Below are 273,900 nucleotides of genomic sequence, written 5' to 3' on the forward strand. Positions count from 1 at the left end.
ACATGCGAGACCTGGAGGAGGTTCCTGGTTCCTGGCCTGGGATTGGCAGCACTGGCTGTTGCGGCCACTTGGGGAGAGAATCAACGCATGAAAGATCTTGCTCTCTGACCTCCTCTCTGTATATCTGACTTTGCAATAAAAATAAAATAAATCTTAAAAAAAGGAAATGTTGTGGAACAAAATCAAAATTCACTTTTTAAATAATAAGGTTATATTTATCTCTACCCCTCTTCCCACCCCAACTCCCAGGCCCCATTGCTGGACTTTTTCTTTTTTTTAAAGATTTTCTCCCTACTTGGCTCAGTACAGGCTAGGAGACCAATCAGAGAACCTAGTTCCAAAGGAAAGTTAGCAGAACCTCTGTAATACCCCTCACTGTGGATCTGAGAAGCTTTGGACGTGTGACCCAATCCAGCACTGATGCTGGGTGGGCTGCAGGCCACACAGGACCCCCCCACATGGGATAGCACAGTGTCCCTACAGGGTCAGTTCAGGATAATGAGACAAGAAGGAGTTTTGCTGAGAGTGAGACTACCTCAATGCTGATCCCAGAGGCTTTTATTTATTGGGAAACCCATACATTATCTTGATGTGATACGCACGTGGGTTTTTGGTTTGCCGATTACCATCCCACCTAGAAGGAGCTCAGGTGCATCCTGGCATGGCCAGAGGGAGGAGGAGAACAACAATTTGGCCTCTTAATTCAAGAATGTGTGATGCCTGGGGCTCTGGAGGGACTTTGTATCAGCTTTTCATTACCAGACAGTCTCAACTCTGTCCTCTGGCTTGCTGTTGTCTCTACTTAATGATCTCCAGCATTTGAACCTACTATCTTAGGAACTGCCTAGCACACAAAACAGCCTCAAGGGACAGGTGCACAGTGGGTGCCTTGTGTTCAGAGGATAGCCTTAAAAGTGAATGAATGAATGAATGAGTGAATGAATGAATGCTTCTGGTTCTTGACTCTAGCCCCTCTTGTTTGAACTCTGCTCTCTCCTGCCCAGCAGAGGCAGGAACCTGTGCCCACCCGGCTACCACATCTCCATCCATTTCCTAACAGTTCCATGGCTGCTGGGCAGTGGGCCGAGGGCTGCAGGCTTCCTTGGATCACAGTTGTCCAAGTTCCCCCTCCCTTTCTGCCCCCTCCTCCCTCTAACCCCTCTGCCTGGGTTTGTGAACCAAAGAGCCACCGGGCTTGAGGGGGAGACTCTGTGGTTGCTCCTTATGGTGACTGCTGCCAGCCGCCACCCTGGGCTTTCTTCATCCATTGGTTCCCCAAATGCGGATAACCTGCACTGTGCCAAGTAAGGAGAAGACCCCGGGCAAGAAAGGAGGCATCAGGAGTGGAGGGTGGGTATTGCTGGGCAAGCCAGGGCCACCTTCCCAGGAGTGGAGGGTGGTGATGCCTTTGTTCTCCTCCAGCCATGAGAACCAGCAGGTGGGGCTCTCTGCCATAGGTCCCTGTGCACCTGCTGGGGACAGGGAGGAGGAGGTTGGGGCCAGCGTTCAGTAGTGTGACCTGAAGGAAGACCAGAAGGCTGAGTCAGGACTCAGGGGTGGGACAGTGGGGAGCCCTCAGCTGAACCTGCCCTTAATCATGACTCTTGTGATGCTTCCAGGCTGGCTTCTTGGGCCTAGAGTTCGGGGTTGGTGCCAGAGTAGAGCTTCCCCGGTCATTGCACTCAGGACCTCTTTTGGCAGCGCAGGGGATATATGTGGTGTATCTTGCCTCCAGGTGGGCTGTTAATTACCACCAGGAGCTGAGATCAGGAAAGGAATAGCCAGTTTGGGGAGGGGGTGGGGGTCATTCCTGCAAGCTCCCTTCAAGGCCCCCTCCCTGCTAGCATTGACATTGCCCCAGACCACTCCTGCGCTGTGAGGGTCAACAGGAGAATCCAAGGATGGCTGGCCTCCTGGCACACTTGAGTTCTTTTCTCCTTTGCCTGTCTCCCCCATGACAGCCTGAGGTGAGCTTTTCCCAGGGCTGTTCTGTCGGATTCCGTGCAGTTCCCGAGTAGGTGTGCACAGGGCCTGGTTTGGAACCGCTCCATCTTGGTGAGGTGAACATGTTGGTCTGAGCTGACCTCCTGTAGCCACAAAGATGATGATGCTGCTTGTTTGGGCCTGCTGGTGCTGGGGGCAAGGAGGTGGGGCTCTTGGGACCTCAGGAGCCCTCACTGCTCTGCAGTGTCTGTGGCCTTGCTGCTCACCCAGGAGCTTTGTCGGTGTGCTCAGCCAAACTGAGGGGACTTCAAGACCCAGTACATGTTGGTAGATGTTAGCTTAGGTCTTCCAGCATTTTACGGGAGAGCCTGGATTTGGTCTAGGTGCCTGCACTTGGCCCTCCAGAGCTACCCATACAGAGCCAGTAAACTCGGGCTTTCGACTACTAGTTGAGCAGTAATCAGAGCCGGTGTTTTCTATTTCTTCTCACTCCTGCTGTTCTACAAGTGTTGTCCATCACGTTGATGGATGGGAGATTATCAGAGCCTGGTCTGGTTCTAGGAGTTGCTTCATTTCTGAATCCTGTTTTGTTCTGTTCCTACCCCCTGGATAATTTTTACACAGCATGCTTTGCCTATATAATTTTCTAACAATATAAATTGCTGTTAAGCAGAATGAGCTCAGCCCATTGAATCAGTTTCCTGAAGCCTAGGCTCATTCTTCTGTGAAATGGAAGTGAAAATGTCTAGTCCCAGAGTGTGTTACCTCCCACCTGATCCCGGTGACCTTAGTAGGCCTCCACCCATCTAAACTCATTTGTGCCCCTTTACCCTTTGTCCTTGCTCTTCGGTTGGCCCAGAAGGTGCTGCAGATCCTCTCCTGTCAGCTCCGTTTCTGGTGTCATCATCTGAGGATGCCTACCCTGAGGTCCCCTTGTCACCCTCTGCACACAGGCCCATTGATTGTGTCCCACACTGTGTTCCAGTGTCAGGCCCCTGCATGGTGTGTGTCTGTGATCTCCTCATGTTTCCCTTGCCACTTCCAGGATGGGGAGCACGGCCTACAGGCCAGGACCAGCAGTGTTGAGCTCCTTATCCTGTCCCTGCCTGTTTTTGCTTGCCTAATGGCCCTGGTGAGAGTTTCCGAGGCTGTGACTCCCAGGCAAAATGGGGCGTCCCTGTGTTACTCCTTAGGACAACCCTTTGTTGTGCAGTGTGAGGTCCTCAATGAGTTGTTCATAGATATAACCCTCCTTAGGTTGACGTGGTTTCTCTCCATTTCTAGGCTGCAGAGTAGTTTTTGTCAGTTAGGAAAGGTGTTGAGTGTTGTGTGATGCATTTCCCGTGTCCATACACTTAATGCATTACATCAAATGTTTTTTAATGTTAAGGCATCCTTGAATCCAAGGAATAAGCCTTTATTGTCCCATATCATTACTTTAATATGCTGCTGTGTTTGATCTGTTGAGTATTTTGTGCAGAAGTTTTGCATCACTGTTCATTAGCAATACTGATCTGTCAGTTCTTACTTGCATTGTCTTTAGCCTTGGTAGCAGGGCAATGCTAGGTTCAGAGAAAAAGCTGAGAAGGACTCCCTCCTCTTTCTGATTCACTCCCCAAATGGCTACAACAATCTTGGCTGCAGTAGGAACCAGGACCTGGGCACCTATTAGCAGTTTTGCACTTGCCTGGCAGTGACCCAACCAGTTGAACCATCATCCCTGCTGTCTCCCAGGACCCATAATGATGAGAAGCTGCAATTTGGAACCAGAACTGGAACTCAAACCCAGGCCCTCTGATAGGAAACAAGGAGACCCCCACTTCATAGGCTAGTTGTGCACTCAATCTGTTTTCTTTTTAAAAAAATATTTGTTTTTATTGGAAAGCAAGATTTACAGAGAAAAGAAGAGACAGAAATATCTTCCATTGGCTGGTTCACTCCCTAAGTGGCTACAATTACCAGAGCTGAGCCCAACCAAAGCCAGGAGCCAAGAGCTTCTTCCAGGTCTCCCATGTGGAAGAAGGGTCTCAAGGACCTGAGCTATCCTCAGGTTGTAGGGTCCCAAGACTTTGGGCTGTCCTCGACTGCTTTCCCAGGCCACAAGCAGGGAACTTGATGGGAAGTGGAGCTGCTGGGATTAGAACTGGTGCCCATATGGGATCCCAGCACATTCAAGGTGAGGACTTTTAGCTGTTAGGCCACTGTACCGGATCCCCGGCCTCCACTTTCTTTAATGTTTATTTATTTATTTTTTAAAGTGTGTGTTTACAGAGATGCATTAGCAGGGAGCTGGACTGGAAGTGAAGCTGCTGGCATTCACTTTGATACTTTTGGGGATGCTGACATTGCAGGGGGCAGCCTAACACCCTGTACTGGCTCCTGGAGGGCTCATCAGATAGGTAGTTACCTGAAAAATGTAGACCTGTCCAGAAAAAGGCAAGAGACAACTCAGACTTGTGCAGTCATATGTAATATATACTTTATATTTTATCACATTCTACTAAGTAATGTGTATGTGTATAAATTCTTTATAAATTCTTTATTTTTTCTTCAAAAAATGGTGGTGAGGGCCCGGCGCGGTGGCGCAAGTGGTTAAAGGTCCTCACCTTGCACGCCCGGGATCCCATATGGGCGCCGGTTCTAATCCCGGCGGCCCTGCTTCCCTTCCAGCTCCCTGCCTGTGGCCCGGGAAAGCAGTCGAGGACGGCCCAAAGCTTTGGGAACCTGCACCCGCGTGGGAGACCCGGAAGAGGCTCCTGGCTTCGGATCGGCATAGTACCGGCCCGTTGCGCTCACTTGGGGAGTGAATCATCGGTCGGAAGATCTTCCTCTCTGTCTCTCCTCTCTGTATATCCGCCTTTCCAATACAAAAAATAATAAAAATAAATCTTTAAAAAAAAAATGGTGGTGAAAATATAAAACAAACTAAGCCTCTCCCACCTCATGGATCTGGGTGTCTGCCAGGGCTGGCTCATGTTTCTCCCATAGTTGGACTCCTGATATACCTGGTTCTGACACCCATGTCACCCCCAGGGAACACGCTGTTGCCTTCCCTTTTCAGTGTGGGGAACTATCTGTGAGAACAAAGCCTTCTCCACAAAGTCGTGAGAGAAGGAAAACAACTTTCCTGTGTTGTTCAACCAGGACATGCCACAAGTTACTGGCTGTCCACTCAGAGGCTGCACTGGCTGGCAGACCAGCAGAAGCCTTACCCTTTGGCAGGCCAGATTGTTCCAGATGATGGGGAACAATTAGTCCTTCATCAGGCCTCCAGCAGAGGACTTCACAGCCACATCTGCCCCATCTGTCACTCAAAAGTCATCTCACTTTTGCCTCCTTGGGGGTTATTCCTGCACAGGAATGGGGTTCTGCGTGGACACACACATACATACACACAGCAACACCTGCCTTTATTGCAAGGCATTGCTTTGCTACTGGTAACAAAGCCTGGCTAAGCCTAAGCCTGGCTCCTCCTCACCCTCAAATTCTGGGAGACTGGATATAGCTACACCTCACTGAAACACAAGCATCAGATGTATTAGTAGTGTCTGGAGAGAGACATGCAGGGGCACAGAACTGGTGCCAGGACATCCTGTGGATAGTAACTTCTGGCAACACCCAAGTGCTTCATCTCTAAGAGGCTCAAGTTTGCACAGAATCCATGCACGTCCTTCAAGTCATCTCATCATCCTCAACACCCCATGCAATGTATATGCTACGTAAATAGTTGCCATGTCGTGCGGGGACCACGACAGGAAACTAACCTATGCACAATCAGTACAGATCCGACTTTTTTCCCCCTCAACTATTTTCAGCTTGCTGTTAGTCAAAACCATGGTTGCCAAGCACAGAGAAACAGGGCCAACTGTGTATACCTTTGAGATCGAGAATGTGTCATTACACATTTTCTAAGATGAAGCCTGGTCTTTTATTTTGGGTTTGCCTTTCCTTCCAGCAGGGGTCAAGGTTCTGTGTTTGCCATGGTTAGTAACCAAGGCTGCTCCAGTACCTTGTAATTCCTGTCTGTCGGGAACATGGTTGCTCATCCCGTCATCCGTCAGGTTCTAATCAGATCCTCCTGTGCCAGAAGCAAGTCTGGGCAATGTGGATCCAGCAGCAAACCACAGAAGCAGATTCCTTCCATTAACGAAATTATGGGCCATAGAAGGGAAACAGACCATAAGCAGATGAATAAAGAAATTTAGCTAATAATTTATTTACAATCTGATTATAGGAGCTATTATGGAAAATGAGGACAAATAAAATAACATAAAAGCCAGAACTGGGTGGGGAGTGTTATTTTAGGGCAAATTGTACCTGGAGCTGGTGGTTGGGCCAAGACAGGAAGGAGATGAGGACTGCAGAGAAGTGGGGGCAGGGTTAGTGTCCCCAGAAGTGAGAAACAGAGATTTCAGGTGCTTAACCCCGAATAGGGGACAGAATCTGAGTGGCTAAGACTGGGGGAGGTCGAAGTTGAGCGCTGAGAACTCAAAATATAGATTTCTTTGGTTGGTGATTGGGAACCAAGTTACTTGAGCCAGCCCAGCTGCATTTAGAGGAAACTGGAGTCAGGAGACAGAACCAGGTGAGCATGTGTTCACCACCCTGAGTTGCCTTAAACATCAAAGTATGATGTTAAAGAGACTGCTGGTGGCATGTCTTCCATCTCCTGCTAGAGGGGAATCTTGAGCTTGCAGACATACCAGTTAAGGCAAGATTCCAGACTTCCCCCTCTGACCTTGATGGAATGATATGTGGAAGATTTCTGCCCCATGAAAAACAGATTAAAGAGGAAATCAAATTTTAATAAATGAATCTGTGTGACTATCTTCAGAAATCTGCCCAGGCCACTAGCATGTAAGTGAACAGAATGTCCAAAGGAGGTGAATGGGGGCAATGGTGGGCCATCATTCTCTTATTGCTGCCTCTGCCATTCTCCTGGAGGTCTCGGCACCATTGCTGCTGACAGAGAAGTAAGCAAAGTGGAGATCTGTGATGCTCTGCACATCCAGCTTCAGGTTTGAGTTCCAACTCCAGCTTCCTATCAGTGCATGCTCTGGGAGGCAGCAGTCCCAGGTAGCTGAGCAGTTCCAGGTTGAATCTCAGGCTCCGGGCCTCTGCCTGTCCCAGCAATGAACTAGCCGACTTTCTAACATACTGCATTTTGTACTTCCAGATATGTATTTGCATATCTACTTTGATATAGAAATTATGTATTGTTTTTGAGTTTTCCTTTTTGAATAGGTAAATCAGATGCATCTATGAATCTAAAACTTGATTTTTCTTACCCCCCTTCATTGTCTTGGAGGTTTTTTTTAAAAGATTTATTTTTATTTATTTATTTTTATTGGAAAGTCAGATATACAGAGAAGAGAAGAGACAGAGAGGAAGGGCCTCCATATGCTGATTCACTCTCTAAGCAACTACAATGGCTGGAGCTGAGCCGATCTGAAGCCAGGAGCCCAAAGCCTCTTCCAAGTCTCCCATGCGGGTGCAAAGTTGCAAGGCTTTGGGTTGTCCTTGACCGCTTTCCCAGGACAGAAGCAGGGAATTGGATGGGAAGCAGGGCGCTGGGATTAGAACTGGCACCCATATGGGATCCTGGCACATGCAAGGCAAGGATTTTGGCCGCTAGGCTACCGCTCCAGGCGTGTCTTGGAGATCTTAATGTGAGAATCCATTAAACTCTGCCTCCAACCTAAGTATTGTGATGTTGTCCTATCCTGCTCTGGACGTTGCCAAGTTACCCCTGGTGAATGGGCCGTTCTGAGCTTGAATCTCCTTGCTGTGATCTTCAGTTCTGTTAGCTGACGGCGGAAGTGTCTGTGTGCCTGCCAGACCCATGGCCTTTGCCCTCTTCCTGTTGCCAGAGCCCTTCTGCAGTGAGTTCTCAGAGTGACTTCATGGATGTTTAACATCTGCAGAGCTGTGAGTTCGTAAACACCTTCACTCTCGCCTGCTTTGAATTGTGATGACCATCTCTTAGTTGTATAAATAGATACTCAAGGGCCGGAAGAGGCAGGTCATGGGAACCTGAAGCCATTACAGGAAAGTGTAGGCAAAGTCAAAGTAGGGGCGGAGAGCAATCCCAAGACATAGCCAGTTTGGAATCACCTTTTCTAGCTTATAAAGGAGTAACAGTGGGAATCAGTGTTGTGGTACAGTTAGTTAAGCTGCTGCTTGCAATGTCATCATCCTATATCAGGTCCACTTCCAATCAACTCCTTGCTAATGCACCTGGGAAGGCAACATGATGATCCAAGGTCTCTGCTTACCATGTGAGAGACCCATATAGCGTTCTGAGCTCCTGGCTTCAGCCTGTCTCAGTCGTTGCTTTTGCCGCATTTAGGGAGTAAATCAATAGCAGGGACATCTGTGGCTCTCTGTCATTCTGCCTTTCAAATAAATAAATAAATAAATACCCCACCACTTTTTTTTTTTTAAGTGGGGAGAGTGGGGGCCAGTACTGTGGCTCAATAGGCAAATCCTCTACCTTCAAGTGTCAGCATCCCCTGTGAGCTCTGATTCGTGTCCTGGCTGCTCCACTTCCCATCCAGCTCTCTGTGGCCTGGAAAAGCAGTGGAGGATGGCCTTGGGAGCCTGCACAAGCTGAAAGAGGCTCTACCATTCTCCCCACTTAAAAAAAAGTGGTGGGGTATTTATTTATTTATTTGAAAAGCAGAATGACAGAGAGCCACAGATGTCCCTGCCATTGATTTACTCCCTAGATGCGGCAATCTGAAACCTGGCTTCAGATTGGCTCATTTCTGGTCATTGTGGCTATTTGGGGAGTGAATCAGCAGATAGATTTTTTTTTGAAGAATTTATTTATTTATTTTATTGGAAAGGCAGATACACAGATAGGAGGAGAGACTGAGAGAAAGATCTTCTGTTTGATGGTTCATTCCCCAAGTGACCGCAATGGCTGGTGCTATGCTGATCCGAAGCCGGGAGCCAGGAACTTCTTCTGGGCCTCCCATGTGGGTGCAGGGTCCCAAGGCTTAGAGCAGTCCTCAACTGCTGTCCCAGGCCATAAACAGGGAGCTGAATGGGAAGAAGGGCTGCTGGGATTAGAACTGGTGGCCCATATGGGATCCTGGTGCATTCAAGGCAAGGATGTTAGCTGCTAGGCTATCACGCTGGGCCCAGAAGATTTTTATCTCTGTCTTTTCTTCTCTCTGTAAATCTCTCTTCTAAATTAAATAAATACATTTTTTTTAAAAAAGGAAAAAAGTGAGGAGGAGTAAGTGTTCAGCAACCTGAAAATGAACCCTAATGTACAAGTCTGAGATCCTTGGATGGGGAAGGAAGCTAATCATCAATGGGTTAGAGACATGTGGGCCATTTATTATTAATTTGGAGACCAAGAGAGACAACTCCCATTTGCTGGCAAACCCTGCCAGATGTCCACAACACAGCAGAATACGAGCTGGGGACTCTGTGTATGTTTCCTGTGTGAGTGACAGAGACCCAGCTATTTTAGCCATCACTGCTGCCTCCCTTAGTTGCAAGAGCCAGAATCTGGAATGGAAAGCAAAGTGGGGATTCATACCCAGGGACTCTGATAGGAAATGGCAGTGCCCCAAGCATCTTAACTACTGCACCAAATGCCAGCTCCCTCACGTGTTACTTGTCCGCATGTGACTTTAGGTGATAGAAAATTCAGGATGCATGTCAAAGTATAATAAATCTGACATTGAAATTTTTGTTGGCATCACAGGCTGTAAAAAAGCCAATAGGGCCTTTATTCACCTGATTTGGATAAACCAAAGGAAGAAATTTTACTTCTCTAATTAGTGAAAGGCAACAATGCTAGGCAATGGAAAGATGTAGAAAAGACTGGAAATGACAGACCGGTCCAAATGCTAGCAAGACTCCTTCTATCCTTCCCTAAACGAGGATGATGTAACTTTAAGGCTTTAAAGCCACATTTTCATCACATTCATTTCCTATGACTCTAATCAAATGGAATATAAAAATAATGCACTCTCCTGTGATCGTCAATGTTGCAGTTCATAGCTCTGTCTCCACGTGCATTGTCTCCTACTAGGAAGTTAAAATGCATTAAGGCAGACACCCCGAGGTTGGGGGCGGGGCTGTAATGGCATCCAGAGATGGACCTGGCTGGCCAGATTGAGTATAATGAGGTGGATGCCCCGTCTAGTCTAGGTCCATCTGGTTTTAGTTAATGGTGCAAGTGACACTGCAGGAAAAATAGGAACTGCCCCTGGTGGTTGTGGACCACTCTGGAGGCCACTGCTGGGCCTCCCAGAGGGACTCCTACACCAGTTTGCTTGGTTGCTATAACAAAGTCACACACACACACACACACACACACACACACACACACACACACGGCACAGCTTTTAGACAGCAGAAATGTCTGGGAAGCCAGAGTCATGAGATCAGGTGCCAGAATGGGCACGCCCCAGGAGGGCTATGCTCTGGGCTGCAGCCTGCCAGCTTCTCAGATCCTCAAACGTACAAGGAATGCTAAGGGAGGTCATTCTGCCTTGAAAATTTGATTTGTTTATCTGAGGAACAGAGGGAGTCAAACACAAACAGAAACAGCTTCCACCCATTGGTTCCTTTCCTCAACGGCTGGAGTTAAGCCAGGCTGAGGTGTCTCCTGTGGTGCCTGTCACATCACTGCTGCCTCCTAGGGGCTGAATCTACAGGAAGCTGGACTCCAACACAGGAACTCTCTCATAGGGTTTTTTTTTTTTTCTAATATAATTTTATGACACAGTTTCATAGGCTCTGGGATTCCTCCAGCCCCTCCCCAAACTCTCCCCCTACATATTGAATTCCTCCATATTGTTATAGTAGTGCCGTTCATAACTAGTCATGATTCCTTCATTGTGGGCATGGACCATGTGGAGAGTCCAGCATCTTATTGTCAAGATAAATTCAATAGTTTCATTGGGAGACCATCCTTGGTCTGAAAGTTAAGCTGGCAGAATATCATCCTCTCCAGTGAGATGCCACTACAAAACTTCAACAACAGGAAGAAACATTGAAATTAACAACATCATAAAGTTAATTAGCATGGTATTGAGTGACCAATATGTTAGAAAATGCAAGATCTTTTTTTTTTTTTTAAATTGCTGTTAAAGATTAGGATTTTTTTTTTAAAGATTTATTTTATTTTTATTGGAAAGGCGGATATACAGAGAGGAGAGACAGAGAGGAAGATCTTCCGTCTGATGATTCACTCCCCAAGTGAGCACAACGGCCGATACTATGCCTATCCAAAGCCAGGAGACTTCCGGGTCTCCCACGCGGACGCAGGGTCCCAAAGCTTTGGGCCGTCCTCGACTGCCTTTCTGGGCCACAGGCAGTGAGCTGGATGGGAAGCGGGGCTGCCGGGATTAGAAACGGTGCCCAAATGTGATCCTGGGCGTGCAAGGTGAGGACCTTAACCACTGCACCATCGTGCCGGGCCCGAAAATGCAAGTTCTTAACCACATCCTGTAACTACTTCCTTGACAAGGTTTGTTTGTTTGTTTTAAAGATTTATTTTTGTTGGAAAGGCAGATTTAGAGAGAAGGAGAGACAGAGAAAGATCTTCCATCCACTGGTTCATTCCCCAAATGATCACAATGGCCAGGGCTGAACCAATCTGAAGTCAGGAGCTTCTTGTAAATGTCCCATGCAAGTGCAGGATCCCAAGGGTTTTGGCCGTGCTCCACTGCCTTTCCAAGCCACAAGCAGGGAGCTGGATGGGAAGTGGAGCAGGTGGAACATAAACCAGTGCCGATATAGGATCCTGGTGCTTGAAGAGGAGGATTAACCAATGGTGGTATTGTGCTGGGCAAGGGTACAGGTATTTTTTACTGCCATTGGCGTCCTTGGGCCTCTTCTTTATAAGGCAATGGAACTTGTGAATCTGTATTCAAGAGGGCTCCTATAACCCAAACACCTCCCAAAGCCAAACCTTCAGTCACACAGATAGGGCTTAAATTTGTATGTCTGCGTGTGTGTGTGTGTGTGTGTGTGTGTGTGTGTGTGTGTGTGTGTGTGTGTTGGCGGAGGCACAAACTGCCCAGAACACTCTTTAAGAAAGTACTGGGGTGGGTCATCAAGTTCTGGGGAAATTGGGAACTGTAGGAAAGTGGTGTGTCCCAGGAGAGGGGGTCCCACTTCTCCAGCACAGACCTCTGTGGAGAAGTCTGTGAGGGTCGTGTCTTCCTCTCCTACTAGGAAGTTAAAATGCATTAAGGCAGACACCCTGAGGTTGGGGGCGGGGCTGTAATGGCATCCAGAGATGGACCTGGCTGGCCAGATTGAGTATAATGAGGTGGATGCCCCGTCTAGGCAAGGTCAGCCTGAGTCTGGGATCAGATGCAGGTTGACGTCCTACTGATGTCCCTCCCCGCCAGGTATGTCAGCAACTGAGGCTGCCTTGGGTCCTGCAGTTATAGTTCCCAGTGTGAAGATGCTGTTGAGCTTCAGCATACCAACACCCTCACAACCAAGCAGGTATGTTAGATAGCAATCTCTTTGCTGGGGTTGTGGCCGCATATATAGCTCATTTCTATCAGAGGCAGGTGGAGGGAGAGAAGGAGCAAGTGGAAGTTCTGCCACCTGCTGCGAACTTTAGCCACGCCTTTAAAATCAGAGCAATCCTCCCAGGAGAAAGGAGATTGGATGCAGGCTCAGGTTGTGGGAGATGGAGTTCCAACTGCCCGAATTGCCATTGTCTCAGATCTTCTCTTTCCTGGATTCATTCAGCTTGCTCCAGGCTGCCCAAGTGAACAAGGTCAAGGCTCTTCAGCAGCCCTCCACCCATCCCACCACTCTCTGAGCTGGCTGGTTGGTTCCCTGTCCACACCCTACCACCTTGTCAGTTCTTCCCAGGGTTCCTTCCACCCCTCACCCTCGGCCACGGGGTCCAGGCGTCCCCATGCAGCCTTGCCTTCATTCCCACAGGTCCCCTGGCTCTCTGAGGGTTCAGGGGTCAGTGCTGCTTTCATCAGTTTGAACTCCAACTTTTTGCAGAAGTGCAGAGTGGGACACTGAAGATTGGGAGTCAGCATCATTTCCTCAGAGAGCCCCAAGTTCTGTTGATGAGACAGGAGGATGCAAAGAAGCTGTTGTGCTGTGGTGGTTCACAGCCCTAGGAAGGCAGCTCTAGGAAAGCAGCACTTGCTCCTCTGCCCCCTCCCAGGGGCGCCTGTGTCAGCAATCATGGCTCCTCACCGTTCCTCACCCCATGCCGGGAGGGCTTGGAGTGCTGCTGGGGTTGTTACCCATGAACCTGGGTAGGGCAAATCCCTGAACAGCCCATGGTAGAGGCAAGGCCAGCATCCCAGTCCTGATAGCCTTCTTGTCTCACTTTCTCTCCCACAGCAATGGCGAACAGTTGCAAACAGTAATCAGCTGTGGAAGTGAGTAAGGGAGGAGGGGGGAGGTGGGAAATCGGTACAGGAAACTTACTGACTCCTGTGCTGGGTTAGGGTGAGGCAGAACTTCCTGCAGAGTTGCAGCAGCAGCTGGGAGCAGAAGGGTTTTGGTTAGGGGCAAGTGTCGCAGCCTGACGGGATGACAACTGTTTGCAGAAGACTGTATGTGTGGAGGTGGCCCGATAGCAAGCTAAGTTGTGGGTGTGACGGCCTGGTGAAGGAATGGAAGAAGTCCTACCTGAGGATGACCAGGCATGAGCGACAGATGACATTGGCCAAGGCAGACGACTTCAGTTATAAAGAAGCATCTGAGGAAGAGGGTATGTGACTGGAGGCCTCGTGGGATGTGGTGAGCCTGTTTTCTGAAGTCTGTTAAGCTTCTGATCCCATATGCAGTTTTGGGCCCTCATTCCAGGAAGGAGAAAGGGAGTTGAAGTGGAATGGGACTGGGTGGCTGTGACGCTCTCCCTGCCACCTCTGTGCCCCCTACACTTGGTACTAAAGGGAGAGAAGCCAGAGTGGTCTTTCTTTATTGGCTTTTTTTTTTTTTTAAGATTTTTTTAAATTTGAAAGGCAGGGACAGAGCTTTCATCCACTGATTCATTCCCCAAATGGCAGCAATGTCCAGGACTGGGCCAGGAGCCTGGAATTCCAACCGAATCTTCCCTGTGGGTACAGTGACCAAGCATTCAGACTGTCCTCTGCGGCTTTGCCAGGTGAATCAATAGGGAGCTGGATTGGAAGTGAAGCAGCTGGAGCTAGAACTAATGCCATTATAAGCAGTGGCTTAACCTGCAGCTTTCCAACACTGATGCCTGAGGGCATTTAAAAAATATGTATTTCATATTATGGAACTGAAAGTAAAGAGGAAAGATGAGGCCAATTCCACCCTCCCCAAAACCCCCCCCCCCAAAAAACAAAAACAAAAAAAGCAAGCCCATCTGCAATGGGAACCATTTCCTGCTTCTGAAGTCTACCTTCCCCTCACTAGTTCCCCAGACCCTCTTTGGAGGGCATAGAAGACTTTAAAAAGCCTGTTTCTTTTGGATTTGTCAAATACTGCCAGCCTGACGTCCTCTGTGTATCCCTCCAGGGACGATGGGGCTTACAGCTTATGTGTGGAAGAACGACCCCGAAATCGTTGGTATGACTCCTGTCATCTGCTCCGTGTCTTCGATAAAGAGGCTGTATGCCTGGGACGTCCAAACTGTGAGTCTGGTCTGTGAGCAGTGAAAGCAGCACCAGCCAGCTTCCACCCTGTGGCTGAGCACAATGCTGCAGGATTGGAACTGGGTCAGAATGTTCCACATCTAACTCAGAATCTGTCTCTTAATCCATAGATGCTCACACTGTTCTTGTTTTAGTAGGATTCATTGTTTATATAAAAGTTGTATAAGAGGTTTTTTTTTTAATTTTTAAATTTTTTGTTGCAAAGTCAGATATACAGAGAGGAGGAGGAAGAGAGAGAGAAAGATCTTCTGTCCGATGATTCACTCCCCAGATGACTGCAATGTCCAGAGCTGAGCTGAGCTGAAGCCAGGAGCCAGGCGCTTCTTCCAGGTCTCCCATATGGGTGCAGGATTCCAAGGCTATGGGCCATCCTCAACTGCTTTCCCAGACCACAATTAGGAAGCTTGATGGGAGATGGGACCACCAGGATTAGAACCTGCACCCATGTGGGATCCCAGCATGTGCAAAGTGAGGGCTTTGGCTACTAGGCTACTGCGCCAGCCCTGAGTGTTTTTTTTTTTTTTCTATTCATAACATGAGGTATCTCTGGGACACAAATTATATTTTGGTAAGGCACACCTTCATTGTCCATCACTGCCTCTGGGTCAGTTGATGTCTGCCATCCCTCTGAGGGCCATAAGGAGCGGCTGAGGATAAGTATATACCATGCAAGGAGCACTGGCATGGTGTTGCAGGATCCCAATGTGCGTCCCAAACTATTGTTGCTGTCTTTTGAATTCTCTCCCTCCTGATACCATTGCATTCTGATTCTCATTCATTTCTATAAAATGAATTGTAATATAAGGGTTTCTCTTGGGTAACTTGCTCTAGGGGAAACGTGTTGCCCTGTCCATGAGGCCCCCTATGCAGCCTGATGGACAGGTGGCAGAGAATTCTGCCTTCCAGCAGGTGGCCAGCAGCCAGCCCCCACCTGGCGGTCATGAGATACTAAGTGTGTATTGCTTTAAGCCACCATTGGTTTGTCATGTAGTGAATGTAACTAATAGACTTTTTAGTACTGGCAAGTGTAGTGTTATTACCAAAACCTAACCTATAGAGGAAGCTTTGAAACTGGGTAATGGACAGGAGCTGGACTGATTCCAAGGACAGTGTTGAGCTTTAAAGCAGCTCGTGGTGAAATTCGAAAGGGCTGAATCATGAGGACTTCAAGGAAAGTATGGGGAATGTTATTGGACCTTGGATGAAAGCAGGATTGATGTTGAGTAACTCTGTGGCCCAGCTGAACATTATTGTGTGATCCTGTTAAGGAGGCGGAATGCTTACTGCCGGCTGCCTCTTGCTGCTCATTGGAAACAGAAAGCAGAGAAAAGACCCCTGAGCCAAATAGCCAGGATTTGCTGGCTATAAAAACCCCAGCCTCTCCAATAACAAAGGGTACTACAACTTATGAGTTCTAAGTGCCATTTTTTAAAATATTTATTTTATTTATTTTTTATTGCAAAATCAGATATACAGAGTGGAGGAGAGACAGAGAGAAAGAGCTTTCGTTTGATTATTCACTCCCCAAGTGACTGCAATGGCCGGAGCTATGCTGATCTAAAGCCAGGAGCCAGGAACTTCATCCAGGTCTCCCACGTGTGCAGGGTCCCAAGGCTTTGGGCTGTCTCAACTGCTTTCTCAGGCCACAAGCAGGGAGCTGGATGGGAAGTGAGGCTACTGGGATTAGTACTTGCATCCACATGGGATCCTGGCATGTTTAAGGCGAGGCCTATAGCTGCTAGGCCACCATACTGGGCCTTCTAAGTGCCATTTAAAAAAAAATTACTTTTATTGGAAAGTCAGATTTACAGAAAGGAGATGAGACAGAGAGGAAGATCTTCTATCTGCTGGTTTATTCTCTAAGTGGCTGCAATGACCAGAGCTGAGCTGATCTGAAGCCAGGAGCTTCTGGGTCTCCAACATGAATGCAGGGTCCCAAGTTTTTGGGTTGTCCTTGATTGCTTTGCCAGGCCACAAGTAGGCAGCTGGAAGGGAAGTAGAGCAGCTGGGATATGAACCAGTGCCCATATGGGCTCCCAGCACATGCAAAGTGAGGAAGTCTTTAGCCGCTAGGCTACTGCGTCAGGCCCATATTTAAGTTCTTGATATCAAAATGAAACCAAAGGGGCAGCTGTGAACTTCTCTGAACTGAAGGAAGCGCTCATGAGTGCCTCCTGGGCCTTGTGCAGCCAAGGAGGACGACCACTGAGAAGCGGCAGCCTTCATCCCAGTACTCATAGAAGTCCAGGACATAAAAGAAAGACGCTTGTGACCGTGTCACCTGTGCAGTAGCATGGACTCTAGTGACGTTCTTAGGAGACGAAAAAGGTTTTAAAAGAAAACGAGAAGGTAAGAACATGACCAGTTTGGATTTAAAGGGAATGAAGCCTTGTAAAAGAAACAGAAGCCTTTGGCGTGTATATTTATATATATATATTTATATTTTATTTATTTATATATTTATATTTATAAAATTATATATGTATATATTTTAATTTGAAAGATTTAGAGAGGAGGAGAGACCGAGATCTTCGATCTGCTGGTTGATTCCCAAATGTCTGTAAGTTAAAAAAAAAAAAAAATAATAATAAAAATAAATGGGCCCGGCGCGGTGGCGCAAGTGGATAGGGTCCTCGCCTTGCACGCCCGGGATCCCATATGGGTGCCGGTTCTAATCCCGGCAGCCCCGCTTCCCTTCCAGCTCCCTGCCTGTGGCCTGGGAAAGCAGTCGAGGACAGCCCAAAGCTTTGGGACCCTGCACCCACGTGGGAGACCCGGAAGAGGCTCCTGGCTTCGGATCGGCATAGTATCGGCCCGTTGCGCTCACTTGGGGAGTGAATCATCGGACGGAAGATCTTCCTCTCTCTCTCTCCTCTCTGTATATCCGCCTTTCCAATAAAAAAAAAATAATAATAAAAAAATGTCTGTAAGTGCCAAAGCTGTGCTGGTCCTAAGGCGAGAGTCAGGAGCTTCTTCCAGGTCCTCTATGTGGGTGCACTTGGACAGTCCTCCTTCACTTTTCTAGGCCATTAGCAGGGAGCTGGTTGGAAAGTGGAGCAACAGGACTTGAACCAATGCCCATATGGGATATTGGTGCCATAGGTGGAGGTTTAATCTAATAGGCCAGGGCCCTGGTCCGAGGTCTCAAAACTTTTGCATTCCGGGAGCAGAGGACAAAAACTACTCAGCTGCACAAATGGGCTTGCTATATGTGGGAAGTGAAGGAAGACCTGAGGCATAGGATCAAGAAACTGGAGAGTGGAGCTAGCAGCTTTCTTAGACCTTGAATCCTAATCACCAAGCCTCTAGGATTTTTCTGGATTTCAAAGTTTCAGTGTAGCAGTGATTTATGGGTTCTTCTTGCCTTCTCTTTTTGAGTGACAATGGTTATCCTACCTATGCCTTACCCTTGTATTCAAGGGACTTAGACGACAGATGACTTGTATTATTTCAAAGGTTTTGACATCAAGATGAATCTAAAGAGCCTCCTGAATATCTGAACCCCATTAAACAATGAGAGCGTGGATTTTTTGATGATGCTGAAATAGTAGGAGCCATTTGGGGATCCTGGGAGATGGACAGTGTATTTTCACATGAGGAGGAAGTGAGTCCTTAGGGGTGGCAGGGCAGTCTGGCAGCCAGTCTCTAAGATGATCTCAATATCCTTGTCCTATAACGTTTATGATCTTGTGTAGTTCACTACACAAGATAGGGCTGATCTATGTAACTGGTAGGATGCTGTAGAAATGAGTGTGCTAACTCCGAAGCTATGTAATAGAAGAGATTTCCATCTTGGGTCATTGGCTGTTAGAGAAGTCCAGCCACAATGTGAAGAGGACACTTCAAGACTTCCAGAGATCCCTGTGTAGTAAGGTACTAAGGACACCTGCTAAGTGCCAGCACTAACTTACCAACTCTATGGAAAGTGAGATTTCAGTTTCAGAACTTCCCAGGTACATTGTACCTGATAAAGATGGTAACTCTTTCTTTTAAGATTTATATATTGGGCCCGGTGCAATAGCCTAACAGCTCAAGTCCTCACCTTGAACACACCAGGATTCCATATAGGTGCCTGTTTTAATCCCCGCAGTCCCACTTCCCATCCAGCTCCCTGCTTGTGACCTGGGAAAGCAGTTGAAGGCAGCCCAAAGCCTTGGTACCCTGTACCTGCATGGGAGACCTGGAAGAGGTTCCTGGCTCCTGGCTTCAGATTGGCACAGCTCCAGCCTTGAGGGCACTTAGAGAGTGAATCATCGGATGGAAAATCTTCCTCTCTCTCTCTTCCTCTCTATTTATGACTTTGTAATAAAAATAAATGAATCTTTAAAATATGTTGTTTAAAAAATTTACTTTTACTGGCAAGTCATATACAGAGAGGAGAGATAGAAAGATCTTCCATCGACTTATTCACTCCCCAAGTGGCCAGAATGGCCAGAGCTGCGCCAGTCTGGAGCCAGGAACCTCTTCCAGGTCTCCCACGCGGGTGCCTGGTCCCAAGGGTTTGGGCCAACCTCCACTGCTTTCCCAGGCCACAAGCAGGGAGCTGGTTGGGAAATGGAGCCGCTGGCATTAGAACTGGCACCCATATGGGATCCTGGCACATGCAAGGCGAAGACTCCAGCCACTAGACTACCATGCTGGGCCCTGTGATCACTTTTTATGTCCATGATGTTAGGGGTTACTGGCTGTCAGTGTGATGCATTATTTTCTTGGTCATACCCTACAAACCATGGACATGTTTAAAATGTCCACATCCTTTTTTTCAGATGTGAGAATGGATCTGATTTGGAAGAGGCTTGCAGACAATGCTTGGGCAGATCAGAAGCACGACAGGGGTCCGGAGAGTTGCTTGATGAAACTCATGTCCGTCTTGTTTTCCAGGGCGACTTTAGGTGGCTTAGTCCAGCACTGTCGGGCCGTATTACACATCTCAAGACCATTCCTGTCATGCATATCGCAGTCACTATGGATACAAGCAGAGCTGTCAAAGTGTGGGATTGTGTATGTGATGATGCTGTGAGCACATTTGTCATGCCTTACAAGTGCTATTCCCTGGATGCCTTCATTTGCGTGGAAGGCGCAGTTGTGACAGTAAGTGAGACCATGCATCTAGAGGGGAATTTGTAACATACGTTTTGGTTGTTTCCAGAGGCATCAGGATCCAGTTACTGTCACCTTACAGTCGGCCTAGAGTCCGCTAGCCTCCACATTCCCTGAAAATCGGTCACAACATACTAATGACCATTGACCATAGACACCTCTACATTGTCTTGGCCTTCAGTCTACCTCATGCACATTATTCAGCCCTCTTTCTTAAAAAAGAAGGTTCCCAAAATATTTTATAGCTATGTCTTTTAAAATTTTTTTCCTGGAGATTTCTTTTAAGATTTATTTATTTTTATTACAAAGTCAGATATACAGAAAGGAGGAGAGACAGAGAGGCAGATCTGTCCAATGATTCACTCCCCAAGTAGCTGCAGTGACTAGAGCTGCTCTGATCAAAAGGCAGGAGCCTGGAGCTTCTTTGGTGCAGGATTCAAAGACTTTGGTTCATGCTCAACTGCTTTCCCAGGCCACAAGCAGGGAGATGCATGGGAAATGGGGCTGCCAGGATTAGAAAAGGGGCCATATGGGATCCTGGCACATTCAAGGACAGTACTTTAGCTGCTAGGCCACCATACCAGGCCCTAGAGATTTGTTTTTATTGGAAAGTGAAGTTAACAGAGGAGGGGAGACAGATCTTCCATGCACTGGTTCACTCCCCAAGTGACAGCAATGGCTGCTGTGAAGCAGATTTGAAGCCAGGAGTCCAGAGTTTCTTCTGGGTCTCCCTCTCAAGTACAGGGCCCTAAGGTTTGTTTGTTTGTTTGTTTTTAAGATTTATTTATTTTTATTGGAAAGGCAGATGTACAGAGAGGAGGAGAGACAGAGAGGAACATCTTCTGTCCTATGATTCACTTGCCAAGTGGCCTCAATGGCCCGTGCTGCTCCAATCCTAAGCCAAGAGCCAGGAACTTCTTTCTGGGTCTCCCACGCGGTTGCAGGGTCCCAAGATTTTGGACCGTCCTCTGCTGCTTTCCCAGTCCATAAGCAGGGAGCTGGATGGGAAATGGAGCTGCTGGGATTGGAACTGGTGTCCATATGGGATCCTGGTGCGTTCAAGGCGAGGACCTTAACTGCTATGCTATTGTGCTGGCCCAGGACCCTAAGGTTTTGGGTCATCCTCTACTGTTTTCCCAGGCCACAAGCGGGGAGCTGAATGGGAACTGGAGCAGCTGGAACACAAACCAGTGCCCATGTAGGATCCCACTGTTTGCAAGGCAAGGATTTAGTCACTAGGTCATAACTATATCTTTCATGTGTGTATTATTATACTCTCTAAAACAGGGACAAAGATTTGTTTTTGGAGAGAGATGGAAAGAGAAAAACAGGTTAGAGTTGATGATATGCTATGATGGTATACTAATGAGTCACTTTAAAATGTTTTTAGGGCCTGGTACGGTAGCCCAGTGGTTAATGTCCATGCCTTGAATACACCGGTATCTCTTATGGGCACCAGTTCTTTTTTTTTAATATATATATGTTTTTTAACTGCATTTCATAGGCTCTGATGTTCCCCCATCCAGTCTCAGTTCCCTCCCCCCATTAAGGTGGATTGTTCCACCTTATTACAGTTCAAATCCAGTCTTATTTCTTTCATTGCAAGCATATGCCATGCATGGAGTCCAGTATCTTATTGCCCAGCTGATAGCGGAATTCAGCAGTTTCTTGGGGAGACCAACTCTGGTCTGAAGACATAGCTGGCAGAATATCATTCTACCAGTTCTTTTTTTTTTTTAAGATTTATTTATTTTCATTACAAAGTTAAATATACAGAGAGAAGGAGAGACAGAGAGGAAGATATTCTGTCTGATGATTCACTCCCCAAGTGTGTGCAACGGCTGGTGCTGCACCAATCTGAAGCCAGGAACCAGGAACTTCCTCCAGGTCTCCCATTTGTGTGTAGGGTCCCAAGGCTTTGGACCTTCTTTGACGGCTTTCCCAGGCCACAAGCAGGGAGCTGGATGGCAAGTGGGGCTGTCAGGACTAGAACCAGCACCCATTATGGGATCCTCATGCATTCAAGGTGAGGACTTTAGCCACTAGGCTACCTTGCGGGCCCGGGTACCAGTTCTAAAAATTTTTTAAATATTTATTTACTTTTATTAGAAAGGCAGATTTATGGAGAGGCGAGACAACGATCTTTCATCTTCTGGTGCACTTCAAATGGCCACAGTGGCTGAAGCTGAGCCGATCTGAAGCCAAAAGCCAGGAGCTTCTTCTAGGTCTTCATGCAGGTGCAGAGTCCCACAGCTTTAGCCATCCTTTATTGTTTTCCCAGGCCGTAAGAAGGGAGCTGGATTGGAAGTAGAGCAGCTAGGACATGAACTGGTGTACATATGAGATCCCATTGCTTACAAGGGGAGGACTAACCAGTTGAGCCATCAAGCCAGGCCCTGAATCGCTACTCTTAAGAACTTCTGGGGGGCCTGGCATGGTGGCCTTTCGGCTAAATGCTTCACCTTGCACACACCGGGATCATATACAGGCGCCAGTTCTAATCCTGGCAGCTCGACTTTCCATCAAGCTCCCTGGTTGTGGCCAGGGAAAGCAGTTGAGGACAGCCCAAAGTCTTGGGACCCTGCTCCTGCTTGAGAGAACCATATGAAGCTCCTGGCTTCGGATTAGCTCAGTTGCATCTGTTGTGATCTCTTGGGGAGTGAATAATCGGATGGAAGATCTACCTCTCTGTATATTTGACTTTGTAATAAAAATAAATAAATCTTAAAAAAAAAAAAAAAACTCCTGGTCTCAGAAGGCCTCTTTCATGGGGTCACCCCAGCACTTGGAAAGGGTGATTGGAAGTGTTGTGGAATCTATCACATGACCAGAGCAGCTAGCCACATTGCCCTCTTTGTATCTTACAGTTCCATGCCTCTTTCTGGGGCTATTTGTATTGTTTCGATTCCAGGTGGGCGACATCACTGGGGATATCTACACATTTACGTTACCTGACTTAACCCAGATTTCTAAAGTTAAAGCATTTCAATTCAGAGTCGACGTTTTGCTCTGCTCTCCGCACAAGCAGTGGATGTTTGCGTGTGGGCTACAGCAACATACCTTCTCAAGGGTAGGTGGTGCTCTGTGACATCCAATTTAGGACAGGAGGGGAAGCCTTGTGGCAGGTCAAGGTAGGATACCTTGTAGAAAAGGCCACAATCCCAGTCCCTGCCCGCACCCTTCAACATGGTCGCAAGTTGAAACCATTTCCTGAAGTCAGGAATAGTGCAAGAAGTAATGCTGTCCAGTTTCAATGGCAGATGTTTATTAATAAAAATATGTTCATGAAGCTTGAATCAGAGACCAAAGGAAGATGAGATATGTTTTTTTTTTAAGAAGGTGAGAATATCTTTGTTTAATTTTATTTGATCCATTTTGGCTGGAAATTACAAGGGAACTTAAACTCACATCCTCCTGCCCAAAAAAAAGTGTATTAGGAAAGAGTTATGCATAGATTTCAAAAATCTCTTGCACCAAATTAAGCTGATGTTTGAATTCCATCTCCCATAAACTTTCTAAAGTTCTCTGTACCTTGGTACAAAAGAGACCAAAGGTGGCAGGCCCTGAGTGTCTCTCTGGGGAAGGCTCACTAGTGGCTTGGCATCAGCAGATACGGAGCTCTAGGATGGGGAATCTCTGAAGGCAGAACAGCCTTTGACCAAGCTCTACCTGCCCAGGGACCAGGAGGGTGAGATCATGCCTCAGGGACTCTGTTCTGTCTGAGACACAGCTGGAAGGAGAGAGAGACCCCAGAGTGCCAATCGGAGACCCCTCAGCCCTTCCTGAGAGGCCTAGGCTGCAAGGCAGGAGAGGGCTGGCCATGGCTGTTTGGAGTGGCTTAATGACTTGCACCATTCTTGGTCCTCAGGTCTTTCTTATGGAGAGCTTGCTGAACATATCACCAGACCTTTGTGCGTCTTTCTCTCTCCCATTTTTATCATGCATCCAGGCCAAATGGATCCCCAATAGAGATAGCAAGATAGTACTGATGTACCAACGTATCCCCAAGAAGATAGGGTTGATGACCCTGAGCCTCACAACCAAGAAGATTGGGAAAAAAACCAACGTAGAAGGTAGGTTCTGTCACAGGAGCACCTGCTGTTTTCCCTACACACGGGCATGTGGAGCTGTCTACCTATCTGAATCCAAGGAAGGGAGCAAATGTGAACATGGCTTCTGTGTTCTACCCTGCTCTCCTGGGCAGGTGTGTGTAGGTTTGCATTTTTGTCTTAGGGCCCAGGTCTCCATGCCCCTTCCTACTCAGGCCTCCTCTCAACATGCGAGCTGTTTTCCTTGGCTTCTGCCTTTGTGTTGTCCCACATGTTGCCACGGTCAGTGGCACTTATCTGTCCACCACTGGACTGAAATCCCATGGAAGTAGGGAGCATGTTTCTCAACTTATTGTCTGGAGATTATTCAGATGAAATGATTCAAATTATGCCTGCTAGTATGAGAGAACTTTAAACAGTTTAGTGATAACTTCTGCATGTTGAAGAATAATCACAATTGTGTGTTCTATGTGAAAACAGCACGTGAGGTCGGGAATTTCCTGCTGCCAGATCACATAGATAGTTCTAACTGGATGGGAGTCAGTGAAGAAGAATTGATCGTCTTGGGCAGTGGGCCATACCTTTTCATCTTTACCACTAATGGCTTCCTCCTGCGTCAAGTGGATGACCACCTGACAGGCATCATGCACCTGAGGGTGGTATGTACCATCTTCTCTTCCCATGATCTTTGAGGTTTATTGCTTTTTCTTTTAAAGGAAAGTAGCATTTTCTTTTAAAGATTTATTTATTTTTTGGAAAGTCAGATATACAGAGAGGAGGAGAGACAGAGAGGAAGATTTCCCATCCGATGATTCACTCCCCAAGTGAGCGCAACGGCCAGTGCTATTCTGATCTGAAGCCAGGATCTAGGAACTTCTTCCGGGTCTCCCATGCAGATGTAGGGTCCGAAGACTTTGGGCCGTCCATCCTCAACTGCTTTCCTAGGCCACCAGCAGGGAGCTGGATGGGAAGTGGAACTGCCAGGGATTAGAACTGGGGACCATATGTGATCCCGGCGCGTGCAAGACGAGCACTTTAACCACTGTGCTATCTTGTCAGGCCCTAAAAAATTTTTTTTAAAGTCAGAGTTGCGGGGCCGGTGTGATGGCTCAATTGGTTAATCTACCTTCAAGTGCCAGCATCTCATTTAGATGCTGGTTGCTCTGCTTTTGATCCAGCTCCCTCCCTGCTTGTGGCTTGGGAAAGCAGCGAAGGATAGCCCAATGCCCTGGGATTGTGCACCCACATGGTAGACCTAGAAGAAGCTCCAGCTTCGGATCAGCTTGGCTCAGCCTTTGTGGCCAATTGAATCAGTGAATGGAAGGTCATTTTTCTTTTTCCTTCTCTCTGTAATCTGCCTTTCCAATAAAAAATGAATACATCTAAAAAAAGAAAATCAGAGTTCCAGAAAGATCTTCCATCTGTTGATTCACTCCCCAAATGTCTATAGCAGTCAAAGCTGGTTCAGGCTGAAGCCAGGAGCTTCATCTGTGTCTCCCACATGGATGGCAGAAGCCCAAGAACAAGCGCCATCTTACTCTGCTTTTCCAGGCCACTAACAGGGAGCTGGATTGGAAGTAGAGCGATAAGGACACAAACCAGAGCCCATGAAAGATGTTGGCATCATAAGCAGTAGTTTTACTGACAAGCTGTGCCACAACAACAGTCCCTGTTGGTTTATTTGAAAGGGAAAGACAGAGAGCTCTTATCCTGGGGTTCATTCCTCAGAAACTCACAGAGCTGGGGCTGGGCCAGAGCACAAGTGAACTGGAAACTCAAGCCACATCTCCACATGGGTGATAGGTATCCAAGTATATGAATCATCACTGCTGCCTCCCACGATGCGTAACAGCAGGAAGCCAGAACTGCAAGTGGAGCTGGGACTTAAATGTAGCAACTCCATAATAGGTTGTGGGTGTCCCAGGTGGCATCTCCACTGCTAGAGCAATGCCCAGTCTTCACCCACACTTTCATCTGACTTTGATCCATTGCTCACTCACCCCTTGGTGTCCTTTGAAGGATCATATCCGTGTCCTTGCTACAACTATGGATGGTACTCTGCACCTGTATGTTTGGGAAGAGGGAGGCCGCTATCCGTATCTCAAGAAGTGCTGTGAACTGAAATTTGTGAGCTCCAACTTCACCTTGGACCGGTAAGCCTTATGTCATACTCAAAGAAGTCCCTAACATCAGTCATTTCTAACCACCACATCCCCACAAAAAGAAGATAAGAGGGGTGTCTTTGATGTTGAGGATGCATGGAAATATCCTCAGGCTGGAGTTCTTGGGGAGTACATGTCTTACAATAGATATCAAAGTACTTTCCCAAGTGGCTGTCTTTATATAGTGTCAGAGCAGGACTGGAAAGCCCCCCTCTTGCTGTGCTTTTGGTTGGTTTGTATGCCAGATGTTCTGTGTGGGAAGCTCGGTGTGCTCAGTGTGGCAGTGTGGACATGCTTAGGGGGCAGGACCTAGGGGAGGTGATTAGATCTCGGGTTTTCGCCCTCGTGAGTGGTTGAATCGTGGAATAAGTTTCTGTCACAGGGAGTTGTAAAAGATCCAGACCAACCCCTGTCCAGGATCGTGCTTTCTCACTTTCATGTGCTTGTGCTCTACCAATCGGACAGTTCCCACAATGCACTCCCAAAATGCCTTCTGGGGCTGGGCCAGACCAAAACAGGGGCATAGAACTCAATCCAGGCCTCCTACCTGGTGGCAAGGACACCTCATAGAAAGGAGATCTTGAGGTGTCTCTGTGTGCCTGGCTTATCGTCACTTCACACAGTATCCTCAGGTTTATCTGTGCTGCTGCAAATAACTAGATGCTCCCTCCCGCTTTTTAAAAATTTCCATTGTGTATATAGGCCATGTTTTCTTCACCCAATTTTTTTCTGTTGATGGATGCTTAAGGTTGCTTTATTCTCTATCTTGGATATTGGGCATAATGATGCAAGAATAGAAAAATACTGATATCTTTTTAACAAATGGATCTGAGATTTTTTTTTTTTAAGTCAGATATACAGAGAGGAGGAGAGACAGAGAGGAAGATGTTCCATCCAATGATTCACTCCCCAAGTGAGTGCAATGGCCGGTACTGTGCCGATTTGAAGCCGGGAACCAGGAACCTCTTCCAGGTCTCCCATGCAGGTGCAGGGTCCCAAAGCTTTGGGCCGTCCTCAACTGCTTTCCCAGGCCACAAGCAGGGAGCTGGATGGGAAGTGAGACCACCAGGATTAGAACTGGTGCCCATATATGATCCTGGCACATTCAAGGTGAGGACTTGAGCCACTAGGCCACGCCGCTGGGCCTGGATCTGAGATTTTATATCCAAAAAATTTGAGTAGTGAGATTGCTGAGGATACAGGGATTCTGTTTGCAGTTTCTTTCTTTCTTTCTTTCTTTCTTTCTTTCTTTCTTTCTTTCTTTCTTTCTTTCTTTCTTTCTTTCTTTCTTTCTTTCTTTCTTTTTTTCTTTTCTTTTTAAGGAACTTTCCTAATGGCTATATCATTTTCTTTTTTTTTTTTCCCCATGTGGATGCTTGGGCCCCTGCATCCACATGGGAGACTTGGTAGATGCTCCTGTCCCTGAACTTGGTCTATCCCAACCGTGGTTGTTGCAGACATTTGGGGAATGAACCAGCAGATGGAGGATCTCTTGTATCTGTCTTTTCTTTATTTTTATTGGAAAGTCAGATTTACAGAGAGAGGGAGACCCAAAGACCTTCCATCTGCTGGTTCAGTCCTCGGTTGGCCACAACAGCTGGTGCTGAGCCAATCTGAAGCCAGGAGTCAGGAGCTTCTTCTGGGTCTCTTTCATGGGAACAGGGTCCCAAAGCTTTTGGCGGTCCTCAAGTACTTTCCCAGGCCACAAGCAGAGAGCTTGATGGGAAGTGGGGATGCCGGGATTAGAACCAACACCCATGTGGGATCCTGGCATGTTCAAGGTGAGGACTTTGGCTGCTACACTATTGTGCCGGGCCCCTTATCTATTTTTGTTACCTGTGCTTTTGGGGTCAAGCCCCGCAAAAATCATTGCCCAGTTCAGTGTTGTGGAGGTTCTCTCTTTTGCCCTGGTAGCTCTGTAGCTTCAGGTTTTAACACACGTCTCTAACACATGTTTTTAACTCCTGGATATGGTGGAAGATAAGGGTTCAGTTTGTTCTTTCTCATGTCAATGCCCAATTTCCTCAACACTGCCAACCAAGAGACTATTCTTTCTCCATTGTCTATTCATGGTATTTTTTATGAAAAATCACTTGCCTATAAATGTGTGCATTTACTTCTAGGATATTCTAATTCATTGGTTGCTAGGTCTGGTTTTTATGCCAGTGCTATGCTATTTTAATAACCATAGCCTTGTAATAGTTACACAAGATAGGATTTCACGCTTTTCATAATACAGATAGAGAAGTGTAGGATTCCTCCCTCCGTTTCTCCTTCCCCATTTCCCTCCCTCACCACACATACCCTATTTTTTCCCCACATTATTACAATAGCTTATTCATTCACTTCCATTGTCACAAGCTTAACATTTGCAATATGTTTGGAAAATGGGTATTGTGATCTCTTCAACTTTATTCTTTTTCAAGACTGTCAGGACTATTGGGAATTTTTGCTTGTTGCATATTAGAGTATTTTCTATTTTTCTTACAAATGCCTTAAAATAGAATCTGTAGACTTCTTTTGATGGTTTGGATATGTTAACAATATTCACTCCAGGAGTATGGGTATTCTTCCATTTGTCTACTTTGATTTTATCAGTTTTATATTTCTCAATGTACATATCTTTCATCTCTTTGATTAAACTTATCCCTGACTATTCCTTGGGCTATTGTCAGTGAGATTTTTTAAAAAGACTTTTTAAAAGGTTTCAAATGCAAAGTTAGAAGTGACAGAGATAGGAAACCCCTGTCCGCTGGCTTACTCCCCAGTTGGCCGCAGTAGCCAGAGCTGGGCCAGTCCTGAGCCAGGAGCTTCTTCCAGATCTCTCATGTGGATGCAGGGGCTAAGAACACGGGACATCTTTCTGCTACATTCCCAGGCACATAGCCGAGAGCTGGATAGGAAATGGAGCATCTGGGACTCAAACCAGTGTCCATATGGGAATACTGGCTTTGCAGGCAGAGGCCTAACCTGATATACAACACCAGCCCTTCAATATTTTTTTTATCTTTTAAAGTCAATCAGTATACTAAAAGAAAGAGGGGCCAACATTGTGATATATCAGGTTAAACTTCTGCCTGCAATACTGACTTGGATCCTGGCAGGTTCACTTCCAATCCAGCTCCCGACTAGTGTGCCCAGCAAAGCAGCAGCAAATGGCCCAAGTGCCTGGGCCCCTGCATCCACATGGGAGACTTGGTAGATGCTCCTGTCCCTGAACTTGGTCTATCCCAACCGTGGTTGTTGCAGACATTTGGGGATGAACCAGCAGATGGAGGATCTCTTGTATCTGCCTTTCCTTCTCTTTAACTCAAACTTTTTTTTTTTTACTTTTTAAAAAAGATTGATTTATTTAACAGAGCTACAGAAAGAGTCAGACTTGAAGATCTTCCATACACTTCCTGGTATAGCTGGGACTATACCAGGCCAAAGCCAGGAGCTTCATCCAGGTTTCCCACATGGGAACCAAGAGCCCAGACACCTAGGCCATCCTCTGCTGCTTTTCTTAGGTGCATTATTGTAGAGCTGGATCAGAATGAACAGCAGTTAGGACATGAACAGCGTCCACATGGATTGTCAGCATTGCAGATGGCTGCTTAATACACAGTGCTGGCCTGTACTGGTTGACTTCTGAATATCAAGCCAGATTTGAATTCCTGTGATAAAGACACCATTGCCACTGTGCTGGGTCCTTGTTTTGTTTTTTTTTTTTTTAATGGTTAAAATGAATTTCGTGTACACCGCAAGTAGTTCATGATTTTTATCTACCATGACAATTTTTTTGGTTTTGTTTTCATCAACCAATAATTGCATATATTGTTCAGCATGATATGATGTCCGTTTTATGTATTCTGTGGAACAACCAGGTCAGGGCAATGTGTTCATTACCTCAAATATTCATCTCTTTCTTCATGGTGAGAATATTTTTTTTCGCTTTTTTTGAAATACACTATGTGCTGTTTTTTAAACGTAGCCACTATGCTGTGAAATAAGTCACTGAGATGCCTTCCCCCAAATGTCTCTTCCCTTTGACCAATCTTTCTGCTTTCCCCACCTTCCCCACTCCTCAGAGTCCAGCTTTTTGAAAACCTACATAAAGGTCAGGGTACATGGGCCCGGAGCGGTGGCGCAAGTGGTTGAGTCCTCGCCTTGCACGCCCGGGATCCCATATGGGCGCCGGTTCTAATCCCGGCAGCCCCGCTTCCCTTCCAGCTCCCTGCCTGTGGCCCGGGAAAGCAGTTGAGGACGGCCCAAAGCTTTGGGAACCTGCACCCGCGTGGGAGACCCGGAAGAGGCTCCTGGCTTCGGATCGGCATAGTATCGGCCCGTTGCGCTCACTTGGGGAGTGAATCATCGGATGGAAGATCTTCCTCTCTGTCTCTCCTCTCTGTATATCCGCCTTTCCAATGAAAAAAATAATAAAAATAAATCTTAAAAAAAAAAAAAAGGTCAGGGTACTGTCTGCCTCTACCTGGCTTATTACCTGGCTTGATGTCTTCTAGGACCATCCATGTCCTCACAAATGACAGAATGTCCTGCTTTTTAAGGATGCCTACTTTTGCACTGTGTCTTTAAAAAAAATGGTTCATTTTATTGGAAAGGAACATTGACAGAGAAGGAGCAACAGAAAGCTATTTTCCTCATGTGATTTATTCCGCTACTGGCCACAACAGCTCTAGCTGAGCTGATCCCATAAGGGATGCCTGGTGCTTCAAGACGAAAGATAAAATGAAGGCATCATTTGGCCCCTCCATTGTGTCTTTTTGCTAGATGTTAAAGATCCACCACTCAGCCACGTGGCACTTAAGGTTGGCTCCATGGCTTGGTGGCTGTGAATAACGCCAAGATGAACATAGTCCTGCAGATAGCTCAGGTCTGTTGGTTTACATAACCACAAGGGGATCGTTGGGTTACATTGCAAATCTGTTCAGCTTTTTAAGGCACTGCCATTATTACCTTGGAGTGGCTGAACTAATTTATAACACTATGAACTATGAACATGTTTTGCCTTTTGTTTTTCATTTCCTCACCAACCATTGTAATTGTTCATATTTAATTTTTTAAAAATGTATTTTTGAGACAGAGCTCTCATTTTCTGGCTGTTTCCCCATATGCCTACTGGGACTTAGCCAGGCCAAAGCAAGGAATTAGGGCCGGGCAGCATGGCCTAGCGGCTAAAGTCCTCACCTTGAAACCGCCAGGATCCCATATGGGTGCCGGTTCTAGTCCCAGCAGCTCCACTTCCCATCCAGCTCCCTGCTTGTGGACTGGGAAAGTAGTTGAGGACGGCCCAAAGCTTTGGGACCCTGCACCCGTGTGGGAAACCTGGAGGAGGTTCCTGGCTCCTGGCTCCAGATTGGCGCAGTACCGGCCATTGCGTTCACTTGGGGAGTGAATCATTGGATGAAAGATCTTCCTCTCTATTTCTATCTCTCCTCCTCTCTGTATATCTGACTTTGTAATAAAAATTAATAAATCTTAAAAAGAAAAAAAAAAAAGCAAGGAATTAGAAACTTCCTCTGCCACTGAGAAGGCTCAACCACTTGAGTCATCTCCTATAGCTCCTCAAGGGACACATTATCAGGAAGGTGGATTGGAAGCAGGAAGGCCGGGATTCAAATCAGGCACTTAAAAATGGGGTGCCTGTGTCCCACATGGAGTTGTAACCATTAGTCTGAATAGCTACTATTCTTTCATCTTTTGAGTGTGAGGTATTAATGTACCATAGAGTTTTTTTTTTTTTTATTTAAAAGAGTATAGGGCTAGGCACAGTAGCATAGTGTCTTGCATGCACCAGGATTCCATATGGGCACTGGTTCATATCCCAGCTGCTCCACTTCCTACCCAGCTCCCTGCTTGTGGCCTGGGAAAACACTGAAGGATGGTCTAAAGCCTTGGGACTCTGTAGTCACATGGGAGACCCAGAAGAAGCTCCTGGCTCCTGGGTTTGCATCAGCTCAGCTCTGGCCATTGCGGCCACTTGAGGAGTGACCCAGCAGATGGAAGATCCTTTTATGTGTCTTGCCTTCTCTCCGTAAATATGACTTTCCAGTAAAAATATTTTTTAAAATGAGAGAGCGTTAAGGGCTCTCATTTGCTAGTTCATCTCCCACTGCCTGTAATAGGAGTCCAAAGGTGGGATCAAGGAACTCAGTATAGGGTCTCCTTTGTTAGGCATCACAGCTAGGGATTGAGCCTAGGTACCTGGACATGGGTCGTGGGTGTCCTGACCAGCAGGCTGAATACCTGCTTCCCGCTATGGTTTTTTTTTTATATATATATATATAAAGATTTATTTATTTTTATTGTAAAGTCAAATAGAGAGGAGGAGAGACAGAGAGGAAGATCTTCCATCCAATGATTCACTCCCCAAAAGACCGCAATGGCCGGTGCTACACTGATCCAAAGCCAGGATCCAGAAACTTCCTCCAGGTCTCCCACACGGGTGCAGGGTCCCAAGGCTTTGGACTGTCCTTGACTGCTTTCCCAGTCCACAAGCAGGGAGCTGGATGGGAAGAGGAGCTGCCAGGATTAGAACCAGTGCCCATATGGGATCCTGGCACGTTCAAGGTGAGGACTTTAGCGCCAGGCCTCTGTTATGGTTTTAATACTCATTTTTCTGATGTGAAATGCTGAGCATTTTTTTATACATCTAGTAGTAATTTTTATTTCTCTTTTTTTAAAGATTTATTGTTATTACAAAGTCAGATACATAGAGAGGAGGAGAGATAGAGATGAAGTGGAGCTGCTGGGATTAGAACCAGCGACCATATGGGATCCTGGCGGTTTCAAGGCGAGGACTTTAGCCACTAGGCCACGCCACCAGGCCCAGTAATTTTTATTTCTTAGCAAATGCCCTAAGTAGAAGCCTCTATCTTTTTTTCATGGTAATTTGTTGGTTTTGAGTAACCAGATTTCCTTGCATATTTTGAATATTAGCCCCGTATCTGGCATATGAATTGTAAAATTTTCTACTAATCTGATGATGGTTTCTTTGTTTTATTTGCTGTGAAGAAACTTGTTTGTTTGATATAATCCTATTTATTTTTGCTTTTGTTTCTTGTGCTTTTGGAATCTGATCTTAAAAAACTACTGCCAAGTAGATGTCCTGGAGCTTTCTCCCTATATTTCATTCTGGTAGTTTTGCAGTTTCAGGTCTCATGTTTAAGTGTTTAATCCATTTTAAGTTGAGTCTTACATAAGGAGTAAGAAAAGGATCTTATTTTCATTCTTCTGCATGTGAATATCCAGTTTTCCCAAGACTGTTAAAGAGATTGTCTTTTCTCTGTCAAAATCATTGGACCATAAATCATTGGACCATTTTGATTTCTGTCAAAATCATTGGACCATAAACCTCTGGGCTTTCAATCCTATTCCAGTGGGCATTATGTCTTTCATGCCAGTAGAATGCTCTTCTGATTACTGTAGCTTTCTAATAGGCTTTTTTTTTTTTTTTTTTTTTTTACGATTTTTGTATTAGAAAGTCAAATATACATAGAGGAAGATCTTACATCTGATTGATTCCCCAAGTGGCCCCAACGGCCAGAGCTGAGCTGATCCAAAGCCAGGAGACTCTTCCGGGTCTCCCACTTGGGTGTAGGGTCCCAAGGCTTTGGGCCATCCTCAGCTGCTCCCAGGACACAAGCAGGGAGCTAGATGGGAAGTGGAACTGTTGGGTACACAAACCAGCACCCATATGGATCCCAGTGCATGCTGGGAGGACGCACTGGAGAGGACTGTAGCCACTAGGTTACCACACTGGGTCCTTCTAATAAGTTTTGAAATCTGAGATTGCGATGCTCCCAGCTTGGTTCTATTTGCCCAAGATGGCTTTGATTAGTTGCCATCCTTCTAATCACTTTCAGTATTTGAAAAGCATGCCACTTCCCTCTGGCTTCCATGATGTGGGATTAGAAATCCCTCATTATTCAGACCTGTTCTTTGTAGAGGATGTGCCGTTCTCTGTAGCCGATTTCTAGTTATTTTGCCATTAGTTTTTGGAAGTCTTATAATATGTCTGGTTTGAATACTAGTTTAACCTGTTCAAGTTTAGTCATCTTGAATCTGTAGATTTACCAATTTCAGGTCATTTTCTGCTGTTACTTGTCTGTGCATGGCTGATGGAGCAAGAGATCCCATGCCTATTTACCTTAGTGCAGGGGAAGACCTGACACATAGGGGGCTTTCTCTTGGCATTCACAGAGCAGGAGGGAAGTAGGTGCCACCTGTGCTCCAGGTGACACAAGGCAGGGATGGGCAACGGGGCTCTGTTCTTCCCTGTTTGAGTCCCTGGTGGAGAGGAAGTGGAGGTGCCACTTCATTAATGCAGAATTGGAAGGTTGCCAGGGCACTGTCCTGCCATCTCCACATTACTCAAAGGGGAGAAAATTTTGGTTTGTTTTATAATACTCACTTGGATAGACTGGATATTGTCAAAAAGCAGGATTTGATGCTAAAATAAAAATCCTCCCTCTCATCATTGTGGAACCAGATAATCTGCCAAATGTGATTTTTTGGGATTCTGGCAGAAAATTCATAGCAGTTAGGGGTGCTATTTCTGCAAGGTTTAGCCTCTAAAGTTTTCAGCAACAAAACAGGAAAATTGTTACAGGACCAATTCCAGAGTCGTAATTCTAAGATTGGTATATTTGAAAGACAGAATTACGGGTAGTAGGGGAAAACAGATGTTCCATTCATTCACTCGCTCCCACATGGCCACAACAGCCAGAGCTAGGCCTGTCCAGAGCCAAGAGCAGGAGCTTTTTCTGTGTCTCCCCCATGGACACAGGAGCCTAAGCACTTGGGCTACCCTCTGCTGCTTTCCCAGGCTTGTTACCCAGAGATGGTTTGGGAGTGCCTATGGGATGATGATGTTACAGGCAGTGGCCAAACTTGTTATGCTACAAATGGATCTATCAGTTTCCAATTTAATGACAATGGATATGCTAACTTCTCCTTTGTGCAATGACAATGTTTTTTTTCTGTTGGCAGCTATTTCTACGATGTAATATGTGATAATGACAGCATAGTACGTGTGGTGTCATCAGAAACTACTGGCTTCAGCATCCTGATGTTGTACACTTTGAAAACAAGTCTACAAAGCTAATGAGATTAACCTGTATTATCTCAATGTAGTAAAAAAAAGCCTAAATGCAAGCCAGAATGTTTTTTTTTTTAAAGATTTATTTATTTATTGGAAAGTCAGATATACAGAGAGGAGGAGAGATAGAGAGGAAGATCTTCCGCCCGATGATTCACTCCCCAAGTAAGCGCAACAGCCGATGCTATGCCGATCCGAAGCCAGGAGCCAGGAGCCTCCTCTGGGTATCCCACACGGGTGCAGGGTCCCAAAGCTTTGGGTCATCCTCGACTGCCTTTCCCAGACCACAAGCAGGGAGCTGGGTGGGAAGTGGAGCTGCAGAGATTAGAACCGGCACCTATATGGGATCCCGTCGCGTTCAAGGCGAGGACTTTAGCCACTAAGCCACACTGCCGGGCCCAGAATGTTTATTTTAGTGGCATTAAGTGGCGATTTAACTTTCTGATATGAATCAGGCACTGTGACAGATTCTGCGGACAGACACTGTACAGAATGTGGAGTTAACATAATTTTGTTATGACCATCCAGGTGAATACAGAACACCAAGACTAAACTAGGAATGGTCACGTGAATACATTTTACAAGGAGAATTTAGGTGTGGTTGGAGACTTTAGATTGGGAATGAATATTGAGCCTGGCTTAAAAGTGAAGGCATTTTTCTTTTTACAATTTGGCATTCTTGTCTATAAGCATCCAAATATAAATTCTATACAATTTAAGCAAAAGGGGATGTATTAGAAAGACACAAGGGCTAATAATTAAAGGGGGCTAGGAGAGACTCAGAATATAAATGGGAAATTCCAAATGCTCAACAGGAGTAAGAAGTGCAAAATCTATGACAAGTGAAATCATAATGGGAGCTGTGCAGTGGTGTACACCTGGGCACTTTTGCACTTTGTGGCAGGCTTACAGGGAGCCTGGGGATGACGCCAGTGTGGGAGTGTGGGGCCCTGGGGGCTCAAGCCCAGGCAGGCAAGCGTGGGAATTTCCTCATGTGTTTGGTCCTAGGCCTTGTTGAGGGAGGGGAGAGCCCAACGTTAGTGTGCTGGCCTGGTGTGCTGGTGGGTTAGGCTTGGGGAACTTTGAATAGGCCTGGATCTCGGGTGTGTGGAGGGGTAAGATCCCAGGTCAGCACATGTGCCTGGAGCTTAGGACCCAAGTGGGCGGGCAGAGCTCGAGGCCAGCACAGCACTCTACTAAAAGGCTGGGTTGGAGAACCCATGTGCTCCTGGGCGGAGGGAATGTGAATTGATCAAGGAAGAGGGTAAGGAGATGAGTGGGAGAGAGGACCAATGAGGGACTATTTTGCAAGTGAGGAATGACTTCTGAGGGACTTAAACCAACAAGATCACTATACTTACAGATAAGCAATGGGGCTGAGACTAAGTGGTTTGGAGGGGGAAACTAGAGGATTTTTAAGGGTCAGATCGATGCATCAGCCCATTTGGGAGACATGAGCCAGGCTAGTTAGCAATGACCACTCCTGACCACACTAGCACACACTAAAGCTAGGGCTGGGGGCCTACTTGACAGGGCTAGATCACAGTAACTGCCATTGAGAATCGGAACAAGGGATGGGTGATGTTAGGCTGGGCCATGATACTAACCAGCACGCAAGAGCGTCCGGTCTGGGGGCAGATTGTGTGGGTAATATTTGGGCTCACCCCTGGGAAACTGCAATTTCACTTAGTTTGCTTAAAATCTGAGGTGGTGCTGGGCTTAGCTAGGCATAACCATGGAACCCTCTAATACTCATGGGTACTGGGGTTGGATTAGGCCTGGCTGCAGCACTTACAGGTATACCCAAGAACAGTGTATGGGGTGGGCTGGGTCGCAACATCCACCAGCTCATAAAAGTTGAGTCAGAGGGGAACAGACTATGCCAGGTAAGGGCCTAGCACCCATTGGCACATGAGAACTGCATCTGGGAATAGGTGTGGAGTTGGGGGGAGCATGGAAAACTTCCCTAGTGGGACATGGCTTCCGCTGGTGAATATATGATTCAGGCCTGGATGTTGGTCAGACAGGGCCAAGTAGCTCTACCTGTCAGCTGTGAATTGGTTCTGGAGGTGGGTGGACCAGGCAGGGCAATGCCAAACCTCAGCCCACAAGCATGTGTAGGAGCCAGGAAGGAGTGTGGATCATACTGGGTTAGGTTATCACACCTGCAGGTTTGTGTGAACTAGGGATGGGAGTAGACTGGACAGGGCTGTAACACCTGCCAGCAAGAGTTGCAACTGGGGGCAGGCCAGGCCAGGCTAAAGCATCTGATAGCGAAGGCCAAGACAGGGGATGGGATATGCCAAGCTGGGTCAGAGCAGCTACTGGCATGCGCAAGATATATAGCTGGGAACAGGCCTGATTGGTGAGATCATTCTCTCTCAGGAGATAAGGAGATGCTCTGGCTGGGTTGTAGTTCCCACCAGTGAGCATAAGAGCCAGAGTAGAGACAGCAGTCTGGTGGAACATGGCTGCAATGTCCCTTGGCATGGGTGTGAACTGGGTCTGGGGTTTGCCAGATTGGGCTAGACTTAAGCACCCACTGGTGCTCGTGAAAGCTGGGGTGGGTGTAGGATGGGCTGTGTTAGGTCTTGGCACCCACTGAACCATGCGAGAGTTGTGGCTGAACTATAGCACCCAAGTAAGTACCAGAATGGATGCAGACCTGTTGGGCAAGGCCACTGTTCCTGCCAGAACAGTAGTTGGACTAGGTGAATCTGAGCCAAGGACCCACTGGTGTGTATGGGATCTGCCACTGGGAGGAAACCTGATAGAGGAGCTTGGGGAACTCCTCCACCAGTACATACTCCCTGCAGATGAGTCCAAGAACCAAGGCTGGGGGCCTGGTATGGTTGCGTAGTGGCCAAGGTCCTCACTTTGCATCTGCTGGGATTCTATATGGGTGCCAGTTCATGTTCTGGATGCTCCACTTCCCATCCAGCTCTCTGCTTGTGGCCTGGGAAAGCAGCAGAGAATGACCCAAAGCCTTGGGACCTTGAACTCACTTGGGAGACCAAGAAAACTCTGTAGGCTCCTGACTTTGGATCAACTCCACTCCTGCCATTGCAGCCACTTAGGGAGTGAGCGGCAGATGAAAGGTCTTTTTCTCTGTCTCTCATTCTCTCTGTAAATCTGGCTTTCTAAAAAAAATCCTTTAAGCAATATATTAGGAAAGAAAATCAAGGCTGGGAGCAACCCAGACCAGGCCAAGTTACAGTACCTGCCAGTGTATATGTGGGTTAGGTCTAGGGTTGGGCCAGACTGGGCCAATTCATAATTGGGTACACTGGCAAATCTGAGAACCAGGATGGGATACAGGACAGGCTGGGTCAGACAACACCACCAGCCAATTCACATTAGTTCTGGGACTGGGGGATGGCTGGGCTAGGCTAGGCTATAGCATATGCCAACATGAGCTGGAACTAAGGGCAGACTGGGATGGACAAGGCTACAGCAACCACCAACAAGTGCTAAGGTGAGGTGGGCCATGGCAGACTGGGCCACTGCACCTTCCAGCACATGTGAGACTCAGAAGGAGGGGTACAGCCTGGTAGGGGAGAAACACAAGCTCCCTGCTGGGCCACTGCTCCCCCTGGTGTGAACTGGGATCAGCAGCAGACCAGGCTGCGCAGAACTACCACACCTGTTGGCCTACATGTGAACTGGGTTAGGGGGAAAGCCAGGCTGGGCTAAACGTATCCACTGGTACATGTGTAAGTGTAGGGTGGCTGGGCTTTGCTGCAGCATCAGCTGGTAAGTGCTGAGACTGGGGGCAAATGCTGTCAAGCTAGACTGCAGAAACACCTGGAGAGTGTAAGATCCAAGACAGGGAGTGGGCCCAGTAGGGAAGTTATGGGCACCTCTCTAATGGGCTGCAACTCCCACTGGTGATCACAAGAAACAGGACTTATTGGAAAGGCGGATATACAGAGAGGAGAGACAGGAACCTGGAGCTTCTTCTAGTTCTTCCATATAGATACAGGGTCCCAAGGGTTTGGGCTGTCCTTAACTGCTTTTTCAGGCCACAAGTAGGGAGCTAGAAGGTTAATGGAGCAGCTGGGACACAAACGGGTACCTATACTGGTGGGGTTCGGGCTTGTGCAAGGCAAGGATTTAGCCACTAAGCCATTGTGCTGGGCTCAAAAAAAAAATAATCAATTGATACATACATATCAATACAGAAGTTGCTGAAAGTTCTTTGACTAGAGCGGACCACACCCCAGATTCTTTTAGGAGCCACTGGTGGTGATGAGAAACAAAAGGGGCTTCGTGTGCAGAGAACACAGCCAGGAGAGCACACCAACCAGGAACACACCAGCAAGACTGACCCAACTCAATGATTAGTGTTCTACTCAGGAATCATGGCCAAGACCCAATGGCTCAGCCATCTCGGGGATGGAACCTCCATTTTGGGCCATGGCAGTTACAATTCCCCATCTCATGTCAACAGGATTTTGTGATGGCAGTGCTCTGTGAGGGACTCAGACCTCGTTCAGTACACACCTGGTCCAGGAGCACATGCTCCCCCGGAGCCCTCATCTATGCCCTTTCAGGCCTGTCTTAAGGCCTGTTCTGGAACAGGTGGTGCTGACCAAGGCTGCATCCCTCTCTGCCCTGAGTCACTCCCACCAGCATTTATTCTCCACCTGCCACACACAGGAGGCATAACCATGCGAGGACTAGGTGACTATCCTAGTGGCTCAGACACCCCCCTCCACATCAGGCTCCCTGGGTGTGGTCCACTCTTGCCAATGAAAGATCAGATCCCAGCTCTGGCTCTTGGCTCTGAAGCTCCCTGGGAGGCAGCTGTGATATAATTGGGCCCTGTCACCCACATGGTAGATCACGTGGGGGTTCCCAGCCTCGGCTGAGAAACAATGAAAACCTGGAAGCACCAACTGCTGGTCACCCTGTCCCTGACCATGCTCCCCACCGTCAGCGGAAGCAGGGAAGAAGCAGACCTGAAAACCAGTGCAGAGCATGGCAGCTGACCAACAATGACAGTACCATTCCAGGGAGAGTGGATCTGGGAGAAGTAAGTGGGGCATGGATGGAGATGTAGGCTATCCAACCTGCCAACATGGCAGCTGTGGGAAGGAGACCAAGACCCCTCCCTGGCCCCTGCCCAGCAGTATCCTGCAGTTTGGAGCCCAGGAGGAACCACGAGATTCCCATCCCACCCCCGGCCAACCCCAGAGTCCACCTCCCTGGGGCCCTCACATCAGACCCCAAACAGTGTGTTATCCTTTAATGAAGAGCAGGGTTGCAGGGGCTGCCCCATCCCCATGGCGCCCTGTAGCAGGCAGGCACCCCACACACTGAGGCCAACTGAGAGTCACTCTGCAGTGGCCTCAGACAGACATTTGTCTCTTGGATCCTGGAAGTGGCAGCAGCAGCAACAAGGCCAGAGGCAGCTATGTGAGGTCGAGGATGACGGGGGTGGGAGAGGATGAGCTTCTTCTCTGACTCCAGGCAGGTTGGGGCCCAGTGCTCAGGAACAGTGCTGCCTCCCCAGGGGCCCATCCAGTCTTGCTCTAGACCCAGCTCCCTGCAGTCAGATTCACAAGAGGTGGTCCACAGGGTCCACTGGTCTCCATGAGCAGGCTGGACTGCAGTCCCTGAGCCTCCAGGTCTCCCAGGGAACTGCAAGGTGGGTTCAACAGGGCCGAGGTCAGAGCCCCAGGAGACTGGAAGCCACCGTCCACTAACTCTGTTGCTCCGTCGCTATAGGAATCTAAGAAGGGATCTGCCTCTCCTAAGTCTCCAGAGTGGCCTGGGTGGGCTCAAGCAGCCGTGGGCCACAGCTTCTGGAACTTCATAGGTCCGTGACCTTGTTCTCCACGGCAGCTGCAATCTGCTGGAGCCGGTAGCCCAGCTGCATCTTCTGGGCCGTGCCATCCTCCTCCAGGGCAGTGATGATCTGCAAGGCAGACACGGCACCAGTGGCTAAGGTGTGTGTCAAGGTGTGTAGACCCAAGTGACTCCAGCATAGTAGGGAGGTGGGGACCCGAGAAACCCAGGGACTTCCGGTGTGACCTCAGCTGCCTTGGCTGATGGAATGGCACAACAGCAGGTGATCATCATGAGCTTCAAGAGGTGTTCACAGGCAGGCTCCCCAAGACCCAAAAGGGGAGGCCAGCCCACCCTCAGGAGCCCTGGTGCCAGGCTAGAAGCAGGGACCTGACAGTGTTGAGTCAGACCAACAGCATGGGAACTGCCACTAAGTGGAGAACATATATGTGGGGGAAATGAGCCGTCACCCACCATGAAGGGGTGCAGGCTTGTCACACACCTGCCTCTTCCTCTTCACCATGGCCCACCCGCTCAGAACAAGGCCCAGAGCTGGATCCGGCACCAAGGGAGCCACTTGTTAGTAGGCCATGGAGCAGGTTCCTCCTCCATGAAAAGTGACAGCCACAAGATGGGTGCCATACAGACACCTGAGGAGAGGGTTTCCTGGGGACCTGAGAGGCTGACTGGTGGGGACTTGGATCTCTGGGCCCAGCAAAAGGCCCATACTGGCTTCTCTATACCCACACCTGTCCCTGGTCTGTTCCTGGCCCCTGCTCTCCCGGGGCTCATGCAGTCCATCCAGCTAAGCCTCTACCTGCCAGTCTAAGATTTTGATAGGGTCTGGGAGAAGGCAAGGTCAAGTTGAAGGGGAAATCTGTGTGTCCCCCTTGTGCCACCTCCATGGCATTTCTAGGCCCTGGCAGATTCCCTAACCCGTACCCAACAGCCATGCCTGGAACACTTGCTGGGATGTGGGAGGGAGAAGCCATGTGAGAGCCTAGCAGAGGCCAGGCCGAACGTTCACTTCCCAAACCACCAGGGAGCCAGCCCATCCCCAGCTCTGTGTCTAGGGCAGTGCTCAAGATCCCCCAACAACCTGAGGCAAGGGGACCAGCCCCACTCCCACCTATCCCCATATTTCCTCAGCTTCCCAAGAGGTCCCTCGTCCTACAGGCCCCAGACTGCCCACCTGGTCGTAGTACTTGTTGATATACTTGTAGAGTTCGTGCAGGGCCACTCGCGCCCCAAGGTCTCCAGAGTAGTTCTGGAAAGAAGGTCAGACGATACAGCAAGAGAGGTGAGTGTGCAACCAGCCACGGGAGGACCCCAAGGTGGGGGGAGGGAGAGGTAAATGAGCTTGAGAGGTGGTGGTAGGCAAAGGCAGCAGGGCCCACTGGGACAGACGCTGCACATGGGCTGTCAGTGTCATTCTGCCCCAGCGCCTCCTGGGGTGTCCCCACACAGGCCCTCCATAAGGGCAGCTCTGAGGCACAGCCACATGGACTTAACATCTCCTAACTTGCCAAGTACATGAGATCATGAAGGGCCTGACACACAGCAACACTTCAAAATCGTGACCGTGGCCCTTGGCAGCACTCTGGCTCCTGGCTGGCGGGGGCGGCGTTGGCTGGGGGCAGGCAGAGGGAGCAGACCCTGAGGGCCTGGACCCAGCCCTCAACCACCTGAACACCCTGAATCTCTCTTACCCAAGGACCCCAGCCAAGGCTGCAGCATCGGGAGGCTGGCTTAGCTGATTTAGACAGCAGCTGCCAGGACAAGCACTTTGCTTGCTCTGTGATGCTGATGTGTGCTGCCCCCAGCAGGTGCTGGCAACTTCCCCACCTGGGGACAGCATGAAGAGGGTGAAATGTGAGGGCCCCCCACCCAGGAACCAGAGGGAGCCTTACTCGGGACAGCTCAGCCAGGAGGGAGTTCATCTCTTGGTCACTGGCTGGGACAGCCTGTCTGATGTCTGCATAGTACCTGCCAGAGAGGCCAGAGGCAACAACTGAGTGAGCAAGGCCATGGCCTGCCCCATATGGCACCATGTGGGCACCAGTCTCTCCTCTCTACCCAACTCCCGGCCCTTCCCCATACCTCTCCACCATCCGTTTGTAGCGGGGAATATCCCGAGCATACAGCAGCTTGTTGATGGGGGAGTCCTGGGTGGACAGGGAATAGGTGGATGAGGCCTGATGCCCTTGTGTCAAAACGCCAAGTCCCGCCACCCAGGATGCTCCTCCATTCATGGATGGCTGGTCCCTCCCTGCAGCTACTCCACCAGGCGACATATACCTCCACTTCCCAGCAGGCTGCTGCCTGGAGCACCTGGAACCCACCTGGCAGCCCCACCAACGCCTCAGCTCCCCTCTTCCAAGTCTGAGCTCCCTGCAGCCAGGCCCAGGGAGTGCCGGATCCTTTGCTGACCCCTCCCACATGGCTCTGCCTGGTCCAACTTCCTGGCTGGGCTGAATCTGGCCCCTTCCTGACTGGGGGCTGCTGTTTCTAGGGACCCCCTGGCTTCAGGACGGGAGCAGTGCAGGTCCAGCCCCGGCCTGGCCCTCCTTACCCGGCCCAGCTTGTGGTCAGCCAGGGTACAGGCATCCATGAAGGTCTGCGCGATGACAAGCAGCACAGCGTCCATGTTGTCAGATGTCTGCACATCAAACACGAACTGTGGGTTTTTGATGATGTTGATCCAGAACCTGAGAGGCAAGCTGCAGGGGGAGGCAGGGGGTGGAGAGGCAGCCTGTGAGCAACCAACGTGGGGCTGGGTGGCGGGCGGCAGGTGGCAGGAAGGGAGCTGGCCGGAGCTTGCAGTCTGCCCAGCCCACCTGTTGGTCTTCCAGATGTGCACAGTGTCCTGGTCGGAGATGCCATGCTGCTGGGCCTGCTCGTCCAGTAGGTCGAAGAAGTATTTCACTGCCAGGGGCACAGGGCGGCTGGTGCTAAGGATCACCTGGAACAGGTCGTCCACAAACTTCTGCAGGGTGCCCTGTGCGACGGCAGTGGGGAGGCAGGGAGGGAGGTCTCAGTGGCGCCAGACACAGCTGCACACACTCTACTGTCCCAACACCCACGGCAGTCCTTGCCCACGGCCCCCCACCCCTGCCCTGCTGCACCTTCATGGACAGCAGGCGGGTCAGGTAGATCTCAGGGATGGCCTTGGCTCGCTCACGCTCCCCGCCCCGCAGGCTGCCTCTCCGGGGCCTGGGCGGCTCTGGCTCCTCACTCGGCTTCACCAGGTGCCAGGGCCGCACGCCCCCCTCGTCTACATCCTCCAACATTGGGGTCCCTGTGCCAAGATCCCACAGCTCAGCTCTCCCAGGTGTGGGGATACCTGGTGGAGGGCTTCTCAGGTAGAAGAGGAACATATGAGCAGAGGCACCGTCTCCCACTCCCCAGGGCAGAGGGTCGTCGGGGGGATGCTGGGTACAGGTGGTACTCACGCTCCCCTGGGACATAGTCTTGGTTTTCCCGGAGGATGTGCTTGGTCAGGCAGGGGACAAGGGCCACAGTCGCTCCATCTGGGACCTGATGACCAAAACCAATGAGCCCTCCTCCACCTCTCCTCTGCCATCCCCTTCCCTCCAACTTCTACCATTCCCACCTTGTAATGCTGCAAGGTGTTCAGGCGCCGCCACAGACCCTGGGCCTCAGAAGTGACATCCTCATCTGACAGAATGAGGTGCCCAGCTACCCCGGATCGCCACTCTGCAAGGGCACAATGAGACAGGTTCCAGCACTTCCAAGCCCCTGCCTGCAAGACAGCCCACCTGCCCCTCGCTGCCCCAAGAGCAGGCCCCCCCCCACCTCCCATGAGAGCCTGTCTAGTAAAAGTGGTCCAAGCTGGCCTCTGCTCCAGCTCCCAGTATCCCAGTGCCTGCCCTGGGAGCCACCATCCCTCCCTCTCCGTCCTTACCAACATCCAGGGTGCGAGGGTCTGGCCTCTGTGTGAGAGGTACCCCTTTGTACAGCTGGTCCAGTATCTTTTCCTTGGCCTGGGAGATGGTATCACAGTCCAAGACTTTCACAGGCACGCCCTGGGCCTCTCCTGCACCTGGCCCGACAGCCAACAGAGCGTTGAGGGTCTAGGGGGACATAAGGGAGCTGTCAGGATTCATGCCATGTCCAGGATGCCCAATGCATGAGGAAGCTTCCTCAAGCAGGCCCTAGGGCCTGTCTCCGCACCTGCCAGCCTGCCCTAGGGATGTGGCTTCCTGCCCCCTGTGGCCCCAGCTCCCAGCTGAGGCACTGATAAACGTCCACGTGGTGACTGGGACAAGGAAGTAAACATGGGCTCTCTTCCCTGGGATCCCTGGCACCAGGCTGTGCTGCTCAGGCTGGGGGTCCCAAGGGGGGTGGACAGAACCAAGGATCACCGACAGGGGAGCAGGTATAGCAGAGCTAGGATGGGATTTTCCCTCAGAGCCACCCGGCTCACCAGGGGACGGTACTCCACGTCCTCTCTGAGCAGGCGGTTGTCATTCAGGGTGTACTTGGCTTTGCCCGTCACGCTGTCCACTGGCCCCTTGTCTACTTGATGCTTAATCCCCCGGAAGAGCATGTACAGAGGTTCCCCCACTGCATCCTGGGGAGGGAGGAGCGCAGGCAGTAGGACATCCACATAGGTGGCACAGGTACAGAGGGGCAATGGGAAAGAGGGGCTTAAGGTGACCAAGGACTCGCAGGCCAGCTAGCTGCCTGGGGCACAGGACTTCCAAGGCCTGCCAGGGAGCCCTGTCCACCTGTGTCTCCCTCACCCTCACGAAGGTGTACAGACAGATGGACATCCAGTTGGTGAGCAGCTTCTCCACCACGGTCTCTGTTCTGGGGGGTGGAGAAGAAGGGAGGCCATGGTCAGTAGGCGGCTGCTGGAATACCCAAACCCAGAGCTCTCCCCCTTAGCCTGCTGGCTGCCCCCCTCCCCACTCAAATAGCCTCTGACCTGCGCAGCATCAGCTTTGGGTTCTTAGCCACGCACTGGGCCACAAGGTCACTGAGCAGTGTGCGGAGGATGTCAGTGAAGTACTCGAGCTTGCCATGCAGCGCCACCGTGAGCAGCGAGGCCACATAGGCACGGTCGCGGGCCGAGAAGGTGCGCTGGCTCTCCAGCGTATGGATGAACTGCAGCCCCAGAGAGGGGAGGGATGGGGCAGGGCAGAGGGGAAGAGCAGACTTCAGAAACAGGCACGACCAACCAGAGGGGTGGACCAGGGAGCAGGGGATGGCTGGGCACCTTGGTGAGGAAGAGCTTGCTGTTGAGCAGGTTGGAAAGCTGCCCCAGCCCTTGCTCCACTGTGGGCCGCCGGCTCTCAGGCACGCCCAGGTCCCGATGTAGGGGTGACTCGCGGTGTCCAGGGAAGAAGACCCTCTCAGCGTAAACCCTGTAGTCCAGGAAAGGGATGCCGCTGCCCAGAAGGTCACTGGTGAGGTCTGTCATCTCGGTCATGAGATCTGTTGAGCAGAAGGGGCCAGTTTTGGGGGTGGGGGCTGTGTGTGATGGGAGTAGGCGGAGGCAGGCTAGGCCAGGTAAGAAGTTCACACAGCCTCACCCGTGAACTCCTTCTTGCAGCGGTCACGCACGCTGCTCTCCAGGTTCTCCAGCTGGATCTGCACCTTCTTATAGTCCCTCAGGGCCTGCTTGCTCTTCCTCCTGTTCAGCACCAGGGTTGGCCAGGAGGGACAGGAGAGGGTTGGGTTCCAACTGGTTCCACTCAGCCCCAGTCCAAGCATACACCAACCTCCCTAACAGTATACCAGTACACTCCCAGCCCAGTCCAATCTTCCAGTCCTTTCCACAGAGTGCTGGCCCCTGGTTTGTCTTCCCCAGCTCAGCCACACCTGGCTGTACTCACCTGTACATGAGGACAATGATGATGACCCCCAGAGCCAGAAGTGAGGCGCCCACTCCTAGGCCCACCTGGGCTGCCACGGGAAAGGCCACGGGGCTCTCGCCATCGTATTGCACATGGCCCAGGGAGAAGCGCAAGTTCCCCATCTGTACCTAGGTGTGGAGCCATGGGGTGAGTAGGGATGAAGCAAGTGCCCAATGCCCAGCCCATCCCAGCCTGGGACATGCCCACTGACTGTGAACTCAGGCAAAGCATCGGGCGCCTCTCGGAGGGTGTGGTGCCGCGGCAAGGGCTGCTCCACAGGTGGCTCGCAGTACAGGTGATGCCGGGTCAGTGTCTTCACCACGCAGGGGCCATCCCCTATCATGGCCACGACCTCCTCTTTGGACATGGCCAGGTCCAGATTCTCTCCCTGGCATGCACATGAGGCCACAGATTGGTCATACTGAACCCACATCCCATTCCCTTCCTGTAAATGTGGGAAGGCCGTTCCTGAGGGCCCAGCCCCTCAGTACCACCTCCCCGGCACACACAGCCAGCAAGTTCCTGGGATGCCTGCCACGTTGCTGCCAGAGTCTACGTGTCTTCTCTAGAGCCTAACAAATCAGGGGTTTATAAATCTGTCTTCAATGCTGCTGCCCAGCAGGTACTGCCCTCTGGTTTCTCCCAGTGCCCACTTACTGCTGACCTTAGTGCATGATAGGTGCCCAGGGTGTCTGTGTGAGCCAGGTTGCCCAATGGGAACCAACCCAGCCACCAACCTTGCACCACACTATGCAGCCACCAGAGTTGGAGCCCTAAGGCACCAGGCAGGCCACTATCACTGCCAGCTCTACCACCCTGACCACAACAAGAGGGAGGAGCCCTGTCTGCCCAGGGCCTCTGCCCCTCTATCTCAGGAACTGCACTGCAGTACAGTAGAGCTATCCCACGCAAGGGAGGGTCTGGGGTCCTGGTACCTCCACGGAGAACACACTCCCAGGCTTGTGGCGGAAGGGTGTCGTGGGATCCTCAGGGTTCAGGGGCCTCAGGCTAGGGTCGGCCTCGTAGGAGAAAGGTGTAGGGCTCAGGGTGGCAAAGTTGAACACCAGGTTGTCAAGGATGAATTCCACCTGGACCAAAGGCACCTCGGACAAGCCCGGCAGGGCAGGAGAGCGGCAGGCGATGAGCCGGGAGGAGTTCACACTGCAAGGCTCCTCAAACTGGGGGGAGGGAGACAAGGTGGCCAGTGGGGGCGCTGCAAACATGTATAGCTGCACCTCCATTGGCTGTCCTGGGGTGTAGGGTGCAGACCCCAGCCCAGGAGTATCAAACCTGTTGGCTGCCACAGGAGGCTTCAGAAGCACACGGTGTTTCAGTGACCACATGTCTCCTCCGTCCCTGCCCCAGCACCCCAGGGGCCACGGTCACACGGATTCTTGGCATCTGCACCACATCCAGGTTCTGGCCACGGACCCATATCTTGCGTCCGCCACTGAAACACAGCATGGGAGTCCCTCGTGGCTCCCATGTCCCAGGCTCCAGGCCCTGCACTGCGAGCCCACCAACCTCCCAGTTGCAGTGTGGGATGCATAGTCCCACCCCACCCCCCGGCCTCCCGCCATGTGATCTATAGAACTCCCACAAGGCAGCAAGGCCATGCAGTCTTGCCCCTGTCCAGCACCTGAGGAAGCTCTTGGTAGGGTAAACCGAGGTGACGTTGGGGTCTGATGTGTACTTGAACTGGCCACGTTCAAGTTTCCGCTCAGCGGTCCCAAACCACACAGCCACGGAGAGTGTGGCAGGCACAGGGTGTGAGCTGGTCTCACACTGCAGCTGCTCTGACTGCTGCCCCGGCAGCCTGCAGAGAAGAGGAGGGTAAGGCAGGCCAGGCTCTCTCAATGAGTACACCCTCCAGCAAGCCCTACCCCCTACTCCCATCTCTTCCCTGAGGCACATAGATTCACACAAGATAAAGAAAGGGTCCTCACAGGTGACATGGCTGCTCTCCGACCACCACCTGGATGTCCTCCAGCCGTCCAGTCAGGAGCTTGGAGCCACGCAGGGTGAGGTGAGTGCCCCCGGCTCTGGGGCCATGGGTTGGAAAGATGGAATGCACCTGTGGGTCCTATGGGATGGAAGACAGCAAGTGTGCTAGGTCAGGTACAGGGAGGGAGGCCCTGAGACAGATGGGGCTCAGGGTGGAGGTCCTCCCCTATTCCTCCCTCCCCCAGGCAAAAGCATCAGGCTGAGGGGTAGGGCAGGGCTCAACAGCCAGCACCTGGTAAGCAAAAGTGAGGTCGGAGACACCGCGTCCTCTTCCCAGCACCTCCACCGTGGCTGTGCCTGTCACTTCCTGCCCACTGGCCCCAGTGATGCACACAAGGCTGTAGGCATAGGGCAGGCTGGGTACACTGTGCTGCACCAAGGGTGTCCCACACGGACCCAGCAGCCCTCCTGCCCCCATCCATGGGTGGATGCGGGATCCCCCTTGCCATTGTGGGTAGAGAGGAAGGGGTCTAGGAGGGATCCAGCAAGGAGAAACTGATCCTGGGCCACGGCATCTGTCCACAAAGGACCCCGGGAGGCTGCTCATGGGGATGCTGCTGAGCTGACCAGGAGCCTGGCCGGCTGCCCGTGCACAACACCCGCTCTCCAGATCATGGGAACTTGAGACCTTCATGGTTACAGAGGCCCCCTGGAAGCTTGCTGTCAGTCAGAAGTCAAGACACTGGCAGGCAAAGTCATTTCTAGAAGCTTAAGTCTGTAGTGGCCCAACTCCGTGACCTTGCCATGGTCACTGCTAACACTCAGGGAAAATGGAACAAATGATGTGTGAACTACTCTGGGGGAGGCCTGGCCAGAACATGCCTTAATTGCTTCTTCCATTGCTTTGCAAACTAGCAGACTGCCAGTGACCTTGAGTTCTCTGTCACATGTCCAGAAGTAACCCCTGGCCCTGGCAAATGCATACAGGGTGTGGGGCCGCGCCAGCCTCTGAGGACCCGCTGTCCTGTGTTTTAGGGCAGCCTCTCCAGGTTACCCTGATGTCCAGCCAGGTTTAGGCACTACTGCCATGGATCCCTTCATGCGAATATCTGGGGTATTTAGGTGTGGGGCCCTGCCATGGTCAGCCAGGTTCCCATGACCCGAGGCCTCTGTAAGCCATGAGTCCTGGAATGGCAGCTAGGGGACCTCCAACAGCAGACAGGATTCTGGTACTAGCGAATGTGCCACAAGTTCACCTCCTGAGGAGCCTGGCCCAGGGCAGCATTTAGGGTAGAACAATCAGCCACTTCCCAGGGAGGTGCTGGGAAGGAGGTTCCTGTTCCTACCACTGGATCCACAGTGACTGGGGAAACCAGGGGGCGGAGGAGGGTGGCCAGGGCATCAGTGTTCACTGAAGCCCTGAGGCTTCATGACCAAGTCAAGGCTAGGGGAAGTAGGAACAGAAGCTGAATGGTGGGTGGGAGGCCCTGAGCAGGAAGGCCCACCCACACTGGGTCCAAACAACTCACCTGCTGGAGACCTCGTACTCCTGCGCGTCCACAGCACAGGGCACCCCAGCCACCCAGACCGTGTGCAGAATGTCCTGCACCTGCTGGCCCAGGTTGGAGCCCCTGATGGTAACCCGTGTGCCCCCATCCACAGGTCCAGTGAGTGGCTCCACCTGGTCCAGGACAAGGATTGTTTACTTCCATCTGTCTGCCAAGGTAGGGCAGCCTCAGCCTCTTACCTGTGGGTCCCATGCACCCAGGGCACCTGCACCCTCCCTCCAAAGGCAGCAGCAGGGAAGGGCTGGGTTCCAACGCACCGAATGGATGAGAGGGGCAGGACACTGGGTGGCCACGGCCTCAGCCTCCCTGCAGGCCTCCCGGGCCACGCAGCGTGGACGCGCTCCCTCGCACCACACACAGCCATACTGGGGCAGGGCAGTCTGGCAACGGCTGCAGTCCCCGTGTCCCACAGAGCAGTTGTAGAGAACCACTGGAGGGGGCAGGGACACGAGTGAGGGCAGGCGGGAGGGGTCCCGCTCCCCCTCATGGTTCAGGTGGCTCCGTGATCCAGGTGGCTCACCATGCAGCCCATCAGCCCTGTCGACACGCAGGTGGCCTGCCCGGCGCAGGAACAGCCCCACGCGCAGCTCCGGCTGTGCAGCCTCATAGCTGAACTGAAGAAATGAAAGTGGGGCAACAAGAAGGTGGTCAGAGACCACAAGACTGGGACTCCCAAGAATCTCAAGTTAAAGGTCAAAGCTGGGTGCAGGGATCCCAGGAAGAACATATGTCAGGGGCCAGAGAATGTCCCTGAGAGGGACACAGGGTAGGGATCCAGGCTTGGCTGGGTAGTTAGGCCAAGCTGTTTAGCTTGCCTACCCAGGCCACTCAGTGTGTACCTGGTGTTGCTGGCATGTGACACGGCACCAGGTATCTGGAGGTGGCTCACACTCGACCCGGGCCTCCACTGCCACCTCGAAGCCCTCCAGCTCCATCACACACTCATTGTCTCCTGGACTGTCCTGGGGGGCAGGCAACACAACTGTTGGGGTAGTCTGTCCTGGCACAGCCTCTGGCTTGGGTTGAGCGTGTGCTCGCTGGGTGGGACTCCCATCTAGGGTCGTCATGAGGACCACAGGGGCAGTCCAGGCTCACCTGAAAGAGGCGCAGATTCCTGCCCAGCAGGTGGACTTCCCGTGCCACATGGACCGGCATCAGGGTGGAGCCCTGGACATTCTCCACACATGGGCAGGAGCTCGCACCCCAGCTCACCTCTTCCTGCAGGTACCAAGGGCATGGCAGTCTATGGAGCCCCTGCTGCCCCCATCAGTTTTGGGGGGCAGGCCCGGAATGGGGCTGCAGATCGGCCGTACCTGCCCTGGGTCTTTCCCATGGCCCCCTCCCACCTCCTCTCCCCAGAGGCCTCCTTCCTGGGCTGGGCCTCACCAGCTCCCAGAGCCCGGGGGTGTCGTACTGGTAGTCAAGGCTGGACAGGAGGATGAGGGGGGCGGGAGGGCCCTCGTGCTCTGCCGCGTCTCCATCACCTGAGAGGAGGGTGGAAGTGGAGAAGGCGGGCGCGTCACCCCCTGTCCACTCATCCGCTTCGGGCAGCTCGCCGCCTTCTCTCATGAGCCAGTCCGTGCTGGGTTTCGGGGAGCCAGTGGCCCCTGGGAAAGCGGTGGCAGGAGCAGTGCCAGGGGGCTGGTCCAGGGGCACCGGAGAAGGAAGGACCTTGGGGTTGGGGTCGACAGGGGGCACCGAGGCCACCTCTGAGAGGGTCGGGAGGGTGTCTGAAAGGTCCTCAGGCATGGCCTCAGGCCCCAAGTCAGCAGGGGTGGGGAGAGTGGATCCAGGCCTGGGGGTGGGGGTGAGAGTGGGAATGGGGGGCTTCTCATGGATAGGGGACTCGGTGAAGGCAGGGGAGGGAACAGGGCTGGGACTGGGCCCTGGCCCCCAGGGGCTGAGCAGAGATGGCCTGGCCCCAGGTGGGATGTCCCAGGCTGCGGCTGTGGAGGGGGCCCCCGGCTCCAGGGGGAGGGGGTTGGGAATGGGGGTAACAGAGGCTTTGGGGGTGGTGGGTGGGGAGGGGCTGGGCACGTCTCTTGCAGAAGAGGCTAGGGAGAGAAGCGGGCTCTGAAGGGAGGGGCAGAGGCAGACAGGAAGGGCCACTCAGCAGGCAGGCGCGGGAGCAGGAGGCAGGCAAAGGGGATGTTAAGAGGAGAGGAGACCAAGGGAAAGAGAAACAAAAACAGCCCGTTAATTCTCCATGGGAGAAGCAGGAGGGCAGGCTCCAGGGGCGTGTGGACTGGGGTGGGGCCAAGGGCCACAGGGCAGCGGTTTTCTGGAGGCTCAATCACACCCACACACAGGGAGCTCAGGCGGGGCGGGGCTGAGAGGGCCACACAGGTAGGGAGACATACTGGCCCTCCGGAAACCCTCACACAGGGGCACCAAACCCACCCAGCCTGGTGTGGTGCTCACCTGCTGGCTCACCACCATGGGCCCGGCATCACAGGAGGCCTTGTGTGTGCACAGGTGCTGCCACACGCACCAGTTACACCCCCAGCGGCTGCTCACACAAGCCTGACACCTGTACAGTGCACAGCCATGGAGCCAGGGTCAGGCTGGTGGGCAGGGCAGGGCCTGGGGCAAGGGTCAAGGTGGCAAGGCTCTGGGGGAGGAACATACTGTGCAGAAGGACGGAGCTCCGTGACGGCCACACAATCGTAGAAGGAGAGGGAAGTGGTGACGATGGTCACGATGCCAAACCTGAGCGCCACACTCACGGACACATGGTCTGTGACGGGAAGAAGAAGGGGGACTCAGATCCATCACAGGGTAGGATGAACCTTCCTGAAGGGGACAGGAAGCACCACCCCAGAGCACAGCATGGCGACTTCAGGGGGAATTGGGACCAGCAATGTGGCAATCTTTGCTTGACTCCACACCTCACCCAAACTCTCCCCTCCCTATCCCCCTGGGAACAGGTCGGGAACAGGCAGGAACTGAGGGGCTAGACTTCTCTCTCACCCACCGGCTCCTCTCTGCAGCACTGGTGCCTCGCTAGGGTCCGGGGAAGGGCACATGACACCAGAGCCGGTCAGCAGGGCGGGACTCTGATGTTCTCCAAAGTGGCACGTATACGATTCCCCAGGCCACAGGGCTGGCAGGTCTGGCACTGTCAGGAAGATCTGCCAGAGAGCATGGGACACACTGCTAGGGACTGCAAACTAGAGAGGCGGTGGTGCAGGGACTGCCAACCCCAGCCCCAGGCTTCCACCAACACCCACACAGGCCTGGGCCATCACAGAAGCATGCAAGGCTGTGGGTTGTCAGGTGTTCCCAATGCCACCATCCCAGGGTCTCTCCCCACCTCAGATGCAGGCAGCAGGGGGGGCCCTCACCTCCCTCCTTTCATCTCGGCTGATGTTGGCAGGACTCACGGCTGTCACTTGCAGACAACCTGGTTCAGGCTGGAAGCTCCAGAGCCACTGCTCTGGGCCCTGGCCCCTCGAGCACTCGGAGCGGCGACTGCACCTGAACAAGAACTGTACCTGAGCGAGAATGGCCCCTTGGGAGCTCCCAGGGCAGGGACACACCTCCACTCCCAAGGACCTGGGCAGGGTCCTCATGTGGAGCATGGTGCTTAGCCCCTGGGTCTGCGCAGCAAGGAAGGTGGAATTCAGAGCCAGGGGGGTGAGGGGCTGGCAGGAGCACTAACCTGCCAAGGAGCACACACCATCCACAGTACGGATCCCTATGTGCGAGGCAAGAGGCACAGTCCAGGTGCTGGGCACAGGAGGCCACGGGAACCTTCAGAAGCTGGGACAGCAGATAGCACCTGAGGCTGGCCACCCTGACAGCAGCAGCCAGCAGTGGCTCACCCGTGCCCGGGACCCTCCCAGAAGCCATGCCCCAGCTCGTGCCTGACACTCACTGTGCTCTGGGTCATGACGTACAGGTACTCAGAAGTCCCATCAAAGATGAGGTCTCTGCTCACAGCAGAGCCCTGCTGGATGCTCTGGGTAAGGTATGGGTGCCCATCGTTGCCAGGGCCCAGGTAGACCTGAGAACATGGATGGACAATGGCTCTAGGATCCAAGTGCATGGCTGTCCCCAACCCACAATGCATCCCTAGCCAATCACAGGTCCAACCAGCCCAGGGCAAAAGCATGAGGGGTGCACAGGTAACCACTCCTTCAGCTCTGGGAACAGGAACAAGGGCTGTTCTCCCAGCCCACGGCTGGGGGGCCACATCACAAATCACACATCCCAGTCCCAGGGGACACAGCCCCCTGCACTTGCACCTGTATCTTAAGACCCTGCCTAAGACCTAATACCTCCTGTGGACTCACCCGATGCAGCTGTCCTTGACTGTCACCCAGGAAGGCGATGGTGTGTCCATCCTCCATGGTGACGGCCACAGCTGTTAGCTGAACCCCTGGCCACTCCAGAACTGGCGTGGCTTCCAGCGGGACCCGGCTGGCCATGGGGCTAGGAGTGTGGTCGGAGCCACAAGGATAAGCATCCAGAGTGTCCTACACACAGGAAGAAGCATGGGGAGGACGCTCCCAGGAGCCCCCGCTCTCCGACCCAGGGCAGCTCTCCCTCAGCAATCCCGTCTTCTCCAAGGTCTTCCTCAGACAGTCCTCTCGAACGGCCCCTCTGGGGACAGCGTTCCCCACATCCGGCTGCCCAGGACAGCGTCCAACAGCTTGTCTGCTTTCCATTCCCACCCCCCCCCCATCCATGCTTCTTCCAGTCCCTGTGCTCAGCTGGCCTTCTCCGGGCCCCTTTCCCAAAATCTTTACCGGCCAGCTCATCACCGCTCTGCCCACCTCCACTACCCATGACTCTGCCCGCTGTGTGCACCTACAGCCTTCCTTGTTGGTCCAGAGGGTACAACCAAACCGCTCGCCCTCTCCTCTTTGGCCTCATCCCTCCCTAGAACCTACGAACACACTGCCTGACACTAGGGCGAAGTGCCTAATGTCCACAGGGCCGCAGCTCACCACTGGCAGCTGCGCACAGTCCGAGTTGACATCATACTCAATGTAGGCGACCTGGGTTCCATCCTCAGCGCGGCCCTCCCGGGTGTAGCATGCATCACGCGTGTGATTGGCAAGCCGGTCCACTTCGTCCAGTGAGAAGGCGCATAGGGCAGAGGCTCCAGCCGCCCCGGCTGCTGCCGACGGGGGCCGGCCCATTGCTGGGGGAGCGGCCGAGGAGAAGGCTGCGAAGAGTACCTCTCCGCGGGCCACGGCCGCAGCTTGGATCAGCCCGTAGCGGCTGCCCTGGCAGGCCAGAGGTAGCTCCACATAGGAATAGTAGTGCTGGTCGCGGAGGCACACACGAGATACGTAAGCACGAAAGGCTCTCGACTGAGCCTGTAGGTCCCTCCGCAGAAACAGGAAGTAGGCGCTGGTCCCGCGCGCAAAAGCACCCACGAAGTGGTGGCTGTATTCGGAGAGGCGGCCCACAGCCAGCTTGGCGGTCTCCTCGTAGGAAAAGGCAGCTTGGGGGTCGGGGGGTTGCAGAGTCCGGGTTGTGATGGGGGGGATGCCACCCCCAACACCTCGGCTGGTATAGCCCCGACCCACAAAGAGAAGGGGCTCCCCAGCCAGGCCCTGCGCCACAAGCCCCACGGTGCTGACTGCAGGGTCATTGGCGGCCACATACTGGGTGTCCCCGGGACGCTCGGGCCGCAGCAGCAGGTGCTCGAGCTGCCCTAAGCGCCGCTGCTCACACACTCCCTGGTGCACACTCCCGCACACCACCAGGGCCCCCGGGCTCACCAGGAGCAGCTGGTTGGGATTGTTGGTAGGCTGGGCCTGGGGACACTCATCAGGCAGTACAGGGGGCAGGCAGTCCCTGCTGTCCAGTACTGGGCCCGTAGACACTTGGGCCTCCAGCTGCAGCTCAGGGCTCAGCTGGAATAGGAAGTTGGTGGCTCCTAGGTACAGGGTGCCGGAGGTGGGGTCCCTTGCCAGGTGCTGCAGCTGTGTGCCATTGGGAGTGAAAGCAGCCGGTGGAGAGGGCTGAAGGGCGATCACCCACCCGGCCCAGAGTGCCTGCAGCAGAGCTGGGCCAAGGGCAGGCATGGTCACCTGGCAGGGAGAGAGGAGGAAGAGGGCTCATGTAGCCATTGAAGCACCCTGGCATCACTGGAGAGGGCCAGAGCTGGGGCACTGCCAAGAACCCCCTCCTAGCCCAAGGAGTGAACAGAGGAGGATCAGGTTTAATGGACACCATCAAGGGGTCAAGGATCAAAAACAGGAAACACTTCCATCAAACCCCACCCCTCTATGGACATCAGTTTCCGGAGCAGAAGGAGGCGGAAGGGTGAATGTCGTGGCTACCAGCAACTCAGCGACAGCTGGACAAGGATGGGCGAACTTTCAGGCCCAGACCCAGAAGATTGAAAACCACCAGACGAACAGGTGAAAGAGAAGAGGGTAGGCTCCAAGAGCTTGGGCCTCTCCCAGGAGGGCCCTTAGCACACAGGCCTAGCAGTACAGTCAGGCTCACCTGGCAGGGCCGGTCCGATCAGGATGCAACAGCATGACCAGAGCAGGAGTCACCTAGGCAGGGGAGGGAGGCAGGAGCGTGAGGCCAGGGACTGGGCTGCAGGCACGCAGAGCCCCGCCTCCCCCACTCCCCACTGCGTACCCCTCCCCACTGCCCAGCCGCCCAGCAGAGCAGGGCCCAGCCTGGCCCTGGGCCACCAAACACATTCCACAGAGGACGCCTCCTCAGAGCCCACACGGGGAGGGGAGGGGAGGGCGACAGAGCCAGGCACTTGAGGGGCCTGGGAAAGGTCAACTAGGAAGGAGACCCATGGCCAGCAGGGCCCAGCCAGACCCCCTGCATGGCCCTCTCCCCCTCTGAGGTCCCCTCCTCTCACTCCAGCGAGACACATCTTCCACACAGCCCCAGGGACTGGCTGCACCCAGATGGCCGCTGTCAGCACATTAGCAGACACACCTCACACACATGGGTGGGGATGTACGTAGATCTCCTCCCAACACATACACATGCAGGGACACAGACAGATAAGGTCCACCATGCACAGGATGGAGAAGGCACAACACAGCCATACAGACATAAGACACGCACACCTGCACAGGCAGAGGTTACCACCACTCATGCTGAAACATCAGCAGGCACAGGTGCTCATCCCCTTCCCTGGCACGGCCCTGAGTCCCAGGGAGCTGGCGAAGTTGGGTCAGCTCTTGCTATTTCCTTTCCTGCAGGTGATAGTGGAACCAGGGCCCAGAGGGAAGGACAGGAGGCAGGTGTTCTAAAGGATGTCACCATGCTCAGCCGCATCCCACCACAGGACTCTGGGGCTTGCCTTCCTCCCAGGCCCCTTTGCATTCCACGTCCCAGAATCAAGAAGTCACAGCGATGCCACCTGCCCCAGACCCTCGAGTGTCCTCGGCCAGCAGCACCAAGGTCGGCAAAGTGATGGGAAAAAAACCCTGCATCCCGGCCACACTTCCCCTCCTTGCTTGGGCCAAGGCCACGTGGCCCGGCCCCGCCCACCACCCAGCTGCCAGGCTGTCAGTGCAGAACGTCCCAAGCCCTGGCTTCCCTCCGCTGCCCAGATCACTTCACCCCAGCAGGAACCCTCGGCAGGGTGCTTTTGAGGCTGCATGGACACAGGCCTCAGAGGAGGGTCTCCCAGCCCGGTGGTGGCAGTGGCAGGAGCAGGGACGCTGTGGACCATAGCCCGGTGGGAGCAGGGGGAGAGTCATGGCCACAGTCAGGCTGGGCACTGCTCCCAAAATAGCTTGGGGGTTTCCATTTTTAGTGTGCAGAGAACAGGGCAGCTCTATGGGAGCGGGAACAAGGCTGCCTCTGTTTGCCATCCAAGGGGGTGGGGGAGAGGAGGCAGGCAAAGTCTCGAACCCCCGCCAGAATCCCAGGAACTGTGGCAGGGCCAGGCTGCCCAGGAGCCCCCCACCTTGTTTCCATGGGATGGAGAGAGCAAGCTTCTTCCTCCGAGACTGGCAGAGCCCCACCTGGGGATGGCCAGAGGCCACCGTCTGCACTCAGCGGCCATTCACCCCGCCTGCCACCCAGGCCAGGGATGTGCCCTGGGCATCGGGTCCTACAGATCAACATTCGCTCCTTCACTCGCTTACAAATATTTGCTCAGGCCCTAGTGGTGCCAAGCTTCTCCATCCCTCAAGGGGCAACAACAAAGCCACTCCCCAGCGGGAAAGCACAACTGGGTTGAAGGGGCCCACAGGAAGAAGAGGCGGAGCCAGATCAGCTCCAGCCAGGCCCCAGTAGGAGGCTGAGGCCAACCACTGCCTCTGGCTTCTAACCTGCCTCTTTGCCCAGGACCATGGGCTGCAGGGGGAAGAAAGAAAGAAAGCAGCGACATTTCCCCCAGTGTGGCATGACACAGAGCAGACCCTGTACCCTGATTCTCCAAGGGTCATCAAGGCTGGAGCATGTCCCATTCCACTCCCCTCCACCCCCAGGGCCAGAGGATAAAGGTCAAACCCCTCCAGGCCCCGCCCTCTCCCCCCCAACATGCTCTTCGTTCCTGCGGCCAGGGACAGTGGCAGTTCCAGTCTTTTCTGTTGTCCCATGTCACAAGGCCGTCCCCCAGCCTGGAATGCCCACTCCCTGTCCATCCCAGTTAACTCCTACGCCCAGCTAGCATCTCCCCAGAGAGCCTTCCTGACTTCTCAGGCTTCCAAGTGTCACGCCATGTGGCATCTGGATGAGCCCAGACCCCAGCGGTGTCCCTCACCCCACCCTCCCACTCTGCAGGGAAGCTCCTGGCAGGCAGGGAGTGGCAACTGTACCCATGTGTAGACGCTCCCTGCATAGTACACGAAACTTCCACTTCCAATCCAAGGAAACCCACCTGGTAGCGGAGACCCTGGGGCCCACGCTACTCTCCAAGCCACTCGGCCTCTCCCACAGGCCCCACTTATTGATGACCTGCTCGGGCACACTGCACAGGGCTGATGGGCCCGATCAGGAGCCACGCCTCCGTCCCCAGGTTTCAGGCTCTCCTCCCAAGTCCCACCTCCCACCTCCCCGGCTCTGTCCAGGCACACCGCCAAGGCCTAACTCTGCCTGTGCCCAGGCCTGCCCCTCTTCAGCAGGGACCGCGGCCACCTAACTTCTGTCTGCAGAAAGAAAGCAGCTCCTAGGATCTCCCGGAGTGTCCTCACCAACCAAAGGGGCTCCCGGCTTGGCCCTGACACATGTACTTGGTCCTGTAGTCCTGGGGACTGTGGCCTTCCCGTCCGCCCTCCCCTCTCCGCCCCCACCCCTGGCTGCACTCTCCAGGTCCTCCAAAGAGGCCAGTTACTCATTGACAGTGCAGTGGCGCTAACGGCCCACCTTGTGTGTGCTGCGTGTTGCTGAGGACGGGACAGGGAGCGAGGGGGGGAATGAGAGGCACCGGGCTCCGCCACGGGGCTCATCATCCTGCACCCAGTGACTGTATGGAGAGGCGTGTGGCCGCGCAGCTCGAGGTCCGCCTTCGACCCGCGCGAGCGCACCTGAAAGGGTGGCTGCTCCCGCAGAAACGATGCGACCCTCCTCCTCCCCCACCCTCCGCACCAGGGTTCGGATCGGAGACAGCACCAGGGGCGCTGGGAGGGCGGGGGAAGGGGCCGGTTGGTCCCCCCCGCGAGGCAGCGGCGGAGAGGAGGGGGCGCGGAGGAGCAGCTCCACCTCCTCCGTCTCCCAATCGCGTTTCAGGCGGCACCGCCGCCAGAGTTTCTCTCCGCGCGGAGAAGCGTGGTCCCAACTCTGGGCGCCGAAACCGCCCACCACTCCCGCAGGCCGCCCCTGCCTGGCGGGATCCAGGCCCCAGGCCGCTTTCTGCCTCCGCGCGCGCGGCCTCGCCGGGGGCCCCGCCGCCCCCCGGCCCCGCGCCCGGCACTCACCACCCGGCCGCGGCCCCGCGGGATGTGCGCGCGGGCCGCTCGGGGACACCGAGGTGCGTGCGGCGGCCTGCCCCGGAGGTGGGTCTGGCGGAGCCGCAGCTGTTACCCGGCGACCAAGGGGCGGAAAACTGCGCCCGCTGCCCGCCCCTCCCGCCGCGGCGCTGCCACCGCTGGGAACAAAGGAGACAAAGCCGCGTCGGCCGGGCCGGCTCCGCTCCTTTCCCCCCCCTCCTACTTCGCCCGCCGGGCCGCCCTCCCCCTGCACCCCGCCCGCCGCCCGAGCCAGGCCGGAAGCAGCCGGGAAAACGGGGCGCGCGGCTCCGAACTCCCCGGGACCCCGCATTCCCACCGCGCGGGCTCTGGGTTTGCCTAGGACGCGGGGCGCGTGGGGCGGGGGCAGGGTTCCACGCGCGTTTGGGAAAAGGTGGAACAGGGGCTGCACAGTGGCGGTAGCCATGGCAACGCGGGTCCCCCGTAGCGGGGGCTGCCCGGCCCCGCCCCGCGCCGGGCCTCACCTGCACCTCCACCAGCACCGGAACTGGGAGCGCTCCCGGCAAGGGAGCGGCCGCAGCGAGGGGCGCGGTGCCCCCGTGCCTCTCCCGTCACGCCGGAGCCCGGTCCCGCGCCTCTCACCTGGCGCGTCTGCTCCTTGGCCGTCTCCGCCGCCATCCCTCCCGCTCACCCTTCCAGCCCCAACGTTTATGGTGTTTTCTCCCTCAAACTTTCTTTACCTGAAGCGCGGCGCCTAGTTCTTCGCGCACCTGGCCCGTTTGCCGGGACTCTGCGCCAGCCAGCCCCTCCTTCTGCCCCCACCTCGAGCTGTTTGAGGAAAGCTCGGGCTTTGGACCCAGGTTTGCGCCATCGCAAAGTCTTGTAACCTGACACCCGCAGCCACCTCCTGCCCCCTCCCCTCTGCCGGTTCGCACACCAGCAGGTGGGGATGAGCCCCCTGGCCCGGGCGGGCCGCGCAAGCCAGAGCGCCTTTCCTCCCCAGGCAGAAGCCTTGGGCAAGTCTAGACTCCCTCACTGGCCGACTCCCGAGCCTTCGCAGGAAGAAATGCTGGGCATGTGAGGGTTCTCCTCTGTGCACGGCCCTCCCTTAATAACTACTGCAAACAGCCCTTGGAAGCCTCAACCAGAGGGTGCAGGTCACCCACACCTGCTACTGTCCTAAGAACCACGGCATCACCCTCTTCCCGCTTCCACCCCCAGCTCCAACTCCTTGGGGGGCGGGGGGGGGCGGGGACTCCTATCTTCCTCAGCTACCAGACTCTGTGCTTTCCAAATTCTCCCTCCCCACCTACCCACGGCACCCTTCCTCATCCACCTGAAGTCCAGTAGGTGAGTCCAGGGACCTGGTCCACCCTCAGTTGGCACAATCCCTGGGCTGGATTCCTCCCCACATCTGCTCACTCAAATGCCTACCTTTCAGGGCCTGCCTTTTCCCAGAACCTAGGACTTGGGAGCCCTGTTGTTCTCCACATCTGCACACAAACACAGCAACTCCTGGTGGGTCCCTGTCAGGATCCAACAAACCATTCTGGATGGAGGGACCAATGACAGAGAGACCTGGAGTTCAGTTCAGAGAAGTTGCAGGGCCACTTGGATACTCCCCCCATTCACGGCCCAGGCTGAGCAAAGCTTCAGAAGGGCGAGTCTAGCAGCACTCCTGACTCAGTCATCTGGACGGGGCACAGAGCAGGGAGGATGGGCTCTGGGCTGCCCACCTGCCCTCCAGCACTCCTGTTTACACAAGGCCAGACTCCACCATTTGTGCCTAGGCCATAGATTTCAGGGGCTCTCCACTGACCCTCCCACCTGTGGAAGGTCTCCTCCCCATCCCTGCCTGTGTGCTGCGGGCTGGTAGTCCACCTGTCAAGGTCATCCCGGGCCTCAGCATCCCCAGCTGTAGTGCCCAGTGGCACTATACAAAGCCCAGATGGGCCACCAATCATGAAATGCTGTCCCCAAGCTCTCTTCTGATCCCTACTCCAACGCTGGAGCCAAGATTTCTCCCCATCACGGCAGACAGAACATGCAGAAATAAGCTCACTGACTCACCAGAAGGAACCCCCCCCAGGCCACCAGATAGAGGCAGGTCAGGCAAGTCAAGGGAATGACCAGGAAATCCAGAGCAGAAACGGGGCCTCGGGAGTGAGCGTGTCCAAGGGGGCCCTGCTCTGACTGGCGACCAAGAGGAGAGGGGCCCGACCCTCAAATTCCAGATCTCAGTTCTCCATGCACTCAGTCAATAAATCAGAAATTCTAAGACATTTTAATTGGCTATTAGTACAGCATGTTTATAATCAGTGTAAAACAGCACAGTGTCTACAGAGTGGGGCATGCCTGGAGGTACACTGGCTAGGGGTGCATGCCCCCGACAGCTAACTACATTGCTGGAAGGGATGGAAAGGATTCGCCAACTCAGCTCACACCCCCTTCTGAGTTGCTCAGACTCCCAGGAGGCGGCGGGGAGAGGGAGAAGGGACGGGGCTAGCTGGCCCTGAATAGCATATACAACACAGGCAGGGTAGCCACAAATGTCACGCAGGTGACCAGTGTGCTGTAGATGGCGCTCCTGTTGACTTGGGCTTCTAGCCTTTGCTCTGCATCCGACAGGGCCAAGATCACGCCTCCCTGTCCCAACACGGAGCTGGGCAGAGCCCCGTCTGCTGGCTCCTCTGGGCACGGCTGTGCGGCTGCAGTTGCAAGCTGCAGCACCCCAGCCATGCGGCTGTAAGTCTTTTCCAGGCCATCAAGCTGCTCCCGTAAGCCCTCCAGACATGAATGGACCTGTCTGGAATGACGGAGCTGCTCTTTCAAAGCAGCTGAGAGGACCTCTGTGTCTCCGGCCGGGGTAGGGGAAGCTCCTGACAAGCCAGAGCCCTGCCCTTGGCTGGCATGCACCAGGCCCCGCAGGTCCACCATGAGGTCATGCAGGTCCCTCTGCTGGAGTGAGTAGGTGGATGCCTGCTCCCGTATGGCCTCTTGGAGACTCAAGGGTCCCTTTTGGGCCTCCAGCAGCAAGGCCTTCAGCTCTTGAAGCCGGACACGGTTCACATAGGTGGAGCCGGCCACACCGATGAGGGCGCCCAGGACCGATCCAATGAGGGACCAGTTCTTGGTCCTCTCGGCCCTCGTGCGTTCTTTCTCGTGACTTTCCCGCACAGCTGCAGAGAACAGGGAGAACTTCTCTCGCTCAGAGTCTTCGGCACGTTGATAGGCAGTGCGGAGCCTCTTCTCCTCCTGCAGAAGGGAAGCGGGGTTAGTGGTGAGGCAGCCCTGCAGCTGCAGCCACCAGCGCTGGCCCACCACCCTGTGCCAGGCTCTCAGTTCTGAACCTGCTAGACACATGGTACTGGGTAGGCAGACTGCATATACCCAATGGGGTGGGGTGGGGCCCAGGGAGCAGTGGAAGCAAGCTACATGGCTTCTCACTTGAGGGGTCCTGAAGCATTGGGCCAGCCGCTGTGAGGTGCTGGGTCCTTAGCCATCTGGGAGCCTGTGGCCCTGTCTTTTCGTAGCAGTCTCTGACCACCCGACCAGGCAGGGCTTGCATCCAAGGTGCTTACCTGCAGCATCCTGTGCTCCAGTGTAGCCAGCTCCAGGTATTGGCTGTCGTCCCTGGAGATGCGGTCTAAGCGGTCCCTCACCTCCTTCAGCTTGGCTTGCTGGCCCTCCAACTCATCGCGTGCTTCTCGGACGAGCCCACGAGCCACCATGAAAATCTTCTCTGCCTGCGGAGAGAAGGGTAGAACTTGGCTGCCCCCGCTTTGCCACACCCATATGGGCTCAGCTCCACTTTCAACAAGGTTTTGGCTAGGAAAAAGTCCCTGGGTACCAGCTGCCAAGGGTGGGTCCAGTCCCTTGGACACTAATCCTAGCCTACCCAGTGGCGCTCAAAGTGCAGCCCTGGGGCCACGCCTGTCAGAATCACCAGATTTATCCATTCAAGTAGAAGGGACACGCCCCTTGCGAAACTTGGAAGCAGCGAGTACATACAATCCATGTCCACAGAACCCAGCCACCTCTTGTGGCTTCCTGCCCATTATCTATTTACACCAACAACAATACCATGAGAGGCCTAGGGGCCCCAGCTCACCCAGGCTCACAATCTCCAATGAGAGGAATTAGCATGCCTCAACTCCCCAGCTGAACCCCAGTTCTCCCCACCTCTTTATGTGGCTCTGTGCTCATTTAGAATGGGAACAGAGAAGGCACAACACCTTCTTATTGCCACAAGCAGTACAGTCAGCTAAACCCCAAGGCCTCCTACCTGTGCAAGGGCTATGGTAGTAATCAATCATCGCTGGTTGGGTCTTGCTGTCACCCCTGCCCAATTAATACAGGAAGTGTTTCTTGGCCTAACAGAATGGATATTAGTGGCCAGAGACAGAGACAGCACAGCAGGTGAAGCTGCACTTCCAACACCAGCACTGCATACTCGAGTAGCAGTTTGAGTCCTGGCTGCTCCATTTCAGATCTAGCTTCCTGTTGATGTATCCAGGGAAGGAAGTGGAGGCTGGTCCAGCACTTGTGAAGTTCTGGGTTCCTGGCCTCAGTCTGGTCCAGCCCTGGTCATTGTGGCCATTTGGGGAGTGAAGCGGCAGAGGCCTTCACTGCTATAGTGTCAAATCCAGACTTGTATTGAGAAAGGAATCAGATGTCTCTACCAGCAATACCAGCTTAGGGAAAAACAAGGCCGCAGCTGGGTCCCAGCACCACGGCTGGCAATGCCAGTCTCCATGTTGTAAATCCCAGGCTACAGGGCAGGGCTGCCGCTGCCTCCACTCCCTTCCTCACCTCTGTTACGTTGCCCTGGGCCTCACGGACCTCATTGAGTCCCACAAAGTCTTCATACCGGTCCCACCATGTCTTGGCTGTGGAGGACACCCGCTGTCTAATGCTGTGGCCCAGGGCTCTCCCTAGCGCCGGGAGGCGTTGCTGCAGCCCAAGGGCCGCCGCTTCCTCTGGGCCTTTCTCCCTGGGCGTGCTGGGGCCTGGGCTGCAGAGGGTCCTGGTCATAAAAAGGTCCCTTCCAAGGAGGCCCGTCCGAGCTGGCACATGGGGCACACCCACAACAAGCTGTATGGCCCACACAGGGCCGCGCCCCATCATCTCATCCGGAGATCTGCAAGGGAGACACCACACATTAGCTCACTGCCCAGAGAGCCCGAGGGGCAGCTCAGACACATTTCCTCCCAGACCCCTGAAACTCAGCCCCCTCTACCACCCCGAGGCAGAATGATGCTGGAGGACTTAAAGAGAACCCTGCTCCCATTTGTGTTCACAGACCCCAGCCCCACAGGACTCCCCTCCCACCCCCACACCCTGCTGGGTCTGGTGCCCACATTACTAAAAATGTCCAAGTTTTCCACGTGAGCCACATCCATGTTGATAAAGCCCCGCCGAGATTCCCTGGGGAAGCTGTGGGGACATTTTAGTAGAAGAACCACAAAACCAGCCACCCACCACTGCAACCATGGAGTCGGGATTCCGGGTGAGGACAGGAAAGTGCTCTGTCCACAGAGGCCTGAGGTTCACAATCCCTTCTCCTTCCTCCCTCCTGGAGGGTTTCCAGGCAGCCACTCCCAGTCTCCCCTTCCTCCTCCCTCTGCGGTGGCCTCACTCACCACTCAACAGGTTAGGTTTCTTTAATCTTTCCCTGGCTCAGCCTGGCTTTGATGTCTGGGCCCTAATGACACCTGCTTCCTGCCACCTGAACAGCACAAGGAGTTTCCCACTATCCTTGTCAATGCCCAAAAAAGGACAGGGACAGTAAGGATCCCCAAGAGGAGACCAGGTGCCCGACATTTGTGGGGAAAACTTTGCCCCACATTGTAGGAAAAAGCCAGCAACATCTTTCTTTGGCCAAACTCCCCAGGGAAGAGTTTCTAAGATTCAGCCTTGCTATCAGAGCGACACCTGGTGGCCAATCGACCAGGCTGGAAAGGGAAAAGTAGAGGGAACTGGGCCTAGGGACAGACAAGGGGCCAGCTGAAGTCAGGGTGCCAGGAGAAGCCTGCCCACAGCCTCGCCTAGCCTCCACTTCCTCCAGTTGGAGGCCCTCTAGAAAACAAAGTGTTTGGATGGAATGTGCCTTCCAAAGTGAGCCCAAACTCAGAGCCATGGATGGGATGTTCCTGTGACAATTGTCCCAAGCTGGTGCCACACCCAAACCCCTGGGCCTCTGTCATCAAACTGGGGACCATGTGCCATCATTACAGGAACTCACCCAGGCCTCCCAGGCTTCAAGACCAGCATCCATGGCACAGGCTGTGACTCCCCATAACTTCCTGCAGGTGCTTGCTTCGTCAAAGCCAACAGCACATTGCCTGCAGTACCACCAGGCATAGTGCCTGCCCCCTTTCCTTTGCAGCAGTGTTCCAAAGTCAGATGTGTCACCTGGGTGTCTTGCAACCTCCTCACTTCCTTTCTCTCTGCATTCCAGTCCACAATCAAGGCAGCTCTCCTGAAGGCCCCTTAAAAAAACCTCCACTAAGGGGACAGCCATGTGGCACAATGCACTAAGCCTCTAAATGCAATTCCAGCATCCCATATGGAGTTCCTGGATGTGCCACGTCCCATCCAGCTCCTTGCTACTGTGCCTGACAAGGCAGGAGAAGATGGCCCCTGTCACCTATGTGGGAGACCTGGATAAAGCTCCTGGCTTCTGACTAGCCCAGACCCAGCCTCTGTGACCACTGGGGGAATAGATCTACAGGTGGAAGGTCTCTGTGTCTCTCCATCTCTCTGTAAATGCCTTCCAAGTAAACAGATCTTTGTAAAAACCCAAACTCTCCACCCTGCTGGGTCCAGCAGGAATCCTGGGGTTTCTTCTCCAGTCCCTTTCCACACCTTCTTTTCCTATGCATTCCCCTCCCCCTCCCCCCACCTCTCACCACCTGCTGTCCATAGCTGCCAGATTTATTCAGCCTTCCCCATATTCCTTCTCTCAATCACCAACACCGCCTGCAGTGCTTTGCTCCAGCCACCTGACTGGCGACACTCCAACAGACCGACTGACCGAGATACTGCCACTCCCCAGGCTGCCACTCTCTCCACAAGGCTGCCCAAATGTCATTCCCGCCCGGGACACCTACCCTGCTCTGTTGATCATGTATTTCCCAAAGAGGATGTATGTTTGATGACAGCAGCCATGGCCACAAGCCAAGGCCTCTGCAGGCATTTGGTTGGTGAGCCAGCAAATGGAAGACCTCTCTCTCAGCCTCGCTATAGCTCAAATCAGAGAAAAATGGTGGAAAGTACTTGAGACTGCCCCAATCTCCTTGTGATGGCCGGAGGGGGGAGAGGACTGGGAAGCAGACGCAGAGGAAGCTGGCTCTTGGGGAGCCCCAGAAGGGGGACAGACAAAAAGAAATAGGCCTGAGGGTCCCCAAATCCCACTCCATCTAAATGACTGTCTCCAACGGTCTTTTCCTCAAACATCTATCATTAGATTTCTGCTCACTTGCAACTGGTGGCTTGCTTCCTTTTTCACTTAAAAAGGGAGGCGGGGGCAGACTACATGTGAGACCCAGAAGAGGCTCTCCTGGCTCCATGGCAGCCATCTGGGGAGTGAACCAGCACATGGAAGATTCTGTTTCTTCCTCTCTCTTTCTGTAACTCTAACTTTTAAATACATAAACACTAGAGACAAATCAACCAGAGATAACATCTACAAACACTCATCAGACCTTCCAGAATGCCGGGGTCTGCCCCAGGCCCCACATCTTCATCCGGCCCCCCCACTTCTGCCTCCCCAGCAGATGCCCCATTCCTCAACTGCTCTTTGCTCTCACCTCCTGGACAGCTGGCTGGACTCTGTCTCCCTTGCTCTTCCCTCCGCCTTGAGCCCTCTCTGGTCTGGCCTTCACTCCCACTCACCATTAGAACCCTGTCCTGGTCATCTCCATGCTGCTACAGGCAGGAATCGGTGCCGGAGTCTTGACTCACCTGCAGTCTATACTCCATGAAAACTCCCACTGGCTTGCAACTCCCTTTCCACTCTGCTGCTGGGGTCCCCATCATCTTCCTAACCTCTGGACTCTGTCGTTTGCCAGGGCTCAAGGCTCCCTCCCTCCCTTCTCTTGGACTTCAAAAACTTTCTGTGAGGATGCTATAGAACCGCTGTAGACAGGGCTGCAGAACTCTGTGAGTAAAGTGAAACTCCTGTTACATGTTGTTGTATGTGAGTTGTATGTTACTTGTATATAAATCATGTATCCCTGAAGCTGTTACTAAAAAACAAAATCAAAACTAATGCAGCCCAACTCTTTCCTGACAATTCTAGACACATTTAGGGAACAGCCCAACCCACATCCCTGCCTGCAAATGTCACGAGGCTGGAGTGGGCGGTCAGTCAGCTTGAGATGCCTGCGCACCATGCACAGAGCCTGCTACAACATGACTTCTCCGCTTCTGATCCAGCCTCCTGCAAGGGCACACCAGGGAGGTAAAAGATAAATGGCTCAAGTGCTTGAGCTCCTGACACCCACAGAGGAGACCCCAACTCAATTCCAAGACCTTGGCCTCAGCTTGGCCCAGTCCTGACTCATGAGGGCACAGGGAGATGGGAACTGTGGTGCAGCAGGTAAAGCTGCTGCCAGTGACACATTCTACAGGGGCTCTGGTTCACGTCCCAGATGCTCCACTTCCATCCAGCTCCCTGCTTATGGCCTGGGAAAGCAACAGAGGGTGGCCCAAATCCTCAGGCACCTGCACTCATGTGAGACACCCAGAAGAAACTTGAAGCTCCTGGCTTCAGAGCTTCTTCCATTCCCTACACAGGTACACTTGGGCCATCTTCCACCGTTTTCCCAGATGCAGTACAAGGGAGCTGGATCAGAAACGAACAGCCAGGACTGGAATTGGCACTTTATCCAAACCACCAAAGCACTAGCTCTTCATGGCCTTTCAAGTCAAGTGCAAATATAGAAGCATCTTTTTTAAAAAGAAAATCTAGGGCCTGGCGCGGTGGCGCAAGTGGTTAAGTCCTCGCCTTGCACGCCCGGGATCCCATATGGGCGCCGGTTCTAATCCCAGCAGCCCCGCTTCCCTTCCAGCTCCCTGCCTGTGGCCCGGGAAAGCAGTCGAGGACAGCCCAAAGCTTTGGGAACCTGCACCCGCGTGGGAGACCCGGAAGAGGCTCCTGGCTTCGGATCGGCATAGTTTCGGCCCGTTGCGGCTCACTTGGGGAGTGAATTATCGGATGGAAGATCTTCCTCTCTGTCTCTCCTCTCTGTATATCTGCCTTTCCAATAAAAAATAATAAAAATAAATCTTTAAAAAAAAAAAGAAAATCTAACCTCACCTTCTCCTTCTCAACTTGTTTTTCTCATAGTTTTCACCATCTTGTTTGCAAGCCCAGATCTGGTGCTCAGCTGGAAAACCTCACATTGCCCCTGACCACTCACATTCTCTTTCGTCCTTAATCAACCTCAAACCAACCAATCAGCAATGTCACTGGCTTAACCCCACAGACATCCTCTCCATTTCTCCGCCATGCCATCAAGAGGCCCCAGAAACCAATTTCCAGCCTGTATTATCCTAAGAATCTTTGTGTTTTCTTTAAAAAAAAAAAAAATGGGGGGGGGGGCGTTCATTTATGTTTATAGTGCTCGACCGGCAGGTTCCCTCCCTTCTTCGGCTCCTGGAGTACCCTGCCCCACCCCACCCCAGCCCTCCGTTCTTTCTACACGATCTCCACTTGGCTTTACGAACATGCTACAATGTCAGCCCTGTCGCCTGCCCTCCCCGCCCCCCAGCACCCAGACCAACATCCACTCAACAAAACAAGGTGTTGAATAAATACACCGACTTCCAAAACCACGTCACCCCTAAAAACAGAGTGCAGGCCTAACTTCTTAAAACGGTGACTTCCAAAGTTTTAGGACCCAGCGATTCAGGTTCGGTCCACTTCTGTCACCTCTCGTCCTATCTCCTTCTTCGACCCCAGAACAGCGGCCGGCTCCAAGGCACTTGTCATTCGCTCTACCTGCCTCATTTTCTCACGCACGACTTCAAGGCCCGGTCCCTCCAGGTGAGGTGCCCCTCCCCGAGCTCGGGATCCCACCCGTCCCCAGCCCAGGAGGGACGACCCTACACAGCGCACCTGCAAGCCTTGCTGAGCCGCCTGCCACTCGGTCGACCTCTGACCCGGTAGCGCCCGCCCGCATCCCGCAAGTGGAGAACGACTTCCCTACTAGGAACCAATCAGCAAGTCCGCGCCGGGATGTGAAAGCCAAGGGGTGGAGCCGCTTGCCCCGTTTCCGGTGACAGGGTCTGGGGAAGGGGCGGCAGGCGCCATGTCCGGCCGGGAAGGTAAGTGCTTCCCTTCGGGGCAGCGGGCACGGTAGAGACGGAGCCGGCGGAGGGGTAGACTGAGCGTACTGGTGTCTCCCCGCAGGTGGCAAAAAGAAGCCCCTGAAACAACCCAAGAAGCAGGCCAAGGAGATGGATGAGGTGAGGGGACGGGCGGGCGCGAGGGGAGCGGGGAACGGGCCTGGAGTGAGCGCGCTCTTCGTCCCCCTTAGGAGGATAAGGCTTTCAAGCAGAAACAGAAAGAGGAACAGAAGAAACTGGAGGAGCTGAAAGCGAAGGCCGCGGGGAAGGGCCCCCTGGGTAAGTGCGGGCGCCGGGCACCTGTGGGATGAAGACCCGCGCCGGGCTGCTCCGACCTCCTCCCCTTGGCCTCGCTGCCTTGGCCAGGGCAAGGGACGGGAGCCCGGAGCCGGTGTAGAAACGGAGTCTGCAGTCTGGGTTCCCATCTCTTGTCCCAACTTGGCAGTTGGTCCTTACAACATTCCTTGTAACTTTTCTGTGATTGACTGCTCATGTTGTCTGGAACAAGTACTTTAGTGTCCTGAGTCCCTTCTGGGTGTGTCTGGACCAAACGATAAAGTCCAGGCTCTTGACTGTACTTACTGTTCCGTTTGCTTTTTGAACCCAGCACTCCGCCATTTTGCCACTTCCTTGCCCTTCTCTAAGAGGGATTGATTCTGTTCTAAGAGACAAACCTTTTTTAAAGGTTTATTTAACTGAGAGGAAGACAGAGAGGAAGATCTTCCATCTGATGATTCACTCCCTAAGTGGCTGCAATGGCCAGAGCTGAGTTGATTCAAAGCCAGGAGCTTCTTTTGTGGGTGCAGGGTCCCAAGGCCTTGGGCTGTCCTTGACTGCTTACCCAGACCACAAGCTGGGAGCTGGATGGGAAGAGGGGTCGGGATCATCCAGGTTATCCGCTGGGATATGAACCAGCACCCATATGGGATTCCAGTATGTGCAAGGCAAGGATTTAGCCATTAGGTTATGGTGCCAGGCCTGGAAGAGGTATTTTTTAGGCTCACTCCCCCAAATACTGCATCAGGAGTTGGAAACATAATTCCAGTCTTTCATTGAGAATGGCAGGGACCTAACCACTTGAGCCATCCCCACAGCCTCCCAGGAACTATAGTGACAGGAAGTTAAAGACAGGAGCTGGAGCCAAGATCTCCAGGTGTCTGAGCATGAGGAGTGAGGCCCAGTGCCTGCCCTAACTGCTGATACTTCATTAGCTTTGAAGCACTGTTTTATATTTCTCAAGCTCTAGGTAGGGATGTGAGCCCTGACCTGACAGTCTCCCTGGGTGTGGGGGAAGCAGAACTGCAGGGAGTGGCCCTGGATGTCCCCGACACCTCTGTCTGTGTGAGTTTGTGTGGCTCCCCATGCAATGGCTAATGTCTGCCAATTGAGATTCGTTTCTGGAATGAGAAAAAAATTATTTTTATTGGAAAGTCAGATTTACAGAGAGAAAAATTGTCCATCCACTGGTTCACTCCCCAAGTGGCTGCAATGGCTGGAGCTAAGTTGATCCGAAGCTAGGAACTTCTTCCGGGTCTCCCTCGCAGGTGCAGGCCCAAGGCTTTGGGCCGTCCTCCACTCTCTCCTAGGCCTCAAGCAGGGAGCTGGAAGGGAAGTGGAGCTGCCAGGACATGAACCAGCACCCTTATGGGATCCTGGCTCTTGAAGGGAGAGCACTGAGCCAAATGTTATGTTCTTGATTTGTGATTTGGTTTAGGAAAGGCAAGTCCTTGTTTAAGCCTAGGGATATTGAACATCCTCATCCAACTAGCTGGAACCTGAAACACTCCCAATCCCACGACTTTCTCTGTATTAGTGATATATCGCAGGTGGGACATGCCACACTTGACTACATGTGACTGTTCACAGTCAAAAGGCAGACACGCCAAAGATATAGTACAGGGGCCGGCATTTGGCACAGCAGTGGAGATGCCCCTTGGAATACCTGTGTTCCCTGTGGAGCCCTGGCCCCACTCCCAGTTCCATCCGACGCACATGCTGGCAGGCAGTAGGATATGGCTTAAGGACTTGGCTCCCTGCTATCCAGGTGGGAAACTTGGATTGAGTTAATTGAATATCAGCTAACTTATTTTGATTGGAAAGGCAGGGTTGTGTTTTTTTTTTTTTTTTAATCAGATTTATTTATTGGAAAGGCAGATATACAGAAAGGAGAAAGAAAGGAAGATCTTCCAGTGATTCCACTCCCTAAGCGACCGCAATGGCTGGTGCTGTGCCAATCTGAAGCCAGGAGCCTCTTCCAGGTCTCCCACGTGGGTGCAGGGTCCCAAGGCTTTGGGCCATCCTCTCCTGCCTTCCCAGGCCACAAGCAGGGAGCTGGATGGGTAATGGAACATCCAGGACACAATCTGGCGTCCTTATGGGATGCTGGCATTTGTAGGTAGAAAATTAGCCTGTTGAGCCCCGCACCAGCCCCAAACATCAGCTAGCTTTTTAAAAATATTTATTTTTATTGGAAAGTCAGATTGCAGAGAGGAAAATCTTCTGTCCATGGATTCATTCCCCAAGCAGCCACAATGTCCAGAGCTGCAGTGATTTAAAACCAGGAGCCAGGAGCCTCTTCCAAGTCTCCAATGCGGGTGAAGGGTCCCAAGGCTTTGGACCATTCTCGACTGCTTTCCCAGACCACAAGCAGGGAGTTGGATGGGAAGCCGGGCTGCCAGTATTAGAACCGGCACCTATTTGGGATCCCAGCATGTTCAAGGCAAGGGCTTTAGCCACTAGGCTATTGCACTGGGTCCCAGCTAACTTTTTTTTTAAGCTTTGCTTTATCTTGGTGCTGTGTGTGTGTGTTTATTTTTATCCTGTCGCTTTTTTATTTTCATTCCTATACTAGGCAAATTTAATTCTTTTTTTTTAAAGATTTATTTTTTATTATTATTATTGTTTTTTTTATTGGAAAGGTGGATATACAGAGAGGAGAGACAGAGAGGAAGATCTTCCGTCCGATGATTCACTCCCCAAGTGAGTGCAACGGCCGATACTATGCCGGTCCGAAGCTAGGAGACTCTTCCAGGTCTCCCACGCGGGTGCAGTGTCCCAAAGCTTTGGGCTGTCCTCGACTGCTTTCCCAGGCCACAGGCAGGGAGCTGGAAGGGAAGCGGGGCTGCCGGGATAGAACCAGCACCCATATGGGATCCTGGGCGTGCAAAGCAAGGACCTTAACCACTGTGCCACCGCGCTGGGCCCAGGCAAGTTTAATTCTGTAACCTAAGTTACTAGGTGCCAAATATATTACTGGTTGTACATTGAGTGAAGTGAAAGTAGTAAGTTGACTAAATCCCCAGATCATGATGTAGTAGCTTAGAGCCAGTGACATATTGTATGGTGACAAAGTAGATTAATGCAGTGCCTGCAGTGGTGACATCCCGTGTGAGTGCTGGCTCATGTCCTAGTTGTTCAATAATCCAACTCCCTGCTGATGTGCACTGCAGCTGCTTGGGCCCCTGCACCCGTGTGGAAAGCTGCTTCTGCCTCCATATTGGCTCCAGCTATTCCTGCCATTTGGGGAAGTGAAGCAAAAGATGGAAGATCTTTCTCTCTGTGTCTCCTTCTTTCTGTAAATCTGACTTTCCAATAAAAATAAACAAGTCTTTAAAAAACTGAACTGAGGTTTGGACTCCCAGCTTCCTGGCAGCGCAGATGAAGCGAAGCGGCAGGTGACGTCTAGTATTTTGGCTCTTGCCGCCCTGGTGGAAGACCTGAATTGACTCCCCAGCTCCTGGCCTGGCCCAGTCCTGTATGCTGTGAACATTTGAGGAGTCAGACTGTTAGTAGGAACTTGGTCTGTCCCTCGAATGAATGAATGAATGAATGAGGAGCTGGACATCAGACCACCTGAAGTCCTACCAGCTGGTTAGCTGGCGTGGTGCCTACGACCAAAGACTGCGCCCTGGAGAAGGACATCCTATGAAGTGAGCAGCAGTGGAGCGCCACACCAGCCCCTGGCCGTAGCTTGTGCCCCTGCCTCAACCTCATTCTTCCCCTGAGCAGAACAGGCCGGGTCTGTGAAACCAATGTGCGTCCTGGTGTCATGCCAAATGCTCAGTGCGTACAGGAGCTGGGCGTCACCAGCATCCACGTCATATCCAAGGGACTTCTGCCATGAGAACAGTCTCTCTAACCATACCTTCCCCTTTCCACTTTTGCAGCCACAGGTGGAATTAAGAAATCTGGCAAAAAGTAAGCTGCTCCTTGGCACTTGATGTGATGCTGTCCTCGACCCCACACGTGTCTGAACATCTGGCGTCTCGGCCGGAGCATCTTTAGCCGCCCATAGTTAGAATGTAGTGTCACCTTGGAGCCCATTGTACATTTACAAATAAACTTTTGTAAAAAAAAAAAAAAAAAAAAAGAGGGAAAAAAAAAACCACCACTGTATGGTAGCTGTCTCCTAAGTTGTTTCATCCAGCCATCCTTAGCTACGCGTGTAAAGTAGGCCCAGCTGAGAATCCTGCCAGAGGCTGCTCTGTGGTCTCTATTCTCGAAATTCTGTATCACCTGGAATTAAACTCATTGGAAAGGCTGTTCTGTGTATAGTTGTATGCCTGAAAGAATGCCCCTCGAGAGGTGTGGGAAGACATCACCTTGGAGAGAAAAGGCTCATCGATGCTTGTATTCTGATGGGTTCATCGCCTGCAGGAGTGAGTCCTGTGGAGGAGCTGCCCTGAGCGGGTCTGCTCCCTCCAGAGCTCTGGAGAAGTTTCAGAATGGCCCTTATGAGCTCCCACCTTAGACCGGACATCTGGTCCATCAGCAAAAATAAGCCACCCGCTGCCCCACTCCCTTTTGGTTCCAAGGCCTTCTGCCCAGTCTAGCTCTGCAGTCACCTCTGAGGTTAAGGTCACTCTGGGTGCAGAGCCCTGGCACTGCACCCTGACTGTGCATAGTGCAAACATCAAAATAGCGGGAAGGATAGTTAGTCTAGTGACGCAAGGAGCTGGGCGCACACAGGAGACGGGCTGGAGGTGTTGGGGGCGGGGGGAGTGAGTATCCTTAAGGACTGGTGTCTACTCCTTAACTAAAATGTAACCAGGGCAGATTGCTAAGGTGTGCTAAATGTGAAGGCACTTCCTAGGAAAAGGAATAAAAAGCTTGTTTTAGTGCTAATGATACATATGTTTCTTTAAGTGATTCAGAAACAAGTCCAGGTCATTGGTAGCACTGTGGGAATGAATGTGGAGATGGTTTCAGAAAGAGTGGTAGACTCGGCCAAGTCTACAGCCTGTCCTTTGAGCTCCTGCTACAGTAGATGGTAACTGCTCCTTGGGGCCTTGTAAACTGGCACCTTGAGTTGTGCTGCCCAAAGCAGCCCCTGCCATAGCCGTGTCAGGGTGCCACTTCTGAGAGCAAGTCACTGCTCTGACAAAACCGAATCCTTCCAGACCTGACAGATTGGGACAGAAGCGTTCAACATTCTGTAAGCTATCTGATGGTACACCAGTTGCTAAAAACACCCAAAAGGCATGTTTTGCTTTCTTCATAAACATGGGTAGTGTCCTCCCGGGAGCCTTGCTCCTTCACTCACGTTTACCTCCCATTCCTCCTTTGGCCATAGATAGGACCTGGCCGGCCCTCTGGTCCCTGGCTAACCATCTGCCCCTTCATCTTGCCTGTAGGACACCCTGGGGCCACTTTTGAAACCACATTCCCCACCCCTTCTCCTCGGGGAACCGCGGATGCTAGGAGGGCAGCAAAGGCCTGAAGACCGGACCCGACAACGCCGGGTGAGCGGTGCGCTCTGCCCCATCCGCATCGGGGAGTTCCGCCAAGGGACCCCGGCTTGACCGCGCCGAGGGCGGCGCTCTCGGAACACGTCAGTGGTGCGCGCCGGCAGGCAGGCAGCTGATTGGCCCGCGGGGTCGGGGACGGCGCCGGGCAAGCTGAGGCGAGTGGCGGCGCGCGGGCAGTTGGGGCCGGCGGAGGCTGAGGCGTCCGGGGATCCCCCTGCAGGCATGGCCGGGGCGTCCGCGCCGGGCAGGAAGCGGAGCGGGCCCCCGGGCCCTCGCCCCGGCCCGCTGCCCATCCCTGGGCATCCCCCAAGCAAGCGCGCCCGCAGCTTCCCAGAGGCCGCCGCCGCCGCCGCCGCCCCGGACCCTGAAGACCCATTCGGCGAGCACGGAGACTTCACCGCCGACGACCTGGAGGAGCTGGACATCCTGGCGTCGCAGGCCCTGAGCCAGTGCCCGCCCGCGCCCCGGGAAGTGACCAGTGAGTGCCCTTCCCGGCCTCCTCCCGCAGGGCAGTGCAGCCCGCCGGGCCGCAGCTGCTGGGCGGTTGTGACTCCCGGACCCCTTCACCAGCCCCGTAACCTTTTGAAACCCCTGATTTAAGCAGCAGTTGATTTGGGAGAAGAAAGGTATCCGGAGTATCTTTTAAATATAGAAAGCTAGAGGGATAATGTTATTGTCTGAAAGGCCCCTTCGGTTCTGGAAAGGTTCTAAGCAGAAATCCCCTCCCCTCCCCCCCACACACTGGAAGCGTTTGCTGCACAGGTGGAAAACATTACACCTGATGAAAACCCTTATCCCCTTTAGCCTGGCCATGGGAGGGGCCCAGGAGCGGCAGCAGGTGGAAGAGATTTAATTCCGTTATTCAGCTGTGGTCTGTACCATGTGCCGCCAGCCTGGGGAATGAATGAAGGCTTGTAAGGGCGCCCAGAAAGGCTTTAAGATGATGTCTTGTGTCTGTACTTGTCTGCCAGGATGCTTAAACTCGGCAAGGTAATTTTCTGCAGTCTCCCACGCGCCGGGCGCACACATTCATGGGTGACCAGGTGTTTGCTGTGGCTGTGACTGTCCTCTGTCCTCCGCTTGCACTCCACCCCTCCTTGCTGCCCAGATCCTAGCCGCTCTTCTGCATCTGGCTCCAATTCCTCCCGTTGACACTGCTTCTGCCTGGCGCTGGCCGCCGCTCACTCCAAGTGCTGACTTGAATCTCACGTTCCCAGTGTTGACATCACACAGTAGTTGGGGCGGGGGGGAATCTTTCCAATCCCCAGGGCGGGCCAAGTCACACAGACACAGCGGACATCGCAGCTGGAAGTCTTTTTAATACTCCTATTGTGCCCCTCCTGGAGGAAAGATCTAAGTTTTGGTGTTTTGTTTTTTATTTGTTTTTACTGTAATGTCAGATTTACAAAGAAGGAAAGACAGAAGTGTCTTCCATCCTCTGGTTCACTTCCCAAGTGGCCACAATAGCCAGAGCTGAGCTGATCAGAAGCCAGGAGCTGCTTCTGTGTCTCCCACGCAGGTGCAGGGTCCCAAGGCTTTGAGCCATCCTCACTACCTTCCCAGGCCTCAAGCGGGGAGCTGGGAGGGAAGTGGAGCAGCTGGCACACGAATCAGCACCCATGAAAGGCAAGGATTCTAGGCCCTAGGCTACTGCACTGGGCCCGCGATCTCAGAGCTTACCATGCATGATGTGCTCTCCCCACCCCCGTTTTGCTACGGTCTGCCCCTCATTGAGTTCTTCCTGTCCCCTAATAGTACAGCGGTATTCTTCCTTAAAGCATTGAGTGTTCTTGATCTCCATTCTTTTGTGCCCTCATGGCTCCTCAAGGCTTCCTTATGGAAATATTCTCAGCATTCCAGTTAGGCCAGATCCCTATGCTAGAGCCTTTCCTCTGTGTGTAACCACTGTAGTTTCACATTTATTCAAGTGATGATTTTTTGAATGTCCTATAAAGCCCATGTCTCTGGGTCATCATGCCTGGCTTGTTGTAAGTGCTCCATGAACACAGTTTAGTAGTCGTCGGTCACGGTGCCCAGCCAGTGAGAGCCCCACAGCATCTTTGAGCCTACAGATGAAGCTCTTGAAATTGGGTTCAGGGTAGCCTTGTGCCTAAAGTCCTCAACTTGCATGCACAGGGATCCCATATGGGTGCTGACTCATGTCCCAGTGCCCTGTTTCCCATCCAACTCCCTGCTTGTGGCCTGGGAAAGCAGTCAAGGACAGCCCAAAGCCTTGGGACCCTGTACCCGCGCGGGAGACCTGGAGCCCAAGTGATTGGTTAGCCCAGCGGTTGGAAGAGCTTTTGCTCTGTTTCTCCTCTCTGTAAATGTGATTTGCTTTTCCAATAAAAATACATCTTTAAAAATAGAATGAAAGAAGTTGGGTTCGCAGTGCAGAGAGGGTGATAAGATCCACTATTTCATAAGTCTATGAATTGTGTTCTTAGGTTGGAAATGGTCTGTGTGTATTGCTTGTAGCTCTTTGCATTGCTTTCAAGAGTGATGCTTTTCAGTCTTTTCTGGGAAAAGTAAGATTATGTTAGGCCCTAAATTATATCTGGTAAATTTTTTTTAATAGGTATCCAGAAAGTCCCCAGATTGGATGGGCTGTCAAAAAATCCAGTGGGAAAAAACAGCGAAAGGGTACCTGTTGATAACTTCGAGTTAGAAGTACTTCAGGCACAATACAGAGAGCTTCAGGAAAAGGTAAGTGATTTTCTGTAGGTCATTTATTCACTTAAGCATCAGAAAACATTGTGCAATAAAACATAAAAAAGCTGCTTGTTTGTTTAAGATTTATTTTATTTTCATTACAAAGTCATATATAGAGAGGAGAGACAGAGTAAGATATTCTGTCCAATAATTCACTCAAGTGAGCTCAACGGCCAATGCTATGCCGATCCGAAGCCAGGAGCCAGGAACTTCTTCTGGGTATCCCACATGGGTGCAGGGTCCCAAAGCATTGGGCCGTCCTCTACTGCTTTCCCAGGCCACAAGCAGGGAGCTAGGTAGGAAGTGGAGTTGCTGGGATTAGAACTGGTGCCCATATGGGATCCCAGCATGTGCAAGGTGAGGACTTTAGCTTCTATGCTATCATGCCGGACCCATTCAGGTTTCTTAAAGCACTTTAGAGCAACGGAAAAAAAATGTTACAACTGTTTGGCACAAAATTTTATTTATTTTTAAAAGTTATTTTATTTTGATAATTGATTAGGACACAAAGGATCAAAGGCTATAGGAAAGTGGGTAAGACCATTGTTTCCACATTTTTTTCTGTATCTGGTGTGGGGAGGGACAAAGGGGAGGAACCCCACCCAACCTTCCACCCGTCCCAGGGTCCCCAACATAGGGCATGCTCCGGGGGCACTGCTCAAGCAGTTTTGATAGTCCAATAGTTCTGAATTACTGCCAATCTCATGATTCCATGCACGATAAAATCCAGAATCCACTGGCTGACATAATCCACCTTAGAGTCTCCATTTGCCCAGATTGTCACTGCCAACACATGGCTGGGGCAGATGATCGATGTTCTGTCCTCCAGAGGAAAGCCATCCTCTGCTGTGGTATCAGGTGTCCTCCGATACACAGGTTCCGATACACAGTCATGTCCTCCATGTGCACCTGGATATGTCGTCCACTGTAACGTCTGAGCCTCTGAGGAGGCTCAGCTTTGACACGTGGACTTCCTTGTCAGACCATGGAACCTGCACTTCTCTTCATGGTTAGGGTTCTGAGATCAGCAGTTCAGTTGGAGGGATCCCCAAAGAAACTTCGTCTGAGGTGATCCCAGACCTGATTTTTATGTGTGGCACAGAATTTTAAGTGACTGCTTGGGATGCCTGCATTCTGTATCAGGAATGTTTGGTTCGAATCCTGGCTGTGCTTCTGAGTCCCACTTTCCGTTAAGGAACACCCCTGGGAGGTGAAAGATGATGGCTCAAAGGCTTGGGTCCCTGGTTGGGTTCCGAGACCCCAGCCTCATTCTGGCTCATCTCTGGGTGGTTGCAGACCTTTTGGAGAAAACCAGCAGGTAGAATATCATTCACCTCTTCTAATAAAAGATTAAAATAATTTTTAGAAAGAAGAGAAACATTGTATACTAAACTCAAGAGATAATTATAGGACTAAGATACATTCATGATATGTTTAAAGAGTTAGTTATTGGTCCTAAAGCTGTGTTGTGAAATTTATTCACTTTATATAAATAAATATATTTATATGTATATAACACTGACAGAGACAGAAAAATGCCTGCCATTCGCTCATTCACTCCCTGGCTGTCTGCAGTAATCAGTACTAGGCTAGGCTGAAACCAGGAACTCCACCTGGGACTCCCACAGGGCTTAGGCCATTATCTGTTATGTCTAGTGGTCATTAACAGGAACTGGCTCAGAAATGTGGAAGTTCTAGGAGCTTGAACAGTCACTCCATTATGGGATATGGGGATCCTAAGTGCCAGCTTACCCTGCTGTGCCATCATATCCACCCCAATACTTTTTAAATTTTGAAAGGCAGAGACACATTGATCTCCCATCAATCCACTCGTTCATTCCCCAGATGCTTGAGACACCCAAAGTTTAGCCAGGCTGAAGCCAGACGACAGGAGCTCATTCCAGGCCTCCCGCATGGGTGGCAGGGATCCAAGTACCTGCCCACCACCTGCTGTCTCCCAGGGCACATGTTCTCCAGGAAGCTGCAGTCAGAAGAGAGCCAGTGGAGAACTGGCATCCGGCATGGGACGCAGTCACCCCAGGCAGTACTGTAACCACTATGCCACATCACTTCCCTTCTCCTCGCTGTTGCATTTTTGTGTGAAGGACCTGAGATCATAGTGGTTGCTATTTTCATTAACAGTTTCTCAAGAAAGCAGACTTTCTTCTTATGACTGTGTGTAGATCTCTAAGCAAACAAGGAACATAATGTGGAGTTTTAGTTCTGTGAGTGCTCAGTTAAATGCCTATTAGGCTTAAAGGATGTGAGTGACAAGGACCTGCTGAAGACGGCTTGCTGAGTGAGCAGGCCGAGCACACTGGTGACGTCTGATTGATAATGTATATGTTTTGAACACTTACTGGCCTGTGGACATGTTTTCCTACACTTTTTTCTTTAAAGATTTATTTATTATTTTTGTTGGAAAGGCATTTACACAGAAAAGTCTTCATCCATTGGTTCACTCCCCAAGTGACTGTAGCAGCCAGAGCTGAGCTGATCAGAAGCCAGGAGCCTGGAGCCTTTTCCAGGTCTCTCACTTGGGTGCAGGGTCCCAAGGCTTTGGGCATCCTCTACTGCCTTCCCAGGCCACAAGCAGGGAGCTGGATGGGAAGTGGAGTAGCCAGGATTAGAGCTGGTGCCCATATGGGATCCTGGCACATGCAAGACAAGGATTTCAGCCACTAGGCTACCACACTGGGCACTCTGCTACACTTTATCACCCCAGCTGTAGATTGAAATAGAATATAAGCCATTTTCCTTTATAAGCTTTTCACACCATTAATTTGACACTTACAGCTGAAGGCAATGGAGGAAAAAGTCCTCCTGAAGAATGGAGAGATTAAGATTCTGCGGGACTCGCTGCAGCAGACAGAATGCACTTTGGAGGAGCAGAGGAGATCACACTTCCTACTGGAGCAAGAGAAAGCCCAAGCACTCAGTGACAAAGAGAAAGAATTCTCCAGAAAGGTAGGCCGGAGCAGTTCGTTTGGTGTGTTAGGGGCAGTGGCTGGGCCTACTTGCTTCCTTTGGGAGCAGTAGCTAGTGTTGCCCATGCTTGCCTGGGGAGAGTCCAGCAGGCGCTGCTGTGCGTCTGCTCTGAGCCAGTTCCGTGCAGCTTCTCTCCCAGGGTGCACAGGTGTGTGGATGAAATCCTGTTCTGTGGTAGTTGGTTTTGGCAAAAGTCAGTCACAAGTTTAGAACGTCTAGAAGCAGGTAAACTGGGGCTCTTGTAACAGATTCTAAACCTAATTGGCCTTTAGGCCAAAAGGTTTTATATTGGCATTCCATACCAAGCCTGGGTACAACCTGCATTATTATTATTTTTTTTAAAGATTTATTTTTATTATTTTTTCATTGGAAAGGCGGATATACAGAGAGGAGAGACAGAGAGGAAGATCTTCCATCCGATGATTCACTCCCCAAGTGAGCGCAACGGCCGATGCTATGCCGGTCCGAAGCCAGGAGCCTCTTCTGGGTCTCCCACGCGGGTGCAGGGTCCCAAAGCTTTGGGCCATCCTCGACTGCTTTCCTGGGCCACAAGCAGGGAGCTGGAAGGGGAGCAGGGCTGCTGGGATAGAACTGGCGCCCATATGAGATCCTGGGCATGCAAGGCGAGGACCTTAACCACTGCGCCACCACGCCAGGCCCACAACCTGTATTATTAAACCTTGCCAGGACATTCTAGATTATTCTCTACACTCTAGATAGGCTCTGTCCTACTGTTCACTGGGCTCTTACTTCCTAATTCCAGGGCCAAGTTAAGATATGCTCTGCCTCCTCTCAGGTTGAAAATTCTGAGGGAGGCTCTGATTAGTCCAACTTGCATCAGGTGCTTGTCCTGGACCAGTTGATGTCGCCAGAGAGATACTGGAGAACATGGAGAGGTTGGGAGGTGGTTGTTTCTCAGTGAGAGGGGGATGCTGTCCTGGGAGAAAATTCCTCGGATCCCAGTGCAGCACAGCGCTTCCGATGTTGCATCCCCCGTACAGCACTGATGGCAGCGGCCGACTTTCCACCTAAGTGCTTCAGAGAGATGACTTAAGCCACATGCCTCATTTCCCGTACCTGTCGCAGAAAATGATAGGGTTTATTGGGAGGCTCCCGTACTACTTGTGTGTGATACACTGCCTGGTGTGGAATGGGAGTGTGTTTAGGGAACCATGGTGGCTTCTACTGGCTGTGGACCCTGGGGTTTTGGTAAAACCATTCCAGATTCTCTACCTGGTGGTGGTGGTGTGTTTTTTTGTTTTTTGTTTTTTAAAGATTGGGGGCCAACATGATGGCTCAACAGGCTAATCCTAGACTTGCAAGTGTTGGCATCCATCCAGTTCTGTTGCTCCACTTTCTCCATGCTTATAGCCTGAGAAAGCAGCAAAGGATAGCGCAAGTCCTTAGGACCCTGCTTGGGAGACCTGAAGAGGCTCCTGGCTTCAGATCCACTCCACTCTGTTGTGGCCATTTGGGGAGTGAACCAACAGGTGGAAGATCTTTCTCTCTCCTTCTTCCTGTGTAACTCTGCCTTTCCAATCAAAATAAATACATTTCTTAAAGATTTATTTTTTATTGGAAAGTCAGATATGCAGAGAGGAAAATCTTCTGTCTGTTGATTTCACTCCCCAAGCTGCCACGATGGCCAGAGCTGTGCTGATCCGAAGCCAGGAGTGGAGCCACGAGCTTCTTCCAGGTCTCCCATGTGGGTGCAGGGTCCCAAGGCTCTGGGCCATCCTCTACTGCCTTCCCAGGCCAGAAGCAGGGAGCTGGATGGGAAAAGGGGCCACAGGAATATGTACTGGTGCCCATGTGGGATCCTGGCACATGCAAGGCAAAGGCTTTAGCCACTAGGCTACAGCACTGGGCCCCCAAATAAATAATTTTTTTAAAGTAAATACATTTTTACAAGAAAAAAAAATATTACTGCTTGAAAGGCAGACTTACAGAGAAAGAGGTGAGTGAGAGAGACTGATCTTCCATACATTTGTTCGTTCCCCAAATGACTGTAATTGCTTGGGGGTGGGTCAGGAAACCAGGAGCCAGGAGCTTCTTCTAAAGTCTCCCACCAGGTGCAGGGCCTACACACTTGGGACACCTTTTGCTGCTTTCACAAGCACATTTGTGTTTCTAGTTAACCAAAGCTGTCCCAGAAATGATTTGGCAGCTCGGGGGTCCTTATTCACTAGCTGGTGCTGCCCGGTGAGCTGGCGGAAGGAGGGGAGCAGCCCCATCAGCCGCGTTCAGGGGTTTTAAGGCAGTGATCATCTAGTCAGCTAAGAGAGCCCTGGTGCATGATACGAATCCTTCAGTCAGCCCAGCCTACGTCAGTGCACAATACAAATGATCCAGCTACTGTGTGAAAAACAAGCACCCAGTCAGTTTAAGCATCATTCAGTTTAAACTCTAGTCAGTAAGAGCTGCATCCATTTAGTAGCAAACAACTCAACCAGGCAAACAGGTCCTCTCAATTCTGTGTGCAGAAACCAATTAGGGGCAATCAGCTGTAAAAGAAAAGCAGGACCTCATCCTGGAATGAGAGATTTTCTTGCAGTGTGTACTCTCATTCCCCTTTTGGGACTTTTCCAAGAACCCAATATTACAGACACCACTCAGAAACCTATCAGGAGAGCCCAGCATGATAGCCTAGCGCCTAACATCCTTACCTTGCACGTGCCAGGATCCCGTATGAGAGTTGGTTCATGTCCTGGTGGCCCATTTCCCATCCATCTCCCTGCCTGTGGCCTGGGAAAGCAGTCAAGGACGGCCCAAAGCTTTGGAACCTTGCACCCGAGTGGAAGACCTGGACGAAGTTCCAGGCTCCTGGCTTCAGATCAGCGAAGTTCCGGCTATTGTGGCCACTTAGGGAGTGAATGAGTAAATCAGTGGACAGAAGTTCTTCCCCTCTGTCTCTTTTCTGTATATCTGACTTTCCAATAAAATTAAATCTTAAGAAAAGAAAAGAAAAACCAGGAGATCCAGTCTTATGTCACTTTTTTTTTTTTTTTTTAATCTGGGTTGTCACAATTAGCGACCTGGGTTGGAGGAAGAAAAGCTGGCCCTGAACTAACACCCACATAGGATGCTGGTGCTGTCAGCAGCAGCTTAACCCACTACATCAGAACACTGGCTGCCTCTGACCAGGCTGTCAAGAAGACCTGGAATTGTCCACTACTGTCATCATGGAAAAACTCTCATCTTGTTGCTGAGATGTGGTACCTTGCCACCCTGGGTGTTTCACATTCATTCCACTGTATCCCCCTGGTCAGCTGAAGTTCAGAGTGGCCAAGCAAGTGGTGGTGGTAGTACGTAACCCACACAGATGCCGCGTGCTACCTTTGAGGAGAAAGGCCAGTGTTTGGATGTTTTAGAACATTTGTAGCATGGACTTTGATGCACATTTTTCTCTTACAAGCTTGAGATTTTGAGATCCCAAGATATTTTAGAATATCTGGCTGGGCCTATACAGATACCTTTTTCTTTGACTTCAGCTCCAGTCATTACAGTCTGAGCTCCAGTTTAAAGACGCCGAGATGAACGAACTAAGGACCAAACTTCAGAGCAGCGAACGGTCACACAGACTGGCGGCTCCCCCCACAGGCCATGTCAGGTAATGATGGCTGGAGACACTGCAGTGTTGTTAAGTTCAGCAGAAATTCTTTTTATTTTTGATGATGATTACATAGTTGATCAGGGTGGGAAGGGTCAAGGATCAGGGATCGTGGGCGAAACCATTGTTTACACATTTTCTCTTCTTCCTGTATCTAGGCAACGGGGGTGGATACGAGGGGTACAGCCTCCAAACCCCCTCAGTACCCGGGCATGGGAAACAGCCACCCGATGTCATCCCAGGGTCCCCGCTGTAGAGCATTTTCCGAGGTTCTGCTCGAGTGGTTTCGATAGTTCTTAAATTCAGCAGAAATTCTACATAACAGAATCTGGCTGGTCCCAAGCGAGAGCCGCTCCCTCTGTCATCTGGGGAGAGATCTTCTCTCCTGAGGTAGTCACAGGTGGATGAGGCGTCTCCACATGAGATCCATACCCTGCAAGTCTTTCACAGTGCCTTGGAAACTGTGAAAAAGGTTGGAAAGGTGATCTTCAAATTTTGGTGGTAACCCATCTTAATTTTTAGGTAATTTTAACAGGGTATTTCAGTCTTAGTTACTTGGAATACTTTTTCTCATTTGCTGCCCTAAGATTTTCATCTAGCATTCATCTCAGCATTCCTGGCCTCTGGGTCACTCCCCAAGTGCCTGAAAAGCCAAGACTGTTGCGTACCAAAGCCAGAAGCCCAGCACGCCATTAGAATCTTTCGATATGGGTGAATCCAGAAGCTAAATGGGCACAGTGATGTAGGATGTCTGCCCTTCTCAAGTGGCATCTTAGCCCACTATACCACTGCCCCTTGTCTGCTGCCTTTGCTCCTAATGGGCAGAGCGTGAAATGGTACTCTTGTTTTGTGTAGTTAGGAGAAGACAGTCAAAGCATCCATGTTCACTCTTCAAGTAGCAGTGATAGCAAGGCTTTGACATTGTATGGTCAAATCAGAGCGTCTCTAACAAAGACATAGGCATGCTGGGAGCAGACATTCTGCCCAGCTGCTGTGATGCTGTATCCCACATTGGAGTACTTGGGTTCAGTTTCCCATTCTGGATCCTAACTCTGGTTCTGCTAATAGAACCTTGAGAAGCAGCGATGATGACTCAAGTATTTGGGAGACCTGGACTGTTTGCCCAGTTCCCACCTTTGATCCAGCACAACCCTGGCTGCTGCAGTGCCCCGGAAGTAAATCAGCAAATGAGAACCCTCCCTGTTTTTCCTTCCCTTCGTGTTTTTCCCTCCCTCCATCTCCTGTTCACTATCATTGTGTATAAAAGGCAAAGCCACCACCATCTAATATAGGTGGACGATCTGAAGCCAGGAGCCAGGAACTTCCTCCAGGTCTCCCACTCGGGTGCAGGGTCCCAAGGCTTTGGGCCGTCCTTGACTGCTTTCCCAGGCCACAAGCAGGGAGCTGGATGGGAAGTGGAGCTGCTGGGATTAGAACCAGTACCCTTATAGGATCCTGGCGCATTCAAGGCGAGGACTTTAGCCGCTAGGCCACCATGCCGGGCCCAGCTGCTTCACTGCTAATCCAACTCCAATAATGTGCCTGGGAAAGCAGCGGAGGAGGACCCAAATAATTAGGTTCCAGCACCCAAGTGTGAGACATATAAGAAACTGCTAGCTTCTGTCTCTGGACTGGGCCAGCTTGGGCTGTTGTGAACACTTGGGAAGCGAACCAGTAGCTAGAAGATATCTCTCTCCCTCTTCCCTCTTCATGTAGTTCTGCCTTTCCAATAAAAAATAAATAAATAAATATATATATATACACATATATATACACATATATGCATATATGTATACATATATACACACACACATATATATAAAGATTTATTGAAAAGGCAGGTCAGGGGCCCGGCGCGGTGGCGCAGTGGTTAAGGTCCTCGCCTTGCACGCCCGGGATCCCATATGGGCGCCGGTTCTAATCCCGGCAGCCCCGCTTCCCTTTCAGCTCCCTGCCTGTGGCCCGGGAAAGCAGTTGAGGACGGCCCAAAGCTTTGGGACCCTGCACCCGAGTGGGAGACCCGGAAGAGGCTCCTGGCTTCGGATCGGCATAGTATCGGCCTGTTGCGCTCACTTGGGGAGTGAATCATCGGACGGAAGATCTTCCTCTCTCTCTCTCCTCTCTGTATATCCACCTTTCCAATGAAAAAATAATAAAAATAAATCTTTAAAAAAAAAAAAAAAGAAAAGGCAGGTCAGATTTACAGAGAGAAGGAGAGACAGAAAATATCTTTTTCTAAGATGTATTTATTTTATTGGAAAGTCAGATTTACTGAGAGAAGGAGATCTTCCACCCACTGGTTCACTCTCCAAGTGGCTGCAATAGCCGGAGCTGAGCTGATCTGAAGCCAGGAGCCAGCAGCTTCTTCAGATCTTTAATGGGTTGTTTCCCAAGGCTTTGGGCCATCTTTGACTGCTTTCCCAGGCCACAAGCAGGGAGAGCAAGAAGGGAAGTGAAACAGGCAGGAAATGAGCCAGCGCCCATATGGAATCTCAGCACTTGAATGCAAGGACTTTAGCTACTAGACTACCATGCCAGGTTCAGAGAAAGATCTTTCCTTTACTGGTTCACTCCCCAAATGGCCACAACAGCTGGAGATGAGATGATCCCGAGCCAGACGCTTCTTCGGATCTCACATGTGGGCGCAGGGTCCCAAGGCTTTAGGCCATGCTCCGCTGCTTTCCCAGCCTACAAGCAGGGAGCTGGATGGAAAGTGGAACAGCTGGGACACCAGCCAGTGCCTATATAGGATCCTAATGCTTTTAAGGGGGGAGGATTAGCCAGTTGAGCTGTTATACTACACCCTCAGGTAGCAGTTTAACCTGCACCACAATTCTAGACTCTCATTCCTTGACTATTAAAACATAGGTTATTCTATGCCAGTATAATCTACCACCTGTAACATCAGAATCTCGTGTGAGTGCTGTCAGTTTTAGTCCTAGCTGCATCATGTCCAGTGCAATTCCCTGTTAACAATCTGGAAAATCTGCAGAAGATAATCCAAGTACTTGGGCCCTCCACATGAGAGACCTAGCTGGAGTTGTAGAGCACTGGCTTCCACCGGGCTCAGCCTCAGCCGTTGTAGCCATTTGGGACGCGAGCCAGTGGATGGAAGATCTCTGTTCCTCCTCCTTTGTCTTTCAAATAAATAAAGTAAATCCTTAAGACTTTTCAAAATTAAATGAATCATTAAAGATTAAGTTTTTTTGATGGGACTGGAAATGGTAAAGGAATTATGGCCAGTTATTTTGGAATTGGAAAAATATGGAATCGAGACTGTGTTATTGGATCAAAAGGCCTTGAATTTGGCACTGCTACCTTGACAAAAAAAAAAAAAAGAGATATATAATAAGACCTTAGGTGGTAGGTGTTTGGCTTAGTGGTTAAGACACTGGCTGGGATACCTGCATTCCATGTTGGAGGACCTGGGTTCAGGCCTGGCTCTGCTTCAGTTCCAGCTTCTTGCTGGTGACCGTTCTCAGAAGTAGCAGGTGATAGCTCAGGCAGTTGGGTCAACTCCCAACAGATATGCCTGGAAAAGCAGTAGAAGATGCCCACACGGACCCCTGCTGCTCAGGTGGGAGATGTGGATGAAACTCCTGGCCCAGATGCAGCTGTGGCAGCAATTTGGGGAGTGAGCCATCAGATGGAAAATCTCCCATTTTCTCTTCTTCTCTGTAACTCTGCCTTTCATAAAACTAGTAAAAAATTTATGGGCCCGGCGCGGTGGCGCAGTGGTTAAGGTCGCCTTGCATGCCCGGGATCCCATATGAGTGCCAATTCTAATCCCAGCAGCCCCACTTCCCATCCAGCTCCCTGCCTGTAGCCTGGGAAAGCAGTCCCCAAAGCTTTGGGACCCTGCACCCGCATGGGAGACCCGGAAAAGGCTCCTGGCACAAGTGGTTAAGGTCCTCACCTTGCACGCCTGGGATCCCATATGGGCACCGGTTCTATCCCGGCAGCCCCGCTTCCCTTCCAGCTCCCTGCCTGTGGCCCGGGAAAGCAGTCGAGGACGGCCCAAGGCTTTGGGACCCTGCACCCGTGTGGGAGACCCGGAAGAGTCTCTCCTGGCTTCGGATCGGCATAGCACTGGCCGTTGCGCTCACTTGGGGAGTGAATCATCGGACGAAAGATCTTCCTCTCTGTCTCTCCTCTCTGTATATCCGCCTTTCCAATAAAAAAAAAAAAAAAATCTTAAAAAAAAAAAAAAGAACTAGCACCCATATGGGATCCTAGCACATTCAAGGCAGGGACTTTAGCTGCTAGGCTATTGCGCTAGGCCCAGTATTTGTATTGAAAAGGCAAATCAAGAAAATTTAAAACAAACAAAAAAAATAGAGAAAAAAAAAAGGATAGGATTTATGGGGATGAGGAGAGAGAGAGAGAAAACCCTTCTGTCTGCTGACTCACTCCCCAAGTGGCTAGAATGATCAGAGCTTAACTGATCTGAAGCCAGCAGCTTCCTCTGGGTCTCCCACATGGGTGCCAGGGTCTCAAGGTTTTGGGCTGTCGTCTACTGTGTTCTCAGGTTATAAGCATGGAATTGGATGGAAAGTGGAGCACCTGGGACTAGAACTGGTGCCCATAAGGGATACTGGCTCTTGCAAGGTGAGGATTTAGCCATTGCTCCATTGTGTCGGGCCCAAAAATAGTAAATCTTCTTAGGAAGAAAAATTTCTCTGTGTAGAGATAGGGACAAACTGTGTGTGCAAGAATCAGAGTGCCTTTGGTTCTAGTACCCAGATGTGGAAGATTTTAATTTGTGAGAGGATTTTATAACCGGGTATTTTAAATGGCTTTAAAGAATTGCTACTCTAACTTCATACAATTAACTTTTTCCAGTCCTAGGAAAAACCCTTCTGTGGTTATTAAACAAGAAGTGTGTTCTCCACAATTTGGAAAAACATCTTTCCCTACAAAGGAGTCTTTTAGTGCTAACGTGGCCGTTCTCCACCCGTGCCAGACAGATCCCGGACACAAGGCTCTGCGGGGCAGAGAGGGTGAGTCCTGTGAGCCGTGTGCCGCTGTGTGACAGACCAGCCCGGCTTGTGGCTTTAGACGACAGTGGCTACTTGTTGGTTCCCAGTTTGTGCGCCAGCAGTGCCGACAGCAAGGGGCGGCTTGTTTCTATAGGGGCTGCAGTCAATGGCAGGTTGTATGAGTCTGGAAACCATGTCTTAGTGCTCACTCATGGGGCTGGCAGTGTGACAGTTTTCCATATAGATCTCTCTTGGGACTTCTGGGGGCCCTAACCTGGCAGCTGCCTCCTCTAGTGTTGGCAAACCCACATGGAGCCAGCTAGAAGCTCATTTATTTATTTAAGCTCTTTTTATGGCCTCGCCCCCAGAAGTCACATAGAATCACTTCTGCCACACTGTTAAAACAGCTCAACTGATTCTGGGCCACGTTCAAGGGAAGAGAAGCTAGGTTACTCCTCTCGAGGGAAAGTGCGTCCGAGAGTTTGCAGGTATATTCTGAAAGCGTCGCCTCAGCTTGCATTGGCCATGCCAGAAATACCGCTTGTGTGCAGGGATGTGCCTGCCGTTCCTAGTCTAGCTCTGGGTTGGTACATCAGGCTCTGCTTTCCAGGGATAACCCAGCACTAGGAGGTCCTCCCTCTCACACTGCTCTGCTGATGGATTGTAGCCTGGGCGTACACTGACCCTTGTCTGCCTCCTTAAATCACTGCCCTGTGCAGGCCACTTTATCAGAGCCCAGCTACTGAAGGGACAGCGTAGGGTAAGCAGCATACCGAGGAGTCTCAATCGCACTTTACATAGGAAGATGAAAGGTGCGGGAGATCTTGAACTGCTTGGCCTTTGATTTTGATCACAGTGGGTATAAAACAACCTGTTATATCTAAAGTGTCTGACAGGCCTGTGCTTTTGTGATTATGTTTTGATTCACTTTTTATTCAGTTTCAGATAAGACCCACAGTATGAGAAATGAACCTGTAAGGGAAGAAGTGGCCCAGCAAACTGTTCTGGACAGCTGGATACAGAGACCAAGCCCTCCAGGTAACAGAATTCCTGCTTCTGCTGGTGCTTGTACATCTGACTGTTGTATGCAGAGTGGAAGCGCCCGGGGACTTGCCAGGACTCCAAGAAGCAGTGCCCTGAGCAGGCTTCCCAGAGTGCGGGAAGCTGAACAGTTCATGAGATGGAAAGCCCAGAGCCTTCTGCACCCACAGGCATCTTCGCAGTGGGGGTGGGCGGGCTTAGTTGTGGCTTGGAGAGAGCTGGCACCCAGGGAAAGCTCACCTATTCCTGTGATGCCACAGAAAAGGCCTCACATGGCAGAACCTCCCAGCATTGCTTTGTCTTCTGTAGGTTCCATTTTGATAAACCTGCTCCTGAAGCAGCCCTTGGTCCCAGGGTGCTCGCTCAGTCTTTGTCACCTTCTGAGCAATTGTGCAGAGGGTCCTGTTGGTCCCCTCTTGCAGCCAGCAGGCCACAGGTAAGCATGAGACTTGGGCAAATCTTGTTTGGGAGGGAATTTCTAGAAAGCAAGTCTCTTTCTCAGCCTGTTCTAGCCAAGCAGGTCTGTAGGATGAGCAGGGAGGTTGGAGAGCTTGGCAGGCAGGCTGCTGGGGGGCCTTGGCTTTACCTCCGCCCCATACTTAGCTGTTTTCTTCTGTTTGTTGCCAGTGCCTTGGCTGGGATTTCTGGCTCCAGGATAATGGGCTCTCGTGATGGGTCACCTTCCCTCTCAGCCCTGCGAGAAGCACAGAGCCTGGCGCTCACTGGACTGAATCTGGTTGCCAGGAATGAAGGTTCCTGTGATGGATACCCAGCAGACAAAGGCAGAAGGACCTTCCCACTTGGCCAGCTTCCTGGAGCCATACATCTCCTGCCCCTTGTACAATTCTTCGTTGGCTGGCACTGCCAGGCTCTGCAGGATTTGGCAGCGGCTAAGAGAAGTGGAGGCCCTGGGAACTCCCCGACACATGCACATGGCATGAGCTCCAGGGTGGAGGCCAGCCCTGAAGACACCGTTTGCTACCTGGAAGGCTTCTCTGTGGCTTCACTTTGTGTTCTTCAGCACCTGGTGTGTCACAGCGGGGCAGTTGTCTGCATGTTACTGTCAGGAGTCGGGGCAGACCCTGCTGCTGGGGAAGGAAGCGGGGCCCCAGGGCCTGGACACAGCCATGGTGTTGCAGCCTCAGCCTCCAGGGCAGCTGCTGCTGACCAAGGACAGCATCCACTACTGAAGATGCTTCTTGACCTGCTAGCACTCTCCTCCTCCACAGGTCACCTCCAAATGGCTGTCCTAAGTCAGTGCCTTAAGGTTTTCGTGAAATTAGCTGAGAATGCTGCTTCTCATTTCTTGCCCAGGTACAAAGCAGCATGTTGGTTGTAACTCTGCGGGTCTTCCCTGAGCTGGTAGTCTAACCTGTGACCCTTGTACTTGGCTCACAAGTTGACATATCTATACCACTCAGTTTGAACACATGTGCAGGGAGCTCTGAGGCTAGGAAGTGGTTTATTTGGCCTGAATGGTTCCAAACAAGTAAGCCAAAGGCACAAGTGACAGAGGAAGCAGCTATCCACTGGAAATGTGTCCTGTCCAGGACCAAGGCTGAGCCAGGAGGCCTGACATGTGGGTCAGGCAAACGCCATGGTCAAGGCTGCTGGGGTTTCCAAGGGAGCAGACTGACCTTGCTGGAACTGTTACCTTTGCTCACCTCCAGTACAAGTCTCAGGCTGCTTGTGCAGTTGATTTGCTTTATCTGAAAGGCAGAGTTACAGCAGGGAGAGAGATTTTTGTCTTTCCTCAACTGGTTCATTTCCCAAATAGCACTGGGCCAGGTTGAAACCAGGATCCTCCTGGATCTCGCGTGAGTGCAAGGGCCCAAGGACCTGGGCTGTCCTCTGCTGCATTCCCAAGTGCATTATCAGGGACCTAGATCAGGACTCAGCTAGTGCCCATATGGGATGCCAGAATTGATCGGGGCAGCTTTACCGCTAGATCACGGTGCCAGCCCTGCTTGATCTTCCCAAGAATTGCGGAAGTGGTAGTGTAGTGAACCTACCTTATGAACGCTGCTGCCAGAAAGTTCTAACTTGGGATTGCAAAGTACCAAGATGGGGAAGAACCGTAAGTGCCATCCAGCCCCTTCTCAGCATGGTTCCAAGAAGCTGGACACTTCTTCCAGCTCAGCATCTTGGACTCCATCCGAGTATTTCTGGGTTGGCCTGGTCCATTCACCACCTGTGCTCAGAACTGGACACGGCAATGTAGTAGTGTGTGTGTGTTGAGTGTGGTGAAGGGCAGAGCCATCACTTGAGTGGCTGGGAGCAGGTTTCATGTTTGCTGAGTGAGTCCCAGAAGCTGTGCTTCTCCCAGGTCTCTTGGTACAGTCCCTGTTATTGCATTCCTGTTGCTCTTGGAGTATTCAAGACGTGGCTCCTGAGATGTTTACTCCTGGTGACACAGGTATCTGCCATTCACTCACTCATGTGACATGGCCCTGGCCATGTGCCCTCACAGTGAGCACAGCTGGCTCGTGTGTTTGGCGATGACCCCTATGTAGAGGCAGGAAACCCTGGCAGACAACCTACAGGCAGCCTGCTGGCCAGCTTGTCTCCGTGATCTCCTCCCTCATGGGCACCCCCTCCCACCCAGCATTTCTCAGTTCCTCACCCCACTAGGACACAGCTCCTGTTTGACTTTGGGGTAAAGGCAGGTGTGGGTGTGCTGCACAGAGGGGTGTGCAGCAGTGGCCAGGGGGCCTGCTCCCAGTCCACTGTGTGTCCTCACTTGCCCAGGCTTGAAAGCGAGCATCCCTGCCTTCTTCCTCATGGCCACTCAAGTCCTCTCAGTCTGGCCAGGGGCTTTGAGCATACAGGTCTCCCCAGCTTCCACCATTTTCTGTGTTGAGGTTGTACATCAAGTTAAGTTATGATGCTATCGTGAATAACTTAGGGCCCAGCATAGTAACATAGTAGTCAAGTCCTCATCTACCATGCACTGGGATCCCATATGGGTCCTGGTTCATATCCTGGCAACTGCATTTCCCTTCCAGCTCCATTTGTGGCCTGGGAAAGCAGTAGAGGATGGCCCAAGCCTTAGTACCCTGCACCTACATGGGAGACCCGGAAAAGGCTCCTAGTTCCTGACTTCAGCCCAGCTCAGCTCTGGCATTTGTGGCCACTTGGGGAGTAAACCAGCAAATCGAAAGTCTTTTCTCTGTCTCTCCTGTAAATCTGACTTTCCAATAGATCTTTTAAATTTTTTTACATATAAAAAAAACCTTGGAAACCTCAGTGTTTTATGTGAGGGAGGTTGTTTTCATTAAGGATTGACAGAATTAATTTGAGGGACATAGTGTGAGAGGGAAAGATCTTCCATCCCATATACCCACAGTAGCCACATGTGGACCAGGCAGGAACTCCACCCTGCTCTCCCACATATACACAGGCCATCTTTCATGGCTGCGGTCCAGGAGCATCAGCTAGGAGCAGGATCAGCAGAGTCGCTGAGACTCCATCAGGTGCACCCTGTATAGGTTTCCTGTGTTGTACTGGGGGCTTCGCCCACTGTGCCACAGTGCTGACTAGTCTTGGGTGGATTTTTCTTGCAGGTTCTTTCAGGGGGCTTAGTGAACCTCAGTAACCTGACAGTGTAACTAGGGGCCATTCTGCTTAAATTCCACCTTGCTACAAAGTCCCACACCATGACTAAGGGCTGAGCAGGATTCAGTCTGAAATGAGCAGGGTTCGTCCGTATAGTGAGCCCTTCCTGTCTAGTGACATGCTGAGGGATCATCCTCACCTCCGCACAGGCGCCTGCAGGTGTGGGAGGGCACACACGGTAGCCAGTGTTGCAGATGAACTCCCCAGCACCAGGTCAGTCCTCCACACGCTCCCCTGGGCCGTGTGCGTTGGTCAGGACCTGGCCCCTGGTACTCTCTTTGCCCAGAGTCCCTCAGTGGTAAGGGGAGCAGAGGCAGGAAAGCAGCAGGGAGCTGGATGAGGCCCAGAAGTCTCCCTCTTCTAGGAGATGGCCTTGGTCATCTGTTGCCATGCCACGGGGCCCCTCCAGTGACAGTCATTACCCACAGGGTTAAGCAAATTCCACAGCACGTAGGCAATGCTCAGGCCAGCATTGGAACCCAGTTCTGGCTAAGTAGAGTCTACTGCCATGCCTATATTTCCTTTTCCCTTTGGAGAACAGTGGGCATGGATTTGGGATCAGGGTTGGAGAATGCTTATTCCTAGGCCCATCTTTTAGGTTCCAGTGTGTGTTGCGGGTGCTGCCACAAAGCCTCAGCCCAGACACACCCCTGCCCTGCATGCTGCTGACCGTCCGCCTGCTTGCGCTCCTGGTGGATGACGATACACTGGCCCCGCGACTCTGTTCCCACTCGGGTAAAGCCATGTGGGGATGGACCCATGACTGCTGGCGGTGGAGGTGGGTAGGATGAGGCAGCATGGCCTCTGCGGAGGGTGTACGAGCTGCAGGTGACAAGGTGGCGTGTCCTTTGCAGAAGACTGCCTCCTGCTGCTGCTCTATACGTACATCACGTCAAGGCCTGACCCCACGGCCTCCAACTCTCAGTGGCTTCAGCTGGAACAAGAGGTAAATACTCCAGACACCTTTGGAAACCGTCTGGCCCCATCTCCATTTGAATGACAACTGCGTTGCAGCAGCCAGGATTGAGCCTGGTCAAGGCCAAGAGCCAGGAACTCGGGGTCTCCCACATGGATGGTAGCAACTAAGTACCTGGGCAGTCAGCTGCCTCCCAGGCACGTTAGCAGCAAGCTGGACTGGAGGTGAATAGGTGGGACCAAAACTAGGCACGCCCATGGATATAGAGTATCCCTTAGCACAATATCCACCCTCGGATTTTTCTGTCTTCCTTTGTCTAGGGGGAAATGGTGCATTGGTTTGTTTTGTAAACAGCAGTTTGTCAGACTGCTGGAAACACTGCTTTGGCAGGTGGGAGGTTGCTGCAGCACACAGGTGCTGTATGACTGGCGGAGTTCCCTGCAAGTCAGGCCTGGCCTAGAGGCAGCCGGGCTGAGACAGGCGCCAAAGCTGAATCTGGCCTGGAAGGCCTCACATGACCATGCATTGAACCCAAAGGGGCACCCAGAGTTCTTGTAGGGGTATCTTGAGGAAACCCCTGTTGTGACCGGGGTCTTGTTCTCTCCAGGCCGTGTGGCTTCTGGCTAAACTTGGTGTGCAGAGCCTTTCTCCTCCAGTCACTGGGTCCGACTGCCAGTGCAGTGTGGAGGTGAGTGGCCAGGGACAGGTGGGGACAGATGACAAGGTAGCTCAGCCTGTGGGTGAGGTGGTCCTGCACAGCATGCCCCTCTGAAGGTGCCAGGCTGAGCAGGTGGTGCCCCTTGCCCAGGTGGTCCGAGCCCTCACAGTGATGCTGCATAGACAGTGGCTGACACTGCGGAGAGCAGGGGCCGTGCCCATGACCACACAGCAGAGGCGGACAGTGCGCTGCCTGAGGGACACGGTGCTGCTGTTGCACAGCCTGTCACAGAAGGACAAGCTCTTCACCATGCACTGCGTGGAGGTCCTGCACCAGTACGACCAAGTGATGCCAGGGGTCAGCACACTGATCCGGGGGCTCCCTGATGTGACAGACTGCGAAGGTGAGCAGATATTATGCCTCCTTTCCCCCACCATGGCCTTTTCCAGCCTGGGGGGCATTTTCATAGTCTTCTTGCATTAGTTCTTGGTATATGGGGCTGGTCTTTGCTCATATCTGTTGAGTTAGCACAGCAGAGCCATGGTTTTTCTAGAACTGTCCATGTCAGAATTGCCTCTGTCAGCTGTGCTGCATGCAGTAGCTGAGGGAGCAATACCTGGATGTGGAAGGGACTAGTTGGTTCCCATGGGTGTTGGGGGAAGGGTGTGCTTCCCCCAGTTCCAGGCCCCTCTGGGGCTCACCTAGTCTTCTCCATCTTGGCCCAGACGCAGCCCTGGATGACCTCTGCGTGACAGAGACCGAGCTGGAAGACCACGAGGCAGACTGCAGTTGAGGCCCGTCAGGCCACAGGGTGGCGCAACTTCCACTGCTTGCCTCCGCTGATTAAAAGCGGGGACTGCAGTTCCTGCTGTGAACACACCAGCCTTGTTTCCGGTCTGTTCTGTTGGGTGGCATGGGAGGGATGCAGCTCCGCTGGGGTCCACCCCCTGGCTGCAGAGGGATCCTGTCCCTTTGGTAACTAATCAGCTTTGAGCAGAGCCCTGCCCTGCCTGTGGAATTGTCCTGAGTCATCGCTTTGGGCCGGGGCCAGGGGAAGGAGGTGCCCTCAGCCTTCCTCATTCAGGAAGGCCTGGGAAAGGCTGAGAAGAGCCGGAACAGGCTGCCCGTGGCAGGTGATGCCCGGAACCAGCCTGGTCCCTGCCCTTCCAAGTGGGCTCTGGCTGGCCCAAGGGCCTGGTGCATTCATGCCAGCCAGCAGACCCTTAGGAAAGCCTTTGGAGTTCCTGGGGCAAGAGGGGTGTTAGGCAGAGAGGGAGGAGAAAGGCGGGCAAGGAGAGGAGAGGCGGGGCCAGCTCTAAGTTTCACTTCTTGTCACTGCTGAAGCAGCAGCCCAGCCCCAGTGTGTGGTGTGTGGCCCGGCCCAGCTGCTGCTGCTCTGCTGCTGTTCCGGTAAGTGAGGGGCCCCAGGGCAAGAGAAAGAAGCCACGGGTCATTCCAATTTTAGTGTATGTGCTGCCGAAGCAAGCACAAGGGAAGCCATGGGTACGCCCTTCCCAGACCAGGTGGGCACTTGGGGAGGGGTCAAGCCCAGAGGGATAGTGTGCTGGTCCAAGAAAGGAAACCATGGCACCCTCTCTAGCTTCTGTAAGAATGGGCCCTGGAGCTCAAGCACATTGCCCGCTGGTGGAGGGGAGGCCCAAGGTGTGCTGGTACTCACCCACAACCCTTGCTCCGCAGCAGGTACCCCATGATGGGCTCGCAGACCCCACCCCCAGAGCTTGTACAGACCCTTATCTTCTTGGACCTGGAGGCCACTGGACTGCCCTTCTCCCAGCCCAAGATCACAGAGCTGTGCCTGCTTGCTGTCCACAGATGTGCCCTGGAGAGCCCTTCCACTTCCCAGAGTCCAGTGCCCCCCCCACCCCGAGTGGTGGACAAGCTCTCCCTATGTGTGGCCCCGGGAAAGGCCTGTAGCCCCACAGCCAGCAAGATCACAGGCTTGAGCACAGCCGTGCTGCAAGCGCATGGGCGTCAGCCCTTCGACGACAGCCTGGCCAGCCTGCTCCTGGCTTTCCTGCGGCGCCAGCCAGCGCCCTGGTGCCTCGTGGCACACAATGGTGACGGCTATGACTTTCCCCTGCTGCAGGCAGAGCTGGCCATGCTGGGCTGTGCCAGCATCCTGGACAGAGCCTTCTGTGTGGACAGTATGGCTGCCCTCAAGGCCCTAGAACAAGCTGAGAGCCCCTCGGCGCACAGCCCCAGGAAGAGCTACAGCCTGGGCAACATCTACACACGCCTGTACGGGCAGGAGCCACCAGACTCCCACACAGCTGAGGGTGACGTCCTGGCCCTGCTCAGTATCTGCCAGTGGAGGCCCCAGGCTCTGCTCCGCTGGGTGGATGCTCACGCCAGACCCTTCAGCACTGTCAAGCCCATGTATGAGGCCACTGCTTCGAGGACCAGCCCGCGGCCATCTGCTAGAACAACCATGACACGCCTACATGCCGCCAAGAACACCAGTGCCAGCCCCAGCAGGAGTAAGAAGTCCACAGCTCTTCCTACACCCAAGGACCCTGGAGACCTGCCCAGAGGTGAGCTGCTGGCCTCCCTGGGCCTGCTGGCTTTCTTGACCTTGGCAGTAGCCACACTGTATGAACTGTTCCTGGCCCCACAGGGGCAGTAGGCCAAGGGAGACAAAATAAAGAGCCCCTTACCATGGCAACATTGAGCATCATGCCTTGCAGGCAGCTGGGCCTCTGCCCACACTCAGGAACCCGGGGAGGGAGCGGTCTTTGATCCTCCTGCAGGGGAGATTGAAGTGCAGATAGATCCCTACCACAAGTAAAGAAGACAGGAGTCCCATACTGGGCCGAATGCCCCGTTCCAACCAGCTGCTGAGGCTCTGAAGAAAGGAGGCAACAGCTCCAAATGTCTGTTTATTACAAACAGGTGCAGACCCTAAACTCTCGAATATATCAAACAGATCCAAAACAAAGCCTGACCTGGTGAAACTATTCCAAGGGCGCGACAGCCAGGGCCCTCGCTCCCACTGCTGGCCCAGGCACCCCTGCTGCCAGGGTAAGCAGGGGGCAGGAGCCAGTCACTTGGGGGATGCTGGCACTTTCGGAGATCAGACTTTCAGTCAGGTTCCCTCCAGGGCCCTGGGGGTTTCCACCTCATGTCCATAGTTACGTAATGTAAAACAAAATAGAAACTGTCCAGAGGGAAAGAACACAGCAGGGAGGAGACCCAAGTGTACTGGCGGATAGAGGCCAGGCTGCTCATGTATGGAAGGGACTGAGCAGGAAACCAGCCCTGGGGGCCGTCAGAACATGTCACCTGGTGGCACTCGCAGGAGGCACTGACATCAGGAGCTGCCCGGCGCAGCACAGGCTCAAGGAAACAATGCAGTGTCTGCCCAAAGGACCTAGAGCCCCGAGCCAGGCACCACACACCTGCCTGCGTCACAGCCGCAACCCTGCAAAAAGCACCTGAGCCGCGGGGAGGACCAGGGGAGAGTGCACACCTGGTTCTCAGAATGTGGCTTCAGAGTTTAGGGAGCAAAATTTCAAGTGAGGAAAAGAATGAAGCTTGGTCCCTGCTGATGAGAGAATTGCTCCCCACCTCGTCAGCCCCGTGTGTAGCCAGGACACGCACCGTGTGCAGCGCAGCAGAGCACCATGCCTGCACGCCACTCACACCAGGATAGTCACGGGGCAGCTGGGGCCAGCTCAGGGGGCTGCCTTCGGGGAATCCGTATAGGCTGGGTTGTAGGGTGGCTGGCTGGCAACATACGGCATGGCTGCACCTCCTGAAACAGAGAGGAGCTGGTTGGCTGCTGTGGGCAGCACCAGGTGGGCTGGCAAGAGGCAGCAGTGGTCTACCCCTTGAGTACATGTATCTGGGGACATGTACTCAAAGGCATAGGTAGGGTCAACCCAGCAAGGGCACTCACCAGCCAGTGTCTCGTGGTAAGCAGGTGGGCCCATGGGCTGGGCTGGGTAGGGCGGTGGGTACTGCATCGGATAGGGGGCTCCTGGTATCCCTGGCTGTGAAGGCATGGAGGGGTAGCCCTGGTACGTCGGTCCAGGATAGCTGGGTGGCGCACTTGGAGGCTGAGGGTAGGGGGCGTGCACCACCGTGGTAGATGTGGTGGTGGTCACAACCGCTGCACAGAAAAGCCATGTCAGGACCCCATCCATCTCCCTCCCTCCCCAGGTCTTGCTACCCCCACCCCTCCGGTTTCAAAGCAGGGCGCTGACCAGCTCCCCTTGCCCACCCAGGAGCCCACGGTGGGGCAGGGGCTGGTGGGCATGCTTACGGCGTGGCCGGCGGCACATCTTGTACAAGCAGCAACAGGAACAGGTGAAGCAGACGATGATGGTGACCACGGAGAGCACAAAGATGGTCAGGCCGACGGCCACAGTTGCTCCAAACCTGCCCGGGAGCCAGTGCTGAGCCAGGGCCGCCCACCCCGCCCTGGGGCCAGGCGCCCGGCCTCACCCCTTCCCAGGAGCCAGCGCCTCACTGAAGGTCAGACACGCTGGGTAATGTACAGGGTGCAAGCTTCAACCTATTGGGGCCCCAATTACCTAGTGGGTAAAATGGCACTGGGAGACCACATTTGGCACTTAGCCCAGGTCTGCCCCTTGTGCACCCCTAAGGAGCAGGAAAGATTTCCTCAGTCCTCTGCCATAACCTCTTGCCCTCAGCAGCAGATGGCTTCTGGAAGATTCCATAAACCAAGCAGGCACTGTGGGGCTCAGCCATGAACCCTTGACAGTGAGACAACCAAGCCTTAGCCTCTAGGAACCCAGCACAAGAGACAAGTGTCTGGTCTATAGGGGGGGCAGGGGTGGACAGATAGGCAGTGTCCCTGCATGCCTGTTCAGCCCAGAGCAGGCTGCTGGCCCCTGAGTCCCCAACGGCACATCAGGCATTCACAGCTGGCAGGGCCCCTGCCACTGGGGAGGAGGAAAAGCAGAGAAACGAGACCGCTCCCCTTCTCCCCCTGGCCAGAAGGGCAGGCCTGGGTCTAGGACAGCCCCCCAGGCAAGAGGGACCCTTCATTACTCTTCCATTCATCAGAGGGAAGGCGAGTGCTTGGCCACCACAGCCAGCGTCTCCAGGAGTAAGCCTTGGCCCCACCTGCTCCCACCCCACTGCCCAGAACAGACTAAGGGACAAGCCCTTGACACTCCAGGCTTCCAGCCAGCAGCCAGTGAGCAGCTCAGTCCAGGCCCCAGGACAGCAGCAAGGCCACCAGAGGCAGGAAGTGGGTTGAAGACATGCGCTGCCCACAATGGGCACAGTGCCATCTTTGACAGAAGGGCATTCAAGCTCACCCCATGTCAGCCTCTGCCGCTGGTGCCCAGGGACCTCCTGCACCCCAGGACTGCCCCTTCTTCCATCACAGGCTACTCAGTCAGTCTCCACCCGTTTAGGGGAAACTGAAACCAACCCTCTTCCTCCCCCCCTTCCTCCCAGCCCTGACGTCAGCAGCAGGCAGCACCCTCTTAAAGACACAGCTTGGCCAGAGGAGGCAGCCAGAGGAGGGCACTCCCAGGAGCCCCAGCCGCCTCAGCTGCCTTGCAGCCAGGCCTGCCCAGGCCTATCCAGCCACTCCCTCTGCCCGGCAGGCAGAGTTGGGCCCTTCAGCTCCCTGCCTCCACCCACCTGGCAAGCCTCCAGCCACGGGGGCCTCAGGTACAGCCCCATCCCCTTGGCCTCTCAGCTCTTCCTCTAGCACCAGCGCATGCTCCCCGGCCCCTAGTCTGACTCACCCAGAAGATGCCACTGTCCTCCCACTCCCACCCTAATGCCTTCTGGAGCTCCTGTAGGAATTTGCCTGCTAAACTCCACATTGTTTAATACTTCCATTACAGCTGACAATCAAAGAAGAAAAGAGAACCCTGCCTTTGGCCTCATCAGACTGTAAAACTTTCAACAAAGAAAATATAAACTTTTCATTAAAACTGCAGCCACCACACCCTACTAGGCCCAGCAGCCTGGTGGGAGTGGGACAACTCCCTCCTCCAGCTCAGCCCGCTTCCTCTCAGTACCCAGGAGCCCAGGGCTGCCTCCCTCCCGCAGTTTCCTGCCAGGGCCTGGTGGGCAGGCGCTTCTCTTCCCCAATCCACCTTCACCTAGTTACTCCTGTTCACCCCCAGACCTCCGCTGGAAGCGTCACTCCCTCTAGGACAACTTTCCTGAGCTGGGGCTGCCTGGCATTGCTCCCATTGCTGGGCCAGAGTGGGGGTGCAGCAGGTGAAGCCACAGTTGGGGAAGCCTGTTGTCCCATCAGAGTGCTGGTCAGGTCCAGGCTGCTCCACTTCCAGCCCAGCTGCCTGACAGTGCACCTGGGGAAGCACTGTGATGCTCCTGGCTCAAGCTGTACCCGCCACAGGAACGGCTGGACATAGCTCTGGGCTCCGAGTTTCAACCCGGCCAGCCCCCTGGGAAGCCTTTGAGGAGTGATCCTGCAGATGGAAGACCTCTTTCTATTTCTCTGTATGTGCCTGTCAGTCTGCCTTTCAAACAGATGAAATTTTGTTTTTTAAAGAATACAGAATTATATAGACAGAAGGAGACAAAAAAATCTTCCATCTGCTGATTCACTCCTAAATGGCAGTAACAGCCAGGGCTGGACCAAGTGAAAGCCAGGGACCACATCCAGGTCTCCCACTTGAGTGCAGAGGCCCAAGCACTTGGACCATCCTCTGCTGCTTTCCCGGGGACATTAGCAAGGAACTGAATCAGAACTGGTATGAATCAATACCCACACATTGCAGGAGGCAGTTTCACTCCTGGAACAATGCCAGCCTCTGTTTTTTAAGAAATTAAAAAGAACTAATTATACACTTCAGCTTATAAACACACACTCCCAGGGCTAGTATGGTGGTGCAGTAGATTAAGCTGTCAACTGCAGTGCCAAATGCTATATAGGCATAGGCTCAAGTCCCAGGTGCTACACTTACGGTTCAGCTCCCGGCTAATGGCCTGTGAAAGTAGTAGAGGGTGACCCAAGTCCTTGGGACCCTGCATCCATGTGGGAAACTGGAAAGAAGTTCCTGGTTCCTGGCTTTACCTTAGCTCTGGCCTGCACATTGTAGCCATTGGGGAGTGAACCAGCATATGGAAGATCTCAGTCTGTGTAAATACCCTTCAAATAATTTTTTTAAAAAAAGAAAACATGGCCCCAGCGCATTGGCCTAACAGCAAAAGTCCTTGCCTTGAATGTGCCGGCATCCCATATGGGCGCCGGTTCTAATCCCGGCAGCCCCGGTTCCCATCCAGCTCCCTGCTTATGGCCTGGGACCCCGCACCTGCCTGTGGAAGACCCAGAAGAGCTCCGGGCTCCCGGCTTCGGATTGGCGCAGTACCGCCCGTTGCAGTCACTTGGGGAGTGAATCATCAGACAGAAGATCTTTCTCTGTCTCTCTTTCTCTCTGTATATCTGACTTTGCAAAAAAAAAGAAAATAAATCTTAAAAAGAAAACATGCACACACGCCCCTTTCGGCACCTGATGAACTGCATCTTGCACCTGTGCTTTGAGTCATCCCCGTATTCCGACAGGTCAGTAGTCACCTGGCAAACGAAGGAGAAAATTTACACAGGGATGCAACGGCCAACAGAGTGCCAGGCCACACATCAGGCAGCAGCAGTGAAGCCAGACCGCCAACCTGAATGAAAAGGGCCTTCCAGGACTGACGCTCCCTCCTTGGTTCAAGGGATCTGGAAGCCAAATTCAGAAGGCAGAGTCATCCCCAAGGCAGAAGAGGAGGGGCAGGGCACCATGGCCCAGGCAGGGCGATGGTCACGAGGAGAATCCCCCGCATTCTGATGGCAAGGGCAGCTCTGAGGCGGGCACCAGGCTCTTCCCAGTGGGCAGTGCCAGTAGGGTACCAACTGGGCCAGAGAACTGTAGAAAAGGAACTTCCAGGGCTGGCAGGCAAGCCAACCATGTCTTCTACTGGCCAGCACATCCCTTGCAATGCCAGACAGAATGGAGCAGAGGGTCAGGAGTGGCCAGTCTAGGCCCACAGCCACAGGCTCTGCCCTCAGGTAGCAGAATCAACACCAAGCCCAGGCTGGACACGGGCCCCGCAGCACACACTGGGGCAAGGCGGGCTGCAACTGCCAGCGCTGGGGCAGCAGACAGGAAGGCTCCTCTCCCTAGACTGCAGCAGGAGTGCCAGTCAGGTCCTTGGGTTCACAGGGCATCACCTAGGCGGAGGGGTGGGGCGGAAAGAGCAGAAACCACAGGCCACAGGCTCCTGCTTCCCCTGCCAGGCTTCTTTGGAGTTCCTAAGCCGAGCAGGCAGCCCCTGCAGTAACAGCGACGGAGGCCTTGGCCACTGGCACACAGAGAATCCCCTGTGCCTGCCCTCCAGCCTCACAGGGATGCTGGGTGCTCAGGAAAGCAAAGCAGAGGAGGGGAGAAGGGCAGAGCCTGTCCCTGCAGCACATGCAGGGCGCCAGAGCTGTGCATACAACATTGCATGTCGATGCCACACACTCTCCCAGGGCCCCAGTCCTTCTCCCACTGCAGCTCGCCCCAGTTCTGCCCATGGTGTTGTGCACAGGGTGCACATACCCTGACTGGGGGTGCTGTCCTTGTTGGTCCCAGCACAGCCCTTCCAGCCTTCAACACACTGCTAATCCCAACCAAAGCCCTTCACCCCAAACCTGCCCTTGGAGCTGCAGTGGTACCCCAGGCCTTGCCAACACAGTTCATATCCTGAAGCAGAGGGAGACCAAATCTGTCAGGGACTCGGGGCCTGGCAGGGGACTTGGCGACTGTGAAGGTAAGCTGGGCCAGGAGCTAACTCAGCTCAACTTTTCTCTGTGTGAAGTCAGATGCCTCACATCGTGGCCACAGCAGTCTCCAGTGGACCATGGACTAAGAGGTACCTGAGTCTCAGAACAAATCTCACCACTCTGTCTGCACACAAACATAGGCCCAAGGTTGCATTCTCCAGGCTCCTGGTTTTCTCAGGATGAAAGAAAGACAGCCCAACGGGCCCAGCGGCGTGGCCTAGCAGCTAAAGTCCTAGCCTTGAACGCGCCGGGATCCCATATGGGCGCCGGTTCTAATCCCGGGCAGCTCCACTTCCCTTCCAGCTCCCTGCTTGTGGCCTGGGAAAGCAGTCGAGGATGACCCAAAGCTTTGGGACCCTGCACCCACGTGGGAGACCCGGAAGAGGCTCCTGGCTTCGGATCAGCATAGCATCGGCCGTTGCGCTCACTTGGGGAGTGAATCATTGGATGGAAGATCTTCTCTGTCTCTCCTTCTCTCTGTATATCTGACTTTCCAATAAATAAATTAATTAAAAAAAAAAAAGACAGCCCAAGACAGATGCTGGGCAAAAAACCTGTGGGTGCAGCTGCACACCCCAACCACCAGCAGGAAATGAGCGTCACCCTTGCTGTGGCCATGACAGGGCAGGACAGGAAGGAACCTGGTGGAGAAGGCAGGAGAGCAGGGCTGCTTCCTGGTCCAGAGAGAGGATGGCTAAGGAACCCCAAACTTCAGCACTGGTACCCTGACAGCAACCATTGCCCTCCCTTCTCCCCCCAGCCCAACACATCTGCCGTACCACCTCTTCCCCAACGCAGTCCCTCATTCCCCGCCACTGCTCCATCTGTCCCAGTCCATCAACATGGGCCCCACCTCTTGCCTCCCACCAGTCGCCTCCTTGGCCAGCCTCTCAGCCACCCGTACCACCAAGGCCTTCAGCCCACAGTCTGACCATCCCAGCCCCTGCCGCCCTCAGCAAACCCACCACATCTGCCGGCAAACACCGCAGGACCATTCTCCAGCAGGCTTCACTTACCCTGACATGGAGTCGTCACTGTCAAAGCTGGAGCGAAACCTCAGGGCTGAGCCCAGCTGCTCCAGGGGCTCCGAGCTGGGGGCACTGGGGGCACTGCGGAGGAAGGCTTGGGTTTAACACTGCAACCCCGCGGCACAGCAGGAGCACGCAGGTGCCACCTTGGGGCACACCCCACCCCACCCCAGGGTTATCCCCTCCTCCCACAGGAGGGCCCCCCACACACCAGGACCAGGCCCGTCAGGGTTCCAGGGAGGGCTGGAACGGCTGGTGTGTGCTAGTCTTCAAAATAAGTGTTAAACGTTTTCAGAAGTTACAAGGTTTCGGTTCCCCTTGTCAGAGGAGGAAATTAGAAACCAATAACAGAGTCAAAACAAAACAAAGTGCTTTAAAGTACTGATGCCTGAGGAAACTAATTAGTGTGATACAAACCAAAAAAAAAAAAAAAAACCACTTAAGTGGCAGAAGTTGGGGTGCAGGGTTAACTACTGCTTGGTATACCTCTGTCCCATACCCCAGGGCCTGGTTCAAGTCCTACTACTCTACCCTGATCTAACTTCTGCCAGGGCAATACCGGAAGTCATCAGGAGCTGGAGATCCTTGGAGCTCAGCCCGGCTTCCACTCGGGCCCGCACTGGCGTCAGGCCCAAGTGGGGAGTGAACCAGACGACAGAATTCTCTCTGTAGCTCTGAATTTCAAATAACTTTAATATTTTTTTTTTATTGGAAAGTCAGATGTACAGAGAGGAGGAGGGGGAGGAAGATTTTCCATCCGTTGATTCGCTTCCCAAGTGACCACAACGGCTGAAGCTAAGCTGTTCTGAAGCCAGGAGCTCAGAGCTCCTGGGGCTCTGGGGCTGCTGGGATTAGAATGGGCATGCATATGGGATCCCACTGTGTGCGAGGTGAGGACAATTAGCCATTAGGCTACTGCACTGGGTCCCAAAATAATTTTTTAAATGAATTAATCTCTGCACCCCAAAAAGCAAGAGTTGTAATGAAGTCATAAGCAATCATAGAAAATTGGGCCCAGTACAGTGGCCTAGCAGCTCAAGTCCTCACCTTGAACACACCAGCATCCCATATAGGCACTTGCTGGGGTCCGCGGAGTAGGTGTGAATAACGCAAAGGTGTGAAGAGAACAGCTCCCCTGCTTGGCAGGGCCCGGGGAGCTTCCAGCTGTTTGGCAGGGCCCGGCAGATTTCTCTGACTACCTTGACGCAGTTTTCATCCCCTTTCGCATGGACACTCAACCACCCCACTAAGAATCTTGCAATCTATTAGGCATAGTTTGCCCCTGTGAGATGGCTTTTACAACCAACATGAGCTTAAAAGTTAATGTTACTGATAATGTCTTGGTGAGTGGGCCTTTAACTGCGCACAGGAGTACAATTAAGCCCATGCTGTTTCCAGACACCTTATTGTGTGCCTACCCATTGCTCTGAAATCTGGCCCAAACATTTAGCATGCTTTCTGGGAAATGGCCTGATAAGAGTTTCACAAACTAATGGAAGTGATGGGAGTATGGGTTGAAATTGCTATGACAAAAAATACAGCTACTGGGATCCTAAAAGCTATCCTGCTACTGGGATCCTAAAAGCTATCCTGTTACTGGGACCCTAAAAGCTACCCTGTTATAATTACTGTGACCCCAAAAGGCCATCCTGCTATGGCAAAAATAGTTACTGTGAGCTTAAAGGTCAGCCTGTTCCTGCAACTCTCAACTCTTTACAACATAGTAAATGTAGTTGCTTTAACCGCCTTCATAATTTTTTAACTAGAGGAAACAGGGTGATTTTACTAACATCATGTATACTTTTGATTATTGTTTGATCATTTATGAGGTTGCAGAGCCTGCAGTTGTAAAGGGATTTAATGTTTGAAACTTTTGTCTTAGATCTCTATGTTTTTTCTCTTTTGATGTATTTCTCTCATTAAGTGATGGGTAAGTTGTAGAAGAAGAATTGCAGTAGGAATGTATTACTGAATAAGATGTGTCGTCTACTGAGAAAATGATGGCTGCAACATCAGAATGGATAATGTCCTAAGGTGAAACTATTTGTAGAGTTGTCTTTGGAAACCTAAATGGAGTAAACAAGGCTTATTGCTAATTGCAACTCTCACTTAGTTAACAAAGTGTGAGCCTGCAGGTGTCAATGCCCCAATCCCCGCAAACCAAGGCCTGAGACCTTTTCCCATGCGTAATTCAAGGTAGGGGTCCAGTTGTCACAGGCGCACAGGGACCCAGACTTGAGGGGAGCAGGTGGGAGCTGGCAGGCCGAGATGAGCAAGGAATGTGGGGTCCTCCCTCACTCACCTCTCAAGCTGTTGTAAATTGTACCCTCCTTTGAGCTATGTCAAAATGCCCTAAAAAAAGACTGTGTACTGCTTCTGTATAAATAAAGTGGACAGCTTTCTCGCGGGGTCCACAATGATGTTGGAAGTGTAGTGGTCCGTCTCCTTTCTACGCCTATTTCACGCACCCTTCTCGAGCTCCGAACTCAGCTGGAGCTGGACTCCGGCAGGCACCGGTTCTAATCCTGGCAGCTCTACTTCTCATCCAACTCCCTGCTTGTGGCCTGGGAGGGCAGTCAAAGATGGCCCAAAGCCTTGGGACCCTGCACCCGTGTGGGAGACCCGGAAGAACTCCTGGCTCCTTGCTTCGGATCAGCTCAGCACTGGCCATTGTGGTCATTTGAGGAGTGAATCTTTGGATGGAAGATCTTCCTCTCCATCTCTCCTCCTCTCTGTATATCTGCCTTTTTCCAATAAAAATAAAACAAATCTTTTTAAAAAGGCCTTCAGAATATCTGTCCTCTAGTGAATCAGAATAATAGCCAGTGAAGCTGACTCAGACTTTTTTTTTTAACATTGATTTATTTTGTGGGTCCGGCATGGTGGCCTAGCGGCTAAGGTCCTCTCCTTGAATGCGCTGTGATCCCAGTAGGGTGCTGATTCCAATCCCCACAGCTCCACTTCCCACCCAGCTCCCTGCTTGTGGCCTGGGAAAGCAGTCGGGGACGGCCTAAAGGCCTTGGGACCCTGCACCCACGTGGGAGACCTAGACCAAAGTTCCAGGCTCCTGGTTTTGGATTGGCTCAGCTCCAGCTGTTGTGGCCACTTGGGCAGTGAATCATCGGACCAAGGATCTTCCTCTGTCTCTCCTCCTCTCTGTATATCTGATTTTGTGATAAAAATAAATCTTAAAAAAAAGATTTATTTTCAATGGAAAGTCAGATATACAGAGAGGAAGATCTTCCATCCGATGACTCACTCCCCAAGTGACCACAATGTCTCGAGCTGAGCTGATCTGAAGTCAGGAGCCTGTAGTTTCTTGTGGGTCTCTCATGGGGGTGCAGGGTCCCAAAGCTTTGGGCCGTCCTTGCCTGCTTTCCCAGACCACAAGCAGGGAGCTGAATGGGAAGAAGGGCTGACACACATCAGCACCCATTTGGAATCCCGGTGCATGCAAGGCGAGGATTTTGGCCACTAGGCTACCTCACTGGGCTCAGACTTAAGAAAACCAGTGCACAGCTTTAAGTGAAGGAGCAAGCACCTGCTAGAAAATACCAGTCAGGACAGGGCTGAGAGCGGGAGAAATGAGCCTGAGGCACCGAGTATGTTCTTTCCTGGGGACACCAGCCGGTGGCAGGGGGCACATGGGCAGTACCTCTGGAAGCTCTGCCAATCACGGCCTCAGCTGCTGCAAGTGATACTGTGCTGGAGAAAAGCAGCCAACAGCTGGCGAGCGTTCCCGGTCGGGTTCGTGCCAAGCCTGTGCTACCTACCCAAGCATGCAACAGGGCTGCCTATCCTTTAACATTAAATCTACAAGAAATGAACTTTTTGTATTTCAAAGATTTATTGATTTTTATTGGAAAGATCTACAGAGAGAGAGAAAGAGAAGAGAGACAGAATCTGTGCATGGATTCACATCCCCCCAAGAGGCTGCAACGGCCGAATCTGAGCCAATCTGAAGCCAGGAACTTCCTCTAGGTCTCCCACGCAGGTGCAGGGTCCCAAACCTTGGGTCATTCTCTACTGCTTTTCCAGGCCACAAGCAGGCAGCTGGATGGGAAGTGGAGCAGCCGGGACAAGAACCAGCACTTATGTGGGATCCTGGCACATGCAAGGCTAGGACTAGGCTACCATGCTGGGCCGAAGAGAAGGACTTCAGCAGGAAAGACTTAACACTCTAGAACTTCCATCATGAAGCAGGTGACTCCCATGGCACGGTGCTGAGCTGGGAGCACGCAGGGCAGAACCCTGGGGGGGTCCTACTAGACCACACTCACAGCATGCCACAGTGCTAGACCAGGGCGCCAAGGCTGGGGGCGGGGGCAGCGAGTGGGGGCAGGGGTGGGCTATCCTAGCCATGGAGCGCATGCGCATGCCGTGCTGCCTCCTACGCCAACGCCTGTGCAGGGGTGAGGTGCACACGAAGGATGAGGCACTCCTAGGAACCAGTCAAGGACTTCAGATGTCGCCTCAAAAGACAAAACGGAGTGGCAGACACACTCAGGGGACATGAGCATTGGCACTGGTCAAGAGTTGGATCCATGAGACTCACGTGATAGGGAGAGATAACTGCACCCAGACACCAAGGCCTACGCCCCCTAATGAACAAAGACCAGAGGAATCTACGTCCTCTAGCAACTGTTAAAAGTAAGGGGTGGGTGGGGAATTACACAGGCCAGACAGGTGGCTGCCTTAGAGTCAGCTGTTACTACACCTCCCCTGTCCAACATGATGCTATCTGCCTGTCAATCAAATGACCCCTCCCAGAGGATGTACTCCCCCTTTCCTGGACTTGGGGTGACAGCATGTAACCACTCACCTTTCCCGGCTCCTAAGAAGCCACACAATGGGAGGGGCATTTTAACTCTTTTGGGGGGATACAAATGAAAAGTAGAGGGGTGAAGCACAATGGCTCAATTGGCTAATCCTCCCCTAGTAAGTGCTGGCATCCCAAATGGGTACCAGTTCATGTCCCAGCTGCTCCATTTTCTAATGTTTCTTTCTGCTTGCAGCCTGGGAAAGCAGTAGAGGACAGCCCAAAGCCTTGGGACCCTGCGCCCACCTGAGGAACCCGGAAGAGACTCCTGTCTCCTGGCTTTGGATTGGCTCAGCTCCAGCCATTATGGCCATTTGGGGAGTGAACCAGCAATGGAAAATTTGTCTCTTTCTTCCTCCATAGCCCTGTCTTACAAACAAAAATAAATCTTTAAGCAAACAAAAGAGGACAAAAGACAGGGCTTGTACTTCCCCGAGCAGCCAAGATAGACGCTGGGTAGGCCACCCATATCCCAGGTCACGCGGCCAGCTGACGCCTGGGGCAGCTCCTGGAGCCAGGAAGGCAGCAGTGATGACTCCATAGTTCCCCTGCTGCCTCTCATGCGGGAGGCCTGGACTGGCCTGCTGGCCCAGCTGCTGGCCTGGCCTAGGTGCTGCAGACAGCTGGGGAGGTAAGGCAGCAGGCAGGAGACTGCTCTGCCTCGCAGGAGGGAAAAGTGGTTTCATAAGAAAAAAAAAGGGGGGAAACTCAATCTGTGTGTGCACCAAGCACAGGATGGGGACGAAACAGGAAGCGGTCCCTCGGCGGGGGCACGCTGCCGCTGAGCTGGGCCTTTCTGAATCTCTCAGGTGTCTGCACTAGCCAGCCCACGCAAGAACGTGTCACCCAGGAGTCCTCAAACTCACGCACACGCAGGGTCACAAGATGAGTCTTCATAAACTTCAAGAGGCTGGCTCTGCAGCTCAACGGTTACTTAAGCTGCTGACTGTGGTGCTGGCATCCCATACGGGCAAGGGTCTGAAGCAGCTGCTCCACTTCCCATCCAGCTCCCTGCTAATGAACCTGAGAAAGCAGCAGAGGGCGGCCCACGTACTTGTTGGGCCCCTTCATAAATATGAAAGACTGGAACAAATCTCCCAGCTTCAGCCTGGCTCAACCCTGGCTGCTGTGACCAACTGGGCAGCGAACCGGCCGTCGCGCTCACTTGGGGAGTGAATCATCGGACGGAAGATCTTCCTCTCTGTCTCTCCTCTCTGTATATCTGACTTTGTAGTAAAAATAAATATTAAAAAAAAAAAAAGTTGGAACAGCTGAGCTCAAACCAGTGCCCATATGGGATACCAGCACCCCAGGCATTGGCCCTAGAAAATGCAATGTGAGGGGCAACCTCGTGGAGCACATTCAGGTGCTGCTCTGAGAGCCGCTTCCCCTACTGGAGACCATCAGAGCCCCGGTCCAAGCTCCAGTGGCTCCCTCTGACCCAGCTCCCTGCTAACGCACTCTGGTCACACCCGGGCCCCGCCATCCACATGGAGACCCAGACGGAGCTCTGCGCTGCAGGTTCCAGCCTGGACTGTGGGCACTAGGGAAGGGAGTCAAAAGTGGAAGACCTCGAACTCTTTCCCTCTTCACCTTTCAAATACATGAAAACAAGCTTTTTTTTTTTTTAATTGGAAAGTCAGATATACAGAGATGAGGTGAGACAGAGAGAAGATCGCCCATCCGCTGGTTCACTCCCCAAGTGAGCGCATAAACTGGAGCTGCGCTGATCTGAAGCCAGGAACTTCTGGGTCTCCCACACAGGTGCAGGGTCCCAAGGCTTGGGGCTCTCCTTTACTGCTTTTCCAGGCCACAGGCAGGGAGCTAGATGGAAAGTGGGATTAGAACTGCCACCCATGGGCCCAGCGGCGTGGCCTAGCGGCTAAAGTCCTTGCCATGAACACGCCGGGATCCCATATGGTCACCGGTTCCAATCCCGGCATCCCTGCTTCCCATCCAGCTCCCTGCCTGTGGCCTGGGAAAGCAGTTAAGGACGGCCCAAAGCTTGAGACCCTGCACCCATGTGGGAGACCCAGAAGAGCCTCTGGATTGGTGCAGTACCAACCACTGCAGTTATATGGGGAACAAACCATTGGACGGAAGATATTTCTGTCTCTCCTCCTCTCTGTATATCTGACTTTGCAATAAAAACAAATCTTAAAAAAAAAAAAAAAACTGGTGCCCATAAGGGATCCTGGCACATACAAGGCCAAGATTTTAGCCGCTAGGCTACCGCACCAGGCCCCAAGCATTTTCTTAAAAACAAAGGGGTGTACTTGCATCTACTGCCGACCAGACACGTAGCTTATACACAGACACGGACAGATGCAGGCGGGAAGGGTCATCGCCACAGCATGTGTTATGGCAAAAAAGGGGAACCACACATGCATCTGTCACCATCACAATGGATTAGCAACTGTTGTGACAATAAACAACATGGATGAAACTCTAGACACCGAGGGCCATGTGCGCACACGGGGGACAGCACACATGTGGTCAGGCAGACAGGGACAGGCGGGATGGGCGAAAGGGCGAGGAACGGAGATGCTCCTCCCCCCGCTGGCTCACTGCCCAGTGGCCGGCAGAGCCGGAGCTGGGCCAACCCGAAGCCCAGAACTCAACCCGGAGCCACGAAGGGCACGGGGGCCCAAGGGCATGGGCCACTGCTGGCTGCTTTCTCAGGCTGGAAACTGGATGGGAAGAACTCCGGGAAGTCAGGTCGGCACCCCGTGCAGGATTCCAGCCCTGCAGGCGACCGCCCCCCGCCGGTACTCACACATGCCTGACGCCACAACACTGGTGACCTTGAAACATGACGGTTCACAAGCATGTTAGCTTTGTGCTAATTCACTCATCCACATTCAGATTTGTTTCCTTTTATGCATGTATATATTATCAATTTACAAAACTTTCCCTAAAGCTGCCCCAGGCCCAGTGTGGCTGGTGTCACAGGGTTATAGAGGAATCTGTTGTGTGATAAATCACACAGCTGTGTGCTGTTCTACACACCTTCCTGTGAGCCGCAATCCACAACAGAATGGAATATAAAACATCAGTGGGGCTCGCCCTGTGGTGTAGCAGCTTAATTGTCACTTGCAATACCGAAATGCCACATCGGAGCACTGGTTCAAGTCCCAGCTGCTGCACTTCTGATCCAGCTCCCTGCTAATGTGCCCGGGCAGGCAGCAGAAGGCGGCCCAAGTCCTGGCGTCCCTGCCATACATGTGGGAAGCCTGGATGAATTCTAACCTCCTTGCTACAGCTTGGCCAGCCTAGACAGTTGGGAGATCTGTCCCTCTGCCTTTGAAAGAAATAAAATATATCTTGGGCCCAGCGGCGTGGCCTAGTGGCTAAAGTCCTCGCCTTGAATGCACCAGGATCCCATATGGGCGCCGGTTCTAATCCCAGCAGCTCCACTTCCCATCCAGCTCCCTGCTTGTGGCCTGGGAAAGCAGTCGAGGACAGCCCAAAGCCTTGGGACCCTGCACCGCTGTGGAAGACCCGGAAGAGGTTCCTGGTTCCCGGCTTCGGATCAGTGGAGCACCAGCCATTGCGCTCTCTTGGGGAGTGAATCTTTGGATGGAAGATCTTCCTCTTTGTCTCTCCTCCTCTCTGTATATCTGACTTTGTAATAAAAATAAATAAATATTTTTTAAAAAAGAAATAAAATACATCTTAAGAATTAAATATGACATTCGTGACCAGTTTGAACAGTAGACAAAACACCAAGAATTATGTGAATTGACAGGTTAGAAGACATTTTTCAGAAACAGGCACCAGATGAAAACATGGCCAATCCAGGATACATGAATAGGAGACGGAGAAGGCGGAAGTTTGTGTTAAGAACCGAAATGCATGTTTCCAGAACTGATAAGACACTAAGCCACAGATTCTAGAAGTTCAGCAAGTCCATCACAACAAAAATAAAAAGAAATTCCTTGGGGGTCCAAGCTGGATGGGAAGCAGGGATGCCGGGATCCCATATGGGCGCCAGTTCTAATCCCGGCATCCCTGCTTCCCGTCCAGCTCCCTGCTTGCGGCCTGGGAAAGCAGTCGAGGACGGCCCAAAGCCTTGGGACCCTGCACCCGTGTGGGAGACCCGGAAGAGCTCCAGGCTCCTGGCTTCGGATTGGTGCAGCACCGGCTGTTGTGGTCACTTGGGGAGTGAATCATGTTCCTCTCTGTCTCTCTTCTCTATATATCTGACTTTGCTACACACACACACACACACACACACACACACACACACGATAAGCAATTGGACCAAGCAGAGTGGGAGAGGCAGGGGTGGGGAGGAGAGAGGAAGGGGCAAAGGAACGAAGGGAGCAATCATTTCGAGAAGGGCCAAGGCGACTGCCTGCCACCTGCCAGGCTATGGCACCGCAGAAACGAGGAGAGGCAGAACAGACTGCAGTGGGGGCTTCGGAAATCATCGGCGACCTCAACTCCCTGCTCAGGTGACCCACGCCGAGGTGACTCTCCGTACTCAGGCTCAAAACCAGCACAGCAGCCCGTCTCCCCACAGGCAGAAGCATCTCCCAGAATCCCACATCATGCAACGAGGGGTAGATCCACCACCACAACACCAGGGCAAGGCCCAGCAGCTCCACCTCAGCTCCAGCTCCTGCTAAAGCCCCTGGGGAGGCGGCAGAGGACGGCCAGAGTGCCTGGGTCCCTGTCACCCACATAGGAGACTCAGAAGCAGCTCCTGGCTTTGGCCTGGCCTAGCCAGGGCCTCCTCTAGAACCCGGACCCACCCTGCGTGTGCTTCCCAGAAATTCTTAGCTGACAGACTATGTAGGCCACAGCAGTGCGTCCGCGACTTCCAAACACCACACTGAGCACCGACGAAGGGATCCTCTGCACCCCAGCAGTGGGTCCACAGAGCACCACAGCCAGCACCCCGCCCTCGAGCCCTGGGCAGCAGGGAGCACACAGGTGGCCGGCAGCTGTGCCCACCCACTCACGGTAACCATCTCCACTCTCCACACCTGTGGCCGAGGGAGACACACAGGAATCTGGAACCTTGAATCAGCCCACGAACCAGTGTCCACCCCAGGTGCGGGGTACATTCCTGGCCCACAGCAGGACACAGGCCAGGTACCTACCCTTGCACCATACCTCCACAGATACCCAGGTGCCCACCCTGAGCAAAGCTTCTCTCCAGGGTTCCGGCCAGTCCTGTTAGAGGCCTGAGGACACCCACCTGGTCGGAGGCCCCCCGCACGCGTGCTGGCTCCACACCAGTTTCTTCCACACATCTGAGCAGCAGTACTGGGCGTCACAGGTGCCACAGCAGAAGTCAGGACAGGAGGTGGGCAAACGGCTCTCTCCATGGGGCACCACGCACACCTCTCCACGGGCTGCAGCAGGCATACACAGGCTGGTCAGCCACGCTGCTCCAGCAGGCCTTGCCCTCTTCTCCCCAAGGCCACAGCAGAGATGAAACCCTCCCCCACACCCCACCCCTGCAGCTGCTGGCCTCCTGAAAGATAATGGCCTTGCCAGGTGAGTCTCCCTGAGCTACTTAGCTCTCATGCATGTCCTGTCCTCAGGGGCCACGAGCAAGGCTTCACTTCAAGGGGCCTGAAAGGTCACTCTGCTTTCAAGTCTGGCTGCACTCAGTCCCTATGCTAGCCGTTTCCCATCCCCCACCTGCACCTGGACTCATCCCTCAAGACCTCGCGGCAGGCCACCGCTTCCTGGAGCCCAGCAGTCCCAGGCACACAGGCACACCAAGTGGGCGCAGGCACTTGGACTCCCAGCCCTCTGTCCTCCTCAGCCCAGATCCTGCTGGACACAACTGCGGGGGCTCAGTCCTCACTGACCACCCTGTGGCAGTCCAATCCAGCACCGCCACCACCCAAGAGGCCACGCCCTGGGGGTTGGCCTGGCCACAGGCGTGGGGCTCTCAAAGCCCACAAGGTTGCACCAGACCAGACCATCCGAGTGAGCATCCAAGGACAAGGGCACGTCGCCAGGACCTGGCGGACCAGGCCTGACTCCAGGCTTTGGATCAAAAAGACACCCCCCAGACACCCCCCTCCAGGGGTATCCCCAAGCCCCTGCCCCCAGCAGAGATCCACTGCCGAGCAGCAGGAGGGGCCAGGACAGGTTCTGTCAAGTGCTAGGCAGCCCAGCCAGACCCATGTGACCGCAGGGGACCACTTACGGCACCCCACAGGTACCCTGGAGCCTTGGCGGGCGGGGACAATGTGGGAGCGCCAACCTGGCCCGGGGCCTCAGGAGCACACGCCCGGACTCTGAATGAGATCCTTGAGGAGATACAGCTGGGGGAGGGAAGGCAGCCCTGAGCCAGAGCAGCTCCAGGCAGAGCCCAGCGCCGGGCAAGATTATGGAGCTGAACGAGGCTCCAGGGCGTCCGGCCACGCTGGCGAGGCCCCTCGGGTACCCAAGCAGGGCGCCGCCCACAGGCCTATCTAGGAGGGCCGAGGACTCCCGTTCTCCTCTCCCCATCCCTGGAACAGACAGCCTTCGCCTGTAAGAAGCCACCGGTACCAGCGGAGACTTTTGCAAAGCAGAAGCAGGGGGCGTGTCCGCAAGGCCCCCAGCCCACCCCCAAGTCGGTGACTCTACGTGTGGCACGGGCGCTCGCGGCGGGGTCTCCTCCTTCGCGAGGCCGTCCCGGGTCCTCGCAGTCAAGGAGTGGGTACCCCAGGGAGGCAACGCTGGGAGCGCGGAGGACCCAACGCCTTGCAAAAGTAGAGGCGAGCGACCCCCTCCCCAGCCAGCGTGTCAGGGCAGAGCCAGGTCCAGCTGGGGCTGCCCGGCGCGCCCGGAGGTAGCGGTTGACGATCCGGGGATGTGGAAGGAAAAGAATCCGTTCCCCGCTCCAAGGCAGGACAAGCGCCCCCTCTCTGAAGCCCCCAATCCAGGCTCACCCCCCGGAGGCGGCGGCGGCAGCAAGAGCAGTAGCAGCAGCAGCAGGGGAGTCCGCGACGCTGCCATGGCGGGTGGGTGGGCGGACGGACGCGAACTCCGGGTCGTGGCGCTGGCGCGGCCTGGGGCGAGCGCACGGGCCGCCCGCTTCCTCGCCCCGCCCCGGCCGGTTCCCGGAACGCCCGCCGGCGCGGGGGAGGGGACGAGGGCAGCGGACGCCCCTCCCCGCCCCGCCGGCCCCGCCGGCCCCGCGTCCCGGGCCGCGCTCCCGAGCTGCCTTCTGCGCCCCGCGGTTCCTTCGGGGTACCCTTCCAGGCCCCAGCCCTCCGTCCCGAAGCCCCGACGAGGACCCCGCGGGCATCCTCATCCCAACCTGCCTGCCGCCTGCGGGGGCCGGTGCCGCCCGGCCTCTCCCCTCTCGCCAGCAATGGCTGCTTCCGCCCTCTACGAGGTGCACCTGAGCCCAGGTGAGCTGAGCGCCGTTTCCCTTGGAGGCTCAGTCCCCAAACCCTACAGGACCCCTGCGCAGGATGCTCATCCTAGCTCAGAGTGCCCGGATTTAAGGTCGAGCTGGCAGCTCCCAGTGCACACCCACACACGTTTCAAACTTTTTTTTGCAACAAAATTATTTAAAAATAAATGTGTTATCGGCCCGGCGCGATAGCGTAGTGATTAAAGTCCTCGCCTTGAGCGCGCCAGGATCTCATATGAGCGCCGGTTCTAATCCCGGTGGCCCCGCTTCCCATCCAGCTCCCTGCTTGTGGCCTGGGAAAGCAGTCAAAGTGGCCCAAAGCCTTGGGGCCCTACATCCTCGTAGACGACCCAGAAGAGGCTTCTGGCTCATGGCTTCGGATTGGCGCAGCACTAGCCATTGTGGCTGCTTGGGGAGTGAATCATTGGATGGAAGATCTTCCTCTCTGCCTCTCCTCCTCTCTGTATATCTGACTTTCCAATAAAAAAAAATTTAAGAATATATAAATGTATTATGTTTATTGGAAAAAGGGAGTCTGAAAGACAATGGGATGAGTTTGCAACCATTCGCTCTCTCCCCAAATGGCTGTAGCAGCCAGGAGTTCCATGTGGATCTCCCACCTTGGTACAGGGGCCCAAGTACCGGGTCCGCCTCTGCTGCCTTCCCAGGCTTGTTAGCAAGGATCTGGGTTGGAAATGGAGCTCCGGATCTCCAGGAAGGAGCCCTGTAGGAGGGGCTTAGTGAGGGGTCTGGGGTGCTCCTACCCACCCTACCTCCAAGCCCCTGCTGCCTTCCTCCCCAGCCAGCCCCTCATCCCTGCACCATGCCTGGGTACCAGCCTTCCATCGCAGTCCACACACTGCATAAGCAACAGGCTTGCTTTCTCTATCCCATGGTTCTCCAGTCCACCCCATCTCCCTGCCACCAGGGATCATAGAAAAAAAGCTGGGGTGGCAAGAAGGAGGTGGGGAGCCAGCAGACAGCAGAGAGAGCACAGGAGGGCATCCCACCAGGGGACAAAGCGTGCCTGCCTTGGCTCCTCTCAGCCTAATGCTTAGCCAAGGACCTCCCTGGGACCCAGGGCACCTGCAGCCCTGGAAACAGCATTTTCAAGCTGTCTCCTGCTGGGAGCTGCTTTGGAGGTTGGAATCTGCCTAGGACCAAAGCAGCAGCCGGTGATGCTCAGGGTGCCCGGTGTGGGACAGGGTAGGTGACTGGCATGGATTCAGCTCCCCAGGACCAGGACTGCTGAATCTGAGGAGGAGCGTGGCCCGATGCCTTGGCCATCTCCCTCTCTGAGCCCATGTTGGAGGGCAGATGCCAGGCACTGCTTTCCCAGCCTCCTGCATCCTGGGGTAGGGGTGTGGCAGGTGTGCACTGTCTAGAGTCAGGGGAAAAGGGTGCTGACCACTCTGCTTTGGAGGGGGCTGTAGCAGCCCAGGCCTGTGACCTGCAAACCCTGTGGCGGGTCTGAGGGTAACACAAGCCCCTGCTCCCTCCCTGAGCTTCAGCTCAAGTGGGTAGACTTGTGTTCTCCAACTGGCCAAGCAGTTTTCCCCAGGAGTGGCAGTGAGTGCCCAGGAAAGTGGGGGGTGTCTGGACTGGCCCCCTGCCTGGCTGGTTAACAGCTGTGGAGGGGCAGCTAGGATGGAGGGAAGGGCTCTGGCAGGAAGAGGAGCCACAACTGCTAGAGGCGCCAGGGGTCTGTGAAAGAATACACAGAAATATTTAGTCTGCAAATTTTCTCAGGATGTGGGCTGCTCCCCAGAAACCAGCCTAAAGGGATTGGAACTTTAACTCCTCTCCCAGCCTCAGGGATGGATACAGCTATTCTCGAATTTAATCATGATGCATCTTGCCCTTGCTTGTGGTGCATCCTCTGTTAATCCCTTCTTTGGGAGTAGGCACTGAGGCACAGAGGGTGGAGCTGCCACTAGGCAATCCCCTGTCTGAGTGCCTGGTTCAAGTCCTAGCTACTCTACTTCTTGCTGATGAGCACGCACCCTGGGAGACGGAAAACCAAGGCTCAGAGACCTGACTCTTGGGCCCAGCACAATGGCTCTGTGGCTAAATCCTCGCCTTGCAAGCACCAGGATCCCATATGAGAGAGGTTCATGTCTCAGATATTCCACTTCCCACCCAGCTCCCTCCTTGTAGCCTGGGAGAGCAGGAGAGGATGGCCCAAAGCCTGTACCCTGTACCCAACTGGGAGACCAGGAAGTCTCCTGGCTTCAGATTGAATCAGCTCCAACTGTTGCAGCCACTTGGGGAGTGGACCAGTAAAAAGATCTTTCTCTCCGTCTCACCTTGTCTATAAATCTGCCTTTCCAAAAATTAACTAAATAAATAAATCTTTACTTAAAAAGACCTGGCTCCTTACATGTGCCCCTGCCTTACACTCTGCCCTGGGTGGCAAAATCACAGGGCTGGCCCCATGGCCTAGTAGGCTAAACCTCCACTAAGCACCAGTTCTAGTCCAGCTACCCTGCTTCTCATACAGCTCTCTGCTTATGGACTGGGAAAGCAGTGGAGGATGGCTCAAGTGCTTGGGACCCTGCACAAGCATGGGAGACCTGGAAGAGGCTCCTGGCTTTGGATCAGCTCAGCTCTGGCCCTTGGAGGGTGAAGTAGTGGATGGAAGATCTCCCTCTCTCCTTCTCTTTTCTTTCTGTAACTTAAAAAAAGATTTTTTAAAATATTTATTTTTATTGGGAAGACAGATTTAGAGAGAAGGAGAAACAGAAAGATCTTCCGTCTGCTGGTTCATTCCCCACATGGCTGCAATGGCCAGAGCTGAGTTGATCTGAACCCTGGAACCAGGAACCTCTTCTGGGTCTCTCATGTGAGTGCAGGGTCTCAAGGCTTCGGGCCATCTTCTCCTACTCTCTCGGCCACAAGGAGGGAGTTGGATGGGAAATGGAACAGCTAGGACACAACTCAGCAACCATATGGGATCTCGCTGCTTGGAGGTAACCAACTGAGCCATTGTGCCAGACCCTTTTGAATTTTTATTAGAAAGACAAGTTTACAGAAGGGAGGATTGACAAAAAGATCTTCTGTCTGTTGGTTTACTCTCCAGATAGCCACAACGGCCAGAGCTGAGCTGAACCGAAGTCAGGAGCTTCTCCCACACGGGTACAGGGTCCCAAGGCTTTGGGCTGTCCTTGACTGCTTTCCCAGGCCACAAGCAGAGAGCTGGATGGGAAGTGGAGCAGCCAAGACACGAACCAGTGTCCATATGGGATATCAAAGCTTGTAGGTAGATTATCCTATTGAGCCATCTCATGCTGACCTCCAGCAAATCTCAAAAAAAACAAACAAAAAAATCACAGCCAATGCAGTTCCCTCTGTAAGAGCCCCTGTGGGGAGCTGCCAGGAATTGCTGTGAATGAGCACACAGCAGGGGAGAAAAGCGGTTGGGTAAGAGCAGGTTACTTCAGGTTACTCCTTTGTAAGGGCTAAAGCAGGGGGGGACTTCCTTATTGTGGTGACTTAGGCTGGAATTTCCTGTTTTCAAGGGAAAACAAAACTGGTGTGTTTTGGGATCCCTCAGCTTGGTTTGGCTGCATTCTGAGAACTCTACATCTGATGGTGGGGCGTTTAGCATGGCTGACTTCATATTGGTTTATAGCTAAGGCCACCCACACATTGTTTACCAGGCAGCTCCCAAGTTGCATCCTCTATATATTGTGCAATAAACCAAGACATCTGGGGGACATTCTCTCCCCGCTCTGAGTCACCCCCGTGAATCATGGCATCTACGGAGGGGGCTGGGACCTCTCACCCCCAGCCAGCCACTGGGAATAGTTCTGTGGTGTCCTAAAAAGAGCTGGGGAAGAGGGGCAGGGGGTGGGGATGGTCCTGAAGCAGCTACAGGGGTAGGAGAGAGCTCAGAACACCCGACATTGTTCACACCTTAAGGCCAAATCCACAGGAGCCCTTGGGTGCCCCCAGGCCCCTCCAGGCCACAGGCCTTTCTCCTCGTGGACACTCTATGCTAATCCCCAGGTGTAAACCCCTTAGACCTGCCTCCCCGCGGGATAAACTACTCTGGTTTTCAGATGGGAGGGTATCTTGGAGACCATTTGTTGCCGAGGGCTACTCTGCCTGCCTGCTACCCGAGCCTGCTGCCCTGCTGGATGCCCCGTACCAGGAAGCAGGAACTTGAGGCAGAGCCCAGACTCGAATGACTGTTGGGCGAGGGAGGCCATGTTCCCAGCTGGAGTTATTCCAAGTTGTTGCCTTGGTGTGAGAGAGGAATTCCAAGCCGAGATAAAGCACCAAGAGTGGAGGTTAAAGAGGTGAGCGCCAACAGCCTCAGGATGGGCGCAAGTGCGGTGGCTCCCTGTACTGGGGGGCACTGGTGGTGGGAGGTGGTGTGTGTGTCCTAATTGAATAGACAAGCAGGGCAGGGTTTGGGTGGGGTTCAGTGCCTATAGGGGCCTCCAGGGTTCCTGGCGTCTCCACAGGCGCAAGGGAGTGTGTTCATCAAGGCATCCTGTGTGTGATGGGGCTGTCCCAGGGCCATCATGAGTGAGTATGCTAAGTCCCCAAGGGATGAGGTAGGATTTTAGCCATGACACAGGGCTGAGGTGAGGACCAGGCCACCCAGCCCACCTCAAACCAGGCCCTCCAGTGTGGGACACAGGCAGTGCAAGCAAAAGTCACAACTTATAGAGCCTGGATGGAAAGTGGAGCACCAGGGATTCAAACTGGTGCCCATGTGGGATGCTGGTGTTACAAGTGATGCCTTTACCTGCTATCCAAGTACTTCTTTTTAAAATTACTTGTATTAACTTTTCTTTTAGATGTTTGCTATTATTATTGTTATTATTATTATTACAAAGTTAGATATACAGAGAGGAAGATCTTCTGTCCGACGGTACACTCCCCAAGTGACTGCAATGGCCAGAGCTGAGCCAATCTGAAGCCAGGAGTCTGGAGCCTCTTCTGGATCTCCCATGTGGGTGCTGGGTCCCAAGGCTTTGGGCCATTCTCAACTGCCTTCCCAGGCCACAAGCAAGGAGGTGATGGAAGTTGAGCTGCCAGGATTAGAACCGGCGCCCATATGGGATCCCGGTGTGTTCAAGGTGAGGACTTTAGCCGCTAGGCCACCATGCTGGGTCCTAGGAGTTTGCTTTTAATAACACCAAATAAATAACTTTAAGAAAATAACCAGGCAGATTCCTGGCTGCTTTCATCAAGGCACAAAACAAAAACTAGTTTACCTCTACAAGGGTGTCTCTTGCAGCCTCAAGCTGAGAAAGCCCAGTATCAAATCCAAGGGCTGACTCTGGTTTCCAAGTTAGAATGTTCTAGAATGTCACCAAAACTGGTGGGAGTAGTTGCTCAGCAACCCCAAAACTGGGCCCAATACACAGCAAGCTCATCAAGGACATTGCTGGCGAGTGAAGGCTGAAGCGGAGCAAGGGGTCAGACAGCTAGACTCCCCAAGGGGATTAAGGCAAGTGAATTTGGGAGTTGGCATTGGAGTATGGCAGGTTAAGCTGCTGCCCTGTATTGGAGTGTCCAGTCCAGCAGCCCAGCTTGTGATCCAGCTCTCTGCTAATGTGACTGTGAAGGCAACAGAAGATGGCCCAAGTACTTGGGCCCCTGCCACCCAGGTAGGGGGCCCAGATAAAGCTCCTGGCGTCTGGCTTAGGCCTGGCTATTGAGGATATTTAGGAAATGAACCAGCAGCAAATGGAAGAGTCTCTCATTCTCTCTCTCTCTCTCACTCACTCTCTCCCCTTCTCCCTCTTTTACCTAGGACAGGCCAAAGCCATTTGCTTCTTCTGGGTCTCCTACCCAGATGGCAAGGATCCAAGTACTTGGCCCATCTTCTGCTGTTTTTTTTTTTTTTTTTTTCAGGCACATTAGCAAGGAGCTGGACTGGAAGTGGAACAGCCAGAATACAAACTGCTCTACCACATAATGCTGGCCCTAATAAATAAATCTTTTAAAAATGTTCTATCCAGGGGCCTAGCGTGGTAGCCTAGCGGGTAAAGTCCTAGCCTTGCATAAGCCGCTTATGGAGTGAGCCAGCAAATGGAATCTCTCTGTAAATCTGACTTCCCAATAAAAACATTGGAATAATGGAGAATCTTGTGACACCAAAGAGGACAAGGTGCCAAGCCCACACACCCTCACAAACCACACAGACCTAAACTGGTAACAAAGGTAATAAGAGAAACTTACCAGAGCTGCACCTGTTACACAAGAACTGCAAAACAGTAAGGGTGATAAGCTAAAAAACCCTTGCTGCACCTGAGGTTGGTCACCTGGGGGGTGCTATGGCAGCAGTTCCAGCTCAATCAGGGTGACTGTCCCCAGCGGGGCAGCAGCAAGCAGGACACCAGAGGCAGTGAACTGCGACAGGGACTGCAATCCCAGAAGCACACCTGGGATCGCAGAACTCTGCAGTTAGGGCGAGTTCCCAGGCTCCCAAAGTGCCTCCCACACAGGTGATTTGCATCCCTGAATGCGGCTGGAGAACAGCCCCTTTAGTTGGAGAACTCCACCCAGAGCCCTAGGGCCACACACTGGGATGTGGGCATCTCCAGTCTAATTTTGATTCAGTAGCAGCCAGAGGCCTCCCTTCAAAGTGTTTACCAGGCCCAGTCCCCTCTGAAAATCCTGTCCCACTCCGGCCCTTCCCAAGCTCTGACCTGGGCCTCCACCCCTCTCTGCTCCAGCCCCTGGCTGGCCAGCCTGCCCTCTCTCCGACCCTTTGTCCTGGCTGTGGACCCCTCAGGCCTCTGCTCACTTTGGTGAAGCTTCCTGCCACCCTGCCTGTACCCTACCCTCTGTTAGCTGCCCCCTACTCCAAATTCCCTCCCCTCTGTGGGTCTCCCCAGTGGGACTGACAGGCCAAAAGTTCTGAATAACTTTTTTCCCCCAAAATGGCAGCAAAGGACTTTTGCAGCCACTAGACAAGGCAGGAGGATAGGCCGGGAGTTTAGACAGGGACATGGCTGCCAAGTATGTTACTGACCGGGGTTCTCGTCTTCCTAGAAGAAAAATCAGACGTGAGACAGAGGGGAGAGGTAAGTGGGGTGCAGAGTTTAATAAAGACAAACAACAAGGACAGTACAACTGGTAGACCAGGCGGGCAGCCCCAGGAAAGGACCAGAACCCAGACTGCAGTCTAGTGGAGCCTGAGGGCTCCTGTTCTTCCTGCCCCCGCCTCCTTCCCTTGGACAAAGGGTTTGGCAGGCATGCAACCAGTAAAAATTCAGAGTTTCATTACCCACTGTCACCAGACTCTGGTGCCAGCATCCTATTTAGGCACCAGTTCTAGTCCCAGCTGCTCCACTTTCGATCCAGCTCCATGTTAATGTGCCTGGGAAACTAGCGAAGGATGGCTCAAGTCCTTGGATCCATCCACCCAAGTGAGAGCCCAAAGAAGTGGGCTAAGCCACCTGGATCTCACGTGGGCACCCATCGGTGTCCCAGTTGATCCACTTCTGATCCAGCTCCCTGCCAACAAAAGGATGGTAACCACACAGGACACCTGGATGAGCTCCTGGCTCCTGGCTCCTGGCTTTAGCCATCTGGGGAATGAATCAGCAGATGAAGGTCTCTGTCTCTCTCTGTAACTTTGACTCTCAAGCGAAGAAATCAATCTTTAAAGTCAACCTAAGTTAACATATTTTAAAGAATTTATTGCAAAGAATGCTGGGCACAGTGTAATGAGTGGCTGTGACCATGCATTCCAGGGAAGCAGGACACTTGCCATCCACACGCATCGGCCACCAAGGCCACCCCTGGGCAGCCCACACAGAGGCCACTCCAGAACCAAGGCTGGCTAGCAGGGGGCTGCCCGCACCCTTGTCCTCATCGCAGACCTCCAGCTACCCTGTCCCAGGCCTGGTCATGCGTTTGACTCCAGCAGCACCCACCTTTCCTCCACACACAATGGGCCTTGAGGGTCTCACCTTAGGAGACCCCCAGATGGGCAGACCCAGTTGCTGACTGAAGGAACCCCTATGGCAACAAAGGAGGGTGTGTCCAGCTGACCAAAGTCACCAAAACTGCGAGGGATACAGGAGCCAAGGTACAGTCCCCTGTCCCGAAGGCAGCGGTTAGATTTTCAGGTCTAGGGAGACCTCCACTGGCCCCATGACAGGCTTGGTCCACCTGCATCTTTCCACAGCAGTGACAACATCAAGCAGGGTCAGGGGACTTCTCTCAGGGGAGGGGGCACCTGCAGAGGGCCTGGGGCTGGACAAGAAAGGTCGTTCAGCCAGGCTGGTGCAAAGCGAGCTTGGGTGCCAGGAGCCTGGCCTCCCTTGCTTGGCTTTGAATCACACACTCTCTGGCCCGGGCCCATACGGCCAGCCTGTCTCTCTGTCAGCTATCAGATGGGCATAGGGCCCATGGCCTGAACCCAGAAGGGCTCAGAGGCATGACCGAGGCCAGCCTTCATGAGGCCTTTGTCACCAGGCACAGGAGTACCCAGTGACAAGCTGTGATGTGGTTGGGAAATCTCCCTCCATTCCGGCTGTCCGCACTCCTGCCCACTCTGTGACCACAGGTCAATAGGTAGAGACCCACAAACCCAGGACCATGACACTGCCTGAGGCATCTGCGGCAAACACCCATGCCCGCCCCCACTCCTGCACACATTCTTATATGGACACAAAGTGGCCACAAGTGGGGGTGGCCACCTCCTCCCCAGCCGTCCCCACAGACACAGTCGGGCAGGGGAGGTGGGGCAGCATCTGCCTTTAAGCACTTGGGTGTGGGCACTGTGGGGGGAATGAATATAAGGCCCTGTCTTACGTGGCTTCACCGTGAACAGTAGGAAAGGATGGCCAGGGCCACCGTCTCTTCAGGATATCCCGTGCATGCGAGGGACAAGGGGTGAGGTGATGGCCCTCCCCGCAGGCGGGGTGGGGACACAGGTCTGGCAGTGCTACCCACAAGGCCCGTACCCCAGCTCCCCAGGTTGAAGGGGCTCCCTTCCCACCTGCAGCAGAAGTGGTAGCTCGGAGTCCCACGAGGACCTGTGGCTTAGGAAGTGACCACACCGAGGACCACAGAGGGCCCCGCACGGGCACCAGATCCATGCAGGGCCACAGCAGGCTCATCCCAGCAAGCTCTTGCCGTTTCACATTTGATGGTTTCACATGTCCCAAGGCTCATGGTGAACAAGAACGGCTGAGGGCCGCAGCAGAGTCCAGTCCGGTCCACAGGCCCCCAGCCTGCACGCATGCACAGCAGCGCTGCCAGCCAGCCAGCCAGCTACGTCACTGTCGGTGAGGAGGGCGCCAGCAGGGGCCCCATGAGCTGCCAGCCACTGTGGCTCCTGCATGGTGACAGACACACGCTAAGGACATCCAGGGCCGCCACCTTGGCAGAGATCCACACCAGTCCAAGGCTCACTGTGGACGACACAGTCACTGATGCGCGGGAACCGTGACGAGGGCTTCCTCCGGAGGCCTCGAGATGTCCACATTCTGCACGAGAAACCCACAGAACACTGCCACCACACCAAGGACAGCACACCTGCCGCTGCTCCGCTGCTCTCCTCGTCACTCTGGCCCCTTCCTTTCTCGCCCCAGAAGCCCGGCTACAGGACCCTGACATTCCCAAAGGTCACAAGATCAGGAGCTTAAATGACAGGACACAGGTGGGGCGGGGGGGTCCCAGCTCCCTGCGCCTTTGCATACTGCTTGGTTTGGTGTAACTTCCCCACCTCTAAATGTCAGCGGGAGGCCACAGAGGCCTCTTGGAGCAGCAGACTCCAGGGACTGGGCCTGGTATTTCAGAGCAGAGCCCCCGAGGGACAGTCACCTTGTGGGCACTGAGAACGCTTTGGGACAGCACTGTAGGCAGCTGCCACCACACACAGGGCACCAGGGTGGCTATTCTCCCAAGATATGGCCTCTGCCCAGCGCTGGGCCCCAGCATCTACAGCAAGGCCTGGCGGCAGTCTAAGTCTTAAAGCTGCTCAGTTTGGAAGAGGCCGAGGGAGGGAGAACCTGCCCTGCTGTGGCTTCCAGCCTCCTGGGTCAGATTTTCTAGGTGTGGCTGCTGGGCAGCCGAGCTCAATTGAGTTCAGCCCCTTCCTGGGCGGTGGCCCAGCCCTGGGACTTCCCCACCTGTGGGCAGCTGGCCTTGGGAAGCTCCTACCCCAGAGCACAGCCAGGGCCAAGGCCATACCTGACGTCAGAGCAGCCTCGGCAGGAAGCTCACCCTCTGGCAGGTGCCCCAGCTGGGCCTGGCCCCCCCAGACAATGTCCAGGCCCCTTGGGACCATGCCCAAAACCCCAGTGGTGACCCAATTGCTACCTGAGGCCTGTCCCGGTGTGTGTTGACAGCAGCCACGTTCAGGAATATGGACTCCACTTTACAGCCTACCAAAGGGGGACAGGCAAGAAAGCTTCTCTCAGGAGGAGCTGGGGCTATAGGGGAGCAAGCAAGCACCCCTGCTCACTTGTGCCCCTTCCCCATAGCCCATGTAGAGGCTTCTCCTCAGGAGGCTGCCTAGACAGCTGCCCACCCTGGGACCACCAGTGGGGGCGGGGGCTCTCAGCTGTCAAGACCCACAATGCACCACCCCCTACCCTGGCACATGAGGCTCAGTGCGATGGGGACGCCGGGTCAGGGCGTCAGCTGCCGCCGCTCTCCTGCATATACCCGTGACGGGGGCAGAAGCTCCGGAAGCTGCCTGAGGTCTCCACAGCAGGGCCTCATGCAAAGGTGGGGGGCTCATTCACCTGCCCCCAGAGTGTTCTAAGGCACTGGCCCTGTGTTGTGTGGGCTGTGGGGAGACCCATGGAGAAGCGCCTCTCACAGATGGGCCATGGGTGAGGAGGCCTGGGGCGCTCGCTGAGCCACAGCTGTGTATATAATAACACATCCACAAACTGGGAAGGCCGTGGGTGTGTGTGCCTGTGGATGTTAGGGTGGGGGATGAACTTTTAATGGGATTTTTCAAGGAATCTGAAGAAGATAATCAGATTAAACAAAGAGCCAAGGACTTGGGAGCCATGGGTCAGGGCATGGGAAGTCTCCTTACCGTAAGCCACAGGGGTGAGCTTCAGGACCGTGTGTAGTGGACACTTGAGGTACGGCAGCTGTTCTGTGGACACACAACGGATGGGCTGGCACACCAAGGATGCTCAGGGGACAATCCCACCCGCTCACATTCTTGCCCCAGGGACAAGGTCCACACCTGCTGCTTTGTCCAGGAAGTAGGCTAGGAGGCAGCGCATCACGGCCTGGTGGCAGATCACCAGCACGTTCTCTTGTCGCTCCAGTTCCATGATGACGGGCTCCAGCCGCTGCACCAGGTCCTCATAGGACTGCAAGGGCAAGGCGGGAGGGTGGCCCTCAGGCCTGACCCCATTCCTGGCCATCCTTCTGCTCCCTGGAGAAGGGCCACCTCCCCATCCTAGAGTCAGGGCCTGGAAGGCCGAGAGGGCTTTGTTCCCGTTCCAGGTCTGCCCAGGGGACTGTGTGCTGAACCATCTTGTGCATGACCTTGGGGCTCAACTGGCTAATCCTCTACTTGCAAGTGCTGGGATTCCATACGGGTGCCAGTTCAAGCCTCAGCTGCTCCACTTCCCATCCAGTCCCCTGCTTGTGGCCTGGGAAAGCGGCAGAGAACAACCCAAAGCCTTAGGACCCTGCACCTGCGTGGAAGACCCAGAGGAGGCTTCTGGCTTCAAATCAACTGAGCTCCAGCCTTTGTGATCATTTAGGAAGTAAACCAGAAGATGAAGATCTCTTTTTTTCTCTCTCCTTTACTCTGTAAATCTGCCTTTCCAATAAAATTAGATAAATCTTAAAAAAAAAAAAACAGAGTGTGACCCTCCAGGGACATCTGAGGTCACCAGGGACATGCCCTACTCCACTCTCCCGTACCTGGCATACCCTGCAGCCTGCAGGTCTTGGGCCGGCCTGAGAACAAGGAGCCTGAGAGATTTTCACCTGCAGCCTGGGCCCAAGCCCTGTGGGATGGCATCCCTTGGCACACAGGCAGGTCCTCAAGCAGGCAGGGCAGGTTCTGACCTGCTGAACATTGTCCTCCCAGTGCTCGAGCTAGGCGGCCAACTGCTCTAGGTCTCTCTTATCTAAGCTTACCTAGGCTCCCATGTGGGAAACAATCTAGTGTCATCCAGAGCTATGCGATGTCCCGGGATGAGGCAGAGCAGGGGCCCATGAGCCCAGTGTCTGCATGTGTGTGTCAATGTACGCATGTGCCCTGTGAATGGCTGTCACCTGCTGTGGCTGCAGGGGCATGGGCTCCTCAGAAAGCTGAACCTCATGATCCAGCGTTGGCTGAGGCCCTGCCCTTCCAAACCCCCTGCCCTCCCCAGGAGGGGAGACAAAGATGGGGAGCAAGGATCCGTTGGGTCCCACCTTGGGCACCTGCCCTGTGCAGCTCAGGCCTGCCGGGGCTCAAGGAGCAGGTGGATGCCTGGGCCGCACAGCAGGAAGTCACACAGAGGGCACGCATCAAGGGGAGCAGGTGTCTCGTAGGCCAGGTCCGTTCTGCTGCTCCACAGCGTCCGTAGGGCCCCACAGACCCTTAGCCTCGGCAGGGCCTTGTAGGCAGGCAGCTGGGACTAAGCATCCAACCCCACTTCCACCTACCTCTCCCTTTGGGTAACGATAGCGGTACTTGTCCTGGTCCCGCAGGGCAAACTCCAGTGGATAATGTTCTTGAATCTCCTCATAAGTCATTTCCTCGCAGACGCCCTGGGGAGACACACCTTGGTCATTACACGTGTTATGGCAGGTCTGGCGACCAGCCCGTGGCAGGTGGCAGGCGGAGGCCAGGTTTCCGGGCATTTCCTGGGCTCCGCCTGTCTGGGAAGAGCGGGCCTTCTGGGTATGCTAAGGCTGGGGTGGCCTGGTCCTTGTGAAAAACAAGCAGAGTAGTCTGGCCCACCCATCCATCATCCATCTGCCTGGTCTATGCCAGGAAAACCAACACAGAAATATAAACGCTGGGGGTTTTTCTCCTGCACCTTTCTTTCCTGTGTTAACAGTAACAGTTGCTGAGCACAGACAACTATGCACAGTATACATCAAGATTGCACTGTATGGTTTGGGATGCACACACACAGAATACCTTTTACAAATGTCACTAAAAAAAACTGCAGGGCCCGGCGGCGTGGCCTAGCAGCTAAAGTCCTCGCCTTGAACGTGCTGGGATCCCATATAGGCGCTGGTTCTAATCCCGGCAGCTCTACTTCCCATCCAGCTCCCTGCTTGTAGCCTGGGAAAGCAGTCGAGGATGACCCAAAGCCTTGGGACCCTGCACCCGCGTGGGAGACCCGGAAGAAGCTCCTGGCTCCTGGCTTCGGATCGGCATAGCATCGGCCATTGCGCTCACTTGGGGAGTGAATCATTGGACGGAAGATCTTCCTCTCTGTCTCTCCTGCTCTCTGTATATCTGACTTTCCAATAAATAAATAAATCTTTAAAAAAAAAAACTGCAGAGAAGGCAACTTCATGCAAACATTCAGCACTAAGGATCATGGGAAGGTGCAGAGCAGGTCAGGCAGTCACTTCATTAGCCATGACCACCCTTCACCAAGTCTGCAGCTCAATCACACACGACTTCCCCAGGAAGAATGACAGCCCCCCGTGCCACACCCTCAAACTGCTCCTTGCCCAGGAATGTCTGCATTGAGTGCAGACACACCCAGGGAGGGGCTGGTGGCCAAGGCCCTTCACAAAACCTTGCTGGCTGTGTCTTTGCTCCAGGCTTTTTCTACAAAGCTGCAGGGGTCAAACTGTGCACAGAAAAGGAAAGTTAGAGCTGTAAATGCCCACAGCAAGGAAGCAGCCAGAGGCAGGCTCTCTGGCCGGCAGGCTGGGCTGCCCATGGCCCCCGATCCTGTGCGGGTCCAGCCCTGGCCGTTCCACATCCAAGCCTGCTCTCTGCCAAGGAGTCTGGGAGAGTGGCAGATGAATCCCTGCCACCCCGTGAGACCTGGATGGAGCTTCTTGCTCCTGGCTTTGGCATTTGGGGGAGTGAACCAGTGGATGGAAGATCTGTCCCACTCTGTCATTCTATGTTTCAAAGAAGGCTCATGATGTTAAAACAGAAGACTAACCCTGGGAAGTTTATCGGAGTCCAGAAAAAGAACAAAGATAAACGTGAAGAGATGACTAACGGGTCACAGAAATTGTAATAGTTTCAAACTTGGTGGGCGAAGGAGGAAATGCACAAACATCTAGAAGAATCGCCAAAGGGGAGAAGGCTGGGATGCAGGCTGCTCAGCCCAAGGCCACTTCCAGGTTGCAACACACCTGACAATAAAAGTCACAGGGGAGGCCTCCGAACGTCCCACCAGCCCCAACTGGGCTAAGCTAGTTTACGGGTTTAAAAAAATGCTTACCTTCAAAAAAAAAAAAAGCTTACCTTCTTGAAAAGGGCCATCAATTGTGGAGGAAAAAAAAAAGTGATAAAACAAAACCACTCTCTGACATTGTATGTACGAGCAATGTTAGCCATGGGGAAAATTGTTTGGGAGGGACAGGAATTTGGGGGGAGAGGGAGGGAGGTGGAATCCCAGACTACATAACCACACCATAAAATTCAAATTAGGGCTGGGCCTGGTGGCGTGGCCTAGTGGCTAAAGTCCTCACCTTGAATGTGCCAGGATCCCATATGGGCACTGGTTTTAATCCCGGCAACCCTGCTTCCCATCCAGCTCCCTGTTTGTGGCCTGGGAAAGCAGTCGAGGACAGCTCAAGGCCTTGGGACCCTGCACCTGTGTGGGAGGCCTGGAGGAGGCTCCTGGCTCATGGCTTCAGATCAGCTCAGTTCCAGCCATTGCAGCCACTTGAGGAATGAATCAGTAGATGGAGGATCTCCCTCTCTGTCTCTCCTCCTCTCTGTATATCTGACTTTCCAATAAAAATAAATACATATTTTAAAAAACACCTTTATTAATTTAATTTATTTACCAGTCAGAGGGCATTCCCATCCCCCAGTTCCTCCCAAAATGCCAGCAATGGCTGGGGCTGTGCCAAGCCTTCCACTGTAGGGGCAGGAAGCCAGCACTTGGGCCATCACTTGCTGTCTCTCAGGGCACATGTTGTTAGGAAGATAGAGCCAGAAACAGGCCAAGCCTTGACCTCAGGCATCCTGAGGTGAGATGAAGTTGTCCCAACTGGAGGCTCAACTGCCAAGTCAAACAGCCACCCGAGATAGCATCAGTGAGGCGCTAAGACACGTTGAAGGCTGCGCTGCTACAGCTCGGGTGAGCTCCTGGATCCTGCAGCCCTCCCCGAGCCCTGCACCCTGCTCCCTCCAGTGTGCAGTGCCTCCACAAGGCCCCCAGGGCCATGACTTTGGACTGGATAAGGCGGAAGCCAGCCTTAGCAGATCAGCAGTGTGGTCTGAATTTCCACAGCCAGGCTCACCCATGCAGGCTGCTGGCAGAGTCCTCAGTTCCCACCCGAGGGCCCACTCAGTCACCCCCTCAGGTCAGCTTTGCTGGGTGGTTCCCTGCATGCCTTCCCTCCTCTCTGCTTTGCTCAACAGAAGCAATGGTTGATGTTACAAGGTAAGTTCAGGACAACCGGGGCAACTGCTCTCTGCTTTCCCTACCGGCGTCTCTGTAACCAGTCCCTTTCCAAACCCTCACTGAATTAACCTAATTGGAATGGCCATCTGTTTCCTTTTATATCTCACAAATTCCTAAGTCATGAGCTTTCAATTACTTCATAACACAACACCGAAGTATGGAAAAAAAAAAAAAAGAAAGAAAAGAAATACACAAAGTACTAGCTAGAGATGGAGATGCAAGAAAAATAAACAAAACCATAATTATAGAGACCTATCCAACAGCCAACTACTGCTGGATGATGACCAAGTGGAAAAAAAATAAGGGCACAGAAAACTCTGACAGCATAATTAAAGGTGAGGAGACATACAAAAGCAATGGAGAAATGAACAGGAAATCTCTAATGTACAATCTGGAGCTGGGGGTCCAATTCACCCCAGTTTACTCTAAAATAACCCAGTTGCTGATGGAGACAGCCTGGCCATGTGCTGAACACCACTGCTAAAGCTGACACTGGGTACAAGGGACTCGCTAGGACAGTCTCTTTATTTTTATATATAATTGATATTTCCTATAATCAAAAAAAAAAAAAATAGAACAGGAACAGGATTAACTTGGCATTCCCCTTTCCTGGACAGAGCCTGAGAGGAAAGCGCATGGAACGAAGAACAAGACAGGGACGACCACTCTGCCTGTCAGGCATGCTTGCCCACGCAACAGTCTAAATGACTGTTACAACCCAAGACATAGGAACAGGAAGTCAAAACCTGGGCAGTCCTTATCTGAGGACAACTCCTCAGGAAAATCCCGGAGAACAGAGAACAAACTGGAAAAATCACTGGAGCACTTGCCAAGGGTGAAGAGGACTCAAATCCACCCGCTCCCCCTCTCCACGTCCCCACCCGAGTCCCAGAAGCCACCCCCTCAGCAGCTCATGGCAAGCTCCCAGTGGGGCTCCCTCCTCCAGCCTGTCCCTACCTTGCCCCAACAAAACCACCCTCCACTGCCGTGGGCCGGACAGTTCCACAGCAGCAGGACTCTTGCAAAGACCCATCTGATCCCTGCAGACTCCTGCTTCCGGCAATGGCGGGCCAGCAGCCAGTAGGGGACGGCGAAACAGTGAGGCCGACCACTTGCCAAACGTAGCTGACAGCACTGTCTAGTCAGAGGCAGAAAGGGCTCCAGGGCCGAGATCTCAGGGCACGAGGAAGACACAGAGGTGACCCTGACACCAGCTGAAGTGCACAGACCTGGAGTGATCTGAAAAGCATAGTGAGCAGCTCCCCGCTTAGCTGGATGAGGTAAGCCAACCCTAACGCCTGCCAGAGCCCAAGGGAACTCTCCAGGGAAAGGCGACATTGGCCAGGGCCTTGAAAGCTCTGATGTTCACACACAAGGTCCAGCACTCGGTGCGACATTACCAGGGATGTGTCCATCAGGCACCACCTACATCCAGAATGCTTAGAAACGCTCACACTGTTGCCCCTGGGATTGAGTTCAGCCTCTCCCTCCTGGCCAGCTGCCTGCTGACGGGCACCCTGGGCCTCTGTTACCCACAGGGCAGACCCAGATGGAGTTCCTGGCTCTCATTGTCACAGCCATAGATCTCTGTCTCTCTCATTGTTTTTCAAACAAACTTTTTTTTTTTTAAAGAACTCACAAAAATCAACAAGAGAAAGGGAGAAATTCTAACTAACGGGGAAGAGTGAGAGCCAGCATGAGATATCCCAATGGCCAATCAACATGGTGAACTGCCTCATTAAAACAGTAGGATCCCGCAGAGAGACTCACTCGGTAGATGCATACCTAAGAACTTAACATAAAAGAAAGTAACATAAATGAACAGGAAAAGGATACACACACAACTATTGATAAACTCGTTCACTGGGGAAAGATCAGACTTTAGGCTTCATAAAAAAAAGTAGCTTTTGGTGGTCTAAACAAACAAACAAACAAACAAAAAACACACGGAGTAGGCATTTAACAGTTACGACATCTGTGGCCCATGGGCAGCCTGACAGGTTAAGCCTCTGGGACACTGGCATCCTGTATCGGTGCCAGTTCGAGCCCCAGCTGCTCCACTTCTGATCCAGCTCCTCACTAACACATGAGGAAAATCTGTGGAGGACAGCCCGAGCCCCTGGGCTCCTGCACCCCCATGGGAGATACAGCAGAGTGCCCGAGTACCATCCCTGGCCCTGGCTCATGAGCCTAAGAGGCAAAGGTCATAGTTCAAACAGTCTGGTTCCCTGCCATCCACACGGGAGATCTAGAGCGAGCCCTTGGCTCTCAGCTGTGAACCTAACCCAGCAGCCCTGCTCGTTGCAGACTTCTGGGGAATGAATCAATAACGAGAGGTTTACCCCTCAATTTAAAAATTTTTTAAAAATAGAAAGAGGAAGGGAGACATTTCCCCAGGTCTGAACCCTAGCAATGGCCAGCATGCCTGTGCACAGGCAGGGCAGGGGTGGGACTTACGGCGTCAATCTCATTGAGGACCTTCCACTGCTCATAGGGTACCCCCAGCGCCTCGGCCGTCTGGATTGTCCTCTTCATCTGGCTCGTCCACACCTTCAAGTCCTTGATGTTCTGGTCACTGATGAACTGGGCCAGGCTCTTAGCAAACTGCAACACAAGCAAGTTCAGACCCACGGGCCCAGGCTGTCCTCCAGGGAGCCCCCAGACATAAATCCACGGGTCCATGCTCAACCCCAGAGGACACAGTTATGGTTAAAGAAACATGAATTCCCTCAGTGACACCCATACTCCCAAGTCCCACTCTGTTTTTTTAGATTGATTCACTTGAAAGTCAGAGGGCTAAAAAAACACGAAAAACGCACACACACAAGAGAAAAGAAAGAGGGCTGGCATGATGCATCAATGGCTAAATGCTCACTGTGCAAGTGCCAGGATCCCATATGGGTGCTGGTTTGTGTCCTGGCTGTCCCACTTCCCAACCAGCTCCATGCTTGTGGCCTGGGAAAGCAGTCAAGGACAGCCCAAAGCCTTGGGATCCTGCACCTGCATAGGAGACCTGGAAGAGGCTCCTGGCTTCAGATTGGCCCGGCTTTAGCTGTTGTGGCTGCTTGGGGAGTGAACCATTGGACGGAAGATCTTCCTCTCTGTCTCTCCTCCTTTCTGTATATCTGCCTTTCAATAAGAATAAGTAAGTCTTATTTAAAAAAAGAAAGAGAGAGAAAGGAAAGAAAGATCCTTCATCTTCTGGTTCACTCCCCAGATGGCCACAGCAGCCAGCACTGGGCCAGGTTGAAGCCAGGAGCTTCATCAAGGTCTCCCATAGGGGAACAGGGGATCCAAACATTTGGCCCATCTTCTACAGTATGTCCTAAGCTGTCAGCAGGGAGCTGCATTGGAAGTGGGGCAGCTAGGACGTGAAGCAGTGCCCATCCAGGATGCTAGCGTCCCAAGAGGCAAGGGTTATTCACTGTGCTGTAACACTGAGCCCCCAGGTGTCATTCTTGCACAGATTCCCCGGGCTCAGGGCCAGTGAGGGCTTATCAGGTGACCCCACCTGAAACCCCATGCTCTGGACCACCCAGCCTGTCCACTGAGGCCCACCAGCCTCCTTTCCTGGACAGCTGGAGAGCTACCATTACGCAGTAGGGACTAGGGTCAGCCCACAGCTAGCATGATTCTCCATGGATGGGCTCAGCTTATGACAGTCTACAGGGAGGTCTTCCCCACAAGACGGAACATTCCAGACTGAATGAAGGTCCTCCACCTAAGCTGCTCACAGCTATGAGACCAGGAGCCCAGCCCCGGGATATACACAAACCAGTACACGTACCCAGCCACCTAGAGAAGACACATACACACTCCCACACACTGACCTCCCTGCCCCGCGTGGACAGTCCTGGGTCCCCGCCAATCCGGCCCTTGAGGTTGAGCTCACTTTCCCCGTGCCGGCAGAGGTAGATGGAGCGTGGGGTCACGTGGATGTTCATGAGGTAATACACGATTCGGCTCTGGATGTGGTCTGCCACGCGATTCACCACGTAGCTCTGGCCCACGTCCATGATCTTGATGTAGGACAGATCCCTTTCCAGAGAGAAGGCAGAGAGCTCCGTGAGCGTGGCCAGGACCCTTGGTGGCACATCTGGTCAGGCCCAGGAACCGGCTGACCACTCAGCGTGAGACATCAGCACACAGGACCAGCAGCCGATGTGTGAGTGATGGGGTGAGGCAGCAGCAACACGCCACGCACGACAAACTGAGAGGTGCTCAACACGCATGCTTCTTAAGGTGCCAGCCAAGGCAGGGGTTGGTGGTGACCTCCCGACCCTCACGTGGCCCCGGGCCCTCGTTGGCCTACCTCAGTGCTCACACCGTACCGTCTGCAAGGGAATCGAGACATGGGTTCCCCAGACTTGACCTGGAAGCAGCAAACACTCCCGTCCTATACTCAGCCTCGTCACCGACCATGAATCTGGCCTTTTCCTCCTCAGGGACTCCCTGGCCCTGGCACCTAGAGCACGTCATCCACATGCACCAAGTAGTTGCCACAGCCCCCAGCAGGCAGCAGGGGCAGGACAAGAGGCAGAAGAGGAGGGCATTGGCACGGCAGCCAGCGGCATCCCAGCACAGCCACTTTCTCTGCCTTGGGCCCACACAGCGTGGGAGGAACTATGTGTCTGACCACGTCAGGGGCTTAGCCAGAGCACTGAGGATACCCTAATATCTGCACCCTGTTTAAGGTTGCTACTAGCAGATGTTGAGAAATGTAGGACAAATGGAATGAAGAGCTTATTTCTATACAAAATATTTGGAAATCCATGCATAGTTCTTCTATCATATGTACTTTTGTGAAAACTCTTTACATGTGTGGATTTTAATCTATTTTTCACAAAATCCATCTTTAATTCAATTTCCCAGGAATTTTTTGTAAGTGTCTTTGTACACTGCCATCACAGTAAGTATGGGGACAGGGGAGATGCTGGCACATCCCTTGGGCTGCCCCATGTTCCCTCTGTCCTGGCTCAGCTCCCAATCCCTGCCTCCACCCACCATGCCCTGGAGCAGTCAGTGACAGCTCAAGGGGCTGGGTCCCTGCCACCCACAGGGAGACCCAGACTGAATGCTGGACTCCCGGCAAATAGGGAATAAACCGACAGAGGATCTCTTTTTGTCTGCCTCTCTCTCAAATAAAATGAGGAACAATACTTATTGCCAGGCCCCTTCTGGTGTGACTGCATCCCAAGTCCACGAGGGGACATAAAAGCCACAGGAAGGCCTGGGCATCAGTGCCAGTGGGTGCTCACACAGCCTAGGCTGGTTCCAGAGCCTGGAGGGGGCAGGCTCAGGGCCAGACCAGGACAACTATTCTAGAAATGCCCCCCCAAAGCAATCCCTGTCACAGCAGCTGGCTCTCCTTGAGTCTCTGGGATGGTATAAGACCAGGCATAAGTCTGCGTGTCCACCCTCCACTTGCTGCTGTAACCTACACTCTCCCAAGTTCTTGTGTATTATGAATTACACCAATTGTGTAATGTCTGCCCAGGACTCCACTGTTATTTACTTAACCACTGCCCTGTTTACCCTTAGATGGGAGCTGGCCAGCAGGTGGAATCCAGCCCGCAGGCTGCTTGTATAAAGTTTTATTGGAAGACAGTGTTGCCAGCCTGATTTGATAACTATGTTTCCTTTGCCCATCATCAGTGGAGCTAAATAAGTGTGAAGAGACCACCCACCTAAACAGACTGTTCCCCATCCCACCCATGCCTGCCGAGAGGCCCTCAGCTAAACACGCAGTAGGGGCCTGCAGACTGGCTGTCAGATAGCTGATGGCTTTCCAGTTCAGGAGACGGGCGGAGGGAGCAAGCCCAGGCTGCTGCCTGCAGTTCCCAGGCAGGGTCTAAGAACCTCTTCCGCCTCCCCAAACACCAGAGCGCACATTTAAAGCACTTGGCTGGAAAAGTAGAACATGCTGACCTGCGGGCTCCAAGATGAGGCCACAGGTGCATGGCAAGGCCCCTCTGGCCAAAGACCTCTGCCCCAAAGAGAGAAATGACAGTGGTGGCAGCAGCCCTGCCTTTTCCAGTTGTAGTACCCCAGGGTAGAGGACACACAGCCCAGCCTTAGCAGCCACCATGGGGAGTCAGGGGAGGCAGCTGAGCCAACAACACCCGGCACCCTCCTCTCTGACTTACCTGTCCAGGTCCTCGTCCAGCGACTCATACGAGTTCTCGTAGCACTCGATGCGCCTCATGAAGTCCTCCGTGGCCTCGTCACTGTCACGGTTGACATAATCAGGGCTTCCCAGTTTCACTTGCTGCCAGAGCCAGGCACAGAGCAGGGAGCGGTCAGGGCGGAGGCCGAGGAGACTGCTGGGCAGGGGGCGGGGGGCCTGAGCCTGCAGGCTAATTGGGGCAGTCCGGCAGCCCCCTGGCCTGCGCTCTTGCCCTGGTGCCAAGGGAGTAATGAGAGCTTAAGGTGGGGCCTGTACCCTTGTGGTATCCAGGGGGGCCTGGAAGCTGACTCCCACCCTAAACCTTCTCCTCAAGCCCAGAAGGCCATTCCTGAGACGAATGGGGTGATGGGAGGAATCCATCTTTCTCCCCAGATTGGGAGTGCAGAGGAGGCCCCTGCTTAAGGCTACCCAGCCTCTCCACCCCAGCAAGGCAAAAGATCAAACTCAGGCCAGCCCAGGCAGCAGCCCAAACCAGGAGAGGGACCTCACAACTCCAGGCCACTTGCTATTGCATGGCTGTCCCCAACACGGCCAGATGCAGCACTCACCACGATGTTGGCCGCTATGACCTCGGGATCCACACAGATGGACTCAACAAAGAAGGTCTGTCATGGGGAACAGGTGCACCAGGGTGAGCAGGTGGGAAGCAAGCAGAGCACGCTTATGACTGGGGTCTGGCTCTGTGCCATGGCCATGCTGACCTGCAGCCAGACCCTGGAACCAACCTCTAGGGTTGAAGGCACAGTTGGAACGGTCCCTCTCTCCCTGCTCCCCATCCTGCCCCTCCCCCAGGACCAGGGGCAAAAAAAAAAAAAAGTCAGGTGGGAAGAAAAGAATAGTTCTTGCTGTTGCAAATAATGCTCAGGAGCTGAGCTGGCTGGAGGCCTGGCCTGCCTCCAGAGGCTGAAAAAGCGGGGGTCACAAGGCCCAGATGTGCCACAGCTCAACCTAGGAGGGGAGCGAGGAGGCCTCACCTTGTAGCCATTCTGCTCCCCAAAATTGGAAATGGTCGCTCTCCTTTCTCGGGTAGTGTTCGTTGCATCAAAAACCTGGAAGCCAAAACTGGAGTTACTTTGGCCTCTGGCCCTGCGGAGGGAGAAGGCTGCCTGGGGCTGTACCACAGGCATCTCCAAGGACTGCCTTTCTGGCTGCAAGTCCCCGGCAGCCCTGTAAGGGCTAGGCTGATCCTCCCACTCCTTAGGAAGAGAGCCCTGAGGGAGCTGGAAAAAGGGGGTGCCTGTGGTACTGCGGGGAGCAGACCTTGGGCACCACTCTGCATGCAGCAGGAGGGCAGGGCGTCTGACCCACAGGAATAATGGTGCGATTAGGTGACCTGTTTAACCGAACCTCATTTCTTTCCAGGGCAGCCAGAGACCCCCATATAACAGGAACCGAGGGCAAAAGAGAACAGAGAGGCTAGGAGATGGGGAAGTCAACCACACGGTATAAAGTAGACACACCGTGGTGTGCGGCTAAAGCTGCTACCGGTGCCGGCTTCCCAGGTGGGTAGTGGTTTGAGTCCTGGCTGCTCCACTTCAAATCCAGCTCCTAGCTATCGTGTCTGGGAAAGCAATGGAGGATGATCCAAGTGTTTGGGCCCCTGTACCCATGTGGGAGACCTGGAAGACGCTCCAGGCTTCAGATTTTGGCTTGGCAAAGTCCAAGCCATCGAACTATTTGGGGAGTGAACCAGAAGATGGAAGATCTCTCCCTTGGTCTTTCCTTCTCTGCCTTTCACAAAAATAAATAGATCTTAAAAAAAAAAAAAAATGGACACGAGGTGATAGACCTGAAGACCCGCGGAAAGCCAGGCACATGGCGATCAAGCAGAGTGTACACTGTTGCTGGGATGTCCAGTAATGGGGCCGCAGCATCTCCGAAAAGAGGGGCAGGGTGGAGGATCCTGGCTCGGGGTGCACAGAGCAGCTGGGACCCCTGGCTCTTTCCTGCCCTGGCAGGCTGAGCACTGACCCATTTGGGGCTCTGTTTGGAACATGCCCAAACCCCTCTGCTGCAGCCCACCCACGGGCAACCCAAGCAGCTTTGACAGTAGCAGCTTTTGAAGAGGGTGTGGGGGGTAGGCAGCACAGTGTCATAGCAGGCTAATTTTCTGCCTGTACCCCATATGGGCATCCATTGGTGACCTGGCTGTTTCACTTCTGATCCAGTTCCCGGGTAACAGCCTGGGCAACGCAATAAAGGATGGTCCAAGGACTTGGTCCCCTGCACCCATGTGGGAGAGTTGTATGAGTTCCCGACTCCTGGCTTTTGGCTCAGGGCAGGGGGGTCAGCCTGGGCTAGGCAGAGGGAGTCAGCCTGGGGCAGGGGGGACAGCCAGGAGTGAACCAGCAGCTGGAGGATCTCCCCTTTCTCTGTAAATCTGCTTTTCAAATGGCAATGAGTAGATCTTCAAAATAAAAATAGGAATCAGGGTGTGGCATAACGGGTTCAACCTCTGCCTGCAATACCAGTGTTCCATACAGGCACCAACTCAAATCCCAGTTGCTCAGCTCCAAGCCAGGTCCTGCTGATGCACCTGAGAAAGGCAGTGTGGGTGCGGCCCACACTGGGAGAAATCACACAGGACAGCTCTAACTCCTCGGGGCAGGGGTGAGGGGAAACCAAGTGACAGTCCAGAGGGAAGTCCTGCTGGGTCAAGTGCAACCAGCGACCTCTAGGAACCAGGGCACAGCCAGCCCACGGCCCCTCCAGGTGCTCCCCACGTGTCTCCCAGCTGGCACCAGGTGTCACACTCACCGCCACGTGGCCCCCCTCCTCGCTGAGGAACCGCCGCACGTCACGCAGGGCGGCCAGGGCACACTGCCTGTTGGGGCAGAAAACGCAGGGTCAGCCTGGCCCAGAGCCCGCCTGCCCACCCAGACAGTGGAGGGACAGCCCCGTCTCTCTCTCCAGCTCTTATTTCCCTGCAAGTCCTTGGGCTCCTGCGTCCATGTGGGAGACCTGGAAGAAGCTCCTGGCTGCTGGTTTTGGATCAGCTCATCTCTGGCCACTGAGGCCATTTGGGGAGTGAATCAGCAGAAGGAAGATCAATTTCTCTCTTTCTCTCTGTATAACTCTGGCTTTCAGATCAAAATATTTTTTAAAGATTTATTTATTTTTTTTTATTGGAAAGATTTACAGAGAGAAGGAGAGATACAAAGAAATATTTCCCATCTGCTGATTCACTCACGTGGCTACAGCGGTCAGAACCGAGCTGATCCAAAACCAGGAGGCAGGAGATTCTTCTGGGTCTCCCAAGAGGGCGCGGGGTCCCAAGGTTTTGAGCTGTCCACTGCTTTCCCAGGCCACAGGCAGAGAGCCGGAAGGGAAGTGTAGGTTCAAGGTCTTAGAGTGGGGCGCTCCTGCCCCCTAGTGGCAATAGCAGGAACACAGCACCTATGGTCCACCCGCGGCTGGGCTTGCTTTGGGGAAGTCAGAACCAAGCCAACTTCTGATCACCACTGTCATGACTGTGCCCAGGGGACTCTCTGCCTCCCACACCCAGGCCAAAAAAGGGACATCTTGATCCCCCCATCCAACATCTGCCAAGAAGTGCAGAGCTCAGCTCTGGAGACTACAGTTGGAGTTCAGTTCCTCAGAAAAGCACTCAGTTCAAACTTTAAATTGGGGGATGAGTGTGTGTGTGTGTGTGTGTGTGTTTGTGTGATATCATATTAAAATCTTCACCTTGTGATTAACGACAAGCGTTGAACTACTCACCAGCAACATCCAGGCACTATCTCTCATGGACAGCATCCTCCAAATAGAGGCAGGGTACGCCTCCATCCCAAGGCCTGCATCCCTGTGTCCCTGCAGGCTCCCCGCCCCATCAGCAGCCATCCCCATGGAGGGCCTGGGTAAGCAGAGGCGACCACTGCCCTGCTCTAGCCAAACCTTCATCCGCTGCAGCACCACTCTCATCTCCCACAAACCATCCTTACCCTAACAACCCAGGGCAGGGGCAGGCCAGCATCCAGGAGCCACACATGCCCTCCTGTTATCACCAAACCTAACACAGCCCAACCTATCCAGGTCCTGAGAGGTCAAAAAGCCAGCCCTGTGCCCTGGGCAGGAGGACAGCACAAGACCAGGCTTGGGAGCAGCTGGGTCAGGCACCAGCAGCTCGGGCCCCAGAGCTCCTCAGTCAACAGACTACAGGTACCTTCTTAGTTCCCCCACCCACTCCCACAACACACACATGCACACTTACTTTCGGATTTTCAGACCCTCTTCATTGTCTGGAAGGAAAAACTCGAAAGATTTGTACGTCTTGACCATGTTGCGGCGGTACTGGCCAACATTGAATTCTGGAGGGAAGGAGAGGTTCAGCATTCGGAGCAGTTCTTGACCTTGGCCTATCCCAGGCCTTGGCTACCACGCCCACACCCAAGGTCGCCTTAGGCAGTGGGGACTAAGCCTCACCCCGAGTAGGCACACCGATCCAGTTCAGGTATCTTGTCAGCTTCTTAGAGATGTAGGTCTTGCCGCGGGCAGGTAGGCCCACCATGACAATGAGCGTGGGGCAGTTGGTCATGCAGACTGGCAAAACAAACAGCAGTGTCAGGCGTGGCAGGGCCTCCCAGGGCACAGGACTGGCGGCGGAATCCTCTCCTCCCTGCTAGCCCTCCCCATCCGGGTGTGCACCTGCAGATTTGAGGTACACTGAGCCATGCCGCAGTGGAACACGCGAGGAGGCCCCAGAGCAGGTATTCAACACCTGCCTCAGCCACTGGGGAGAAACACCCTAACCTTGTCACATCTGCCCATCCCCACCATGGCATACTGCTTCCCCTACCTCTGAGTGCAGTTCTTTTCTTTATAAAGATTTTATCTTTCGGGCCCGGAGCGGTGGCGCAAGGTCCTCGCCTTGCACGCCCGGGATCCCATATGGGCGCCGGTTCTAATCCCGGCAGCCCTGCTTCCCTTCCAGCTCCCTGCCTGTGGCCCGGGAAAGCAGTCGAGGACGGTCCAAAGCTTTGGGACCCTGCACCCGCGTGGGAGACCCGGAAGAGGCTCCTGGCTTCGGACCGGCATAGTATCGGCCCGTTGCGCTCACTTGGGGAGTGAATCATTGGACGGAAGATCTTCCTCTCTGTCTCTCCTCTCTGTATATCTGCCTTTCCAATGAAAAAATAATAAAAATAAATCTTTAAAAAAAAAGATTTTATCTTTCAGGCCCAGCGCAATAGCCTAGAGGCTAAAGTCCTTGCCTTGTATGTGCTGGAATCCCAGGAGCACCAGTTCTAATCCTGGCAGCTCCACTTCCCATCCAGCTCCCTGTTTACGGTCTGGGAAGGCAGTCAAGGACGACCCAAAGCTTTGGGACCTTGCACTGGGAAGAGGTTCCTGGCTTCAAATCAGCTCAGTGATTCCTGGCTTCAGATCAACTCAGTGACCGGCCGTTGCGTTCACTAAGGGAGTGAATCATTAGACATAGGATCTTCCTCTCTGTCTCTCCTCCTCTCTGTATATCTGACTTTCCAACAAAAATAAATAAATCTTAAAAAAAAAAAAAAAAAAGATTTTATCTGTCCATTGGAAAGCCAGAGTAAGAGAGAGAGAAATCTTCTGTCTGCTGGTTCACTCCCTGAAATGGCTGCAATAGCCAGAACTGAGGTGATAAGAAGCAAGCCAGGAACCAGGAGCTTCTTCTGGGTCTCCCATGTGGGTGCAGGGTCCCAAGAACTTGAGCCATCTCTGCTGTTTTCCCAGGCCACAAGGAGGGAGCTGGATGGGAAGTAGAGCAGCCAGGACATGAACTGGCACCCATACAGGATGCCAGCGTGTGCAAGGGAAAGGTTTAGCTATTGAGCCATCACGCCAGACCCTGGCTCACGGATTTGGACTGACCTAGCCCTGGATATCTGGGGACTGAATAAACAGGTAGAAGGTCTGTCTCTGTAACTCTGCCTTTCAAATAAATAATTGAAAAATAAATAAATAAGCAGAAGCCTGAGCAGGGAGGAAGCATTGAGAAGACTGAGACCAGAGGCCCAGGCTATGGAACAGTTCTTCTGAGATTCCCCCCTCCATGAACCCCCAGGCCAGGCCAGTGTGCCAAGGCTGGAGGTGGGCAAGGATGTCAGCACAGCCTTCCCCTGGGTCCGGCTGGCCAGGCCAGGCCAATGCCAGCCTCAACTGACCCAGCTCAGCTTTTTTCTTTTTCTTTTTCTTTTTTTTTTTTTTTAATTTTGAAAGTCAGATATACAGAGAGGAGGAGAGACAGAGAGGAAGATCTTCTGTCCAATAGTTCACTCCCCAAGTGGCCACAATGGCTGGAGCTGAGCCAATCCAAAGCCAGAAGCCAGGAGCTTCTTCCGGGTCTCCCACATGGGTGCAGGGTCCCAGAGCTTTGAGCCATCCTCGACTGCTTTCCCAGGCCACAAGCAGGAAGCTAGATGAGAAGTGGAGCTGCTTGGATTAGAGCTGGCGCCTATATGGGATCCCGGGCATGCAAGGTGAGGACTTTAACCACTAAGCCACGCCGCCGGGCCCCCAGCTCAACTTTCAACACACCCAGATTCAAGGTGGTCTGAACTCAGAAACCTGTGGACATTTCCTTTTCATCATTCCAAGGCCTGGGGCCAAGAAAACCTTGGCAGCCAGATGGACAGAGGTATGGACTGTTGCTGTCCCTCTGCCCACCTGGAGTGCCCACACCTTCACCTGGTAGCCCTCCTCAGACAGAATTCTCCCCCTGAAACACTCCCAGCCCAAGGCAGCTCTTTCTGGGGGCCCCGAGTCAGCCAGGCCTAAGCCCAACCCTGACTGACATTTACCAGAACTCTGAGCCCAGGTGTCCTCAGCAGTCGGACAGGATGATAACCCCTTGGCGAGGCCAAGCACTGACTCCACGTGGCAGCCAGAACTCTTCAGGAAAGCATGCCCTCTGCCCTGCCCTGGCAGGCACTCCTCAACCCAGGCTGCCCTAGGGAGGAGGGGCGTGGGGCAGCAGCCTATCCCTGGGGAAGGACCTGCGGGGGGGGGGGGTGTGCCAGCACTATGAGTTGCTTCTGTGCCCATGACAGCACCAAGTGGCGGAAAGGGGGGACCCTGGGGAAATGTGCAGAAAAACCTCAGTGTTGACTAAGTGAGAGGGAAACAAGTTAGGCAAGGTGGTGTGTCCTGAGGGCCAGCAGATGGCTGAGCTGGCCGTTTGCACAATTCCCAGCCAGGCTGAGGAAGGCCCACAAGTAGCCCAGGGCAGGGCATCAGTTATTCACCCCATACCGCACCCCACAGTGAGGCCACCCCTTCCTCAGGGGCACTCCCATGGGGTACTGCACGCTGCTCCCACAGCATCTGGTGCCTGCACCCCCTACCCCACTCCCAACCACATGCAAGGTGAGCAGACAGGGCAGCAACTCGGGCCTGGATACAAAACAAGGCTATAAATTAGCTGTCCTTTCTGCTCCTCAAGATAAGTTCCCAAAGAAGTGACACCAGAGAAAAAGCAAAGTTCAAGTACATTCCCAGCAGCTCTGCTGACGACAGCACAATGCTGAGGAAATGGAGATTACAGACTGAGGACAGGAAGGAAGGGGACACACTCCAGGCCCTGAGGCACAGGGCGCACAAATGAGGGACCTCAGTGCTGAGCAGACAGGGCGGTCGGACACACCACAGGCCGTGCAGGCCACGGGCGGAGAGCAACCTGAAGACATGGTGGGTGACCTGGCGTCCCTTTCCTGCTGACCTGCTGAAGGCCACGGGCACCAGGAGGCCCAAGGCAGGCCTGGCAATCGGCAGTGTCTGCCTGTTCCCTAGGGTACCTGTTGCAGGGCAGCTCAGGGTCCCATTCCTGAATTGCACCTGTTCCCACCTCAGGCCAGGCCAGGCTCTTCCAATAAAGGGATGTGGGAGGGCAGTCATGGGATCAGGCTAACTGCCGTACCCTACTCTGCCAGCGGTCTTTATGGTACTGGTGCCTGCTCATAAGCCCTCCAGCCCCTCCCCACAAACAGCCACCTTCTGCACAAAGGCACCGCATAGCACACAGGTAGGCCTAAGTTCCCACACTGAGCCCTAGGCTGGGCCCAGACCCCACCCCACCTCCTGTACTTTTCAGCGTCAGCCTCTTGAGTGCAACTTCCTCTTGCCAAAAGGTGTGTGTGTGAGCCCACGACACTGCAGGCTGTGCCAACATTCCCAGGACAGACCATCCAGAACCTGGCCCTCACACTGCCATCAGAGATAGACACTTGCCCCACGCCCCAGCCCCCAGAACCAACATCCAGGTCAAAGCCACGGCCCTCGCCTCACCCTTATCGTAGACAAGCAGAGTTCAGGGGTTCAGGAGACCCTGCTCGCTCCTGCCATCTCTTTGTCTCCATTTCTCTCTATCTTTTCTACCAGTTGTACTTAATGTTCTTGCCACATCCATACTGAGCAGCAAATTCATACAATGTTTCGGTGTCTCCTACAGGGAATCTTGTTGATTACAAAAAAGCTGCAGACTCATCTAGGGATGGGCAGAGAGTGCAGGATGTGGCTCCAACTCCCAGCACCCCAGGAGAGAATCCCAACCCCTAGGGGCTTCTCTCCCCAGCCTGCCCATTCTCCCGGCCACACACAGGGACGCCCAGCAGCCCCAAAGTCAGGACCGGGAACCTGGTGCTCTGTCTCTATTCTATGCACCTGTACTGCCCTCACATTCCTCTCCTAAAACTCTGCTTTAAGGCCAAGGGAGAGAACTAGCCTGCATTTAAGCCTTTGGACGTTCTCAGAGAGGCCAAGCCATCGGCCCAACCCCACACAGCTGGTGGTCTGAGTCAGACCACACTCTGGCCAGCACAGGGGAGGGGATCCGGCCCCCTGGGAGTACTGGGGACTGAGTAAGGGGGCCAAGGCAGGGGTAGCATCCTAAACCGATGGTAACAGATCTCAGGGCCACACGCACCCCTACGCAGCTGTCCACCCTGCAAGGCGACAGCCACCTCCTCTTGTCCCCAGCTACCCCTCACCAATGTCACAGCGGCCCCACCTGTCCCCCTGGCCCAGGCTCCCCGCGAGGCTCCGCCCAGCCCGGATCACCTCCCTCCCGCCCCCCACTACCACCGGCCCGCGGACCCCGCCTCACCACCACGCTGACAGGCGTGCAGAGCCGGCCGCCCATTGCTGTACGGCATCCAGATCTTCTTCAGGGGGTTCTGGGTCAGTTCCCGGGGGGACGCCATGCCGGGGCCGAGGGGAGGCGGAGTGCGCCGCTCCAGACCCAGCAGCCGGGCCACCTCGGGCCACCCGAGGCCCCGCCCCTCGCGCCCCGCCCCTCCTCCAGCCGCGACTACACCTGTCCATCTTCCCGGAAGCCCCGCCCAAGAACGGGTGGGCTCCACCCACCCCGGCGGGGCCCCGGTCTCCCAGGACGCATGCCCAACTCGCCCGTCGTTCCCTTCAGGGACCCAGCGCGGCCAGGGCGGAGAATGCGCATGCCCGACTCCCAACCGGCTCAAGGCCCGGATGGTGCAGGCCCCGCCCTGGTTGGGCGGAGCCAGCCGCTCAACACGCCCGAGGTGATTTGCATAGGCCCTGCAGCCCCGCCCCCGAGGCGTCCGTTCTGGGCTGTTCGTGACCCCAGGGATCCTGGGAGAGGAGGGTTTGCAGCGACCCTTGCTTGGCCGGAGTCCCTGGGCTGCGGTCCTGGCCGCCAGCACCCTGGCGCCTGTCTGGCCCTGCACCGAGCCCCCTCCGCACTCGCGGCTTTATCTCAGGGACGGGGACACTGGGCAAGCCTTGGAACCCGTCGTGTTTTTCTGTGGGCCTCGGCTCCCCTAGCCCGCACCCCTCCCTGGAGTCAGTGCGGATCCCCGTGATCATGTGCCCTGGGGACTCATTAAGCCCTCACAGCAGCTTCATTCTCCTTCCAGGATTTCGTGTTTACCAATTAAATGTCTAACCATGAGTTGCACATCTTTTTAATGAGCTGTTGCCTCTTCATCAGGAATGGAATGCATACATCATCCACCTGACGCCATCGTGCTACAGATTAGATGCGTCATTAGATGCGTCCTCTTAGGTGTCTGGCACGTCTTTGCAAATGCACAGAAGCAGGAGGCAAGGGAAGGACAGGAGATTCAGGGACCTCAGTTCACTCACTCCTACCCAGCCCCTCTGCAAGCTTTCTACCCCCAGCTCCCACAATCCACACCCATCGCACTGCCCTCTAGCAAGGTCCACCACAGCCCTGCCAGGGTCCTCTGCAGTTCTGTCTGCCCAGTGTATGTCCAGTCTAGAACCAGGGGCCAGGGTGAGACAAGGATGGCCTTGTGCACCCCAGGAGCAGTTCCCCTCCCAGGACCTCACTGCTATACCCCGCCTGGTCACAGTCACAGCTTGGCCGGGATCCCTGGAGTGACTGATGGCAGCTGTCCCGCCCACTTCACAGGCAATGAGGGCTTTGACGCATCCACAGGCTGGACGCCCACCTGAACACCCCCTGCCGACAAGCCAGCTCTGCACAATGTCCTACCCTTCGCAGAGGTGGCCACTTCCTCCTTCCTCATCCTCATGCTGTGGCATCACCCACTCCCTCCAGGCCCCACCCAGGAACACACCCATAGGTGGCTGCTGAGGAGTTGGGTGCCCTTTGTGACCATCCACCTGTTGCCTAATTCTCCAAAGCCACATGTTCCGTCCCCGACACCACCAGGCTTCCTGTCTGTTCATGTTCACTACCAAGGTCATGCCAGGGCCAACCTGGCCACACACTCACAACCTGTGCAACCACCAACATGCCTCTTCTAAAGCAGCCTGGCACCTGGCTGCTGCTTTGTCCTGTGTGGTCTCTCAGCCAGGTCTCCTAAGTGTTAGTCTAGGAGTCAGGAGCAGCCAGACCTGGGCAGGCTGTCTTTGCAGCCAGACCATCTGAACCTGGTTCCCTGGAAGTGCAGAAGCTCTGGGCTGCCCACTCTTCCCCAGTCTGACCACATACTTGCAATCCTTGTATGCAGCTGGGAGACCACCAGGCAACATAGGAGCCCCAGGGAAGGGGGCTTTCCTCAAGGCCAGGGCCTCCATCTACCCTGAGAATATTCCCTCTCTTTCCTCCCATGGCCTCATGTCTCAATCAGAAACCAGGGATGAGTGAAGGCTCAGGACCAGGGAGTCATCCTGCAGCACAGCATGGATGTAGCCTGACTCCCCGCCTGCCAGGAAGCTCACCTCCCAGACCTCGCACCATCACCTCCACACCCAGAGACCCTCCCTTCTTCAATCTACAGAAATGTCCTCCTGGCTCAGTAGCCACTCAGCTCAACAACTGACCCCCATACATTCACACACCAGAGCTTCTTCAGGGCATACTGAGGGGAGTCCCTACCCAGTCTCCTTCACAGGAAGTATGTGTGTGTGTGGGGGGGTGTCCATGTGCATCCGTTAGCCTCTGCTCACCATGAACTTGGATGGCTGATCCAGGCAGCCTCCTGTGGTGGTACCCCTGCACTGAATGCCAAATACCCCTTCCTGGTGCCCCAGGCTACAAGTCTCAGAGTGGCCAAAGTCCTCAGTCTGCATTCTCCCTGCTCACAGGTGACTCAGTCCCTGTATCTGCTGTTCAGGAGGGCTGGCTGAGCCACCAAAACTACTCTGTGCTGGGTAAGACCCATGGGGCTCAGTGCATGTCACACAGATGCCCGGAGAAGGATGCATGGGCACACAGACATCAACAAGCCCTGGGGGCCAGACTCCTGCACACAGGAGGGCAGAAGGCCTGCTGCTCTCCGCAGCCCCCTTGGCTCATTCCCCCTTTGTTGGGGAGGGCGGTTCCCCAGGAGATCCAGTTTCCCCTGGCCATCTCCAGGAAGGATCATGCCAAGTGTCCTCCAGGGCTCAGGGCTCCTGGAGTGTGAGGCCCTGGTCTGGGGACTGGGCTTAGAAAGCTATGTGGCCAAGCAACCTCTGTGACCTCTGACCTGATTCTGGCCTGGCACAGGCATACAGCAGCGACTTAGAGGGATCCAGGACCCGCCAGAGAGACACACAGAAGGAGCTCATAGAGGAAGGTGGCCAGGACCAAGACCACAGCAGTACTCAGCCAAACTCGGGCTGGCCCAGGACACACAGTAGGTACCTAAAACAAGGCTGGCTGAAGAACCAAAACCATGTCATAGATAAAACTTTCCAAACGAACCTCTGGACCACCCAAAGTGCCATGACCACCGAGGAGGGCGACCTGGACCCACCATAGTCCCTAGAAGTCCAGTGAGAGGCAGAGTTCCAGGGCAGCGGGCAGCTCCAGCTGGCTATCCCTGCCCCTGGGCTGCAGGAAGACACTATTTATAGCTTCCCCGTGGCCCAGCCCCCTCTCCTCTGCTAGGCAACAAAGTTCCCCCTCCTCCAGGCTACTGACAGACCGATGCCCCCCTCCCAACACCCCTAAATCCACAGAGACCCCCACTTCTCATGTCCCCTCTAGTACTATGCTCACCACACCCTAGCTTTTGCTCAGTGCCTCCCACAGTCCCCGTGCTGCCCTGCACCTACCCGGCTTGCTGCTCCCTGGATCCGTGAGAGAGCTGCCTCCTAACGTGCCTCTGTCCATCCTGCCACCGCACTGGCCAGGGCCACCGCCCCCTTTGGCTCCCGGGGAGGGAGCCCCGCCCCTTTGGCTCCACCAGGGCAGTCCCGCCTCCCGGGCCACCCTGGGCACGCCCCCCACTGCCCAACACACACACACAGACACACACACACACCAGGCTACTCACAACTGTGAGGTTAATGTCCAGGCCCTCACCCTGAACAGGCAGCCACCCTCCTGCCACCACAGCCTCTGTCCAGTTGGGGTTGCCTGTGCTGCCAGGGTCTGCCTTTGCTTCCAGCTAGAGTAGGCTATCCAGTCCACAGGTCCTCCCCCAGCCTCAGGCAAGCTGGGCCACACTGCCTTAAACGTCAGCACCACCTCAAGGCTGACAATACACTTTGGGGGATATGTTGAAAAATGACAAAACCTTCTGCTTCCAAACTCAAGAGCCAGGTCAGTTAAAAGGCCAGGGAGGGGGCGGGTGGGCGATGGGTGTGGTGGTTAAGTCATCCTGTGGGATGCCCTTGTTCCATCTCAGACGACCAGGTTCAAGTCCCAGCTCTGTTTTTATTGTGATGTCCTGCTAACACACACTCTGGGGGGCAGCAGATGGTGGTTCAAGCACCTGGGTCTCTACCACTCCTGTGAGAGACCTGGATGGCGCTCCAAGTTCCTGGCTTCAGAGCGGGCAGGCAGCTCGGGAGTCAACCAGCGGATGGAAGATCTGTGTCTGCATCTGTCCCCGCTTTGTCTTTCAAATAGAGGAGGAAAAGAAGGGGGGAGCAGGAGGGAGAGTGGGCAGAAGGTAGAGAAGGTAGGTGTGACTCAGCCCTATGTGCCACTGCCTGGTACACATGAGCGTGTGGTTCTTCTTGTCTGTCCCGATCTCCAGTCACATCACATTCACTAAGTGCTTCCTGCAGCCAGACCCTCAAACTTCACAAGAAATCAAGGAGGAGGGCGTTGATGCTGGTTTACAAATGTGCTCAGGACCGTTCTGCAAGGCTGGCGGAGAGCTGGGTGTGGTCCGAGTCCCAGGTCCTGCTGCCAGGTGTCCAGGGCTGAGGGTGGGACAGCGCCCAGTTCTGTGCTGTGCATGCTTCCCGCAGGGCTCAGGGCGGAGGACTGTCTCCTCCCAGGTCTCACATGCCCTAGTAGTTGCCAGACTTGGAACAAGCGGCATACTCTCCATCCCCACACAGGTGCACATGCTGTGGCACAGATGTGTCTATGTAGCTGCTTCCGCTGGATTTGCCCTGGCTGCCCCATCCATCTGGGGTAGGTGCTGCCCAGAGGCACAAAGCAGGTGGCACCTGTCCACCAGCCCCATCCTGGGGGAGACAGATCCAGCCCCACAGCCCTTAGATGCCTCCTGGAAGTCACATGATGGTCACCACTTGTGGCAGAGTCCAGACACAGTGTGATCCTGAGACATGGCAGGACTCCCCCGGCGGTGGCCGTCCATGGCAGTGTCCAGGCTGTCCCAATCCAGAGATGTCTAGGCCACAGGTCCATGCACCCCGTGACTTTGGGCACTCAGAAAGAGGTGACACCACATGGCAGTGGTCACAGTCACGTCCAGGAGCACTCTGCCTAGATGTGGCCCCACCCAGCTCTGTCACCGTCTTCCAAGGCTGCCTGTCCACAGCCCCCCATATCATGACCCCTCTCCCTCAGGCTCAGCGGCGACCTACCTGGGCCAGGACCCGGGCATTGGCGGCAGCCCGCTCCCTGGCAGCTCTGGTCCGGGCCTGTTCTAGTAAAATCTGCAGGAGGCCCATGGGGACATCCAGGGAGAGGGCTATGCGGGGGCTGAGGCGAGGGCGCGGGCTGGGGTAGCCCCAGGTGGTGGTGGGGGTCTCCAAGGCTCCAGGACTAGGAGTGGTCTGTGGGCAATTCTGAGGGAGGGGCTGGAAGACTGGGGTGGGGGTCGCTGGGACAGCCAGGACCCTGACCAGGGTCAGGGTCAAGGTCAGGAACAGAGCTCCCCTGGTCATCGCTTGATCCGGCTGCAGGAAGGGAACAGGCTCAGGATGAGGGCTCTGGTCAACCAAGGCTCATGGACATACAGTAAGAGAGGCAGGGGTAGAAGGAGAGAGGCCATGGGTGGCAATGAAGAGACAAGGGCAAGTCAGAGGCAGAGAAGGAAACAGACCAGAAACAGAGATGACAGCTGACAGATGGACAGACAGTGGGAGGGGATAGGAGATGAACAGGAAGTAAATCTCTCATGAACCCAAGTACAGGGAGACTGGGCGGAAGAGGCTCGAGCCCGTGAGAGACATGAGACACCGAGCTTCCCAACAGGGGCTTGCAGCTGATGCAGGCAGGAGGGGGCAGGCACCCAGACCCCAGGGAGCCCCTTATCCAGCAACCTCCCTCAACCCAAACCCCAGGGCTTCCCAATCCCCAGGCTGACTCCCATCCTACCTCAGGCAGCCTCCTCTGGGAATCAGCGGGGAGGCCAGGGTGGGTGCTGCTGCCTGCAGGCAAACCCTCAGCACCCATTTATGACCCCCAGGGTGGGGACAGGGACGTGTTTCAGGCCTGAGGCAGCCCCCATCCCTGTGACTCAGCCCCTCCTGGGGAGTAGGGAGGACACACCCTCCTCCCCCCACCCCATCTACGGTTTTCCGGGAACAAGTTGGGGTCTGAGGGTCATAGGACAATGACCAGGGCTGTGCAGAGGGACTCTGTCCAGGCAGGACAGTCCTGACACCCTCCCTGGGAGGGAAAATCTGCCCCCCAACACCTCCATGGCCTCAGACAGTCACAACAGGGGCCTTTGAAAACAGCAGCTTTAATCCGACCCCCCTAAAATCAGCACCATGTCATCGCCGCGTGAGTCCAGGGGCAGAGGGGACGCCAGCCACCTCCGTTCACTGACCCCAGTCACCCCCCCACCGTGAGTCATCTGCTAGTAAGGCAGGAGCCACAATGGGGGCTTGTCCACAGCGGGAAGGCTGGATCCATGAGACCCAGTCACTTAAGTATGGGACACGGGACACACATGTGCACGTGCCTCTAGCACCAAGGGGAGGGGCACAGGGCGCTGTGAAGACCCTGGCTCCTCCAGGGGACACAGGTAAGCATGTCGGTGGCCTTCAGCTTGGGCAGCACCTGGGCAGGGCGAGTGGGAAATGATCTTTTGCCCCATGACTCCTTCCCCCAGCGTGTGGGCCCTCAGCACCACCCATGACCAGGCAGGGAAGCCACTGGGGGAGCTGAGGCCACAACAGATGCAGTGGGGGAGGTCCATCCTCAGAAGCAGGCAGAGAAACTGCCAGGGACTGCTTATTGAGCTTCTTTGGTGTAGGGGCTTGCCTGTGGTCCCCTACCTCCCCCAGTCTGAGGGCACTGCCCCAGGACCTTGTCCCCAGAGTTGAAAGGCACAGGGAGAGCATACCTGTTGCAGCTGTTCAGGGGTCCTGGGTCACGTGGGGTTGGCAGCGCTGCTTACAGGCCTCAAGAGTCCCAAAGCGGTTGGCATTTCCTCCACAGCCACCATAAACAAAGGGCCGACAGGCCTCAGTGCCATCGGGCCCAGCACGGTGGTACCAGCGCAGGGTGTAAGCAGTACAGGAGCCTTCATCCAGGGGCAGCGAACAGGGGTCTGGGCCCACTAGAGTTGAAAGGAACACAGGTGAACAGGGTTGGGGGAACCAGTGGAAGGCCTGGGGCCCATCCAGGGGCAGCGAGCAGGGGTCTGGGGCCAACAAGGTTGGATGGGGGCCATGGAGCAGGGCCATGGAGGACCAACAGAGGGCCTGAGGCTCATGTGAGCTCAGCAAGGACCACCCCTGCCCACCAAGCACCAAATCCTTCTAGGCCAAATCCCCTTCTCACCACTGGCATCCCAGGGCACTTCAGGGTCCTGGTACTCCTCCACAGAATACTCCGAGTACTCAGAGTACTCATCATCCTCAGGGGGCCTCTGGGCTGCAGGTGCAGAGCGTGGGGTGAGGGGCAGCATGCCACCCTCCTCAGGCTGCACAGAGGGACTCCCAAGGACAGGCGCTGGCCCAGTAGTTCAGACATGGCTTGGGATGCCTCCAGCCCTTATTGGAGGCCTGGATCCCAGACCCTACTAGCTCCCCATTCATGTGCACCCCAAGATGCAGCGGGCTCAGGGGGTTGGGTCTGCCACCCACACAGGAAGTTCTGGTTGAGTCCCTGCTCCCAGTTTCTAGATGGTCCTGCCACAGCTGTTGGGGACATTGGACATTTGGATGCAGAATTTCTGTATGTGCCTACACATAGAGACTACATACACGATGCACATCCTGCAGGCATGAGTATCCATGCCCCAGTCAGCAGCCCTCACCTTCCTCCTCCACATGAGAGACCCGCAGTACAGGCACAGGGTGCAGCTGGTGGTCAGCAGTGTCTGCAGCATAACTAGGGAGGGGTCCTGGAGTGAAAAGCAGGGGGAATCAGGCCCTCCTTGGGCCCATGATGGCAGCCACCCCAGCCACACCCCTGCTAGGAGGACCTGAATGATGGGCTGGGCAGGGTTTCAGGGCCAACAAAGTTCCAAGAACTGAAAGTTTACTCACGTGATCCAGATGCACTAAACTGGCCCTGGCAGGCTGGGAGGGAACAGGGCAAGCAGCAGAGAGGCAGATAAAAGGATGGGATGGTGGAGATAGACAGACCGGAAGACAGAGACACACGGTGGGGAAGGGATAGCAGGAGAGAATGACAGAGGGAAAAGTGAGTGGTGGAGAGACAAAAGGAGTGAGAAAGAAGAAAGGCCAAGAAGACGGAAGCCAGGGATAGAAGGGTGTTGGGAGCAGATGAAAAGACAGGAGGCAAAGGTGGAGGAGCAGGTGGGCATGGATGGAGCAAAAGCAGCAGAGATGGGAGACACAGAGCATCACTCTGATGCCCCTGGGTTCCCCACAGCTGCACCTGCTGGGACAAGCTCTGCTCCTGCTCCAGCCCTTCCACACTGGATGTGCAGGGATACTCAGTGGCCAGCCCTGTCTGCCTGGTATCTGCCTTTCCCAGGGCAAGTCCTGCAGGACCTGGGTCTGTGTGTCCATCCTTCTTCCCCAACCCCTGAGTCACTGATCCCTCCCAGTCACCCTCTTCCTCTCCCCTCCCCCACTCCAGCTGATCTGTCTGCCCTGTCCAGGGGGCCCAGGGTGGGGCAGGCACAGGAGCCAAGAGACGCCAGGCTTGGCTGCACTTACCACAATGCTGACTCATCTCCTGACGCACAAAGGCCCGGATGTCATCCTCCTGAGAACACAAGACCACAAGGACAATGAGGACCCCACGGGTCACAGAGGGGCAGCAGGGGGTCGGGGGCTCCAACCCGCCTAGGCCCACACTTACTGTCAGAGCAGCTTCTCCCTTCTGGCCACGAGGGCCGACGGGCCCTGGCCGCCCCTGGGCAACAGATGATATCGGGCTGGGGACTCTGACCTTGGAGACACCAGAGGTCACCCCAATCTTTGATCTCAAGCTCAGAAACCCCCACTTACCTGCTCACCTCTCTCCCCTGGGGTCCCAGGTGCCCCGGGAGCTCCCACCACACTCTCTCCAGGAGGACCTCGTTCACCCTGGGAGACACAAGGACCAAACGCATGGGGTCAGAAGCAGAGGGGTTCAGAGAGTTAAGTGCCACCATCCCAAAGGGGCACCTGTTGACCTCTAGCTGCAGCTTCACTTCCAATCCAGCTCACTACTAATGTGCCTGGGAAGGTAGTGCAGGGTGGATCCCAAGTGCTTGGGCTCCTGCACTCATGTGGGAGACCTAGAGATTCTAGCTCTTGGCCTGACCCAACTCTTCTGGTTGTTAATACTATTTGAGGGGAGTGAACCAGTGGGTAGAAGATTCTTTCTCTCTCTCCTTTTCTCATTATCGCTCTGCATTTCAAATAAATAAATAAACCTTAAAAAAAAAAAGCCCAGCATGATGGCCTAGTAGCTAAATCTGTGCCTCGCATCTGCCAGGATCCCACATGGGTGCCAGTTTGTATCCCAGCTGCTCCATTTCCCTTCCAGCTCCTGACTTGGGACCTGGGAAAGTAATAGAGGACAGCCCAAGGCCTTGGGACTCTGCACCCATGTGGCAGACCCAGAGGAGGCTCTGGGTTCCTGGCTTCAGAATGGCTTAGCTCTGGCCATTGTGGCCACCTGGGGAGTGAATCATCAAACAGAAGATCCTTCTTTGTCTCTCCTCTCTGTAAATCTGACTTTCCAATAAAATTATTTTTATTGTGTATGGGCTGGATAGTGGAGCTGGTTAGGTTGAACTAGGCTTCAATGCCCATTGGCATGTATGAGAGCTGAATGGAATGTGCGAGAGATTGGACTAGTCTGCTGCACATACAGGCAAGCACGGGAACCAGGGCAGGGGGCGGGCCTGGTGGGGGTTATTGTGGGTCGCTCCAACTAGGCTGCAGCTCCCACTGGTTTATGTGAGGGCCGAGCGTGTGCTGGGCAGAATCAGCCTGGACTGCAACACCCATTGGTTCCGGTGGAAGACAGCACTGGAAACAACTGACCCAGCAATTACAACCACCAGGTGATTGGGGCGATGGACTGTACCGAGCTCTGTACTTGCAAGTACACAAAAGAATCTGGTCTGGGATCACCTCAAAGTTTCTTTGGGGAGCTCCCCAATCGAACTGCTGGACTCAGAATCCCAACCATGAAGAGAAGTGCAGGTTCCATGGTCTGCCATGGAGTGCAAGTACCAGAGCTGAAGCTCTTAAGAGGCTCAGACAGAGCAGTGGATAGCATAACCAGGTGCACATGAAGGATATGGCAGTCTATCAGAACCTGCAGAGGACACCTGGTACCATAACAGAGGACAGAACAAATCAATCAACTACCCCAGCCATATGTTGGCAGTGAAAAACAGGGCAAACAGAGACTCTAAGATGGACTATGCCAACCAGTGAATTCTGCAGTGACCTCATTGTGTTTAGAATGGCAAGATTTGCAGCAATTCATAACTGTTGAACTATCAAAACCATTTGAGCAAGACCCTTGGTGCATGCCCCACATCAGGGACCTGGGATGGGTGGGAGACTGGGTGGGGTTTCTCCCTTTATCTCTTCCTTTACCCCAGATACAGGAAAAACAATGTGGAAATAATAATCTTACCCACTTTTCTGTAGCCCTTGAACCTTTGTGCCTTAATTAACTATGTAAAGATTGTCAAAAATAAAGAAAAAAAATACATAAATAAATCTTAGAGAAAAAAATCTAAAAACAAACAAACAAAAAACAAACAAAAAAAAAATGTCAAGCAAGTTGAGGACCATAGCCCCCTGAGGCTGTGGCCAGGGGTTAGGAGCTGCCCCAGAAGGACAGGGGTCAAGGGGTCAGGCCTCAGTCACTTGGGCCTCTTACCTTCTGGCCCTGCAGTCCTTCGGGGCCTTTGGGACCAACACTCCCAGGTGGCCCAGGGAGACCTGGAGAGCCTTCATTGCCCCTTGGGCCCGGGAAGCCCCCAACTCCTGGGGGCCCCTGGGGAGAGATGGGACTATGTCAGCAGCTGGAGCCTCCAGAAATGGACCCATTCCTCTTGGGGCACCCTTGGCTTGTACTTACCCGCTCCCCTTTCTCGCCTTGGTCACCCTTGGGGCCAGGCTGCCCATCAAAGCCCCGGTCACCCTGGAAGGCAAGCAATGTGAGACCCTCTGCCCTTTTGTCCCTTCCAAACTGCTCCCCACCCTAAAACCCCAAGAGCCCAAGCTTCTGAACTGCCTCCTACCCCAGAGCCCCATGAGCCCAAGCCTGTAGCCTTCTCTGATCTAAGTACCTGCAACCCTGCCAGCCATGACCCTCTTCAGCCCCACAGCACCCCCACCTGCTTCACATAACCCCCTCTTCCTGCTCCCATTCTAACTCCTCATCCTGACTCCAGCCCAACCATCCTGGATCCCATTCCCCTTCAGCAACATTCCCCATCCTGGGTCAGCCCTCTTGGGAGACCCTGTACCTTGGGACCGATCAGGCCCTCCTTGCCGGGGGCTCCAGACTGGCCGGGCATGCCAGGCTCCCCCTGCAGAATAGAAAACATGAGTTGCGCCCACGTCCACCAGGCCCCTCCTCCCGGGATGTCCCCCACTCACCATCTCTCCCTTGCGTCCTGCCAGCCCAGGCCGGCCAGGGTGACCAGCTTCTCCCTATAGGCATTAAGTGGAAGGGTCAGCTTTGGCCCCTTACACCCCTGGCATCTCTGTATCCCAGCCCTCAAGAACCCAGTGTCTCTGTACCTTGTCCCCCTTCTCGCCATCCAGGCCACAGGCTCCCTTTATTCCCCGTTCACCCTGGAAGAGGAAAGTACAAATGAAAGCCACCTATAGACCCCACACCTGATGATTCCCAACCTAAGACCCCTCCAATCTGTAACCTAATGCCCCCTACTCAAACTGGACACCTCCAACCTCAAGCCCAGAACTCCCCCCACTCCAACATCAGGCCTCCCTGGCCTGAGAAAAACCAAGTACCGTCCCACCTTGAGGCCCCGGGGACCCATGAAGCCAACATCGCCCTTGTCACCTCTGATACCAGGGACTCCATCCTTCCCTGGAGATCCCTGGAGGGAAGAGGAGTTCATGTGAGGTCATGGGAGGTCAGGGAGAAAGCAGAGGACAGTCTATGGGCAGGTGTCTGGCTGCAGGGGACAGTAGGGGCTGTGGTCTGCATGCCATATCTGAGTGCCTAGATGCAAGTCCCAGGCTCCTGCTAAGGCAAGGCACAACTCAAATAGGTGAGTCCCTGCAGAAAACCACCTTTGGTGTTAGGCAGAGGGCGTATGGCAGGAAGCCAGAGTCATGGGGACATGAGACTCCATAGACATCAGTTACCATCCCAGAGCTCCCTAGGCAATGGAAAGACGTCCTGAGAACATAGGCCACTGTAAGCTCAAAGGCTACCTGTGGGTGTGACCACCTGGAGGTGGGGGTCTTGTGCAAGTGGGGCCTCTTACCGGCTCGCCAGGGAGCCCTGCAGCACCAGGTTCACCCTGTGGGAAACACAGATTGGGAGAAGCCTTTGGACATGACTGTCCCATGCTGGCCTGGGCCAGGCTTGGGAAGCACACAGATTGTGTGCAAACACCCACGCAGCTAGTGGAAGGGAACTGGACATGAGCACAGGGGCATGCAGCTTGTGCCCCAGGAGCCATGGGGGCAGGACTTGCCTTGGGTCCTGTCAGTCCACGAGCTCCCAGCAACCCGGCTGAACCCTTGGCTCCAGGCTCTCCCTTGCTACCCTGTGGGAGGGACCAGGACAGAAACTAATCAGGACCAGACCAGGCCAGTAGCTTGTAGCACGACAGGAAGCTGCTGCCTAGGGCAGAGCTCCTTAGCAGCATCACCACCTCCCACACAGCGGCCTCAGTGCCCCAGCCCAGGCTGTGGTCCAAGCAGTGGCTCCTGCCCCTCCCTCTTACCCAAGGTCCCAAACCCCATCTGGGGCACCCCCTCTCACCTCCCATGTCACTACAGAGCCACATACCTGAGAACCCCAACCCGACACTACCGACCAGGGACCTGCTTGGAGCCCCTGTGTCCCCAGCCACCTCACGGTCACCAGAACCCAAAACCCTCCCCTCTGCCTCTCTACCCAGCCCCTGCCCTCATAGGTCCTCTTCTACACTCCCTGCCCAGTACCTTGTCACCAGGGTCCCCATTGTCGCCCCGAGGTCCTTTGTCACCATCCATACCACGAGGCCCTCGTTCACCCTGAATCCAGGTCAGAAGTTAAGGTCAGGGGCTGCAGACCCCTCACCCTCTAGGGGGATTGTGTGCTCAGATCCCTGGGCACATGGAATCCCCATAGTTTAGGGTGGGATCCACTCCCACTCACTATGTCCACGCCTACTCACCATGTCCCCCTTGGCTCCTCGTGGACCCGGAGGCCCGACGGCCACAGCTGAGTCACCCTGAGGGGCAGAAGTGGTCAGTGGAGCCAGCAGCACCCTAGTGCCCTGCCCCTGGCCTCCCCCAGGTCCCACTCACCTTGTCACCCTTAAGCCCGGCAGTGCCCGCATCCCCCTATCGAGCAGAGGAGTGTGAGTTCCATCAAAGGCAGGAATCTGCGTCCTGAGCTCAGGGTCCAGCCCCCACCCCTCACCCACCCTAGGAGGCCTTTCCCACATCTTCTTACCTTCTCCCCACGCTCGCCCCGATTGCCGGGGGGCCCCTGGGACAGAGAAGGAGGCTATGAACTAAGAGAGGATGGAAGGGGCTCTGGGGGAGATATGGGAACCCCAAAGGACCAGGGTGGGTGTAGGACAGGGGCAAGGTGGTAGGGTATCCAAGAGTGAGCCTACCATGAGCCCACGGGGTCCCTCCTGGCCAGGGCGGCCATCTTCACCCTGGGTAGTGACACAAGGCTCAGTGACACAGCAAGGGCTGTGGCAAGGGGAGCTGGGTTGTGGCACCTGCCGCAGCTCCCACTGTGGCCTGGGACAAGGGCATAGGACATACGTACCCGGATGCCTGGTTCCCCTCGCTCGCCTCGGGGCCCAGGTGGCCCTGCTCCAGAGTCTCCCTGGAGACCAACAGGACATGGGGGAGATGAGGGAGTGAGTGGGGCAGTTGGTGGGGAAGGAGGGTCCCAGGAGATTGGGATGGGGGTATGGGAGAAAGCCAGTCTGTCCCTCCTACCTTGTCTCCTTTGACACCGGCAGCCCCGGGTGCACCCTGTGGTCAGAGGGAGGTGTGATCCTCCACGTCCCGACCCCAGTCCCCGCCTCACAGTGTGGACAGTTCCCATTACCAGTCCTCCCGTGGACAGACACCTATACGCAAGGCCCTGTGCTACTTTCACTCACCGCAGACCCTGGCGGTCCAGGTGGGCCCAAGAGGCCCGGGGCGCCTTCTCTGCCTGGAGGGCCTGCTAGACCCTGTGGCGAAAAGGGGGCAAGAGAAGAAGACAGTAACTTGGGGAACCCTCCTCTACCTCTGTCCCCTGGGACCTGGAGGCCCTCAGGGCAGGCTCTGAAGTCCAGCCCCCTCCACCCCCACCAGCACATTCCAAGGTCCCAGGGTCACCAAGTCCACACATGCTGTTCCCAATGCCTCACCCGCTCTCCGACTGGGCCAGGCTGACCCATCTCCCCACGAGGGCCTGGCTGCCCAGGGAACCCCACAACACCAGGAGCACCGGGGGGGCCCTGGGGCCCAAGATCTCCCTGGAGGCAGCAGAGAGAAGTGGTCACAGCAGGTGCCTCCCCATCACAATTCCCTCCTCTTCCTCCTCCTGCTACAGGGAACCACCCTGCTGCCGCCCTCCCACACACACACATTGGCCATAGGTCACCAACTCACCTTGATGCCGGGAGGACCAGCTGGCCCAGGGGAGCCTTGGAGCCCAACTCCTGGGTCACCCTGGGAGGGAATAAGGGGTCAAACTGGATTCAGGGACTGCCAGGACCATGACACCAGCAGGGACCCCACCAAAAACAGGTACCTTGTGACCTTTCAGTCCTGGAGCTCCTTTCTGACCCTGGGAAGACAAAGCAGATCCCAAGTGAGATGGCTGGGATGGAAGTCAAGCCGGGCATTCCCAGGGGGGCTCTCACATGTGTGAGGTGAGGAGAGCTTCACAGGATCCCAGGCATGACCATGGAGTGAGCACACATGGGCAGAGGGTATCTGCCAGTGACCACAGGCACACAGCCCAAACATGTACACATGTGCATGGGCACCCCTGGGGGGATGCAGTTTCTTGAGGGTTCAGGTGGGAACTTTGACTGGTCTAATTCCAGCGAGCTCAACCATGACCATAGCCACAAACTTGGAACAGACGGGGGCGAGCAAGGAGGTTTATAAACATATGACTAAGAAAAGCCTGCAGCTGTGCCCTGGACTCAGGCAACAGTGCATGCGTGTGTACTCAGACACGCTATGGAACAGGGGACCCAGGGCAGGCACGGGGGCTTTTGGTGGGGTGTGGAAGCCAGGAGAACAGGATCTCCATGTGCTCCTGAAAGCCACAACACACAGCCAGACGCAGACCACAGTCACAGCACTCCTCTCCCCTAAGCCAGATGTGGACTGGCCAGATCCCTGGACTCACATCTTCTCCAGGGTCTCCAGGCTCCCCCGCACGGCCAGCTTCCCCCTGCGTGAAAGGGATGGTGAGCAGGCTTGGCTGCCCAGCTGTGGTCCCCTCTGTCCAGAGCTTGGACCCTGGGGCCAGGCCCGCTCACCTTCTCGCCCCGTGGCCCTGGCAGTCCTCGATCACCTTTGGCTCCCTGTGATAGGGAGGACCACACCATGGAACAAAACAGGTGTCAGGCCCAGAGAGATGACATACAAGGTGGTCAGGGCTCAAACATGGGATATGTGATGGAAATTGATGGTCATGAGGGAGGGGGACCTGGGGGTCAAAGGTCTCTGTTGTCAGCAGGGGCCACACTCACCGGTTCCCCCACCAGGTCTCCGGCAAGGCCTCCAGGGGCTCCCTGTCGAGAGGAATCAGTGGGCCTCTGTGGCTTCTAGGCAGGGGATCCCTACCCTCAGACCTCTCCTCACTTACCTTCTCTCCCTTGGCTCCTGGGGGCCCGACCACAACCTACAGGAATGGCTCCATGAGATGCCCAGCCTCCTCCTTCGTCCCACCCCGGCCCTGCTGTGCCCCACAGGACCCGAGACCGATGCTTGGGGGTAAGCAGGAAAAGCAGGGGTGGGGTCAGAGATCACCTGTCCAGGGGCTCCCACAGGTCCAGGTTCTCCTTTAGGTCCCACGGGGCCAGGCAGACCTGGTGACCCCTACGGGAAACAGCATGAGGAGTCAGCCTCAGCAATGTTCCACTGCTGCCATCACCCCACCCTCATGGCCCAGGCCTGGCTCGGCCAGTGGCACTTACTGGCACTCCAGGGCTTCCTCGGTCCCCATCTTTTCCATTGGTGCCATCTCGACCTGGAGCTCCAGGCTTCCCTGTCTCCCCCTGGGGTGGGGAGGTGCTCGGTCAGGAGACTGCATGTGAACCCCGACCCCTGGGACCCAGCCCCCGATCCCCATAGACTTACCACTTGTCCAGGCAAACCTGGGGACCCTTGTGGACCCTGAGGGAGAACAAGTCAGGGGTAAGGGTGGCACAGGGTAGGGGGCAAAGGAGGACCTAGGAGATCATGGGAACCAAGGGAGGGACCGCAGAGTCACTTACCACAAGGCCTGAAGGGCCTGGGGGGCCAGGAAGTCCCACAGCTCCAGTGGGTCCAGGCAAGCCCTGGGGGGGAGGCGCGAAAGCTCAGGATGTGCCTGCCCCTCCACCTTCCCACAACCTGTCCCACGTTTTGGGCCACTCACCCGTCCTGGGGGCCCCGTCTCTCCAGGCTCCCCCTGCAAAGTACCCAGAGGCCATGTGTGTTCCACTGCAGCAGTGACATCTCCCAGGCTGCAGGCACCTCCCTGGGCACCCACATGGCTCCTCCTCCTCCCACGTGCACAGACCACCTTGTACCACACTCACCTTCAGGCCAGACGGACCCTGAGGTCCTGGAGGACCAGCGAGACCCTAGGGAAAAGCACCCAGGGCAGGAGACTGTTTCAGCCTCACCCCCTGGGCTCAGGGATGAACGTGAAGGAGGCTGTGCCCATCTTCCCCAGCTCCCTATTGGACGGTGCTCCCTGTCAATCACTCACCGGGGCACCAGAGGGTCCAGGGTCTCCATGATTACCCTGTTGGGAACAGAAAAAGTCAGAAGAGAGGAGCCAGTCAGAGGAGGAGAGGGGCTGGGCATTGGGTAGGGCAGGAAAGGTGAGGGCTCTCGGGTACTCACAGCTGGTCCAGGAGGCCCCCTAGGACCCTGCGAACCCTAAAGAGAGAGGGGGCTATGAGCCAAAACCTGGACCTGCCACCTAGGGAACCCACTTCTACATCCCCACCTCTCCCAGGCACAGATTACCCTGCACCCTTCCTGAGAGGCACACACAGGGCCTCCCACTCCTGGCCGACACAGTCACCTCTCATGAGTGTCCTGCACCTGTGTCCCTCCCCACAAGTCACACATGCAGCGAAGCTTCCAGAGCCTGGGTCAGGCACTCCTGCTCCAACTCACCGGCTTCCCCTCAGGTCCAGCCACTCCTCGCTCTCCTGGCAGACCCTGGAGAGAGCAGGTTTAAGGCCACTTGCCCTTGCCTTGCTCTCCACCCACTAGCACCCCAGACTGCCAGAAGTAGGGACCCAGACAGTGGCCCAAAGGCCCAGGACTCACCGGGATGCCATTGTGCCCCCTCTGTCCAGGATCTCCCTGCTCTCCTTTGGTGCCTGGCATACCCTGCAAGCACAGGGCTATGCCTAAGCCCCTAGACCCTGCCACCATCCCACGGGCACATGCACACACCCTGGGGTACCCCACAGAGCGTAGGGGGAGGTCTCACTCTGTCTCCTTTTGGGCCTCGGTCACCATCGCTGCCTGGCTCCCCCTGTGAATCCAGGGAGTTAAGTCAGGGACTGGTGTCCCGGTAGGGGGCAGGCCCCAGCAGCACTCCACACACTGACCTTGGCGCCCTTGAGTCCCGGGGGTCCTTGCTCTCCAGGGGCTCTGGGACCTGACTCATCCACAGCCACCTGCAAGCAAAGTCACAGGAGATAGCTGTATTTGTAACAGAGGCATGGGCAGTCACGCACATCACAGGTCACAAAACGTTCCAGATCGTGGCCTCCCAGTCAATCACAGACCCAGGGAAGGTCTGGGGTTATTACCTTGGGCCCAGGAGGGCCAGGTGGTCCAGGCGGTCCGGGAAGGCCGTCTCTGCCCTGTGGAATAGGAAGAGGTGAGTGATGTGCAAACATGGCCTTCAGGGGGCCCTTGCCCCTGGGGACCCAGCTTACCTGCTCTCCAGGGGCCCCCTTCTCACCACGTTCTCCCTGAAATGCAAGTAGTACAGCCAGGGCCACTTCCACAGAGAGCCCAGATCCTGGGGACCCTGGCCTTCCCAGCCAGACCCCAGACTCACCCTCTCTCCTGGCCTTCCTGCCTCTCCTGCAGTCCCAGTCTGGCCTGGGAGCCCAGGAATCCCAGGCTTTCCAGGCTCCCCGGCAAGGCCAGGTGGCCCTGGGGGGCCTCTCTCACCAAGGGCCAGGCCTGGTGGCCCCTGAGGCCCAGGGTCTCCGCGCTCTCCCTTCAGCCCACGTTCTCCTGGGAAGCCAATGGGGCCCTGGGAGGGCAGAACAGAAATTGGGGTGCATAGCCCCACACCCCCACTCAGGTGCACCCCACCTTTAGCAGCCACACTTTCTTACCTCCTTGCCGGAGGGACCTCGTTCACCCGGGTCTCCCTTGGGGCCACGGCGCCGCTCCGGTATGGGCAGGAAGCCACCAGAACTCTCATCCCAGCTCTCCACAATCTCCCGCAGGGCAGATGGCTGATAGACAGCAAGGCTCAAAGCAGACAGGCCCCTGTCTGCAGGCCCCATCCCTACTCACTCCCAGCTCCCAGCTACCCACCTTGATGCCAGCTGTTTCCAGCAGCCGCTCCACATTCTGGGGACACAAAGCAAGGTGAAGGGCAGCCCCAAGGAAGATGACCCCCTTGCCCCACCCACACAGAGCCTCTCTTCCAAAGTTGGAGGGCTGGCTTGGGTTTAGGCTCCAAAAACCCCAGTGGGACAGAGTTTCAAGCCCCCAGGCCAGAACCCATGGTAAAGGGACAGGGCTAGAGAGGTAGCCCTTCAAGGGCATGACAATGGGAGTCAAAGGCAGGGCCTCAAGGCTTTCTCACCACCATGCTCCCAGGTTCTCCTCGGGGGCCACGCTCTCCAGGAAGGCCCTGGAGAGACAGAGACAAACTTCCAGGTGTGCCTGTGTGAGTGTAAGGGTGACCTTGGCAGGTACAAAAGGCAGGGGCCTCACCTGCTCCCCTTTGGATCCAGTCTCTCCACGGTCACCCTGAAGACAAAGAACCATCAGAATGTCTCTCTTCCCTGGACAGTCCCTCTCCCACTTCCCAACAGAAGCACTCTCACCTTGAGGCCCACACTGCCTGGGACGCCAGGAAAACCCTGAGATTCAACATAACACAAAGGGGTCAGCCAGACCATGGTGTCCGCAGGTGGGCTCTCACTTCTGCAACATTGCCCCCCAAACCTGGGAAGAACCCTGGACGCTCACCTGGCCAGGAGGGCCGACTTGTCCGGGGAGGCCTGGAGGACCCTGCGGACCAGGGCTACCTGCAGCTCCACGTTCACCCTTGGGGCCATCGCGACCCTGTAGAGGACACAGTCAGCATCAGATCCCAGACAAGTGTGGAGCCACATCTCACAGGGTCAGGTCAGGAGTCACAAGTTGCAGGGAACTCAGGCACTCACTTCTCTCCCAGGGGTGCCTGGATCTCCCTTTTCTCCCTAAGGAAAGACCAGGATGAATCAGACAGGACCCCAGCATGAGGCCAATGCAGGGCTGAGGTGAGGAGCTTTACCTTTCTCCCGTCTTCTCCAGGGTCCCCAGGTTCTCCCTGTGGGCAGAGGACTCCCATCAGCTCAAACAGTCCCTGATATCTGCCCGCCAGAGACCATCTTGGCAGATTTCAGATGACCAGGGCCCCAGGGCTGTGTGTCTGCAGCTCCGTGCCTTGGTGTGACTAAGGATGTGGCTTTGGGACCACCTGTCTGGGTGATTGTGTGTGTCTAAGGGTGGCCTGTGGAGCCGCCTGCTCATTTAGCAGAACCCTATACATGAACTCCAGAACCTGGGTGGGACATAGAGCTTTGTATCCATGCACCTCTGGGTTGAGGAGTGCCTCTGTGTCCCTGGGAAGGGTGTGGAACTCCAAGGGTCTCAGTGTGTGTATGCACGAGACTGTGTGTCTCAGTTTGTGTCTTCTATATCCATCCCCAGGGCCTTGAAACACTGCATCAGCAAAGCTTGTGCATATCCCAGGACATAGGGGACTGTGAGCACGACGCCTGTGTCAGTGCGTGTTCCAGCAAGTGTCCAGTGGCACAGCCATGGACATGCACCCCACCCTGTCTTATATATGATCACACATAATCCTAGGCCCATGTCTGAACACATACCAGAGTCCGGGAGGGCGTGACCATGCGTCACATGGGTGTGCCTGTAGCTGTAGCTTATCAAGGCACGTGCTGGCCCCTTGGGTCACCAGTGGGCCCTTCTGCCTCCCTCATCACCACATGTCTGTGAGCGTGCACAAGGCCCTACATGTTTGAGCCAGGTAGGCAGGTGTTGGCAGGTAAGCTACGTGTGACCATATGTGTCTTGGGTGTCACCTGGGCACATGGGCTGTGGTCCTGGCAGGTTCAGCCACAGCTGCCCTGGGCTAAACTCACATTTTTCCCATTTAGGCCAGGCTTGCCATCCTCGCCTGGCTTTCCCTGTGGGAACAAGAGCATTGTGGCAGGTCAAGGTCTGGAGGTAGAAGGTAGCCCAAAAAGGGGCAAAAGGGCAGCATGAAGGCCTGGACTCACCAGGGCTCCGGGGGACCCAGGAGGGCCAGGAGGTCCGTGCTCTCCTCGGAGGCCTGGAAGTCCCTGGAAAAAGTTTTTGCTAGGACCGAGAGGCCTCTAAGGTCCCCAGGGCCCACCCCATGCCTGGGGGACCCCACTGAGACCCTTATCTGATATTGAGACCTCCAAGATTGGGGTTCTTATTGAGATCCCCCAAGTCATAGACCTCATGAGCTGGGGGTGGTACTTCTTGCTAAGATTTCCAAGAGAAGACCCCAGAATTTGGGCAGCCTATCAAAACCCTCCCAAGGCAAAGAAAGTCAGCAAGGGGGTTCTCCCCTAAAGCCTGCCTGCAGGGATACCCTCCCAGACGGGTCACAGCCCCTCCTCCTGCAGACACTGCCCGTGGTAGTCTGGCTCCACTGAGCATGGCCCCAAGCCCTTCTCTGTCCCCATATTTCCCCTCACTCACGTCTCTCCCTGGGTCCCCAGCTTTGCCCGCGGCACCCTGAGGAAAGACACAAAGTCAGGGAGTTCACATGGTCACAGGGTGGGAAGCCCCACCTGCGAACAGGGCCATGGGTCCCTGGGAACTCAGGGTCAGCGTGCAAGGAAAGCATCCCCCACCCTCCATCCTCCCAGGCAGGATTCTAAGGGAAGACACAGACAACACCTCTGGCCCCAGGGCCCACTCAAGGCCATGGCCAAGGTAAGGCTGAGGCCTAAAGCCCTCGTATAAACAGTCAGGGAGGGGGAGGAGCAGCAGGGATGACCACAGCTCACATTCAGCCCCGGGGGGCCAGGGGATCCTGGTTTGCCATCCAGCCCACTCCGGCCATCCAGTCCTGGGGGGCCTCGGTCTCCCTAAGGCAAAAGAGCAGTCAGAGGTCATGGAAGCCAGATTGGACCTAAGGCCTGGGTCTGCCTGCTGGAAAACTCCCTCACCCTCTTACCTTCTCTCCTACTGGGCCTCTGACACCTGTGTCTCCCTGGAAAAAGCAAGATCAGGTGAAGGGTGAAGGTTAGAGGGGGACTTGGGCTGACAGGTGGAGGGTGGTACTCACCTGTGGTCCTGGGGGCCCCCGGAGCCCATCAGCACCCTGAGGAAGGGAGCAGCAATCAGAGTGAGCCTCCCTCTCAGCCTGCCCTGCCCCTGTCAGGACCACTCACACTTACCCTCTCCCCAGGGACTCCAGGAGGGCCGGGATCACCCTTAGGTCCTCGAGGACCTTCCTGTCCACGGTCACCAGGCTCTCCCTGTGGCAGAGATGAACTTGCTTAGCGAATGGCCCTTGAGGCACAGCCATGCCAAGACCTGGCCTGACAACCATGCAGATGCCTTGGCAACTTCCCAGCACTGCCCCTTCCACAGACTCCAGTACCTTCTCTCTGGCTCCAAGTCCTGCATCCACCTGCCAAAGAATAACCAGGGAGAGAGTGGGTGAATAAGGGGCTCCAGGGACCCTCAGAACTATCAGGGGAGTGGGAGCCAAGGGAGGAGCTGAGGGGACACAGTGTGGGGACACTGCAGGGCAGGTGAGGAAGAGAATAATGGAGGACTCAGCTTAACCCTTACCAGCCGTCCAGGAGGTCCTGGGAGGCCCTGGGAAAGGAATGGTCATGGTCAACAGCAGCCTTGAATTCTCAGGGCACAGCTCAGCTCAACTTTGCCCCCTAACAAGTTCCATGTAGCACCCAGCAGGCAGGCCAGGCCAGGGTGGCTGACCTTGGCCCACCCCAACTTGACTCTGGGTCCCTGGATGCACAAAAACCCAACCACCAGCAGCAGTTCTGGGAACCCTCTGCTCCTCCAACAGCCAAACCCCAGCACCACTCACCGGCTCCCCTCGGTCACCCTTGGGCCCAGATGGTCCAGGGCTGCCCTGTGGAAGGCCAAGGAGTCATGGTCAGGGCCACACAGACAGTGGTTCCGGAAGCAGGGTCGAGGGACCTTTGGTGGTTGTGATGGGTTCTCAGGAAGTGGGGTTCTATGGTGGGCTGGAATTGCATGGTTAGGGGTGGGTGCGATGAGCCAGGGGTTGGGACTCACATTGCGACCATCTTCTCCAGGATCTCCCTGATCTCCCTTCTCACCCGCAGGCCCCCGAACTCCAGGCGGTCCCTGGGGAGAGCAGCTGGCCTGAGCAGGGCCCTCCCAGCACAGTACAGGTTGCCCACAAGTCTCTACTGTATCACGCTTCCCGTCCCTCTGACATTTCTCTCACCTCGTCTCCCCAAGGCCTCCCCTCCCTTCACCCTGTTTCCCCCTCCAGGCTTCCCTCACCTTTATGGCCAGTTTCTCAGCCTCACCTGCAATCCCTTTATCACTCCCACCCCCTCCCAGCCTGCCACCAACACTCACCCGAAGACCTCGCTCCCCTGCTTTGCCGGGCAATCCTGGGTCTCCCTGGTGGTAGAGAGGAAAGTCACCCAGGCAGATGACCCAGGCCCTAGCTAACCCGGGGGGTCTGGCAGGGGTGTAGGGCCTGGTGGAGCCCCCAACCCATCAGTCACAGTCCAAGGGTAAAGCAGCCAGCACTGCACGGCGCATAGCCTCACCGGGGGGCCCTCGTCGCCTTTCTCTCCAGCTTCACCCTGTGAAGAAAGATGGTCAGCTCTGCTCCTCAGACCCCCAGTGATGCCTGTAGCCGCTCTTTCTCTCCCAGCCCCTTCAGCTCCCCCAAACCCTCAACTCAGCCTCTTACATCTCGTCCTCGGGGCCCGACAGGTCCTGCAGGGCCAGGTCGCCCAGGGTCTCCTTTTTCCCCAGAAGGCCCCATGTCACCCTGGGGAAGGGTGGGGAGACAGAGTGAGCATGACACAGCATGGGCCATGCTCATGGGGAGGGAACCCCAGAAATGCCGAGGCCACCCTAGATCACAGGTACTCACGGGGGGTCCTGTTCTGCCAGTAAGGCCAATGGGGCCCTGGAGGGGGTGGGAGAGGCAGCAGGACTTAGTCGGGGATCCCAAGCATCACCTCACCCCTAGCTATCATACCCCACACCACCAGTCAGTCACCCGGTCTCCAGAGTCTCCTTTGGGGCCAGGGTCTCCAGGGAGTGCCAATCCAGGTGGGCCCTGCAAGGTGGAAGGGTGAGAAGTCAGATGGGTGTGACCTCCACCTGCCCCACCTGTACTGTCCCACACTCACCCGTTCCCCTTTCACTCCAGCAGCTCCTCTGGGCCCAGAGGGCCCCACATCTCCCTGGGGGCAACAAAAACCATCAGTGCTCCTTCCAGGCTCCCATCCCCTTCCCCCAAGCAACCCAGTGGCCTGGAGGGACCTTATGGTCTTGAGGACCTCCAGGCAGAGCCAGAGACAGGCCCTATGGCATTGACCTCAACCCCCACCAGTATGATTTACCTTCTCTCCTTTGACTCCTTCACTGCCAGGTCCCTGAAAACAAATGGGACACACTCAGCTTGGCCCTGCCTGGAGATCTCAGGACCAAGGGTTAGACTGGAAGGGGGGTGCTCTGTAGGATACAGGGGGCTCCTAGGGGTCACAGGGCAGGGCTGGTCCCAAAGTTCATGCATGTTTCCCCTAGCAGCCAAGGGGTCACAGGAACGCAGATGAGAGGCTGGAGGCAAGATGGTACACGAGGAAGGTCCTGCCACTCTGGGCCTGCCCTGGGGCCAGAGCTGGGGGCTGCAGCCCTGTGTTGCTGAGCAGTCCTGCACTCAGTCCTCCTTCCCTCACTCACCACCACTGCAGGGGCTCCCGGCTGACCAGGCTCTCCCTGCACCAAGAGGACAGGGGCAAGCACGGGTCAGAGACCCACGCAGGAACCCAGGGTGCCCTGCCATATCCCTGCTCCCGGCAGGTGACCAACCTTTTCTCCTCGGCGGCCTGGGGGTCCTGGTGGTCCCTGTAGTGGAGATTCCATGAGCCCAGGAAGGGAGGGAGGGAGGGAGGCAAGAAGAGCAGAAAAAACTCCACTTGCCCATCCCACTCCCATCCTCACATCCCCTCCCCTCCTGACCCTGGCTCCACCTCAACCCAGGGCAATCACAGACTCACTTCAGGACCCTCAGCTCCAGGCCGGCCTGCCAGCCCCGGCAGTCCCTGCAGAAGAGGAACAGGAATACTAGGTAAATGGGAGATGAAATTAGGAGCCCAGCAGGAGTAGAGGCCAGGGATGAGGCTCGAAGGGGCACCATGCACGGCTGGGATGCAGGTCGGCAGGGGTCAAATTCAGGGTGAAGGAGAGTTGAGGGCAGGAGAGAGAACCATGATGGGGCATGGAGTCTGGGTCAGCTGGCAGTGACATCAGGGCCAGCGGCCTTACCTGAGGTCCTGCCAGGCCAGGGGATCCACGCTCGCCCTGATTGGAACAGTAGAGATCATAGCCGAGTCTGGCTCCAGCACCTCCCAAGTCCCCAAATCCTCCCTTGCTGCACTTACTTTCTCTCCAGTCTCACCCAAGGGCCCTGGCAGCCCTCGATCGCCCTGACGAGACATGGGGAAAGGAGAGGATTTTGATATTGAAACCCAGAGAGGGTGCCAACTCCAAACCTTCCAACTGAGGGCAGGTGCAAATCCTCCCACCTGCCCTTCCAGCTTCCCCTCAATCCCAAGGCACTCCCCTGCCCCAGGACTCTGCCCTCCGGACCCATACTCACTTTGGGGCCAGTGACTCCAGGAGGTCCCCGTGGGCCCTGAAAGGAGGACATGTGGAGGTTCTGAGATGTGGGTGGTTTGGGCATGAGGGTTTAGTCGGGCTTGTTGGCTGAGGGTTGGGGCCATGCCATGCCCAGGACCACCAGAATCCCTGGCCCCCATATTCACCCGCTCTCCTGGGGTCCCAGCTTGTCCTGGGAGGCCGGGCATGCCATCTTCACAGTCACCCTGAAAGTAAAGGACATGGGTGAGATGATCCCAGCACTCAGCATACCCCCCACTCCCAGAGGCCAGGTTTCCTACCTTTTCTCCTTTCTCTCCCACGGGCCCCACTGGGCCTTGGGGTCCTGGGCTTCCAGGAAGTCCCTAAGAGGAAGCTGAGTAAGCCTGGAAGATAAACTCTGTACCCCAGCCGCACTTCCCACCCAACAGAGTCTTGAGGGGCCCCCTCACCGGCAGCCCAGGCTCCCCAGAAACAGTGTCACCCAGACCTGGTCCAGGGGGACCCTGTGAGGGAAGAGCAGGTGATTAGGGATGGCTGGGAGACATGGGCTCCAAGCCACCCCCAGGATATCTCATCCCCCACTTACCCGTTCCCCACGATCACCTTTGTCACCCTGGAAAACAGATCAGGACCCCATGACTCCCTCCCTAAGCTACCAGAAGGGAAAAGGTCATGCGGTCAAATCTGCTGAGGAGTCTGGGGTGGGGTTGGTCACCCCCAACCAGCAGCAGGGGCTGGGTGTGTTCAAAGTAGAGGGAGGGGCCACGGAGGCCATGAGACCATAGCGGGCTCAGGCTGTCACCTTCACCACTGCTCCAGGAAGTCCTGGGGGGCCACGGGGTCCTGGGTCACCTGACGGGCCACGGGGTCCAGGGGGGCCCTGAGAGAGGAGACAAAGTTAAAGGTGCCACCTCCACGAGTCCCCACCCCACTCCTGGCATCCTCCCTTATCCATCCCTGCCAAGCCCTGCAACTTACAGAAGGTCCAGCATCGCCTTTTTGGCCAGGCAGCCCCAGTCCTCCAGCTCCAGCTACTCGTCCTGGCTCTCCCTGCAGGGCAGAACCCAGCAGGCAGGATTCAGGGTAGGGAAGAGGCCACAGCCCTGCAACTGACCTGGGCCTCCCCCTCCCTTCCCCAGTCACCTACCGGCTCTCCTTTTGAGCCTCGAGGCCCAGGTTCTCCCTAAGGACAACACAGAGTGAAGAGGGGCGCTTGGGCTCAGGCATCTCAGGATGGGCTCCCATGGGTCAAACCCCCACTAGCAGCCTCCCCTCAAAGAACCATGGGAAGGCACCTACCTTTTCCCCTCGGGGGCCAGATGACCCCTAAAAATGAAGGACAGTGTCAGAGCAACCAGATCCCCTCACTCTCCTGAGGGTGCACTCCCCACCCTCCGGGGCAAGGCCTGCTCACCTTTGGCCCAGGCAAGCCGGGAGCCCCAGGAGTCCCAGGGTGGCCAGGGCTGCCTGGAAGCCCATCCACTCCAGGGAAGCCCTAAGGAAGCCAAGAGGTCAGGGCAGCCAGGGACATTCCCATAACCATCCTGCTCTGCTGAAGAAGCTTCCCCTTTTTGGCCTTGGGCTCCCCACACACCCCTACCAAGCATGGCCATGGTCAGGCAGGGGCAGAGCCGAATGGAGCCCAGGACAGGGAAGAGGCAGAGGCTGGAAGGGGGAACATCCTGCTGGGCTCTCTGTGCCAGTTGCTCCCCTTCCCAGATTCCTAGCACAGTCCTGGTGTGGATCCGACCTCTACTCAGACACTTGAGACACCCTGTGGCTCTCGCTGTTCCCCTAAACACCCTGAAAACTCACAAGCAACACTCACCCTCTCGCCCTTGGCGTTGGTCCTTCCCGGGGGCCCTTGGGGGCCAGGAGCACCGGTCCTGCCCTAAGAGAAGATGGCGGTCAGGAGGTGGAAAGCCAGTGGGGAAGGGGCAGCAGGCCAGGCAGGGTAGGGAGGCACTCACCGGGAGGCCAGGGGGACCAGGAGGCCCAGCATGTCCTGGCAGGCCCTAGGAGGGGGGAATCCATGAACTTTATGCTGCCCACTGCCCTGGCCCCATACTACCTCCACACCCCACCCAGCCCCAGAGACTCACCGTCTGTCCAGGCTCCCCCTTCTGGCCCTAGGAAAAGACAGTCTGAGGGGCTGATCCCAGGGGTGACCTTAACCCCACCCTTCCCCCTCCACCCCAGATACTGACCTTCGGGCAATGCACCGAGCAGTCCTCTGGTTGTGGCTGTAGATACAGGGTTTCGGTAAGACCAGGGAGTTCTACCAAGATCCCTTGGGCTCCTTCTTCCCTTCCTTTACCTCATCTGTAACCCACCCCCCGCCCCCGGAGGCCTTGTCCAAACCTGAGTGACCATAGACACCTGGCACAGGGCTACTGCCAGATCACTGACTGCCCGGTCCAGGCTCGCACCATCGTCCACAGCCAGGAAGGTCTGGATGGGGTCCATGCCTGGTACCAAGCGACGCAGCTGCTCTGGGTCAGCTCCTGCCAGGCCCAGCATCACCACCTGGAGACCTAGAGAGGGGGTGGGCAGAGGCGAGCATGTTAATGTTGTCACTGGGGAGCTGGCCCTATCCTTCCAGACCCCATCCTGCTCAGCTCTGCTGCTCACCAGCTGCCTGGGCCTCTCGGATGGAGCTGAAGACGTCGCCTCTCAGGGCCTCATCCACAAGCAGAACCATCACTCCTGGCACCTGTGGGCGGCGCCCAGGAGCATCTGGCGCTAGCAGGTACCTGTGCGCGGTGACCACAGCTGTGCCTGGGGGGTGCAGAGCACTGTGATGACTCTGGGGCCCCATGCTCTCCAAGGGGATGTCCAGGAGCCCGCAGCTGTAGCAGCACTGACCCAGGTTGTTCCCACTTGGGTCCATGTAGGGGATGTCCTGGATCTTCTGCAAGAGGACACTGGGCTCATAGGAGCTGTTCAGTGGAAAGAGCGGGGAGGGCCGATGACTGTAGGACAGCAGGCCAACCTGGGGCAGAGGGAGACAGAGAATGGGAGGTCTGACTGCACCTGAACGGTCCATCAGGGGGTCAGCAATAGCAATGACCATTGAAGCACGGGCAGGAAACCATCTCATGGGACACTGCAGGGTCTAGGGGTGAGCTAGAAGGAAGCCTGATGTGACAGAAGGGTAGGGGCCGGTGACTGGCATGGAGTTGGGTGGGCAGGTAAGGGAGAGGCAGGTGTCTGGGTGCCTCTGGGTCCTGACCTGGACTGCCTGTGGCCCCAGAGGCCCCAGTGCAGACACCAGACGCTCCAGGACCCGCCTCACAGCCCCTGCACGATGAGCATTGTCCCGCGTGGCATGCACCAAGAACACCACATCTGCCAGGCCGCGAGGACACCCTGCAGGGAACAGCCATGTTCCTGACATGGTATCCCCACTTGGGTGCATCCCACTCCTACTCAGACGCCATCTGACCATACTCATCAGACCTGGGCTCTGTGTGATGGAGCTCTCAGGACCCCGCACGCCCTCCCGAACAGGCGTGAGGGAGAAGACATAGGAGTGCCCCGGTTCCAGTCCTGTCACACGCTGGGAGCCCGAGATCCCAGGAAGTGTCTGGGGCGCTGCAGGCACTTCTGCAGAGGACAAGACCGAGTTACCCAGGAGGCCCTGCACACTACCAACCCCTCTGCCAACCCTAGCCTTGCCTTTACCTTGGCCTGAACCTCGGAGCAGCCTCCAGGAGAGGATATAGCTGGAGGCTCCGGACACTGGCATCCAGGCCAGTGTCACCGAGTCAATCGACCTGTCCACCACCCGTAGTTCCGTGCTGGGGACCCGGGTTAACTCTGAAGGAGAGATCAGAGCCTAGGCATTAGAGAACCGGGGCTAGGCACATGTTGGTGAAGTGGTGTGGGTCGGTGAGGTGGGATCACCAGCTCAGAGGGGAGGCAGGTGCTGGGTCACCAACGGGTAGGAGCTTGAGGGGCAGAAGCGCCAAGCTGGGTTCACCTGTGCGCGCCGTAACCTCCCTTGTAGGGCCTTCCCCAGCTGGTCCCAGCACACTCAGCCAGATGCGGTACTGTGTTGCTGGCTCCAACCCATCCAGCAGGTAGCTGCTCAGGTCGGGTCCCAGGAGCCGGAACTGCTCCTGACCACCTGGGGAAGGCACAAAAAGTGGGGATGAGGGGGATACCACGAGCAGGTGGGAGGACGCTACTAACAACTACCCCCCCACACACACACCTGATTAATCCTCCTCATTCTCAGGAACCTTGCTCCCTTCACTGACCCCACTGGCCCCCTGACCTCCCTCACGGGAGGTACCTCTCACCTTCGGGTTGCCAGCGCAGACGGAAGCCGTGCGCGCCATGCACCGGCTCCCAGAGCAGTCTCAGAGAGTTCTCCCCACGCTGCACAACTCGTAGAGTCTCCAGGGGCCTGGGAGCCTCCGGTGCTACGGGGCAAGCACCTGCAGTCAGGAAGGCTCCGCCCCTTCGGGCCCGGCGCCAATCCAGCTCAACCCTGGCACACGTCCCGCCTCCAGTCGGCCCCTCTGCCTATCAGGTTTCCTTTTTTCGCTTCTCATACTCTGCCTCCACAGGCTCACTACCAATCCCGTGGGTCTCTTCCCAAGACCCGCCCAAAACTGTCCGAGCCACCAATCCAAGGCTCGCTCCAGTCCCAGCTCCGCCTACGCGTGGTGACGACAATGGAGACAGGTGCGCCTTCTCGGTCCCCGACTAGCGCGGTCACTCGCACGGAGTAGCTGACTCCTCCTTGGAGTCCTCGGATCTCTGCAGACTCTGTGTTTCCTGGGAGCATCTCGTGTGTCATGGGGCCACCTGGCCAGGTAAACATGCCGCAGTGGTTAGGGGCGTGTAGGGGGAGTGGCTGACAGAGTTGGGCGGGAGGACACTGGCGGAGTCTGGGAACCTACCTTCACTCCGGCCCCAGGCCAGTCTGTAGGCTGTGGCTCCAGTGACTCCCACCCAGGTGATCCGCAGAACGTCACTGGAAGCATTGAGGATCTGCAGCTTGGACACACTGCCCACTGGTTCAGGGACTAGGAGCAGAGGTCAGGCAGCTGTTAGCTACTGCTGGGTGTCCGGCAGGGAACAGGGTGTTAGGACAGGCATTCTTAATGCCAGGCTTCATGTCCACGTGAACAGGTGAGTATGGGTGCATAGGAGGAGGAGGAGGTCAGTATCTCAGAGTGGGCATGGGGGGCAGCCAGGAGGGCACTATAGCTGCCATGGAGTATGGATGGGCAGGGCATGGATGCAGTGGGGTGACTAGAGCACACAGGGCTACAGGAGGGTTGCAGGAGCCAAGCAGCATGGCACTCACCTGTTCTCACGACCACAGAGGCAGGGGCCCCATCCACGCCCACTGCATGGGCCCGCACATGCACTGTATACTCCGTGTCTGGCTCTAGCCCATCCAGCTCAGCCACTGTGGCCTCCCCAGACACCAGCTGAGAACGCTCAGGGCCTGGGAGTGGGGATGGAGGTGGCTCCAGAATCAACTAACCACCTTGGTCCCCCTGAGTTCCCCAGACCTGCCCCTATCACCCCCTGCCAAAAGCCCCAGTGCTCACCACGGTCTGAGTGCCAGGACACCCTGTATCCTGTGGCACCAGGAACCCTGGTCCAGGCAATGGTGATGGAAGAGCTGCCAGCCTGAGTCACATGGACCGTCCTCACAGCACCCAGTGGGTCTGGCAGAAGGAGGGGTAAGGGCCCATGAGGAATCTGATAGGGGAAGTGGGAAGGGGTGTCTGAGGGCGGATGCAGCAGGGGCCATTGGACTAGAGAAGAGATAGAGACTCATGGGGAGGAGGCAGAGGACAGGTCAGGGTTGGGGCGGAGGGGTTAGGACAATAGGGCCTGACAGAGAAGGAGGTGGGGCCTGACAGAGGCAGCCAGAGGGTCTGACGGGCTGGGGGTGGGGTGCAAGTCCAAGAGGAGAGGCAGACCCAGTCAGAAGGATGGCAGAAACCCACAGGCCCTGAGGGGGAAGTCTGGCAGGAATGGGTTGGGGAATGTAACGAAGGAAAGGACCTAGGAGGGGCCAGTGAGGATCAGAATAGGGGCGGATGGGACGGTGGGAGATCTGAATGAGGAGGCCTGGGATTCTGGAGGGAGAAAGCCAAGAGACCGGGTCGGGCCCTGACCAGTTCTAGCCATAATGACTGCCGGTGGGCCCTCATCTCTGCCACGCAGCGCCAACACAGCCACCTGGTACGTGGTGCCAGGCTGCAGCCCCGCGAGGTCAGCCACAGTGGAGTCTGCAGGCAGCGTCCGGCTGGACTCTGGACCTGAGGTCAGAGGGAGATGGTCACCTGTCTCTGAGTCCCCTAGGCCAGAGCAGCCCTCCTCAGCAACCCTTGCACACCACACACTGACCACTGCCTGTCCTCCAGCTGATCCGGAAACCGCTGGCTCCGGGAACCGGTCCCCAGGTCACCCGCACTCGCGTCATGTCTGATGCTACCACACGCAGCCCTGGTATGGCAAGTGGGGTTTCTGGTTCTGAGGGTTACAGATGGAAGGGCTGGGTCAGAACCGGGACCGTGGTGTCATGAAACTGTCCCGTCCCCTCCTTCCCCAGGCCCTTGGGACACTGACCACGGCGGACTGTGAGCACACTGGCACTGCCATCACGGGCACCCACACGAGCAGACACTCGCACCGTGTAGCTGAGTCCAGGCCGGATATCATCCAGGTCAAACTGTGTCTGACTTCCAGGGAGCAACAAGGACCGCTCAACCCCTGAGGCAGGAGAGAGGCAGGTGGGTCATGGTCAGGAAGGCATGAGGACATGGCATGATGGTGGGCGGTGGAAGAGAGGAGAACGCAGAGTGAGAAGGCTAGGTACGAGCAGTCACACGGGATAAGAAGCCCACAATGAAGAGGGACACTGGATGGCAGAGGCCACTAGTGGACACTGACATAGTATGACAGCAGTCAGTGCTTGGTGGGAGCAGGAAGGAGAGGTCCGTGTGTACAGTGGTCACGGCCAGGCGAAGAGCAGGGAAGAAGATGGAGCTCATGGTGGGGAGGACTCAGACCCTGTGGGCAGGCATTCTCCTTGGTGAGGGTTAGCAGGTTGCCTCCAGCTCACCGTGAGTGCTGCGCACAGTGACTCGGTACTCGGTGGCCCCAGGGACAGGGCTCCAGGACACCTGCATTCGCTGCCCAGGCAACTCAGTGGCCTTCAGGTTTGTCACAGGACCCACAGGCCGCTCCTGCCCTGTGGAGAACGCAGTGTGAGAGAGGCAATCAGATCCCTGGGACCTCCCTCCATTCACTCAACCAGGCCCTCACCAGTGGGAACCACAGTGGCGGGGGTGGCCACCTCGCGGCCTTCCAGCAGGGTGTAGAGGGTGAGGCGGTATTCGGTGCCTGGCTGCAGCTCATCCAGCTGGTGGCGGGTCACATCAGAGGGCAGAAGCACCCTCTGTGGCGGCTCCGAGCCTGCAAGGGGCCCAGGTCAGGCCAGCTGTGACTGCACCCTAACCCCTTGCTCATCCATTCCTGGTCTTGCACTGACCCCTCTCACGCTGCCACTCCAGACGGTAGCCTCGGGCCTCGGGTACCAAGTTCCAGGATAGGAGAATGGATGTGGGGCCCAGGATGACAGGGCGCAGGATCTGCTCAACGGAGGGGCCTGCCAGGGTACATGATGCATCACAGACCTCTGCACCCCACCCTGCCCTGCTCTGCCCACCTACTCCATCTGAAGGAAGTGCCCAGGCCTCTCACCAGTTCGGGCTGTCAGGGAAGTGGCAGGCCCCACACTACGGCCAAACAGGGTGCTCACAGTCACCTCATAGTTGGTGCCAGGCTCCAGGTCCCGTAGTAACACTGACCCGTGCCCAGGGCCCAGTTCCTGTTGCTGGGTGGCTCCACCTGCAGGAGGGGGAACCAAGGTGCAGCTGGACCTCATACACCCAGAGCTCTCCAGGACAAAGGCCCTGGCCTCACTCACTCACCATGAAGGTCCCGCCAGGTCACACGGTAGCCAGTGGCACCTGGCACGCTCCGCCAGGCCACCAGGATGCTATGGGCTGTGGTGTTCTGGATGGTCAGCTCTGGCCCCTCCAGGGCAGCTGGGGAAGGGCCCATGGGGATTAGTGGAGTTGGGCATGAACAGGGGAATGCAGGAGGGTGCAGTTAGGTGTGTGGAGTTAGGGGGTAGCAGAATCACTCACTGGTCCGAGCTGTCCCACTCACAGACTCCCCGATGCTGTTGGCATACAGGGCAACCACGGTCACTTGGTACTCGGTCAGTGGTCGGAGGCCTTGAAGCCATGTGCTAGTCTCACCAGCTGGAACGTTCACCTGCCCAGGATCAGAAGTCACCTCACTTGGCCCAGCTGAGTCCCGTCACCCCCTGCCCCTGTCATGGATCATGACACCCTTACCTCACGCCGCTCGCTGGCCCGCGGCTGTCCCAGCCCTGTCAGAGGGGTGTACTGGATCTTGTAGCCAGTCACAGGGCCACTGGCTGCCATCCACTGCACTCTCAAGGACTGGCTGCCTGGCTCGGACAGCACCAGGTCCCGTGGACCCGATGTTGAGTCATCCGCTGTGGATGGTAGGGAGAGGACAGGCCATCAGACAGAAGGACTAGGAGTTGGCACAGTAAGTGCAGAGCTGGGTTCAGGGATCAGGAACCCATGGGATGGAACCAGCAGGCTCCCAGGGTGAAGCAGGGGTCAGAGGCCCCAGGCAAGGACACACTTCCCCAGGGTACTCACTGGGGAGCGTCACTGGGACGCCACCAGCTGTTGTGCACACCCTCCGAGAGACGAGTGGCAGCAGGGTCCGTAAGATGCTGAAGTCATTGACGAAGAAGAAGAAGTCGGTGGCGGGCTGTGAGGCGACTCGCTGCAGCTCCTCAGGGTCGGCGTTCTTGATCCCTGGGGTGATGCCCAGTCAGGGTCCTGTTGCTTGTGGGCCCTCACAGGAATGCTCCCCACCCTGGCTGGCTTGCAGCTCAGCTTAGGACTCACCTACAGCAAACAGCCTGACCCCCTGCCCCTTCAGCCTCTGGGCAGCCGCATCTACCTGGTCCTGGGACTTGCCATCTGTGATGAGGATGCATACCTATGGCAGGTGGATGGCTGGGGTCAGGCTGACCTGGTATATTGCACTTGAGGGTACTTGGGGAGGTGTCGTAGGGTTAGGGGTCACCTTGGGGATGCCAGGCCGGGCCAGCTGGGGCAAGAAGATGTGATCAGCCACGTGCAGGATCGCAGCCCCTGTACGAGTGTTGCCGCCCTTGTAGCTGAGCTCACGGATGGCACGGATAACATCGTCTCCAGACCCCAGGGCATCCAGGCCAAACTCTGTCCTGTTGCGGGCAGAAGTAGTCAGGGAATGGGGCCAGTACTTCTGCTTCTGGCCGCAGTCTCCTGCCCCTATCTCTGCAGACCCTGCAGCTAACAAAGTCCCCGATGCTCCTCTGTGCACTGCCTGTGGCTGGGCTCTGGTGGAGCGGGGGCCTTGGGGACCCACGGCAGAGGTGGCAATTAATCAGAGCAGCCAGAGCACAGCTGGAGGAAGTGACTGCTGTCCAGAAGGGTTAGCGGACTTGAATGGGGGGAGTGACACAGGTATGGAATCTGGGTGCCCCAGGGGTAGGAGGGCACCCAGATCTTCAAGTGACAGCCCAGCCTCCCTGCCTTTAGCAGACCACTTTCCCCGGGAGACGGGAAGGCTGTCCCTGGAGAATTTGTCTCCAGTGGTTCTCTGGTTTCCCCAAAGTCTGTTTCTGGCCTTGAGGTTCCTAGGCTTTCCACCCCCTTTTCAGGGAAAGGGCAAAGGCAGGCACTCTGGGTTCCCAAGCCATCAGCTGTCAGCGGCACTACTCACCGCGGGTCATCGCTGTACTGCACTATGGCGAAGCGCACGCCCTGCGCCCGGGCTGCCCCGGAGAAAGGCAACGCTAGTCCTTCGAGGAAGGCCCGCACTTCGCGGAAGTTGTTGCGGCCAATGGATGAGGAGCCGTCCAGGAGGAACACGATGTCCGCGGCGTAAAGGCGCGTGCAGGTCACTAGACGGGGCACAAGATCGTGACCTCCGCTGAGAGCCCGCCAGGCGGCTGCCTGCACCAAAAATCCACCCCCTCCCCCGGGCCTGAGGGGTGAGTGGTGGTGAGGAAGGTGCGGTGCGGAGCCCCCACTCTGGGCCCGCTCCAGTCGTGCTCCCCGCCGAGGTTGAGGTATACTGGAGGGAAATCTCTGCCGTGTAAGGACCCGGGACTGAGTTCAGCCTCGGGCGCCAGTGCAGGGTAGCATAATGCAGGGACCCGGTGCGCGTGGCGGACGGCCAGAATTGGGGTCAGAATAGGGTAAGAGGCGCTTTGGGGAGCTCAGCGTGGGATGGCGGAGGCTCCAGGGAGTCCATGCTGAATTAGATGGCATTGCTGGAAGCCATGGAGGTTAGGGTGGCAGGGTGCAGTGACCGAATCGGCGTCCTTCCAGTCGTGCCCACCTCTCTCCCTAGCCTGGGCTTGCACTCGCGGCGCCCCTGCCAGGATCCCAGCACAGAGCGTGGCCACTAGAAGCCACAGCCTCATCCTAAGTGGTTGAGTCGGTCAGCCGGGACCCCAGCCTCTGTCCTCCACCCCGCAGCCTTGGCGGGTGCAAGGCTGGCGCCTTCTGTCCCGGTCTTGCCTGCGCGTCCTCGCGTTCTCGGTTCCCGCTGCCGTTGTCCCGTCGCGGTCCTAGCCGAGAAAGTCCCTAATCCCGAGGGGCGGAGCGCGGGCGGGGACCCAGGCGGCCCGCCCTCACCCACCTCCCCACTGATGCCATGACGCACCGAAGCGTAAGTCCCCCTCCCCCCGTCCTGCCCACGGCACCCCCTACAGCTTCTGGGAGGGATGCTGAGGGCATATTCCCAGTTCCATGAGAGCTAAAGGTCCAGGCTGCCAATGTCATTGAGTGGGTGGTGATGGTCACTGCTGGAAGAAACAGGGACTGATTTGGGGGGACCCAAGGGGACCACAACCCCGTGACAGGAGCAGACTGCAGCTGGAGATGATTCAATCCCACCCCCTGGGGTGCCCAGACAAGCCCTGGGGCCCTGGGGCCCACGGGTATCCTGTGATTCAGCCACCCCTGTCTGTCTCAGGGGCCTCCTTGGCTACATCTCAGCCCCTTGCACAGGGGGAAATAGCCTCAGCCAAGGAGATTCTGTGTTCATCCTAGAGAAACTGAGATACCACTGGGCTGGACCCAAGCAATCAGTGTTTTTTCAGTGCTGGGAAACTGGGAGGGGAAATAACCTGTGTCAGGCCGCTGTGACCTGTGTGTCCCTCCCCACAGGGCCAGGCAGATGGGGCCCAGCTGTGTCTGCAGGCAGGGGGCCTGTCGTATGTGCAGGGTGGGACCACCCACACAGACAGCTCATCTCTTGGGAATCCAGCCCTCTTGTCCACACGCCCACCAGTGGGCCTGTCTCCCATCAGGTCCCCTCTACCTACAGGTCCTCATCCTACCCCACAGGAACCCCCTCCAGGCCAAAGCACTGACCTTGCAGGCCCCTCCCTACCATGGGCCTCACCCTACCCTACCTGCAACTTCTCCGTTTACACTGACCCCCACCCCGCCTTACTCCTTTCCAGACTGTCTCCCTGGCATTGTCCCTAAGAATGGGTTCATGGTCCTGGGAAGTCAAGTCCACCCTTGTCTTCATTTAGTCGCCAAAGGACACCAAGAGAAATGCCTCTTTTCAGCTGTGCCTTGTGTCCCCACCAGCCCAGGAAGCATATTCTGCCACTAGGTCTCTCCCAATGTGCCAGACTCTGCAGCCACAGCCCCCTGGGGTCCCACTGAGTGCGGGCTTCAGGGATAGCTGTCTTGCTTGTGGCTTCTGTGTCCCCAGCCTCCTCCAGTGCCTGAAGGTTCACCCTTCTGGCCAGAGCTGGGAGCAGAGAGCACCTGTTGTCATTTTGCCCAAGGAAGCAGAAACTGCCCCTTATCACTGACCACCCCATCACCTCTTCCCAGGACCCTAGCCCCACAGGCCTCAAGCCCTCTTCTGAAGGTCAGGGTCTCTCCAGCCTTGCCTCAGGACACCCCTCTCCCTGGAATGTGTGCTCCAGGAGAGGGTAGCAGAGAAATGAGCTCATCTGACTCCCCCAAGACCCACACCTCTTACATGGTGGCAGGGAGACCAGGGTAGAGCAGGTCTAAACATGGGGTCCAGCTGTTAGGGGACAGCAAGCCAGGCTGGGGGAACACCATCAGTGAGGTGCCCGAGAGGCGGTGCTGAGGTGGGTTCCCCATACTGGGTGCCATAGTAGGGGAGCCTACCAAAACTCCCCCAAGGACCCTGAGCAGAGGTATGCCCCACCAGTCCAGCTTCCCAGTGGGCACACAACCCTAGGAGCCAGTGCCTACTTGCAACTTCCTCCCTCAGAGCCTGAATTCTCTCCACACCCCATCCCTGCTTTCCCAGATAATCACCTTTTTGGTTTTAGTCACCAGCCAGATGGCACCTCGGCCAGGCCTTCTACAGAGGGCCAGCCCATAGCCCACTTCTGTCTCCTCAAGGGCATCCTGGTATCACCAGGCAGGTTCTCCTCCTCCCACCCTACCCCTACTCTGGCCCGGGTTTCAGGTCCTTCCCCCATCCTGAGTCCTCTGCACCTTGTTCTACCCCCTCCTTGGCCTATGACCTCTGCCTTGCCACAGCCTGGCTCACCAGGAGGGCTGGACAAATTCAACCAGGCAGTTCTGCTCAATCCCAGCTTGACCAAGCTGGTTCTTCTAGTGCAGCCTCCAGTCTATTCCCTGACACATCTAGGTGAAGCTCCAACACCCTGGGCTCAGGGGTGAGTGCCTGGCACAGTATCTGAGAGTCCAGGTCTCACACTGGGAGTGCCTGGGTTCGAGGCCTCACCCACTATCCTGGAAGGGAGGTCATGGCTCAGGCACTTGATTTCCTGGCACCCACATGGCAGACCTGGAAGAGTCTCCCAGTTCCCTGGTCCAGCTCCAAAGGGGATCGGAGAATAAACCACTGAATGGGGAATGTTTTTCTCTCATTGCTCTTGTGAATAATAAAAACTTCAAATCCAGTGGTTATGTAATGTCCAGCTGCCTCTTCATGGTCAGCGAGGTAGAAGCCATTTGCTGTCTCCTTTGTTTTGTTTGTTTATTTTTATTAGAAAGGCAGATTTTATAGAGAGAGGAGTAACAGAGAGAAACAGGTAATCCAACTACTAGTTCGCTCCCCAAATGACCACAATACCCAGAGCTGAGCTGATCCAGAGCCAGGAACTTCTTTCCAGACCCCCACATGAGTGCAGGGTCCGAAAAGTCTTGGGCTGTCCTCTGCTGCTTTCCCAGGGCATAAGCAGGGAGCTGGATGGGAAGTGGAGCAGCTGGGATATCCCATGTGGGATGCCAGGGCAGAACAGCGGAGGATTAGTCCACTGCACTAGCCTCCTTTGCTGTCTCTTTAACTGACAGCTACAAACACCAAGCAGGATTGTGAAGCAAAGGCTCTGGGAAGGGTGAGGGCAATATCTCTAGGCTAAGATGCTAGGGGGCTCCTGAACAGGGGCATCTCTGCTTTGGAATGTCCATTAGCAACTTCTTTTAAAAAGTCAGGCCCCTCCCTTTTTTCTTCCCCCTGGGCTCACCCCCAGGACTGGAGGTGGGAGGGTCAGGGAGTGGAGCTACCCAAGACCATCTGCTTTTGGACCAGGGCCTAGAGGGGCTGAAGCACCAGGCAGCTGGGAGCTGCACCAAGTCTTGGCTGCCTCAGGAAGATGGGGAGGGGTTCGGCGGGCCAGCAGCTCAGGACTTGCCTGGGACAGATCTGGCTGAGGGAGGGGGCTTGGGCCCCACTGAGCTCAGGGCTATTCTTGGAGCCTGAGTCAGTGGCAAATCAAGGCAGAGGATTCTCGTGCTGCCTGTCCAGGCAGCAGTTAGAGAGCACACGGGAACACTGCACTCCAGGCGAGCCTCCACCCAAGGCCCCAGCATAAACACGGGCAGCCGCTGCTGCGGGGCCAGCCTTCGGCCACTCCTGGTCCATCCAGCAGGCTAGAGACTGCCCAAGGGGGACACGGGGGATCCCTGGGGAGAGGCTCCCCATCTGACCTTCCCCATCCTACTCCCAGTTTCCAGGGTGGGTCTGCAGTTCCCACAGGCTCCTCTAGCCTGCTCTTGGGTTGGCTGGCGGAGAAATACTCCCCCCAGGGCTGAGTAGAAACATCTGGGCTTGGTTCCCTGCTAGCATCAAAGGCTTCCGGTGTCTGTGTGGCAGCCCCCATGCCTGCCTCTGGCTGAGGACACATCAGCCTGTGGAGAGTCAGGAGGACCCGGGAGATCCAGAGCTGGGGGATGTCCTTGCTCCACTGGCCACTGCCTGTGGAACTCACGCCACTGCTGGAGGCCAGAACAAAACTCACGACACCAGACTTTATTGGGGGCTCTGCGGTCCGGGGGCGAGGAGCCGGTGTGCTGGAATTGCAGGTTTGTGGTAGGGGGACTGTGAGCACCAGCCCCACCCCCACATCTGCACAGCCTTCCTGCCTAGAAGCGCAGCCAGAACATGCCGCTACGGATCCGGTTGTAGTCTGAAAGCTGCTCAATGGGGCCTGTGGGGATAGGGCGGGGCGTCAGGGTGGGGTGCCTGGGCTGCACAGGGACACCTGGCCCCGTGCCGCACCCAGCCCCGAACTGCTGCCCAGGGAGCACAAGACAGGCTTTGAGTGCAGCGAGGGAAGAGAACATGCCCCGGGGTGCTGAGCCTGTCCCTTCATGCTCTGGCCCTTGCAGCCCCACCCTACAGAGGTGCCCGTTACCTGGCGGGGTGTGGGGTACTGATGGAGGCACCTTGGCAGGCAGACAGGGAGCTGCTGGGACAGGTCCTCTGAGCAAGAAATCCCTGGCAGCCAGGCTACTGGCGCGAGCCTCCTGGGGGGCCCCTACCTGCTTCTCTAGGGAGGCTGGGGCAGGGCAGGGAGGAGGGATGCCAGGGCGGAAGGGGAGACCAAGACAATGGCCTGGGGAAGCACAAGGAGTAGAGCTTCCAGCCCACTCACCTAATCCAGCCACCGCTGGGCACTGGTCATAGAAGTACTTGGAGCAGACCTCACGTACCGTGTGGGCATCCACCTCCTGCAGGGCAAAGCAGGGGGCATCTGACCACAGATACCGGGCCCCATCCTGCCAACCATCATCTCCACCTCCCCCACACACCAGAGCACAGCAGGTTCTCTCTGCTATCACTGAAACCTTCAGTGCTTCCACCCCACCCGCTGCCCCGGCACCCTGTGGGTGATAGCTGCTGGCCCAACAGGAATGCCACCAGGAGTGCCATCTGCTCCAGCAGGCACCAGCTCTCTACTCCAGGTCCAGGGGCCTAGGTTACCGCTATCCGGCTCTCCCACTCGGCCAGGGGGATGCGGCGGCCATAGGTCAGGATGTTGCGTCCGATGTCCTCACACACAGGGGTGGTGCCTGCAGGGGTGTTGGGGGAAGGCTCTGACGTCTGCCAAGTGCAATTTTGGATAGCAGACATATGTGCCCCTTCCTGGATCGGGCTGACCTGTGCTAAGGCATTCCCCCCCAGCCTCTGCCCCCAGAACTCACCATCCAGATGAGCCACCAAGGCATTTCGAAGGATGTTTTTGCCCCGGGTCACCTCACTCTCTGTGGCACTGGTGCACAGGCGCATCCTACAGTGTGTTCGGGGGAGGGAACGGGGCGCTCATTCTCCAAGGTGGCGTGCAGTCTCATTCGCCTGCCACCCTGGGCTGAGGCTCCCCGACCCCATGGGGTGGCAGTGGGCCAGCACTCACCACTGGCCTTGCAGGAAGAATATCATGTCATCGATGTTCATGCGGTCACACACAAAGTGCGCACCGAGCAACCCGGTCTCTGCGTAGCAGATGTTGAAGGTCTGGAAACTCTGGCACAGTTTGTTGGCCACGGAGACTGCAGCCAGCGGGCTAGACAGGTTCTTTCAGGGACAGGGGTGGTCAGCATGTCCCCACATGCAAGCCCACAATTCCAGCACCCCGTGTGTCTGGTGGACCAGGTCCCAGGCCTGCCCCAGATACTCACCTTGCCACCACCATAAGTGCAGTCATAGTGACCAAGGATGGCATTGCCCACTTGGAGGGCCACATTATCAGGGTTGGCCCAGCCAGGGCCCTCCACGGCAATGGCCACATGGGCAAAAGGTAGGGCATCATCACGGTGCCGGATCTGAAATGGTACATGATAAGGCTGAGGGACAGCCAGGAGGCCTGGGCGAACAGGATGGGAGGTGAGGAGGTGTGTACATGTCCAACAGCTGCCACAGGATCCCTGTCCAGCTGTGGAGTCACAGGACCACCACACATGGGGGCGTCCTCTCATGCAAAAGGCACCAGGAGGGGCAGCGCACCTCACTGCCCGTGAAGCGGCATGGCGTCACAGCGGGCACAGCGTCCTCAGCATACTCCCCAGAGACACTGCTGAAGTGCTTCTGCGCCAGGTCCAGCAGTTGCCGGTGCTCCACCCCTGAGGACACACATGGTCACGGTGTGAGGCTGGGGCAGGGGCACCTCGTGGCCTCCACGGGAGACGGCACAAGGATGCCATGTTGGTGGGACAGAGTGAGGATGAGGAACCACCACAGACAGACCCTGCTTCATGGGCAAGCAATGTGAGGCTCCTGCACTTCCAACCCAGCTCCCTGCTAACACACCCCGGAAGGCAGCAGAAGGCGGCCCCTATGTGTGGGCACCTGCCACCCCTAAGGGAGACCAGGATACAGACTCCTGGCTTTCACCTGGCCCAGCTCCAGCCATCTGAAGGGGAAACCAGCAGATGCAAGATAGCTCTCCGCCTTTCAAATTAAGTAATTAAAACACACAGAGAATTCATCTGCATTTCTCCCTTATTCCTCTCCTCTCCGACTCTCCCTAGTCCATCCACTCTGCTTTGCCCACACACAGCTGCACAGCAAGCTTCCAAACATGTCAGGGGCAGTTTAGCCTAGCAGGTAGGAACCCTGTACCATACATCACAGTACCGTGTTCAAAGCCCAGCTTCCTAAGGCATGGCATGTGCAAGACAGGCAATGCCCCCGTGTGGCCACTGTGGCTGCTGCAGGGCAGGGTCCCCCAGGGTGGAGGTCCCCCATGGCAAGATCCAGGCATCTTGGGCTCTGAAAACCAAGGCCAGTGTCTACTAGCCTGGAGCCTTGACAAGCCCCTCACCTACCTCCAGCTGCCGCTAGCACCATGCGAGGGGCCTTGTAATGTTGACTGAGATACTCAGTCAAGTCTGCTCGAGACAGCCTCCTGCAAAGACATGTGGCCAAGAGAACATTACTCAGCCATAAATAAATAAAATAATTACTGTCACTTGCCACTTGCAGCAACACAGAACCAGAGGACGCTTTGTTACATGAATTGAGTGAGGCACAGAAAGCACTGGACATTGTCACAGAAGTGGAAGACAAAACAACGGTCATGACAGCCCAAGAAAGGTGAGGGGGAAGGAGCTGGACAGAGAGCACGTCACCACACACAGGAGTGATGCCTCTTGTTCTATAGTTAATGCTTGTGTGTTTTAGAGTCACTAGTGAAGATTTTAATGTCCTAAACATGAAGAAACAATGCTTCTTCGCCAAAGGCAGCAGTGTGTCAACTGCCCTGATCACGACATAAGGACATAAGGATGAACAATGATTACATGTCAATTAAAAATTAACCACAAGGTACCCCTGCCCCACACCTCACACCGCAGCTGTGTGTGTCCTCAGGGGTGGAGCACATGGCCCCAGCACTTCCCGTAGGCCCACCCTTCATCTCAGCCACCACCCCTCCCAGAGCCTCCAGAGACAGGCTCACAGTCCTCTCGGGGGGCTGCAAGCTAACATTGGGGGATTCTCTGAGGCAGCAAGAAGCCACAGGGAAGGGATACCCAGGCACCTCCTCCTTCAGACTGCCAGGGCTCCCAGGAAGAGAAACCAGCCCTGACTGTGCAATCAGGAAGGTAAATGCTGCAGGCAGCCCATGAACTCAAACTGGTGTTTGGATGGGGACTGGCCGGGCCAAATGAAGGCATGCACTCCCCAAACTGAGCCAATGCTCACCTGACATTCTCACTGGGCCCCTCTACAGCCTGGGCCAGTGGGGTGCCCTGGAAGGCCGTGGCGTGCAGGTAGTTGAAGACCACATCGCGCATGGACGCATCATTCTCCTGCATCTCGCGCAGAATCACGTCTCGCTCCTTCTCAATCTGGGAGTCCTCTAGGCTGCAGTTCTGCACGATGTCAGCCAGGAGTTCCACAGCTGGACATACGAACACACGCTCAGCTGCTGGCTGGCAGCTGACCCCAGCCCTCCTACTATACACCCTGGCTGCCCTGCCGGCTGCAGAGGCCACTGGGACCAGGGACCCCTGGGAACCTGGGCCCTGCCCCCTCCTTCCTAAAGGTATCACCTTTGGGAAGGTCCTTGGACAGCGCCTTGATATAGTAGGCTGTGTGTTCCCGGGTGCTGTAGGCATTAAGATGGGCACCCATGCTCTCTATCTCCTTCTCCAGGGCATTGCCAGGCCGATTCTTTGTTCCCTGAAATCACATGTCAGAAGGGATGGTCAGCAGCCATGCAGGAGCCCAGGAACCAGGTTCTTACAGGCTTGAACCCCAGGAGGGCCACAGGTGTGTGGCGTACCTCCTGCCACCAGAACTATGAAAACACAGAACTGAGAGAGTGGAGCCAGCTAGGATGGAAGACACAGTCACAGCAAAGGCCTCCTCAAACCCAGAGCTCCCAGGGTGGCCTGACGTCCCCAACACTCTCCTGTCCTTCCTGAGAGGCAGTTGGGTGAGACTCACCTGTGGTCAGGTGATACCCCCAACCCCTATTATTTTCACTCCCCATGTGCTGATGGCCGCCTCTGGCACTTGCACGTGTGTGAGGATCAGCCGTGCTGCTGCATGGAGTGCATACACGCTAGAATCTGCCCACGGGGATTATGTTATGATGCAGACAAAGTTGTTGCATGCTAGACTGCAGTGCTAGCTCGAGCTCAGGCTACTCCGCGTTTGATCCAGCTCTCTGCTAATATGCTGGGTTAGGCAGTGATCAGGCTCCTGCCTAACCCACATGTGGTTGCTGTAGTTGCTGGAGAATGAATCAGTATATGGAAACCCTGCCTCACTACCTTCAAAATAAATAACACTTCAGGTCCGGCATGGTGGCCTGGCGGCTGAGGTCCTTGCCTTGCAGGCACTGGGATCCCATATGGGCACCAGTTCTAATCCCGAGTGGCCCTGCTTCTGATCCAGCTCCCTGCTTAGTGGCCTGGGAAAGCAGTTGAGGATGGCCCAAGGCCTTGGGACCTGCATGGGAGAACTGGAAGAGGATCTGGTCCCCTGGCTTCAGACTGGCGCGACTCCAGCTGTTGCGGCTGCTTGGGAATGAATCATCGAATGGAGGATCTTCCTCTCTGTCTTTCCTCATCTCTGTATATCTAACTTTCCAATAAAAATAAATCCTAAATAAATAAATATCTATTTGTAAAAAAAAAATCTGCATACCTAGAGCAGGCTTTTGACCTAGAAGACAAGACACTAGCTGGGACAGCTGTATCTCACTCCAGGCTCCGCCTGGCTCAGCCCCAACCATTGTGTATATCTGGAGGGGAAGCCAGCGAGTGCCAACCTTGTCTGTCTCTGTCTCTTCCTACATGTGTGATGCTGCAGTTGGTTGGACCACCCAACCTGGTGCCACACCCCCTCCTCCATGTTCTCAGCCATGTGAAAAACAAGGCTCCATGGCCAGCGGACAGAGACAGCCGTCACAGCGAGCACGCACGCCCACACAGGGTTTGTTCCAACGCAGGTGTGTTTCCCTCAGTCCACCAGAGGCGTTCCCACAGCACGGGTCTGGCCTCCTGGCAAGAAGCAGGGACCCCATGTGGGGACTCGCATGGAGGAGGCTGGGTGGGCTCACGTGGTAAACCACAGAATGACCCCACCCCCCCCCATTGCAGGCCCAGAGTCAGCAGCCTCAGGAAGGACAGCTCAGGGAAGACGGGAACCATGAGAGCCTCACCTTGAACGCCAGGTGCTCCACGAAGTAACCGGCCCCATTGTTCTTCTCGGTCTCGTACCGGCTGCCGACATCAATCCACACGCCCACCTGACAGGAAGCACCCAGCACAGGTAACAAAACCATCCAAAGCCCCATTTGCACACCGTGGTGAGTAAGTGGGAACAAGTCCCAGGCAGGGGGCCCCGAGCTTGGAGCCACAGCAACACCCGCAGCACAGGGCCAGCTGATGACAAGTCATCCCACGTCACCTCTCCTGGCTGCCCTTCCCGCTTCCTGGCATTTCTAAGTGGTCCTGGCTGTTCTGGTTGATTCTTGTGCTTCTTCTGAGCACAGTCCATCTGCAAATAGTAGTAACTAGGTTCTCTTTTCTAAGTTACATTGCACCTTTGCCTAGGCAATGACTTTATCCTTTCATCATTAAGGAAACTTTAGACATTGTTTATTTTATTAAGCAAGGTAGCCTTCCAATTGCATTAAAAAAAAGTTTCTGATCAGACCCAGACACCTCACATTCCCAAGTGTCTCCTTGGCACCCAGTGGACAAGCCTCACTTTCCTAACAGTCTCCTGGTGTGCTGGGAAACACACCGCCGACCCCACATGGTCACCATGGTCTCTGAACTTAGCACTTCTCACAGTGTTCTTCCTAAGAGATGTTGATGGACACGTCACATGCCATAGGATGACACATGAACATGCACTTCATTCATAAGACGCATTCCCAATCCTGAGGACTCTCCTTATGTCCAGCAGAGCACGTGGTACCTCCTTTCTCGGGGGTGGGGGTGGAGCATGTGTGCAGCATTGCCTACTGCACTTTCTGTATAGGTGCCCTATGACAAGGAAGCTGCCGCCCCACCCTCACCTTTCCCTGTGCATGTAATATCCCAGGACATTATTGGGAAAACTGAAGCTGCCAGTATGAGCATTCGACTTATTCTCACATCTAGTCAAGATGTGTAACCTTCAGAACCACCTCCTGAGGCTGGGAGGGCAGAGAAGGCCCTCTGCCGGGACCCAATCACAAATGGGGGAGACCCTGTTGGGGTTCCTCGTAGCTCCTGGCTTCCGCCTGGCGCAGACCTGACTCTGGTAGCCATTAACGAGTGACCCAGCAGGTGGTAGATCTATCACTCTGTGTTTCAACTTTATATATATATATAGATTTCTAACAGTCAGTCTTAAGGATTCTTGATATTTTGCTTTTTCGTTTTGGGAAATCATGTGTCAATTTCACTGTAATCTTCAAATGCATTTTTTTTTTTTTTTTTAATACAAGTGCCTTCCTGACCTAGCCTGAAGATCCCGTGGTGGGGCTGTGGGAGTGACACCCATCATCACCTGTAGCCACCGAATTCCTCCTTCCTCATGGTAAGAGGCATGCAACAATGACTTCTGTCATTCCAGCTGCTTAGCAAAAGGTTGGAGAAGAACTCGGCCCCCCACTTGGGCAGATCTTGTAAGCTACACGGTGTCATCCGTGGAGGGGTCAGGGATAATCTATCCCGAGCCAGCCAAGCCACAAACCGGAGGACTTAGGCCCAAGGTCACACCCCGACCCAGGTGCAATCCGAGGCGCCCTGACCACCGACTCACCGTGCAGGTCTGCTGCGGAGACTGCTCCGAGGCCACTCGCAGCCCGTTGTCCAGCAGGCTGACCTGCGTCTCGGGCACGTTTTGGAGGGCCTGGGCGAAGGTGGCGGTACCTCGCAGGGCAGGCGCCCTCAGCAGGGCCGGCTGCAAGAATGGAGAGGCCGCAACTGAGAGGGCTGGGTCCAGAGCTGGCTCCAAAGCTCGGAAGCCGGCAGGACCACCGCATCCACACCGCCTCGGGAGACATTCATCCCCGCCCTCGGCCGTGACCTTCCTACGGCCCTGACCCTGCCAACGCCCCACTTCCACCTGCCACAGGCTGCAGCCCACGCCCCATTCGCGTCCCGAGACTCCGCAACCCCACGCTCTAGCCTCTGCCTCACCGAACGGCGGGTGCGCAATAGCGCTTGGGCTCTAATTCCTGTCACCCTGCAAACCACGGACGCCGCCATCTTCTAGTTCCCGTCAGCGAGCCGCTGAGGTGCGCACGCGCAGAGGAGACGCCCCGGGCGTCTGAGGCGCAGCCGCAGATCCTCAGGCGCGGCGTTCGGCCGCCCCCTGGCGGTGTCAGGAGTGAGTTGCAGGCTGCGCCGCGCGTGGACGTGGGATCCGTCAGCCTGCGCGCAGGTTCCCTCGCGGGTTCCGCGTTCACACGTGGGAGTCCGAGCGTAGAGTCTTGGCCTGGAGGAGGTTGTCCTCCAGGCACCTGCTCCCAGACGTGGAGCTCGGAAGTGAGGAGAGAGTGGGTCCTGTGCACATGAATGTGGGGATGTGTGTCCTGACTCCAGTTCTCCTCAGGAGCCATAGAGAGAGCAGGGGAGAATAGACTGCTCTGCCCCAAAGGGGATGCACCTGCTAACTTCCGACCTGCCAGGCCAAGGGGACTCCATTCTGTCCTGCAGCTCCCTGAGCCAGCACTCCCTGCAGAGCTGGCTGCTATGCTGAACCGGCCCTTGGAAGGACCCCTGGCCGGGGAGGCTGGCTGCGGAGTCCTGGAGTCCTCAAGTGAGGCCAGCCTGCTGACCTGGGTGGAGGCCATGGCCCCCAGGGCTGCCAGGCGGTGAGTGTCGCAGCTCTATGTTAACAGAAAACTGACAGCAGCCTTGTCCTGTGTGATCCCGCCTCTGCCTGGTGGGTCAGACACTGGCCACCCTCCTAGGTTTGTAATTTTTAGCTGTATAAATGTCAGGTGAGGGGAACCAGATTTGTAGCTGGGGTTGGGGGAGGTCACTTTATTACATCCCAACTGCCAAGGAGACCATGGGGAAATGGAGTGCCTTCAGAAGCCAAGAACTTTGAGGTCACCCACCCCCATTTGGATCTACCACATGGGATGGAAGAAGCCCAAATCCTGCCTTGCAGGATCCAAGGTCATCAGAACGACAACCAGGAGCACTGAGCGGTCCGCAGAAACAGAAGAACAGTAAACTTCCTTCGGAACTAGGGAGAGGAGCTTTCTCTGATTCTTGCCTGGCTCTGACTTTGGGTCCCAACCCTCACTGGCAATGACCATCAGGATCGCTCCGGAAAGCCCTCAAAACAAACAAACAAACACCAACCAAAAAACTAGAATAGACAGAGAACAACAAGGAAAGCTTAGAAACAGACAGGAAACAGTTAGCGAAGATGCACTTATAACTCACTGGGTGGGACACAAAGATTAGTTATTCCTCACTAGGGTATTGAAGATTTCTCTGCACACCCCTCCTAAAACTGTTCACCTAAACTGTTGACATATGCCTTGTTAGAGTTATAGAGTTAGACTACCCGAAAAACAGCCAGGTTCTGCAAAATCATGCTTCAATGCTATAAACTGCTAAATACTAAAATTAAAATAGACATGAGACAGCTGAATAATAACCTATAGCCATTTTAAGGTGTATAGAAACCAGTTATATATACACTAATAATTGAAATGTCAATGTAGAAGTCATAGGATGTGGTTCACAACTTGCATTCTTTTTTTTCTCTCTTTTAACATATTGGTTACTCAATACCATGTCAACTAATTCTATAATGTTATAAAATGTTACTGATGTAATGTCGGGGCTTTTAATTGATCGGGATGATACTCTGCCGGCTCTACCTTCAGACCAGAGATGGTCTCCCCAAGAAACCAATGAACTTATCTGGACAATAAGATGCTGGACTTTATACTTGGTAGATGCTTGCAAAGAATCTCAATTGAATTTGAACTGTGGTAATGCAACAAGGTGGAGGAATCCACCATCGGGGGGGTGGTTTGGGGAGGGGTGGGGGGAATCCCAGTGCCTATAAAACTGTGTCACATCATGCAATGTAATCAATTAAAAAAAAAGAATAAATAAATACACTAAAAAGAAAAAGTCACTTTAGAAATTATAAAACATACATCCAAATTCTTTCACAAGTATGCATGATTTTTATCTTGCTTTTCTATTTGTGCCCTTTCCAAAAATAACTTAAAAAAAAAAGATTCATTCACTTATTTCTTTGGAAAAGTTAGATCTTCTATACACTAATTCATTCTCCCAAATGACCCCAAAAATTCTGGGCTGGTCCAGGCCAGAGCCAAGGGCCAGGCATTTCTTTGTGGTCTCCCACATGGGTGTGGGGGCCTTGAGCCACCCTCTGCTGCTTTCCCAGGTACATTAGCAGGGAACTGGATTGGAAATGGAGCAGCAGAATCAGGAACCACAGATGGCAGGTTCATCTGCTGTGCCACAATGTTAGACCTCAATTTTCTTTGTTATACATGGTTTTTCTGACACTTTTCTTTTCCTTTATTTTTGCCACAAATGGTTACTGAAGCCCTGCCATGCTCTGGGGCCTGCTTTAGGCACCAGACATCCACTGAGGACAAAGGAAATGACCCACACTGGTCCTCAAAGAAATGCTATTGCAAGCCACTTCTAAGTCCCGCAAGCTGTCCTCCCTCTGCATGCCACGCTGGGGTAAGAGAAAGCCAGCAAGTCAGGGAGACAGCCAGGAGGTGTGACACATAGACAAGCAGGGATGGCTGCTTCTTGGTTGATCCAAGAAGGAAATGTTACCGAAAGGTCAGGTACAAACCACAGCCCTGATAAGGACCTGGCAACTAGTCTCAGGTGATCTGCTATACTTTGGTACGTGGAGTGAGATGAGTTAAAATGTCTTTTTCTTCTAAATGACAGACTGAATTTCAATTTATATATGTATGTATATATATATATATATATATTAAAGCTTTACTTATTTGAAAGTAAGATCTTTCATCTTCTGGTTTGCTCCTCAAATGTCCACAGTGGCCAAAGCTGGGCCAGGCCACAGCCAGGAGCTTATAATCCATCTGGGTCTCCCATGTGGGTGGCAGGGACAGAAGTTCTTGGGTATTCCAGGGAGGGAAAGCTGGGAGCTGGACGGCAAGCGGAGCTGTGGGGACTGGAACCAGTGTTCAAGTAATCTGGAGACAGCAGCGAAGCCCAGTGCTAGCCCTGCATGCTGCATTTAGAGCAGTTTCCTAACTGGGCCTGCTTTCACCACACTTCTCTGAGGCCCCTGTCACCCCAGCTCTTCTCATACCTGTAATCATGTCCTACCAGCCTGTGCTTGAGGTCCCTGCCTCTCACTTAACTCTGACTCAATTCTGCATTTGATGTAGTCATCTGTTTGTTCTAGATTTGTTTTTCCTTTCAGACTAATTTTGATTTGAGAAACAGAGTGCTCCCACCCATGGGTTCATTCGCCACTGTTTGCAGTGACCAGGACTGTGCCAGGCCAGGGCTGCCGTAGGGAGTAGAAGCTAGGAATGCAATCTATGTCCCCCGAGAGTGATGGGCATCCATTATTTCACCTATCACCATCATCACTACTTTCAGGGTTTGCATTAGCAAGAAGCTAGAGTTGGGGGCCAATCCTCCCCCTGCAAGTGTCAGTATCTCCTATGGATATTGGTGCATGTCCTGGCTGCCCCATTCCCATCCAGCTCCCTGCTTGTGGTCTGGGAAAGCCTTGGGACCCTGCACCAAGAAGGAGTCCCTGACTCCTGGCTTCAAATCAGATCAGCTTCAGCTGTTGCAGCCATTTGGGTAGTGAATGAATGAGCAGGTAGGTCTCTCTCTCTCTTTTTAAGATTTATTTTATATTTTATCGCAGTCAGATATACAGAGAGGAGGAAACAGAGAGTAAGATCTTCTGTCCAATAGTTCACTCCCCAAGTGACTGCAATGCCCAGAGCTGAGTCGATCCAAAGCCAGTAGCCTGGAGCCTCTTCCAGGTCTCCCACACGGGTGCAGGGTCCCAAAGCTTTGGGCCATCCTCGACTGCTTTCGCAAGCCACAAGCAGAGATCTGGTTGGGAAGCAGGGCCACAGGGATTAGAACTAGTGCCCATATGGGATCCTGGCACAGATTTTAGCCCATATGGGATCAAGGTGAGGACTTTAGCCACTAGGCCACACTGTGCCAGGCCCCTCTTTCTCTCATCTCTCCTCCCTGTACTTCTGCCATTCAAAATAATAAATAAATAAATAAATAAATAAATAAATAAATAAATAAATAAATAAATATTTAAAAGAAGTCTAGAGTTAGGAGCTGGAGCCAGGAAATTAAACCCAGGTACCCTGATGTGGCACATGGGTATTTCAACAGCTAGACTGAACCGCCTAGTCCCTATTTTATTTAATCAGATTTGTTTGAAAGGCAAAGTGACAGAAAGGAGAGAGAATGGGGTGGGGGGTCTTCCAATCCCTGGATCACTGCCTCAAAGCCCAGGAATCGTGGCTGAAGCTAGGATCCTGGGGGTCCGTCTGGGTCTCGCATGGAGGTGGCAGTGGCCAGGTGCTTGGGCCGTCCTCTGCTGCCTTCCAGGCACACTAGCAGGGGAGCTGGATCAAAGTGGCGCAGTCAGGACCCGAACTGATACTCCTACACAGGATGCCAGCATCTCAAGTAGCTGTTTATATGACTGTGTTGTAACAGAACTCCCTACTTCTTTTTTAATATTCTAGTGTTTTAACTAGTTAGTAATTGTTACTATCCAGTGGCATCTGGTACCCCCACAAGTTGTGGAGTCATCGTGACTACTTGTTTTCAGAATTTTTTCATCTTATACAGGAACTATCTAATCCTTAAGCAATCATTCACCACTTCCTCCTTCCCCCAGTAACTTGTTCTACTCCTGTGAATCTGCCTTTCTGCGTGTGAATTCATCCAATATCTGCCTTTATTTGACTTTAACGTGGTAGCCTCAAGGTTCATGTATCCTATAACATAAATCAGAATTTCATTCTCTTTCTTATGTTTTTTAATATGGTTATTTTTGTTGTTGTTAACATCACCAATAGTCTTTCTTTCAAGATTTGTCTCTTCAAATCCTTTTGCTTACTTTTGATTGGATTTATTGATTAGAGTTTATCTGTTTCAAATTTGAGATGCAGACATTTTCACACACAGAGGGAAAACAGAGTGAACTAGAGATGGAGAGAGCTTTTTCATCCACGTTTTCACTCCCCCAATGCCTGCAGCAGTCAGGGTTGAGCCAGGAGCCTTTGTCAGGGCTCAGGATCTCCATCTGGTGGATCCCACCCAGGGGAATTCCTCACGTGCTGGAGCCATCCCCAGCTGCTTCCCAGAACAGCCATCCTCACCATTATCAGTTTCCAAAACTTCCTCAGCCCTCACCGGACTCCCCATCCTCCCCTCTGCATGCCCTGGCAGCCTCCAGGCTTCATTCTTTAGACTTGCTTCTTCCAGATCCCCTAGCAGGGAGTCCTACAGTACCTGCCCTTCTGGGTCGGCTAGCTACACTTCAGTCTTGTATTGGAGGCTTATCCACGTTGCAGCACAGAGCCGACATCAGAAATTCAGGAGTGCCTTTTCTGTATTCATTCATCTGCTGCTAGACATGTTTTTCAAACACTGTAAGGGACATTGTTACGCACATATCTGAGTTGCTGGTTTCAATATTGTTTTTCTTTTTAGCTGAAAGGGAGAGAGCGATCATCTTTCTATTGGTTCACTGCCCATACCTGCTGATGTGCATGACCTTGGCTAGACCTGAGGTTCCACCTGCTTGATCTGTCCCTGCCTCCACTGCCCTTCAGGGCTAGGTCAGATTGTCACCTCCTCTGGGAAGTCCTCCCTGTACCGCCCCCCAAGCTAGCCTTGATGGCTAAGTGTCTACCACACAGGACTCCCCGGGGACTGGTCAGGCCTATGGTTGTCAGTGCTGGAGAGGAAGAGACAGTGCTCCTGTGCAGCATGAACTGGCAGGGGCTCCATCCACCCACCCAGGACACCCACCGGACCCGACGGCAAGCACACACAGGCCAGATGCTGGCTGAGTTGAGGCAAGGGGGAGCATGTGCCGAATCACCCAAGCTGGGTGGGAGGCTCCTTTATTTGGATTTGCTTCTGGGTGGCCAGGCACTGCAGGTGGCCCTCGATGTGGACTAGAAGGGCGTCGAGCATGTGCAGGACCCCACGGAGTAAGGCACGCTCTGAGACCACAGGCTTCTGTTTCCAGGCCTTGCAGGTGCCAACAGTCACCTGCGGATCCTGAGGGGAAGACCAGAAGGCAGGAATGAGGGGAAGAGATGGGGCTGGGGGCAGCTATAGGGTGGAGGTGGGGGTGGGGCGGTGCCTAAGGGTTTAGAGCTGAGGAAGGTGAGCTGTGGGTCAGGAGTGGGTCCCGGGGCAGCTGGAAGAAGAATAGGGGTACTGAATGAGGATGACTGGGGTAGGTATTGGACTTGGAATTGGTGTGGTCCCAGTGGAAGTGTGTGGACAGACAGTGGGTGTGAGGGTGAGAGGAGCCGGGTCTGAGGTCAGGGGACGGGGCGGCTGCACTTACCTCGCCCTTGGCACCCTGAGAACGCCAGCGCTGCAGCATGGCACGGCTGAACATCAGCATCATGGTGGTGGTGAGGGTGACCCCTGCCACGGGGTAGATGTTCTTCCCACCCAGGCTCACCCAGTAGCCGGGACAGCTGATGCTACGCTCACAGGCATCCAGGTTGTTCTGCTGGCACCCCCAAGGCTGTAAGTCCAGCCCCACCTGGTACCAGAGGGGTCGGGTCCAGGCATGGGAGGAGGCGGGTAGCATCAGTAGGAACAGCAACGGCAGAAAGGACAACACGAGCAGCATGGCTGCGACCAGTGCCCAGTGGCTGGAACACGGGCGCCTGGTAACAGGCAAACACCCCTCCCCCGGAACAGGCCTGCTCACTGAGGCAGCAGTTCCGCTGGGCCCTCGACCTCGCACAGGGCAGTTGGCCCTGGTCCAGGTGGGTAGGAGGCCAGGTCCCAGGCTGGAGGACAACGTCTGGCCTGAGGCCCACTCCCCTGCCAGCCCAGGCTGAAGGGGCATTCTCTCACCTATTTTCACCTGCGGTCCCATCCCCCAATATCCAACACCCCATGGTCCCTAAAGTCTGCTTCTCTCCACCAGCAGAAGCACCCCTAGACTTATCAAGGAAGTGCCACCAAGCTGCCCACTGGACTCCTACACCCAGCCTCAGTACCTCCCCAAATGGTGGAGCTGGCAGCCCCTCCCCTTGTCACAGGTTCAAGTCTCAGCATATGCACCTGGGGAGGAAGGCCCAAGCCTTTGTGTCTCCTATTACAGAGACCCGGATGAAGGTCCTGGTTCTTGGCTTTGGCCTGGCCAGCCCTGGCTGTTAAAGACATCTAGGGAGTTGTGCCCGGCACGATGGCACAGTGGTTAAGGTCCTTGCCTTGCACACCTGGGATCCCATATCCAGCTCCCTGCCTGTGGCCCGGGAAAGCAGTAGAGGACAGCCCAAAGCTTTGGGACCCTGCACCCACATGGGAGACCTGGAAGAGGCTCCTGGCTTTGGATTGGCTCAGCTCCAGCCGTTGCGGCCGCCTGGGGAGTGAATCATCGGACAGAAGATCTTCCTCTCTGTCTCTCCCCTCTGTATATCCGCCTTTCCAATAAAAATAAAATAAATCTTAAAAAAAAAAAAAAACATCTAGTGAGTCAACCAGCAGATTGAAGATTTCTACCATCCTTTTTTTTTTTTTTTAAAGATTTATTTTATTTTCATTGGGAAATCAGATCCACAGAGAAAAGGAGAGACAGAGAAAGGTCTTCCATCTGCTGGTTCACTCCCCAAGTGGCTGCAATAGCCAGAGCTGAGCTGATTTGAAGCCAGGAATCAGGAGTCTCTTCCAGGTCTCTCACACAGGTGCAGGGTCCCAAGGCTTTGGACTGTCCTCTACTGCTTTTCCAGGCCACAAGCAGGGAGCTGCATGGGAAGTGAAGCAGCTGGGAACCCAGCACCCATATGGGGTCCCTGCATGGGCAAGACAAGAACTTTAGCCACTAGGCTATCATGCTAGGCCACACACTCTGCCTTTTGAGTAGATGAAAATAAACTGGTACTGGTTTGTGGGGTCTTCCTGCCCAGCGTTCCTGTCTCTGCTGGCCTCATTATTCCCACCCCTCCCCCATCGCTGTTCTGTTTTCCTTTCCTGGAAAGTCACCATGTGTCACCTGGAAAAATGCAGTCCCTACTCTACAGCCTCGGGAGCATCGCCTGCTGCCTGCTTTCCCACACCTGCCTCCCTCAACCAAGGCTGAGCACCCAGCAAGCTCCAGCTCTGGGTGCTGACACAGCACTGGGCTAGCCAGTTCTTGTGGGAACCACATCCAGCGCCTGGCACCTGGTCTGTACCCGGTAAGTGGCACAGGCTGTGTGTTCAGAGTGGCTGGTCCAAACCCAGTGCTGTCTGGCATCTTCTCATCTCTCACTCATCAGGCAGCCCAGGTGGTGTACTGTTGCCACTGCTGCCATGAACATTGAGGCATTGAAGCTCAGGAAGGCTCGGGCATCCACCCCATCATCCCCAATGCATGTGCCCACTGAGCCACACACTGACAGGGCTCTGCCAAGTCAGGCTAATCTAATCACAGGGCAGATGTAGGAATGCCCGGAAAGTCAGCCATGCTTGTTTATTTCAAATATAGACCAGCAGCCCTCTTCCTCTCCTTAGGGACTCCCTGAACCCTCTCTGCACCTGATCCAGGGTCCCTGAGAAGAGAATCACATCAGAGAAGCAGCTCTGACTATGGTGGGGTGCCCCCACACTGGGTCCTGACCCTCCCCACTGCTCCCCAGTTCTGTACTCTTCCTGCCTGGCCCTGTCCTCCCTGAATTGCACCCCAGTTTGTGACCCCAAGGCTCCCCTCTGGAAAGTAAGAGGGGTTAGGAGCCAAAGCTGTGGACTACCACTCCTCCCCCAGTCTCATCCCAGTCCCCACCGCGGCATAGCAGAGCCAGGAACAGAGCTGACCAATCTTTATTCCTGAGGCTAAAAACAGGCAGCGGCTCCCTCCCTGCGCCTAGCCAAGGCCAGCCTGACTATGGCGCCCCAGCCCTGGCCTGGAGCACTGAACTGGGAGTCCCAGACCTCCATCCCTGAGTTGTGTGTATGTGCTCGGAGGGGACTCCAGGGCAGCACCAGGATGAGTGGGTCGGGGGCGGAGAGGGGTTCCTGGAGCATCCCATGTCGACTTGTAGAGGTGCTGGCGGTTTCAGGCAGGCCTGGTGACACAGTCAGAGTTTTGTGGCCTGGACAGATGGAGGAGGCGAGAAGCTCCGGTCAGACCTGAGGATGCACACCAGCCTCTCCCTTAGGTCAGCCCCCCAGCCACGGTGGCAGCTCCATTCAAAGACAGGAGGGGGAACTGCCCACTGGGGGCAGGGCCATGGTCACTAGGTTGGACTGTAGTCAGGATCAGGGTTGGGACAAGCAACAGATGAACACAGACAGCCCCTAGCAGCCAGAGGTCAGCTTACCAAAGCAGAGCTGCTGGCCTCTTGCCTTGGGTGTTGCAGGGCGAAGGTGACAGCGTCGTGGACAGAGGCAAAGACATGGCGTTTGGTGATAGATGTGTCAAAGAAGTTTCCAGCCTCGAGCTGGGCAACGACAGGGCCTGTGGGTGAGGAAAGCATCTTATCTAGCTCTCTGAGCTGTCAGACACATCTCCCTGCTCATCATGCCCCATGGCTAAGGACCTAGTCACTTCTGACCCTTGGCCCCTGGCCCCCAGGATGCCCATAACCTCTAGGGCCAGCAGAGGTGCTGCTGCCAGGCAAGCCCTTCAGCAGGAGTCCCCTCAGCACTCACTGTGACAGGCCGCAATGTACACCTCCACCTCAATCTCCCGGAAGTCACGAAAAATCTGCAGTCAAAAATGGGACCTGACTCAGTGACCGCAGGGAAGGGGCTCAGCCAACTCTGGGAGAGCGGCTGTGAGTGGGCGCTCTCAGGGCAAGTGATAGGGTCAGCATGACACCTGGGGGCCCAGGCCTGCTCTCACCCTCCCATCACCCTTACGTTCTTCAGGCTTTTGATGCACACAGTGTCCACGAAGGAGAGCGTGCCTAGATCCAGGACAAGGCTATGGAAGTCGGGCTGGGGCAGGCCCAGCATCCTCAGTGTGGAGCCGCCCGGTGCCTTGGCATCTTCCTGACTGCTGGCCGCCACACCATTCAGGTCATCTCCGGGCTTTACCTGCTAGGGACACACCCATGCTGCCAGGGGCCATGCCTCACAGGGATGCGGGTAGGGCAGGCACACAGATATGCAGGGACACAAGTCAGATGTGAGTGCACAAGTGTCTAATCTTACATCTGTGGGGCCCGTGGGGCACCCATGAGGACACAGTTCTTACGCCCGGACAGGAGAGAAGGATACATGGTGACACACAGAAGATAGGGTTGCTGGGACACAGGCCCTGGCCTCGGCCAGACACATACATTCCCGGCCCACACAGGCACTTTGGCACAAGCCCTGGGGCTCTGACCTGGTCTGACAATGTCCCCTTGGACTCCTAGACCATTTTCCATGTACCCAAGTCTTCCCTTTCACCTGTGAACACAGACTGTGGGGCCCCAAAGAGCCCCCCATGCAGAACTCCATGGCATTTCACTACAGCAGGCCCCACACTGCGTCTGGGCCATCAACTGTTCCCCCTGCCATCAGAACACACTTCTGAACCCACAGCTGTGGGGGCCATGGCAGTCCTGGGGAAGAAGTGTGGGCACCCACATCTCTGGGAGTCACAACCAGTCCTACCTCCCCCATCTCCAGCCTCACCTTTTCCCTTGAGTCTTCCACGTCATTGCTCTTGATGTCTCCCACGTCATTGATCTTGATGCCTCCCGGGCTGGGGTTGACATAGACGGAAACAGAGGTGACCTTGGAAGGATCAGCCTGTGCCGGGGGGACAGGAGAATTCTCTCAGCTGCCTCCAACACCTGCACCAGGAAGTCCCTGGTGTTCTCCAGGCTCTGGAAAGGTTGGAGGCTGTGGGCTCTGGGGCAGCTGGGCTGAAAGGCTTGGATCAGTAGTGGGGAACAGCTGCAGAGACCCTGACCTGCTGGGGATGGGGCAGGGTCTCTAGATGGGGAAGGAGAAGAGCAGGGAGAGGAGGAAGAGATGCAGGGTAAGAGGGGAAGAGAAACAGCTGAGGGTGGAGGTGGGCAGGGAGGGGGTGGATCGAAGGTGGGCTGGACAGGGGCTGGGATCACAGCTCAGGGAGCCCTGCCTGTGTCTGAGGCTGGGTTTTGCTTTTCTTCTTGAGTCGCTTCAGCTGCATCTCTCGCTTCTTTAGCAGCTTCTTCTTCTGGGAGAGGAGGTAGTCGACATCCACGCCACACTGTGTGGGCACATGTCAGGAGACTGGGTTCTCTGGTGAGGATTAGGGCCACAGCAACCCCTACCCCTAGGACCCCCGCCTCACCCGTTGCTTCAGTGCATCACCATAGAACTCAGCATTGGCAAAGAACAGGGTGGCCGAGGAGCGGAAGACCTTCACGCCCGGGACCTCCCTGGCCTGGGGTGGGGTGGAACATTAGGGGTTACGAGAGTCCCTCCTCCCCCGATCCTGCATGTTGTCCTCCTGCTGCCCCCTGCCCGGCCAAGAGTTTCCTATGCTCAGCACATCTGCATACCCATAACCCAGCCTATGACCCACACCTTCAGAGTCCTCACCTGCTCCCTGGCCCCTGCCTGATCCTCTGACAGCCAGGTCTGGCGGGGCACACCCTGTACCCCTCCTGCCCTTTGCCAGGACCTCGGCTCAGCAGCTCAGGCCTCCTGAGTCTTCAGTTCTCTGGGATTGATTAACCTGTGTGCACCCTGTCCTGCCAGGCCCCTCCCCCAAGCCCAGCCTGGTAGTCATCATCCTCCTCCTCTGGCTCAGATTCCTTGGCTCCTCCCCCGCCAAGCTGCAGATGTGCAGGTTCCAGGTCACAAGGAATGCAGTTATTTTATTTCAAGGCCCAACCCTCCCACCCCTTCCCAGCACCTGGCATGAGATGTCCTCTGCACTCAGCCCAACTGGGCCCATCAGGGAGCAGCACCCCAAGATCCTGGTACTCAGGACTCTGCTGCTCGGGCACCCTGACGCAGGCTGCTGTGCAGGAGGTGTCTATGCTGCTGGCTCCCAGAGCCACCTGCATCCCTTCCCAACCCTCTTGGACCACAAATAGGGCTCAGCAGACCCAAACTCCTGGCTTGAAATTGCCAAGTACCCACTGTCCCCATCAGGGTGAAAGGGATGGATAAGGGGCCTCCTCTTCCTGTTCCTCCTCCCATTCCTTGCTCCCCATTGGTCCCTGCCACTCACCTCTGAGTACTCGGCCACGTCTCGGTAAATATCTGTGTCTGGCACCCGTCCCAGAATTGAGTAGTGGGGCCTGTGCAAGAGAGAGTGAATATGAGAAGGTGAATAGACCAGCCGGGAACCACAGCTGGACTGGGCAGCTGATTCCCGCTCTACCAGGTTGTCCTGCCAGGCCAGGGACAGGACATGGAACTGGGGGACTCACAGCTGCGTTCGCACCACCATGAGCAGCAGTGAGAAGACTATTGCCACTGCCAGACCCAGGTCCAGATTCAGCAAGATGGTGGCCACAAAGGTCACCAGCCAGATGAGCTACAATGAAACAGCAGTGGTCAAGGGGTTTTAGTGAGGCCACCAAGGCCAAAATCCCCTCCACCAACTCTGCTGACCCCCATGCCCCGTCCCAGTCCCTTTCCCCAACTCCCAAGCTGTTACCAGATCTATCCGGTTTGTTTTCCAGAGGGTGGGGATGTCCTTGAACTGCAGCAACATGCCCTTCAGATTCACAATAATGACAGCAGCCAGGACTGCCTAGGGTGGGAACATCACAGGGGCTCATGGCCCTGACCCCTGGCTCATGAGCCTCTCCCAGCCTATGACAAGGATCCTCATGTTGTAGGTCAGATCCCGGACACCCCATGTCCTCCTCCACGGAGAGTGGTCTTGCGATCCTTGCAGTCCCTCTCCCTAACCTGGGACCTGGCTGATGAGGCAGGGGTTCACCTTGGGTAGGTCTCGGAAGAGTTCCCCAAGTTTGAGAATGATGAGCAGGAGGAAAAGGGAAGAGACGGCTCCAGCAACCTGCAGGGGTGTGTAGAGGTGTGAGTGAGTAAAGTGTGTAGGGGGGAGGCGTCCACTATGGCACAGCAGTGCTGCCCACAGGGATACATCCCCCACCACCCATGCATGACATCACCTGTGTGTTGCCCCCCGTGCCTTCTTGCACCAGGCTGCGGGACATGGAGCAGCTCACAGGGAAGCACTGGAACAAGCCCCCAACGAGGTTACTCAGGCCAAGGGCCACCAGTTCCTGGCAGGGGAGGGGAAGGAAGGGGCAGTCAGTATTTCATCACCCCAACCTGCATCCACACTCAAGGGCCTCCAGAGCCTTGGTCACTGTCCACCTGCGCTGTCTTTCACCCACAGCGCCCAGCACGGCCCCCTCCATGTCCCACACCCACCTCCCCACCCCCACCTCCCACCCCCAGACCTGGTTGCTGTCCACGCGATAGCCATGCCTCAATGCGAAGATCTTCCCCAGCGAGATGGCAATGGCGAAGCCCACCACGGCAATGGCAAAGGCGTTTCCCACGAGCTGTGCGAACAGCTGCGGATTGGGGGCCACAGGGGGCACCAGCCTGCAGGAGACCCCTGTAAGGACTACAGGAAGGGGCCAGGCCCTGGCTTCCAAAGCCCCACCCCAACCCTGCCCAGTTCCGGTGGCCTACACTTACCCTGCAGGGATGTTGCCCACAACGTCCACCCCAAATCGCTGCTCCAGGCCCACACCATAGGAGATGGCTGTGGCCCCAATGAGCTGTGGGAAGAGACAAAGAAAGGAAGAGTCTGAGGAAGACTTCAGAAGAAGGCCTTCAAAAGAGGTGTGGGGACTAGTGGCCAGGAGGGTGGGAGACAGGATTTTGGGGAGATGGAGATGCTAGCGGGATGTTAGGAGGACATGGGGGCTGCCCTAACCGGCCCTCACACACCCCCATGGGAGGCAGTCTGGGACAGAGATCCAGCCTGGCTCACCCAGCCCTCCCTGCAGCAACTCGCACCGTGAGCAGCTCCCCTGGGATGGGCAGGGGCAGGTAGCGCCGCAACTTCTCACTCAGCAACTTGACGGCCACAAGCACCAGTCCAGCCACCAGGGCGGTGACCAAGATGCCCACTACAGTCTGGGGCAGCTTCCAGAAGAACTCCAGCACTGTCTAAGGAGAGGGGGCGTCACAGCCAGCACTCAGAGAGCCCCAGCCTGGCACTCTCTCCTCCACTCTGATCCTCTGCCTGCTGCCCCTCTTCACTCACATAGATGAGGGAGAGTGGCCCGGAGCGGCTTCTCAGCTGGAGGCCAAACACATACTTGAGCTGTGAGATGAAGACCTGCACAGACGCAGCTGTGGTGTAGCTGCGCACCAGGGGCTCAGACAGGTAGGTGACCACGAAGCCGAAGCGGACTAGGCCCAACCCTACCTGTGGAGAAGAGACAAGGTTCCTGGCGGGGCTAAAGAGGGTGAGCCCCAGGACAGGTGGGATCAGAAAGTGGGGGTAAAGGGAATGGAGGGTGTGTGCGGATAGTGAAGAGGGGGAGGGGACATAACAGATGGGCACCCAGAAGTGCTATGGGGACCTGGGGTACCTGGAAAAGGCCAACCAGGACGCCTAGCGTGGAGGCTAGCTGCACCCGAACTGCATCCCTGGCAGCCTCATTAACTGTGAAGTTTGAGGCATCCAGCAGGTTGACTGTGACGTTTGAGACAGCTGGGAAGTCCTCGTCCGGGGCCAGGGATTCTGTCACACTGCCCACCATCACAGACATGACAGCAAAGGTTCCTGCAGGGACAGGACAGGGCAGGTCTGAAGGCAGGACACTGCTCTACCCTGAAGCTGAGGCAGGTAAGGCACCTGTGTGGCCCAGTGGCTACATCATTAAGTGGGATGCCTACATCCCATACCAAATATCCAGTCTGAGACCCAGATCCTGCTGATGCTTACGCAAGGAGGCAGCAGGTGATAATCAAGTGCGTGAGGCCCCACCTCCCATGTAGGACACCAGGCTTCCAGCTTTTGCCTGGCCTTGGCTGTTTTTTGTTTTGTTTGTTTTGAAAGATTTATATAGAGAAGGAAAGACAGATAAAAAGAACTTCCATCCCCTGGTTCACTCCCCAAGTGCCCACAACAGCCAGAGTTGAGCTGATCCAAAGCCAGGAGCTGGGAGCTTCTTTCTGGTCTCCCATTTGGGTGCAGGGTCTCAAAGCTTTGGTACGTCCTCAACTGCCTTCCCAGGCCACAACCTGGAATCTGGAAAGGAAGTGGAACAGCCAACACATGAACAGATGCCCATATGGGATCCTGGCACACGCAAGGCGAGGATTTAGTTACTGAGCCATTGTGCGGGCCCAGTCCTGGCTGTTTTGGGGATTTTGCAGGGTGGAGTGTGAACCAGTGAATGAAAGAGCTCTCTGTCTTTCTCTATGCATTTCAAATAAAAGGAAGCAAAATTATTGTTTTGGAAGAGAAAAGGAAAAAGTGAGAGTGACAGATCAGGAACTATCTGGTTCTGGACAAACATCCTCACACTGTGGCTATAGAAGCCGGAGCCAAGCTGGCAGCCAGGCTTGGCTAGGGGCCGGACAACACAGAGTACTGACTGTGTGTCAGCTCCCCAGCCGTGCCAGCGTCCACCAGCCCGGGGACACCCAGGCTACCTTTACAGTCAGAAGGAGACAGCATCTGTCTCGGCCTGGCTGCTGCCAAATTCCAGGTCCCACCGGCTGCCTCACTGACTCCCCCAGGCTGGGTTGTGAAGTACCCTGCCACTATAATGATGCCAGACAGCACTGATGATGCTGGGCCACCACCAACACTGCCCTGGTTCCCGGGGCTCCTACCCTGCTGTCACCCCACTCACTCCCTGGCCTCCAAGGCAGGTGGAGGTGCCCTCCTGGGAAGCAAGGCCTGACTCCACTTACCCACGGAGATGTGCCGGGAAGTACCAAACAGGAAGTAGATGAAGACAGGGTAGAAGGAACTGTAGAGACCGAACACAGGGGGCAGTCCAGCCAGGAGGGCATAAGCCAAGCCTAAGGATGGGATGGTGAAAACGCAGGTTGGAGGCCATGGGTCTCAACAGCTTGAGTCCCAGCTCTGGCTCGGAGGGGCTTGGGGCTGAGGCTAGCGGCCATGGCTCCTGGCAGAGAGTACCCCAGGCTCACCCTGTGGAAGCTGCATGATGGCCACACTCAGGCCGGACAAGAGATCCCCTAGCAGCCAGTCCCGTACAGGATAGCGGGGCAGCCAGGCGAGAATGGGGAGATGCTGGAGCAGAAGGGCATGGGCCCGAGCACGGGAGCATCTGAGGACATGGAAAGCAGGCATCAGGCATGAGGTGTGTGGGGGGGGGGTGCATCAGGGATCAGCCAGCACCCCCACCCACCCCACATGCCAGCCCTTACTGCAGCCAGGTACGCCAGCGGTGGGTCCTGGGTGCAGGGCCCCAGCGGCCTAGCTCTTCCAGCTGCTCCTGGTTCAGCAGTGGCCGCTCCACGCAGTAGTCTCGCCTCCGCAGCTCCATGGCCTGGGCTGCTGGCAACAGCGCCTCTGTGTCCCTCTCTCTGCAGTGGCAAGAACACGGGGGTGGGGAGCGGCAGAGGGGAGTTTTACAGTGAGGGACCCCCTCCTTGTCCCTCCTGGGAATTAACAACCTCCCACCTGAGCTCTCCAGACCCAAAGATCAAGGCAGGCCCGGCCTCTAGCTGCTCTCTTCCCATGCCTGCACAGACAGGGCAGTCCCTGACCTGAACTTTGGCTAGTGGAGGGAGGCCCCTTTCTAGACCAAAGTCCCTCATGGAGGGGTAACAGGATGGACACGATCCACATCTCTACCTAAGGTGTGGCTGCCCAGCCCTGATTGAGCTCCCGGTCCAGGTCCAGGTCCAGGTCAGTGCACCTGCTAGCCCCCTCCCCTGGTCGGTCCCTGGCCAATCCCTGAGGCATTCTGTAGCTGCCCCACGCGGCCAGTACTGACTGGCTTGGCACACACGCAAGCAAGGCTCCCAGCAAACTGGAGGTCCAGTTCCCTAAGCCGCTCTCTCGTCGACCCTCAGGTCTCCGGATGACACTTTCCCCTCCAGGAAAGGTCAGTGGCGTGTCTATGGTGGCCCCCGGGGTCCCAAAGTACATGCAAGTTCAGGCAGGACTGGGAAGGCCAAGGGCTAGTGGGGAAGAGGTCAGGGAGAGGGGGTTCTGAGGGGAAGGGGGATCTCTCCAGGAGTGGACAGCACCCCTGGGAATGGGGGTGTCTCAGGGTGCTCTGAGTCCAACTGGGGGAGGCCTGTATGGGACGGGAAGAAGCTGCGACCTGGAGGGGAGCTCTAGCCTGTGGAGGAAGCTTCCTCACCTGTCAGGAAAAGACTGAAAAAAAGCACTGAACTAACCAGAGGATTCCCACCTGCCCCGCAGGAACTCACCTGCAAAGCGCCTGGGTGGAGCAGGGAGTGGGGGGCTGAGGAAGAGCCTCAAGGATTCGAGGCACCACTGCCTCTCAGAGCAACTAGGGTTCCCAGTCAGCTCCCTGAGTCACTCCAGGATTCTTAAAGAGTTCCCCCACGACCCTAGGACCAGCGCCAGGGGAGCCGGGCCTCGCTCCCCGGCCCCTCCCCAAGGGCGTGGCCTCGCTCACTGGGTCCTCCCTTTGGGGGCGGGGCCCCGGGTCTGGATCCCTCCCCCTGGAGGGCGGGGTCTCGTTCACTGGGTCCTCCCCTTGGGGGGTGTAGCCTCGGTCTGAATCCCTTCCCCCCAGAGGGCGGGGCCTCGCTCCCAGGTCCCACCCCAGGGCGGGGCCTCGTCCACTGGATCCTCCCCTTAGGTGGGTGGGGCCTCGGTCTGGATCCTCCCCTGGAGGTCAGGCCTTGTTCAATTGACCCTCCCCTTAGGAAGGCGGAACCTCTGGCCTGGATCCCTCCCCGGAGGCGGGGCCTCATCCCGGCCCCTCCCCTGGGCGGGGTCTCAGTCTTTGGTCCAACCTCTGAGAGAGTGGTGCATCCTCCCTCACTCCTGTAAGGCTCAACAGAGAACGCAGACCCGCGCGAGCTTTAAAGGGCCGGGAATCTCCGCGCTGTGACCGTCGTCGGCAGGTGCGGGCTGGGGGCCCAGCGGGTCCGCAGGCCTCGACCAGGGACCCTCTGGGCAAGGATGCCCCCGCCCTCACCGCCTGCAGCGGGCGCAGCCCTAGGGGCCCACGCCTCCGCGCGCCCCTCGCTCCGGCCTCGGTTCTTCCTCACACCGGCACCGCGTGGCAGCTGGAGCACGCCTGGACGTGGCAGCCCTGGGTGGAGGCACCAGGCCGGCAGCCCGCGCCTCGGGGTCACGCGCACCGCCCTGCACTTACCCCGCTGCATCCGAGAGCCGCACGGCCCGCCGGGGGCCTGGCGGCGACTGCTCCATCTCCAGGCAGAGGCCGCTCCGGGACCCGTACCCCGTCCGCGGCCAGCGACCCCCTGCAGATCCGCGGACGCTCGGGCCAATCAGCGCGCGGGGCGGGGCTAAATGACGTACAGTGGGCGGGGCGAGCCTCCGGACAGAGGGCTTAACCCCTTCCTCGCCCGCCGCCTGATCTGGGTCCCTCTGAGCCGCTGTTCCCAGCAGATGGTCCTGCAGAACCGGATCCAAGGATGCACGCTGACGGGCTGCAGGCGCGCCTCCCGGTTCCTGGCTTTGCAGAGGATCGAAGAGGAAGGAGCAGCAGAAATCCCCGTCTGGTTGCCGGCGGGTCTGGGGGGGCGGGGTGCGTTCAGTGACCCCTGGCTTAACTGGTGCTGAATCCAGGCTCTTGGGGCTTATTCCTAAGCCTCCCGCTCAGCGTGTCCCCTTCAGGCTTTCTCTGAGACCCTGAGTAGTTGGTTCCCCAGGCCTCTCCTGCAAGCAGGGCCGTCCGAGCCACAAGGGAGTCCCAGCCTTGACCTAAGGAGGAACAAGACTTCCTTTGGGAGCCTGGCGTTGTGGGCGCTGTCCCTGGGCGGGACAGGAACTGCTAGTGCCCACGCAGTAGCAGGGCACTACCCTGCCCCCAGGGTAGGTGGAGAGAAAGGCCAGGCCAGGGCTGCCCTCCCTGGAGAGGTTTCCCCTATGCTCCCACCCCAACGTGACGCTGGTCCTCCGCCCAGGCCATGAGCTAAGAATAGCTGGATATTCTCGGGTGGGGAAAGGAGTGGGCTCCCCTGCAAAGGTCAGTGTGGCCTAAGTCACTCATGGCCTGACTCCCTCCCTCCCTCCCTGACAGAAGAGGCGGCAGCTGTTTTCTATAGAAGTTTATTCCCAAAACAGAGCGCGGCTTCACGGAACAATTTACACAGATGGGGGGAAGGAGGCCGCCGCTGGGCTGGAGGGGGCATACCCCTCCAAGAGGGCATCTACAGAACCTAGGACAAGCAAGGACGCCTTCTTTTCCCGCAGCAGCCCGCGCTGCCTGCCCAGGGCTGTGGGCAGTGTGGGGAGGGAGGCTGGGGTCCTGGCTGGTGGGATTTGGCACCAGTCAGTGAAGGAAATTCTAATCTCTCCTTGGAAACTGCCTGGAGAGCCTGCATGGGGGGAGGAGGGGGTAGGCAGGTGTCTGCACCACCACACACACGGTCCAACAGCCACTGTGGCCAGCGCTGAGAGGATGCTGACTCGGAGTGGAGCTCTATCCTGGAAGGCCATCGGGGTGGCCAGGCCCAAGGTCTCCCAGCGCTGGGGGGCCTCGGTGTCCCTCTTCCACTGTCCCTACCTTCCCCTAAACCAAGGAAAAAAACATTCTCAACTGTAAACAAAGTATAAAAGTTTCCAAGTTTCAAGTTGTAAATGTAGTAAAAAATAAAAAATAAATTTAAATAGCCTGTAAACAAAGTAACAAAATTTTTAAAGTCCTCAGTGGAGGACGTCAAAGTAAGGAGAGTTTTGCTAACAGTCATAGTTCCCTTTTGAAGGGAGGGAGGGAGGGAGGCAGGGAGTGGCGGGAAGTGAGTCACTTGTGGCAGACAGCCCTGGTGCCCGGGGCCACAGAGGATCCTGTAAACACGGGAGGCAGTGGCACCTACATTCTGGGTCTGGCATGCCCTGGCTTCTGCTCCCTGTGTCACCCTCCTCCCGTTCCCCCGACCCCAACCAGGTTGGGGGGCAGTGACCGGGAGCAGAAAGCAAATGGCACCATAGACATTTGCAGGACAGGGGTAGTGGCCAGCCAATTCCCCCAGTGCCCCCCAACCTGTACAGGGTGGGGACATCTGAACAGAGGCCTGAGTCCTCCCCCAACGCACCCCTCCCCCAGCCCTGGGGACCAAGGGATGCCTGGCTTTGTAAACAGGACCTCTGCTGTTCCACATGGCGCCCCCCCCACAGCATCAGTCCTAGATCATAAGGCAGTAAGTGGCAAGGCCTCCATGTCATGAGCACGCACGTCCACGGACAGGGGTGGCAGGAGCAGGTGCCCACAAGGAGGCCAGAGGACCCCTGTTTTCAAGACCAAATCCCTCCTCCCCCGCCCTTTGCCCAGAGGTTTGGCCTTGGGAGCAATGGAGAAGAAGCAAAGATCAGTTCTGCGCTTTGGACGCTTTGGACCCCTCCCCACAGCAAGCCGGGGCCTGGGGTGGGAGGAGGGCCTCTGCCCCTCCTCTCTGTGCCCACCCCAGGGAGATGTGAAAAAACAGCACAGGGTCGCCCAGGGACCCACGCAGGGTCCAACTCTGCACATCCCCCATCCCCTCCTGCTCACAGCCCAGCTTCAGACCCCTGGAGTCAGACTGAAAAATAACATGAGCATATCTCTCTGGTTACATACAAAATGTAGATAAGTCCTCCCTTCAGTGCCCCCCTGCACCTGCCACACCCATGCTCACAGATGCAAGGAGCTGGGAGGTGGGGCTAGCAGGCTGTCTTGGAATTGGCCCCAACTCCTGCAGTCTCTTCTTCAGCCCAGGTCCTCCATCGCCCTCCACTCCATGGGCCCCTCACAAGTGACCCTCACTTCTGGAAACTCTGTAGGGTTCAAAGTGGAAGTCAAAGTCAGGTGACCTGACCTGTTCTGCTCACCTCCCTGGTCATCCTTCATCTCTTGACCCCCAGCCTGCACGTGCCCCCTCCAGGGTTCTCAGCTTCCTCTACTCATTGTCCTGGATGCCCAGACTCATCAGCTAGGCTCCTTGGTCACCCAGGTCTTTGTGCGCTTCCCAGACACCCATGCCAGATTTTGTCTCCTGAATCCCTGCATCCCAAAGGGCTTGCTGCTGCAGATCTCTTTCAAGGACAAGAGACCAAAGTCACACAGCTACCGAGGCAGAACCAGAGCTTAGACCCAGGCCAGCGTGATGCTAGAGCTTCAACCCCCACGTGGGCCACCAGCTGACCTCCCACACAGCCAGACCTAAGGCTGGGCTGAGTGGAACTCAGGTGGTGGGTCAGCTCCTGTCACCCCCACCCCTCGGCATCCCTTTAGAATCGCAGGCACAAGGTTCCTAACCTTCCCCTCCTCTCCCATCACTGGGTGCTGCTCGGTTCTCTCCGGCCCCTGGCCCTACCCCCTGGGGAGCCCTTCCTAACCCTACAACCTTCACCCAGCTTGAAGCAGCTGGGTCACCCCTAGGCCTGAGCACTTCTCCTCTGGCCCCACAACCATCCACTGCTGACTGTTGGGTGTGCCTATCAGCCCTTCCCCAACAACTGCCCTGCAGGCCCCTGAGTTGCACCTGGAGCCACCTAAATCCCTGGGAGCCCCACTCCACAGGGACCACCAGCATCAGGAGTGTAATATTGACTGAAGAAATCTAAACAAATGAATGACTTACTCACAGACAACTGAATGTTCTCCTCTGCTGGCACCTCCTGGCACCCCAGGGTAAACCTTCCCTGTCCCTTTCAAAGCCCAAGTCACCTGGCACTTCAGGCCCTGGCTCTTCCCACTGCCTCATCTGGCTAAGCTCTTAGGAAGGCACCCAGCTCCCTGAGCCCTGAGCTGCAGGGAAGGTGACTGATCCCAGCTAGTCACACCCTGTTCCTCACAGATCTGCTGACCCAGGCTGTGGCCCCTTGACTATGACTGAGTGGAGCCTGGGATAGACCCCACCTGCCACCCCCACCCTACACTGCGGTGGGACACAGGGCAGAGTACACAGTAGGGTGCCCTAGGCTGATGAGGATGAACAAGGTGGTTGGATGGTGCTTACTCAGCATCTGGTGACAGCTCTGAGATGCTGTGGGAAGTGGCTGAGCGCGGAGTGGAGGGCCCGAGTGCTGAGGCTGTGGCCGAAGGTGTGGCTGTGGTGTGAGGGCCCGAGGGCGTGCTGGACGACTGCATGGAGGAGAGGGCGGAAGAGTTGAAGGAGGCAAGGATGGAGGAGAGGATGTCCAGCTGCTCTGTGGAGGGGCCGTGGCTGGGGCCGCTGGCAGGGTCCTCCCTAGCCCTGAGCAGCTGCAGGGGTGGCCCGAGAGCTTCTCGGGAGGGGTGCCGGTTGGGCACCTCGTCCAGCCGCTCGCGAGAGTTCGAGCTCCTAGACACAGAATCCAAGGGCCTCGATGGCAAGAGGGGGTCCCTTGAGAGTTGCCTCTGTGGAGGCTGAGACATGGGCGGGTGCTGTGGGTCCAGGTCCCGGGTGCGGCGGGGTGCAGGCAACGTGCTCAGCCATTCACGGGGTGCCCCCAAGTTCAGTGCATCCCGGGAGCCAAACCGGCCAGCCATGGTGGCAGGGTAGTCCCGGGGTGGCTGCCTCCGCGGCAGAGTGCTGCCCCGGTCCCTGGACTCCAGACGGCCTGGCGTGGCATCCAGGTGTTCCTGGGAGCCTGGCCGGCTCAGAGGGCACAGAGTTGGGGCAGGGGCTTCCTCAAGCTGCTCACGGCTCAGCTGCCGCCGCAGGAACAAATCCAGCTGTTCTCGGGAAGAATAGCGACTGGCTGGCTGCGAGAGGCTGCCAGTACCCCCGCCAGCACAGATGCGGCCATATGAGGCAGCCGGCACGGCCCGGTGGCCCAATGTGGCTGCGCGGCACCAGGACAGCTCAGGGGCACCTCGGGCCTGTGGCACCAGTGGGTACTGCAGGCGGTTCTTCAGGATGCCTGGAAAAGGAACAGGAGATAAGGACTCCCTGGATGAAGAGATCCCTTGGGGTGCCCGGGACACAGGGCTGGGCAGAGAAGCCCCTTGGGGGAGAGCAGGAGGCAGCAGCATGGAGTGGGAGTGCAGAGGCAGGAAGGAGAGAGGGTTGTCGACCAACCTCCCTCAGGGCAGAGAGAGGCAGGCAGGAATCCCCCATGATGCCAGGGAGAGGGACAAGCACAAACTCCGGGAACCTCCAGGACAGCAGGGACAGGAACCTTCCAGATCAGAGTATGGGCTCTGGGTCTAAGGGTCTTGACTGGGGTTGGAGAACTAGCCCCAGAGTTCCTATAGGACAGGCCAGGAATTCCCCGAGTTAGAACACAGGCAGCCCTGGGCTCTAGGAAGCAGGGCAGTGGGACAGACACTTGGAGCACTCAGCTTGGGCTGAGGATGCTGGCAGTCCCTGAGTAAGGGCCTGGCAGCTCCTTGCACTTCCCTCTTTGGGATCCCTGCAGTACAGCCCTGGGGTGGGGAGCCTACCCTTCCTCTGTCGCTGTGCCCGGCCCAGGGAGGTCTCATCCCCGCTGGTGAGGGCCAGGTCTGGTTGGTTGTTGTTGGCAGCATCCTTGCTGGTATCCAGGCCCAGGCGCCTCTCGGAGCCCCAGGTCTGCAGGGCGCAGGGAGCTGCTTCACATTCCCCCAGGGCTGGCCAGTAGGACAGGAGGTCATTGCCATCCATATCTGTGGGGCCAGGGCAGGTGACAGGAGCTGTTGGTCCCACTGGCTCATGCCCCTGTGACCCTCGAAGCCCAGGCTGTGCTCACTCCCACCATGTAGGTGGCAACAGAAGGGTGCGGGAGCACCTAGGAAATGGGTAGCCAGCCAGCTCACCACCATCTAAAGAGATGAAGCAACCAGGGAGATCAGGCTGAGCCTCGGCCTTCTGGAAAGATGAGGGGTTGGAGGGACAACGTGCCACTCCATCACATTCCTGCCCAGTGTCCTCTGTCACCCAGGCTGTCCACGGCCTCCTGAGCACTGCCAGGACATGGGCTAGTAGAGGTTCATGGGATACTAGTGATGTCCACACAGGACCCCCAGAGGGTCAGCCCCAGGCACTCTTAGGCCTCAGCAGGATCCCTGCGTCTAAGTGGGAAACAGGGTGTCCCTGGTCACGTGTGGGGTGTCAGGGCATCCATCATCACCTTTCGGGTGGGTGAGGAGCCTCTCACTCTGGGCTGCCCGGCGGAGGGGCCGCTGGAAACGCCCTCGGGTACGGCCATTGTCCTCACTTTCTGAAGACGGGATGGACAGACTCCTCTCCTCTTCCAAGGACAGGTCGCTGTCTGAGTCAGAGTCTGCACCTGGCGTTGGGAAGGTCAGAGGCAGGAAGCTACAGCAGCGGTGTGGGAAGCCAGGGCCCTAGGGCTCAGAGGCTGCATGCTAGGCGTGGCCAGGATCTGGGGGCGGGCCTGGGCAGGGCTCAGGGGGCAGAAGGTGGGGCAGGGACTTGTTTGGGTGTCTTAGAGACCCAAGACCGGACTGGGAGGTGCCTCCTGTGGCAATGTTGTGGGGAGTGCTCAGCCCACCCAATTAGCCACAGCTCCAATTTGTGACAGAAAGGGTGGGTAGTATGAGAGCCTCTGCCTCCCTCCTCCCTTTCCCAGGCCCCCAACTCCACCAGCATCTCGGTGGAACATGGCCACATCCAGGTCTGTGGGGCCGGCATGAGCCTGGACGCCATGCTCAGTGTGGTCAGCAGCCGAGCCGTGTCGAACCAGGATGTTGTCCCTGGAAATGCAAGAGCCCCCAGCTTGTGGCTGGCATTGCCTGTGGGTACCCAGCGGCATGCAGATGGGGCTAGAAAGCGCAGGTAGAACCACCCACCACTCCAAGGCCTGGTATTGCCAGCACTAGTCAGCTGGTACATCCATCACAAGGTAGTCCCTCCACTCACCTGAGGTAGCCGCGTCCCCGCTGGCTGTCCTGGTCCTGGGTCCGGCCAGAGCGGGCGCTGCTCACTGAGGAGACAGTGGAGGCTCCGAGCGTGATGCGGATGAGACCGCTCTCCTCAAACAGGGCTGTGTTGTTGTAGGCCCCAGGGCCCTGCAGGACAGAGGGAGGTGAGTAGGGAGAGGGTATGGGACAGGCGTGTGAGCCAGCCCTGCAGGGGACCTAGCTTCCCGCACTCCCACCCTGAGCCCTCAGCCCTGGCAGCCCCTCACCGTCCCTGGAGCTGGCCTCGCCTCCTCGGGTGCTGCCTTCCTGCCTAGACAAGTTGGAGTCCAGGCAGCCCGGGCATCAGAATTCAGAATGCAGAAGAGCAGCAGCACTGCCAGGCCCTGTGGGTCAGCCAGGGTCAGTAAGGAGCCAGTAAGGGGTGAGTGAAGGACAGTGAAAGATCAGAGGGGTCACATGGGGTCTGTGGGCTAGCAGGAGGGCTGTGACTGCAGGGAAGCGGGTGTGGGGGGGAGCCTAGGGTGCTCAGGAGGGGATCAGCACCTAGCCTGGGCTTGGGGTCAATGTTACAGGTCAGCACCGGGGCCAGTGTCAGGGCTGGGGTCCGGAGCTACCTGGAGCCCGGAGAGCGCGGCGTGTAGGTAGTGGAAGGCCAGGATGCTGTGGTTGACTGCTAGGAGACCAAAGAGCCAGGAGGCACTGACCAGCAGCAGCAGCAGGAAGGAGCTGCGAGGACATGAAGGGTCACACGGGTCTCACAGAGAGGACACAGCAAGGCATGTGGGGGACACACTAGGAATGTGGGAACATGGGAGTCTTGGGGGATGCCAGGGGACACAAGAGGTCATACAAAGGAGCAGGAGAGCACTCGGGGCCACAAGGGGACAAGGTAAAAATACAAGGAGCTGGGTGAGGGGGACAGGCAGGGACACAGGGGCAGGCACAAAGTAAGCCCCCCAGGCTGAGAGGTAGCTCTGGCAGCTCAAGGTCAAGGAGCACGGACAGCAAGGATGTCAGCAAGGGGTCTCAGGGTGGGGTCCCTGCACCCCTGCCTCCTCCCTTCCAGGAAGAGCCTGCTGTCCTGAGAACCCCTGCTTTCACCCGCACCAACTCACAGCACAGAACTCTTCTTGGCATCCCGCTGCCCCGTGGAGCAGGAGGTGCGAGCAGTGAGGAGAAGCAGGGTCCCATTCATCTGTGCGGTGAGTACAGCAGGGCAGAGAGAGACAGAAACAGGCTATGAGAGCCAGAGGGAGACAGGGACAGAGGGACCAAGACGCCCAGGGAGAGGCAGAGCCAGTGAGCTGTTCTCATCTGCCCACACGCTCCCACACTGAGACACCCGCAACAGAAGGGAGACAGAGGGGCATGAGGGTCAGAGAGTCACAGAGTCTGAGAGGCAGAGGATGATGGAGATGCAGAGGCAGGCAGGGAGAGGCCACAGGGCTCTAATCCCAGGCCCTCATATCCACGGCAGATGAGTGGGGAGTGGTCACTCAGCACCCAGAGAGCAGACAGGCAGGGAGCCCAGCAAGCTGCAGTGCCCACCTCCCCTGGCAGCCTTCAGCCAGCCCCCTTGTCCTCTGCAGCACCCCCCACAGGCAGCACCAGATTCAGCATGCTCACCACGATGACCAGGACCACAGGGCCTGCAAAGCTCCAGATGAGCGGGTCATGCATGGAGATCCAGCAGAAGTCAGGGTTCCCATAGCCCTCGGGGTCTAGGCCGACAGCAAGGCCTTGCAGAGAGAAGGCACAGGCTGGGACAGGGTGTTTCTTAGAGACAAAAGGGCTGAGAGCATGGCTGGCTCCCCCTCCCCTGGGTAGATGGCATGGGAGGATAAGACTGGGGAGGGTGGGTGGTTCACCATCAAGACAGGCTCGGGATCTCAGGAGCTCACCCAGTAGCACGGCAGGAACACCCCAGCCCAGGGCGTGGTAGAAGCGCATGGCTCCGTGGTCCACGTTGCGCGGCTCCACCTGCATGCGGTAGAGGTGCAGCCCCTGCACGAGGAGCCATGCGAAGGCGCTGAGGAAGAAGTAGTGCAGGAGGATGGCGACTGCCGTGCACACCAGCTGAGGGCAGGTAGGGGGGCGTCAGCACCTCTCCTGCCTCGGACCCCGTCCCCTTCCCCCAGCCTCTGCCCCAAACCCTGGTCCCCGCCTGCACAGCCCTGACCCCAGTCCCTGGGGTGCCTTCCTGGGGCTACAGCGGGGTTGTCATCAGGACACAGGTCCCCTGGCCTTGACCCTGCACCTGGTTGTGGGTCCTGTGGACCCCCAGCAGGAAGAGGAGCTCTGCTATGCCCAGGGCGGCCGCCACATTGGCATGGATCCCACGCACATTGGACTTGAGGCTACGCAGGCTCAGCAGGACAGCCGCAGTCAGCACCAGCGCAGCCACCGACACTGCCACAACCACGTGTGTGAACACGGCCAGTAGCTCCAGGTCCCCCTCCAGGCGCTATAGAGACAGAGATGGTCAGCGGGGTGCCAGGCACAACCCCTGGCCCTTTGGTACCCCACTCCCCTAAGATAATGGGTGCAGCCCCACCTCACGAGGGGAGGCATCCATGAGGACCCCGAAGGTACCCGTCCGGCTGCAGCGACACCGTGCGTGGGACCCGTTCCTGTGCACCAGCTCACAGTCCCGTGCTGTCCACAGACCATGCTGCTCTGCCCTGCAGCCACGGGATAGCCAGAGCTGCCACAGGGGGTACCCCACTGCAGGCTGAGGGGGTTGGTGAGATTGTGGGTGGGGTTGAGGCCATGTAGACTGGAGGACTGAGGGTTTCCAGAGGGTGAGGGGATTGGGAGGAGTCCTCACGGGCCAGGCGGGTCCCACTGCACGCAGATGGCTTTGCTCCGATTGGCTGTCTGTAGCAGGCGGAACTCGAGGCTGATGGGGGACTCCAAGACACCACTAAGGAAGCTGCGTCCATGGAACACTGCCACGCTGACAACCGGTGAGTTCATCACAGGGTTTTCGGGGAGCCTGAGGAGACACTCCATGTGGGCCTGATGCTGGCCAAGCTTCTGACTTGGCCTTACCCTGCTTTCATGCCTCTTGCCTCCACAGCAGATCCAGTTCCCAGGCTAGATACTCCTTCTGGGAACCCCTCTGGCCTATGCTTGGCCATGGACAGGTGTCCCACTTACTGCTTGACTGGAGTCTGAGATGCACTGGCCTTGTGGGTCCTCCCTCCCCGCTCACCAGCTCCTCAGCAGGTAGTCTACAGGCCTTCCTCTGTTGCTGGAGGTGCTCTGTCTGCACCTGGCTCATGTGCTGGCCTTGGATGCACCTACCCCAACCTGTTGCTGTCATCCTAAACTCAGCTACTACACATGGCCTCAGAGAGCATGCTGTATACTGCACACAGCACGGACAGTTTCCTGAGCTGTGAACCCAAGTCCATCTGGGGCCAGCACTGCAGTGCAGCAAGCTAAGCTGTGACCAGTGACACCAGCACCTCAGATAAGCACTGTTGGTCAGAGTCCCAGTTGTTTCACTTCTCATCTAGCTCCCTGCAAATGTGTCTAGAAAAGCAGCAGAAAATGGCCCAAGAACTGGGCCCCTGCCACTCACATGGGAGACCCAGAGGCAATTCCAGGCTCCTACTCCAACCTGCCTCCAACCTGGCCCAGGCCCTGCCATTGCAGCCATTTGGCCATTTGGGAAGTGAACCAGTGGATTAAAGATCTCTCTGCCTCTCCATGTCTATAACAATGACTTCTTTCTTTTGGAAAGTCAGATATACAGAGAGGAGGAGAGACAGAAAGGAAGATCTTCCTCTGTTGATTCACTCCCCAAGTGGCTGCAATGACTGGAGCTGAGCCGATCCAAAGCCAGGAGCCTGGAGCCTCTTCTTTTGGGTCTCTGATGCAGGTGCAAGGTCCCAAGGCTTTGGGCCATCTTGAATTGCTTTCCCAGGCCACAAGTAGGGAGGTGGATGGAAAGTAGGGCTACCAGGATCAGAATCAGCACCCATATGGGATTCTGGCAAGTGCGAAAGCAAGGACTTAAGCCACTAGACTACTGTGCCAGGCCCCAGAAATACTTTTATTAAAGTTTATATAAAAATAAATAAATCTTTAAAAAAAAGTCTCTCTGAACCTTCTCATCTGCCCACCAAAAAGGGGATACTAGGCTGGACAGAAGCTCATAGGAGGCTTATATGAAGGGCTGGAAGCAACTCTACCCTTGGTACCTGGCACCCCGACGCTCGGCCTGGAACTGAGCAGGGAGCAGTCCCCCCAAGGTGCGGTACACGAGGAGGATGACGATGGACATCCCAGGCTCAGGCTCGGGCTCCAGGGACGCTGGTGGGGAGCCAGCACTCGGGGTGGTGGTGTTTTCTGCGCTGCTGCCTGTGGGCAGAACTGCCAGCAGGCAGGGTAGGGGATGGGGAGCTACCGTCAGTGAGCCCCAAACACAGGAACTCTTCCCCACAGCTCCAGAACTGGGGTGAGGGGAGCAGAAGCCGGGGAAAGCAATGTTCAAGGTCTGAGAGGAGACAGGGCATGGTCAGGAGAGGGCACAGTGAGTTGTAGGACAGGAAGGGGGGTCCTGGCAGGTGGAACACAGGCAGGAGAGGGTACAGGGTCTGGCTGGGATATCAAGGGAACAGGACCTGGCTGAGGGAACACTGAGGGCTCACCTTCCGATGGGGCCGGCCGTGGGGCCTGGGAAGGCAGCAGCACATGGGTGTGAGGATCCCAGGCGTCCTGGCCCCGGAAAAGATTACTGTGGTAGCGGGGGTAGCGACGGGCCCCTCGGTTTGAACTGGGGTGCTCCATGCGGTCGATGCTGAGCACTGCCCATGAGAAAGAAGGGTGAGCCCTACCATGGACCCCTGTTCGGGACGTGCTGAGGGTCTCCTCCCTCAGGCTCCCAGCCTATACCCAAGTCCTACAGCCCATATCATCCTTGCTAGCAGTGCAGAGCATGCCCCTGCCAAGCTGGAGGTAGTAGCACAGCCTCCTGCCACCACTGGTGCCATCAGCAGCCCTTCCCCCTCAGGCCTCCAGGTCCCTGCCCTGCCCCACCACGCACTGATATTGGGTGTCACCAGCCCCACGGGATTCAAGTATGTGAGTTCCATGTTCCTGGCGAGCGTGGCCGCATACTCCTCCAGGTGCTGCACCAGCCCCGCGCTGCCTGGGGAACCCCCAGGAGCCCGCTGTCCCAATGCCGCCCATAGGTCCTCAGTCTCTGGAGCAAGCAGAGCAGAGCCAGCCCATAGCAGATTCTGGGAGAATGGAAACAGAGTTGGCTCAGCCAGGTGGCAGAGGCAGCAGGGGCCGGGGCGGGGAGGAGGGGTCCGGCCAGGTGCTCAGAAGGATCCCAACAGGCAGGGGGGCAGGGGCTGGAGATGACAAAGGAAAGAGAGTCAGGGAGCAGAGGTCTTGGGCCAGGGGGCTGGAAACACAAAACGCAATCTGACCTCATTGAAGTGGGCATCCTGTGTGGCTGTCAGTCCAAAACCTTGCTGATGGCTCTCGAAGGCCAGCAGATAGGCCAGCAGACGGGCAGTGACTTGGACATCTTGGCTAAAGTAGTGATCAGCATGGCCAGTGACCTCACGGAGTCGCTGAGCCAGCCTCTTGGCCTCCATGGTATCTAGGACTGTCTTATTCAGCTCCAGGCCATCCAGCTGCCAGCACCAGGATGGGGGAATGGTTATGCTTGTGGTCCCTGAGGCCGCGGGGCAAACTTGGGCGGAGGTGACGGGGCCCTCCGTGAGCTCTGGAGGGCTTAGCGCGGGGCAGGGCAGAGTGAGGCTTACCAGCAGGCTGAGCTCTCGGAAGGCAGGAGAGGTGCAGTTGAAGAGGTCAGGCTCCAGCCAGCCCCGGTCCTCGTCACAGAGCCGTATAGCAGCACCTGGGGGCAAGCAAGCCCTGGTCAGGCCCGAAGACTGGGAAGTTCTACTGAGAGGGTGCCCATAGCACCCTAACCCTGGGAGAATCCTTGGGGCAGAGCCCAGCAGATAGGCCCTAGAGCCGGATGGCAGGATGCAGCAGCCACGCCCCAGGGGTGCATGCACCCACCCACCCACCCTCACATACACACACTCCGCTCACTCAGGCCTGTGGCCCAGGACAGGCTCACAGGCGTGCCCCACATACACACACGTAATGTTCATGACTGCAAATATATAACAACCAGGATAAGCACAGGTACACACACAACACTCTTGTGTACACGCAGACATGCCAGCACAGACAAAGTCTCTCAAGAGGATTCTGGGAGCAGTGAGGTAGCAGATGGGTCTCCCATGGTTCTAACTGCCCTGTGGGGGACTTGGCCTTACTTTTTCTGCAGAGCTTGGAAAGGGCTTGGAAACTGACCTGCCCCTTCAGGGAGGGTTTTGAACAGATCCTCACTTACAAACACAACCCTCTGCCCCAAGATGGACGCAGAAACACGTGCACAGGCATGGGGAGACACACGTGTGGGCATGCACACACAACCTGTCCAGCCACCACACGGGCCTCATGTAGCAAGGAGGGGGGTCCCTTAGGCACAGGGGAGGGACCTTCCACCTCAGGCCACACCATGAGGCCTGTAGGTACCTCCAGGACTTGGGGGGGGGGGTCTGTAAAAATCTCAGGAGAGGTCTACAGAGTCCTCAGGTCATGGGAGGGGTCTCTGAGGAGACCAGAGAAGGGTCCCCAAGGTCCTCAGCCAATAGGAAGGGGTCTCTGCGGGAAAGCGGGGGTGCTTCAAGCAGTTGGAAGTAGTTCTCAGAGACAAAGCAGCAGAGAGGGGCCTTGGGGACCTCAGGCAGCAGGCGGGATCTGTAAAAGCTCTGGCAGTGGGAGGGGGCAGCGCAGCTGAGCAAACACGTACCCCTTACCTGCACCCCGCAATCCTGCCCAGAAGCCAAGGAAAACAGAGGAAGGCTCTGTGAGGGTGTGAGGAGGGACCCAGAGGCTTAAGGAGGTAGTAAGGGGCCCACGCAGATGCCTGCCTCCCTCCCATCACTGAGCAGGTATAAGACCCAAGAGCTGTAAGACCACTAGAGAGCTGGCTCCAGCAGTCACAGAGAATAAGCCCACCCCCACCCTCACCACGTCCCTGCTCCCCAGACACTCACCCAGGGCCCCCCGGGGACAGGGCACTGTGGCCAAGGCGCCAAACTTGGTCTGCGGCCACCACACGCCAGACCTCAGGGACTTGGGGCAGGCATCGTAGAGCACTAGGGAGGAAGGAGATGTTGAGTCAGGTGGCCAGGTTGTCCCCTCACAACCCACCCCCCTGTCTACTGCCTGCCAAGACCTGGCTGGCTTCTCCACTAAGATTCTGTGACTTGGAGAAAATGTGGGTTCCCTGCAGGGAAGTGGGCTCCCTCAGGAGAGGTTCCCCAGAGTCCCTAGCCAAGGAGCACATGGAGACCAGCCCTCTGCTTACCCCGGCAGCCACTGGCTGTCACCTCTGCGAAGGGGCTGTCACAGCTGTTGCACTGGCGGCCAAGGGCTCCTGGACGACAGGGACACTGCCCGCTGTGGGGTGCACAGGAACGCGAGGTGGAGCCCACTGGGTAGCAGTCACATGGGAGGCATGAGTCGCTGCCCCGTGGCCGATAGTAGAAGTCCTGTTTAAGGATGGGGCATGAACCTGAAGTCAGAGGTCAGGGCTTAAAGTAAGGGTCTTGGATCAAGGCTTGGGGGACGAATAGAATCAAGGGCAAGGGGTATAGACAACAGTGCTCCCACGCTAGAGGAAGATGGGCTGAGGGAGACACTGGGGTCAACTATGAGAGCTGGCAGACAAGGAGCTGACAGGACACACAGGTAAGAGGTAGTGGAAGGAAGCCAGCTGGACAAACATTAGAGTATGTCCCAAGTCGGCTTGGAAAGTCCACTGTTGGGGGCACAGGCGAGGCACACCTTGCAGTGACACTGCCCATTTGTCTTATTGCAGTTGGGGTCAAAGCCTTTGTGGACGTCACAATTGCAGGGGCCACAGGTTGGACTCCCCCACCAGCCTCGTGGGCACTGCTGGTCCATCCTGGAGGAAGGGGGAAGCAACCAGTCAGAGGAGAGAGAGCCTCTAGGCTATCTTAGTGACCCTGCCCTGTTCCAGCCAGGTTCCCCCTCAACTTGGGGCCCTAAGCCTCTCACCTGTGCTCACAGCGGTGCCCAAAATAACCACTGGGACAGTCACAAGTGTAGCCGTGGGGGGCTCCTGGGAGGTGGCGGCAGGATCCTTGGTTCTGACAGGGGTTCAAGAGACAGGCATCCACACAACCTGGGCCGTAGTAACCTGCAGGTGGGTCCAGAAAGTCCGGGACACAGGTCACAGAGCAGAGAGGAAGTGGGCACCCTCCTTCCCATTCTCCATCTCCTCAATGTCCCCCTGCTTCCTGCCCGGATCAGCCTTCCTCTACTTCAGAGCCCACCTGGCTGGCAGGTGCAGGAGAAAGTCTGCCAGAGATCTTGGCAGTCAGCATGGGCTGGACAGGGTCCAGATGCACAGGAGTTGGTCACCGTGCAGCCAGGCTCCACATTCACCCGGTGGCTTGGGGCTAGCAGGGGTGGTGATCCAGATGGAGTGGTGCCAAGCCAGACCCCCTATAGAAACAACCAACCAGGAGCTAAGGCCCATGCCAGGGCCAGGGGCCAGGCCACCCTGACATGAAGCCCCCCAGGTCCCCAAGACAATCCCAATGTCATCCCCTCAGGAGATCATGAATTGCTCTGCCTCTCTAATGCCCTCCCCCCCCCCAGGGGGGAGGGGATCTAAGCTAGACTCTGGCCTCTAAGCCCACAGGAAGGTCTGCTCTGTCTCCAACAGCTCTGGGTCATCCATTTCCCCTCCCCCACCCCTGGTAATTCATGCCCAACACCACTCAGACGCTGCTTTTGGGAGCCCCCAGGATCTCCTGAACTCTGACTGCTAACCCTGATGCCCTTATGCCACATCCCCATGCCGACCCCCACCTGGATACAGCCGACCAGACCCTGAGGAAGCGCCTCCTTACTGCTGGGGGGCAGGCCTCCCACGTGGAGTAGCTTTACCTTCAGGCCTTGCAGCTCACTCCCCACTGCCAGGGTATCCTGGAGAAGGGAAACCAGCAGCACTGAGTACGAGGGAGACTGAGGCACCCATGCCATATCCCGGGGTTGGTCTGGGCCTGCCAGCCCTGCATGACTGGGCTTTGTCCCTCCATGCCAGAGGAGTGGACTGCCATGGAGCTCTCTGAGACCCAGGGAACTGGCTGGGGTCTGGGTGAAGCATGGGAGGTAGAGGTCAGAGAAGGTGGGTCTGGTTGGAAGGAGGGGAGCAGATCATCCCCAAATCAGGGGTCACACCTGGAAGAGGCTAAAGTCCAGTGAGATCATGAGGACATGATGGCCCCGCCGGCCACCTGGTTCCTCCTGCAACTCCAACCGCAGATCATGCCACCGGCCATCACTGACGGTCACCTGGTCCAGGAGGAGATGGGCAGCATGGCCCGAGCCTTGGCTCACAGTCACGGACAGCAGCCCCCGATCTAGCTGTGGGTAGAAATGCCCAGCCCTGGGGTTAGAGCCACAGGTTGGCTGGGATTGGACAGTGGTCAGAGGACTCAGCGACTAAAACAGAGGACCCTGGGCTGCGAACACGGGGTCAAGACTGGGGGACCATGGACGGATGCAGCTAGCACCAGCGAGAGCTATGCTAGTGGCCCCCACATGCAGAGGACATTGTGGTGGAGAAGAGAGTGGAGGGTCGGGTATACAGCACGGTCAAGTGTGGGCAAGCCCTCTGTGCTGTGGACCTGGGATTAAACCCACAGGAATATGGCTGGGGATGTCACAGACTGGGAGCAGAATGGCAGACCCACCTGGCAGAGAAGTGTACTGTGCTGCCCAGCCTGCACTGACAACAGAACCCCCTGTGTGGCGCGTGTCCGAAACGCCAGTCCCAGGTACCAGGGTACAGACACGACCACATCACCTCCAAAGTCCCAGCTTAGTGTGCCGTTGCCCCGGAAATGGTGGGGATGGGTCATGGCTGTGGGGATAAGAGGAGCAGGTTCACATGCCCCATTTTGGGGACAGAGCTTACCCCATGGGCTCTTCCCTGCCCCATGTCACCACTCACTGAGCCGACAGTCTTTGCCACCAAAACCCACAGGGCAGTCACAGCTGAAGCCACCCCAGCGCTCTGAGCAGAAGCCACTGTTCTTGCAGGGGTTTGAGTCGCAGAAGTGCAGCTTGGCCTGACAGCCTGGGAAAGGCAGGCACATACAGAATATAATATGGTGGAGTGGGGGAGGGCATGAGTGCTGGGCCTGATTTAGGCCAAAAGGGGACAGAAGAAGCCATGACACCAGCCCCATGTTCTCACAGGCTTGAGGCCAGGCTGTCACTGAGTTGGGATGAGATGGAGCTGCTCCAAACCCCACCTCTATGATGGAGACAGGCCATGGGCAGCGCAGTAGGAGTTCTGAGCTTACCTGCTGTGGTGCCGTTGTTAGCTACGAAGGCTGCCATGTCCACCTGGCGGCCATCTATGTGCAGATCCCGCATGCAGCCGATGAAGTCCTTGTGGGACACGGGGAAGTTCTCTGGGAGGTTGGGGACCCCTCCCAGGAGCAGCGGGCCTGTCAGGTCCAGGGACCTGCGGGGAGGGATCTGGGTCACTGGTGGGACTGAATCTGAGGGGGACTGAGGGAGGGAGGCCAGGACCAGGCCAGGGGAGAAGGAAGGGTCAGACTCAGAGTTCTAGGGGTGTAGCAGAGCAGACAAGGGCAGGTAGGCTGGGAACAGTGGAAGAGCTGGCCTGAGGGCTTCAACTAAGCAGCTGAGGTGTGTGAGTGAGCAGCTGGGGATGCAGAAGTGAAGAACTGAGTAGCTGGTACAAACCCTGAAGGGGGTGTGGGGCACTGGAGAGTAGGGAGCCTGGACTGCCTAAAGGTAGGGGCTGGGGACTGGAAAATAAAAACTGGACAAAGCCCCAGGCTGCCAAGCACAGGTGTATGGGCAGAGGGCACAGGGAAGGGGCTCACTTCTTGGAGCTTGTTTGCACACCAGCAGCCGCGCACGAGTAGTTCCCAATCTCAGCCCCGAACTGCAGCGCCACTGCCACATCACAGTCGTCCACGCTCAGCACTGCCACTTTGTCCTTAGATGGACCCTGAGCGCTCCCAAGGGCGTCCGTCCGGGGCTGAAGACCCACGTACACCCAGTCAACTCAGCTCTTGGGCGGAGCCCCAGTGCCCCCAACTCCCTCCACACTCCAGGCCGCACGGCGCCCACCTTGTTGTAGTATCTCAGATGCACGGTGTGCCACTGCCCGTCACTCAGGCCCCCTGGAACTGTGGGGCTGACCACCGTGTTGGACTCACCTGCGGGGAGGTGCAGCAGGAGGAGTGTTTGCAGCTGCTCCACCCGGCCCCACCCCCAGATGTTTCAGATAAGGTCACCATCACTGGCTGGGCTAGTGGCCTGCGAGCACAGAGGGGACACACACACTCCCTATTCAAACTGGCCTCCCCACAGGGCACAGCCAGCAGCCAGGTCCACCCTGCTGTCTGTCTGACACTGAGGCATGTGTGCAAGTGCACAGGGAAGAGAGCCTGAGGGGCCTCGGGCCACTCACCCGTGGAGTACGTGAGCCGCACTTGGCCAGCCACCAGCTCCAGGGCCAAGAAGTCGTGCTTCTCGTTCAGGCGGCCGTTGTAGAAGAGGAGCCCACTCGGCTGCACAGTCGCGAACCTGTGCGGGGTGGGCAAGGGGGCTTCAGGAGCCAGTCCACCTCTCACACCCGTGACCCAGTAACCCAGTCACTCAGCACCGCAGGAGGCGGGGGCGGGCACCTACGAGAGGGACAGCGTGAGGTGGAAGCGTTGCCGCAGGCCGCGGAACATGACGAAGGAGCTCGGAGGGAAGGAGCGGGCCGCCACCTCGCATCGCGGGCCTTCGAAGGCGCCGCCCACGGGGCACTGGCAACGGAAGCCGCCGTGGGGCGCGTCGGTGCAGGTGCCCCCGTTGCGGCAGACGCCTGGCACGCAGCGTCCAGCCTCCGTGTCCAGCTCGCAGTCTTCTCCTGGAGGCACAAGTCGCGGTTTGCAGGCAGTCATGGCCCCGCCCCGCGTGCAGCGTGCTTCGCGACCACGCCCCCAGGAAGCCCCGCCCCCGCGGTGCCCGACCACGCCCCCCGCCCCAGCCTGGCTCTCCCAGCCCAAGCCCCTCTCTCCCTCAGCGGCTTCAAGCGCCCCCAGGGTCGGCTCTGCGGTGGACGATCTGACCGTGGCCTGACCCGCACTGGCTCACCCAGCCCCAGGCCCGGCTCACCGGTGAAGCGCGGGCGGCAGACGCAGGTGTAGCCGCCTTCACGCCGCGCGCAGGCACCGCCGTTGCGACACGGGTTGGAGTAGCAGAGGTCCAGCTCGGTCTCGCAGAAGTCGCCCGTGAAGCCGGGCGGGCAGCGGCAGCGCAGGCCGGCGATGGGCTGGATGGGCCGGAAGAGCGTGGAGGCCGAGGCCAGGAAGGGCGCCGACGAGTCGAAGCGGAGCACCGACACGCACTTCATGTAGTTCTCGCACGGCTCCCGCAGGCACACGTTGTCGTCGAAGGGCAGCACGTCCAGCAGCGAGCGCGCCGCCAGCGCCGCACGGCGCACGTACAGCTGCTCCTGCAGCTCCTCGGAGCTGAACCACGGCCCCGCCGCGCCCGCGCCCGCCCCGCGCGGCGCCAGCGCCGAGAAGCTCACGTTGAGCACCGTGCCCCCCACGTCCGTGTCGTTCTGGATATTGAAGATGAAGACGTCCTCCGCGGGCGTGGCGAGCACAGCGGCCACACCTTCGAGGAAGTGGCCCAGGAGTGGCGACAGGAAGCGCTCCTGCCACATGTTCTCCAGGCGCACGGTCAGACTGTTGGCCAGCAGCTCCTCGGTGATGATGACCACGCGCAGCACACACTGGGCTGTCACACTGTGCAGGCCGTCTGCAGGCAGGGGCAGGGGTAGTGGTCAGCCTGGGGCCGAGGCCCCCAGCACTTCTGACGGAGTGCTGCTCTCCTGTGGAACTAAGAAGCACTTGAGCAAGCGATCAACGCCCTCCCCGCACACCCTGGTCAGCGGGCTGCAAAAGGCCTTGGACACACATACTCCTAAGCTAGCCAGCTGCTGAATACCCTAGCGCTGGCTCCTGGGGCTTCAGTGACTACCCTGGGGTGCTGGCCTTGTGCCCACATGGAGTGACCTTCTCTAGAAGACCAGGAGTCCCTGTTCCAGAGCAGATGGGCACCTGTCAACCTGCCCTCCACCCTCTGTGCCTGCCAGCATCCTCCTAGGAGGGGAGGGACTGGGAAAGCCTGGGGTAGTCCAGGGGGTGGGGAAGGGGGACCCTCTGGATATTTTCCTAAAGAGCAGGGTCTTGGATAACCCTTTGCATGGAAACCAGACCAGTGTATCCACCAGAACTGCTGCCAGAAGCTGCTGTTTCTGACCACACAACTGTTCCTCTCCCTGCAGATTGGATCTAAAGTTACTCTTCACCTCAATTTGGACATGGTTCAGACTGACCAGGAATGGCTTTGTCTAAAATCTCCAGGGCATAACCCTAGCATATGTTTTCTTTCTTTCTTTCTTTCTTTGGGAGTGGAACTAGTCCTAGGGGTACATCATTAGGTCTGCTTAGATGCTTTGGAATTGTGATGCCCAAGAACTTAAGCAGAGTCCCCACATGAGGGATTCTGAGCAGTCACAAGAACATGTAAGGGCTTCTTGGAAGCTTGAAAAATTCCTCTTTGACTCTAGGTGCCCTGTGGAAGCCCAGAAACCCTGACAGGTTGGAGTCACTGGCTCCCCTCCCTGTTCCGCCAGCCTTGCCCCTCACCTGTGACTGTCACCAACATGGAGGCCACCAGCGGACGGTTGTTGTCCAGCTTCCGACTGAGTCGCAGCTCCCCACTGGTCTGGTTCACCACCAGCAACTGCAGCTCGTTGCCACGCTCAAAAGAGTAGAAGAGGTGATCCGAGACATCGGGGTCATAGGCTGGGATACGGCCAATGACACCGGAGGGGAACGTGTCAGAGCGGTTGGACACATAGTTGTTGAAGAGGATCTGGAAGTTGTTGAGCACAGGGCTGTTGTCATTCTGGTCAACCAGGCGGACATGCACAGTGGCCCGGCTGACCAGGGGAGCCGATGTGGCCTGCACCACAATCACGTATTCCTGGCGAGCTTCGTAGTCCAGGTCAATGAGTGCTGTCAGTTCCCCAGAGAAGATATCCATTTGGAAGAGCTCAGGAATGTTCCCCTCCACTATTTGGTACATGATGTGGGCGTTGGGACCCTCGTCAGGGTCCACCGCAGTGATCTGGGCCACCACTGAGCCCACAATGCTGTTCTCTTTCACCTGCACCTCAAACTCCTCTGCTGGGAAGACAGGTGCATTGTCATTCACATCCTGCACGGTCACATGGATGCTGACTGGTGTCCTCAGCGGGGGCACACCGCGGTCCACCGCATATGCTGTCAGCTCATACACTGGCACTGCCTCCCGGTCCAGCCGCCTCACCGTTCGGATGATGCCAGAGGTGGGCTCTATGGTAAAATCTCCATCCCCATCTTCCCCATTCTGGAACGTGTATTGGACTCGACCGTTGGCGTGAGCGTCCCGGTCTGTGGCTGAGATCTGCAAGACGCTGGTAAAGGGCGGAGCATCCTCAGAGACCAAGCCGGTGTAGTGGGAGGTCACAAACTGTGGAGCGTTGTCATTCACATCGTTGACCATCACCTCAACATAAGTGGTGTCTGCCTTCTGAGGGATGCCGTTGTCTCGAGCTGTGATAGCCAGGGTGTAGGTCACTTGGTCCTCATAGTCCAGTGGAGCTTGCAGTGTGATGGCCCCCGAGGTGGCATTGATGCGGAACTGGGGTAGGTTATCCTCCAAGAAGTAAGTGATCCGAGCATTCTCACCCACGTCATCGTCAGAGGCGCTAATAACCACGACCGTGCTACCCACTGGCCGATCCTCATTCATGCTCACAGAGTAGTGGGCGCTTTGAAAGACAGGCCGGTGAGTGTTGGCATCTGTGATGTTGATGTGCACAGAGCAGTGGTCATGGAGGGCTCGGTCGGATGCCGTCAGTACCAGCTTGAAGTAGCGTTCCTGCTTGTAGTCCAACGGGAGAGCCAGGGTCACTAGACCCACACCCCCCTGGGTGCTGATGGCAAAACGGTTCCGGGTGTTACCACCTGTGATCTGGTAGCTGATGGCGCTGTTGGCATCCCGGTCCACAGCAGTCACGCTGAGCACGCTGGTACCCACAGCTGCGTCCTCATTCAGTCGGAGGTGGTGTTCCTTCACAGTGAACTCAGGCCGGTTGTCGTTAACATCCAGCACAGTCACCGTGACGCTGGCCGATGCAGAGAGTGGAGGAGAGCCATGGTCACGGGCCTCTACCCCAAAGAAGTAGTGTTCCACAGACTCGCGGTCCAGGGGCCCACTCACAGACACCCAGCCTGTGGCACTGTTTATCACAAAAGGTGTATCAGCTGCCAAGCCAGTGAGCGAGTACTCCAGCCTAGCATTTTCCCCATGATCCGCGTCCACAGCCTGAATGTGGATGACCGAGTGGCCCAGGGGCGCATTCTCCAGAACAGACACCTGGAAAGGCGTGCTGACGAAGATGGGTGCGTGGTCATTGATATCCACCACTTGGATGTTGACCAAACCCGTGTTGTTGGACAGTGGTGGCCTACCTGCGTCCTGTGCCCGGATGCGCAAGGCGTGCTCTCTCTCTGCCTCAAAGTCCAGAGGCGCCACCACCTGAATCTCACCTGTGAGGCTGTCGATAGCAAAGTGGCCTCGGCTGTTGCCACTGATGATGTTGTAATGAACCAGTCCGTTGGCGTCCTTGTCCCGGTCTGTGGCCGTGACGCGGAGCACCACCGTGTGGGGGCGCACGTCCTCACGCACCTGGGCCACGTAGCGCTTCTCGCTAAACTGGGGCGCATTGTCGTTCTCGTCCAGCACCGTGATGTGCACGCGCACGGTGGCTGAGCGAGGCCCAGGCTCCTGGCCCTGGTCGCTGGCCTCCACCACTAGTTCGTAGCTTTCCATGTGCTCACGGTCCACCCTGCCACTGGTACTGATGAGGCCGGAGCGTGGATCAATCTCGAAGGCAGCGGTGGTGCGTGTGGCGGGTGGCCCCACGAAGCGGTAGCGCAGGTTGGCATTGGGTGGTGCGTCACCGTCTGTGGCACGCAGCTGCAGGATGGGGTAGCCCTCCTCCACATTCTCGCGCAGCGTCTCCCGGTACTGCGTTTGCTCAAACACTGGAGTATGGTCGTTGCGGTCGGTTACGGTCACAGCCACCATGGTGGTGGCCGAGAGGCGCGGCGAACCGTGGTCCTGGGCCGTCACCCGCAGGTAGTGGCGCTCCATGCTCTCGCGGTCCAGAGCGGCGGCTGTGCGGATCAGGCCACTCTGTGGGTCGATGCTGAACAGCTCCAGCGAGCGGCTGTTCATGAGCGCCGCCAATGAATACACCAGGCGCCCGGCCTCGCCCGCGTCTGGGTCCTGCGCCACCACTCTTAGCACCGCTGTGCCTGCTGCCTCGTTCTCGGGCACCTGCGCCTGGTAGTTGTACTGGGGAAACTGCGGGTGGCGGTTGGCGGCGCGACGGGGACGTGCCCGGCTCGCTAGGGGTGTCTTCCAGGCCTCGGGCTCCACCGGCTCCACCGGGACTCCCGGGGGGCGCGGCCCGGGGCGCTGCGGGAGGAAGTGGCGGCGGAGGAGCCTGCGGGAGCGCATGCGCCGGGGCAGGGCCTCGGGAGCTGTCCGAGGTTTTGGGGGTGCTGAACCCTCCAAAGGAGCTGTCCTAGCCGTGCGTGGTGCTGAATCTAGCGCTGGACCAGACCCCGCGGCCCAGGGCAGAAATTCCGGCCGAGGATCTGTCCTCTCGGCTGGGGATGGCGCAGCTCTCTCCCTCTGACCCCTGCGCACTGGCACCCACAGTTCCCCGCAGCAGCGCGTGGTTCCTACTCTTTTCCGGGGGCTTCTTGCAGAGTTCTGTTGGGAGAGCGCTGGCTTGGGCCCACCTGGTTGAACCAGAAAGTCCGAAGGAAGGGGCAAGCTGTTCCCTGGGCCTGGGACCCCTAAGGACAGAGCCTCTGGCGACACACCACCTCTTCGCAAGGGTCCTGTCCTCCGGCAGGAGGAGACTTCTGGGCGCCAGCATAACAGAGACCCTGGCTCCTGTCCTGTCTCTCGTGCACGGCTGCTTAATGCTTGGACCCCGTGCTCGGTGGCCAGTTCTGCGTTCGGCTGTCCAGGGGACCCTGGACCGCTCTGGGCGCTTTGCCTTTCCCCTCGGAGTGGCATGGAAACAGGTTCCCCGACTCCCAGGCCAGGCCCCTCATCCTCCCGGACCCCGGGCGGCTCGGGACAAAGAGCTGAGGCTCCACCGCCGATCTGCGCCCCGGGCAGATTTACCCCCTGGTCCCAGCCCTGGTCCCCGCCGCCCCTCAGCTCCTCCCGGCTGAGGGGGAACAAAGAGAGAAGGAGCAGGAGTACCGTCGTCGATGGTCTTCCGAGACCCTGCCACGGCGGCCGCCTCGCCATCACCCTCCACCTCCCTGCACAGCCTCCACAGCCCCCCACCCTAGTCCGGTCCTTAGGCCCGCCCCACCGCTCGGACCCCCTCCAGGGCCCCTGCCCCCACCCCGGCCTCCCGCCCCTCGGCCTGTCGCTCCGCGCCGCCGCCCCCTGAGCACCATCTATTCCGCGGCCAAGACCCCTTTGGTGAGCGGTCCCGGCCCTTGCCGCCCCCACCACAGCATCCCCGGCGCTGCTGCCGCCTCCCGCCGCTCCAACATGGCTCCTGGCCGCCCCGATGGTTCGCTCCACCCTCGCCCCGACGCCCCGGACCCAGTGGTATGACCCACCGCGCATGTCAGCTCTGACGCCCGAAGCCGTGGTCGCCATCTTTGTTGAGGATATCAGAGCGGCGGTGGTTCGCGGCTGAGCGCGGGGCTTTAAGCTGTTGGATTCCTCACTCTCTAGGGTGTTGTCCTAGTCTCGTCTCCCAGCCTCTACTTGCAGATATTTTATTCCCCTTCCCAAGCACTGGCCCTGGCCCTGTTCTGGATTCTGGTTTGGGGCGTTAATAACCCTGACGTACGAAGGAGCGCCCTCGCAGCTCTGGGTCGGAGGGGGGGGGTCCCACGTGCAGGGCTGGGGCACAGGGGCGACGGCCGGTCAGGGCTGAGGGAGGCAGCAGCTCGCACAGTTGCTTTGGCTGCTGAATCAGCACTTGCTGACTCCTGGGGCACTTTGTGGACAGCTGTCTGGGACGACCCCTGGACAGTGATGACCGAGGCACTCTTCAGGTCCCGCGAGTCCCCAGCGCTTTTCCCCTCAGCCGGAGGTTGTGGGGTGCGGGGGGAGTAGGGCCTGCCTTCCTCGGATCCCTCAGTCCCTGCAAGGGAAGGGCCAGCTTAACTGCCGCCCGCCCCCGGGATTCGATCCAGCTTTGCCCACGCCACGCGACTCCAAGGACACGCGTGGCCGCAACTCGTCAATAGGTGGGCGCGGCGCCACGACCACGTCAGCGAGGACGGGCGGGTGGGGGTCCAGCCCGACTTTCCAATCGGAAAGTCATTGTTTCTATTGGCACAATGGCAGGCCCCGCCTTGCACCCCCTCAGAGAGGCCACATTGTGTGGGGGACGGGGTCGGGGCCCAGGTTCGCCCGGGAGAGGGGCCCGTCGAAGCTAATAGGCTGCGGGGCCCGAAAGGAAGAAGGCGAGCTTCGGCGCCGAGGGGAGAGGGGTCGGGGCCGAGACCCCCGAGCGCCGCTGGGCGCGGTTCCTCAGACGCCGCGGACTCCGCCTCCAACAGGCGAACAACTCCGGGCCGGGGCCGCCGGGCCGCCCCGAAAGGCGCCTATGACATCACCACCAACCAATCAGGGGCCGCTTTTCCCGGCCCTCGACTTGACCGCTTCCGGGAGGCGGGACTCTGGCGGGGACCGGCCTCCCGAGCGCCCCACGTGGCCGGTGGGCGCCGCGTGTCCGCGGGGCTTACCGGGGGGCGGTGCAGAGGGCGGCCTCCCCCGCTCTTCGGCCTCCATCAGGGTACCTCACGAGGGGAAGGCGGTTGGCTAGAGGCCGTCCGCTAGGGGCTGGGAGAGGAAGGGGGTGATGCTGGCTGGGCCTTTGCTTTAATTAAGGAGTGAAGGACGCCAGACCAGACGCTGACGGCCTGGGGGAGACACGTGATTACAGACGCCTGAGCCTTCCTAGCAGTCTGGGAAGGCTTCCCGCAGAAGATGGCCAATAGGAGGCCAGAACCCGCGAGGTTCGGGGAACCATCCTGGGTAGGTAGGGCCCAGGACCACGCTACTCCGAGTCCTGCCTTCACTTGAGTTGGTGCTGGCCCGACAGCATGCTTGTTGCAGAGCGCCGGTCTCCCCCGCTGCCCCCAGCCGCCACCCAGTGGACTGCAAGTGGGTCTCCGTGGTACCCGCCCCTCCACAGCTGACCCACCTCGCTGTCCCACCCTCAGTACCCTCCTTGGAAAGACAGGAAGCCTCCACTTCAGGCCCCCGGCCCTGTCTTTACCCTCAGGAAGACCACCCTGTGGGCATCCCCAGGAGCCGTCTAACCCACACTACCTGTCCCAGGATGGACTTTTTAACACCTGGAGCTGTTTCCCCAATGGCCACACATCCAGAATAAAAACAGATGAAATCCCTACCCACTGCGTCATCAGGTCTGGATAGAGATGCTAGCAGACAGATCTTTATTTCCTTCTCTGTAAATCTACCTTTCCAATAAAAAAAAACTTAAAAAAAAAAAAAAAGAAAGACTATTGTAGGAGACCTGGTGCTGTATCCTAGCAGCTGAAGTCTTCGCTTTGCATATGCTGAGATACCATACGGGTGCTGGTTCATATCCTGGTTGCTCCACTTCCCTTCCAGCTCTCTGCTTGGGGCCTGCTAAAGTACTAAAGGACAGCCCAAGGCCTTGGGACCCTGCAGTCATGTGGGAAACCTGGAAGAAGCTCCTGGCTCCTGGCTTTGGATCAGCTCAGTCCTGGCAGTTGCAGCCACTTGGGGAGTGAGCCAGCGGATGGAAGATCTCTGTCTCCTTCTCTCTGTAAATCTGATTTTCCAACAATAAATAAATAAATCTTTTTTAAAAAAAGATATTGTAGGATTAAAAAAAAAAACACCCAAAAAGCTCATGTATTCAAAATACCACAATCAATAAATGGTTGATAAATCAGTGGCTTTATGGGGAAAAGCTGTGAGCAGAAACTTCACAAGAGAACACCCCAAATGGCTGATAAATTAGCAAAAAGTTTACTAGCAAAAACAAGCAAAACTAGTCACTGGAAAAAGAATAAACTGGAGAATACATGTCGCTACGTTCTACCATAACAGAATGTAAGAATGACCCACAAGCCATATTTTCGAAAAGATGGGAGCAGGAGCTCTCAGATGCTACCCAAGGAGTCTGCATGGTATCAGTTGCTTTAGAAAACTCTGACAGTACCTCCCTGTGAATGCAAATTCCACATTTGGGAATAACCCCCACCCCCTACACACCCACCCAAACAAGCATAGGACCAGCAGCGAGACTCCTGCAACAGTGCCCTGGGTGGCACTCCAATTAACAGACAAGAATGGAAGCCACTGGGTCATCATCAGTGGATGAACAGATGAAAATGTGTCCCTTGCCACCCTGTGAAGAGTGCAAGTACACACAATGAGTTCAGTCTCTGAAGAGTAAATGAGAAAAACCAGACACGGGGTTATAGTGTACGACTGCCAGTAGACAATCCAAAAACAGGCAGAACTGACATCTGTGGAGGTCTGGTGTAGGCACAGATGCCACATGTCACACCAGAGGAACTGGTTTCTAGCCCCAGGCGCCATTTAAAAAAAATTAATGATTTATCTATTGATTTGAAAGAACAAACTTCATCCAGGTCTCCCACATGGGCAGCAAGAAGTGGGCCATTCTCGGCTCTGTTCCTCGGTATAATAGCAGGGAGCCAAATTAAAGTGGAGCAGTGGACCTGGTTAGATAGCCTGGTGGCTAGATTCTCACCTTGCAATCGGTAGAATTCCATATGGGTTCTGGTTCATGTCTTGGCTGCTCCCTGCCTGTGGCCTGGGAAAGCAGTAGAGTGATGATCCAAAGCATTAGCCCCTGCACTTGCATGAGATCCAGAAGCAGCTCCTGGTTAGCTCAGCTCTGACCATTGTGGCCATTTGTGGAATGAACCTGTGGATAAAAGATCTTTCTCTCTCTCCTCTCTGTAAATCTTTCCAATAAAAGTAAATCTTAAAAAAAAAAAATAGGAAGTGGCACACCCTAGACTCAAATTGGTAACGGCAGCAGGGAGGGGGCTGGTCTCGTCCACCCCTCCCCCAGCTGTATCTGTTTGCACTGTAACTCTTCCCCTGCTGGTGGTGACCTTGGCATTTTCAGTTCCCAATTCATGAGGTCATACTTTGTATTTTCCATAGTGTTGATCATCCATAGAAGACAGGTTGCTCCTACAGGTTTAGCGCCTCAGTCATTACAGCAGGCAGATGTCCTTGCCTCCGCTCCTCAGCCTGGGGCCACCTTCTGCACACACAGCCATAGGCTGGCGCACACCCCAGAGGTACAGCAACACCTTCAGGCATCTATTTCTAGCTGTCATTGCTGACTCTGAATTTGAGGTGCTCTTCCAATCCCCTTTCCTTGAGGGTGTTTATTCTCTCATTGCCCTTTCTCCTGCCCAGCCCTAACCCACATCTACTATCCTGCCAGGCAGCCAGAGGGGTCCCTGGTGGCTGTAATCTTGTGGTGAGACCCTGCACCTGGTGCTGGTTGCAAAGACCCAGCCTGGGGTGGTGTTGGTAATCTCTGCATCCCTGACATGGGTGCTGCCATGGGCCAGTCTTCCTGCTGCTGGCACAGCACTGCCCTGCGTGCATCCTAGCAGAAGGGAGTGAATCCCCACTGTTTCCCAGGGTGGACCAGGCTTGTGACTGAGTCACCCTCCCTCAGGAGGATGGCAGCTCGCTGTCTTCAGCTCTCCAGAGTTGTGCCTAGAAGGCACAGCATGCATTTTGTGTAGGAAAAGGAGGCATAATGTAAGCTGATCCTGGGAGTCACCAAGGGGTGCTCCACCAGGAACCAGCAGGGTGCAGGCTCTCCCTGTGGGCTCTGCCATCCATCTGTGACTCCTGTGGAGTTCCACGATGGTTTGTGGGGGTCCCACCCTCTACCCTGTCTGCACGTGCTTGTTGGGGAGAATAACAGCCCCAACAGGAAAGGGAAAAAGTATGACCATAAGCCACTGAATGGATCATGTGGACATGAACAATTGGGTGGTGAACAAGGACCCCTGGGTAAGCTGCTGAATACTCCTCTTAGCCTGACCCCTCCCCACTCAGGCTGAGAGCCTCTCAGTTAACTTGGGAGCACACAGAAATAAGCAGGGCAACTTTTTGCCCAAGCTGGCCAGATTCCTCCAACAGTGTGGAAACCTAACTCAGCAGTTAAGACACTGTCGACGCTACCATCATCAGATCTCTTCAGCAGCTGTAACGGGAGGGGATCTTGTGGGATTCAGCGACAAGTCAAGAAAATCAGGTTAGACAGGGTCCAAGCATCCAGGGCTGGGTGTAGAAGGGAGGGCCTGCCTTAATTAGTGGGAGTTAACCAGGAGAGAAGGGGTGGTGGTCAGAGCTGAGAAGGTGGGGGCAAAGGTTGCAGATGCAGACACAGGGAGGTACTGCACCCCTGGGAACATGGAAGCTCAGAGTAGAGGGCCACTGCTTCCTGGGACTGGTGAGTAGAGGCTGGAGGCTCCTACCCCCCAAGAGCATCACACAGGGGAGCCTGTAGACGCCTGTGATTTATTTCCTAAGGTGAGCTGCAGCACATTGGAAAATACACATGGCTTTCGGTCTGTGTTTTTCACAGCGAAAATAGATACTGTCGTTGGCTTTGGCAGCAGTACCATCCCACTGCATGACAGGACACAAAGCCTGTCTCCAAAATCCCACTTTCAAAGCAGCAGTTTGGCCAAGGCCTCTAGGGGTGGGAGTGGGGTGGAGGGGGGACAGTGACACCCCCTCCCTTCTCCCCACATCCTGTGAAGGTAGGGACCCGTGAGCATCACTCACTGCAAAGCTAAGGCAAAAAACAGAGCTGGTGGGAGGTGCTTCCCCTCACCAGGCAGGGTAAGGAGGGGGCAGCAGCGGGACTGAGTGTGCGCAGGGATGGGGGGCATGCTTAAGAGGCGGCCTACCAAGGGATTAGAAGGGCTTCAGCTTGCCCCGGTGTTGTTCCCAGACCACGGTCCTCAATCTTACACTTGGCCCCTCGCACCATGAACTCTTCTTCAGGTAGGGACACCCTTCTCGGGTTTCAGGTCCCTTCTCTGCCTCCCTGTCCCCACTGCACCCCATCCTCTGTCAGTGCAAAACGTTCAGAGGGCCAAGCCCCTGGATGCTCTATACCCTGACCGGGGCTGCAGGGATGGCAGGAGAAAAGGGGGCTGCTAGCCGGGGCCCTCGCCCAGCACCGGGAACTCCTTGCACATCTCCCGGACGATCATGCGATCCATCTGGCACTGGGGTGAAGCCTCCTCCTCGGTCAGGATGCGCCGTAGTGTAGCCTGCAGATCTGGTAGCCGGTGGCGGTGCTGCAGGTAAGGCGTGGAGCGGACCACGGCATGCATCAGGGAGAGGTACTCCATGCGCAGCTGTGGGAAGAACAGCCAGCTCAGGCATCCCACGCAGGCACCAGGCCTGCCACCTGGACAGCCAAGCTACATCCCTGGTGCCTGGAACGGACATGGCCTAGAACCAGCCCACCCTGGTGGCCGGGGCAGCAGCTGGTGCATCCTTTGGCTGCAGAGAGTCCCAGATGTGTGGCACGCTTGGGGAAGCCCTGCTCACTTTTTCAAGTGGGGGCCCTCAGGCACTCAGCTGAGCACCCTCTGCCTTCTTGCCCTGAGCTCTCTTGCAAACAGAATGTCCCATCAATGAGTCACTTCCTGGGGACCTCCAATCGGAATATTCACCTCATGGCTCGTGGCCTTCCATCCTCCCCAGAGGAAAGCTTTCTCCACTCTCAATCCTGACAAATAGCACTCACTGCGAGAGCACAGCATGACCCCAGGAGGCTTCTTGCTCCCCGCCTGTGCATGCCCGCACCTCTCCCAAGCCTGGGCCATCTTTATGCCCCCTAGCTCCTGCGTCAGCCCCAGCTATACTTCTGGACATGACACTTCCCCCACCTTGACCTGACCCCAGCCATGCCTCTGCTCTCCTCCATGTCTCTCTGATTAGAGGGATCGACATCCAAACCTCCACTCAGCAGCTTCACCATGCTAACTGCCAACCCTGGAAGCTGGACCCAAGTGACATGTCTACCACCAGGGTCGAAGCCACAGACATGCACAGAGCCACAAGTGAGCCACAACTGCATTCATTTTCCCCAACCTCAAATAGACAGGAGGGCTCTAGGGATGCCCAGCGCTGCCGGCTGCTGGGCTCAGGCTCCCTGGCAGTACCACGGCCCCTGCTTCTGTCTCCCAGCCCTGGCTATGCAGCCAACTCTAGCCCTCTTCCTCCTCTCAGCAATCATGTCTCACTCGTCCCCTCTGGAAGGAGCTTCCCCGAATGCTGGCACTCTCTCCGGCTCAGCACACGCAACTGCAGCTCCCGCCTTTCGCTCTTTCCGACCCAGCCCATTTCCCCTAATGAACCCCATCCTGTCTGCTCCCACTCACAAGAGCTGTGCACCACCAGGGGTAGCTCCTAACCCCAACACACTGGAAACACACCCTTTTCCCCAGGAAGTGCCTCCCCTAGCCTGTGCCTCCTCCCCTCCGCTGGATCCACCTCCAGACCTGGCTGCCCCCTGGGCCCTCTGCTGCCAGCTGCTTTTCCTGCCACTTGCCCCTTCCTTACTGGCTGGGTCCCCTCCCCACTTGGTTTCCAGGTGGCCTCTCTCACTCGCCAGGCTCCAGTTCCCATGAAGTCCCCCTCCCTAGCACAGCCATCTCCAGGCACCTTGTCCCCGGGCGACAGGTCGGCAATGTGCCGCACTGTGATGTCAATAAGCGCCATCATGTCCGTGTGGTAGAAGATGGCTGCCGTGGTGGAGCTGCTGAACACGTCCTGTAGGAACTTGAGGATGGAGTGTGGCGGCTGCGGCTCATGGGTGAAGATGCGTACGGGGTCATCTGAGGAGGTGGCAGTCACAGGGGGAGGGGGTGGTCAGGACAGCCCTTGATGGTCTCCTGGAGTCACCCTCAGAGGACGGTGAGGCACAGTCCCCGTGCGGTGCCCAGGCCCTCCTCACCCCCTCGGTTCAGCAGCAACAGCAGCTTCTCGGAGAAGATCTTGACGTTGGCATGCTTGCTCAGGGCAGCCATGATGACATTCTGCTCAGGGGCTGAGGAAGGATGTGGTGTAGATATGAGGACATGGGCTGACCCTGGTGTGGTCAGCTACCCCCACCCAGCCAGGCCCTGTGCGCACCTGGCAGGTGCAGGTTGAGCGCCAGCAGCAGATTCACACAGAGATCTGGCAGCTGCTCCGTTGTGTCCATGGGCAGGCCATCCTCAATGATGCTCAGCAAAAACTGGGCAAAGGGGGTGCCTAGGTGCTCTGGGAGGGGCACACAGATGTCAGCAGTGTCCTCCCTCTCAGCAACAGCCCTCTGCCTGTGGGTCTCAGCAACACCCTACCCCTGCCCTCCGCCCTGCCCCCCACCCTGCCCCACCTAGGCCAAGGTCAGCCATCTGCATGCTCACCATAGTGCGCATAAGGCACGGCTTCCCCCATGGAGAAGACCATGGCCAGGATGAGCGCCGAGTAGCAGAGTTTCTGGTGGTCTAGGGGAAACAGAGTGGACAGGGGATGTGGTCAAAGCTCCAGAGCCTGGCAGGACACCCCACCTATCCCCTACCATGCCCACCCTCCAACCTCACCCTGGGTGTCTGTCTGCATGTCCCGGGCCAGCTCCACGGGCAGCACGGACGACACGAGTGTGGAGATGATGGCTGCGTCCAGGTTGCACATGGCTCCGAAGCACTTGAGCAGCAGCAGCCGCAGAGACGCCCGGTGTTCCTGGCCGGGATACCCTGAGAGGCTCAGTGCCCGGAACACCCTCCTCCACGACCCCCAACAACCCTGGCCTGGGACACCCCTGCGCATCGCCCTCCCCTTGGTCTTGCACATACACACCATTTGGTAATAGGCTACCAAGGCCAGGACAGACTCAAACTCATTTTTCTTGCACATCTTCTTACAGACTTCGGGGTCAGCATCTGTCTGCAGAGGAAGGGTGGAGCAAGGGAGCTGAGCAGGCGGTCCCGGGGAGGAGGAGTAGCTGTGTGTTGTTAAGACTCCTCCAAGGCATGGCCAAAGAGGGCCAGAGCAGGCTTAGGGGGTGGGGGATGCCCCATACATCAGGATGTGCAGTGGCTCCTCCCACCCCACAGTACCAGGATGTGCAGCAGCTCCTCCAGGTAGCAGCGGATGACACTCTCGTCCTCATAGAGTGCCCAGCTCCGCTGCTGCGCGTCATCCTTGTGCCGGGCCAGGTCAGCGAAGATCACCTCCAGCCTCTGCTGATCATGGCATACTTGCCCTGAGGGCAGCGCTGAGCTCAGGTCCTAGGGGAGGGAAGGAGGCAGGGTGAGGAGAAGGGGCCCGACACTCCCTCCAGGAAACCCCCACCCTCCATCCTGGCCTTATTTGAGCTCAAGTCCTACAGGGCCACACGCGTGTCTTGATCACTTCCCCAGGGCAGGGTTGTGGATGTGAGGGTTGGGAACCCAACATTTCCCTCCCCTCCTGGACCACCAGCCCTGCTCACCAGGCACTGCAGCCGCATCCAGCAGCACAGGCAAACTGGCCGGCCCGCTGCGCCCAGCCTGAGAACTCTCTGTGAGACCTTTGTGCTCTCTGAGTCCCTGTTCCCTTTCCTGCTCCTGGACAACAGCCCAACCTGGACAAAGAACCTTCCCCACCCTCTGATACCTACATTCTGTGCACTCTCACCCACATGGGCACCCAGACCTCCACCACAGCTCCTGTGCCTTCCACTGCCAAGGCTGCCAAGGCCCGACTGTCACTCTTGCCCAATGTGGCCTCCTCCTGGCCCTGCTCAGGTCATTCCTCCTCCTCCCTGTGACCCACCAGCGCTGGCTTTCTCCTACTTCCTGCAAGTAGCCAACCTCTCTCCCACTTTACAACCTGCATCCAGCTGAACACGTTTTGTCCCTCCTTTTCTTTTGTTCCTCAAATGCCAACAGTGCCCAGCACGAGGAAAGCCCAGAGCTAGAGCTGGGCCAACACATGTCTCCCCCAGGGCTAGACCATGGACATGGGGTGGAGGCTGCCCATGGCCAGGCTGCCCACCTTACCTTTCCCTCCACCAGTGAGAGGAGGACCTGTTCCATGATGGGCGAGCTAGCCGGCACGGCAGCCTGGATGTGGCCCACCACCACGCCAATGGCCACACGGCAAAGCTCATGGCTCAGGCCTGTGTTTCTCCGCACCAGCTCCATCAGCTCCGCCCCAATGCTCCCTGGTACTGTCACTTCTGCCATTGTTGCCTTCTCCTCTGCGGGGCCTGGCACCTCCAGGGACTCAGGACTTGATCTGGGGCCAGCGGCTACCTCCTCGGCAGCAGTGGGCTCGGGGGACGGTGCCTTGGAGGGTGTAGGCTGGGGCTGGGAGATGGTGGTATGGGCTGCTCGGCGGGGCACGGGTGGGGGTGTCGGGGAGCAGCTGGGGCCCAGCTCCGATGGGCTAGAGCCAGTGCAAAGTGTGTCCAGGGAGGCACTGCTGGCTGAGGAGCCACTAGATGCACAACTACTCCCACACGGTGTGGCGTTGCGACCACCTAGAGGGAAGAAAGTGAGGCTGCGCTAGGGTAACCCCAGGGTTCCCCCCAGCCCATCCCCCAACACTGCTGGATCCTGTCCACCCCACCATGCCTGTGGCGGCCCTGTCTTCATTCAAGCCTTGTCTACCTGATGCAGACAGCAAAGCCAGCCCGAGCCCCCCAGCCCCCCCTTCTCACCACTCCCTGAGACCACCAGGGCGTCTCGGTCCCGGCGCTTCACAGGTGGGGGCGGTGTGGTGGGTGCTGCCCGGCGTGGCTGGGGTGGGATCTGGAAAGACAGAAGCTGGAGTTGAGGGTGGGGACAGGCAGCCAGGCTACCCCAGCTCTAGGCATGGGCTGACCCCCATAGATGTTTGGAGCTGGAAACCGCACCCCTTCCCTCCCCAGGAGGCCCTCACCTGGTAGAGGCCTCCGTCTGGCCCGAGATGCTCAGAGCTGGGCAGGCTGTGCTGCCGCTCGAAGCCGGCTCGACACATCCCATTGGGCTGCCGGGCAGCCGCAGCATCCAAATGGTGGTCACTGGTGGACGGGGTCATGCCTGCAGCGCTGGCAGCTGAGGGGCCTCTGCGAGACAAGGTCTCTTTCCGGTGGTGGATCAGTTTCCTGCAAGAGAGTCAGGAAGACTCTGGGGGAGGCCCTCACTTACTTCCTCCACCCCCAGCCAGCCCCCTACGAAGCCTGCCCTGGCCTCCACACGCATGCACACTCACTGGAGGACGCCACGCTGCTCCAGACTGTACTTGCCGCCATCCCGCATGGCCGTGTTGTGCACAGCCTCGATGGCCCGATCGATGGCTTGGAGGACATCCTGGTCCACACCCTGGGGGATGCAGATGGGGGAGGCAGTCACACTGAAGGTCTCAGTGAGGAGTGTTGAGTCCAAGCAGGAAGCCAGGGCCCAGGGACACAGTGACTAAAGGCCAGGCATGAAGACAGGAAGTGATATGAGACTGTACATCAGGGCTTGCAAATGGCACCATGAAGGGGGTGGCACACAGGGTAGCCTTCATGTGGGTACCCAGAATCTAAGCTAACTCAGAGGTTCAAAGCGGATATATCTGCAGAGCCCCAGCTTGGGGCCGGGAGCATATACCTGGTCTACCCCTGGGCTTGGCTGGTATTGGGGCTATAGCCAGGCAACAGGCTTGCTGTGTGTGGAATCCCCTGGGGGTTTGCTGATCCTTCACAAGGCCAAGAGCATTTCCCCCACCCCCAAAACGATCTGGCCTCAAGGGGTCTTCTGTGGGCCTTGGTGGATGGAAACAGGCTGGAGAAATTTCCCCTCCCTCCCATTGCCTGCTGCTAGCCCGCACCCTCTTCCCAAGCTGCCCTGGGAAGTGGTTCTGTACTGGCATGGAAAGGGACCTGGTTCCCACCTCAGTACGGGGCAACAGTGTGGGGGTGGCAGCTATGGGTCCCTCCAGGCTACAAAGGACCAGGGGAACCAGGCCAAATATGCTCCTGGAGGTATGGGGCGTGCCAGTGCACAGCAACACAGTAGGGATAGAGTGTGGGGCGGGGACGGAGGAGAGGCAGGCAGAGAAGGACAGAGTGGGGGAGTCTGGAAAAGCAAACAGTAGGAGCAGAGCCACTGGGAGACACCAGCAAGATGTAAGACAGCCCAGGGAGGACAGAGCAGACAACAGAGCTGACAAGGATCATGTGCAGGGGAAGGGGCAGGGCTGTCCCCAAAGATGCCCCCAAGCAAGCCCCTGGCATGCTCAATGGGCTCAGGCTGAGGGTCTGAGAGGAATCCCCAAGGCCCTGGAAGGGCCTAGCCCCTCAGGCCAGACCAGATGACACTTCCCAATTTATCCAGTTATTTCTGTCCTCGGCTGGGACTGAGACAGGGACGGCATCTGTGTGTGTGTGTGTGTGTGTGTGTGTGTGTGTGTGCATGTTCCCTCAAGGTTGGGGATGTGATGGGCTTGGAGGTGTCAGGCCTGTGCCCCATCACCCCATAGAGGGAACTGGGACTGCAGCACCGACTGACAGGAAATGGGCCATGGGCCGCCCAGGGGAAGCTGCCAGGATCCAGGCTGGGCACCAGCAGGGACGGAGCTTGCCGCTTCTGGAGGGAGGAAGTCGGGGTCTGAGGTTGGCGGCCGGGTGACAGGCAGTGTCACCAGGGAGGGGTGAGCGGGGGTCACCTGGCGGAATGAGGGTGTTTGTGGCTCCAGGGCCCAAGTAAGGTTGGGGACTGGGAGGCTGGTTAGGGAAACAGGTGGTGGCAAGGTGACCCAGGTTTCAAGTGGAGGTTTAGCTCCAGGTTGGAGGTTTGACGGGGGAAACCATGAGGTGGGACCCCGGGAAAGGGCCTTTTAAGGGTCTGGGGTCTCCGTTTGGTGGGATGGGAGTTGCAGACAGGGTCTAGCTCTCAAATTCTGCTCTGAGGTTCCTGGCCTTTCGCACTGATGTTGCTGCTTGGGATCCGCAGTCGTCATTCCGCCACGCATCTTAAGGGTCAAGAAGGCAAACTTCCTGTCTGCTGCAAGTCCCGGCCTCGGTCCCACCAGGGCTCCTGGGCTCCCTGAGTTCCATTCTGCAGGACCTGAGAAAGGGTCCAGTAGCAGGGGCCATGGAGGCAGGGCACACTCACCTGCAGGCGATGCAGGTAGGCGGGTGGCACGTAGCCTGTCTCGCCGCTGCGCGCCCGCGCCGCCAGCCACCAGTGCGTGCTGCTGCGTTCCAGCACCAGAAAGGTCTCGCCCGCAGCGAACGCCAGCGCATTGGGCTCCGCCGAGCGGAACGCATACAGTGCTCGGTACATGGAGCCGGGCCGGGCCGCGCCGGTGCCGCGGAAGCGGCAGGGAGCTGCGGAGCCAGGACGCCGGGCCGGGAGCGCCGCGCCGCGCCGCGCCGCGCTCGGCCCGCCCCGTGACCTACGGCGCGTGCGCGCGCGCTCCCGGCCGCCGCAGCCCCGCCCCGCGAGTGTCAGCCCTCGCCGTGGGGGTGCGGCGCCCCCTGGCGGCTCCACGGGGCAGGGCGCGAGAGCGGAGGGATTCCTCCGCTATGCGCCCCTCCAGCTCAGCATCCCTGGACCACTACCCAACCTGGTCCCGGCCCTAGGCACAGCTCTCCGCTCCCTTTTTCCCCTCGAAAAGTCCGAGCGCGGCAGTCCGTCTGACTCCCTGGTGAAGGCGCCTCGGTTCCTAGCTAGCAAGTGCAGTCACCTTCCTGCTAATAGGAAGGACGGCGACCCGGAGAGGGCGTTTTCAGTATTGGAGACCTTCACTTGGAGCAGGGCCGGCTCTGGATGCCTCAATTTCGAGGTCGTTCCTCACCAATTCTCTTGCTCTGGTACTGTGGCCTTTGTGGACAGTAGGGGAGCAGGTGTGAGGAGGTGGGACTCTAAAACCTGGGAGCTGATAGGACTATTCTTGTTCGAAATCCTCCCAGCGCGGCTTTCCCTACCCCTCCACCCCTTCCACTAGCCTGCTCCCTCTCAGCCATTACCTTCTACATGTTCTGTTCTCTCTGGGACTCCGTCCCATAACAAGGCCACTCTGTGACTTGCTTTCCTTTTGCTGTTTTATTGTCCATAAGACAACACTGAATCCTCTTGCTCCCATAGTGACACTATGGGAGGGCCAAGGAGGGGATGCTTGCTTGACCTGCCTAATCGACTACTTGGTCCACCTGACCTCGAGGTCTTTGAAATCTGTGAAGAGTCTGACTAGAGGACTGCTTGGGACTGGTCCAGCCACACCATTTTGCCGCAGTTGGCCTGTGTTCTGACGGTGGGACACAGGCCCAGGGACGCTGGGGAGGTGTGCCTGGGAGGTTCAGGTGTGGGGTGCAGGTGCTGGAATCTGACATTCAGACCCCATCTTCCTCTGTTCTGGGCTGGAGACCTCTCCCTCTGTGGTGCAGCAGTCACACGGCCATCTGCAATGCTCACATCCCACGCTGGAGTTCTTGCTTGAGTCTCAGCTGATGTGCTGGGGGAATCTGTAGTTGGTGGCTTGAGCACTTGAGACCTGCCGTCCATATGGGGGACAGCAGTTCCTGGCTCCTTGCTTTAGCCTGGAAGAGGCTGTTGCAACCATTTGGGAGGAGTGATTCAGAACTTGGAAAATTTTAATCACTCTGCTTTTTCAAGTAAAATAAACCAATCTTTATTAAAAAAAAAAAAAAAAAAACCCTTCTGACATAGCACTGCAGCTCTGACTGCGTGAGCAGACTGATGCAGGAAGTGCAGTGGGGTCCAGAGCTGGCTAGCTGTGGGAACAGGGGTGTGTGTATGTGGCCAGGACAACCTAGCTTTTCATACTGACCCCTCTACCTGGGCCTCTTTACCACCAAACCCCTGGCTGCCAAAGGGTCACAGCCTCGGGCCTCCTTGGCCCAGCACTGGTGCCAGGACAGCTACCGCCAGTGTGCAGCCAGTTAGCTGCCATGGCATCACAGGAGAGCACAAGAGTAGACCCAAGGTTCACAGTATTTGTGGCCCAACTTCAGTGCAAGCCACACAGGGCCATGGGAAGACCTGGGTCAGGACTGGTTTTAGGGGTAGGAGTGCTGGACAGTTGGTCATCAGACCATGAAGGGACTAGCTGGCTGAGTTGTGTGGCAGGTTGGGTCATTTCTAGGTGCCAAGTGAGGACCAAGCTAAGAGACAGTGACAATGTGCAGGATGTGTAGGGTAGGCTGGGGCTGGGGGAGTGGCCAGAATACTGTTGGGTCAGGGAGGAGGTCCCAGCATGTGGTGAGGCTTCAGAGGGGTGGAGGGGGCTGCTGGCCCCTGGAAAGAATGACAGTAGCACTGTGTACCATAAACAGGAAGATGTGTATTAGAACACGTACACGCAAGGACGAAAGAGGTATCTGCATCATCAAATATGGAATGTTGAAGAAACAGTTAAAATAAATAAAGACTTGGAGCGCAGCCGGGGCTGGCTCGGGCTGGGGCTGAGGGGCCACTGCCTGTCAGCTCCAGGCTGCAGGGCCACTGCCGGGCTACCTTGGCCTCCTCCCTGACGCAGCACAGCTGAGCCTGGGACCATGAGAGTCTCTCAGGTACCGGGGCAGTTGGCAAGCTCACTCCCCACTCTCGTCACTTATCTCTGTGACAATGTCTATCAGGCTCTGGAGCCCGAAGATGTAGCCAGCATCCTGGCCCTCGTGCACCACGCTGTCCTCACCGTAGAGCCTGCAGGTGGTGTGTGCAAAGTCGATCATGCGCACATCCACAGAGCTGGCACCAATGGGCTTGTAGGCGTAGGCACCAGCAGACTCGTCAGCTGATTCCTCTGACAGGTCCTCCAAGTCCTCGGCATCAGAGTCCAGGGCCACCTCGGGCCACTCCTTGCCATCGTAGATGACGAGCAGGGAGCTCGAGTAGAAGCGGTAGGACTCCTGCCGCTCTAGCACTGTCTTGAGCTCTACCAGCTTCTTGAGCACGGGGCCCAGGAGCTCACGGCGCAGGTGCCGCCCATTATGGAAGAACTGGAATAGTGCCTCCTTGAAGCCCTGCACCGACAGCTTCCGCCCGTGGTACTTATTCATGAACATGAGCTGCCCACTGCCCGCCTGGTATACCTACAGGAGACAGAGCAAGTGTTCAGCGGCTGAAGCCCATGTTAAGGCCTGGTCTGGGGTGGGATGAGAGGATGGATTACATCTCTTGTCAAGTAGACCAGTTGCTAGTGAGCTACTACCCTCTTTGGTCAATATCCACCAGCCCCAGATTTGGTCGTTGTGTCCCAGCCCCCTAACTCAACAGTCAGGGGAAAAGACCTAGCCCTCTTGCATTCTCCCCACTTCTTTCCATGCTGATCTCAGAGATCACCCAGGCATGTAAGCCTGGCCCAAATCTGGAGTCTTGTGAATCAAGAGGCCAACACCATGGTGGGGATGTGGCAGCTGCCAGGGCCTCTCACCTGCATGCCACACACGCGCACGCCGATGATGGCGGACGTGCTCTGCTGGCACTTGCGGATCTGGTTGGCTGCCTTTTCCTCAGATGCATCATCGCCATGCTGTCGCGTGCCCATCTTGAGGTCCAGGACACAAGGCACCTCATAGCGCGAAGTCAGGTTCTCCAGTAAGATAAATTCTGAGTAGTTAAGGATAGTTTCCCAATAGGAAGCCACAGCTTGGGACACTGGTGTTCCCTCCCTGCCCCCCAACACTCTCCTTGGGGAACAGGGGAGCTCACAGGAAAATCCAGTGGTCCTTCTACCTGCCATGCTATATTCTTAAAAGGATTTCTGTTTGTTTATTTGAAAGGTAAAGCAACAAGATAAAGGAAGAGGGCAAGAGAGGAAGTGCCGGAGAGATATTCCAACTGCTGGTTCCTTCCCCAAACAATTACAGCAGCCAAATCTGAGTCAGGCTGGAGCCAGGATCTTGGAATTCCATCCTGGTCTCCTTGGGGTGGCAGGGGCCCAAGTGCTTGGGCCATGATCTGATGCTTTTCCAGGCACATTAGGAGGAAGCTTGATAGAGATTAATGTGCGGGGCTCAAATCTGCACTCCAAAATGGGATTCCAGCACTGCAAATTGTGGTTTAACCTGCTGTTCCAATACCGCTGACCCCCTAGGTTTTATGTCTTTAAGAAAAAAAATTTAAAGATCTGTTTTTGTTGGAAAGTCAGATACATAGAGAGGAAGAGAGACAGAGAGGAAGGTTTTCCTTTGCTGATTCATTCCCCAAGTGGCTGTGACAGCCAGGGATGAGCCAAACCAAAGCCAGGAGCCAAGAGCATCTTCCAGGTCTCACACATGTTTAGCTGGTCCTTTCAGTGAGGCCCTCCTCACCCCCAAAGCCCCCATAGCTGGCACGCCAAATCAGCTGTACTTCTAGGCCGACTCCCAGCCCTGAGGAATGTGTCACCTACTCCCAGCCAGCACATAGGGATTGGTGGCACCTCTGGAAGAGAAGTTTAAATTCAACCACAACTTAAAAAACCCAACTTGTCCAACTGAACCCCTGGGGCCTTCCTGCCTGCCCCTCTCCTGTGAGCAGAGGATACTGTACTGGTTCCGGTGTTTCGCATTCTCCTTCATCCTCTGTAACTGCTGCTGGTGACACTTCATGCTCCAAGGGTTATAGTGTTTAAGCTGGGAACTTACATTCCCCTTTTTCTCTACACTGTAGTATAAGACTTCAGATTTCTTCAGCCACTCAAATTCTTCTTCCAACTTATGACTACAAAGAGAGATAAGGATCCGCTGAATCACAACATGTTACCAAAAATAGGGCCAAACAGGCATAAAGGCAGTTTTCTAGAGTGACAAAATAAAGTTAGATATCTTGATATAGTGGTGGTTATAGTATATATGCCTGCCTAAATTCACTGAACTCTTCTAATAGGCATGCTTTATTATATGTATCAAACCTCAACAGGTTGATTAAAACATATCAGGAGCCAGGCTGACAATGCTTTCTACAAGGAGAACCCAGGACATGACCTGCCATTGTTCCCTGCCCCATTCCAGGGCTCTCGCTCCTGAGACACCCAGGTGTCCTTAACTCGAAAATACTGGAGACCAGCAAAATCTGAACTGAAATTCCATAGAAGTCAGTTGATCAATTTAGCTACATTATAAATACTCTATGTACATTATAATTACTCTGGGTACATATGCCCTGCCAACGGAGGGACTTGGAGGCCCTGCCTCCTTGAGTTTCCAGAACATTTAACATGACACTCCTTAGTAAGTAACCTGAGGTGAAGGGACAGTACCAGGTGGAGCAGCCACAGAGCTGTTTAAATCTGCCAACTCTGTTTACACAACATAGTATGACCTAAACCCTAAGTCAAAGAAGCTGGTTGTGCCACATGGGAACCAACTCACCACTGGGTGACAAGGCATTTGCCAAGTACGTGGCGAGTCTTTATCTCCTGGGAACCAAGCCGTGCCCAGGACTGTCAACCCTTTTCCTCCTGGAGCCCACCCTGCTCCCTGCCCACTCTGACTCACCTCTTCGACTTCTCCTCTTTCCGGTGCTGGCGTACCCAGTCCTTGGGAGTCTTCTCGGATTCTAGGACATGATGCTTTTTGTTTGTCCACCTGAGCAGCTTAGTTTTTGGCTCACAGTCTGAATTGTCTACAAGGTCCACAGTTCCATGGTCCCCTTTTACTGGATATGCTATCAGACACAAGTTCCTGTCTTCATCCTCTTCAAAGCATACGGATACTACACCTGCGGAGGGGACGAGGAGTGGCAAAGAGTCTGAATCCCACAGGAAGATGCATTCTGAAAACAGGATTTTAACATTTGGTTTGTTCTTACCCTGTTCCTTAGTCTCTATGTTGCCAGAGGCCCAAACTCATCTGCAAACCTAACAAATATCAGAACAGCTAGAAGAGATGACACCATACAAGACAAGCAATTAGGGAGCAGACATGGCCGAGAGGCTGCCTCTCTGAGGCACTCAACAAGGCAAGAGCCAAAGAATTACAAGACACATTTTTCCATCATTGAAAATGTTTTATTATTAATTTTCATGTAACTCTTCTAATCCTAAGAAAGATGCCAAAACATTGCTCTTTTTATCTCGTGGGACTTTGTAATGTCCTGAAGAGGAGCTCCGGTGGCATGGAGGCTTGCTTTAAAGCACAGCCCGAAAGCAGGAGGAACGCAGTTTTGCCTTGTGGTGAGAAGCATCCACGGGGTCGGGGGAGACCAGGGAAGCAAAGCAAAATAAAGGGGTAAACAAACCACACAGCACAACAGACACCCTAGCAGGGACTCCCCGCAGTGCCCCCACACTGGGGACACCTCAAGCCTTCTGTCCCTTGCAAATGTTTTTATTGGTCTTTGCAGTCTCATGTCACAAAAGAACAAAATGAACACAAGACGGACAGGCTTGTGCACGGAGCACACACGTGTGATGGCCTTGGAAGCAGCTCTGCCCCTTGAGTCTCTAGAACCTGCTACGTGTAATGAGACAGTCTCTGAGGAGGGGCTGTCGGGTGGGAGCGATTCAGCAGGTGCCGACGAGCGCCTTACAGCCGCCTGGCTGACCACCTGGCCTCCCCGGCCTTCCTGCCCCAGGCTCACTCAATCTGCTCAGTCCTTGCTGCCCGCCCGCTCGCTCACTTGCTGCAGGGGACTGTGTGCTCAGAAAGAAACGACACTTCTGAAGTGGCCCCAGCTCTGCACCAGAGGAGCCAGGATGGGGAATTCAGGGAGCCACACTTCCCTGTGGCTACGGGAGACATGACCAAGGGTAAAAAGGGACAGGGGCGGCCAGCTAACAAAGAGTGTTTGGCTTTGTCCTGGAAAAAAACAACAGAGAAGGACCAAGTGAGGGCCCCCAACTCCCCACCTCCGCCATACCACACATGCATTTCAGAGTACAGAACAGCCCAGTACATTTTGTCTTTAAAGAACATAAATCATTTCAGTATTTCATATAACCAGGCAATGCACATTTAATAATTCATTTAATAGAATCAGTCTTGATTTACACCCCACTCCCACACCCCACCAAACCAGTGGCTGCGGCTCTCTCCCCCAAAGGTGCATTCTGAAAAAGGAGTCTTAACCATAATGAATCCAAGAGGTGCCTTCACACAGAGGGGCCATCCGCGAGTGTGAAGGGTGAAGGGCTTCATCTCCCCAGCGCCGCCTCCCATGGCTGCATTCCATCTGACTCAGCCCTGCCCCCAGCCTACCTAATCACTCGGCCTTCTGGGTTCCTGGAGCACAGAAAGCAGGCGGCAAGTATGCTGTGTAAAATCCTCCCCAAGTCTTCCCCCAGCGCCCCCCCTCAGGAGGGGGGGACTATGGGTTACTGTGATCTAGAGATACCTGAACATAAAACACAACTAAACTTCCACCAAAAAGAAACACAACACAAATCCACAAAACAAAACATAATTGAGCAATCTCAACAGGGTTTGCAAACTAAGGGTGTGAGGTGCCAGGCCGAGGGCCAAGAGGAGGAGGGAGAACTCGGCAAGTGGAAGGGAGGGAGGGAGGGAGGACAAGCCGGGATGGCTTCTAGGACGCCTCCTGCTCCCCAGCCTGGCAACCCCCTCGGGAAGCTGGGGCTCACCTTTGTACTGGGGAGTGAATTTCCGCATCTCGGCAGGAAGGGTCTCGTAGAATTGATGCTCCCTTGGGATCAGGGGCTTGCACAGAGTGGTCTCGTTGAAGCGGAGCACGCAGGAGTGTCCCCCAACCTGGTGGACAAAGGGCTCCAGCAGGATGCCCTTGGGGTGGGGCTCTGTGTCCATGGCCCTGAAGGCTGGGCTCATCCTCTGGGCCCAGGGGGCAGGGAGAAGGCGGAGGCGGCGGGAGTCCTGCGGCCAGCTCGTCCTCCGTCTGTTCTCCTGTTTGGTCTCAGCTGCTTGGCTTGTGCAAGCCAGGACGCTCTGCCAGAAACAAACACAATTATGACAAGGGATTTGGAAACTGACTGGGACCCGCCTTAGAGCCTCCAGCCCGCCCAGCTGCTCTAGTAGAAAGACAAACAGGCGGAACTCAAGGGAGGCCAAACAAACACTGGGAGTCTGGGTGGGGGTGGGGGATGCCCAGGGCTGCGATTCCGATCCTAGTGCCCCACCAACAACCACTGCCTACCAAGCAGTCAATAAGCCCCAGTGAGGTGAAACCACAATCTGAAACCAAATATTCTAGTTAAGTCTTGTATCTTTGAGTAAGACAGTCAAGTCTAAGTTGAAGGTGACCAAATCTATCTTTATAAAATGCACTTAATACAAGGAAAACCTACTAATTCATCACCTGATAACATCTGCCGGCCCAAGGTATCCCCACACATCTGCCCAAAGTTATACACAATCCTCTCTGACCTTATTAGCCATGGAGCCTGTGACCAGCTTTAATGATTAACATTTGTATCTAACAACTGATCAAAGCTGGCAAACTTCATGTGAAAGACAGTGTTCCAGGTCACGACAATTTTTATCGGTTCTATCCTGATCATCAAAAGCTGGGGCACTCCTTTTACCCAAAGACAAGCTGCAGGGGCAATCATGTCATTCCCCCACTTGAAGCCCTGGGCTTTCCACCTGCTAGTAAACACACCTCCACGCCCTCTCTGAGCTGCATCAGGGCAGGCCATGCCAATGGTGTACTGGGTCTCACACACGGCAGTCTCTAGGAGCACTCACAGTGTCTGGGCAACACCTCTGGATCTCCAGAGGACCTTCCTGGACACTTGGCCAGTCCCCAGGACTCCAATCTGGTGGTGGAAATGAGGCTAGGTCGGGGAGGTCTGCCCTCTGACGAATGTAGGTAAAGCACCCAATGTGTGGCAGGCTGATCACAAGGACTGCTGCGTCGTCATGAGGAGACAACATTTCCTGTTGCAATGAAACTGATAGGGAAGCCAGGGAAGGGAAGCCAGGACTCCCAAGCGAGCCCAGCCTGCCGAGTGCCTCAACGCAGCAGCCCTGTGGCCTGACGCTTCAGCCTGCCATGGCATGTGGCCCAGGAGAGTGCTCTCCTTACAGAACTCTATTTTCTGTCAGTGCCTCTAATGACTTAAGTATTTCTTTCTTTCTTTTAGAGAAAAACCTGTGGGCGCCCAAATGGACTCCAGGTTTAATAATAATAATCTTTCTTCATGTAAAGAGCAGTGACACAAAGGTCCTGATCTGATTTCATGGTACCTTCAAATCACCATGGAAGTCCCCAGGATAGGAAGGGTCCAAAATGTAAGACAACGGAACCTTAATGAGTAGTAGGTCCTAGTCATTCCAGAGTCTCTCCAGGAGATGGCGCTCTCAGATGCCTTTTCTCCATTTCCATAACAACTAGTTCACCCGCACTAATTTACCATGTACAGAATAACAACAAAGGAAAACTAGTGATTCATACTCAACTCACCAGCACCAAGGCCTGGTAAAGTACAAGATGCTCCTTATGGGCCAGAGTTGAGAACACAACCCAAAGTTTTCAGAAAGGTGTAAAATTGCTTGCACCGTCACAGCAATGCTGAGGCTGCAAACCTTTTCTTCTCTGTTCAGGATCCATTCAATGTATTTCTTTTTTTTTTTTAATCAATGTATTCAATTAAATATAAAAATACCTTTCTCTGGGCTATTTCTTGTATCCATCCCTAAATTCCATAAAAAAATTTTTCAACTAGACAATCCTCTGTCAGAGCCAGCATCCCATATGGGTACCAGTTTGTGTCCTGGCAACCCCACCTCCAATTGAGCTCCTTGCTTGTGTCCTGGGACAGCAGCAGAATGGTCTAAGTCCTTGGGCCCTTGGCACCCAAGGGGAAGACCTGGAAGAAGCTAAGCTCCTGGCTTTGGACTGGTTCAGCTACGGCTGCTGCAGGCACTGGGGACTGAAAAACCAGGTCTTTGAGGCTTGATACAGCAGCCTAGTGGCTAAAATCCTTGCCTCACACATGCCTGGGATCTCACGTAGGTGCCAGTTCTAATCCCAGCGGCCCCACTTCTCATCCAGCTCCCTGCTTGTGGCCTGGGAAAGCAGTCAAGGATGGCCCAAAGCCTTGGGACCCTGTACTCATATGTGGGAGACCTGGAAGAAGCTCCTGGCTCCTTGCTTCAGATTGGCTCAGCTAAGGCTGTTGTGGCCACTTAGGGAGTGAATCAATGGATGAAGATCTTCCTCTCTGTATATCTGCCTTTCCAACAAAAATAAATATTAAAAAAAATTTTTTTTAAAACGCCGAAAATAACACTTAAAGAAAAACACAAATAGGTCCTTCATTGTATCTCTCTAGAATAATGGCTCTGTGTCCTGCAAGGGTTTCTACCTTGTCCTGCAAGGGTTTCTACCTCCTCCATTTCTTCCATGTCTCCAGAAGCAAGTGATGCAGCACCTTGCCACCTTCCCTGTGTGCCCTACTCCAGCAGTGCAGAGGACACTCTCCTTGGAAAATCATCATTTTGTTTAGAGAGGTGGGAATTACAAGGCTGAGACTTGCCTGAGCCAAGTCTGATGACAGGAAACTTCCACATGGGAGGTGGAATTACACAGGCTAACTGGCCTGGACTGAGGTGGGGCCAGGTTCCAGTTCTGATTCTGCCAATGAACTCTTCTGTGGGACTCCAAGTCCCTGACTCGCTCCCTTTGGGTTCCAGGTTACTGGTAGAAATGGAAGTGGCTCAGTGGGTCGTGACCACTCATCAATGTGCTCAGCAGGATTCCTTTTAATCACACAGGATGAAGTAGGACGCCTCAGTGCATTCTGTGCACCCAGCCCTGTTCTACGATGCCTCTGCTTTAATGATTATGTTGAGCTCTCAATTCCAACAGGAGCATGGCTTCACATATTCCTCACCACTGCAGATGCAGATGTGGGGCTTCTGTTCTGAGCTCCTTAAGAAGCTCCTATCACAAGGACAGTAGGGTTACAGAGCAGATCAGCTCCCTTTCTGGGGACCTTGGCCAGGTCAGGAGAAAGAAATGACCCACAGCGCCTGTTTTACTGCACCTGGCACACACTCTCCCCCTCGTTCTTGCCCTCACCCTTTCCAAAGGCAGTCAGAGGAGTGGAATCTGTTTTAATGGTTTTAAACATCCAAGGTGTCCAAAACCCAGTTTTTCCCAGAAACCCTCGAGTATAAGCAGTTGCTGCCAAGGCTACTGTAGCGTGTGGACCATGGAGAGGAGGGTCATATTACAGTCCACCTGCCCACATGCCTCACACTCACCCATGAAGGGGCGAGCAGGTAATGCCCACAGAACATCATCCATCTTCTGACAGTCAGTCTTCTCAGGCAGGCCCCTCCCCGCAGTTCCATTCCATTGGTTTAAGACTCTCCTGGAAATGATGCCATAATGCTGACTATGACTCACGGGAGAGCCTGGGTCCTTAGCTCGCTCTGAGTTCAGGTAATAAGGCTGCAGATGAGGTCCGCTGGGGCTGCTTCCTCAGCCTCGGAGAAAGCCCAGGGTGAGGCACTCCCAGGAGGGCAGGGGCCACAAAGGCTGCCACGGGGACAACAGCCTCTCCACCACCCCTCAGGTCCACTGCCCCCACGACGCACAGTTGTGCTGCCAGGCTCAATTACTGAGGTCTGACACACTGGGGGCAGGAATGTAAAAAGAGACAGCCACTCTGGAGAACAGCTTGGCAGCTTCTTACAAATTAAAAACACACTTAACACACACACATGCACAGAAAGTATGCACATAATTTGGCTTCTAAGTATTTACCTGACAGAAATGCAAATTGCACACCTCTAAGGATTGTGTGCTGCTGCACTATTCCTAAGCACCACCATGCCCAAGGCCAAACACAGTGAGAGGGGAAACTAGGGTTTTCTATAAAATGGAGTATCATGGGCCCTAGTAGCTAAAGCCCTCGTCTTGCTTGCCCGGGATCCCATATGGGTGCCAGTTCGGGTACTGGCAGTCCCACTTCCCATCCAGCTGCCTGCTTGTGGCCTGGGAAAGTAGTGGAGGATGGCTCAAAGTCTTGGCACCCTGTACCTGCGGGGGAGACCTGGAAGAAGCTCTGGGCTCCTGGCTTCAGATCAGCTCAGATCTGGCCATTGTGGCAGTTGGGGAGTGAGTCAGAGGACAGAAGATTTTCTCCTCTGTCTCTCCTTTCCTCTGTATATCTGCCTTTCCAATAAAAATAAATATTTAATAAAAATGGAATATCACTCAAGAACATGCAGGAGCACACTGCTGCATGCCACTATGCAGGTGAACTACAAAAGCACTAGGCCGTGGGGAAGAAGTCAAGCACGGGCCAGTGTGGTGTAATAAGCAAAGTCGCTATGTCAGCAGCACCCACATGGGTGCTGGTTCACGTCCAGTCCACTGGCCTGGGAAAGCTTCCTCCCTGGCAACTCCTGGCTCCCGACTCTGGCCTGGCCTAACCCTCGCTGCTGCAGCCACCTGGGAAGTGGACAGCTATGTCTCTCTTTCTAATAAATAAATCTTGAAAAAATTTTTTGCCACAACAAAAGAAAAAACAACAAAAACTAAAAAAAGAAAAAAAATCATAAAGGGCTGCAAGTTGAATGATTTCATTTAGTATAGATGAAAATCAATGTACCCCTCACTGCATATATAAAATCAGCCCATCCATTTTTGAGTTTACAAAATTCTTCTAAGTGTCCACTACCTTAAAGCAAGAAAAGACCGTACTTTTAAAAGCATGACACTGTTATGTAGCTTTTGCATGCAAATTTTTGTCTGAAATTCCATTTCCCACCCATTATCACTGGAATCCTTACCTCACTGTAAGCACATCCATCACCCATGTCCAGGTCAGCCCGGACTGCAACTGTAAACAGAGGCTTATCCCTAACTATGAGGAACACACCTGTGAGCCTTCCATAGCTGAGACGTGGCCAGCCATGCTCCCCGTGTAAACAATCCGTGACATTAGCCGCTGGTGTTAACACATATAAAGCCACTCCCTTATTTTGAAAACCTAATTTTATCACACTAACAAATCTCTGTTGCAGTTACCTTTTTAATTCTTTTTTTAAAAATTTATTTATTGGGGCCATGCCATGGTATAGCAGCTTAAGCCTCAATCTGTGGCACTGGCTTCCTTTATGGGTGGCAGTTCAAACCCCAGTGACCCACTTCCAATTCAGCTTTCAGCTAATGGCTTGAGAGGGCAGCAGAGGATGGCCTAAGTGCCACGTGAATTCTAGCACTCACACGGGCGTGCCTGCACCCACAGGGAGATCCAGAGGAAGCTGCTGGCTCCAGCTGTTGGAACCATTTGGAGAGTGAACCAATGGATGAAAGATGTCTCTCCTTCTGTCTCTGGGATTCTGTTTTTAAGAGATCTTCCATCTGCTGGTTCACTTCCCATATGGAAGTAACAGCCAGGGCTGGGTGACGCTGAAGCCAGGTGCTTCACCTGGTTGGTAGAGGCTCAAATGCTTGGGTCATCTTCCACTACTTTCCCAGGCACATTAACAGGGAGCTGGATTGGAAGTGAAGCAGCTGGAACTTAAACCAGCACTCATACTCTCATACTAGATGCCATGTTGTAGCTGTTCGCATAACCCACTGCATTGCAATGCCAGTCCCTTCAAAAAATTTTTAAATATTTATTTATTTATTTTTATTGGAAAGTCAGATACACAGAGGAGGAGAGAGATAGAGAGGAAGATCTCTCATCCACTGCTTCACTCCCCAAGTGGATGCAACGGCCTGTGCTGTGCCGATCCAAAGCAAGGGACCAGGAGCCTCTTCCAGGTCTCCCACACGGGTGCAGGGTCCCAAGGCTTTGGGCCGTCCTTGACTGCTAGGTCAGGTGCCCAGCTCGTAAGCCACCCAAGGCCCCTATCAGGGTGTCTGACTCATTCTTGACTTCAGTTCCAGATTCCAGCTTCCTGCCAATGCAGCTGGCTCAAGCAGCTGGTTCCCTGCCTGCCATGGGGCAGGTAGAGATTGGGTGCCTGGTTCTCTCCCCTTGGCTGGCCTAGGAAATCCTGGCTGGTTGCGGGCATTTAAAAAGCAAACCATCAGAGTCTAGCCTAGTAGCCTCGTGGGATTCCATATGGGCGCCCGTTCTAATCCTGGCTGCTCCACTTCCCATCCAGCTCCCTGCTTGTAGCCTGGGAAAGCAGACCCAAAGCCTTGGGATCGTGCACCTGTGTGGGAGACCTGGAAGAAATTCCTGGATCCTGGCTTCAGATCAGCATAGCATCGGCCATTGTGCTCACTTTGGGAGTGAATCATCAGATGGAAGATCTTCCTCTCTGTCTCTCCTTCTCTCTGTATATCTGACTTTCCAATAAAAATAAAATAAAAATAAATCTTTAAAAAACAATTTTACGGGCCCGGCGCGGTGGCGCAAGTGGTTAAAGGTCCTCGCCTTGCACGCCCGGGATCCCATATGGGCGCCAGTTCTAATCCCGGAAGCCCCGCTTCCCTTCCAGCTCCCTGCCTGTGGCCCGGGAAAGCAGTCGAGGACGGCCCAAAGCTTTGGGAACCTGCACCCACGTGGGAGACCCGGAAGAGGCTCCTGGCTTCGGATCGGCATAGTATCGGCCCGTTGCGCTCACTTGGGGAGTGAATCATCGGACGGAAGATCTTCCTCTCTGTCTCTCCTCTCTGTATATCTGCCTTTCCAATGAAAAAATAATAAAAATATAAAAAACAATTTTACAAAATCAGATTTGGACTGTTGTTTAATTATTACTTAAACTCCAAGAATCTAACAGAGCACTGAGAGTAGTGCTCTCAAACCACTACTGTGTTATAAACAGATGTTCAGAGAGCTTGAACAGCACCCTGTAATGATCAAACACAAGCCAATCAATCATATAAGCAGCACTATTAGCATAAAGAGACACCACTGCACACTATACAAAATGCATTTCAAGAACTGAATACCTTTATTTTTAAAGTCAGAATTAGATCGAGAGAGGGAGGGACAGAAAGACCTTCCACCTGCTGGTTCACTTCCCAGCTGGCCACAATGGCCAGGACCAGGCCAGGCAGAAGCCAGAAGCCTAGGACTCTACTCAGGCCTCCACGTTAGCCATTTTCCTCTGCTTTTCCGGGTGCAACAGAGAGGAACTAGACTGGAAATGAAGCAGCCAGGACTTGAACCCAGCATCCATATGAGCTACAGCACTAGCCCCTGAAAGTGTTCATTTGCATGTACTCTGCCTATCTTTAGTATGTCTTCACTAATTACAGAGCACAAAGGAAGGTCTGGGCAGCTGAACACTCATGGGGCCCTGCCTGCGTGGAAACACTTCCTGTAAACAAAGCCCAAGCGCTTCCTACAATGGGAACTAACCTTAGGAAAGTCTCAGTGAGAGATACTGGTCATGACCATGAGACTGAAATCCTGCTCTAGTTTATCGCTACATAACTAGCTCTGGGTTGGGACTGAGACCACACCCCAAAAACCCAGGGCTTTCAGGCTGTTCCCCTGACCCTGGAAGCCTTTATTTCCCCCCCCAAGCAGGAGGAGCAAGGGAAGGTCTGAAGCGACTTCTCTCTAGGAGGCCTGCCAGGCCAGCCTTCACCTGAACTCTCCTTAACTGAGGCTGCTTTCAAAACTGAATGTTTTTTTTTTTAAAGATTTATTTTTATTATTATTTTTTTATTGGAAAGGCGGATATACAGAGAGGAGAGACAGAGAGGAAGATCTTCCATCCGATGATTCACTCCCCAAGTGAGCGCAACGGCCGATGCTATGCTGATCCGAAGCCAGGAGCCTCTTCCGGGTCTCCCACGCAGGTGCAGGGTCCCAAAGCCTTGGGCCGTCCTCGACTGCTTTCCCAGGCCACAGGCAGGGAGCTGGAAGGGAAGCGGGGCTGCCAGGATTAGAACCGGCGCCCATATGGGATCCTGGGCGTGCAAGGCGAGGACCTTAACCACTTGCGCCACCGCGCCGGGCCCAAAACTGAATGTCTTTTAAGGATGGCATTCCTAATTATATAAAAAGCATAAATTATTATAAATTCAAACTAAGTAATAAGGTTATCATTCCCTCTTTTCAGTTTTTGGAATGTTTCAAACTTTTTAAAATATTCTCAAACTCTCTTACAATCGGGAGAGAAAATATTGGTGGTAGTGTGGGGAGGCATTACAGGGTTGACATCACAGACGGCTGCCCGAGTCTTCAGGATTTTAAACACCTCTGCCCTCCTGCCACCCCCCCAATACTGATCTCGTCTGTCTCCTTGCTGGTAACTTTGCTCCATGACAGACTGGGAGATGGATTGACATACATACATAACAACCTCAAAACACACTGTCCTTCAAGCGTTGGAAGGTCAGGGGAGGAAGTGGCCAGTTCCCCCACCCTATGAGACAATAGGGCAGAACTGTGCCAGAAATGAAAGCTCCTTATTATTGAAGACTTGCTACTGAAATAGTTCCTACAACCTCACAACCCTCTGGAACACATACTAGAGTCTACCGTCCTCACACGTGGTACACTGAGCGTTGTGCCACCTACACCTCATCACAGAAAAACAGACATCAGGGCCTAGTGCTGTAGCTCAGCACATGAACCCACTGCCCACAGTGCCAGCATTTTCATGTGGCTACTCCTGATCCAGCTCCTTACGTATGCACCTGGGAAAGCAGCAGAAGATGGCACTGTGGCCAACTGGAGTCAACCAGCTCTCTGTCTCTTCTCTCTGTAATTCTGACTTTTTTTAAAAAAAAAGATTTATTTTTATTATTTTTTAATTGGAAAGGCGGATATACAGAGAGGAGAGACAGAGAGGAAGATCTTCCGTCCGATGATTCACTCCCCAAGTGAGCGCAACGGGCCGATGCTATGCCGATTCGAAGCCAGGAGCCTCTTCCGGGTCTCCCACGCGGGTGCAGGGTCCCAAAGCCTTGGGCCGTCCTCGACTGCTTTCCCAGGCCACAGGCAGGGAGCTGGAAGGGAAGCGGGGCTGCCAGGATTAGAACCGGCGCCCATATGGGATCCTGGGCGTGCAAGGCGAGGACCTTAACCGCTGTGCCACCGCGCCGGGCCAAAATTCTGACTTTCAAATGAATAAATCTTAAGTGGAAGAAGAACACTACTAAGAAGGCTGGCACCCTAATCCTAACGTTGAAGCAGCTGAAGGCCGGCTGGCGGGGAGGGGCTCTGCACCCCAGCAGGCAACTAACCTACCAATGCAGCAGGACTAGAGAAAAGGCTCCAAAGGCCTGCAACAACCCAGCTCCATCTCCAATACCAGACGCTCACCGTCCCACCCCAGACTGTATGTTATCCTAACAAATAAAAAAGAAGCCACAAGTTTTAACAGAATGCATTCACAAAAGCCCTATGACGCAGATCCTTCCCCTGACAGAGTCAAGGGACACTAACAACAGAAAATCCTGTCCCAGAAATCTGCACAAGTTTTTCCCTAAGGGACACACACACTGCAGCCCTGCATAAGTGCTTGCCTTCCAGACCCTGAGCAGGCCTGTGTGAGCACACCAGCCAACCTGGGGCCTCGGCCCAGCTCAGGGACCCAACAGAGCAGGCTTCTGGAAAGCCCCAATATCATATCAACGGGACAGGGTGAAGGAGGGTTCTGCCTGCCAAGAAATATGTTCATCCAAGTAAGCTGCTACACTGACACAGAACTTTAGCAATTTACAAAGCCTCTTCTGGCTAAAAATGTATTACCAATACCTCAAATAAATCTAAAATATTGATTCTAAACTATCTTTTTTCAAATTTAAGATTTATTTATTTTTATTGGAAAGTCAGATTTACAGAGAGGAAGAGAGGTAGATCTCCAGTCCACTGGTTCACTTCCCAAGTAGCTGCAATGGCCGGAGCTGGGCTGATCTGAAGCCAGGAGTCAGGAGTCTCCTCTAGGTCTCCCACACATTGCAGGGTCCCAAGGTTTTGGGCCATCCTTGACTGCTTTCCCAGGCCACAAGCAGGGAGCTAGAATGAAGTGGAGCAGCTGGGATACGAACCAGTGCCTACATGGTATCCCGGTGCCTGCAAGGCAAGGACTTTAGCCACTAGGCCACCATGCTGGGCGCAACTCTAAGCCATCTTATGTGCCTTCTATGAGAATATCAAAGTTTCTCAAAGCTAAATAAATCCCATACACATACACCAGTAATCCTCTGCCTCTGCTGCGGGCAGTTCTCAGGCTCAGCGTCATCTCAGGAGCAGACTCTGACTCCTACTACCTGCTAAGAAACACGCACAACAGGTGCACATGGAAGTGACTGCTCGACACCAGCCCAAACTGCGTGGAAGTCTCGCCCTGTGATTGGAGTCTCTCTGTCTTGAGTCCAATGTGTCACAGCTTCAGATAAGACGATAAGACACTGGCTCCCTGCCTCCCTGTGAGCCCTTCACTCCCAAACCAAATGACACAGATACTTATCCTCTGAAACAAAAGGTGCGAAAAGTGATCCAGTCCAGGGGCAGCCCTGGATGGGACTGAGAAGTACCCCACTGCTACACCAGGGCTGTACCCAGGGGACACTGACAAGTTCCTCCTGGTCCCTTTGGCAAACTTTCCATCTTCCCAAGGGTCTACAAAATCTCTCAGGCTCACAGCATAAACCAGGCAACCTGATCAGCCCCTGACTGAACGCAGTGTTCTCCCCAAACAAGCCTGGCAAAGAGCAAGCTAAGATTGGACAAACTAAATGCAGTGAGGCCCAGCACAGTAACCTAGTGGCTAAAGTCCTCGCCTTGAACGTGCCAGGATCACATACAGATGCCGGTTCTAATCCCAGCTGCTCTACTTCCCATCCAGCTCTCTGCCTGTGGCCTGGGAAAGCAGACGAGGACGGCCCAAAGCCTTGGGACCCTGCACCCGTGTGAGAGACCCGGAAGAAGTTCCTGGCTCCTGGCTTCAGGTGGGCTCAGCTCCAGCCATTATGGTCACTTGGGGAGTAAACCATTGGACGGAATATCTTCCTCTCTATCTCTACTCTTCTCTGTATATCTGCCTTTCCAATAAAAATAAATAAATCTTTTTAAAAAGAAGACCTGACCCAGACTCTCTGCTAATGGCCTAAAATGCCTCAAGATGTGAGTCCCTGCTACCCACATGAGAGGCTGATGAAGCTCTGGTTCCTGGCACTGCCCTAGCCTAGCACCCCTGGTCATTGTGGCTATCTGGGGAATGAATCAGCAAACAAAAAGATCTCTCCTGTCCTAATTAGTTACTGGTGAATTTTCTCCCAATCATGTTGCTGAAGTTCACAAGCAGGCAGACAGTATGACTCTGCTCAGCCCTCACGTCAGATGCTGGGACTCCAGCCTCCACAGCGCAGAGTCAGCATGAGAAAGGAGGCAACCAGCACGTCCAGCCAGCACACACCACAGGTAAAGCACATCTTAACAAAGAGGCAGCAAGGTGAAAGCCGACAAGCTCGCAGGAGCTGCTTCATCCCAAGAAAACAAGCACAATGTGCACAGAAATGGGATCTCAATCAGAGACTAGAAGGGGAGGAGGTGGTACTGAAAACACATCCCTGATGTAGCTTTATACCTGTAGAACAAAATATCCTATTGGCTCAATGCAGGCAAGGCTCAACACAAGAGGTGACCAGTGGCTTCTTCATTTTCAAGATTTAGTTTATTTAAAAGGCAAAGTTACAGAAGAGGGAGACAGATCACATCTATCCATTGGTTTATTCCTCAAATGGCTGCAATGTCAGGGCTTGGCCAGGCTGAAGCCAGGGGCGTGGAAGTCCACTGGGGTCTCCCCTGTCAGAGAAAGGTGGCCAGGAAATTGGATAAATACCCACTGCTTTCCCAGGCTCACCAGCAGGGAGCCGGATCAGAAGTGCAGCAACCAACACTGGAACTGGCGCTGCACAACACTGGCCTCAGTGGGTTCCTCTGATGATGGGGTTAAGGTAGAATGAGATAGCCAGCCTTGTAACACCCATACCAGCCTTGCAGGATCCAGCCTAGATATCAACTGTACACTTACTACCTGCCCCCATCTCCCGTCCTCTCCTCAAAAAGTTTTAGTGGGGCCATAGCACAGAGGGTGGTGGGCGCCTGGGATACTAGCATCCCATATGAGCACTGGCTTACAGTCAGAGGCTGCTTTACCCTGGCCCAACTCGCAGCAAGGTCCAGTTACCCAGCTGGGAAATCAGGATGGCTTTCTTGGCTTCCAGCTTCAGCCTGGCCTAGCCTGGTTGGAAGGCCAGGATGAGAGACCTTCAGTGTCTCTCTAGTACTCTTCCAAATAAATGAAAAGTATTAATTTATGTGGCAGGCTTGTGGCTCAGTGTGTTAAGCCACAACAATATTGCATAGCAAGAGTGCAAGCTCCAGTACTAATTACCCTGCTTTAGATCCAGTGTCCTGCTAATGCTTCCCTGGAGGCAGTGGACAACAATCCACCCAGTGGACAATGATCCACGTACCTGGGTCACTGCCACCTGTGTAGAAGAACCAAATGGAGTTCTAGACTCCTGGCTTCGGCCTGGACCAGCCTTGGCTGTTGCAGGCTTTGTGGGGAGTGAACTGGTAGACAGAATATCTCTGTCAAATAAATAAATCTCTGAAAAAATAAAGTTAAAATGGACATCTGAATACACCGTCTATCAAAGTGAGAGAGGAGTTAGAGTGGGTAGTAGGCAGTTAGGGTATTCTGGGTCCCCAAGTAAAAGAGAATTTCCCCACCATGTCTTGAACTCACCAGAGCACATCTCTTCCAAGGGATGGGGTGCTGTTAGCATATCAATTCCCCACCTGAAGTATCGGCCATTACCTCTGGCCACTGTGGGAAGGCCTCAGGCCGATCTCTTTATCATTAAAAGGAGAGCAGGAAGAAGTAATACACATCTGCCCAAGGCCTGGAATGTCCTATGTCTGGCACCTCTGTGGCCTTTTGTCCCAAGGCCAGGTACCATGGAAACCAGGAATTTTCTTTGTTCATGGAGAAACATCTTTGAGGGAAACCTTTAAAAGGTGCATTCCCCACCATTCATTCGGGTTTTGCTTATTCTTCTCCTGCCACTATGGCAGAGGACTAGGGTTTTGCTTCTTGTCCTCCTGACACTATGGCAGGAGGCAAGGGTCTTTTCTATCTCAAAACCCCCTCCCGTCGCTAGGACGGGAGTCTTCTTTTCTCAACTTTTCTAATAAATCTTGCTTTAAAACTAAACTGTGTCCGCATGAAAATTCTTCTTTCCTGCGAGACAAGAATTTGAGGTTGCTGCCATACTCGGAGTCAAAAATCCTGCAACAAAAGGACATTGACTGCAGGCTACAATGGGGCCAACAAGCGCTCACCAAGTGAGTGGAAGTCCTGCCACTGACCACATGCTCAGGTAGAAACCAGCCAAATGGTGACACACTGCTCCTTCCCTAGCCACGGAGACCCACTGATGCAGGACATACCACTGCAACTACAGAGGGTCAGCTGAATGCCTCTGACATCATGCCAGAATGGGGCCAGTGTCATTGCCTAGTGGGCAAGTCTACTGTCTGTAATGTGGCATCCCATATGGATATGTGCCATTCCAGTCTTAGCTGTTTGCAAAATAATGTTTTGTTTTTCCTGAGTTTTGTTTTACAAGAGTAATTTCAGGGCCCAGCGGTGTGGCCTAGTGGCTAAAGTCCTCGCCTTGAATGTGCCAGGATCCCATATGGGCGCAGGTTCTAACCCCAGCAGCTCTACTTCCCATCCACCTCCCTGATTGTGGCCTGGGAAAGCAGTGGAGGATGGCCCAAAGCCTTGGGACTCTGT

At 55.2% G+C, this 273,900-nt stretch overlaps 15 protein-coding genes and 1 long non-coding RNA gene across 34 annotated transcripts in view; 4 read left to right on the forward strand and 12 right to left on the reverse strand.

The window, feature by feature from the left end:
• Positions 1-12,616: 12,616 nt before the first annotated feature.
• On the forward strand, positions 12,617-34,996 carry FBXW12 (F-box and WD repeat domain containing 12). The gene is made up of 9 exons (XM_040994989.1): positions 12,617-12,706; positions 13,297-13,334; positions 13,506-13,669; positions 14,443-14,558; positions 22,591-22,749; positions 23,629-23,752; positions 24,209-24,387; positions 25,748-25,881; positions 34,882-34,996. The coding sequence occupies exons 1-9, from the start codon at positions 12,617-12,619 to the stop codon at positions 34,994-34,996; spliced, it is 1,119 nt and encodes a 372-aa protein (XP_040850923.1).
• Positions 34,997-40,805: 5,809 nt separating this feature from the next.
• On the reverse strand, positions 40,806-56,215 carry PLXNB1 (plexin B1). Of its 2 annotated transcripts, none has more exons than XM_040994996.1 (36): positions 55,127-56,215; positions 54,470-54,652; positions 54,052-54,180; positions 53,836-53,936; positions 53,519-53,651; positions 53,149-53,305; positions 52,803-52,911; positions 52,596-52,704; positions 51,561-52,247; positions 51,270-51,392; positions 51,014-51,136; positions 50,695-50,788; positions 50,432-50,604; positions 50,136-50,287; positions 48,899-49,004; positions 48,609-48,745; positions 48,302-48,478; positions 47,991-48,112; positions 47,598-47,842; positions 46,874-47,050; positions 46,642-46,790; positions 46,339-46,439; positions 46,023-46,240; positions 45,732-45,910; positions 45,547-45,613; positions 45,228-45,374; positions 44,706-44,874; positions 44,394-44,497; positions 44,233-44,317; positions 43,906-44,078; positions 43,618-43,778; positions 43,353-43,500; positions 42,881-42,945; positions 42,691-42,766; positions 41,973-42,047; positions 40,806-40,910 (listed from the first exon to the last, which is right to left on the reverse strand). In XM_040994996.1, the coding sequence occupies exons 1-36, from the start codon at positions 56,213-56,215 to the stop codon at positions 40,806-40,808; spliced, it is 6,348 nt and encodes a 2,115-aa protein (XP_040850930.1). The 2 variants fall into 2 exon arrangements, with proteins under 2 accessions (XP_040850930.1, XP_040850929.1); XM_040994995.1 differs by having other exon boundaries at positions 47,598-47,840; positions 47,953-48,112.
• A 6,075-nt stretch (positions 56,216-62,290) lies between these two features.
• On the reverse strand, positions 62,291-65,162 carry CCDC51 (coiled-coil domain containing 51). The gene is made up of 3 exons (XM_040994998.1): positions 64,838-65,162; positions 63,607-63,771; positions 62,291-63,280 (listed from the first exon to the last, which is right to left on the reverse strand). The coding sequence occupies exons 1-3, from the start codon at positions 65,150-65,152 to the stop codon at positions 62,528-62,530; spliced, it is 1,233 nt and encodes a 410-aa protein (XP_040850932.1). The 5' UTR covers positions 65,153-65,162; the 3' UTR covers positions 62,291-62,527.
• Positions 65,163-70,265: 5,103 nt separating this feature from the next.
• LOC121165672 lies at positions 70,266-74,918 on the forward strand. The gene is made up of 4 exons (XR_005885309.1): positions 70,266-70,357; positions 70,443-70,498; positions 70,570-70,657; positions 74,545-74,918. It is a non-coding gene; the product is annotated as an uncharacterized LOC121165672 (long non-coding RNA).
• Positions 74,919-76,326: 1,408 nt separating this feature from the next.
• On the forward strand, positions 76,327-97,461 carry LOC121165673 (ATR interacting protein). 4 transcript variants are annotated; one of them, XM_040994396.1, is made up of 13 exons: positions 76,327-76,603; positions 78,704-78,831; positions 81,634-81,804; positions 85,317-85,435; positions 90,278-90,435; positions 91,354-91,452; positions 91,765-91,891; positions 92,083-92,769; positions 95,669-95,805; positions 95,925-96,016; positions 96,594-96,674; positions 96,795-97,047; positions 97,370-97,461. In XM_040994396.1, exons 1-13 carry the CDS (start codon positions 76,348-76,350, stop codon positions 97,435-97,437), a joined length of 2,376 nt encoding a protein of 791 aa, XP_040850330.1. In that variant the 5' UTR covers positions 76,327-76,347; the 3' UTR covers positions 97,438-97,461. The 4 variants fall into 4 exon arrangements, with proteins under 4 accessions (XP_040850330.1, XP_040850331.1, XP_040850332.1 ...); XM_040994397.1 differs by having other exon boundaries at positions 91,360-91,452; XM_040994398.1 differs by lacking the exon at positions 96,594-96,674 and having other exon boundaries at positions 91,360-91,452.
• Positions 97,462-98,352: 891 nt separating this feature from the next.
• On the forward strand, positions 98,353-99,327 carry TREX1 (three prime repair exonuclease 1). The gene has a single exon (XM_040994412.1). The coding sequence runs from the start codon at positions 98,353-98,355 to the stop codon at positions 99,286-99,288; it is 936 nt and encodes a 311-aa protein (XP_040850346.1). The 3' UTR covers positions 99,289-99,327.
• A 201-nt stretch (positions 99,328-99,528) lies between these two features.
• Positions 99,529-127,737, reverse strand: SHISA5 (shisa family member 5). Of its 3 annotated transcripts, none has more exons than XM_040994413.1 (6): positions 127,617-127,737; positions 116,480-116,636; positions 106,443-106,535; positions 100,927-101,042; positions 100,561-100,773; positions 99,529-100,416 (listed from the first exon to the last, which is right to left on the reverse strand). In XM_040994413.1, exons 1-6 carry the CDS (start codon positions 127,735-127,737, stop codon positions 100,337-100,339), a joined length of 780 nt encoding a protein of 259 aa, XP_040850347.1. In that variant the 3' UTR covers positions 99,529-100,336. The 3 variants fall into 3 exon arrangements, with proteins under 3 accessions (XP_040850347.1, XP_040850349.1, XP_040850348.1); XM_040994415.1 differs by lacking the exon at positions 127,617-127,737 and adding an exon at positions 118,176-118,278 and having other exon boundaries at positions 106,443-106,526; positions 116,501-116,636; XM_040994414.1 differs by lacking the exon at positions 127,617-127,737 and adding an exon at positions 118,176-118,278 and having other exon boundaries at positions 106,443-106,526.
• A 284-nt stretch (positions 127,738-128,021) lies between these two features.
• PFKFB4 (6-phosphofructo-2-kinase/fructose-2,6-biphosphatase 4) lies at positions 128,022-152,941 on the reverse strand. 12 transcript variants are annotated; one of them, XM_040994411.1, is made up of 15 exons: positions 149,481-149,644; positions 145,157-145,184; positions 144,812-144,918; positions 144,600-144,627; positions 143,147-143,213; positions 141,364-141,438; positions 140,938-140,994; positions 140,349-140,470; positions 138,033-138,240; positions 136,660-136,806; positions 131,252-131,356; positions 129,828-129,957; positions 129,672-129,734; positions 128,942-129,006; positions 128,022-128,106 (listed from the first exon to the last, which is right to left on the reverse strand). In XM_040994411.1, the coding sequence occupies exons 1-15, from the start codon at positions 149,563-149,565 to the stop codon at positions 128,047-128,049; spliced, it is 1,347 nt and encodes a 448-aa protein (XP_040850345.1). In that variant the 5' UTR covers positions 149,566-149,644; the 3' UTR covers positions 128,022-128,046. The 12 variants fall into 12 exon arrangements, with proteins under 12 accessions (XP_040850345.1, XP_040850339.1, XP_040850340.1 ...); XM_040994405.1 differs by having other exon boundaries at positions 144,600-144,696; XM_040994406.1 differs by lacking the exons at positions 145,157-145,184; positions 149,481-149,644 and adding an exon at positions 152,870-152,941 and having other exon boundaries at positions 144,600-144,696; positions 144,812-144,928.
• A 1,644-nt stretch (positions 152,942-154,585) lies between these two features.
• On the reverse strand, positions 154,586-154,903 carry UCN2 (urocortin 2). Its single transcript, XM_040994876.1, has one exon. The coding sequence runs from the start codon at positions 154,901-154,903 to the stop codon at positions 154,586-154,588; it is 318 nt and encodes a 105-aa protein (XP_040850810.1).
• An 881-nt stretch (positions 154,904-155,784) lies between these two features.
• Positions 155,785-185,480, reverse strand: COL7A1 (collagen type VII alpha 1 chain). The gene is made up of 118 exons (XM_040995001.1): positions 185,396-185,480; positions 184,775-184,955; positions 184,094-184,253; positions 183,913-184,006; positions 183,658-183,819; positions 183,322-183,485; positions 183,109-183,238; positions 182,890-183,006; positions 182,660-182,806; positions 182,448-182,564; positions 182,222-182,371; positions 182,019-182,147; positions 181,523-181,666; positions 181,301-181,426; positions 181,069-181,212; positions 180,493-180,612; positions 180,243-180,386; positions 179,833-179,958; positions 179,591-179,737; positions 179,227-179,349; positions 178,905-179,051; positions 178,607-178,741; positions 178,382-178,528; positions 178,155-178,291; positions 177,788-177,914; positions 177,554-177,700; positions 177,284-177,456; positions 177,130-177,165; positions 177,025-177,051; positions 176,893-176,937; positions 176,751-176,813; positions 176,337-176,417; positions 176,222-176,248; positions 176,070-176,105; positions 175,901-175,972; positions 175,725-175,802; positions 175,509-175,535; positions 175,372-175,425; positions 175,222-175,284; positions 175,087-175,146; positions 174,921-174,956; positions 174,703-174,747; positions 174,587-174,622; positions 174,319-174,363; positions 174,131-174,166; positions 174,002-174,037; positions 173,662-173,694; positions 173,449-173,502; positions 173,316-173,375; positions 173,187-173,222; positions 173,001-173,081; positions 172,855-172,890; positions 172,658-172,702; positions 172,346-172,417; positions 172,134-172,178; positions 171,872-171,898; positions 171,678-171,707; positions 171,472-171,552; positions 171,360-171,395; positions 171,249-171,284; positions 171,079-171,159; positions 170,768-170,803; positions 170,317-170,379; positions 170,179-170,223; positions 169,308-169,343; positions 169,198-169,233; positions 169,001-169,096; positions 168,856-168,891; positions 168,743-168,778; positions 168,612-168,659; positions 168,338-168,373; positions 168,133-168,255; positions 167,847-168,047; positions 167,722-167,757; positions 167,593-167,646; positions 167,389-167,457; positions 167,268-167,312; positions 167,102-167,164; positions 166,946-166,990; positions 166,667-166,702; positions 166,530-166,565; positions 166,357-166,401; positions 166,194-166,226; positions 166,051-166,113; positions 165,914-165,949; positions 165,751-165,831; positions 165,584-165,652; positions 165,420-165,455; positions 165,304-165,345; positions 165,091-165,135; positions 164,958-165,002; positions 164,349-164,384; positions 164,207-164,266; positions 163,963-164,070; positions 163,711-163,782; positions 163,544-163,579; positions 163,368-163,427; positions 163,207-163,251; positions 163,041-163,076; positions 162,893-162,928; positions 162,760-162,816; positions 162,545-162,616; positions 162,073-162,144; positions 161,860-161,895; positions 161,386-161,466; positions 161,144-161,197; positions 161,000-161,053; positions 160,867-160,929; positions 160,476-160,538; positions 160,275-160,391; positions 158,396-158,473; positions 158,247-158,300; positions 158,102-158,150; positions 157,463-157,495; positions 157,231-157,317; positions 156,753-156,845; positions 156,313-156,519; positions 155,785-156,026 (listed from the first exon to the last, which is right to left on the reverse strand). Exons 1-117 carry the CDS (start codon positions 185,478-185,480, stop codon positions 156,326-156,328), a joined length of 8,796 nt encoding a protein of 2,931 aa, XP_040850935.1. The 3' UTR covers positions 155,785-156,026; positions 156,313-156,325.
• A 3,842-nt stretch (positions 185,481-189,322) lies between these two features.
• Positions 189,323-197,189, reverse strand: LOC121165678 (cytochrome b-c1 complex subunit 1, mitochondrial). The gene is made up of 13 exons (XM_040994416.1): positions 196,954-197,189; positions 196,574-196,714; positions 194,979-195,065; positions 193,360-193,489; positions 193,010-193,208; positions 192,133-192,212; positions 191,312-191,427; positions 190,987-191,130; positions 190,722-190,882; positions 190,513-190,598; positions 190,292-190,380; positions 189,963-190,038; positions 189,323-189,515 (listed from the first exon to the last, which is right to left on the reverse strand). The coding sequence occupies exons 1-13, from the start codon at positions 197,020-197,022 to the stop codon at positions 189,451-189,453; spliced, it is 1,443 nt and encodes a 480-aa protein (XP_040850350.1). The 5' UTR covers positions 197,023-197,189; the 3' UTR covers positions 189,323-189,450.
• A 5,691-nt stretch (positions 197,190-202,880) lies between these two features.
• Positions 202,881-204,242, reverse strand: TMEM89 (transmembrane protein 89). Its single transcript, XM_040995002.1, has 2 exons — positions 203,381-204,242; positions 202,881-203,085 (listed from the first exon to the last, which is right to left on the reverse strand). The coding sequence occupies exons 1-2, from the start codon at positions 203,924-203,926 to the stop codon at positions 202,900-202,902; spliced, it is 732 nt and encodes a 243-aa protein (XP_040850936.1). The 5' UTR covers positions 203,927-204,242; the 3' UTR covers positions 202,881-202,899.
• A 1,593-nt stretch (positions 204,243-205,835) lies between these two features.
• Positions 205,836-215,883, reverse strand: SLC26A6 (solute carrier family 26 member 6). The gene is made up of 21 exons (XM_040994418.1): positions 215,295-215,883; positions 213,361-213,519; positions 213,121-213,260; positions 212,878-212,988; positions 211,545-211,738; positions 211,214-211,378; positions 210,964-211,116; positions 210,640-210,722; positions 210,396-210,543; positions 210,102-210,215; positions 209,909-209,986; positions 209,621-209,716; positions 209,391-209,497; positions 209,189-209,258; positions 208,301-208,393; positions 208,106-208,216; positions 207,655-207,771; positions 206,893-207,069; positions 206,683-206,737; positions 206,352-206,488; positions 205,836-206,123 (listed from the first exon to the last, which is right to left on the reverse strand). Exons 1-21 carry the CDS (start codon positions 215,348-215,350, stop codon positions 206,109-206,111), a joined length of 2,379 nt encoding a protein of 792 aa, XP_040850352.1. The 5' UTR covers positions 215,351-215,883; the 3' UTR covers positions 205,836-206,108.
• Positions 215,884-217,829: 1,946 nt separating this feature from the next.
• On the reverse strand, positions 217,830-239,495 carry CELSR3 (cadherin EGF LAG seven-pass G-type receptor 3). Its single transcript, XM_040994417.1, is given in 36 exon segments — positions 217,830-217,918; positions 219,103-219,988; positions 220,512-220,712; positions 221,177-221,335; positions 221,653-221,762; positions 221,929-222,077; positions 222,197-222,313; positions 222,545-222,684; positions 223,038-223,125; positions 223,557-223,669; positions 223,832-224,006; positions 224,188-224,394; positions 224,485-224,611; positions 224,758-224,925; positions 226,139-226,310; positions 226,589-226,744; positions 226,984-227,179; positions 227,375-227,584; positions 227,717-227,811; positions 228,788-228,802; positions 229,028-229,129; positions 229,342-229,525; positions 229,821-229,941; positions 230,055-230,196; positions 230,333-230,504; positions 230,874-230,990; positions 231,246-231,431; positions 231,761-231,930; positions 232,021-232,146; positions 232,376-232,539; positions 232,928-233,085; positions 233,178-233,266; positions 233,521-233,636; positions 233,742-233,967; positions 234,216-234,866; positions 235,760-239,495. Coding segments are annotated over 36 exon segments (9,972 nt in total). The 3' UTR covers positions 217,830-217,890.
• A 5,279-nt stretch (positions 239,496-244,774) lies between these two features.
• NCKIPSD (NCK interacting protein with SH3 domain) lies at positions 244,775-252,642 on the reverse strand. 2 transcript variants are annotated; one of them, XM_040994421.1, is made up of 13 exons: positions 252,407-252,642; positions 250,518-250,627; positions 250,206-250,410; positions 249,985-250,075; positions 249,323-249,804; positions 248,399-248,569; positions 248,139-248,225; positions 247,883-248,021; positions 247,706-247,786; positions 247,431-247,559; positions 247,252-247,344; positions 246,960-247,132; positions 244,775-245,644 (listed from the first exon to the last, which is right to left on the reverse strand). In XM_040994421.1, exons 1-13 carry the CDS (start codon positions 252,575-252,577, stop codon positions 245,441-245,443), a joined length of 2,136 nt encoding a protein of 711 aa, XP_040850355.1. In that variant the 5' UTR covers positions 252,578-252,642; the 3' UTR covers positions 244,775-245,440. The 2 variants fall into 2 exon arrangements, with proteins under 2 accessions (XP_040850355.1, XP_040850353.1); XM_040994419.1 differs by having other exon boundaries at positions 249,985-250,090; positions 250,200-250,410.
• A 1,935-nt stretch (positions 252,643-254,577) lies between these two features.
• The window catches only part of IP6K2 (inositol hexakisphosphate kinase 2), a 21,451-nt gene continuing 2,128 nt past the window's right edge, over positions 254,578-273,900 (reverse strand). The window contains 7 exon segments of the mRNA XM_040994422.1: positions 254,578-255,348; positions 255,690-255,865; positions 256,785-256,960; positions 257,737-257,959; positions 258,050-258,079; positions 258,082-258,117; positions 259,821-260,139. Of these exon segments, the coding sequence (XP_040850356.1) occupies positions 254,848-255,348; positions 255,690-255,865; positions 256,785-256,960; positions 257,737-257,959; positions 258,050-258,079; positions 258,082-258,117; positions 259,821-260,022 (1,344 nt within the window). The 5' untranslated portion in view covers positions 260,023-260,139 and the 3' untranslated portion in view covers positions 254,578-254,847.

The sequence above is a fragment of the Ochotona curzoniae genome, unplaced genomic scaffold, assembly GCF_017591425.1.
Source record: "Ochotona curzoniae isolate NIBS_2020 unplaced genomic scaffold, NIBS_Ocur_1.0 contig_908, whole genome shotgun sequence".
Lineage (NCBI taxonomy): Eukaryota > Metazoa > Chordata > Mammalia > Lagomorpha > Ochotonidae > Ochotona > Ochotona curzoniae.

What these genes read in the sequence shown, in the direction of transcription:
- FBXW12 (XM_040994989.1), top strand. Translation starts at nt 12,617, where the DNA reads ATGGAGTTCCAACTGCCCGAATTGCCATTGTCTCAGATCTTCTCTTTC. An exon ending in AGAAGCATCTGAGGAAGAGG is followed by an intron (nt 13,670 to 14,442) that starts GTATGTGACTGG and finishes GTATCCCTCCAG; the next exon opens with GGACGATGGGGCTTACAGCT. An exon ending in TCCAACTTCACCTTGGACCG is followed by an intron (nt 25,882 to 34,881) that starts GTAAGCCTTATG and finishes TTCTGTTGGCAG; the next exon opens with CTATTTCTACGATGTAATAT.
- PLXNB1 (XM_040994995.1), bottom strand. Translation starts at nt 56,215, where the DNA reads ATGCCTGCCCTTGGCCCAGCTCTGCTGCAGGCACTCTGGGCCGGGTGG. An exon ending in GAGCTCCGTCCTTCTGCACA is followed by an intron (nt 52,705 to 52,802) that starts GTATGTTCCTCC and finishes TGCACTGTACAG; the next exon opens with GTGTCAGGCTTGTGTGAGCA. An exon ending in TCACATGCCAGCAACACCAG is followed by an intron (nt 50,789 to 51,013) that starts GTACACACTGAG and finishes TCATTTCTTCAG; the next exon opens with TTCAGCTATGAGGCTGCACA.
- CCDC51 (XM_040994998.1), bottom strand. Translation starts at nt 65,152, where the DNA reads ATGATGGGGCGCGGCCCTGTGTGGGCCATACAGCTTGTTGTGGGTGTG. An exon ending in CCCAGGGCAACGTAACAGAG is followed by an intron (nt 63,772 to 64,837) that starts GTGAGGAAGGGA and finishes TTCTCTCCGCAG; the next exon opens with GCAGAGAAGATTTTCATGGT. An exon ending in TGGAGCACAGGATGCTGCAG is followed by an intron (nt 63,281 to 63,606) that starts GTAAGCACCTTG and finishes TCCCTTCTGCAG; the next exon opens with GAGGAGAAGAGGCTCCGCAC.
- LOC121165673 (XM_040994395.1), top strand. Translation starts at nt 76,348, where the DNA reads ATGGCCGGGGCGTCCGCGCCGGGCAGGAAGCGGAGCGGGCCCCCGGGC. An exon ending in TTGCAGCCAGCAGGCCACAG is followed by an intron (nt 91,892 to 92,082) that starts GTAAGCATGAGA and finishes GTTTGTTGCCAG; the next exon opens with TGCCTTGGCTGGGATTTCTG. An exon ending in GCTTCTCATTTCTTGCCCAG is followed by an intron (nt 92,770 to 95,668) that starts GTACAAAGCAGC and finishes CCCATCTTTTAG; the next exon opens with GTTCCAGTGTGTGTTGCGGG.
- TREX1 (XM_040994412.1), top strand. Translation starts at nt 98,353, where the DNA reads ATGATGGGCTCGCAGACCCCACCCCCAGAGCTTGTACAGACCCTTATC.
- SHISA5 (XM_040994413.1), bottom strand. Translation starts at nt 127,737, where the DNA reads ATGAGCCTGCTGTGGCCCTGCATGGATCTGGTGCCCGTGCGGGGCCCT. An exon ending in GATGTGCCGCCGGCCACGCC is followed by an intron (nt 100,774 to 100,926) that starts GTAAGCATGCCC and finishes TTTTCTGTGCAG; the next exon opens with CGGTTGTGACCACCACCACA. An exon ending in TTACCACGAGACACTGGCTG is followed by an intron (nt 100,417 to 100,560) that starts GTGAGTGCCCTT and finishes TCTCTGTTTCAG; the next exon opens with GAGGTGCAGCCATGCCGTAT.
- PFKFB4 (XM_040994399.1), bottom strand. Translation starts at nt 149,565, where the DNA reads ATGGCGTCCCCCCGGGAACTGACCCAGAACCCCCTGAAGAAGATCTGG. An exon ending in TGTCCACGCGGGGCAGGGAG is followed by an intron (nt 136,807 to 138,032) that starts GTCAGTGTGTGG and finishes CTTGTGTTGCAG; the next exon opens with TTTGCTAAGAGCCTGGCCCA. An exon ending in GCTCACCCCTGTGGCTTACG is followed by an intron (nt 129,007 to 129,671) that starts GTAAGGAGACTT and finishes CCCCTTTGGTAG; the next exon opens with GCTGTAAAGTGGAGTCCATA.
- UCN2 (XM_040994876.1), bottom strand. Translation starts at nt 154,903, where the DNA reads ATGACCAGGGGAGCTCTGTTCCTGACCTTGACCCTGACCCTGGTCAGG.
- COL7A1 (XM_040995001.1), bottom strand. Translation starts at nt 185,480, where the DNA reads ATGAGGCTGTGGCTTCTAGTGGCCACGCTCTGTGCTGGGATCCTGGCA. An exon ending in AAGGAGTCAAAGGAGAGAAG is followed by an intron (nt 173,503 to 173,661) that starts GTAAATCATACT and finishes TGTTGCCCCCAG; the next exon opens with GGAGATGTGGGGCCCTCTGG. An exon ending in CTGGACCCTCTGGTGCCCCG is followed by an intron (nt 166,402 to 166,529) that starts GTGAGTGATTGA and finishes GCTTTTCCCTAG; the next exon opens with GGTCTCGCTGGTCCTCCAGG.
- LOC121165678 (XM_040994416.1), bottom strand. Translation starts at nt 197,022, where the DNA reads ATGGCGGCGTCCGTGGTTTGCAGGGTGACAGGAATTAGAGCCCAAGCG. An exon ending in GGGCCCAGTGAGAATGTCAG is followed by an intron (nt 192,213 to 193,009) that starts GTGAGCATTGGC and finishes ATGTCTTTGCAG; the next exon opens with GAGGCTGTCTCGAGCAGACT. An exon ending in CTTGGTGGCTCATCTGGATG is followed by an intron (nt 190,381 to 190,512) that starts GTGAGTTCTGGG and finishes ACACCCCTGCAG; the next exon opens with GCACCACCCCTGTGTGTGAG.
- TMEM89 (XM_040995002.1), bottom strand. Translation starts at nt 203,926, where the DNA reads ATGGGACCGCAGGTGAAAATAGGTGAGAGAATGCCCCTTCAGCCTGGG. An exon ending in CTCAGGGTGCCAAGGGCGAG is followed by an intron (nt 203,086 to 203,380) that starts GTAAGTGCAGCC and finishes TCTTCCCCTCAG; the next exon opens with GATCCGCAGGTGACTGTTGG.
- SLC26A6 (XM_040994418.1), bottom strand. Translation starts at nt 215,350, where the DNA reads ATGGAGCAGTCGCCGCCAGGCCCCCGGCGGGCCGTGCGGCTCTCGGAT. An exon ending in TGGAAGACTCAAGGGAAAAG is followed by an intron (nt 207,070 to 207,654) that starts GTGAGGCTGGAG and finishes TGTCCCTAGCAG; the next exon opens with GTAAAGCCCGGAGATGACCT. An exon ending in GCATCAAAAGCCTGAAGAAC is followed by an intron (nt 206,738 to 206,892) that starts GTAAGGGTGATG and finishes TTTTGACTGCAG; the next exon opens with ATTTTTCGTGACTTCCGGGA.
- NCKIPSD (XM_040994419.1), bottom strand. Translation starts at nt 252,577, where the DNA reads ATGTACCGAGCACTGTATGCGTTCCGCTCGGCGGAGCCCAATGCGCTG. An exon ending in AGGAGCTGCTGCACATCCTG is followed by an intron (nt 248,226 to 248,398) that starts GTACTGTGGGGT and finishes CTTCCTCTGCAG; the next exon opens with ACAGATGCTGACCCCGAAGT. An exon ending in TGGTAGCCTATTACCAAATG is followed by an intron (nt 248,022 to 248,138) that starts GTGTGTATGTGC and finishes TATCCCGGCCAG; the next exon opens with GAACACCGGGCGTCTCTGCG.